This window comes from Lissotriton helveticus, chromosome 4_1 (assembly GCF_964261635.1).
Source record: "Lissotriton helveticus chromosome 4_1, aLisHel1.1, whole genome shotgun sequence".
In the NCBI taxonomy this organism is placed as follows: Eukaryota; Metazoa; Chordata; class Amphibia; order Caudata; family Salamandridae; genus Lissotriton; species Lissotriton helveticus.
Window position 1 is genome coordinate 147587890 of NC_136063.1, and position 262298 is coordinate 147850187.

The 262298-nt window shown below is 45.2% G+C and overlaps 1 protein-coding gene across 1 annotated transcript; it reads right to left on the reverse strand.

The window, feature by feature from the left end:
- Nucleotides 1–1741: 1741 nt before the first annotated feature.
- On the reverse strand, nucleotides 1742–183770 carry LOC144827074 (uncharacterized). The gene is made up of 21 exons (XM_078685521.1): nucleotides 183521–183770; nucleotides 148061–148124; nucleotides 124603–124761; nucleotides 123843–123965; nucleotides 121964–122104; nucleotides 115231–115356; nucleotides 110017–110139; nucleotides 101935–102057; nucleotides 98220–98342; nucleotides 95041–95163; nucleotides 94480–94602; nucleotides 89353–89478; nucleotides 84313–84441; nucleotides 76837–76929; nucleotides 75319–75414; nucleotides 72114–72209; nucleotides 60007–60102; nucleotides 57586–57687; nucleotides 54930–55035; nucleotides 49964–50080; nucleotides 1742–2768 (listed from the first exon to the last, which is right to left on the reverse strand). Exons 1-21 carry the CDS (start codon nucleotides 183629–183631, stop codon nucleotides 2681–2683), a joined length of 2388 nt encoding a protein of 795 aa, XP_078541647.1. The 5' UTR covers nucleotides 183632–183770; the 3' UTR covers nucleotides 1742–2680.
- Between the last annotated feature and the right edge of the window lie 78528 nt (nucleotides 183771–262298).

Below are 262298 nucleotides of genomic sequence, written 5' to 3' on the forward strand. Positions count from 1 at the left end.
ATTGCTCAATAAGAACTGTACCCTAACCACAAAGAATCAACTCACCAGAGAGATGTAAAAATGAAACCATCAGAATGACAAAGTGAAACAATAGTCACCAAAGACGCTGAAATCATACATTACTTTCACTGTATGAACTAATTTACCGCAATTCCTTAAGCTAAACAACTGAAATGTTATTTTCTTTATAAAATTGCACCTTAACACTGATCACATGTAAAAACTACGTTTCCCACAATGCATTTGCATTTCACCTGTTTTTTCACTGTGCACTAAACATAAAAGATGGCTCGTGTTAAGAGCTCAACACCCGTGATCAAGCCTTCGGCTGAAGGCGAAACGCGTTGGGTTTTTGACGAGAAAGCGAAAATAAAGCTGTTGGTCTAAAAACTACTCTGCCTGAGTGAGTGCCTCCTTACTAACCGGTGCTGAGCCGGTTAACTGCATGCATTCATTACGACTGGTTCTGTCGTCTTTCAGGAGTGCACCTCGCCATAACATGGAGCGCCAGCGTTCCCCCTCAGAACCAAACCTATAAGCATATATATATATATATATATATATATATATATATATATATATATATTACAGCCTTAAACAATTAAATGTGACGAAACACGTATTGGATGCATCTCCTCTCACCATGGATGTCTTTGATACTCTGGTTGTGTTTTGTAATGCTGCTGGTGCTGTCATTACAAGGATAAATATATATACACACAAACACATACACAATATACTTGGAGATGAGATCAAGATCTTTGTAAGTAAATGTACATGCTATCACAAACTTTGTAACTTCTGTAAATACAACAAAGGAATAAGTTCTGCGTGAAATATTGTAATATACAGGACCTCATCACAAGTCCTTTGATTGTTTGCTTTATCTTTACCATTAGTACTGTTTTAGTCTACTTTGTTGTTGTGCTCCAGACAATCTGTTAGTATTGTGAGTGAGGCATTCCCCATAGCCGGCTTGACCCTTCTGGTAGTACGGTGCCATCGGATGAAGCACCTACTTACATAGGTATCTGGTCTTTGGGATGTGCGGTTAATCATATCCACAACTGCAAATGTAAAGTTAAAGAACTGTTGAACTGGTCCGTAAGACAGACTGCGTGTTGGTAGCCTGGTGTGATCCATGTCAGTAGTGACCTCTTACTGCCATGCTATACGTCTAGCAGACTGGTGCAACCAATGCGTAACTAGAGGGGTCGCTTTCTCCATAACACAACTAGGCACAATATACTGTATGCAGTGTTGGCTCTTATCGATTTCAAAATGGTCCACAGTGAAGAATAGTGCACGCGAGGCTATTAACGATATCAAGGACAACGTGACGTAGGATATCGCGGTTATGTACGTTTATGTGGCATTAGGATAACACGCTAACCCTAAATCTTTTCCCTTACTTTTTGCTGTTATGACCATAACAGTACATAGCATATGGAAACTCAAAGCTAATTAGGTTTTTATGTTATTAGTCTGGACCACCAAACACAGATATATGCTTATTTTCTAACAGACCATGCTCCTAGAAACTGCTGCAAGTGTTCCAAGGCTGTTAAACAAACCAGGCAACATAAAACAATCAGAACTGTAAAGCAATAACATTTTGGGGAATTTAGCTATATCTTAACTTATACTTCAAATATATGTAATTTATGAAGTTACATGCGGTTACTTACTAGCTATTTTGCTAAATAATTTCCAATTTCTTTGTTCCTGTAAAGCTTTTTTTAATGTGTATACTTTAAAAAAAATATTGCTCCTATAATTTCATGCCTGTGAAAATGCTTCCAGTATCTTTCCATGTGTAATGAGTTACTTAACTAGCCTTCCTTTATGCATCATTATATTACAAAATATTCGTACTTTTGACAGAATTCTTATTTGAAAAACACCATTCATTTAAAAAAACGTAACCGACGTTTATAAGAAGCCGTAACTACGTCAGTAGAAAAAGAGCATTTTTGTCAGGAACTACTTAAAAAATGTCTAGAGCACCCTATGCCAAACCCACAAAAGACAATTCACCTCTATAGCATATAGGTTTGGGAGATGTCTGGTTTTAATTGCTTCAAACACTTGAAATGTTTTTGTGTTATGTTGAAATGTGGAGTTTTATGCAATTGAGCAATCAGGCACAAAATGATAAACAAATAAAAAAGTGGATTTGGTATAAAAGTGACTTTGGAGCTTTAATTAATGGATCTCTGGTGGTAAATAGCATTAATGTGATTCACATACCATGAAAGGTACCCGCTCAAGCGTGCAACAATATGACCCCCAAACTCCTTTTCAGTTTTAAGTACAAAGTTCTATTAAAGCTGATTGGATAAACATATATAAATAATCCCAATGAGGTGATACAACTCGAAGCGTGTGGATGTGGGTGGGCATCTTGCTATCAGTCCATATCTGAGGCTTTCAGGCTAGTCTTCCATGTGGATTCTCTTTCTTCCGAGCTGATTGTGACGTAAAAGTAACCTGATTTGATGGCAGAGAGGGGTGGAGCCACTTAGATTGGACCATTCTGTCTTTAGGGGTTTCTCCAGCTCACAGTCTTCCTGCTGGTGTGGCAACTTTTTCTCCTTCACCAGGTTTTTGTTTAAAGTCAGGACAGTTGCCTGGAGGGTGGCATTGTGAGTGGAGGAATGTACCAAAGGAGACACAGCTCTTACGGCTGCTTCTTCTCAGTCTTGGCAGGACACTGGATCTTGTAGCCCACCATGTAGGCCTGGACATACACCCGCACCTGGTTAATTCTGCAGGAATAGAAAAAGAAGTAGGCATCAGTCCAATAGGTGCCACAATCAGGTAATAGGGTAGTACACAGGCTTTTACATTAATGCACAAGCTGGCACACTGAATTATGTGGGTGAAATGCAAATATACACCCTACCCAAAGGTGCACTCCAGGCAATACACTTACATCTGAATATTGACATTTTAAGAAGACTTCATTTAGCATAATACTGTACACATCAGCCCCTTTACGTCTTTACGTCATTTATGCTGTTTGTTTTACTCATCCCCTTTAGTTTATGATTTCTGCTTACCTTTACATCTGTCTTGCGGTCTCCTCTTTCCATGATATCCCCTTGTGCAGTGTGTTATCTGAAACTGGTTTTTCTGCTTACTTTATGAGGGTGTCTGGCAGTTTATGTGCTATTCAATTGCAATCAATGTAACCAGCTAAGGCGGAGGAGCGTGCCCCACTGTTCTGTGAGTAGATGAAAAAGGAAAAATAAAATGATGATAACAATTGTTATTATCATTTTATTTTTCTGTCGTGGCTCAGCTGGTTAGGGGCGGGGCGGGCGGGGTTTGATATCAAAGGTACAGGGGGAGGAGTGATACCACTATCTTAAGTGCACCTGACAGCTTTGGCCAGCCAAACAGACATGCGCACTTAGCATGTGCTCCACCGTCTGTAATGCACAGCCTAGTTGAAGAACATGCCCAGGACCCAGTCCACGTCTGCGCACCGAACCATGGCGCTCAGAACAAAAACAACAGCGTCGTGCTTGGCTAGTGGAGTCTGGGAGTTTGTGTGCTTCCTAGTTCCTGCTTCCTTCCTGCTCCTGGAGTGACGAAGAGGACTGAGAGGCGGCCGGCATGCAAGTAAGTGGTATTTATTTACATTTACTGCCCCGCCTCCCTGTTAAAGAGCGGCCGCCACTGAATGTAACAGATTTTACTTCGAGGATAAGAGAGACCACTGCAGCCAACGTAAACACTACATTCAAGAAATGGATACGACTGATACATTATCACTTTTTCCTTGTAATGCAGAGGTACAGGCATGGACTTACATATGGTCGGGTAGACATGATTCAATGTATACTTCAGAAGAAGTTCACACAACGCAGCAACCAAATTGGCTGCGCTGAGAAAGAGGAACAAGACTGCACAGTCTTGTATCGATTAAGATTGGCCTGTCTGCGCTGTCACTCTGAAAGGCTGCCTTGCAACATGCACAGACTTGCAGAGGCCATTGTGTGCTGTGCAGAATAAGGTTTGTACTGGAAGCTTATGCTTGCAGCATAGAGTTCTATGTCTAGACATACATAGAAGAATTCCGCACACTGGATGTGTGCTGTGCACTTCAGCACACAAGCAATGCATGCATTTTTTTAAAACAAAAACAAAAAAACATTTCCCCTAAAGCCAGCCTTTAAAGGTCATTATTTTGTGACACAGAGCCCGGTTTAGCAATTTTAGTCGATAGGGCTTTGTGTCGAAGTCTGTGAGTTGCAGCAGCGATCCTCCCAAACAACACCCCATTATAGTCCCCTTAAAGCAAAGTGGCACAAAGTAGCAAACTGCAGTTTTTCTGCAGAGACAAGGGCACCAAAATATATTTTGCACTGGAAAGTAAATACCCGTGTGTTACTTCCGCCTGTTTGAGGCAATTTTTCACTTTGCGACTGAACCTTAGTGCCTTGCCTAGTGGCAGCATGTAACAAATCTGGCAGCTTTTTATGTGGTCTCTCTGTGTTCTCCAAGAATTTTTCAGATTTTCTCTCTTTCACTTTTACTCAGTCTTTTCCCTTAGGCAACTTCTAAAAGTGAGTCTCATTATGTAAACAGTTGTGCTAGAATTTGTCGTCTTTAAAAGTGGTCAGCTGTATTTGAGTGTGTTGTGCCAGGGACGGCTTTAGCGCTAGTGGCGCCCGGTGCGACAATCATTTTTGATGCCCCCACCCAGGGCCGGACTGGGATCCGAAATGGCCCCTGGCAAACTGCTCGGCCAGCCCCCGTTGGGAGTAAGGGGGGGGTGCAACTAAACTGTCTGTCAGGGCCGGTTTCGGCAGGTTTTGTTACAGGGTGCTGATATTGCCAGCCCCCGGTAACAAAAATGGCCCCACAGAGGCCCAAAACCTGACACCACCCTGGCGGTCCACCGGGGAAATTCCTGGTGCCTGCTACGGGCCATCACGGCCATGCCCCCACCCCATGACCTCCTCCACGGATTCTCTCACTACCACCGGGCAAAAGTGCCCCATATCTCTCCACTCATAAGTTATTGCTAAATACAGCGCATCCGCTGATGTCAGCGCCGCCCTCTACTGGTCAGCGCCCAGTGCAGCCGCACCGGTCGCACTGCCCTAAAGCCGGCCATGTGTTGTGCCAAGTGTCATGTATTGAATTACGACCATCAACAACGAAAATTCATTATATGCTACTATATGAAGCTCACATCAAGCAGTTTACTATGGACTGGGTAAATTACTGATGATAAAAGTCAGCGTTATAGATGCATATCTGTTTATGTGATGGGCCAATTTTTGTGACACATGCCAGTACTGCTGAGAACTCGCAATACCGCCGACACAAATGTTGTTTACACGATTGGTATGTTTGTGGTCATTTCTTGAATACCTCAGTACCTTGGGCAGAAGGATGTGTTCAGGCTAGGTGCAGACCCCTGCCTCTATATATCTTTCTTCTACTTACAGTTTAAAGGCTATTTCTGCACCCCCCACACTAACTCCACCCTTGTACAAAGCACACAACTTTGGGTGGTGAAGCTGCTGTCGGAAGGACTATGCAGTCCCGTAAGCGACACACCAGTTCCTGAGCCTCTTGTCATGTGTTTGTACCGCTGCCCCTCTATGAGTCAGTCAGGCTTTTCATTCTGCCTAACGTTCTTATTTTTCACTTTGACTATAATTGCTGTGTACTCCCCTGATATTTAATACTGTAGATATTAAATTTTACCCGTACTTAATTCCATCCTCCCTGGTTTTGTCGCAGATAATGTTTGGTGATCTATGCCACAAAAGTTGTTAAAACACCGAGGGCCATATGTATCAAAGTTCCGTTTTACATTCCCTAAATAGCAACTTTTAGGTAATTGAGATTCATAAAATGAAAAATGGTATGTAAGACAATAGCGATTCCTACAGAGTCGCAATCACAATTAAAGAACCACTATTAGGTAATACTACTCCATTCATTCCTATGTGCCTAAAGGCCTATAGGTGTGTATGGTTTTGCATTACCTAATTTGCGATTGCCTAATTAGTAATCGCAAATTAGGAAATGCAAAACCAAGGGTGCCCAGGGCCCTAAGGCCCCCTGAAGCACCCCCAAAAAAATGTGCAAATTTAAAGAGCATACATGCCCTAGGGGCATGTGTGTGCTACATTGCACTTCGAAAAATGCATTTTTGATGCATTTTCAAAATTATTGCACATGGTTACCATCGACTTGGAGTCAATGGTAATAGCATTTCCTAAATGACCAATTTGCATTTAGAAAATGCTTGGTACATGTGCTTTGGGAATTGCAAATTGTGATTTCCTAATAGGAGTTGCAATTTTAGGTAATTGCAAAAAATTGCGATTACCTAAAATGCACTGCCAAAGTTTTTCATACATCTTGAAAGGCTATTTTGCATTCGCAAACTGTCAAATTTTGCAAATGGAACTGTTTATCATGCACAATATGTTGATACATGTGGCTCTAAATAAGTGAATACGTTGTGGGAAGCTGCGCAGATGAGATTAAATCACCTCATTTTCAGAGTGATTTGGAAGAGACAGAAATCTGTGCACCCTATTTATCCAAAAGCTCATCATGGGAGATAGGCAAGTGCAGGAGAGGTTAAATTAGCCGAAACGCTTGTGTGCACGACAAACTGGAATAGATGCCTCTAACATCAGAGAGAGTAGGAAGTAGATTTTGACAATAGGGCTCTCTTATAGAGAGTAGTAATTTACCATCACAAGCTATTTGAGACCCAAGGGTGAATGTCCACTTAATATGCCGACAGCTATGCCTTTCGCCCTCCTACACTTCCAGCATTTGTGTGTCTTTTTCCCCCAGCTCCTCAACATCCTCCGTCTAGCAGCTTCATATGTTTGTTTTGCTTCACGGGGACGAGCTGGTTGGGGTATGCACTCAAAGAGGTAGATTTGCTAAAGATTTGTGCAGCTGCTTGCACGGCACAATGCAAATCCCAGCTCCTGTTTAATATCTGTTAGACAGGCCTATGAGTGCAGAACAAAAATGTGTTGTGCTGCACAAGGGCATGCAAAAGCATTAATAACCCTACAGCAAACTTTAACTCCATCCTGCTGCACAATGGTTACTGCCCTCTCACTGGGTTATGTGGATACTAATGGTTTACAGGTCTGTGTTGTAGTGTAGTTCCTATATTCCCAATAGGCTCTGGGCATTGGAATAATATATCCTATAGATTAGACGTAGGACTGAGGTCAACTAGGTCTCTATCGAAAAGATTAAACTTAATCGTGTGTGCTAGCTAGCTCAGAGGTACTAGAAACTTTCTCGAATTCACAAGAAGGAATTCGTTTCTGACAACCGCAGAAACATGACAACTTTGTTTCCCAAGAATAATAAATATATCTCTAGAGTCGCGGAAACAATAGATAAGTATTTCACTCAGTCAATCGTGCATGCTTCATTTCTACAGAGGTGCAGAGAAATAGAGAGACGGGCTTTTTCAATAAAAAGGTTTATTGAACAGTCTTCTTTCTCATGCAAAAGAAATGAACTGCTACAATCGTAATGCAGACTGCATAGTATAATGTGTACAGCGAGAACAATATTATAAATAATACTGTAGTAGCATTGTATGGTTTCTAAGCCATAAAAATACATACATAAATAACAATGACTAAAATACTCAACTGGTGCTTCTAAAATACGACTAAACCCAATGTACCTATCCTACGTCTAGTACGTCGGAGGAAGTAAGTATTATGTAGCATAGGTTTAGTTTTCTTTGCCAAAAATCTATCCAAGATTTCTCTTAGGTTCTAATAAGCTCCATACCTTAGTTAGAATGAAGGAGGTCTGTTATCTCAGTTTAGGGACTGGATTTCTCAACAACCCGCAAGGGGAGCTTAGAAACACTGGAGCTGGATTCTAAGTGAGAGAAAGGCAGCCTCTTGATCAGTGCGTCAGCTGGAGGGTTGGCTTCCTTCGGCACTTGCTGTAGCGAGCTGCGTCGGGCAAGTAGATAGTCGAACTTCTCTGAACCACCATCGTGTCTTGCTAGAGCAAGCGAAGGCATATTTATACCTTGAAGGTGTCTAGTTTGACGTAAAGTCGGGCATGATAATGTCAGGAAAAGAACCCCTAGGGAATAGTAGTTCTTTGTAAAGTACATGAGTTCTAGGACAAATCAATATTCAAGCAAGGGGAAGTTACCTTACTACTTAAGCCGATTTTCCTAGAAATCGTGTGGTGTTTTGTACGGGTGGAAGTAGCCATGCCTGTATTTTGTCTGCATGGGCTACGTCTAAATAAGGGAATGGCTTCTATGCCTATATTAGGGCAATGCGAATTGTACCTATATAAGGGCATGAATCGGGAAAATTCACTCGGAGCCTAAAACGCTACACAACACCCACTCCACTTTATTATGTATGACATTACTAAGTTCTAAACACATTAAAACATATCTAAACGTGATGTGTTATGAAACCCACCCAAAATACATACAAATGCATTAGTACTGGTTCGTACATGAAAAGAGCATATGTGCTGTACGCATTTAAAAGCAATGTGTCATTCAAAGCATATAGATGACATTTGAAAATGCTATCCGAATGAATCACGAAAATACATTTATGAAATGGCTTTTAAATACAGAAGAAAAAAGTTGAGACCATTCCATGGCAGAATATATAAATTGTTTTAGTGTGGACAAGGTCAGATATTGTCCCTTGGAAGTTTTCAAAGATTTCTTGTTCTCTAAGAACAGTTCTACTTTAAGCAGATTACTTTGTGTCAAAAAATGAATTTGTAAAAACAAAAGCTTGATCATAGAAAAAATAGAGTTCCAAAGTTAGAAACTTGTTTTGAAAAATGAAGGTCGAATTCAGAGTCTCTCAGAACATCGTGAGCCAACTTCAAAAGTCAGTGTTATTGTTTGGAGAAAACATCAAATCTTCTAAGTCTGTAAAGAATTTGTCTTCTATTGTAGGTGAAAGTTGGACTACCTCGTTAAGCAGATTAACCGCACATAGATGCGAAGCATCGCCGTCAGCGTCAGCTGCATTAGCAATGTTCGAAGTAGATGGTACCTGCATGCCTGTTGCTCCACGTATCTCACCGTCTGCATTGTCCGACTGTGAGATCTCAACGAATGCCATCATCAGGATTGGTAGCCCCTGGGGACAATACAGTGCATGAGCCGTTACTGGTCCAAACAAAGTACCTACTTCCGTTGGCAGGACTGATGGGAATGTCAGACAGATGTCTAGCACGCATTCTTCTCCACATAGAAGGCATCGTAGAACAGGTAAGATGCAATCTTGCCAGATTGGTCGAAACGATAGGAACCACGTGGTATTTAAATCTCTTAAACGAGCCAAGCCCAGTATTTGTATAATGCGCTCACAACACTTCATTGCCAGGAGGGTATTATCCAAGGTGATCTCGGTGTCGATGGTGATTTGCTTCAAAGGGTGCTAACAGTCCCGAAAAAACTGTCTTAAATACATGTACAATACCACTGGTATCAGATATTTATTTATTTATTTATTTAGCGATTTATAAAGCGCCTGGTGACCCGGAGGCATCCCCGCGCTAATGATACATGTGAAGGCCAGAGGGGAAAAGGGAGCTTATTTGGGGAAAAGCAGAGTTTTTAATTTTTTACGGAAGAGGAGGTGGGAGGGTTCCAGTCGCAGGCAGCGGGGGAGTGAGTTCCATCCTGCGGAAGCTTTTACTGCGAACCGTCTACCGCCGGTTCGCGCCTTCCTAAATCTCGGAACGATGGCCAGACGTTCGTTGTCCGAGCGTAGAAGTCTAGGGGCCTTGTGAGGGGTGACCATGTCTCTCAGGATAGAGGGGCCGAGCCCATTGAGGAGTTTGTGGGCAGTACACATCGCTTTGAATTCTACCCTCTGACGTACTGGAAGCCAGTGTAGGGCTTTGAGCGCTGGTCTGGCCGAGGTTCTTGAAGGAAGGCCCATAAGGAGCCGGGCTGCTGCGTTTTGAGTTCGCTGGAGTTTGGCCAGGGTGGATTCAGGGGCTCCCAGGTAGACAGCGTTGCTATAGTCTAGCCGAGCGAGGATCAAACCTTGAATCAAGAGTTTCCTAGATAGGGGCGGAAGTATTGGGAGGATTTTGCGGATGGAACGCATGAGTCCGAAGCAGGTGCCTGCTGTTTTGGCTGCCTGGGTCTTCATGGACAGCTCTGGCTCAAGCCAGATTCCCAAGGTCTTGATTTCTGGTTTCGGGGTGGGCACCTCACCAAAAACGTCTGGCCAGACCGATGCGGGGATGGTGGTCCATTTCTTGCCCATGAGCATAACTTCGGTTTTCGATCCGTTGAGCTTCAGAGATGACTCGCACATCCAGTGGTGGATTTCCTGGAGGCAGTTCAACAGATTGTCCGGGTGATTGTCAAGATGAGAAAGTGAGACGACCAGTTGCGTGTCGTCCGCATAGCTCACTATCTTGATATGTTTAAGATATGACCTAACATTTCTGAGAAATGTATAGGGCAGTTTGTGGATAAAAGGGCATGTATCCGTGCAGAAGTCCTTGCAACTTGCAGGTCATACCTCTCTTTGGATGAAGTCAGTGGCACAGTTTTTTTGTAAAAGAATGGCTTTCATTCTGCTTAAAGTATCAATTCGAATAGAAGAGATGTTCAGTGAAGACCATAATGGCGACTCCCCGTCTGTCTTGGTTTTAGGAAACACTTGAACACTTATTAGATGTTTGACCCGCCCGTCACCCGAGCCTAATACCCTAGCTGTTATAGATTGCTTTCTGTCCCGTTTTTTTTCTCTCCACAACCGAATTTCCCTCAGGATGGAATGGACTAGAATACCGCAATGCAACGCCCAAATTGGCCATGGACGCCTTGTAAGCTCGAGGGCTAAACGCAGGACCCTGGTCAGAATGTACTGTGCCGATTGCGTATGTGCCAATAAAGACTCGCAAATCTTTTATAACAGTTCTAGTGTCAGCCGAGCGCTGAGGCCACATCCAAATGAATCTTGAGCACGAATCCACTGCGACCAAGATATATTTATAGTTGCCATCCCTCTGTAAGGGACTGCAGTGGTCCAGGTAAACGCAAGCTAATGATTTATCTGAAATTAACAGGGGCGTCTGCGCCAGCCGTTTCACTGTAGAGACTTTCATCTTTTGGCAGATTTCACATTCCAAAACATAGTTTCTGGTTTGTTTCCTCATGCCCCGCCACCAGTATCTCTGTTTTAATAACGATACTGTGGCGGAAACACCTGCGTGTGCAGAGGCGAGCCCTTCATGTGCTGCTAAGATTAGTCCTAATCTATGTTCCATGTTTGGAATTACTCTATCCCCCATTCCAGGGATTCGAGCAAACGGAACATTATTTGCATCAGTTATGTATGAGTATTTGAGTGGAAAGCCTTTTGGTAATGTTTTACCACTGTCTTTGCTTGAAGCATTGACAGTTTGTATTATTTCGCTGTCTATTTTCGTTTTTGAACGAGTGATTGCAGCTACGGAAGCCGTTTGCACAGCTGCCTTCACGGCTTCATCAGCCAATGAGTTCCCTGCAACGTGAACTCCATCACGTTGATGACTCAGTGTATGGATCATGTGAGCCTTTTGTAGTTCTTGTCGTAACTGAACTACTTGTTCCCAAAGCAACTTATGCTTGATTGTGCCACCTTTCGCATCTTTGAAACCGTTTTGAATCCAGTTCTGCAAGTATTCAACACGCTAATAGGAATCGCACACTATGAGTGTGGGGAATTCGCGATCAGTATTTTCAAGCGCCATCTTGAATGCTTGTAGTTCAGCCATGTAGTGTAGTTCAGCTCGCTGAGCTGCACAATCTCCCAGAGATTGTGTTTTTGTGACCATAGGTCGGAATTTGCCATCTCGCCAGCGACCTTTAACGATCACGCACGCAGCACTATAAGCTTGTTTACCCCTAATTGCGGGCTGTGCTGATTCATCTGTATAAATTATATATTCATACATTCATACTGTTCTAGAGGCAGAATCTCAGTGGGCAGAGGACATTCTTGTTCGTATTGTAGAAATTCTTGTGTTTTCAAATAAGGGTCAAAAACGTATTCAACATCTGTTGCAGCAAGAGAATTAACCCATTGTATCCATCTAGGATGTAAAGCCTTTGCATTTGGTATGCTCGCTTTTGTCACTGCCTCTAAGGCAGGTACAGGAGTAACAACCATTATGCGCCTACCCTGTGCGAGGGCTCTCTCTTTTGCTACTGCAATTTGAACCGCTGTCATAATTTTTTCTGTTGAAGTGAATTTCATTTCTGCTTGTGTGTACAAGTGTGATTTATAAGATATGGGTACTTTTTCTCCTTCATTAAAGGTTAAGTATGTGAATCCGCATCGTCCTGAAATTATTCACATTACTAAATTGCGCATATTTACGCGTGTTTGTAAATGTTTTGTTGCTAACATTTCTGTTTGCACTGAACGCAAAATTTCTGTGCGTTTTTGAGTCCAATTAACTGTTTTGAAATCAGGTTTGATTAATTCGTAGAGAGGTTTAACCTTTTCTGCGTAATTTAGAATGTAAGTTCTTCTGAAATTTAGGAAACCTAGAATCGACTGTAAGTTTTTCAGAGTTTTTGGAGGTTGGAGCAGGGCACACTTTTCTAGAAAATTGGCTGCCAGGCTTTTGCCTTCACTTGATAACTCATATCCTAGAAACAGGACAGGACGTTGAGGTGGGCAATTCTTGATTTCTTAAAATTGAATTTGTACCCTTCAGAGGCAAAGCCAAGTATTATGGTGTTCACTTTGTTCAAGTGCCTATCCAAGTCATCATCTGTTAGATAGATGTCATCGACATAAGATAATGCCTCATCATCATAGGTTTGTAGTAACTCTGTTACTCTGGCGGAAAATAACCCTGGACTATTCTTGAATCCCTGGGGGAGACAACATAAATGACGCTGTGTCCCCATAATTGAGAAAGCGATCAAATACCTACTTTCTGGCGCAATGTTTTGACAGAAAAAACGTTAGAAATATCTAATGTGGTTTTATATTTTTTACGCACAATATTATTTATTAGTGCCGCACTGTGTGAATTTTGTACTGCAAACGTTTTGCAACAAGAGTTTAAATGTCTGTAGTATAAAACTAGACGATATGTATTGTCTGGTTTGGAGACAGGAAACAAATGATTGTTCATGGATGAGGTGCATGTTTCAATCAATCCCTGGTATTCACGTTGACCTAATATCTCCCTGACTTGTTTTTTAGCTTCTTGCTCAACTGGATACTGCCTTTGTGCAGTTGGTTGATTGTTTAGCTGGATTTTATGGTGAGGAGAATCCTCATCCCATTCTACATGATTTTTATATAGAATAGAAAAAGAAGTAGGCATCAGTCCAATAGGTGCCACAATCAGGTAATAGGGTAGTACACAGGCTTTTACATTAATGCACAAGCTCGCACACTGAATTATGTGGGTGAAATGCAAATATACACCCTACCCAAAGGTGCACTCCAGGCAATACACTTACATCTGAATATTGACATTTTAAGAAGACTTCATTTAGCATAATACTGTACACATCAGCCCCTTTACGTCTTTACGTCATTTATGCTGTTTGTTTTACTCATCCCCTTTAGTTTATGATTTCTGCTTACCTTTACATCTGTCTTGCGGTCTCCTCTTTCCATGATATCCCCTTGTGCAGTGTGTTATCTGAAACTGGTTTTTCTGCTTATTTTATGAGGGTGTCTGGCAGTTTATGTGCTATTCAATTGCAATCAATGTAACCAGCTAAGGCGGAGGAGCGTGCCCCACTGTTCTGTGAGTAGATGAAAAAGGAAAAATAAAATGATGATAATTGTTATTATCATTTTATTTTTCTGTCGTGGCTCAGCTGGTTAGGGGCGGGGCGGGGCGGGGCGGGGTTTGATATCAAAGGTACAGGGGGAGGAGTGATACCACTATCTTAAGTGCACCTGACAGCTTTGGCCAGCCAAACAGACATGCGCACTTAGCATGTGCTCCACCGTCTTTAATGCACAGCCTGGTTGAAGAACATGCCCAGGACCCAGTCCACGTCTGCGCACCGAACCATGGCGCTCAGAACAAAAACAACAGCGTCGTGCTTGGCTAGTGGAGTCTGGGAGTTTGTGTGCTTCCTAGTTCCTGCTTCCTTCCTGCTCCTGGAGTGACGAAGAGGACTGAGAGGCGGCCGGCATGCAAGTAAGTGGTATTTATTTACATTTACTGCCCCGCCTCCCTGTTAAAGAGCGGCCGCCACTGAATGTAACAGATTTTACTTCGAGGATAAGAGAGACCACTGCAGCCAACGTAAACACTACATTCAAGAAATGGATACGACTGATACATTATCACTTTTTCCTTGTAATGCAGAGGTACAGGCATGGACTTACATATGGTCGGGTAGACATGATTCAATGTATACTTCAGAAGAAGTTCACACAACGCAGCAACCAAATTGGCTGCGCTGAGAAAGAGGAACAAGACCGCACAGTCTTGTATCGATTAAGATTGGCCTGTCTGCGCTGTCACTCTGAAAGGCTGCCTTGCAACATGCACAGACTTGCAGAGGCCATTGTGTGCTGTGCAGAATAAGGTTTGTACTGGAAGCTTATGCTTGCAGCATAGAGTTCTATGTCTAGACATACATAGAAGAATTCCGCACACTGGATGTGTGCTGTGCACTTCAGCACACAAGCAATGCATGCATTTTTTTTAAACAAAAACACAAAAACAAAAAAACATTTCCCCTAAAGCCAGCCTTTAAAGGTCATTATTTTGTGACACAGAGCCCGGTTTAGCAATTTTAGTCGATAGGGCTTTGTGTCGAAGTCTGTGAGTTGCAGCAGCGATCCTCCCAAACAACACCCCATTATAGTCCCCTTAAAGCAAAGTGGCACAAAGTAGCAAACTGCAGTTTTTCTGCAGAGACAAGGGCACCAAAATATATTTTGCACTGGAAAGTAAATACCCGTGTGTTACTTCCGCCTGTTTGAGGCAATTTTTCACTTTGCGACTGAACCTTAGTGCCTTGCCTAGTGGCAGCATGTAACAAATCTGGCAGCTTTTTATGTGGTCTCTCTGTGTTCTCCAAGAATTTTTCAGATTTTCTCTCTTTCACTTTTACTCAGTCTTTTCCCTTCTTAGGCAACTTCTAAAAGTGAGTCTCATTATGTAAACAGTTGTGCTAGAATTTGTCGTCTTTAAAAGTGGTCAGCTGTATTTGAGTGTGTTGTGCCAGGGACGGCTTTAGCGCTAGTGGGGCCCGGTGCGACAATCATTTTTGATGCCCCCACCCAGGGCCGGACTGGGATCCGAAATGGCCCCTGGCAAACTGCTCGGCCAGCCCCCGTTGGGAGTAAGGGGGGGTGCAACTGAACTGTCTGTCAGGGCCGGTTTCGGCAGGTTTTGTTACAGGGTGCTGATATTGCCAGCCCCCGGTAACAAAAATGGCCCCACAGAGGCCCAAAACCTGACACCACCCTGGCGGTCCACTGGGGAAATTCCTGGTGCCTGCTACGGGCCATCACGGCCATGCCCCCACCCCATGACCTCCTCCACGGATTCTCTCACTACCACCGGGCAAAAGTGCCCCTCATCTCTCCACTCATAAGTTATTGCTAAATACAGCGCATCCCCTGAGGTCAGCACCGCCCTCTACTGGTCAGCGCCCAGTGCAGCCGCACCGGTCGCACTGCCCTAAAGCCGGCCATGTGTTGTGCCAAGTGTCATGTATTGAATTACGACCATCAACAACGAAAATTCATTATATGAAGCTCACATCAAGCAGTTTACTATGGACTGGGTAAATTACTGATGATAAAAGTCAGCGTTATAGATGCATATCTGTTTATGTGATGGGCCAATTTTTGTGACACATGCCAGTACTGCTGAGAACTCGCAATACCGCCGACACAAATGTTGTTTACACGATTGGTATGTTTGTGGTCATTTCTTGAATACCTCAGTACCTTGGGCAGAAGGATGTGTTCAGGCTAGGTGCAGACCCCTGCCTCTATATATCTTTCTTCTACTTACAGTTTAAAGGCTATTTCTGCACCCCCCACACTAACTCCACCCTTGTACAAAGCACACAACTTTGGGTGGTGAAGCTGCTGTCGGAAGGACTATGCAGTCCCGTAAGCGACACACCAGTTCCTGAGCCTCTTGTCATGTGTTTGTACCCCTGCCCCTCTATGAGTCAGTCAGGCTTTTCATTCTGCCTAACGTTCTTATTTTTCACTTTGACTATAATTGCTGTGTACTCCCCTGATATTTAATACTGTAGATATTAAATTTTACCCGTACTTAATTCCATCCTCCCTGGTTTTGTCGCAGATAATGTTTGGTGATCTATGCCACAAAAGTTGTTAAAACACCGAGGGCCATATGTATCAATGTTCCGTTTTACATTCCCTAAATAGCAACTTTTAGGTAATTGAGATTCATAAAATGAAAAATGGTATGTAAGACAATAGCGATTCCTACAGAGTCGCAATCACAATTAAAGAACCACTATTAGGTAATACTACTCCATTCATTCCTATGTGCCTAAAGGCCTATAGGTGTGTATGGTTTTGCATTACCTAATTTGCGATTGCCTAATTAGTAATCGCAAATTAGGAAATGCAAAACCAAGGGTGCCCAGGGCCCTAAGGCCCCCTGAAGCACCCCCAAAAAAATTTGCAAATTTAAAGAGCATACATGCCCTAGGAGCATGTGTGTGCTACATTGCACTTCGAAAAATGCATTTTTGATGCATTTTCAAAATTATTGCACATGGTTACCATCGACTTGGAGTCAATGGTAATAGCATTTCCTAAATGACCAATTTGCATTTAGAAAATGCTTGGTACATGTGCTTTGGGAATTGCAAATTGTGATTTCCTAAAAGGAGTTGCAATTTTAGGGAATTGCAAAAAATTGCGATTACCTAAAATGCACTGCCAAAGTTTTTCATACATCTTGAAAGGCTATTTTGCATTCGCAAACTGTCAAATTTTGCAAATGGAACTGTTTATCATGCACAATATGTTGATACATGTGGCTCTAAATAAGTGAATACGTTGTGGGAAGCTGCGCAGATGAGATTAAATCACCTCATTTTCAGAGTGATTTGGAAGAGACAGAAATCTGTGCACCCTATTTATCCAAAAGCTCATCATGGGAGATAGGCAAGTGCAGGAGAGGTTAAATTAGCCGAAACGCTTGTGTGCACGACAAACTGGAATAGATGCCTCTAACATCAGAGAGAGTAGGAAGTAGATTTTGACAATAGGGCTCTCTTATAGAGAGTAGTAATTTACCATCACAAGCTATTTGAGACCCAAGGGTGAATGTCCACTTAATATGCCGACAGCTATGCCTTTCGCCCTCCTACACTTCCAGCATTTGTGTGTCTTTTTCCCCCAGCTCCTCAACATCCTCCGTCTAGCAGCTTCATATGTTTGTTTTGCTTCACGGGGACGAGCTGGTTGGGGTATGCACTCAAAGAGGTAGATTTGCTAAAGATTTGTGCAGCTGCTTGCACAGCACAATGCAAATCCCAGCTCCTGTTTAATATCTGTTAGACAGGCCTATGAGTGCAGAACAAAAATGTGTTGTGCTGCACAAGGGCATGCAAAAGCATTAATAACCCTACAGCAAACTTTAACTCCATCCTGCTGCACAATGGTTACTGCCCTCTCACTGGGTTATGTGGATACTAATGGTTTACAGGTCTGTGTTGTAGTGTAGTTCCTATATTCCCAATAGGCTCTGGGCATTGGAATAATATATCCTATAGATTAGACGTAGGACTGAGGTCAACTAGGTCTCTATCGAAAAGATTAAACTTAATCGTGTGTGCTAGCTAGCTCAGAGGTACTAGAAACTTTCTCGAATTCACAAGAAGGAATTCGTTTCTGACAACCGCAGAAACATGACAACTTTGTTTCCCAAGAATAATAAATATATCTCTAGAGTCGCGGAAACAATAGATAAGTATTTCACTCAGTCAATCGTGCATGCTTCATTTCTACAGAGGTGCAGAGAAATAGAGAGACGGGCTTTTTCAATAAAAAGGTTTATTGAACAGTCTTCTTTCTCATGCAAAAGAAATGAACTGCTACAATCGTAATGCAGACTGCATAGTATAATGTGTACAGCGAGAACAATATTATAAATAATACTGTAGTAGCATTGTATGGTTTCTAAGCCATAAAAATACATACATAAATAACAATGACTAAAATACTCAACTGGTGCTTCTAAAATACGACTAAACCCAATGTACCTATCCTACGTCTAGTACGTCGGAGGAAGTAAGTATTATGTAGCATAGGTTTAGTTTTCTTTGCCAAAAATCTATCCAAGATTTCTCTTAGGTTCTAATAAGCTCCATACCTTAGTTAGAATGAAGGAGGTCTGTTATCTCAGTTTAGGGACTGGATTTCTCAACAACCCGCAAGGGGAGCTTAGAAACACTGGAGCTGGATTCTAAGTGAGAGAAAGGCAGCCTCTTGATCAGTGCGTCAGCTGGAGGGTTGGCTTCCTTCGGCACTTGCTGTAGCGAGCTGCGTCGGGGCAAGTAGATAGTCGAACTTCTCTGAACCACCATCGTGTCTTGCTAGAGCAAGCGAAGGCATATTTATACCTTGAAGGTGTCTAGTTTGACGTAAAGTCGGGCATGATAATGTCAGGAAAAGAACCCCTAGGGAATAGTAGTTCTTTGTAAAGTACATGAGTTCTAGGACAAATCAATATTCAAGCAAGGGGAAGTTACCTTACTACTTAAGCCGATTTTCCTAGAAATCGTGTGGTGTTTTGTACGGGTGGAAGTAGCCATGCCTGTATTTTGTCTGCATGGGCTACGTCTAAATAAGGGAATGGCTTCTATGCCTATATTAGGGCAATGCGAATTGTACCTATATAAGGGCATGAATCGGGAAAATTCACTCGGAGCCTAAAACGCTACACAACACCCACTCCACTTTATTATGTATGACATTACTAAGTTCTAAACACATTAAAACATATCTAAACGTGATGTGTTATGAAACCCACCCAAAATACATACAAATGCATTAGTACTGGTTCGTACATGAAAAGAGCATATGTGCTGTACGCATTTAAAAGCAATGTGTCATTCAAAGCATATAGATGACATTTGAAAATGCTATCCGAATGAATCACGAAAATACATTTATGAAATGGCTTTTAAATACAGAAGAAAAAAGTTGAGACCATTCCATGGCAGAATATATAAATTGTTTTAGTGTGGACAAGGTCAGATATTGTCCCTTGGAAGTTTTCAAAGATTTCTTGTTCTCTAAGAACAGTTCTACTTTAAGCAGATTACTTTGTGTCAAAAAATGAATTTGTAAAAACAAAAGCTTGATCATAGAAAAAATAGAGTTCCAAAGTTAGAAACTTGTTTTGAAAAATGAAGGTCGAATTCAGAGTCTCTCAGAACATCGTGAGCCAACTTCAAAAGTCAGTGTTATTGTTTGGAGAAAACATCAAATCTTCTAAGTCTGTAAAGAATTTGTCTTCTATTGTAGGTGAAAGTTGGACTACCTCGTTAAGCAGATTAACCGCACATAGATGCGAAGCATCGCCGTCAGCGTCAGCTGCATTAGCAATGTTCGAAGTAGATGGTACCTGCATGCCTGTTGCTCCACGTATCTCACCGTCTGCATTGTCCGACTGTGAGATCTCAACGAATGCCATCATCAGGATTGGTAGCCCCTGGGGACAATACAGTGCATGAGCCGTTACTGGTCCAAACAAAGTACCTACTTCCGTTGGCAGGACTGATGGGAATGTCAGACAGATGTCTAGCACGCATTCTTCTCCACATAGAAGGCATCGTAGAACAGGTAAGATGCAATCTTGCCAGATTGGTCGAAACGATAGGAACCACGTGGTATTTAAATCTCTTAAACGAGCCAAGCCCAGTATTTGTATAATGCGCTCACAACACTTCATTGCCAGGAGGGTATTATCCAAGGTGATCTCGGTGTCGATGGTGATTTGCTTCAAAGGGTGCTAACAGTCCCGAAAAAACTGTCTTAAATACATGTACAATACCACTGGTATCAGATATTTATTTATTTATTTATTTAGCGATTTATAAAGCGCCTGGTGACCCGGAGGCATCCCCGCGCTAATGATACATGTGAAGGCCAGAGGGGAAAAGGGAGCTTATTTGGGGAAAAGCAGAGTTTTTAATTTTTTACGGAAGAGGAGGTGGGAGGGTTCCAGTCGCAGGCAGCGGGGGAGTGAGTTCCATCCTGCGGAAGCTTTTACTGCGAACCGTCTACCGCCGGTTCGCGCCTTCCTAAATCTCGGAACGATGGCCAGACGTTCGTTGTCCGAGCGTAGAAGTCTAGGGGCCTTGTGAGGGGTGACCATGTCTCTCAGGATAGAGGGGCCGAGCCCATTGAGGAGTTTGTGGGCAGTACACATCGCTTTGAATTCTACCCTCTGACGTACTGGAAGCCAGTGTAGGGCTTTGAGCGCTGGTCTGGCCGAGGTTCTTGAAGGAAGGCCCATAAGGAGCCGGGCTGCTGCGTTTTGAGTTCGCTGGAGTTTGGCCAGGGTGGATTCAGGGGCTCCCAGGTAGACAGCGTTGCTATAGTCTAGCCGAGCGAGGATCAAACCTTGAATCAAGAGTTTCCTAGATAGGGGCGGAAGTATTGGGAGGATTTTGCGGATGGAACGCATGAGTCCGAAGCAGGTGCCTGCTGTTTTGGCTGCCTGGGTCTTCATGGACAGCTCTGGCTCAAGCCAGATTCCCAAGGTCTTGATTTCTGGTTTCGGGGTGGGCACCTCACCAAAAACGTCTGGCCAGACCGATGCGGGGATGGTGGTCCATTTCTTGCCCATGAGCATAACTTCGGTTTTCGATCCGTTGAGCTTCAGAGATGACTCGCACATCCAGTGGTGGATTTCCTGGAGGCAGTTCAACAGATTGTCCGGGTGATTGTCAAGATGAGAAAGTGAGACGACCAGTTGCGTGTCGTCCGCATAGCTCACTATCTTGATATGTTTAAGATATGACCTAACATTTCTGAGAAATGTATAGGGCAGTTTGTGGATAAAAGGGCATGTATCCGTGCAGAAGTCCTTGCAACTTGCAGGTCATACCTCTCTTTGGATGAAGTCAGTGGCACAGTTTTTTTGTAAAAGAATGGCTTTCATTCTGCTTAAAGTATCAATTCGAATAGAAGAGATGTTCAGTGAAGACCATAATGGCGACTCCCCGTCTGTCTTGGTTTTAGGAAACACTTGAACACTTATTAGATGTTTGACCCGCCCGTCACCCGAGCCTAATACCCTAGCTGTTATAGATTGCTTTCTGTCCCGTTTTTTTTCTCTCCACAACCGAATTTCCCTCAGGATGGAATGGACTAGAATACCGCAATGCAACGCCCAAATTGGCCATGGACGCCTTGTAAGCTCGAGGGCTAAACGCAGGACCCTGGTCAGAATGTACTGTGCCGATTGCGTATGTGCCAATAAAGACTCGCAAATCTTTTATAACAGTTCTAGTGTCAGCCGAGCGCTGAGGCCACATCCAAATGAATCTTGAGCACGAATCCACTGCGACCAAGATATATTTATAGTTGCCATCCCTCTGTAAGGGACTGCAGTGGTCCAGGTAAACGCAAGCTAATGATTTATCTGAAATTAACAGGGGCGTCTGCGCCAGCCGTTTCACTGTAGAGACTTTCATCTTTTGGCAGATTTCACATTCCAAAACATAGTTTCTGGTTTGTTTCCTCATGCCCCGCCACCAGTATCTCTGTTTTAATAACGATACTGTGGCGGAAACACCTGCGTGTGCAGAGGCGAGCCCTTCATGTGCTGCTAAGATTAGTCCTAATCTATGTTCCATGTTTGGAATTACTCTATCCCCCATTCCAGGGATTCGAGCAAACGGAACATTATTTGCATCAGTTATGTATGAGTATTTGAGTGGAAAGCCTTTTGGTAATGTTTTACCACTGTCTTTGCTTGAAGCATTGACAGTTTGTATTATTTCGCTGTCTATTTTCGTTTTTGAACGAGTGATTGCAGCTACGGAAGCCGTTTGCACAGCTGCCTTCACGGCTTCATCAGCCAATGAGTTCCCTGCAACGTGAACTCCATCACGTTGATGACTCAGTGTATGGATCATGTGAGCCTTTTGTAGTTCTTGTCGTAACTGAACTACTTGTTCCCAAAGCAACTTATGCTTGATTGTGCCACCTTTCGCATCTTTGAAACCGTTTTGAATCCAGTTCTGCAAGTATTCAACACGCTAATAGGAATCGCACACTATGAGTGTGGGGAATTCGCGATCAGTATTTTCAAGCGCCATCTTGAATGCTTGTAGTTCAGCCATGTAGTGTAGTTCAGCTCGCTGAGCTGCACAATCTCCCAGAGATTGTGTTTTTGTGACCATAGGTCGGAATTTGCCATCTCGCCAGCGACCTTTAACGATCACGCACGCAGCACTATAAGCTTGTTTACCCCTAATTGCGGGCTGTGCTGATTCATCTGTATAAATTATATATTCATACATTCATACTGTTCTAGAGGCAGAATCTCAGTGGGCAGAGGACATTCTTGTTCGTATTGTAGAAATTCTTGTGTTTTCAAATAAGGGTCAAAAACGTATTCAACATCTGTTGCAGCAAGAGAATTAACCCATTGTATCCATCTAGGATGTAAAGCCTTTGCATTTGGTATGCTCGCTTTTGTCACTGCCTCTAAGGCAGGTACAGGAGTAACAACCATTATGCGCCTACCCTGTGCGAGGGCTCTCTCTTTTGCTACTGCAATTTGAACCGCTGTCATAATTTTTTCTGTTGAAGTGAATTTCATTTCTGCTTGTGTGTACAAGTGTGATTTATAAGATATGGGTACTTTTTCTCCTTCATTAAAGGTTAAGTATGTGAATCCGCATCGTCCTGAAATTATTCACATTACTAAATTGCGCATATTTACGCGTGTTTGTAAATGTTTTGTTGCTAACATTTCTGTTTGCACTGAACGCAAAATTTCTGTGCGTTTTTGAGTCCAATTAACTGTTTTGAAATCAGGTTTGATTAATTCGTAGAGAGGTTTAACCTTTTCTGCGTAATTTAGAATGTAAGTTCTTCTGAAATTTAGGAAACCTAGAATCGACTGTAAGTTTTTCAGAGTTTTTGGAGGTTGGAGCAGGGCACACTTTTCTAGAAAATTGGCTGCCAGGCTTTTGCCTTCACTTGATAACTCATATCCTAGAAACAGGACAGGACGTTGAGGTGGGCAATTCTTGATTTCTTAAAATTGAATTTGTACCCTTCAGAGGCAAAGCCAAGTATTATGGTGTTCACTTTGTTCAAGTGCCTATCCAAGTCATCATCTGTTAGATAGATGTCATCGACATAAGATAATGCCTCATCATCATAGGTTTGTAGTAACTCTGTTACTCTGGCGGAAAATAACCCTGGACTATTCTTGAATCCCTGGGGGAGACAACATAAATGACGCTGTGTCCCCATAATTGAGAAAGCGATCAAATACCTACTTTCTGGTGCAATGTTTTGACAGAAAAAACGTTAGAAATATCTAATGTGGTTTTATATTTTTTACGCACAATATTATTTATTAGTGCCGCACTGTGTGAATTTTGTACTGCAAACGTTTTGCAACAAGAGTTTAAATGTCTGTAGTATAAAACTAGACGATATGTATTGTCTGGTTTGGAGACAGGAAACAAATGATTGTTCATGGATGAGGTGCATGTTTCAATCAATCCCTGGTATTCACGTTGACCTAATATCTCCCTGACTTGTTTTTTAGCTTCTTGCTCAACTGGATACTGCCTTTGTGCAGTTGGTTGATTGTTTAGCTGGATTTTATGGTGAGGAGAATCCTCATCCCATTCTACATGATTTTTATATAGAATAGAAAAAGAAGTAGGCATCAGTCCAATAGGTGCCACAATCAGGTAATAGGGTAGTACACAGGCTTTTACATTAATGCACAAGCTCGCACACTGAATTATGTGGGTGAAATGCAAATATACACCCTACCCAAAGGTGCACTCCAGGCAATACACTTACATCTGAATATTGACATTTTAAGAAGACTTCATTTAGCATAATACTGTACACATCAGCCCCTTTACGTCTTTACGTCATTTATGCTGTTTGTTTTACTCATCCCCTTTAGTTTATGATTTCTGCTTACCTTTACATCTGTCTTGCGGTCTCCTCTTTCCATGATATCCCCTTGTGCAGTGTGTTATCTGAAACTGGTTTTTCTGCTTATTTTATGAGGGTGTCTGGCAGTTTATGTGCTATTCAATTGCAATCAATGTAACCAGCTAAGGCGGAGGAGCGTGCCCCACTGTTCTGTGAGTAGATGAAAAAGGAAAAATAAAATGATGATAATTGTTATTATCATTTTATTTTTCTGTCGTGGCTCAGCTGGTTAGGGGCGGGGCGGGGCGGGGCGGGGTTTGATATCAAAGGTACAGGGGGAGGAGTGATACCACTATCTTAAGTGCACCTGACAGCTTTGGCCAGCCAAACAGACATGCGCACTTAGCATGTGCTCCACCGTCTTTAATGCACAGCCTGGTTGAAGAACATGCCCAGGACCCAGTCCACGTCTGCGCACCGAACCATGGCGCTCAGAACAAAAACAACAGCGTCGTGCTTGGCTAGTGGAGTCTGGGAGTTTGTGTGCTTCCTAGTTCCTGCTTCCTTCCTGCTCCTGGAGTGACGAAGAGGACTGAGAGGCGGCCGGCATGCAAGTAAGTGGTATTTATTTACATTTACTGCCCCGCCTCCCTGTTAAAGAGCGGCCGCCACTGAATGTAACAGATTTTACTTCGAGGATAAGAGAGACCACTGCAGCCAACGTAAACACTACATTCAAGAAATGGATACGACTGATACATTATCACTTTTTCCTTGTAATGCAGAGGTACAGGCATGGACTTACATATGGTCGGGTAGACATGATTCAATGTATACTTCAGAAGAAGTTCACACAACGCAGCAACCAAATTGGCTGCGCTGAGAAAGAGGAACAAGACCGCACAGTCTTGTATCGATTAAGATTGGCCTGTCTGCGCTGTCACTCTGAAAGGCTGCCTTGCAACATGCACAGACTTGCAGAGGCCATTGTGTGCTGTGCAGAATAAGGTTTGTACTGGAAGCTTATGCTTGCAGCATAGAGTTCTATGTCTAGACATACATAGAAGAATTCCGCACACTGGATGTGTGCTGTGCACTTCAGCACACAAGCAATGCATGCATTTTTTTTAAACAAAAACACAAAAACAAAAAAACATTTCCCCTAAAGCCAGCCTTTAAAGGTCATTATTTTGTGACACAGAGCCCGGTTTAGCAATTTTAGTCGATAGGGCTTTGTGTCGAAGTCTGTGAGTTGCAGCAGCGATCCTCCCAAACAACACCCCATTATAGTCCCCTTAAAGCAAAGTGGCACAAAGTAGCAAACTGCAGTTTTTCTGCAGAGACAAGGGCACCAAAATATATTTTGCACTGGAAAGTAAATACCCGTGTGTTACTTCCGCCTGTTTGAGGCAATTTTTCACTTTGCGACTGAACCTTAGTGCCTTGCCTAGTGGCAGCATGTAACAAATCTGGCAGCTTTTTATGTGGTCTCTCTGTGTTCTCCAAGAATTTTTCAGATTTTCTCTCTTTCACTTTTACTCAGTCTTTTCCCTTCTTAGGCAACTTCTAAAAGTGAGTCTCATTATGTAAACAGTTGTGCTAGAATTTGTCGTCTTTAAAAGTGGTCAGCTGTATTTGAGTGTGTTGTGCCAGGGACGGCTTTAGCGCTAGTGGGGCCCGGTGCGACAATCATTTTTGATGCCCCCACCCAGGGCCGGACTGGGATCCGAAATGGCCCCTGGCAAACTGCTCGGCCAGCCCCCGTTGGGAGTAAGGGGGGGTGCAACTGAACTGTCTGTCAGGGCCGGTTTCGGCAGGTTTTGTTACAGGGTGCTGATATTGCCAGCCCCCGGTAACAAAAATGGCCCCACAGAGGCCCAAAACCTGACACCACCCTGGCGGTCCACTGGGGAAATTCCTGGTGCCTGCTACGGGCCATCACGGCCATGCCCCCACCCCATGACCTCCTCCACGGATTCTCTCACTACCACCGGGCAAAAGTGCCCCTCATCTCTCCACTCATAAGTTATTGCTAAATACAGCGCATCCCCTGAGGTCAGCACCGCCCTCTACTGGTCAGCGCCCAGTGCAGCCGCACCGGTCGCACTGCCCTAAAGCCGGCCATGTGTTGTGCCAAGTGTCATGTATTGAATTACGACCATCAACAACGAAAATTCATTATATGAAGCTCACATCAAGCAGTTTACTATGGACTGGGTAAATTACTGATGATAAAAGTCAGCGTTATAGATGCATATCTGTTTATGTGATGGGCCAATTTTTGTGACACATGCCAGTACTGCTGAGAACTCGCAATACCGCCGACACAAATGTTGTTTACACGATTGGTATGTTTGTGGTCATTTCTTGAATACCTCAGTACCTTGGGCAGAAGGATGTGTTCAGGCTAGGTGCAGACCCCTGCCTCTATATATCTTTCTTCTACTTACAGTTTAAAGGCTATTTCTGCACCCCCCACACTAACTCCACCCTTGTACAAAGCACACAACTTTGGGTGGTGAAGCTGCTGTCGGAAGGACTATGCAGTCCCGTAAGCGACACACCAGTTCCTGAGCCTCTTGTCATGTGTTTGTACCCCTGCCCCTCTATGAGTCAGTCAGGCTTTTCATTCTGCCTAACGTTCTTATTTTTCACTTTGACTATAATTGCTGTGTACTCCCCTGATATTTAATACTGTAGATATTAAATTTTACCCGTACTTAATTCCATCCTCCCTGGTTTTGTCGCAGATAATGTTTGGTGATCTATGCCACAAAAGTTGTTAAAACACCGAGGGCCATATGTATCAATGTTCCGTTTTACATTCCCTAAATAGCAACTTTTAGGTAATTGAGATTCATAAAATGAAAAATGGTATGTAAGACAATAGCGATTCCTACAGAGTCGCAATCACAATTAAAGAACCACTATTAGGTAATACTACTCCATTCATTCCTATGTGCCTAAAGGCCTATAGGTGTGTATGGTTTTGCATTACCTAATTTGCGATTGCCTAATTAGTAATCGCAAATTAGGAAATGCAAAACCAAGGGTGCCCAGGGCCCTAAGGCCCCCTGAAGCACCCCAAAAATTTTTTGCAAATTTAAAGAGCATACATGCCCTAGGGGCATGTGTGTGCTACATTGCACTTCGAAAAATGCATTTTTGATGCATTTTCAAAATTATTGCACATGGTTACCATCGACTTGGAGTCAATGGTAATAGCATTTCCTAAATGACCAATTTGCATTTAGAAAATGCTTGGTACATGTGCTTTGTGAATTGCAAATTGTGATTTCCTAAAAGGAGTTGCAATTTTAGGGAATTGCAAAAAATTGCGATTACCTAAAATGCACTGCCAAAGTTTTTCATACATCTTGAAAGGCTATTTTGCATTCGCAAACTGTCAAATTTTGCAAATGGAACTGTTTATCATGCACAATATGTTGATACATGTGGCTCTAAATAAGTGAATACGTTGTGGGAAGCTGTGCAGATGAGATTAAATCACCTCATTTTCAGAGTGATTTGGAAGAGACAGAAATCTGTGCACCCTATTTATCCAAAAGCTCATCATGGGAGATAGGCAAGTGCAGGAGAGGTTAAATTAGCCGAAACGCTTGTGTGCACGACAAACTGGAATAGATGCCTCTAACATCAGAGAGAGTAGGAAGTAGATTTTGACAATAGGGCTCTCTTATAGAGAGTAGTAATTTACAATCCACAAGCTATTTGAGACCCAAGGGTGAATGTCCACTCAATATGCAGACAGCTATGCCTTTCGCCCTCCTACACTTCCAGCATTTGTGTGTCTTTTTCCCCCAGCTCCTCAACATCCTCCGTCTAGCAGCTTCATATGTTTGTTTTGCTTCACGGGGACGAGCTGGATGGGGTATGCACTCAAAGAGGTAGATTTGCTAAAGACTTGTGCAGCTGCTTGCACGGCACCATGCAAATCCCAGCTCCTGTTTACTATCTGTTAGACAGGCCTATGAGTGCAGCACAAAAATGTGTTGTTCTGCACAAGGGCGTGCAAAAGCACTAATAACCCTACAGCAAACTTTAACTCCATCCTTCTGCACAATGGTTACTGCCCTCTCACTGGGTTATGTGGATACTAATGGTTTATAGCTCTGTGTTGTAGTGTAGTTCCTATATTCCCAATAGGCTCTGTGCATTGGAATAATATATCCTATAGTTTAGACGTAGGACTGAGGTCAACTAGGTCTCTATCGAAAAGATTAAACTTAATCGTGTGTGCTAGCTAGCTCAGAGGTACTAGAAACTTTCTCGAATTCACAAGAAGGAATTTGTTTCTGACAACCGCAGAAACATGACAACTTTTTTTCCCAAGAATAATAAATATATCTCTAGAGTCGCGGAAACAATAGATAAGTATTTCACTCAGTCAATCGTGCATGCTTCATTTCTACAGAGGTGCAGAGAAATAGAGAGATGGGCGTTTTCAATAAAAAAGTTTATTGAACAGTCTTCTTTCTCATGCAAAAGAAATGAACTTCTACAATCGTAATGCAGACTGCATAGTATAATGTGTACAGCGAGAACAATATTATAAATAATACTGTAAGAGCATTGTATGGTTTCTAAGCCATAAAAATACATACATAAATAACAATGACTAAAATACTCAACTGGTGCTTCTAAAATACGACTAAACCCAATGTACCTATCCTAAGTCTAGTACGTGGGAGGAAGTAAGTATTATGTAGCATAGGTTTAGTTTTCTTTGCCAAAAATCTATCCAATATTTCTCTTAGGTTCTAATAAGCTCCCTACCTTAGTTAGAATGAAGGAGGTCTGTTATCTCAGTTTAGGGACTGGATTTCCCAACAACCCGCAAGGGGAGCTTAGAAACACTGGAGCTGGATTCTAAGCAAGAGAAAGGCAGCCTCTTGATCAGTGTGTCAGCTGGAGGGTTGGCTTCCTTCGGCACCTGCTGTAGCGAGCTGCGTCGGGCAAGTAGATAGTCGAACTTCTCTGAACCACCATCGTGTCTTGCTAGAGCAAGCGAAGGCATATTTATACCTTGAAGGTGTCTAGTTTGACGTAAAGTCGGGCATGATAATGTCAGGAAAAGAACCCTTAGGGAATAGTAGTTCTTTGTAAAGTACATGAGTTCTAGGACAAATCAATATTCAAGCAAGGGGAAGTTCCCTTACTGCTTAAGCCGATTTCCCTAGAAATCGTTGTGACGTTTTGTACGGGTGGAAGTAGCCATGCCTGTATTCTGTCTGCATGGGCTACGTCTAAATAAGGGAATGGCTTCTATGCCTATATTAGGGCAATGCGAATTGTACCTATATAAGGGCATGAATCGGGAAAATTCACTCGGAGCCTAAAACGCTACACAACACCCACTCCACTTTATTATGTATGACATTACTAAGTTCTAAACACATTAAAACATATCTAAACGTGATGTGTTATGAAACCCACCCAAAATACATAAAAATGCATTAGTACTGGTTCGTACACGAAAAGAGCATATGTGCTGTACGCATTTAAAAGCAATGTGTCATTCAAAGCATATAGATGACATTTGAAAATGCTATCCGAATGAATCACGAAAATACATTTATAAAATGGCTTTTAAATACAGAAGAAAAAAGTCGAGACCATTCCATGGCAGAATATATAAATTGTTTTAGTGTGGACAAAGTCAGATATTGTCCCTTGGAAGTTTTCAAAGATTTCTTGTTCTCTAAGAATAGTTCTACTTTAAGCAGATTACTTTGTGCCAAAAAATGAATTTGGAAAAACAAAAGCTTGATCATAGAAAAAATAGAGTTCCAAAGTTAGAAACTTGTTTTGAAAAATGAAGGTCGAATTCAGAGTCTCTCAGAACATCGTGAGCCAACTTCAAAAGTCAGTGTTATTGTTTGGAGAAAATATCAAATCTTCTAAGTCTGTAAAGAATTTGTCTTCTATTGTAGGTGAAAGTTGGACTACCTCGTTAAGCAAATTAACCGCACATAGATGCGAAGCATCGCCGTCAGCGTCAGCTGCATTAGCAATGTTCGAAGTAGATGGTACCTGCATGCCTGTTGCTCCACGTATCTCACCGTCTGCATTGTCCGACTGTGAGATCTCAACGAATGCCATCATCAGGATTGGTAGCCCCTGGGGACAACACAGTGCATGAGCCGTTACTGGTCCAAACAAAGTACCTACTTCCGTTGGCAGGACTGATGGGAATGTCAGACAAATGTCTAGCACGCATTCTTCTCCACATAGAAGGCATCGTAGAACAGGTAAGATGCAATCTTGCCAGATTGGTCGAAACGATAGGAACCACGTGGTATTTAAATCTCTTAAACGAGCCAAGCCCAGTATTTGTATAATGCGCTCACGACACTTCATTGCCAGGAGGGTATTCTCCAAGGTGATCTCGGTGTCGATGGTGATTTGACTTGCCATATCGTAGCAGAGGGAACAAAAATAGTATCCCTGCAACGAGTCCCAAAATGAGAGGAAGGCCGCCAAACACTAGGTGCACGAAGTTTGGAAAAATGCCTAGGACTGCTTCAAAGGGTGCTAACAGTCCCGAAAAAACTGTCTTAAATAAATGTACAATACCACTGGTATCAGATATGCTTAAGATATGACCTAACATTTCTGAGAAATGTATAGGGCAGTTTGTGGATAAAAGGGCATGTATCTCTGCAGAAGTCCTTGCAACTTGCAGGTCATACCTCTCTTTGGATGAGGTCAGTGGCACAGTTTTTTGTAAAAGAATGGCTTTCATTCTGCTTAAAGTATCAATTCGAATAGAAGAGATGTTCAGTGAAGGCCATAACGGCGACTCCCCGTCTGTCTTGGTTTTAGGAAACAATACTTGCATACAACAAGTTACCCTGGCTGACACGCTTACGAGATAATAATAATAATAAATCCACATTTATAAAGCGCGAACAATCACCCGTAAGGGTCTCTAGGCGCTGGGGGCCCTCAGGAAGATTAAGCAAGCTATTGCCCAGAGTCACATGGTGCTAACCTGCCGCCAGAGCCGGGGATCGAACCGTGATCCCTAGATTCCAGCGTCAGTCGCCCTGGCCGCCCCGCATCACCTCTCCCTAGATAGGGTATTCCTGGCAACATGCCACAGCAGCTGTGATCATTCAACATAATATGACTTCCATTAGAAAGCTGCCCAAAAATTAGATCTATCACTGCAGCTGGAGAACCTTGCAGGTGGCAGGATAAGTTGTTCGAGGAACCATCGCAGGCCCCGTGTAAATTAATACCCTAACATAAAAGTGTACCGCTCAGTGTGTTTTCGCAATTTTTACCACTAAGAAACACTTCTTTTCCCCTACTCCAACATATGTGTGTATAAGGTAAATCCCAGGATGTCTTGATGTATTCTTTACCCAACCTTTCATACACGCCTGCTGGTATATTTTTCAAACAATATTGACAATGGAAAGTTCTCACAGGCAGTGTGATTGTACCATGTATTATCCATTCTGTTGCTGGCTTTTCAGAAACAGTTAATGGTAATCTTTCCAGTTTTTCAATGCTCAGCACCGTATAGTCTGCTCCTCTTTATGCCAAAGGGATTTGTTTCTCTGTCAGGTTAAATTCAGAAAACAATGACGTGGTGTTGATTAGGTGCCATGGCACATAGCCTGAACGAAGGTTTTGTAACGTCAAGTCGATTAGCATTATAGAACGCAATTGTGACTGACCATGTTGTAACATGACCAAGTGCTGTTCCATTATGTCTATGGCAGAGGATACTATGCTGTCCAAAGAATATATTCTGGATGACAGAGTTGTTTCCATTGTCAACTACAGAGAGTGATTTCTCTAAATTAATACGATTAATTTCTCGTATTCGTTCTGCAGTCTCTGCTTGTGTTGTTTTCCATGCTTCATTATACATGGTATAGATACCGGCATATATAAAAAGTTTTTGACGCGGTTTCACAGGTCCTTGTAAGAAGTCCCTTTAATCAACGCCATCTTTAAGTAAAGATAAGTGTTGTTTTACTTTCTTTAGTGTGGATTTTTGTAGCCACTCAAGGCACAGTTTTCCTACACTGTATGATGTTACTATCCCTGGATGTTGTCTCTGGACATATCTTGGATCTGGCCTAGCGAATGTGAACCCTTGCGTCTTATTCAGGAATCTATCTTGACAGTTGTTTGTGTCTGTGGGCCAGATTAACCATTTTTTCCAATCAGGATCTGTTCTGTTGTTAAGTAAAATAGTTTTTACGTCGACCACCCCCTCTAAAGTGTTGTTACTATCAGGTGTAGGTGTAGGTATGGACGGTTTGTTTAAATCTTTTATCTTAGCTAAGCCAAGACAAGATGTCTGTTGAACAGTGTCATTTCAAAACATTATTTGCCGTGGGATGATGCAGACTCTAAATAAAGCTTCTAATCCCTGCACCTGCCAGTCTTTTGTGCCCCAGACAGTTTTTGTCTTAATGTTGTCTTTCCAAAAGTCAAAACCTGATGTAGAAAGCTGAGCATAAAAGGCAGCAGAATAAATTTGCTTTGTATTTGTCAACATACTTTTCATTTCTGTCTCATTAACATTTTTAAAGTAAAATGATTCTGGACCTGAAACATTAAAACCTGAAAAGTATGGAAATTTGCCATAAAATGTTTTTGAGCTACCCTTTGGTGGCGTTGGACAATGTTCCCATTGATTATATTTCAGTACATTTCTAGGGTTTGCAGATTTATGCAAGAAATGATGACCATAGTGATTATAACACATTTGTTCATAATCTGATGAACCTTCTAAGTATTCATGATTTGTAAATTTTGCAGACATTTCTAAGTCTGACATCATATTATTCACAGTCTCAAAGTCCCAATCATCAGAAAAGGTACCAGATGAAACAAAGTCACTCAAGGAAACCTTGAATTGGCGTAGAATCTTTAACAGCTCTGCAGGACCAAGGATGTCATAATCAGTTCTGTCCCAAGCTATACCTCCTGGATTAGGAACGTCTGTGATGTTCACTGATGACAAGCCTCTTTGTTCACGATGAGATGATTTGTGTGGCTTGAGTAATAAGTTACTTGCTGTGTCCTTTTTGGCATATCTTTCATTTATCAGCATTCCCAAGGTAAATACAAGAGTCAATCAAAGTAGAAGAAAAAATACACCCAACACAATCGAAAATCCAACCCATGGTGAAACCAGATAAGTCTTCTCCAGGTGATGAAAAAGTTTTGTTGATTGTTCTTTAAAAGTTCTATTATTTGGCGTCGTTTCAGGTTCACTGGGATCCTCGGAAAATGTATCAAAGTTAATGAAATAGCCAGAGGCAGTTCTGTCAATTGTAGGGATTGCATCAGGATTTGTTGAAATCGCTGGAACCACTTGATCACTTGTTACACTTGTATAGTCAGATGCTATTTCATTGTAGACAGGCGTTTGTTGATGAACTCTTATTTGGGTCTCAAGAGGTACAAGTCCCATGGCTTTGTTGCATAGTCCTTCATTTCGCACTGCAGATTCTTCAAAGGTGATGAGTCTCTCAGTTTGAACCTCTTGGATAGTAGCCAGATTAGGGCTTCTGCTACATCTTTGGAGTCCACTTGCCCTACTACTTATGATCGGCCACGTGATGTGGTTTTACCAGGTCGAGGGACAGGACCATGTTCTCCTTTCTTACAGCAAGGGGCGGCAGTAGTACTGTTCTTGATCCGTGGAGTGCTAGGACAGGTACTGGTTGTCTGTAAGAAGGCCCAAATTCCTTCTTGTCCGCGATCTTTTCTCTGACTAGATCCCCAAGTTTTGGGATCCAGGCAGGCCTAGCTGGGACGGGTGGTTTCTCTTCTGTGGTCATTGGCTTCTGCAAGGTGTTGCTATGACTTTTCCTTGTTTCATTTAAGTCCTGCAAAACAGCCAAACAGTCTTTGATATCAAAGGGTTTTTGTTCTACCACTGAAGTGTGACGATCAAGGTCCTGGACAATCATTCTAGTTACAAAAAGGATTTCATATGGAGTGATTCCCCCTAGAGAACTATTTGCCAGATTGTTAAGACTACGTTGAACACTTATTAGATGTTTGACCCGCCCGTCACCCGAGCCTAATACCCTAGCTGTTATAGATTGCTTTCTGTCCCGTTTTTTTTCTCTCCACAACCGAATTTCCCTCAGGATGGAATGGACTAGAATACCGCAATGCAACGCCCAAATTGGCCATGGCCGCCTTGTAAGCTCGAGGGCTAAACGCAGGACCCTGGTCAGAATGTATTGTGCCGATTGCGTATGTGCCAATAAAGACTCGCAAATCTTTTATAACAGTTCTAGTGTCAGCCGAGCGCTGAGGCCACATCCAAATGAATCTTGAGCACGAATCCACTGCGACCAAGATATATTTATAGTTGCCATCCCTCTGTAAGGGACTGCAGTGGTCCAGGTAAACGCAAGCTAATGATTTATCTGAAATTAACAGGGGCGTCTGCGCCAGACGTTTCACTGTAGAGACTTTCATCTTTTGGCAGATTTCACATTCCAAAACATAGTTTCTGGTTTGTTTCCTCATGCCCGGCCACCAGTATCTCTGTTTTAATAACGATACTATGGCGGAAACACCTGCGTGTGCAGAGGCGAGCCCTTCATGTGCTGCTAAGATTAGTCCTAATCTATGTTCCATGTTTGGAATTACTCTATCCCCCATTCCAGGGATTCGAGCAAACGGAACATTATTTGCATCAGTTATGTATGAGTATTTGAGTGGAAAGCCTTTTGGTAATGTTTTACCACTGTCTTTGCTTGAAGCATTGACAGTTTGCATTATTTCACTGTCTATTTTCTTTTTTGAACGAGTGATTGCAGCTACGGAAGCCATTTGCACAGCTGCCTTCACGGCTTCATCAGCCAATGAGTTCCCTGCAACGTGAACTCCATCACGTTGATGACTCAGTGTATGGATCATGTGAGCCTTTTGTAGTTCTTGTCGTAACTGAACTACTTGTTCCCAAAGCAACTTATGCTTGATTGTGCCATCTTTCGCATCTTTGAAACCGTTTTGAATCCAGTTCTGCAAGTATTCAACACGATAATAGGAATCGCACACTATGAGTGTGGGGAATTCGCGATCAGTATTTTCAAGCGCCATCTTGAATGCTTGTAGTTCAGCCATGTAGTGTAGTTCAGCTCGCTGAGCTGCACAATCTCCCAGAGATTGTGTTTTTGTGACCATAGGTCGGAATTTGCCATCTAGCCAGCGACCTTTAACGATCACGCACGCAGCACTATAAGCTTGTTTACCCCTAATTGCGGGCTGTGCTGATTCATCTATATAAATTATATATTCATACATTCATACTGTTCTAGAGGAAGAATCTCAGTGGGCAGAGGACATTCTTGTTCGTATTGTAGAAATTCTTGTGTTTTCAAATAAGGGTCAAAAATTATTCAACATCTGTTGCAGCAAGAGAATTAACCCATTGTATCCATCTAGGATGTAAAGCCTTTGCATTTGGTATGCTCGCTTTTGTCACTGCCTCTAAGGCAGGTACAGGAGTAACAACCATTATGCGCCTACCCTGTGCGAGGGCTCTCACTTTTGCTACTGCAATTTGAACCACTGTCATAATTTTTCCTGTTGAAGTGAATTACATTTCTGCTTGTGTGTACAAGTGTGATTTATAAGATATGGGTACTTTTTCTCCTTCATTAAAGGTTAAGTATGTGAATCCGCATCGTCCTGGAATTATTCACATTACTAAATTGCGCATATTTACGCGTGTTTGTAAATGTTTTGTTGCTAACATTTCTGTTTGCACTGAACGCAAAATTTCTGTGTGTTTTTGAGTCCAATTAACTGTTTTGAAATCAGGTTTGATTAATTCGTAGAGAGGTTTAACCTTTTTTGCGTAATTTTTTCAGAGTTTTTGGAGGTTGGAGCAGGGTACACTTTTCTAGAAAGTTGGCTGCCAGGCTTTTGCCTTCACTTGATAACTCATATCCTAGAAACAGGACAGGACGTTGAGGTGGGCAATTCTTGATTTCTTAAAATTGAATTTGTACCCTTCAGAGGCAAAGCCAAGTATTATGGTGTTCACTTTGTTCAAGTGCCTATCCAAGTCATCATCTGTTAGATAGATGTCATTGACATAAGATAATGCCTCATCATCATAGGTTTGTAGTAACTCTGTTACTCTGGCGGAAAATAACCCTGGACTATTCTTGAATCCCTGGGGGAGACAACAGAAATTACGTTGTGTCCCCATAATTGAGAAAGCGATCAAATACCTACTTTCTGGTGCAATGTTTTGACAGAAAAAAACGTTAGAAATATCTAATGTAGTTTTATATTTTTACGCACAATATTATTTATTAGTGCCGCACTGTGTGAATTTTGTACTGCAAACGTTTTGCAACAAGAGTTTAAATGTCTGTAGTATAAAACTAGACGATATGTATTGTCTGGTTTGGAGACAGGAAACAAATGATTGTTCATGGATGAGGTGCATGTTTCAATCAACCCCTGGTATTCAAGTTGACCTAATATCTCCCTGACTTGTTTTTTAGCTTCTTGCTCAACTGGATACTGCCTTTGTGCAGTTGGTTGTTTGTTTAGCTGGATTTTATGGTGAGGAGAATCCTCATCCCATCCTACATGATTTTTATATAATGCAGGAGCCAGGGCTACTGCCCATTTCCTGGCATAGGTATATTTTTTTATAAATTGGAATATGGTTGGAGAAGGCTGGCATAATGATGTTTTTGCCATGTGGGCACTCCCTGACAAATTCAGGTGGCCAGTCTTTTTCAGCTAGAAGAATGTCATAACCCTTAGAGAGCTTCTCCCAAAAGAGTGCTCTTATTTTTCTAATTATGTCCCTGTTAGATCTGGGGGTCTCTAGTTGGCAATGGTATTCACCTTTGTCCAAATAGGGACCCTTACTTCTAAGTCAGGATAAGGGGATTGCACTCCTTAATAACCCCTGTTCACACCCTTGGTTGCTTGGCACGAGCAGACAGGCTTATCTCAGAGGCAGTGTGTTAAGCATTTGTGAATATACACAGTAATACAGCGATAACACTACAGATGGACACAACACAGGTTTTATAAAAATAAGTATTCTTTATATAGACTTAAACACAAGACCACAAACTACAAAAATCCACAATACTACACTTAAGATTACTTAACAGATGATTAAAGTCTCTTAAATCAAGTTGCTGTTAAATGGGACAAAGTTCTCAACAAAGTACCTGGATGCGTAGCGCAAAGTGAACAAAAGGGCTCGCAAAAGGGAAGATGTGTCGGTTCCGTGATCCGGGGGAACGGTTGCGTCCTGCCTCAATGCTTGCGCAGAGTAGGGGACTAGTTGTGAGCCTTACCGTCAGAGGTGATGCGTTGATTCTTGGCTTGCGGGCCCGTTGCAGTGCGCAAGATGCGCCTTGATGCGATGCGATGATCCCGTTGCGATGGGAGAAGATGACACCCTTGATGCGGCGATACGATGATGATGCGATGACGCCCTGGCAGCCTTGTGAGGACTTTGGAGCCGCGACAGGCCCTGCGACACGCTTCTCCAGTAATGCGATGGCGACTTTCACGATGGCGTCACACTTCTCCGGTGATGTGACAGCAGACAGCTTCGATGAACACACGCTTCCAGGGAGATGCGACGAAGGCTCGCTTCTCCGGCGTTGCGATGATTTCAGCTGCGGCGGCGACACGATTCTTCTCGATGCGTCGCGCTTCCAGCTCCCAGTGGCAACCAAGTGACTGGAGTCAGAATTCCCAGCAAAGAAATTCAGGAGGGAGCTGGAGGTGAAGTCTTTTGTCTCTGAGACCTCAGCAGGAGGCAAGCACAGTTCAAGCCCTTGGAGAATATTCTGTAGATGAAAGTCCTCACAAAGTTCCTTCTCCTTTCCCTTGGCAATGAAGCAACCACTGGAGGCCCACCCAACAAACAGCACACTGGCAGAGCAGTCCAACTCCTGCAGCTTCCTTGGTTCTTCTCCTTGGCATAAAGGTTTCTTGTTCCACAAGTGATCTAAAGTCTGTGGGACTGGGTCCCACTATTTATACCCCAAATGCTATGTTCTCTGAAGGCAGAGAGTCCTCTGCCTAGTTCAAACCAGTTCCTGAGCACTTTGTTGACATAACTCTCTTTTTCATTTCACTGTGCAGGGCAGAGACATCAGCCGCCCCACAGGAGGTGGAGCCAGCACAGGGGAGGGAAGATACAGCTCTGGAGCACTCTGTTGACATGATTCCCCTTCTCCTTTCACAGTGCAGGGTAGAGACATCAGACAAGCCACAGGGGGTGGAGCCAGCATTGTAAAGGGAAGGCCCAGCCCTATCCAGGTCTCAGGTGCACTCCTCCCTCCAATCTGGATATAAATCTCCCCATTCACCACTGGGCTGTCCCAGCCTGTCTCCTGGAATTCCCCAGCCCTGTCACTCACAAACCCAGACAAGGAATACACCACTCAGCAGAGGCAGGCTCAAATGGTTAGGCAAGCAAATACCTACTTTCTGAAAGTGGTATTTGCAAACACAGAGTATTAAAATAAACTTTACTAAAAGATGTATTTTATTATTCTGAGTTATAAATTCGAATTTCTACCATGTTCCCTAAATCAGTTAGGATTGTAAGAATGTAACAATCTTAACTGCCCATTCTGGCCTATGAGAACAGGTAGCCTTCAATAGTGAAAAACAAAAATGGCTGTAATTCACTATTAGAACATGCTACACACATCAGAGCATGTCCTACCTTTACTTACAATGCACCCTGCCCTTGGGCCAACCATAGGGGTGTCTAATATGAAGCAAAGGGAAGGTTTAGGGACTGGCAAGTGGGTGCACTTGGCCAAGTCGACATGGCAGTGCTAGACTGCACACATGCCTTGCAATGGCAGGCCTGAGACATACTTTACAAGCTGCTTCTGTGGGGGGCACAACCAGTGCTGCAAGTCCACCAGCAGTATTTGATCTACAAGACCTGGGCACACATGGTGCACTGTACTAGGGGCTGACAGTAAATCAAATAACCCAATTGTGGAATAACCAATCAGTACATCAATTTAACATAGGGAGCACTTGCACTGTGGCACTGATTAGCAGTGACACAGTGCCCAAAGCATAAATCCAGCAAAAACATATCAAAACAGAGGAGGCAATCCATCAAAAATGGAAGGGAGACTCATGCCAATGATGTCAGGTCTAACAGTCCCCCTCCATCCGGAGTGTTACTTCATATAACTTATGGGGTACACTAACCCAGTTTCAACTTGGATGTACTCATTCAAGTCCACTGTCTCTAGATGATCCTTCAAGATCTTGCGAGCTATGGTGACTTCTGCTGTGCTGTCCAACATTGTCTGAGCCCAGTCCCCGTTCTTGAGTTGTGTCCTCAAGATCCTCGGCATGTCTGATTTTTAGACCTGCTACCTTCTTTTTGGTGAATTGAGTTTTCATATTGTTTGGAACGTGTTGATCGTCCTCTTCTTTCAGATTTCTGTGATGAAGTCTGAAAGGTACGAGAGGAACGTGTGTCAGTATCTTGATATCTATCAGGTTTTCTCAAATTGTCCCTATTCCTGAGGGCTCCTTTTGAGGAGACCCACCTCGGGATTGAGAACGCTTCTCTTTCGAAGTTTCTTTAGTGTTCTCCGTCTTCTTTTTAAGAATAGTGAGAGTGTTTTTAATAAAGACCTTTTCAGGACTTTCAGTTAGTTAGGATTTCACTCGTTTACCACCCAAACTGTCTCTACCCAGTTCTTCATAGGATTTTTCAATTATTCTGGCAAGTTCGTATGGTTGCTCAGTTACATCAAATTCTCTTAACTTTTGGCGGATCGCCACGGATGCTGCTTCACCTTTAATATTAGCTAATATTATTGTTGAGACCTGTTTTAAATCTGGGCATGAAATTACTGAAAGATTTCAAACAGGCTCTGCCTAGTATTCATTTTGAATCTGTTTCAGGACGTCAGGTATTACCGCCATAGACGGAACACCATGTGTTTTGGTGTAGATTCCAGCAAAGACTGTACCCCAAGTGTCGCAGCCCTCTAGGTGTGGTGCGATCCCCATTGGTAAACAGATTGTTAAAATTCTGAGTTTCTCATGAGGGGTAATATCAGGAAATACTGCCTCGATTAGAGTAATTTTTTGAGCTATCCAGAATGGAATTTGTTCCCGTTTTGCGGGTAATTTACCAATCACTGATTGTTTAGTCTGTGGTGTGATTTTATTTGTGTTCCCCTGGTAAGGGGTGTGTTGTGGAATCCTTATAGGAGGTTGGACTGTTAGAGTCCGCATGACATATTGAACCAATTGTCTATGGATTTTAATTAGTTGTTTTAGTTGAACTAATAGCTCCGCACCTGTCATTTATTCAATGGCTGGATGTGGTGTATAGCTGGCTTATACCGGCCATGTTGCTTCTGGTCTACCTAGTGGACCGAGCCTGGTAATGTGATTTTGATGTTGTAGGGCGCCTTTAAACCTGAGCGCATGCTCTTGGTATGTTGGTGGAATTTCAACATCCTCGAAAGGAGTGTATTCCATTGGATGTTCCTCTTCTTTGTAGAAGTGAAGCACATGTGATACTGGATTTGCTTCAGGGAAGATAATCCATTAATAGAATACCTCTGTCTGCCGATATTCATGTGCCTCTATCACAAAAACTACCCTACCACCTCTTGATGATAGGCCATTTGTTATAAGTTTTATAGTGATGGCTTTCTTTACATTTTCCCAGAGCATCCGGGTCGGTCTCTTGGAAACCTATAACGTCAAAGCCTGGTAGGGCTACATCTTTTCAGCTCCACCGGTTGCGTTGTTGTCGCCGTTAACTGACATTGTTTAATGAAAGTTGCAGAGCAAGTTTCAAGGAAACAAAGATAAGGTGCACAATATTTTGGAACACTGTATCCTTCAACGTTGAACAAACCAACAGCTAATACATAGGAGTTTTTCGTTCTACTCAGCTATGGCGGATATTTTATCCTTTCACCCACTTCAAACGTCTGTTGGAGTATTTTACAGGAAAAAGGGGTCTCTGAGAAAAGCACGACTGAGTTACTTTAGTATCTAGCGTTAAATTAGTACCTTACCAAACGTTGGGCGCCATGTAATGTAGTTCCTATATTCCCAATAGGCTCTGCGCATTGGAATAATATATCCTATAGATTAGACGTAGGACTGAGGTCAACTAGGTCTCTATCGAATAGATTAAACTTAATTGTGGGTGCCAGCTAACTCAGAGGTCACTAGAAACTTTCTCGAATTCACAAGAAGGGATTCGTTTCTGACAACCGCATAAACATGACAACTTTGTTTCCCAAGAATAAGAAATATATCTCTAGAGTCACGGAAACAATAGATAAGTATTTCACTCAGTCAATCATGCATGCTTCGTTTCTACAGAGGTGCAGAGAAATAGAGAGATGGGCTTTTTCAATAAAAAGGTTTATTGAACAGTCTTCTTTCTCATGCAAAAGAAATTAACTGCTACAATCGTAATGCAGACTGCATAGTATAATGTGTACAGCGAGAACAATATTATAAATAATACTGTAAGAGCATTGTATGGTTTCTAAGCCATAAAAAAACATACATAAATAACAATGACTAAAATACTCAACTGGTGCTTCTAAAATACGACTAAACCCAATGTACCTATCCTAAGTCTAGTACGTGGGAGGAAGTAAGTATTATGTAGCATAGGTTTAGTTTTCTTTGCCAAAAATCTATCCAAGATTTCTCTTAGGTTCTAATAAGCTCCATACCTTAGTTAGAATGAAGGAGGTCTGTTATCTCAGTTTAGGGACTGGATTTCCCAACAACCCGCAAGGGGAGCTTAGAAACACTGGAGCTGGATTCTAAGCGAGAGAAAGGCAGCCTCTTGATCAGTGCGTCAGCTGGAGGGTTGGCTTCCTTCGGCACTTGCTGTAGCGAGCTGCGTCGGGCAAGTAGATAGTCGAACTTCTCTGAACCACCATCGTGTCTTGCTAGAGCAAGCGAAGGCATATTTATACCTTGAAGGTGTCTAGTTTGACGTAAAGTCGGGCATGATAATGTCAGGAAAAGAACCCCTAGGGAATAGTAGTTATTTGTAAAGTACATGAGTTCTAGGACAAATCAATATTCAAGCTGGGGGAAGTTCCCTAACTGCATAAGCCGATTTTCCTAGAAATCGTTGTGACGTTTTGTACGGGTAGAAGTAGCCATGCCTGTATTTGGTCTGCATGGGCTATGTCTAAATAAGGGAATGATTTCTATGCCTATATTAGGGCAATGTGAATTGTACCTATATAAGGGCATGAATCGGCAAAGTTCACTCGGAGCCTAAAACGCCACACAACAATGTGGCTTTTGAGGGGGCAGCCCTTTTTACTTGCACATAGGAGAGAGGAGTCTACCCTTTCTTAGGAAAACCAACTCTGGCCCCATCACTCAGGTCCTTTTCTTGGATTGTTATTTGTGTAGGTGCAGTCTTTGAAGATCCGGATGATGTGTGGATCTGGCCTCTGAGAGTGAAGCAACTGTAGTACGAGGGGCTGGTTTCGTTGAGCATCCTCAGTGTAGTCTTGCGTTTATCTGGTTTCTCAGATAGAATTATCTAGCCAAGGATCTTGTGATTAACAGACTCTGGAGAGGCCAGTGCAAGCTCTCTTCTGCTAGTCATCTGTCTGACTACACTTGGAACATCTCGCTTTGGTCTCCCAACCCACATCCCACTGACATCGCTTGCTAATCTCTCGCTTCAGCGCAGATAGACTAGGAAAGGGCCTGTGAAAATGGTCCTTGCTTTATTTAGCTGTTGCATTTCATTTTGAATTTGGCACATTTTATGACAGGGCATTGGCTTCCCACGTATTTGTAGAATGCACTATCACACGGAGAGTATTCTGGTGCTGAGCAGGTTCATGACTAGCCATGCCAAGGGCAGGCTTTCATTAATCAAAGAGACAGGTCTTTAGATGTTTGTAGAACTTTAGAAGAGAGGAGGTAGCTCTGATGTGAAGTTCTCCGTTTTAGGAGCGATGTTGGAGAAGGTCTGATCTCCAAATCCAGTTCTTTGCATGCTTCTGATGTGTGCATGTAGCAGTCAGGCTGAGTTGAGTGTCTGTATGGATTATGAAGGATCTGCGGCTATTGAGGTAGGCTGGGTCCAAGTTGTGTTGTGCTTTGCACATGAGTGTGAGTAGTTTGAAATGAGCAAGTTTGTATATCGGGAGCGACTGGAGCTTTTTAAGGTGCAAAGTGATGTGGGTGCTTTGTGGAAGTTTGAGGGTGAGTCTGGCTGCTGAGTTCTGGATGGTCTGTAATCTTCTGGTGAGTTCTTTTTTTAGCCCAGCATAGAGGTATCATCTACATCTACCCTACTTCCCTGTAAGTAAGTAAGTAAAGTAAGTATACTTGTATAGCGCACTGTTACTCCATCTTGGAGTGTCCTGGCGCTGTATACCGCTGGGGAACCCGTCCTGGCTTTCCCTGTGAGATGGTCCCTCCTGGGCACCTCCAAGGTGAAGCCAGGCATCCCCGGCGCTGATGGGGCCGTTGTGGAGATTAAGCAAGCTATTGCCCAGAGTTGCAGAGTGGGACCCATGGTTGGCGTAGGCACCTCGGCGAGAATTATCGAGTCCGCAGACATTGACCCAAGACCCTGCCGCATCGGGAATTGAACCCTGGTCCCGGGCCGATCTCAGCTTCAGGGTCTGCCGCTTCTAACCAGTGAGCCACACTTCCCCTGTAGTGTGAGTTTGAGTCTGTGGCCTACTGGTTGAATTGCAACATGATCTCCTTTCACTACCTGACATCCTGTGGGGCTTTCTTTCCTGGGCCTCGGAGTGAAAAAGGGTTTTACCATACCCTCTAGATCAGGGGTACTCATAGTACGGGCTGCTGGCATGCCCGGCAAGCCTTCCCTGGTGGCCCGGGACCTTGCAGATATCGTACCCGAGTTGTTTTTTTTTTTTGTAAAGTGTGTCTGCAACCAGAGCGCGACTCGGAGACTATGCTGCTCTGTGGGGGCCGGGCGATTACTGCCATAGTCAGAGTGGGGCTGCAGGGGCACTGAGAGGTGAACAAGGCCTCATTAACATGCCAATGGTCTATTAAAGACCTGTGAAGTGCTCGGGTGCGGCTGTGTGTGTGTGCGCCTGGAAGCTGTGACAGCCCGGGCACACACAGGCAGGGTGAGGTGACAGAGGGAGGGAGGGAAAGGGAGGGAGGTAGAGAAAGGGAGGCAGACAGAGGGAGGGAGAGCGAGAAGGAGTGAAAGGGAGGGAGAAGGATTTACACTCTTGTAGGATTCATTGACTCTAAATAATGTGCGTTTTATGTAAAGCGCTCTGTGACCCTACATTAGAATGGGCATCGCCATAATAACAATTCATTGCGAGAGGGGGGCTATAAAGAAATGAGGGGAAGCACTGAAAGGGAATAGTGACGGCTTCCTTAGAGAAGGCGGGAAGCGGGGCAACAAAGGCTGTCGCACTGGGAGGCCACTAACGCTAAAGACGACCCTGCCCAATGCTATTTCAGCATTTTCAGTAATGTGGTGCCACTGTCCCACCTGGGGCAGAGTAAGGCCCGTGACCAATGTTTGACCTCTCTATGTGTCCCTGGGTGAATCTGCGGTGTGATGGATGGCTGTCTATGGGGACAGCTCGCCCTTTGGGTTTGGTGTAATTACAATTCCTCTTCAATTCTTGGAGAGAGCTGTTCGCAGAGATGAAGCTCTGAACCTTACTCCTGAAAAATAAGAGCAGTTGTTGAAACATCTGTTGGAGCGAGAGAGTACTGTTGTTGCCCTTGGGTATTTTTGCATTATACTCGACCACCAGTTCGTTAACTAGTGCTTGCCTAATCTGATGCTTAAGGATGTTTTAGCATTTAAGTTCAGCTTACAAGCAAAGTAACCTTTTTGCCTAGCGTTAAGCCACGTCTATAACCCACAAAATTGGGGTTTAGGTTCGCAAATAGATTTTCTCTCATACACATTGAAGTACCTCAGTTTGCCAGCTGTAACGCAACCCCACTCACCATTGGCTGGAGTTGTGCACCCTCTGTGCACTGGCTGATGTAGACCCACTGCAGTACCCTACAAAGAAGTGAGTGTATTCCTGCAAATGGTAGGTGGTTCTACTTGGTGCTCTTTTTGTGACAGGGCCCACTTTCCGATCCCATCAGGCAGTATTTTCACGAGCACATTTAATGTTGAATAATAACTCACCAGCCGCATTTCAGAACCTGCACTTTATTTATGATGAGCAGATTTTAGGGGGGGTGGATTTTAAAGAGGGAGGGAGACAGAGGGAGAGGTAGGGAGAGGGAGGGAAAGGGAGGGAGAAGGAGGGAGGGAAAGGGAGGGAGACAGAGGGAGAGGGAGGGAAAGGGAGGGAGAGGAAAGGAAAGCGAGGGAGGGAAAGGGAGGGGAAGGGAGGGAAAGGGAGGCAGACAGAGGGAGGGAGACAAAGGGAGAGAAAGGGAGGGAGAAGGAGGGAGGGAAAGGGAGGGAGAGGGAAGGAGAGCAAGGGTGGGAGGGAAACGGAGGGAGAGGGAGACAGAGGGAGAGGGAGGGAGTGGGAGGTAAAGGGAGGGAGAGGGAGGGAGGGAGAGAGAGGGAGACCTCAGAGAGAGGGAGACCTCCGAGTAAGGGGAAGGGAAGGAGAGAGAGGGAGACCTCAGAGTGAGGGAGAGGGAAGGAGAGAGAGGGAGACCTTAGAGTGAGGGAGACCTCAGAGTGACGGAGACCTTAAAGTGTGGGAGACCTCAAAGTGAGGGAGAGGGAAGGAGAGAGAGGGAGACAGAGTGAGGGAGAGGGAAATAGAGTGAGGGAGAGGGAAATAGAGTGAGGGATGGGGAAACAGAGTGAGGGAGAGGGAAACAGAGTGAGGGAAGGAGACAGAGAGAGAGGGAGTGAGACAGTCAGAGTGAGTGAGACAGTCAGAGTGAGTGAGACAGAGGGAGAGATGGAGAGAGGGAGTGAGAGGAAGTGAGAGGGAGTGAGAGAGTCAGAGTGAGTGAGACAGAGGGAGACAGAGAGACACAGGGAGAGAGGGAGAGAGAGGTAGAGAGAGGGAGGGAGAGGGAGAAAGAGAGGGAGGGAGACAGAGACAGAGAGAGAGAGATGTGTATATGCCGGATCTGGTGGCTCAGTGGACGAAGGCATCCGCTGCAGGGACCTGTGATCTACCTCATGGTTGCAGTTTTTTTTGTTGCTCTAGCCCCGCCCCCATCCCCACTGACCCTGCCCCCACCAGTGCGGCCCTCGGACACAAACCACACAGTAAATTTGACCCCCGAGAGAAAGTTTGTGAGTACCCATGCTCTAGATCCTTGAGCGTGCCGTACATTATGTGGGTCTGGGCAAGATGAAGCCTAGAATGTTTGAACCATTGTCCCAAGGCCCAATCTCTATGCGTTAATGCTGTTACATTAGTGACATTGGTGCCACCTTAACTGTTTCTCTTGTGTGCTTGTCCAGCGGGTGCCCCCAGATGACTGAGTGCACGTGAATCTGATACACAGATTCCAGATGTGTTGCAATCATCTCTGGGTGCAAACTGTTGGTCCTGTCTCACGTGACAGTACCTGCACCAGTCCCATGAACAGTTAGGACATCCTGTCCATAAATCCTCTGTCAGCCCCCTTGACCAGCTAGAGAATAACCCATATTTTAGTTTAATACCCAATTCTAGTTTCAGTGGTATGTTCGTGAGGTGTAGTGTTTAAGAACATCAAAGCATCTAAAAAATAAAAGTCCCATATCTCACCCTTCTGGTGTTTGGGACTTGTTCCCTGTGGAGCAAGAGTGGTCAGGGCCCTAACACTAGCAAGAAAGTGCGCCCCAACGCCCATTTTTGCTATTAAAATAGCCATATTTGGGGTGCAGTGGCCCTCACATCATTGCCTCAGTGCCACTATACTTGCTGCACTAATGGTAGTGAGATAAATGAGCTTACATATCCACCTTCCTCAGGGCATCTCTGTGACAAAGCTTTTTCTGTCCATTCATAAATCAAACTATCAGCCACCATATCGTGCCCCCTCCTCTGTGCCATATCTTTGATGCTATCCATGGAGCACGCTCCTTTCCACTTTCCCCTGTGTCATTATTCTGTGGCCCCAGGGGTCCTGATGATCAGGGCTCTATCTTTTAATAGGACCCTGCTGGTCTCCTCCCTGTCACCCCTCGAACCACTTGAATGGACATCTGCATGTGGATAGTGGTTGAAGTAAGCGGGGTGTATGGGAACGCTGGTTCCTGTGCTTTTTTAATGATACAAAAACAGTTCCCACACTCGTGTTAAAAAATAATCTTTGAATGGTTGGAGGAGACCTCTAAGGGCCTCTGGGTGAAAGTGAAAGGAGGAGGTGGTTTAATGTGAATGCGATGGAGGGATAGAGAGCTAAAGAAGAAACAGGTATTCTCACCAGGGCATCTGAAGCCTGAAAGAAACGTAAATGTGTGCAATTGGTTAATCTTTACATGTAAAGGCTGCTCGGAACTGAGTATAGGTTTTAATTCATAAAGTGACTTAATCTTCATGGTGACAAAGTTGTATTATTTTTGAGAGGTAATATATGGGTGTTGAGTTTTGGAAAGCATCCTTTTAATGGTCTTAGGAAATGTGCGCACTAGGTACAGTCTAATTACCTGTTACTAAAATATATTCTTTGAATGTACTTGTTTTAATTTAAACACCGAATAATGTCGTGGCAGCCCATCTCACACTTTATGTAATACAACTTTATGACATACATATTCACAGTGCTTTCAGTTACAGGCAGGGACTTCATAGCACAATTAATACACATGTCATTATTCTGCACTGCACCAACTGGGTTTCAATTTTCTAACTCTCTGGTCTCACAAACCGACATCTGCAGGGACCGCATTAACCAACTGAGGTTTCATGATGTAAAAGAGAGCATTACCAATGATTATGTAATTCACATTATTTTCTATTTAAAGCATGCATTATGTTATACGCAGTTGGCTTAAGGTGGAAAAAAAAAACAGCAACCTACTTAAAGAATATTTTGTTCTTTTTAGCCACATTTTTGACCCGCCACCACAGCACTCAGGATCCCAGTTGCCATAATTTTTTTTATATACTTCAACTCCTGGATGTTACTGAAGACATTGGAAATGCAACAAATAAACAAAGTAGGGCCTCCAAACCATCTTCATCTACAAGTACTTGCTGAGGCGCATGCGCCCCTCTGGGAACACAGCCATGGATCAGTGCGCCTCACCGTCAGAAGACCTTTCTCTGACTTACAGGGTCTTTGCATCTAAGCTCCTCATCGGCTGCACCGGCGCAAAGTATTGATGATTCTGCCCCTTAGTATCGCAATCATTTACACTGGCTACTCTCATTTTATGAGCAATGGTGGCAGATGGGACTAGAAGAGAAAAGGGTGAATCCCGAAAAAACTTGCGTATAATAGTTTCATTAATTTGGCCCTCTGTTTGGTCATAGTAATATTTCAGCATTTTGTAGGTGTTTGTTGTTGTAATGTTTGAAAAGTGTGGCTAAATGGTTAGAGCGGCAGACCCTGATGCTGAGGTCTAGCCCGGGACCAGGGTTCAATGCCCGTCTTGGCGGGTCTTGGGCTCAATTTCCTCAGACCTGATAATTCTCGCCTCAGTGCCTAGTCTAATCATGGGTCCCACGCTGCAACTCTGGCAATAGCTTGCTTAATCTCAACAACGGCCCCAAAAGCTGGGATGCCTGGCTTCACCTTGGGGGTGCCCAGGAGTGGACATTTCACAGGGAAAAGCCAGGAAGGGTTCCACAGCGGTATCAGTGCAGCGCCGGGATGCCTCGTTGCTGAGGCAGCCGTGCGCTTTACAAGTACAACACATTTACATTTACATTTTCCATCTGCTGTAGATTTCACGTGGCTGTTGTAACTGAAAAACATTTGTGGGAGAAGCTTGGTTTTCCTGGTTTCACAATCAAGAGTTCAGTCACAAGAGGACTTCTATTGTTCTTTAGCTCAGTCATGAACTGCCTGAAACTTCACCAGCGACAACAAAACAAACAGTGGACGCTAGTTGAGGCTTTCAATCCATTAGACAGGGAGGGAGAGAGCAAGGACGTCCTGGAGTGAACAGAACTGTGTGCCACATCTCCTGGTGTCCAAAGCAGCATAGGGGGGGTCCAGCCGGTCCATCAAACCTGCTTCCTTTCCTCATTTGGAACGAGGATTTCTGCTTATTCTGACTGCTCAATCCACCCTTCCTCTGGACAAAAGATGGATTTTTGTTTTGCAAGTGTTAAACTTTGCATTTCTTGAATGTTAGGATCTGTATACTTCCAATAAGTGAAAGTGATCTTGGGGCTAAAATATTACCGGTTTGGGAAGGAAGGGTTTAATTAAGAATTAAAGAAGTTGGGAAGAGGGCAGGTTTCTGAACATTGCATGTTAGTTAACTTCTTAATCAACAGGTATAGATGTTAGGTGCTTTTCTTTTCTATTTCAATAGTTTTCATCTAGACTGATGTAACAGGAATACCTTCAACCATTCTCTCAGTCACCTGAACAGCCCTTTCTGAACCACACCCACACGCATCCTTACTGGAATACACTCGTCCTGAGTAATGCACTCCGCCATGTCTGGGAAGGGTTCAACAAGGGAGGAGGCAATAGTTGCATGGTTTACAGCGAAATGCGCCCAAGAATAGGCCAAGCTATGTGTTGCTGGAAGAAATGAGCAGATGCAGCTCAGCCCCTCTTGTTAAATCTGTGCATTTTGACCCCTTCGGCTCACCCATGCTCTTCTTACTCTAGTTTGTTCTGCTAAACCCACCACTTTTGCTCACCTGTATTTGGTGCACAGTTGGATTCCAAGAGGCCCGCAGCGGTCCACGAAGCTTTCCTTCACGCCCTGGCGGATGGCACGTGCTGTGCTGACCTTGGTCGTCACAATTGGGCAGATCCTAGAGAAGATGTACACAAGCACTGTTGTTATTGTGTAACTGCAAGGGAACATTTATGCATCACATAATTTACTATGTATGTTATTGCTACAAGTTGGGAAACATGTTGGTAGTTGCCTCGTTTCATGTACCTGGCACGCCACACTCACCCGTACTATATCGTCCAGAGTCAATCTATCTAAAAATGAGTGGTTAATAACGAGACTTGCCTAAAGATTGAGCCTTTATAACTGGAACTTCTCTGTGGCTCCACAATGCCCTTCAGAGCCGGCAGAGTAGAGCTCAAACTGTTCAGAGGGACAGGTCCATTTGAGAATAAGACCAGTAACAGCATAGTGCGAGAACCAGGATAGGATATTATAACCAATTTTACAGCCAGGTCAGAAATGTCACCTCCAGTCCTGGAAAGGATATCGCAGCCCATTCCAGAAAAATCCAGGAAAGAACAGTTACTTGTAATCCTTGTTCTGCATCATAGGCATAGTAATTGCATTGATAAGCACTGCATATTTCTGCCTAGTGGTGGGATCTCTCACTGCTTATAAAGTTATGGTGACCTCATTACTCCCTCCCACTAACAATCTTTAGTTATAGGTTTCACATAATGAAGGATGAGACCCTTTTTCAACAGCATTTTCACAGACCTTTGTATGGTCCGTTCCCATGTGCAGTTGCACATGGTTAAGTCAAGACTCCAACAAGTGATGCTTTGATAAACCTTTATTCTCAACTCAAACCCCAGGCATCGGCAAAACAGAACTGCTCCTCAACCTCCTCCCGCCATCTGACCCACCACCCAACGTTCTCCCATTCCAACCCTGCTTATAGAAGACTCTGTCCATGGTAACTAACCATGGTAAACCCTTTGATGTTCCAACTGTGTCCCATGTTGCAAACACAACACACTACCCTTCTTAAGAGAGTACAGAGTCCGTGTTTAGTGTCTGTCTGGTGGCTCAGGGGTCTGTGGGAAGCCCATATATTACGAGTAGCAGAGTCACAATAAGGGTAACTTAATTCCGCTTCCACGTCCTGGCTCTCTCCCTTTATCAAACTGCAGGTAGATTCCACAGCATCTGGAATAGAAAGAGAGGAGCAGAATTCAACAGCTCACACCCGAGCGAGCAGGTACATATTGTATTACTCCGGAGGAAGCCTCAAGCAAATAATGCCTGCAGATTGCTTCTAGGTTAGAAATCCCATGTGGCCACCCAATATATTTCTGTGACAGGTATGTGCATGCAGGATCCCACAGAGGCCTAGGGGCTCCAGGTAGGAGGCTCACACACTGGATGACAGGCTTCTTCCATGTACATTATAGCATTGGAAGATGATCTAAATCATAATGGCAGCATTACCCACAACTGGGATGGCCCCAAGAGGTCACAAAGAAGTTGGCCTGAAGAATGCAGAACTGTGGTTCTAGTCAAGTAGAAGAACAAAAGGCACACCAGACTTTGAGGTTTTGCATTGTTTCTATAGCAGAGAATGCCTGCTGATGAGGGACATAGGTGGGAAATAAATTTCCTCGTTCAGGTGAGGCTCAGTGAGCACCTTGGGGATACAAGTAAAAAGATTAATTGGGACAACATTTAGGAAGGTCTCCTTAGGGAGGAGTTCAAGTCTCTGGATGGTGTGGCCTTAAAGGGATTGGGCATCTATCTGACCAAAACTAGGATAAGATCCCAGAAAAACAAGAGGCACTTGACTGGAAGTAACAGGTGAAAAACGACCATCAAAATGTTATGTAACATCAGGTAGACCTTACAGATGTCAACTTGTGAGCCAGATTATTTAAGACGTTTGAAAAGAATTTGATATTTTCCTTTGTCTCAATAATGAGACGTATCAGAATAGCAGGCGAACTAGATGTTAAGCTTCCTGAGGTCAACCCTCATCACTGGGTTCAACCCAAAACTATACAAATTGTTGTATTGTAGTAAAAACTAAAGTCCATGTCCTTGTCTCTCGACTTTAAGTAGGTGTCGACATTCTTCGGCATTGTTAGGTTTAACACAGGTTCATCAGGATAAGATCTCAGTACATGTGCCAAGGAGGAACTGGCTGCTGTTCAAATCCATTGCTCATTGTGAGGCATCTCCTGATGATCCTTCTCCTACCTCGCAGCAAAGACCGTCACTGCTTTAATTCAGGAAGGACCTCAAGACCTGGCTGTTTGACTTAACAACAGAGCCTTCGACAGACCAGCAGTCCACCCACTCCGTCTCAGGGCTTTGAGACCCTTATGGGTGAGTAGTCGGCTTTGATTGATTGATCACCATATGCTGTGTTGCTCGGCCAGCTCAGGGTCCCAAAGGGGCTTTTTTTAAAGCAACATATTGTTGTAGAGCTGAGTATGGTACATGTTAGCTAATGGTTGCTTAATCAGTTGTAAGCAGACATACATCATACACAGTTTTATACCTTCATAGGTTCATCAGGTGGGATATATTTATTTTTGTTCACCCAACTTCTTGCACCATCAGTGCTCCTGACACGCCTGAAAAAGTCCTATAATGTCTAGTATAAGGACTGGACATCCAGGAAGCACTCTCTCCTTCAAAGTATACTCTTGTGACCTTGAAACCCAGTACAGCTTCTTTACACTCGCACAGATTGCAACTTGCTGTAGTTGATCTTGAACCTGAGATTGGCAAGACACCGGAAATGAGGGGCATTAGCTCACCACCATTGACACTAAACGACATGCAAAAGCGTATCCAAGAACCAGGACAGATAATTGAAGCTCATCAATGAGCCAGAACAGAATGTTAAAGCTCATCCCAGGGCATAAAATTGCAACACATTCTAAGACCCGGACAGAATGTACACCCTATTTCAGAACCAATAAACAATATTACACCCCACACCAGAACTATAGCTCAATATTACAGCTCTTCTCAGTACCAGGACTGAATTTTATGGCCAGTCGTAAAATTAAGACAAAACAGTGCAGCCCACTCTAGAGCACGGACCAAGCTCGCCCATGAATGAGGATGTAATATTAACCCCTTCCATGATGATGACGGCCCCCAGCCGTCATGGCACACAGTGCTCGTGTGCTGATGACTTCTGGGGGCCGTCATGACCACGCCCGCGATCGGAATGTCCAGCACAGGAGCGGAATTCCGGCCGCGGGTAAGGGGTTAAAGCTCATCCGTGATCCAGGACAGAAATGGTACAATCCATCTCCTCACAAGGACTTGTCTTTGGTTTCTCATATTAAAATGTATTTATTACTTAAGTCTCATGAAGGATGAAGACAACTTCGTCTGGAACATTCACAATTTCTCAGATAGGGCTTAGCTCTAGTTTCTGAGTGTACTCACATATTCTCATCAAATGAACATCTTTCTGGTGTTTGCAAATTTAGTCTCTGCACTCACAAGTTCTCACATGTTCAGCACTTTAATAACAGGGCGTTAAGTGCTGAAATCACTTCTTCTCCCCAGAGCATATATCAGTTCTCAATTTGTGAACTTGTCCAATTCCATGGTGGATATTCCTACTCAACCCATATCGCTTCACCAGTTGTTGGAAGAACACAAATCATTATTTGAAGATAGACTATGATAGGTGAGGGGCTATGAACATAAAATCATCCTCAAACAATAGGCCATTCCTGTTACACATAAAGTCTGGCATGTTCCATTAAGTGTCAGGAATATGTTATGAAGAAAAGGTCATAGGACCAATAGACACCTCTCATGTAACCTTTCCAAAGAAGAAATCTGGAGACATACAATCTCAGGTCTTTGAACAGAAATATTTTAGTTGGCTGTTTTTCCCGTCCTAGAATTTGAGAAATGTTAGCTCAGTTAGCACAGGCGAAGGTGTTTTCTTCAGGTAGAATTGGCCGAAGAATCATTCATTGACAGCGTTCAACACTCCCTTTCGTGCATTTGGATTTCTACGTGTGGTGTTTGGGCTAGCCTTAGCGGCATCGGTTTTCCAAAAATTGATGTACAAACTTTTTGTGAATTTTAAAAATGTTCTGGCATGCACGTGTGTTGGGTAGTGAACTTGATGTTTTGGAACATAATTAATTTACTGTATGAAAGGATAAGTGTAGGTTTAGGATTGATGGATTGAATATTTGGGTCACTGAATCTCTGGTGAAGGGGTCAAACCTAAACTGACTTAGTAGCGGTTATAAGAAGTAGCATGCGCATGAAGATAAGGGCCAATTAAGGTCTTTCTTAGGTTTGTGTGAGTCACATTTTAAAGACAAATTTGCTTTGCAAACTGAACTATTGAGGAAACTCTTACAAAAAGAAGTTCAGTATGTTTGGGAACTAAAGAATGTGCAGCATTTGAAAATTTGAAAGATCTTATTGTTAACGTTCCAGCTTTAGGTACATTCAGGGATTATGGACAGTCTATTCTGCTTGTTGATGCAGGTGGAGTTGGGTTAGAAACAGTTCGGATGCAATTTGTGGATGGGAAGGAGTATACCATAGCGTTCGCTTACAAATGTCTTTCTGCAGCAGAATGTAATAGCACCATAGAAAAAGAAGCGATGGCTTGAGTTTGGGCTACAAATCATTTCCTTACTGTTCTGTGGGGGAAGACATTCATTTTGGTAACTGGTCACAAGCTGTTGGCTTACTTTATCTTCCTGTATTTGTTTTGTTCTGGGTTGTGAGGGTGTATGTGTGTTATGTTGGTGAGGGTTCCAGACTTCGGTAGTTTGCTGGAGGCTGGAGCAGTCACCGGGAGGCACGGCGTGCTGTCTTGGATCGCTTGAATAAAACCTCTTTTAACTTTACTCCACCTGCATACCTGCTTGAGCATAACAATCTTCTCTCACATACATCTATTTATTTGGGTGGTAGATTGTGGAACTCACATCTTCTCACAGCGATGGCCAGCAGTTCCTTCTGGACATTCACACTTGTTGAACTGTTTGCAGATGGCACCGTGCTGACAAGGTGGGATGCATGGCTCGATCACAGCTAGAGGGGAAAAAAGACTGTAAGTGAGAAGAGATTGTATGCTAGTACATGCTGCAGAGGAATAAAAAAGAAAAGCTTAGGTAAGCAGAGGATCCAGGGTCTGGGGCAGTGCATGCAGCTCCAGAGATAGAGATAGAAAAAGCACAGGAACAATGTGAGCAGAGGATCCAGGGTACAGAAGAAGAGCAGGAAATACATGAGCAGCAGATTCATGATCTATCTGGGGCAGTACATGCTGCTTCAGAACTAAAGGGAGAAAAAGAGAAGGAACTTTCTGTGCAGATGATTCAGGGTCTGTGGCAGTACAGGAAGCCGAGGTAGAAAAAGACCTGGAAGTAGGTGTGCAGATGGTCTACGGTCTGACACAGCACAAGCTGCTCCATAAGTGGAAGGAAGAAAAAGACCAGGAACTGTGTACGCAGATGATCTAGGGCCTGGTCCCTATTATTAAGAAAATGATTGGTAAATGGCACAAATTCTAACACACGTGCTTTGGATAAAGACAGCAGATGCAGTCAGTATGAGGCTTATCAGAAAAGATTTTTTTCTTCAGGCATAATTTTGCACACGGGCTGGATCTAGGAATAGAAGCAACTCCCAGGAGGAACAAATACAACAGAATGTGCTTCATAATGTTGCATTAGTTGTGATTTTGCCACATCATGTAGTCAACTCCACCTAATTTGATCCTCCACTACTGTGCCTCTAAGTATAATTAATAACAATCCAGTCTGTTTCTTGATATTACTGATTAATCTATACACTGTAGACTACAAGGTTATAGCGGTTTCCTAACAAATATTATAAATATAATGTTTTTATTAAAAATGAACTTTTAAAAGAGGGCCTTTACAGCCTGCTCCTGAAACCAATAATTTTTAGGCCCCCGTTATGCTTTTAGTTACAAACGGGAAAATACTTTCTTCCCTTTTGTACTCCATCATTGACCTTTGTGCAGCTGTGAAAACAGACTTTGGCACCAAATTGCAGTTTACTAAACAAGGTGTCAACTATACCATTTTTGTTAGAAAAAACTTTTTCTGGGCAGAGCACAGACTGCTGCAGCTTGATCAGCATGGCTCAGCTACTTCAAAGGTCTAATACCAGATGCCAAGAGGAAAGACAAATATTAACAAAAGGAGCAATTTAGTGGTATGCAGCAAGAAAATTTAGGGGCTTATTTATGAGCCCTAACGTCACTTATGGGCTGCCGTTGTGTCACTTTTTGTGAAGCAGCGGCGGCGTAAATAATGCACCATGTTGCACCATATTTACAAAGTGACGCATCTAGGCAAATGCGTCACTTCGTAAAACCCTGCTCTACATTATACCTGCGCCGGGTATAATGTATGCAGGGTGGGCGTTCCCCCGCAAGAAAGAGTCGTACGAGTGTCACAGTGAAATCTATAAGATTTCACTGAGCCACTTCTAGGATGCCAATGCGTCAAAACCTTGTGAGGGTGACGCAGGCCCCTTTCACATGGGGCTTGCCTCATATGAAAGGACAGATTGCGTCTGTTTTCAGACACACCCCAGCAATGCGCCACTTTTGGGCCGACAGATACGTGAGTAATACTGATGTATCTGTCATTCCTTGTGACATGATGCGTCAGACAGTAAATATGACACATCCATCATGTCACAACGAGGGCGCACTGAGAAGTGTTGCATCGCTGCTTTCCCACAGCGATGCAACACTTCTCATAAATGAGGCCCTCAGTTTCTCATAGTGGAAAACAGTGCTGTCACCAGCTTCACAGAGGACACAAGAAAATGGGTAAATGGGTAGAGCAGGGAAGGTATTTTTACTGCACCTACTTTATAGAAAGGGCAGTGTGGAGGAAGTGACACGGTAAGAAAAGACATGGGGCCTGATTCACAAAGGGCCTCCGCAATCGTGGTGTTCGCCCCGCAGACATGGGGGAGTCTCTGCACTCGTGGCGGAATATCCACAATTTTCATTGCGAAGATTCTGCACTGAGTGCGGAAACTTCCCCGCGACTCCGAGGCCGCCACCACAAGAGCGGAGGTCATTCGTGAATCAGGCCCATGGTAACTTCACCTGCCTGTGGGCAGAGGCGCAGAGTACTTGGGGAAAGTGTCACAGCAAAGGACGATGTTATCTGTTGAAGGACTTACATAATACACAAAAAGAAGTTACAGGGTGTATCGAGGAATTGTCATCTCAACTACTTCATAAGGTACAAAGACTGAAGGACACTGTGGATGAGAGTCATGCTTTACACCAGCCACACTGTACACAAAATGAGGAGCAGGGTGCATATAAATATTTTCCCCTTATAAACCTCAAACAATCTATAGAGTGCTGGGTAGGAAAAATACCTTTCAAGAGATCAGCCTCAAAGAACATATAGTGGAAGAGGCAGGTATAAGTTGTGGGGACGATAGGGCAGGCTAGAAAAAGGGCAGGCTAGAAAAAGGCCAAGCTGGAAAAAGGCCTCAAATTCACATAACACTTGGTCGGAGGCACAGCATGTCACATGCCTCAAAGGACAAACAGACAGAGTGGAGTAAAGAGCTGTCTCTTACCTGTTTCACACTGGTCTCCCACAAAGCCAGGCAAACACTTGCACTTGTTGAATCCTTTGCACCACCCTCCATTCTTACATGTGTTCTCACAGAGAATTGGTTCTAGATGAGGCATAAAAATACAAAAACACTTGAAGTGAAAAACAATGTCTGAGTAAATTGTGGGGAATGGATAAGGTTAGATCTGTGTGAGGCGGGTGGGATCAACTCTTGGGTGAAAAGGTGGGGGCTACATCTTGTTTGGGCCCAGGATTACTGGGAATATTGTCTGCAGCTGTACCTCATCTTTAACTGGCATGTATGCACAGATAATCACACCATTTTCTAAGATAGGCCAGGCCCCAAAGCTGTGGAAAAACAAAACTGCAAGGTAACATAAATCATCTGGGATCCACTTTATAGATCTGTCTACCTGTGGGTGTGCTTGCGCCGGTAAACTCAGAATATTTAATAATTTTCAGTGCTCCTGACTGCAAGTACTCAGGGCCATATTTACTATTTTATTCAAGCGACGTAGTGCAGCATCCAAAGTTTCTGCACTGAATTGCGCTTGACGCTGAGTACAGCAAAGTAGTTACTTTGCATTAGTTTAGGGCTGCCTTCCAGTGCAGCTTTTGCGGCAGAAATTAAATCCCAGATCAATACTTTGCACCACGTCCGTTGGTGACGTTACATTAGTGCAACATGTTTATAAATTTGGCCCTCAATAATTTCAACTCATTTCACTGAGGCCAGCAGGTCTTTTAAGGGTTTAGTGGGCCTTTATCCTAACACAATGAGAAACCTAAGCAATTGTTTACAAAAATATCACTTGCATACATAAATTCCTGCAGCCTTTCTATAGAGGACGAAAATAATTGCCTGATCAAACCTGGGTAGTCAGGCTCTAAGTGCCATCCTTATTGTCTTGTTACTTGTCACAGAAACCACTTAGTAGTGACTTTGAAAATCTCACCTCTTTGGCTTCTGTTTTCTTATTAAATTATGCCCTCATGGAGGTTCGTTTTAGTGCCTGCACTTCCCTGCACCTGCACCTACACTTTCCCACCTTTACTTTATTCTTACTTTACATCACCCACCTATACATTTCTTTGAAATGAACTTTACTTTGTTCCCATTACTACCTTCTACCTTGACTTCATGTCCATTCCCTAACACTGGACGTTACCATTATGCTGGTTCCCAATTTAACCTTAATCATATTTTTAATTTAATTAGATTGCTTTCAATTAATATCAGCCATTACGCTAACCCCAATTGGAAATAAATTACAGTAATATTAACTGTAAAACTATCCTAAATTTAAAAAAAGTGCAATCATAATTTATTTACAGATAGATAAGTGATTTTATTAAACTTAATGCTACACTATACTCTTAGGGGCATGATTTTCGAATGAATTTTCTAGTCCCAAACCCTACAAATTCAGTAAATTGCAAGGATTTGCTGGGTTTGCAACTAGAAAATGTGTTTTTCGAATGTACTAACCCATTTAGTGATTCAGTAGTATGTTTGCGGATCACTAAATGGGGTTAGCAAACCGTTGGACTAGGTATTTCAAAGGGCCTGTTTAGGGGGTTCCTTCCAAATAGTGATTCCTTATGGTATGTAAATCTGGTCGCAAACTATAATATTGACCGACTACTGCAAGGTAGCGGCAGTCCCGTACACAAACAGAAAGTGGTCCCTTGGGGGTGGTCAAAATCTACTTTGTGAACTGTCCTAAAACCTTTTTGGGGAGTAGGCAATGGCCCATGTAACACTTCTACTCTTAAATTTAGCTTTAAAATGTTTTCTTTTTTTTTAAATCTTCCTGTTTTCCTTAAAGAAAAACGGGCTGTAAAGATAGCTTTATTTAAAAGCATTCACAGACATGGCGGTCTGCTTACCCCATCAGTCCATCATCCCTGTGATGGCAGTGAATTGCAGTGAGTCACATTTTGCAACCTACCACGTTAATATTCATGATGTAGCTCGGAATTTGCGCCCACTGCGGTTCAGTATATTATGAAAGGACCTATTAGTACATAGGGTGGTTGGCAAAATACCATTGGATTTATAAAACGTGGGTGTGCAAATGGCGACCAGTTTTGCAAATCTTATCTTAGTACATCTGGCCCCTTATGGTTTAGGCTAAGTCATGGTATACCTCAGCAAATGCAAATAAAGTAAACGTGCTATTGAGTAATGGCAGGTGACTAAATTTCAGGCAATAGAAAGTACACCCTCTCTAACCTACTGCTTCTATCAAGACTCCCAAAGAGCAATAATTTCAGTATTTATATGTAGTACTGTGCATGATTGCTGTAGAAGCCTTCAAGAGGGTAAGGTTGCACTGCCGCTCTAGAGTTGAGAGTCGACACACCTGTATGGCACCTAATGAGTGGAAAATAGGGTGGGTCCAGGCTAATCCTGCCTTACCTTTTTGGCACCGGGCACCCTGCCAGCCTGCAGGACAAACACACTTGTTCACGTCGATGCACTTCCCTCCATTCTGGCACGGAGGTGTACAAAGTGCTGGAGAAGAGACAAAACAAATTCCAGGGACATGTCATCTTCTAAAGTTCTCACACACAGCGCAGGATTTACGTATAAGCTACACAAGCTATAGCTTGGGGCCCCCACTTTCTTGCGAGCCCCCAAAAAATATTATAAGTCCCAGTGACTTTGCTCTGGCAAAGGCAAGAAAGAAAATATTTTAGTTTAATATAATTCCTTAATCCTTATAACATGTTTCAAGGGAATAGATAATAAGCCTTTGTAAATTGTGCCTTTTAAAAGAACTTTTGTTTCTTTTCACCAGAGTTTGCATTTTTAAGTTTGTTATGAATAAAAATTATTTTAAGTTAAAGATTTATTATTTCACTATCAATATACTTCTTAATTGTATTTCAGTTTAACCCTCTAGGTATCCGAAAATCATATTTGTCACTGACATAGTCACATAGAATATCTGGACTTATAAAGGGCCCCATATTTCAAATAGCTTAGGGCCTTATCAAGTCTAAATCCGGCGCTGCTCACACACCAAAATATGAAATGATGTATTCAGATCTACTGATTCTGCAGACATTGTCTAATAACATAGCCGGGTATCACCATGCTGCAGGCATAGTCTAATAGCATACCCGGGTTTCCTCATGGTGCAGACACAGTCTAATCACATACCCACGTTTACTCATGCTGCAGACACAGTCTAATTACATGCCAGGGTCTACGTATGCTGCAGACATACTCTAATTGCATGGCAGGATCTACTCATGTTGCAGACATTGTCTAATTACATACCTGGGTATGCTCATGCTGCAGACAGGAAACAGCTATTACAACACAGCTGTTACCACACAGTTGTTACAACGCATGTATTGTTACCATGCATAACGTTTACCTTTGTGTGCTTTTACAACACATATGCCTTTATCACACATGCCTTTACAATGAATAATGTTGTAAAGGTATGAACGGTAAGGACGTGTGCATAGTTGCAATCAATCAATCAGAGCTTGTAGAGCACAGCTACTCATCCGAATGGGTCTCAAGGCACGGGGGTGCGCGCAGCTCCTTGGCATTCAAGGGTAGCATCGGAGGCCAGGGGGTCGGAGTAATTCCCTGTCCTGTCGGGTATGTGTGGGGCCGGGCGCTCATGGTAATTCATCGAGGAGCCAGGTCTTGAGGACCTTCAGGAACTTGGAGAGAGTTGGTGTCTGGCAGAGGTGGAGAGGGAGGGCGTTCCATGCTTTAGCCGTGAGGAAGGAGAAGGAACAACCTCCTGTTCTGGTCTTCTTGATGAATGGTACTGTTGCGAGGGAGAGCTGGGTTGAGCCGAGGTACCTTTGGGGTGCGTTGAACCAGAGGTAATGTTTCATGTAAGCGGTGCCGGTGTTGTGGAGGACTTTGTGGGTGAGAAGCTTGAAGGTGATTCTCTTCTCAATAGGGAGCCAGTGTAGTGCCCGCAGGTGTTGAGAGATGTAGCAGTGGCGCGGTAGGTTTACGACTATTCTGGCGGTGGCATTCTGGATGTTCCGGAGTTTGCGGGTGAGGTTCTTGTTGATCCCGGCGTAGAGTGTGTGCTGTAGTCCAGTCTGCTGCTGACGAGGGCGTGGGGGATAGTTTTCCTGTGTTCGAGGGGGATCCAGTTGAGAGTTTTACGTAGGAGGCAGAGGGTGTGGAATCAGGATGAGGTGACAGTGATGCTCTGGCAGTCCATTTTGACTTCGGAGTCCAGGATGATTCCGAGGTTGCGTGCGATGTCCTTGGGTGGAGGTGGTTGCCTGAGGGCTGGAGGCCACCAGGTGTCGCTCCAGGCATCAGGATGTGGGCCTATGAGGAGGACTTCGGTTTTGTCTGTGTTCAGTTGTAGGCAGCTGTTCTTCATCCATCTGCCGAATGCTTCCATTCCTTCTCGAAAGTTGCATTGCGAGATGTTGGGTTTGTTGGATAGTGAGAGAATGAGTTACGTGTCGTCTACATATGATATGATGTTATGCCCGTGTGATCTGACGATGGGAGCGAGAGGGGCCATGTAGACGTATGATCCTTGGGGACTGTGCAGGTGGTGGGCATGGGCTTCGAGGATGAAAGGAGGTAGTCTGACCTGCTGTGTTCTGTCGGAGAGGAATGAGCAGATCCAGTCGAGGGCTTTGTTTCGGATTCCTGAATTGTGGAGTCTGCGGGCTGTGTCAAAGGTTATGGAGAGGTCCAGAAGGACGAGGGCCACAGTCTCACCTTTGTCGAGAAGAGAACGGATGTCGTCTGTTACGGCGATGAGGGCGGTCTCTGTACTGTGGATTTTCTTGAAGCCTGATTGGGAGGAGTCGAGGATGTTGTTCTCGTTGATGAAAGAGGCGAGTTGACTGTTGACAGCTTTTTCAAGGACTTTTGCCAGATAGGGAAGTAGGGAGTCTGTAGTTCTTGAGGTCGGTGGGGTCCGCCGATGGTTTCTATTGAGAGGGATCGATTGATGATTCTTTGTAGCTCAGGCGATGATGTCTGCGGCCCTGGTGTAGATGTGGTGGGGGCAGGGGTCTGTGCGGGCCCCTGAGTGGGTGGTCCTCATGGTCTTTAGGGTGTCTTCAATGCTGAGGGCGGTCCAGCTGTCCCGCGTCAGCTGTGCAGTGCTGGAAGCGGTGGGTCTGGTAAAAGTAAAGTAAAGTCCACATTTGTAAAGCGCACAATCACCCGTAAGGGTCTCTAGGCGCTGGGGGGCCGTCGGGAAGATTAAGCGAGCTATTGCCCAGAGTCACATGGTGCTGGGCTAACCTGCCGCCGGAGCCGGGGATCGAACCGCGGTCCCCAGATTCCAGCGTCAGTCGCCCTGGCCGCGGCGCCACACCTCTCCCACTAAAAAAGTGAAGGTGAAGGTAAAGGTGCTATCAGCATATGCGTGGCAATCAGCGTTGTTTAGAAAACAGAAAACCTTTCTGCTTTAGAAAGAAAGAAAGAAAAGAAAACCTGGGCGTCAGCTTGAACAGCTGCCTCATCCCCACAGAGATAAGGAGGATTACAAAAGAGGGTGTGGGGCATGGGGGTTGCGCCGGGGTCCAGTTTTAGGGCTCAGGGCTGGGACCAGGTTTTTTTAAGGGTTGGCACCAGAAGGGGTGTGCCGGGGTCTGGTTTTAGGGCTCAGGCCTGGGGCCAGATTTATTGAGGGGGCAGGGGGTGTGGGGGTATGTGCCAGGGGCCGGTTTTATGACTCAGGGCTGGGATCTAGAGAGGTGGATTTAAATTTTGAGGGACTACCTTTACTATGCATATGCCTTTAACATTCTTGTTTTTACAACTAAATTAGTTGTAAAGGCATATGCGTTAAAACCATAATCGTTAATAAAATAAGTGTGGTAAAGGTTAGGTGCGGTAATGGCAATCGCGTCATAACAGCATGCGCTACAACCGAATGGTTTGTTCCATCATACATCTGCTGCAGCCATAGTCTAATTACAGGCCAAGGTCGGTCTACTCATGCTGCAGACATGGCCTAATTACATGCCAGGTTCTACTTATGCTGCAAACATGGTCTAATTATATGCCAGGGTCTACTCATCGTGCATACATAGTCTAATCACTTATAATATTATGAATGAAATACGCCAAGGAGCATGGCAATCAGAAGTTCCTCCACGTAGAATATTCTTCGATGGAGTGAGATATACCCAAAATGCTTTTCGTTTGAGAAACTGCAGAGACTTAGTAGTGGTTAGGGAGGAAGACTAGAGTGTGAAATAGGAAATCAAGAAGCAGTTCAAGCTTTCTCATGGGGGGTGTTTTGAAGTTATTTCATGGTTTCACATGTAATTAGATTAGCTGGTCTTTTTTTACATTTTCATTTTTAGAGTGACTAGGGAAAATTAATTATATTTTGACACCGTAAGTTTATTTCTATAGGTAAGAGTCTTCTATTAGTAATACCCTGCTATTACAGAAAAAGAGCTGTAGAGGTGGTTGCAATTTTGCTTATCCTTTCTTTGTGAAGTGTCTGTTCGGGGTAAGCATAGCATATTGGTTGTCTTCAAGTGGTTTGATGGTTGTCATTTAGCGTGTCAATGGGACACCATGCTTTGAAATCCAGACCTTTCTTTTGACAAACTAATTGTTTTGTCTTGGAAGAGGTAGGCATTTCCATTGAAAGCTAAAGACAGAGGCAGACTAGTGCAGGGCTCTCAGGTTTCCTGGGTCTATGTGTGATTAGCTCATTGAGTTCAGGTGTGTTTTTTGCATTCTGGGGTCTGTGGTCTTGGTCTTATAAAGGGGTAGACAGGATTACAGATCCCAAAATGCAATGAAAGAACCTACGCCAAATGCACTACACACACGTGGCTCTAGAGAACTTGAGATCTCTACTGGTGTATCCGTTTTTAGCTCTTGCCTGAGACAGCACATGCGCTGTCGCTTGTGAGGCATTGTGTTTTCTTACAGGGGGCTTGGAGCCTGCACGTTTTTCTATCATTGGTTGGCTTCACTGTCACTCTCATTTCCTTGCTTCTTATTGGTCAGCTGCAGTTAGGCTTCCTTCCTCTTCACGTGTTTGTCCCTCCCATGGGGCATAGATTACATGTGTCCTTCCACTGCTCCTTTTGTTAGTCACTACTTTTCTTATATGTGTTTAAGCCCTCTACCAGAGTGCAATCTTTGTTCTGTTGCCTGCCTCATTTGCTGCTCCTCCCCCCTCCTCTATGTTGGTTATCCCCACCCGTCCTTGCACGTACTTACTGCTTCTCATTGTCCATTGCTTGCCCCCCACTCACTGTCCATGTTGCTCCTGCTCCAGCCGTTCCTTTGTTGCCTATCCCAACCTGTCTGTGTTATTTTTCCTCATGTCCCACCTACTGGCTGTAATCTCATAGCCAGACATATTTCATGAATTATATGAATTTTCTGGCAGGAAGACGGCCAGAGGTGTTATCCGCTACCGCTGTAAGCACTATAAGATAGACCAGGGATAGAAACTCTTGACAGAAGCGTAAAGAGTTCCTTGTACAGTTGCGGCTTATTCTGCATGTGGGTAACATTTCAGTGTTCAGTCTTCTAGCCTCAAGTGCTTGATTCACACAACTCGCCAAGCATGCTTTGGCACCTCCCCAATCCTGAAGTAAATCAGCACTTGAATGATAGTGTGAAGGTCCTTATCACATCCCCTGTTGTTCCAGTTTTGCCTCTTTCTGTTCAAACATCTTCCAGTGACAGGGAGGCAAAGCCCGTGTGCATCCCATAGAACCAGTCCGCTATGTTTACACTCTTGTGTACTGCACAGGATGTGACCCTCACTGCAACTCCCTTCCCCAGGGAGGGCATTGGCAGACAGTGAGGCACGTCTAGGGAGAATTTACAATTACAGTTACAAAACCAATATACCAGGATCTGTTATGTTGCAGACATAGACTAGGAAAATTATCATAACTTTTTCCTTCCCTTTTTACCCACTGTCAGCAGAGAGTGATTAGCTGATGTGAAACGCTTAAACCTGTGCACACGTCCAATTCAGGTATCAACCAATGTAAGGTAATGTAAATGTCCACTATAAGGTAATGTCAATTTCCACAGTAGAAGAATTTATGATAGTATTCATGATTTATTCTTCAAGAGCAAACGGAAAAACCAGCCAACACGTGTTTCGTCGCTTATCGGAAATGCTCCTGCGACTTCCTCAGGGCTGATTATGAAGTAGATAATAAAGAAAATTACTCTACCGGTGATAATTCCAACCCGGCTGGGTGAGGCTTCAAAATGCTGAATCTAAGTTAAAAGTGTCAATAAACCAGTGCAGTCGAATCATGGAACTGGTGATCTGATCCTATAATCAAAAATCGAAATGCGAGTATTCGTGATAGCAATATAGTCCGCGTAAAAGGTGTATCATTTCTAGCGGGTGCGCTGTGATACATGCCGTCTGTAAGTCAATTGTCCTCGTGGCACCATAACATTTCCTGAAGCGTGTGCGCTCTCAGGTGCTCGCGGTCTCCACTGCGGCGCGTGGTCTCCAAGTGCGGAAACTCGCTGCCAACCGGAAATGATTAATTATGAAAGAGACGTCTGTAAGTCAATGGTCCTGGTGGCCCCATAAAATTTCCTGAAGCGTGTGCGTTCTCAGGTGCTCGCGGTCTCCTCTGCAGCGCGTGGTCTCCGAGTGCGGAAACTTGCTGCCAACCGGAAGTGCTGATTAGCTGATGTGGTTTGATGACCTTGACACAATCTCATAATGTTGCCTTCTTTGGAGACGGAAATTAGAGTTCCTTATAACCAGCATTTGTCCCTTATTGCTAGTGCAGTAAAGGAGTGTGTACGTGCTTCATGAAGTTGGGGCACTGTACATTTGTCAGTATCATAGAGACTAGGGGCTTCATTTAAGGCTGTGTGGCAGAGGCCATAGTCAACACATGCTGGCAGAGATTGACCCATCCCTTTTAGAGATACTCACCGTGTGGTCAGGCCAGGGAACATTTTGCTGAAAGTACATCTCCGGTGGAGCATATGCATATTTGGCCGATGGAATGCTGAGCAGTGCGCCATGTTGTTGCAGCACTCTCTGCATGCTTCTCCGAAATCAAGATTTGAAGCTAGTCTTTGTAGCTGAGAAAAAAATATAATGGCCATGATACTCAGACAATTTTCTCTGGTTGATTTTTCGTGCCTGGGATCACCATCCCCCGCACAGCTTAGTAGGGCGGGTCCCCCAATGTACTCTCAGCGGCGGCTTAGTGGCAGAAGGGATATCACCATTCAATGGTGTAGCAGTGCACCCGCTACACCCAGCATTGCCAATGGACAGATTAAATAGTTCTTAATGACCCTTCTTCACTATTATCCGTGACTCGCCAGTCACAAGACAGACTCAGAAGTAAATAACAAAAGCGACAAATGGTGGCAACAAAAACAAACATGATTGGAGAAAGAGAAAAGAAAAAAATTGTAAAGGAAAAAATAAATGAGAGGCAAATAGACTGAGTGCAGAAGAAAGAAGGAATTAATGTAAAGAAGGAAAAGGAGATTGAAAGAAGACAAGAATAGAAAGGAAGAATTGGGGCAGCAAATCCATCAGACCATCCTATGAACGGGTCAGGGTTGCATGTTTCACTCGGTCATGTAATACAATATGATTCAATGTAAGGGGCATTTTACTTTCCGGCTAAACTCTTGCTGTCGATAATTGTGGCGGTGGTTCTCCATTGGCACACAATTAGCGATTCCCAAACCTCTAAATGGAGTGCAATGAAATCCAGTTTTGAGTGTGCAGAACCTCTGTCATTTTGTGGGAAACCCACTCCACCAAACTTGAGGCTGTAGGTGACACTGGGTCTTAACCCACTTAGCCAGATCATTCATGGACTAACCTTAAATATTAAAGAACCCCAGAAGTTCCATAGATTCACCCTCCCTCATTGATCTCTGCTGGCTGCTTCTTCTGCTGTCCACAACCAGATGAATCTTCTATAAGGAACCCAGAAATGCCCCAAGGGGCATGGTAGTTAGGTTTTTCCTTGCAAATGGTTAACTAGAAGAACTTGAAATCTTTAGAAAGTGGTAAGAGCAGGCGACTTTTGTGTTGTGACTTCTCACTTGAATCGTTGTTTGTGCGGCTCTTTAAGGGTTTCTGTTTTAAGAAGGTCTACAAAAGTCAGAAAAACAACAAAAAGTTTAAAGAACCTACTTCAGTGGTGTAGAAGCTGTGGGCCAGATGTTTTTCCTGACTCTTAAAATGGGATTGAGAATGGATACCTTTTCAGTGTTGGAAAGGTGTGTGCTATAGGCCACTTTGAAAAGTTACAGAGACCTTAAAGGAGGTGGTAACCCATTCACAAGAGGGAAAGGCTCCACTGGCACTCCTTCCCTTGTGAATTGAAAAAAAAGTTTGTCGGGGAAAAGACAGTAGTCCACAAAAAAGATTTTCTGTTTTAAACTCAGCTCTGGTACCTTGTATGAAAAGCGGTTGCATTATAAGAAAGGTTTGCTTATTTAACACAGGTCACAGACATCCTAGACTGTTGACTCCAGCAGGCCAATTTCCCTGTGATGCCCTCCAATGGCAGTGAGTCATAATTTGTGACCTACTGCATTCATTTTCATGAGATAGGTCTGATTCTATCCTCTAAGTTTTGTAATTTTATGGACCAATCAATTAGTCAGATTCTTTTTGGTGGCAAAAACATACTGATCACAATTTGAGGCCAGTATTTTGCGGCTAGTTATTTGTACATCTGGCCCTATGTAATCTGCTTTTGCTGTGTTGAATCTATGTTAGGTTGTGCATAGCACTGCGTTTAGGGTCTTACACAAAGATTTTTAAAGTGTGTGATAGCATTTCAAAATCACTCGTTCGTGCCTTACCATGGGTTTCAGGCCAGAAGCAGAAAGTGTATTGAGGTTGTCATGAACCTGGAAAACTGAGCAAAGCAGCAGGACCTGCCTCCACTTCATATCAGATTCAGGCTAAGCGGGTAGGCAGGGACCTTATTCACCTGAGCAGGGTTTACTCCTCCACTGACACACGCCCATGAAGCTATGGTCACTTGGCCACTAGAGTTAGACTTTAAATTGGACTAGTCACCTGAGTGCTATGACTAGTGCTCCCATTGGTCCATTTGTTAGGGGTGTATGATTGATTCTAGAGATTCAAGTTTCCTATTTGGACCTAGGATGTATCACTTACAGTTGTGAGTGGAATCAGAACTTCGGCCCTTGATTGGTTCCAAGGTGTCGGTTTTATATTGGTTCTAAAGCGAAGACCATTGTTTCTATTGTTGCTAGGGTTTCTATTTTTTGTTTGGCTTAGACCTTGGGTTTCTATTGGCTACTAGGGCTTATATTTATATATGCTATAGGCCTAGAGTTTCAAGGCTCAGGGTTCTTGATCTTTATTGACTATCAGATCAGGGCTAGGGCTTCTATTAGTGGTAGAGCTAGGATTTCAATTTGTTACAGGCCTTAGGGCTTGAGATTTCTATTAACTCTAGGGTTAGGGATTCCATTTGTTGTAGTGGTAAAGGTTTCTATTGGTTATAGGCCTTAGGACTTGGGTACTTATAGATTGCTAGGGCTAGAATTTATAATGGTTTTAGGGCTGGGCATTCTAGGGGTTGGGTTTCAGTTGGTTTTAGAGCTAGAGTTTGTATTAGCTATAGGGCCTAGGGCTTACACTGATCCGGGTCACCTATTCACTAGGGCTCTTGCTCCTTTTCAAATTAGGGGCCTGATTCACAAACTGTACTTTTGGGTAAATGAATACGAATTAATTTAAAATATATATACAATGGGTATATAATTTACATAATATTAAATAATAACTATTTTATCATTAAATAATCAATATGTACTATTTGTACATATTTTATAACATTAACTAATATGCATTCATATTTCTAACTATTTTAAATAATTTAATTTAACATTATGGGGTGTTATTCTAAGTACCTAAACCAGTGATACTCAAAGTACGACCTGCGGGCCGCATGCAGCCCTCCTGGCCTTTACATGCGGCCCCCTGAGCAGCAGCAGCACTGGGCTGCTCTTAACTCGACTCAGCACTACCATTAAAAAAAATGTTAAATATACAGCAAGCACTTATTTAAAGGTTGATTGCAGTTAAACAAAAGGAAGTAACTAGGCCTTTAACTTTAGGAATCCCTTAATTTGTAAAGACCGAAAACGTGTAAAAATACAATAGTCTTTTCAAAATTGGCCCGTAGAACTATTTCACCTTAGTAAATCAAATTATAGCAGTGCATTCAGAAATATTTTTTTTAAGTGATGGTTTTCAGATATGAATTTAGAAACAATCATGCTTCCCACCCCCCACCCTGACAACAATGCCATTAGTGATTACAGCCAAACACTGGAGATGGTTTTATACAACATGCATCCTGAAGTCATGTATTTCTAGGTCCTTTTATATGTGATAATGAAGAAAAAGGAAGGAAAATGAGATAAACCATCGCCCAGGGTCACACAATATGGTCAAGTGGAGAAGCCAGGATTCATCCCATGTTTTCTCGTTTGACATTGTGCAATTCAGTTCAGCCTGTAGATATACATGCTTTGCTTCACCTATGCCTACTTTACTCCCCCCTTCCTCCCCCGCTGGCATCAATGTGGCCCTCTGACACACCAAAGACCAAACTCTGTGGCCCCCGGGAAAATGTTTGTGAGTACCCATGACCTAAACCCATTATGTTCTATGGGAGACCTGAATAAAGCATTCAACCTCACTAATTACAACGATGCAGACAACATGCAAATCATTCTGAAAATGTATTGCCTAGAAGACCTCGACAACTCCAAAGCTTTATTGCCTTCGTACCATAAACAAATGGATGATGAGTAATCACTTGCAACTTAACACCGCAATGCCAGAGATCATGACTGAGGGCAATGCCAAGATTACCGCTCTACTGTCGTATGGGCCAAAGAATATGAGGCCCCTTTAACAATATCCAAAGATGTGAGAAACCTTGAGGTAACCATTGATACAGACATGCCCGTGATACTGCATGTCAACAAGGTCACACAAAGCACCTTCTACACAATCAAAACACTGTGGCACATCTTCCCAGACCTGTGAACAACGAACAACAAAAGCTACAATCCATCTTCATGCTCGTAATCTCCAAACTTGAATATGCCGATAGCCTTTACCTTGGCGCATCCAGATTCATCATACACAAAATACAACTCATCCAACATGCTGCAGCAAAGCTTCTTCCCTTCCTTCACCCAAGAGAAAGCATGACTCCAGTCCTACAATACTCCACTGGCGACCTGTAGCTAGAAGGCAATGTTCAAGGCACTCTGCATTGTCCACAGAACTTCCCAAGGAAAAGGACTGCTATATCTACAAGTAAAAATTAAATCAATGCAGAGAAAACAGGACACTGCACGACAGGTTCACGTGACCAATCATCATGCCACCTTACCATAAGAAATCCGTAGGTGGTACTGCTTTTTCAGTATTAACCACCAAGCACTGGTATTGGCTGCCAGCCAAGATTCGAAGCATTCAAGGGAATATACACTTCAGAAGACAGTTGAAAACATCACTATTTCCAAGCTAATTACACCATCCAACAACCTTTTGATAGAATACAGAAATACATTTGCACCTTCAGGTACAATCCACGCTCTATAGCATACATATAAGCAACTGCCCAGTAAGCAAACTGATTTCTATATGCAGATACATTTTTAAGAGCTGCCCTATGGCTAGCAAGGGTATTATACAGAAATGTCAGTTCATTTGTAACCCTTCTCACCTGCACTAATACTAATACCACTCAGCGGTCAGCAGCCGATTGTAGTTCAGGCAAGCTGCATAATAAGTACCTTATATGGCTTAATCCTCTTACACTCACATAAAACATATGAACAGACATGGAATAACAGAAGAAATCTGTCACATACTGCTGGCCATTCAGAGGACTCAAATCTCACCCAACACTACAGGTCCCAGCTAGCTACATACTGTGACTGCTTCTTTACATCTCACAATGACAACCAGTTATGGGAGCATAGTAACATATTCCATCCCAGCAGATTTACCCACTGTTTCACTGTTTCTCTTTCCATTTGCCTTCGATTGGACAACCCAGTGTGGTAACTAGCTCGATAGACTATCATGACATGAAATACCATAATAGGGCCTGTACAGTAGCTGAAAGTTGCTGAAAGTTGCCAGCTCCCTGAAACTCATAAACTGCATGCCAATCTCTCACACCTCTTCATCCACCACACTGCTAAGTTCCTTGTCCCATAACGTGATAATTGCACCTTGATGGTCATCACACATGACAATGAAACACTTGCCACACAGGCACAACAAGAAAGACACACACTCTATGTGATATAGCATGCCTCCCATGTAGGCAAAAGCTTCAGGACCTTACATAGGTGCAGTAAGTGCCTTAACAAGATAAAAAATGTGGCAATTCAATACATTATAATAAGAATAGAGGTAAACAATGTTCTTTTGATTTGGTCTCAGGGTTCACCACATTTCTTAAAATGTAAATGGGAGACCCCTTCAAAAGCAGCTGTGAATAACTTACGCGTGAGGCACTGGACCCCCTTGTAGTCCGAGGGGCACTGGCAGGTTTCCGGAGCGACGCATCGACCTCCATTTGCACACGGCAACTCACACACGGCTGGGGGGATATAGAAAGTCGTGTTAATCACTGGCATTTCGTCCCCACCCTCAGACCTACATCCACCCTCACACTCCTGGATAGAAGGTGCAGGCTTCGTACAGTGGCAGGGCTATGTAAGGTAGCAGATGGCTGCATTACCAGAGTCCCTCCAGGAGATACAGGTTGGACTTTCATTTGGTGTCATGAAAATGTCCAGCTTTATATAGTTAGGGAAAGTACCTCTCTCCAAGTCACTGCGGATGGTGTCTTTAGTCCTGAACTTTGCACTTGGAAATCATTGTTTTTAGGTGTGTTTGTCTATTTAGGTCAATGTACACAACATAAGACTATGACAACAAAAATGCATTAGACCATCAAACGAAAGTCCTGAACTGGAAACAACATCGATAATGAACTTGAGAGAGGTGGGCAATATAGCGCTTAATAGCGTTTTAGTCTGTTTTACAGCAGACCTAATATGGATCAGAAAGGGGTTTTCTGTCCTCCTTGGCTGACTTAATTAAAGAACACTAAAGGAGTGGTCCATTGCAGAGCTAACAAAAACAGTTCTCTTTGGCATTCTTGCACCAGTAAGAACTCCAGAACTTTGCATTGTTTGATGATGTCAAACAAATAATTCTCAAAGCACAAGCAGACATCACCATCATGCAAATGAAATGATGTCAGCTGGAGTTTTGTGATGCATTATGACATAATTCATGGGATGGCCATTCTGACAGCGGAGGTCATCTGGTGAATGATGTCATAATAGGCCTCAAAGTCCAAGCCCATTAGTGTGGGGTGAAGCATACTTTGATGTTTCATACAAGACCCTCCTTCTGCTACTAATAGCATAATTAGTCCTTTTGATCTAGCAGTGCAGTGGGTTGGTAATCATTCTTCTAGAGCTGCGGGTGGTTTTACTGGACTAGTCCATGGAACTGTGCCACTTGCATTTGGCTGTGGTATGTTATCTGAATGAAAAGTCTGGCATGAAGTAAGGAATGAGGCAGGAACATCAGTTGGATTCCCTTCTGCTCATCTTCTTTACTCTGATTCTCCTTTTCTTGTTCCAGTATTTGAGATGTGGCCACCTCTCAGGGCAGGGCTTAAGTAGGGGAGTATTGCAAATGTTTTTGAAAATCACCAGGACATCGTAAGCAAATGTATACCCTAAACTGGGATAGGGAATAAAGAAATAAGGGCCATATGTATCAAGCCTTTTGCGAATCGCAAACGGCCTTTTTGCATGTTTTGGGATGTATGAAATATTCGCAAAATAAGGAATCGCAAAGTTGTGCGATTCCTTATTTTGCCATAGCATTTATGGAATCGCAATTTTGCGATTCCTTAAATGCTATGTATGTAGCATTTTTGGGTAGCGAATTTTGTTTAAGAATTCGCAAATTACCACCACCTTGTAGTTGATGGTAACTTGCGAATTCTTCAAAAAATGCACATTTTGGCATTTTTGAAAGTGGCATGTGATGCACACACATGCCCATAGGGTATGTATGTGCGCCATATGCACACACATGTACATTTCAGGGGTGCAGCAGGGTGTCTTTGAGATACCCCTGCACCCTTCAAATAATTCTCAAATTGCGATTAGCAAATTGCGAATTCGCAATTTGAGAATTATTTCGCAATCATTCCTATGGGCCGCCTGGCCCATAGGAATGCATTGGAAATTATTCCTTTTTTGCGAATTCGCAAATAAGGAAGATTAAGGGATCGCTAAAAAATAGCGAATTTCTTCATACATACCATTTTGCAATCCCTAAATAGCGATTCCTTAAAAATCGCTCTTTAGGAATCACAAAAGAGTTTGTTGATACATATGGCCCTAAATACGGTATTTGTAAAGCAGGAACTAATTACCCGTAGGGGTCTCAAGCTGCTGGGGGCCGTTGAGGAGATTAATTGAGCCACTGCCCAGAGTCACAATGATGCTGAGCTGAGCTGTCGCCGCCGAACGAACCGCGAGCCCCGTGCTCTCAAGTCAGCCGCTCTGCCTGCTGCGCCACACCTCTCCGAATTGGAAGAATTAAGATTACTGGGAAGTAATCCACTGATTACATTTTGGTACAAAAGCACATTCTCATGTTCCCTTAGTCCTACAGCCTCTCATTTTCCCCTATCTTCTTTTTTAAAATTGAGAACTTTACCTGTTGAAAATTGACAATCTTTATTGCAGTATGGATCATCAGATGTACCTGGTGAGTCAGCAGAGTTATGTCTGGTGAGTCTGTCCAACGTCACATGGCGCATGCAGGAAGTGCTCCAGTCACAAAGAGCGAACAACAAGGTGATGGATGCAATCCTTGAATCAATATCAGCCACAGGCCATCGCTCGGCTTCATTCCAGTCTATTCTTTTTCTCCCACTATTCAATTCTAGCCAAAGGCCCATCTTACACAATTCAGTACCGACCGTACTCGTCAGGGACCAGTCTTGGGTTGCTTGTGTTCCAGTTCATGGTGGTCTGGGCCTGAAAGTCTGAGCTGGACTGTCCCCGTTGCAGCGGTCAAGACGGATTTGTATATGGCTGGGTTAAAACTGAGGGGTACGGTGAACTGGGATGCGGCCCGAGTAAGTACCAGTGGCTGAAATTAATTCTAGCCTTCCACCATTCACTTTTTTGTATACTCCATTCACAAAGTGGGGCAAGCAGGTTACTGGCCAGCTATAGTAAAGTCCATTTCTTACTTTGAAATTTTGGTGACATACAAATAGTTGAAGGGTGCAATATAAAAGCTAATAACATGCCACAGTTTATTATCAATGCCGACCTTGAAGTCAGTTGGTACTGAATGCTATTGTAGTGCTTAATCTTTTAATAATGGTCTGGTGACATCAAAGCTTGAAGACTCCGCTAACAGACGGAAGACTGAATGAAGAATTTTCCGCATCACAAGTAAATTAGCATTTTAGCGCTCCACCTCTGTATTAGATGCTGTCCGGACCACCCATATGAGTTTCGTTTGGGAGTAAAGGTTTGTTGACCTCAAGCTGGATATGGGAAGTTTGTGAACTGATTACCAGGTATCCCGAGTGCTCCATAGATTTGCAATGCTGGAGGGTCACTGGCATGTGCACCTCCTGGGTCTCTATGGGATAGTCTTACCTGTCTGGCAGCCAGGACCGGTCCAGCCAGTAGGGCAGAGGCAGGTGTTGGACCGCATGCATGTCCCGCCATGAGCACAAGGTGGAGCGCACATCGCTAAAGAGATAAAGAGAGACACGGTAATGTCACTGTACACTACGTTGAATCCAGCATCTCCAGAGCTTTCCAGTATTGTGCACTTGTATTCTGTGGACCTCAGGAGTCCACAGAATACAACGACACTGGCACCCACTGGGTCTTGAAAAAGTCATACATCTCTCCCATGACACCGTAGCACTATTTACAACACCTGCCTAGTGGACATGTCAAAGGGACTGTGTTCCTTCTACCCAGTGTCTAGTGTGCAGCAACACAGAGAACTGTCTTACCGGTGCAAAAGTGCCATTTCATCCATTTCTCAGTTGCCACTAACTTGCCAAGCTAAAATGCAGCTCTAAGTGGTATGCAACTGAGATGTAATTTATTTCTCCCTAGGTGGAACTAGTGTAGACAAGACTGGAAATGCTTGGATTTAGATTAGTGGCAAGCTGAGATGGCCCTGATAACTTGATCGAACAGGTGCCAAAGTAGGGAATGCCTGCCACATACATTGTACACAAGCGTGGAACTTGCTCTCCTGCTAAGAACCAGCAACTGCCTACATCTTATCACAGCTAATAACTAACAATGTCAATCACGGTGAAACAAATCCTCACAGGCAATCCATGAAGCTCCCTCCTACTGGCTCATCTGTGGACTAGATCTAGCAAACAAACCATTTCTTTGTCTGACTATCATCTTAGCCCCTTTAGCTTGGGAGGACATGCAGTGGATTCTTGGGTTTCCTGTATTGAGTTGAGTGATGAAAAATCAAGAAATTCAGCTCAGCGCCAGGAACCGCATTCTCCTAGATTACAGGGAATAGGTTTAAACTGAAAACAAGAATGTCTAAATATGAGAAAATTTTCACACAAAAGTGTAAATTAGTTGCAAAAACTCGGTATTAACCTGGTGCAAACATCATTTTCCCTGGGCAGTCTCCTACATTTATGTAGACTGCAAACTAAAGTAGGGTAATAGAATGTGCAGAAGCAAATCTATAAAAAATCTATCAATAGTTGCTGAATGAGCTGGCATGTCAATCATGATGCAATTTGCTTAAAAAGGCAGCTGCTTAAGGAGGCGGCAATCAGACACTTAACTTTTCACTCAGTGCTTGCCCAGTCGTGTTGTCCCCACTGTTTTTATGACATTTTCAAGAATAAGCACTCTTTAGGGTAAAACACTTGTTATTACCATTGGGCACAGAGATGTGTCTGTAGCATGGACAATCAAGCAGAATACTGAGGGAGAAAGAGGCAGTCATCAACCCAAAACATAAAGCTTCTGAGGGCTGGAAAGACCCCATCAAAACCATTAGGTCCTCCCCAGAGCACCACAGGCCCCACTTAATAACACAGTAGATTGAAATATTTTAAAAAACAGGGTTAGCAGAACCATACCAAGTTCCGGAAACCTTCTTCTGAACATGTTTCCTACCTGAGCAGCCGGGCCCTGGATACCCAGCGGGACAATCACACGTGTCTGGCGCCACACAGACTCCGTAGTTTTGGCAGGGAGGGTTACACACAGCTGGAAGAAACAAACCACAAAAAGTGAATCCACCTGTGGTAATTTCTGGATGATGGTAGCATTAACCCCTGTAAATCCCTACCCCCAGTGAGATTCTGCCATCATAAAAGATAACATGAATCTTCACATCTCCCAAAGAAGCCCCAATTGTCCTGGAGAAGTTCTAAATGTTCTATAGAACAGCCAACATTCCCAAAGGAAGTGGCATATGTCTTGGATAGACCTAAATGACCTTGAAAGACAATTACACGTTGGAAAAGTTCAATATTTAGTAGTGACATTTGAAATGTCCAGGGAAAGCACATAAGGTAACATCTCCTGCTGTAATGAAACATCCAAAGGAACCCTCATAGTTGTGGTGCAGTGGGTCGCTCCCGCAATCGGGCCCCTGTGTCCCTGCACCTGCTCTACTGATAAGTCCAATGTCCCTGCTGGGGAGCCTGTCTCAGGTTATACATTTGACTGTAAGACAGAAATTCCAAGAAGTCACTTGTCTGGAGGACTCTATAGACAGCCTTCTTTTTCAGAAGAGACATCTTTTTTTCTGTTAAAGTGTCTGAAACCCCGCACGTGGGCGAGATAACTCTGTTTATGAAGTCCCATGAAGATAACTTGGCAAGGAAAGTGTCCCACAGCAGCACAACGAATCCCACAAGGTATGCTAACAACAGCTTGTATTTCACATAACGCACGCTTGCACAGTGGTGTTGTTTCGTAGAACTATAAAAATCCATTGACGCTAATCCCCAAATCACTTGTACCCATGTGTAGTTGCTTTTTAACGATTTAAATGAAGAGGCAACCGAGCACACAAGTTGTGGCCCATTTGCACACCCCAATGAACTTTATGCAAAGTTAATGTCCTGTTCATTGAGTGGTGGATAAAACATTTAAATCTCTTAATTGTATTCATTCCCCTTAACAGAACCACGAATGACACACTTTCGTTTGATTGGCAAAAGTTTTAAATGCATGGATAAAATTAACTTACATTGATTTATACTTGGAACCCGGAGCTATCGTACTGGCTAATAAAATGACCTTTAATATGCCTTGGGCCCTCGTGTTTTACATGTTCTTATTGCTCTCTCCACCGCTTTCCTGCTCCATTAATTAGGGTTGGATATACTTCCAAATTGATTGTGCTTCCTATGTCTTTTTTTAGCTTTATACCCTCCAGAACTGACATGATTTTTGAGAATCCAACCCATGACATTCATGGGTGTTCTCCCCATTCTTCTGCTGTTTAATCAAAACTTTCACAAGCCAGAGTTAGTCAGTCAACCAACATCTTGGTCGGTATCCTAAGTCTGCAGCAGTGAGACCAGCAACGAGGTGGGATTGAGATAAAGTACAAATGTGGGAGGGGACACTGCTGCATTTATTAGATGGAGCTTAGGGAACTGTACCCAGAAAGTACATGCCTGTGTGTGGTAAAGGAAGTGTGAAGATGCTGCTTGTGCTTTACTGGTGTTTGTAAGTGAATTAAGGGTGGCAACACAACTATCCATGTTTTTGTGATGTGTGCTGCTGCTGCTGTGAGGGAATCCTGCGGGGAAACATGCACAACTGTTTTCCTTGCGATACTGTGTGTTTGTGGTGTGTGCAGGTGCAGCTAAAACATTAGCAGGGATTGCCGAGCCAGAAACATACCCAGGGTCGGTTCCGGCTCTAAGAGTCCATGCATGAGCCGAGCCATTAAACAATTTAACATACAAATCATGCAACAAACATTGCATTAGAGTATGACAAGGTGTCTTGGAAACTAAAGAAAGTGTATTTGAAATGAAATGAAATGAAAAGAACATTTGTATAGCGTGATAGCTACCCTCAGGCGTCCTAGCATTGCGGACAAACGCGTGTGGAGGGGCGGTGGGGACCTAGTCTGAATTGTTGAACAGCAGGGTTTTTAGCTATTTCCGGAAGGGCAGAAGATTGTGCTCTGAACGCAGGTGGGGGGGTAGAGAGTTCCAGAGTTCGGCCGAGTTGTGGGAGAACGAACGGCCCCCACATCTGGCTCTCTTGATTCTGGATACTGTGACAAGGAAGGAGGAGGCCGATCTAAGCTGTCTGTTGGGTTGGTAGGGGGTGATCAGAAAATGATTGATGGTGGCGCCGATTTTCCAGAAGGCTCGGTGGGCGATGCATAGGCCTTTGAATACAATTCTTTCTTTAAAATGCTGAAGCTTTTCATCTTACTACATCAGATTAGTTGAAAAGTATTTAATGAAAGTGATGGTTTGTAAATAGAAACTAGGGGCCCGATGTAGGTGGCAAATACCGGTCGGAAACGGCCGAATTCGACCGTTTTCGACCGGTATTTTGCATCTTGAGATGTAGGGGATCAGATTTCACAGATTCGGTAAATTTACCGATTCGGTAAATTTACCGAATCTGTAAAATACCGAATCGGTATTTTTACCGATTCGGTAACGGCCAGATGTAGGTGGGACTCTTCAGAGTCCCTAAGGCCTTACAGAATCGGTATATTACCACCCAATCCAATTGGGTGGTAAAATACCGATTCCAGGTGTGCATGCACATAAGTGCATGCACACCTAGCCATGTGACAGACAGACATGCCCTTAGGGCATGTCTGTGTGCCACATGGCACACATGCCCGTCTTTGGGGTGCTAGAGGGTGTCAAAGTGACACCCCCTGCACCCTTGCTAAAATCGGTATTTACCGATTCTGTAATTACAGAATCGGTATTGCCCATTGATTCCTATGGGCTTCAAGGCCCATAGGAATCAATGGGCAATACCGATTCGGTATTTACAGATTCGGTAAATACCGAATCTTAACGATTCGGTATTTACAGAATCTGTAATACCTACATCTCCCCCCTTCATATTTACCGACTCTTAAATGCCGAATCGGTAAAATTCGGTATTTAAGAGTCGGTAAATATGAATTACCTACATCTAGCCCTAAGAAACATTCCTGCCCTGCTCTATGGCACTGAGTGAACTAAGGGGCAGGTCACTTGTCATGTGTACCCTATATGTAGCCTAGACTCTTAATACGGTTTCAGCAACATTACAGGCTATTAAATTAAAACAATAGAAGTTTTCTAAGCCTTATTTGATCTATTCAGGGAGATGGCAGGCCTCTAGGGAAACTGGGGCAGAAACTGTATCTTCCAGTTGTGCCGGATTGAAACAGAGAACCGGGCGGTGCCGGTATACGAGAGCCTCGCGTGGAGTTTCAAAACCTTTCTGTATCTCGGTGTGAACATTCATCACAGGGACATGGGCTTACTGGATGGTGATCATGGTAGGGCTCTGACCTTGATTCACCAATCTGTTCGCTTTTGGACCCGGCTCCTCCTATTGCCTTTGGGAAGGGTGTCGGTAGCAAAGATGCTGGTTTTCCCAAGGCGCTTCTATTTATTTGCAGGTCTCCCAGTGGTACCAGCTAGATTCTTTTTCAAGACTTTATGGAGCCTAGAGTCGGAACTTATATAAGGGACAGCTCGGAAGCGGGTCTCTATTCTCATGCGGCAGCGCCCCATGACTGAGGGGGGCTTGGGGTCACAGATCTGGAATTGTATTTCACAGTTGCCCAACTCTAGTGGCCTATGCGCTGGCTTGCTGAGGTCATAAATGCAGAGGATGGACTGGTTAGGGCGGAACTAGGAGCCATGAGCATACTTGAATGGCTGCTCTTGCCGGGACGACCGGCTAGAGTGCTGGGTAGGCTTACGCATGTGGCCAAACTTGTCTGGATCCGGTATGTACAGTCCCAACAAGCCCCGACCACAGAGTGAGCGCTGGTCTCCTATGGAGCATGCTGCTATGAAAGTGCTACTAGGGGTATATGATCCTACTCCTTGGCGGAAGGCCGGGATTACCCAGCTGGGCGACCTTTACAGTGACGGTGCACGATTATTCTTTCAGGGCATGCAGGCCTTGGAGCCAGTCTTTTCCTAGCACACAATGCACTACTTACAGCGATTGGGGACACTTGGGCACTGGGGCAAACCGAGCCGCCGCTGCACTTGGTTCTGCAGTGTCTCTTGACGCATGGTTCGAGTCGCCAGGAGTTATCGGCATTGTACGCAGCACTGCATCAGGTTGTAAGGATTTTTTGCTTTGGGCCAAACCCAAATGGGATGAGAGCCTGGGCACCGACATGACCACCAAACAGTGTACCATGGCCTTTGGCGGGGAAAGTGAATATCGCGTAATGCCTGCTTGAAGTTCACCCAGTTCAATTACTTACACCGAACCTACCTTACTCCACACCTCCTTCACAGCATATTCCTAATGGCGTTTCCAGTGTGTCCGAGATATGGTTGCGCTGATGCCATGTTCCTACACATAGTCTGAGAATGCCTACCACTGATGAGCACTTGGACCCAGGCAATGGAACATGTGTCCTCAATCAGGGGCTTTATAGAGTGCGGCTACTCGCTTGCGAGGGTCTCAAGGCGCTATAGGGGTGGGGTGGGCAACTCTGTGGCGTGTTGGGGTCATTCGAAGAGCCAGGTCTTGAGGTCTTTCCTGAACTGGGGCAGTGTGGGGGTTTGCCAGAGGCGGTGGTCGTTCCAGGCCAAGGCTATGAGGTAGGAGAAGGACTTGCCTCCTGTTCTGATCTTGTAGATGCGTGGGATGGTGGCCAGAGAGTGGTCAGCCGATCGGAAATGTCTCTTGGGTGCGTGAAAGGAGAGGCGGTCATTAAGGTATGCTGGTCCGCTGTTGTGGAGAACCTTTTAGGTGTGGGAGGGGAGCTTGAAGGTTACACTTCTTTCAATGGGGAGCCAGTGGAGATTGCAGAGGTGTTGGGTGATGCGGTGGTGGCGGGGGATGTCTAGGATTAATCTGGCTGCTGCATTCTGGATGGTCTGGAGCTTGCAAAGTAGTTTCTTGTTGATTCCGGCGTAGAGAGTGTTGCGTCGTCCTGTTTGCTGCTGAAGAGGGTTTGCCTGACAGTTTTTTTGGATTTGGGGGATCCATCTGAACCTTTTTTCTGGGTATACGGAGGGTGTTGAAGCAGGTCGAGGATACGGTGTTGATCTGGCAGTTCATCGTGAGCGCTGAGTCTAGTATGATGCCGAGGTTTTGTGCATGGTCCGTCGGGGTGTCCTCAGTGATAGGTGTCGGTCTGCCTCCGGGCCCCCATCTGTGGGACCGATTCACAGAACTAATCTGAGGCAAAATCCTAAACTTACTACTTTTGGTATTCACAGAAGGCATTTAGTAGTAGTAAAGTTAGTATTTTGTCTCAAGTTAGTATTTTGTCTTAAATTAGGATTTTGTCTTAAGTTAGGATTGTGTCTTAAGTTAGTATTTTGTTTTAAGTTAGGATTTTGTCTTAAATTAGTATTTTGTCTTAAGTTAGTATTTTGTCTTAAGTTAGGATTTTGTCTTAAAACCAAAACTTAAGACAAAATCCTAACTTAAGACAAAATACTAATTTAAGACAAAATACTAACTTAAGACAAAATACTAACTTAAGACAAAATACTACTACTACTAAATGCCTTATGTGAATACCAAAAGTACTAAGTTTAGGAGTTTGTCTCAGGAGGTTCTGTGAACTGGCCCCTGTGTCTTTTGGGAATCATGGGATGCACTAAACACAACAAACACTACATGAAACTAGTAGATCTGGCACTGGTTATTTTCAAGTGCTTAATTGCCTTTGCCTGGAAAGCCACCCATGCGCCTACGATCAGGGTCTGACTACAGGTGACTCACAGGTGGGCCCTGGCGGAGGTGGATGCCATGAAACATGACTGTGGGTGCGAGGGGGATGAGGGGTGGCTATGCTCTGGGACAACTATATCCTCAAATTATTTGTCTGTCTGAACCCTTACTGCCCCCCTCCCAACGACAGTGGAGCTAGAAGGATTGTGCCATGGAGAAAGCCGGACTGAGCCTTTGGGTGCTCTGGTCCCGTTCGCACACACACTTCCTGGCTATCACTGGGGACCCCACGTTCAGGGAGATGGACTACAGTCGGGCTACTCATACTCATACCATTGGTCCCGGTGTCCCCTCCCCCGCACGACCACTCGCCTATATTTGTTTCCATTTTGGCAGTGTACTCCTCCATTCGTGAGGCCACAGCCTTATTTGGCTGCACATAGCAGCGCCAGCCAGAAGGTTCCTATGGTTAATGTTTCATTTTTGTTATATCTGGTATACACATTGGCTTCTCCTCCATGGTAAAGGGTGTATTATGTAGAACTGGGAAGGTATCCTATTCTTTCCATGTGCCCCGTCATCCTACATATTATTGCAGTTCCTGCTTCCACACTGTTGATAATGTATACTTGATGTTATTATTGTGCCCTGTCCCATTTGTGATGCTTTAAGACAAAATGCCAATAAAGAAATGTAAACAAAAAAAGTTAGGTTTTTGAACAGCACACATTCTGAACGCAAGTCTTTGAAGTTGCTCTGATATGTGATAATGAACAAAAAGGAGACTCGATTAAATTAATTGTTTGCTTAGGCTCACCCAATTTGGTCAAACAGGAATTGATCCCAGATTTTCCAGTTTCACAATGTGCAATTCAGCCACTATATTGGTATCTCTTTATGGCATCAAATGTTAATGCTTTTGGCTTAATTTTTAGAGACTATAGCATGGGTAATAGGCAGAATCCACATTGTATTTTTTAGTAAGTTTACGCAGCGCAAATCTTACCCAAGGACATAACAGTCCTTCACAAGAGCCACAGACTACGCTACTTGTTTTTATTTCGGCACAGGGAGATTTGCAGGGATTCACAGGATGCTGAACCTAGGCTGGGATTGGAACCCAGCTCCTGGTGGTACATGATCATTAGCTGTAGCCACCAGGCCACATCGCCTGCCGCTGAAAGCTCAGCTAGTGTTTGGGCTTGAGGTTCCCAGAGGACCTTGAGCTGAGCCAGGGGCAGGCATCTGGCTCGCGGTTTCAGTGGCTCGCCCACCTCTAGTAAAGCTTGGGCTGCTTATGACATGCTGTACCTGTTTTGCACACCGCCACTGCACACAACGAACATGTTCTGTATGAAGTTATCATTGTTTTAATTTTCTATACCTATCTTGCTTGTGTAAGGAAGCTTGCACTGCTGCTGTCCATGTGGTGTACATATACTATGAGTAAGGAAGGGGGAGCACTGCTGCTTCTGTAATGCTGTCAAGTTTGTGTGCATAAGGAATCTGCTGGTACTGTACCATTTGTGAATTAGGGTCTGTCTCTGTGAAGCACAGACTGCTGCTATATTTGCTTTACCTGTTATTTGTTCAATAGTAAAGAGTCTGATAAAACTTTTCACTATACAAGAACCAATTTATTGTCTTTGCCATTGCTTGTTATCTCTTACTGCTATCCATCTACAGTGTTAGCAGGCACCAGAAATCACAAAGAAAGTGACACTTCCTTACGTTTGCACTTGGTTGCATCATCAGTGCGTACAACGAAGCCCGGGGAACAGCTGCAGTTGAATGCTCCGGGGTGGTTCTCACAGACCTGCTCACAGCCTCCGCGAGTGAAGTCTCCACATTCATCAACATCTGTATGGAAGAAGCAGAGTGTTCAGAGGAAGAGAGGGAATCAGAGGTGCAGGGACTCCATCCATTAGTGGCATTAGGATAGAATAAGCATAATATGCGGCCAGTTGTTGAAAGAGCCTCTTCCTAGAACCTCAGAAGATGGTGCAATGTTTGTTTATCTGCTGCAAGCCTGAGATCAGTCTTGTATTAAAAAAGGTACTTACCAGTAACAACAATTATCCAGCATTGGTGTCTTTCATACATTCACATGCTTGAATTATTCCCATCATCAGGTTGTGAATCCTCTTTTTATTTTTTAGTATTAAAGGCAAACATTTAATACAGCAAGCAATATAGACTCATTTTTAGGTTTCGCCTCAGACAGCGCATGCGGTAATGCGAAATCTCTTGTAAACAAAATAAAAAGCTTAAATGGGCTTAGAGACCACCTCTTACTTACCGTTACTTACCATTGGCTGGCTTTGAAGTCACTCTCATTTCCTTGATTCTCACTGGTCATCTCCTTCTGCTTCCACTTTCTCTTCCTGTCTTCTGTGGAGCAGGGACCAACTGCAGCTTCCTGTCTGCAGCCAGTGTGGTGAAGCACTTGCGGAGGTACTTTTTTATTTTTAATATAGCAGTCCATTAGAATCCTTGTGTTTTCAGGCCCTCTCTACCCCTCCCTATTCCTCTCATTAACTTCTTTGTCCTTGTTGCTTGCCCCAGTCCCTCTGAACTTCTCCCGTGACCTTGTTGCTTGTCCCCACCCCCTTTCTCGACCTTGATGCTTTCTCTGTCGTTCTCACTCTCTCCTGCTTAGTCGTTTGGTTGCCCCCAGCCCTCGTACCCAGGGCCACTGGAATTAGCCGGCAGGACAGCACCAAATTATGTGGCAGGGTTGACTAAATTATGCGGTCAGAAAAGCCAAATTATGTGGCGTAATGCGACACATTTTTAAATAGATTTACTTCATTATTTTGTTATTTCTACTCATGGTAATACTGTCTGGGCAAAGATTTCACCTCATTAGTACAAGTTTAATAAGCAAATACATAAATAAGCAACTGTAAGATGACCAGTTAACTTTGCAAAGCTTCTTTCAATATGCGCAAACACATATTGTAACGTTTTAGTAACATTTGATCCATTTGAGCTAGAAACACTGTTTTGCCCTAAAACTGCAGATTATGCAGCAGATGATGGATTATGGGGCAAATGCGACAAATCCTTAATTATGCGGGGAAAAAACATGACTATAAAATCTCATAGATTCATTGGCCCTTCTCATACCCCCTCCCACGTCCTACTTTCTCCCCCTTCTCATCCATCTAGAAAAAAGCAAAAATTTGAGGTCTGTATATACTGCAGTACTAGGGCATCAAATGTGCTGATTACCACTCCTTTTTGAACAAGCACTGGTAAAGCCAATATGTTTAACCTATGCGCGATCTATGGGCTTTGCCAATGTTTTTTAGACATGCTGCACAACAGGACGGGCTGCGTCATATTGCTATTATTTTCTTTACTTTCAGCGTGGTAGCTGCGGTTCAGCATAGCTAAAAAGGAGAAAAAAGCACTACGACTTGATCAACGCTGGCCATGGCATAGCACTTCTTTTCTTTACTTTAACTCAGGTTGCACAGCAGCATTTGCTGTTGTGCAACATGTCTAAAAAGCACTGGCAAAGTCAATAGATCTTGGATAGGCGAAATCTATTGGTTTTTGCCAATGCTTGTTTGATTTGGCATACAGCCAATGAAAGAGAGATACTTAAATTCCATCTGGAGTGTGTCTCTATATGCTCAGGAAGGAGGTGGGTGGACCACATATCACTCATTGAATAAGAACTACTTACAGAGTAAACTAGTACCCTGAGAAAAAAGTTGTCTTGGTGCTTTCTGTCTGCGAAAGACACCATCCCTGGAGAACCTAAGTGACAGGTGTGTAACTTTTTCTCCTCTAGCATTGCATCTTTCACAGATGCATGTGCCTTGACTTGAGACGAGCAAGCTGGAAATGTGGGAATGAGACACAATACTGAATCAGTTTCAGGAGAGCTGCCCACCTTATGCTTCATCCTATATTTAATAATGTGGGGTCTGTTCTTTAACCACATCGCTGCTGATGATATTCTTCTCCTGTGCTGGACAGCAATAAAAACGGGTGTGGTCATGATGAGCTCAGCTCGTCATGAGCACCGAAGGGGTTAAGTCCTGACACAGTGAGGGGTTGTTGGGCAGCGCTCATATTCAGATTGTTGTTTATCGGCAGCGTCCCAGTATCTCATATACTATTTCACACCAACTGGATAGCCAAGTTGTTTACCAACTGTAGAAAGGGCAAGCAGGAAAACCGACAAATCAGGATACAGTATTGGGTTCTGCAGTTCAGATTGTGTATGACGCAAGTGATTCCTTCAATAAGCAATGTCAGAGCAACAGCTTTAAACTATGTCTGTTAGTTACATATAGGACAGTTGACACTTACAATACGGAACAGAACAAACACCAGAGTGTCCTGGTGGATTCTTGTCCTGAGATGCGCCTACTAGAACAATTACAGGTATTATGAGGCAAGGTTCTATTGTACCAAATAACATTGGTCTAATGGCCATTATCCAACGATGAAAGGTCCCTTGGCTATGGCTAGTTTTCTTCAGAAGCGCTTGGTATACAAATTGTTTGCCGCAACAATTGCAACAGAGTTTAGAAGTTCTCATCAATGTGACAAGTGTGCCTGTATAACATCCGCTATGATAATTCAGCCCTTTTGCACCAGATTTTTTGGCAGGCCAGGGTGAAAAGAGACTCAACTCAGCGGGTCGAGCCAGTGGGTCTGAAAATCACTAGTCTTTGTGTCTCCAATACAAGGTCAAAACCCAAAGCGAAACCCCAGTCAAGTGCAGGAGACATATCCAAGTGAAGAGGACTGGTCCTCCAGGGCTCCAGTGGCCAGTGTCAAGGTCACTGCATACGGTACAGGAGAGACCAGTCATTAGTCAGTGTTGTTGTAGTTCTGGAGTTGGACTAACACCTCAGGGTTGTTGGCCGATGGTACCAAGGCTCAGGGGCTTCTATCTACAAAAAAAGGCCAGCTGCAGAATAGAATTTTGCGTTGGTGGCACCCATAGCACATTTGGCATTCCTCAGTCCTAGCAGGCTTCAGTCTGCTGGGCTCTGCTCCTTGTCCTTCTAGTCAAGAGCCTGCTCATTTCCACACCTCACAGGTCATCTTTCTTTTCTTACAGGGCAGGTCATAGCAGTGCTTTCTATAGAAGCTTGCAGCCAGATTCATCAAAGGAAAATTGGCTCGCAAAGGGCCAGATTCTGCGGATCTGGCCCTTTGCGAGCGCTTTTTTTGCATTTGGGATTTATCATCCCAAATGCAAAAATCGCAAATTAAGAAATCGCTAAATTGCGAGGAATTGCATTTAAGGAATCTCAATTTGAGATTCCTTAAATGCAATTCATAACCCATTTTAGAATTGCAAATTCGCAATTCATGACCCATTTTAGATTTGCAAATTCGCAATCTAGGGCCGCTATTTACCGCGAAGTCTGACTTCGTGGTAAATAGCGAAAACTTAGAAAAAAGCACTTTAGTGCATTTTTCTAAGTTGTATGTTACACACACACATTTCCTTCTGACATGTGTGTGCGCAACACCAGTGTACATTACCATTTCAGGGGTGCTAGAGGGTGTCCTTTGGACACCCTCGCAGCCTTGAAATCGCTTCCTTATTTGCGATTCGCTAATTGCAAATCGCAAATAAGGAATGACCCCCCATTCATTCCTATGGGCCTTTGGCCCATAGGAATGAATGGGGAGTCATTCCTTATTTGCGATTAGCAATTAGCGAATCGCAAATAAGGAAGCAGTAGAAATCGCAATAAATTTTGCGATTTCTACATGCATCCCGTTTTGCGAGTCCTTAATAGCGATTCCTTAATAATCGCTATTAAGGACTCGCAAAAGAGGAGCATGATGAATCTGGGGGTTGGTTCGCTCCTAGCTTTGAGGGGAAACATGTTGCAAATAGAAGTTATTTTTGAAGTTTAGCTAAAGTACGTGTTCCTGAGTTCATGCGACCATTATGTATCCTTCTTTACGGACAGCACTAGTGTGAAGCAGGGTCAGCTAATAATCACAGTACTTTTAATATTTGCTCCTTTGCAACATCTATTGATAGGGAAAGTGGCGTGCACCATGAATCCCTCGTATTGCAGGTACAGAAAACAATCTGATGGCTTAGAGCTGCATTTTTGCTGTACAGTACGTTGTGGACTTTCTTCTCAGATAGCTGGAAAACAAATGTGCTCTCATGGAGTGCTTAGCCAAAAAGAGAAAAGTAGTGCCTGAAAAGTAAGCAGAGGAAGGACACAAGCAGTAAGGCCATGCTCCAGGGGAGGGACAAACATAAGAAGAAGGAAAGCCCACAAGCTAACGAATGAGAACCAAGCAAAAAAAGTGACAATAAAGACGACCAATTGTAAAGAATGGGGAGGCGGGGCTCTAAACCCAATGCAAGCTTACAATAGGCCTTTTCACAACCAGACAGTGCTGTCTGGTCCTGGTAGGCAAGACCTAAACAAGATTGATGGGATCAGTGCCTTTTGTTATTTCAAAGATGCCTGAGGTTACTTTCAGGGCTAAAGCTAAACACTCCTCACACGTCATCCATAAACATTCACAAATTCCAGCCTTGAACTCCCTCCTTGCCTGTTTGCAGTGGCAAGAAAGATTTATTAAGGTCTAAGTGGAAAACTATGCAACTGTTGTAATACTTTGCAAGGGATATTTCAATTTCATCCACCTGTAGCTATTAGATGGTTTGACTGGTTCTACTCCATCTATTCTGTCTTTTCAAAGGAAATGGCCCGCTGATTTCTGAGCACAGAGTCTACCTCTTCTCACTGGCGCGTGCCATCTTACCATCGCAACTCTTCTTGTTGGCATTGAGGATCCATCCCTCCCGGCAGCTGCACTCATATCCTCCTTCCAGCTTGTCGGTGCACAGCTGCTCACACCGGCCATTCTGCAACTCACAGGAAGTGATATCTGAAGGCAAGGAAGACAATGCTTTTACTACCAACGATCGTTCTTAACCAGTGGTACTAGCACAAAGTGAATATTAGACTAGAGAAAGTACAGCTTTCTGTCTTGGTAGTGCGTTGGAAGAAATATTGAGGAGTGACATTGTCAGCAGTTGTGGTTAAAGGTGGTTTGTAGTAAGAAAGCTAGTAGAGAGACTGAGGCCGACAAAGAGTGGGCAGGATAATTTCTAAGAATTTAGCTCTCAAAAGAAAGATTCAAGAGAGACTGAATATTCCAATAATTTCAATAATAAATTTCTCATGGAAATCCCTCACAGAAATATCACTTAAAAACTAGAACCACAGTACAATTTTTTACTGTATGTCACCATAATTCATTTAACAATATCATCAGATTTTGGTCTTGCATTTTTTTTGTCTGCATTATCAATCTGAAACAAAATATCTGGAGATGTGTAAGAATTTGAGCTCAAGTGTGTCTACCACTAGTAAAGCACAGGAGTAAAGTGCTTGTTTGCTGCCCCAAACTGAGTCAATGCGACAATGTGTTTCCCTAGAGCACTTGGTTGATATTCTGGGGAGTTGGTGGTGCCACTACAAAATAAATGTATAAAGTATTTATAACAGAATAATGAAATGTGTGAAATAAGGGTAAGTCAGTTGAGAAATTAGACTACTGGTATGAACCAACATACCCAAACAATAAACGTTTTTTGCCCTACAGCTACTACCCGTGACTCACCCATTGCTACCCCACACAAAGCCGAGCCTTGCTTGTAATAGGGGCAGATAGTGAAAGGGAAAGAAGATTTTCCTGAACCATCTAATCTGCCATGTTTGCACTAGGGGGGTCTGACATAGAGCACTGCAGGAATCTAAACATGTCTAAGTAACGGTGCAGTCATTATACACCCTAAGCCCAGGTGTGGATGCTGACTGAGAGTGCCAGATGACTTACATACTGCAAGCCTTGATGTCCATCATAGATAACATTTTATATGTGTACACGGTCGAATATTCATATCTATGTCCTTTATTGTGAAAAATAAGCTTGCGTCTCTATTTCTGAAAATGGCTTAGTTAACCAAATGCTTATAAGGGAGATTATTTTCTTTTTAATAAAACTAATTCGATTTATTTTTAATCACAATAAAACCCATTTGTGGAAAAAGTCCACATTAATTTATCCCCAAAATGGAAAAAAGGAAAAGTTAGGTGTGGTTGCAACTGTGATGCTAAATTATGTTGATAAGATGACAGGTGCAGGATAATGTCAACTGATGCTTGTAACAAATGTAATGCTCCATGCAAACCCCTGTGTTTGTATTGGAAAAATAACAACATTATTTCACTAAAAAAAGAAGAGATTGGTGCACCTAAGCCTCACATTTTACAAATAAGAATTTTGATACTATTTCATTTAAGAATTCTGTTGCTCCACTATTCAGGAATGTCCAGAATTGTCGGTTAGGAGGTTCATTTTTAGGTCTCGCCTAGCGGCACAGCACATGCGCTGCTTGCACCGCGAGATCTAATGTTGTTTGGTTTCTTTCGGAAGTGGAGTCGAAGCTCATTGGCGCGCGCTACACTTTAAGTTTAACGCTGGCTTTTGATTTGGAGTGAGGCTTGTTTGTTCCCTCCCCGTCTCCTTTTCGGCTCGCCCACCCGGACTGGATACTTTGCTCGCGCACGGCTTCCCTTTTGCTCACGTACGGCGTCTCTTCCTCCTTACTGTACGTTCCCAGACAGTAAACCCGGGACGGTGGCAAGACATGCAATCTCATGACGTGTTCTGAATATCACTGTTTTAAGTGCTGTCCTCGCATATTGTATGCTACACCCTTGTCATGTTTTATCACTTTTTTTCTCCTGTTATGTAGTGCGTGTTGCGATTTTATGTTACGTTTTTGGCATTCCTAAAGTGTGCAGCCTGAGAGTAGGGACTCGAGGTGCATTCTGGAAGGTTTAGTACCAGAATATGGAGTTTTAGTGAATGATCATGTTACTAAAATATCGCAGCCAGATCATTTAAAATGTTGTGTCCAGAATCTGGATCACTGATATATCACAGTTTGCTAGTCGATGTTCTGCACACAATAGTGTTGCAGCGTGATGTTTTCATGCTGTGACGTACATCCCCCTGGTTGCTGTTCTCTTGCACTAGTTCTGGCTGGTGTTTTACTTTGTGCTTCTGGTGTGCCTCTTGGTTTCGCATCAGTGGCTTGTTCACGGAGTTGAAGTGTGTGATGTTGGTGTTGGGAAGGTGTACCCTGGGCTTTGCTGATTTTGTAGACCACACACCCCAAACCGGTCAGATGTCCGTTCCTGGAAGGTGGCAGTACTTTGGGTGCCCTGCCGGTGTCTGCGTGCGGTGGATGAGTTGTGTTACATGTGTGTGTGTGGTTCTGTGTTTTTGAGATGGATGTGTGTGGTGTTGTGCCTAATGAGTTGTTTGTGTATCTGAGTCACTTACCTCCACAGTGGTTGCTGGGGTGGGTGTGCCGGCTGCCTGAATGACGTGTTGAATTTATATTGAATATGATTCAGAATGTTCTGTCAAGAATTGTTTGTTTATTTTTGTCTTGTGCCACCCTGTTCTCAGGCTTTAAGTTATAGAGAGAAATTGTGTGCCACTTTGTATTTTTGTGTTGCTTAATTCGGTAAACAACTTCACAACTGTTCCTATAGAGCTGTGCTTGGTATGAGGTATGCTGGCTAGTATGCTGTGGGTAGGTGTGTGCAGAATATGTGTGATTTGCTTTTGTGTGGTCATGCAAAGTTTTGGAAGGAATGACGTGAAATTACGTGTAATTGCAGAGATCCGTCATTTCAACCTATATTTTAGTGTAAAAACCGCAAGTGGCGCGAGCATCAGCTCCTCGCGTTCTGGCCCTTCTTGTTATTCCCACGTGCTCCAGGTACCATTTTGGTGTGAACGCGTAATAATGCACCGTGGCGTGATTCAGGTAATTTTGCATAACCAGGTTAGCACAAAGCCCCCCTGTTACAAAAGGGACACTAGTGTGATTTCTCATAAGGGAAGCAGCAGTAGCTATTTTTCTTGTGGAACAGGCCTTTGGTGTACTCTGAATGGGTCTTTTGTCATTTAGATAACAAATAGTGACCCAGGACATTATTCATCGAGCTATGGACTGTCTTGTCAGTGTTAAACCAGAGGGGATAGATCCGTAGCTAACAAACAGATGTTTCGTTGATATATATGTTTTATCAGGGTAATAATTCAAGGGCTCCTTTGAAGTTTAAATTATTCTGCAACCCTTTTCCTGGGAGGACAGGTTAGCAAGAGCAAAGGTAAAGACATGGTCAGAGTAATCTGAAAGTCTGAAATAACTTTGCAACGAAAGTTGGATAAGTTCTACAATACACAAGAGCAACATATTTACAGGAAGCTGTGAGCTTTGGTGGAATGGCTTGCCAGCTATTAGAGCCTCTAGAAAAGCTATCTTCCTAGACATGTAGTGTGGGCGAAACTTGTGCATGAGTTAGAATTGGGTACCATACGCCTCGGAAAGACTATATTTATTTACCAGGGAGGGACAATCTTCTGTAGTAAATCTTTAACACTGGCATGAAGATGCTCAAGGGTGGAATGGGAATGAAGGGCATTTGACAGTTTCTATGGCAATAACAGCTGCCACGTGCACTTATAAAGAGGAACATGTAGGCTAGAATTAGCACAATAGAAGACAAAGTAGTGCTGTTTAATCTCTCTGCATTCCCCACTTAAATGCATACGATGGCTTTGGTAGGGACTCTTGGTCTCTTTTAAAGTATTCATGCTTTGAGATTGTGGATTCAAAGTTCTGTATAGATTCAGGAGTCAGGCAGTCATGTTCCGTGGCTGTGATGAAGGATCTTCTCTGCTGAACAGGAGACCCAGTCTTCACAGAAGGCTCCTACATGGCTCTTGGGTCAGGAGCCGGAGGTCTGGATACCACACTAGTGTGTTAAGTAACTGGAAATAAGGATTATCTTTATCCTCTCTTTGATCCTCAGTGTGTTCGGAGAAAGTCCGTAATTTGCACGGTTTTCAAAAGCCAAGACCAAGGATCAGCCCCTTGTATCCACCTACAGTTTAGGCAAAATGGCCATGTGTTTACATTTCCTTAACCAGTCCCTTTTGCACCTAACAAGGTGGTGTGGCCTTTTAATGAAGACAAAACGGCTGCCTGTCGACACTTGCAATCATATAACAAGATGGGGCCCGTTAGTGAGGATCACCTGGCAGACTATTGTTGACAGAAAGGTTTTGGATCTAGCGGTGTCATCGGGGTCACCATGGAAAACACTGTTTACTCCATGCTTTACTGCTGATATGAATATAAGCCTAAGTTTTAAATAAATCTGTCTTTCAATTTTCTATACCCAGTGGGAGCAGATAAGCACCTTGAGCGCAATTCACAATGAATTTGGAGTGCGTTGACGTCACTTACTTATGTAGGACTCCTGTGTTGCTACCAAATTCCATGAGTAAGCCAAAGGTACTTCTGGCTTCATGCTGAAACTTAGTAATAAGCCATGAGTACTCCAAGTGAAAGTCGCAGCAAAAGCTATCAACAACTTTTTACCAGCAGTTCATTCTGTGCTGTCTTCAATCATGGATTCTATGGAAGACTTTGAATGACCTGATTTCACGAACTCTCCTTCAGAAATAAAGCGTTTTAACCACCGTATTTTGAGAAGAGAGATTCTGCCACTCCTGATGTGTCTTCCACCCATATAGATTTAGTGAAGTGATGTCAACATCTTTAAGTTCACACAGACCTCTGAAGCAATAGAAGGAATTCCAAAGCTAGACAGCTACATCAACAGCACGTATGAACTCCTGCTCAATTTAAAACTAGCAGCATTCACAATAGTACATGTTAAAAAGGAGCAGGAGGCCACGGTTTCCCATTCCTTGTAGACTTGCTGCCCTCAATTTCTTTATGGAAACAGGGAGCCTTGCACCCTTCCCATACGCACTGTGCACCCCCATACTCACTGATGCAGGTTCTGTTGTCCTTGTCCAGGGCGAGGTGGATCGGGCACAGGCAGTCGTGTCCTCCCAGTGTGTTGTTGCAGGTGTGAGAGCAGTCTCCATTCTGGATCTTACACTCGTCGACATCTAGGCACGGAAGATACAGAACAGCTGCTATGACCAGTTCTATACTAGAGATGGTAGGATCACACCCTCCACTTTGAACCAACCCACATTGCTTTTGCCTTTTAATGTCCAGGCCCTTCCATAACTGATCATGCATGATGCTTTATAAGGGTCTTAGAGCGGTGCCCACCTTCCCACCATCAATATCAGAGAGTTTACTCTGACTGATGGCCAATGTACATAAAGATAGAGGGAGTGGGTTGCAAAATGTATGTAGAGCCAATGTGTTTTTGCACTAGTAAAATTACATTGGCAATGAGCACTGAGATGGAGGGTTAGTACCTAGCTAAAGTATACATAGGTGAGTAAACTGATCAATGCTGTAGAGATTAAAGCCACAAAGAGGTCTCCTGATCACCTGAAGAACAGCAGGGAGCCTTGGCAGAAGTGATGTCTCACCTGTGCACTGCCTCTTATCCACGTGAAGCTGGAAGCCCTTTTGGCAGAAGCACTCATAGGATCCATCCGTGTTCCGGCAAATCTGCCCACAACCACCATTCTCCACCTGGCATTCATCGACATCTACAAGAGAAGGGAAGAAGATCACTACAACACGAAGAGTTCTGCATCCACTGGAGTGGGATAGTTTCAGGTGATGCACGGTGTCTACTCCATTCTTCAAAAAGACAGCGTAGTCATGGGATGCACCGAGGCCTGTGGATCACCCACCACCATTGTGAAGAGGCATCCCGTGAGGTTAATGACCCACTACTCAGGTACAAACTTCCAGGCTCAACCCATTGAAGTTTCACCCCAGCATTTGTTTCATGGGTCATTATCTGGTATTGAGAGCACTCCTCAGAGGCGTGAATTAAACTCAAATACAGTAGCACAAAACCTGGAGAGCTCTGTGGAGGGTCTGACGCCTCTGCCTGGTGTCTCTATTTCTGGGGTGATTCCTGATTCAGCAGAGCTCACTTGAACCTTTCCTTCTGCTGTAGAAAAGGAACCCTGTAAGTCTCCTCTACCTCTACTCCTTCCTCCCCTTTTTCCTGTGGTATAAACTTCATTGCTTGCTTGGGGTTTTAGAGCTTGTCATCACAATTCTCACCCAAGAGCAATGTTACCCAACACAAACTAAACCTTCATAACGCCACATCACACACATGCAAAGGTCCAAAACCTGCCCCTTCAAATGACTGCTTTGGCCAATAGAATTAGACAGGAAAATGGGAATATTCAACGGGGGGGGGGCTGTTAGTGACATACTTCCTCCAGTGAAATTGTGTCTCTCCATTTTCCAAGTGCTTGGAGTCAAAATGTGAATCTGCCACTGTTTCTCCATAGTTTGTAAATTGTGGACATGTCCTGTTACCTAAAACACGTGCTTTGTGGAAATGGGTCTTGGGCTGAGCTTAACAGTTTGGCAAATATCCAGCTTCCCTCTCATCTCTTTCAAGGACATTGCCTCCTGGTTTGCTTCAGGGACCAAAAGAACCCACATGCTACTGGGGTTGGTCTTCTTTGTACTCCTAAGAGTGAACCCTTCACCCTCACTGGAGTAAGGTGCCACTTTCCACGTATCACCTAAATACGACTGCTCTGCCCCTCTGCATAGCTACCGCCTTGGCCCACCCTTGAGAAAGTGACTAGTCAGGGACTGGATCTTCTCGACTGCCTACTGAAAAGAAGCTCTTCTGCTCCTCTGAGATCACTCCCAGCTCATAAAACATTCTTTTTGCCATGAGTAGGGATGCTTGATGGATGATCCCAGGAATATTCCAAGCTGAGTCCCATCACACTTAGCCATGTGTCCCAAAAAAAGCAGATGTGGTTTGCTGGGCTGCATGGAACAGAGACTAATTGTAAAGATCAAAATAATTTTTTTTATTGTCTCTCTTAGTTCAACGTGTAATTGCACGCGGGAAGAATGTATCAGAGACCCAACCACTCAGGGTGAAGCTCCTGCTGGAAATAAGACAGAGCTTAATATGAAGTTTCCCTCTGAAAAAAAGGACATTTGGAGCTGACAATGTCCAAAGGGTCAATACAAGGGGGAGGGACATAGATAGGACAATATTTTACGGGGTCCAGTGTACTCGTCCTATAGACTAGTGACACAAAGGGATGTACAAAAGTTCCCCGGGAAGAGTGACGGAGAGGGGTATGTGTGCTGGTGAGTGGGGGGAATCCCCTAGTTGGAACTAGAACCCTCACACACCCAGCAAGCTAGGTGTCATGCTTCATCATATGGGCTCTGCTCCTCGTCAGACTGGCGCTGCAATGTCTGACGGGCTCCCGAAACCGGGGCTCTTTATCGGAGATCTTTTGTTCCCGCCATATGGTACGCACGCACCATATGGCGGGAACAAAAGATCTCCGATAAAGAGCCCCGGTTTCGGGAGCCCGTCAGACATTGCAGCGCCAGTCTGACGAGGAGCAGAGCCCATATGATGAAGCATGACACCTAGCTTGCTGGGTGTGTGAGGGTTCTAGTTCCAACTAGGGGATTCCCCCCACTCACCAGCACACATACCCCTCTCCGTCACTCTTCCCGGGGAACTTTTGTACATCCCTTTGTGTCAAATGTCCAAAGGGTGCCATCAATGGATTCCTAAGGATCCTGATAGCAGGTGAGATAAAGATGTTGCCGATGATACAAGGATGTAACGGGCCACTGATACCCTAGTAGGGGTGACAATTATTGAGTGTAGCTGAGATAACTTGGAAGAGTAATCTAGGAGGGGGCAGCCTGTCACGTTCAATGAAGAGAAAGTGCAAAGTCATATACATGGGAGCGGAGATGCTGAGGTGCCCTAAAGGATGGGTGGGAAGATCTGAGTGATGAACAAGAGGGTATTGTGGCAAAACTATGAGAAAGGCTAGAGCCTTTCACATTAAGGGAGAGGTTCAATCAATGAGCAAAAAAGTGGTGGGTGTGAGTTAACTGCACACATCATTAGTGGTGCCTCCTCTTTAGCCTTGTATCCAATTTTGAAAACCTCTACTGGTGTATTGTGGAAAACACCCTCCACGCTGAGACCAATATGTCAATGGCCCTCAGAATGATATGGTTTCGCAGAATGCTGTGTTTCCGCAGGGACTTACCAACCACAGCGTTATTTCCAGTCAATGCTGGAGGCTGGGACAGCAGGTTGTCTTCTTCTAGACTCTATTATCACACTGGCCAAGGAGGTCTGCAGAATCTGCAGATTACACAGTGAGCTGTTTGGTCAACACTCACAGAGGATGTTACATTAGACCAAAACATATGGACTGAATAATCACACTTGTATCCAATGATCCACTTCAGACAGGCAGTACACCAAGGATACAATTGTTTTCACTTGATGCTCTGCCTCTGAACAGAAGTGATTGTGTATTACCTTCTGGCCAATGGGCTTCTGTAGAGCTGCTGACAGCTGCCCCCCACTGTACTACACATGCCACCCTAGCTAATGACCAAGGGAGGGCAATCATGGCTACCACTTCCCTGTGGCAAAGTGTACAATGATGTGCACATCTCCCTTCTGTTCTCCTACTTCATTCTTCCTGGTTCAGTTCCTTACCCATGCCTTCCTACCCCATATGTGCCCGTCCTACAATTCAGCCATACCACATATCAGATTTTCACCGACCTGTGCAGTTTCTGCCATCCTCGTGAAGGGTGTAGCCCTGGTTGCATTGACACTGGAAGCTGCCCATCTCGTTCTGGCACTGGTGCTGGCATTCTGCATTGCCAAGTGAGCACTCATCGATATCTAAACAATTAAGTAAAACACATGATGTCCATGCAGCAAGAGGTGCCTAAACAATAACCCTAGTCCACCTGGGCAAACATAAAATGCCATAGGTTCAGATCTCTCAAACCACATCTGGCCTCCAAAAGATAAAGACATATCAAAGGGAGCGGTCAAGGTCATGACATTTACAAACAATTTCTGTTAGAGAGGAACACCAACATTTGTAAAGGGTATAATATTTTGATAATGCAATGCATTTTTAAAGCATGCCTACAAATATATAACAAACAATTGCCTCCACCTCATGTCTGTTAAATCTAGGTGTGCTGCAAATTTTTTTTGTTATAAAAATTGGGTCATGGTTCTAAATGTTTGAGAAGCACTGCCCTAGAGAACAGAGCAACACTCAGCAGGACTTGAAGACACCCTCTATAACACCAACAACTCTTTCCTTGTTGGGAATTTGCAGACATTCATTTTGTGTGAACACAGCACCTCGAAACAAGACAGACAGAATCCATTGCCATCCTCTGATTTCACTCAGTTTCCATGAGATGAAACCTGCCAAACCCTTGAATATGGACTCCAGCAGGGAAAGGAAGCACAAGTTTACGGACCGTGAGCAGGAGGTCCTGGCCAGGGATGTCATAAAACAACATGACTCTCTAATGTACCATCTCATCCCTGAACATGCCACCAAAAAACACAAGAACATGCCTGTGGAAGGAGATAATGGACAATAATGTATCAACATATCCACATGATGTTAAGAATACTTAAAACTGGTTCCAAACCTTGAAATGCTAGGTAATTAGGCAAGTTGCCAAGCACAAGCATGGCAATGGTGCTAGTTCTCCACCTCAGCTCTTCCTCAAGGCATGGAAAGAAAGAAAATTAGGAGCATCCTCAAAATATGCAGAGTAGATGACATGAAAGAAGGTCTTGAGGCCGGAGGAATCCTAGTCAAGAGACATAAGAGTTGTGAGAGTTGTAATGGAAGTATATGTGACTGTTGACTTGGGGAACAGCCTTTACAACGCGGGCATTACCACGCGCTGCCATTACTACGCTGCTTTTACAACGCAAGTCGTTTCAACGACTTGCGCTGGAGGGCGCTGTTGGCAAAGGAATAGTTTAATTTTCTATTCCAACACCTTCCCTACTGTCAACCTAGGCTGGAGTTGGAATAGAAAATTCAACTATTTCACTATCCAGCCCTTACAGCACAAGTCGTTGTAACGACTTGCGTTGTAAAAACAGCGTTGTAATGGCACGCATGGTAATAGCCCGCGTTGTAGTGACATACATCTGTTGCCTTGGCTGACATCATCATCACTGGGAAGAGTGACCAATGTAGTTTGTCTGACACATTTGCATTGATCCATGTATGTGTTGCCATAAGAGGATAACAACTCTCAATTGGCACTGCTGACATTTATTGAGATTGGGCTACACAGCCATAAATCATTGTAATCTTGATGATGAAGGGTTTATTCGTCTACCCAATATGTTGAAGGTGATGTGTCACCACAGCATGACTAATGTTACTTCACATCAGTCAATCAAAACCAATGAGGCGTTTGTTGAGCGCGACTATTTACCCATAAGGGCCTCAAGGCGCTGGGGATAATGGCACTGTAGTTTTGTCCAGAGCTTCTAAAATATACACAGATCCATGTTAAACAGTATTAGCATAGTAATAGTGTGCTTCATTTTATAGTTGCAGCACAGGTGCTTCTGTCTATGTGAGCCCACCAGGTGTACACACGTGCAGTTAATTGACCCACAGATGTCAGGAAATCCTGCTGTGGCATAGATGTTTTCTTTGCTGGCATTGACTGTGTAGGTGACCAATGGGAACAGTATATGATGCCCGCTCACTCTTTGCGTGGCATCCATCACCTAGCAGATGATTTTGCTTAAGGTTGACTTGAGAAATCCCATGCATCAGTCGTACTGTCCGCTCTGTGGTGCCTGTTGTAAAGGATTCTAGTGCTGTTAGCATTTTCAGGAAGCATGGTGTTCATATTATGCGTGTATATCCTCTGGATCTCAAGGGGACTCCTGAGTTCCAACCTTACTCCATCAATACTGCCCCTTTTCCTTTGTTCCTGCGCCATTTGAGGTCAGTTGGTGGCTTGGTTTTCATCTTCATGCGGCATAGTTTATTGTAGCAGAACTTAGAGCTGGCATAGCATGATATAGTGGCCTAGTAGTGCTGCATCCATGGTGGTGTACAATAAAGTGGGGTAGTGAGCTTCTGCAATCAACCCATGAGAACTTCACCTGTCCATGACTGTTATTTAGATCTGGACCTGTGTGCAGGTGTGTGATTTTATTTTTTCAGCTTAAACAGTGCATGTACTGTGTTTTTTTAATGACTTTGTTGGCTTTGCTTCTTTGTTTTGTTTTACAATGTTTCTTCAATTCCCAACAATGTCCAGATTTTTTACCATCCGCCTTTGACTGGAGGTATTTGAAGGTGGTATTTTCCACTGGGTTTTAATGACCGCCCATATTGGTAGTTGGGTGTTGTTTACCATATGTGTTAATATTCGCCTGTGGTAAATATCACATAAAGAGCATCTGGGAACTAAACTGCCAAGCCAGGTCCTCCCGGAACCGGAACACAAGCAATCCAGAACTGGTTTTGCTCTAGTTATCAGCTGACCAGCTGGGTGCGGCTTGGTTCAGTGACAGTGTGCAAGTTCTTCAAAAACACACTTTTTCATCTTGTGTACATGCCTTTTAATTTTAGTGGGTATATATATATATATATATATATATATATATATATATATATATATATATATATATATATATATATATATATATATATATAAAGTACAATCTCAGCATTCTCTCACCAGGAGCCCATATTCCGGATACCAACGGCGCAGAAGAAGAGAGGAAGACCCAGGGTGCAGGTGAGCAGTGATTTTATTTAGTAGCGTGGAAGGCCCACCTCAGCATAACGTTATATATATATATAAATTCAACCAAACAAAAGCTTCTAATGTAATATTCTGGGCTGCACACAGGAGAGCTACTTACAGGTAGATAGAGAGCTACCAGTAGCTCAAGAGCTACTCGTTGGAGAAGTCTGCCCCAGAGTGAGTGTATTGCAATGTGAATGTGATCAGTAATAAAATGCATTCAAGTGTCTGATGGATTTGTTTATGGAAAAGGCTCAGTATGTCAGATTAATGTGGGTACAAGCAGTGTGTCCCCACTTGAGGGGTACATATTCATCCCCCTCACATACAAGCATCAATTCCATCATGCTGCACACTACAGTGGAATCACCCCTTTACTGCCAAGTCTGGCCTCATTGCTACAGCATCCTCTGCCCTAACTACTGCTAACTACTACAAAAAAAGTCACATTTTCAGATCCCCAACCCATGCGAATCACCAAGCTAGTGTGAGTGTGAATTGAACTTTACTTTAGGTGACATGTTATCTTCATAACAGCCTAACACTGTCACAAGGATCAATGTTATCATGTACTCATCATTACTCATTCAACAGTAAGGTCCACAACCCACCACAAACTCTTTGTCTCACTCCTTCAGAAAACACATTTGAGATGTTCAAGTTACTGTACTCACCAAAACAGGTGAACCCGTCGCCATTGAAGCCTTGGTAACACTGGCAGAAGTAGGAACCAATAATGTTGCCACAGCGGGCATTGGTATCACATCCGTGCTTCCCCAGGGCGCACTCGTTCTCATCTGCGGAGACACACGCTTTTTGTAACCATACTATCTGGTGGGATACCAGCATTTTCAAGATGTACAGCTTGGGCTGAAGTCTTTGCGAGAGAAATTGAACTCAACACTAGTATAATGACGGGGTTGAAACTTACAACGTATTGGTGGCAGAAAAGGGCCACCGGGCCCATGTGGCTGCCCTACATACTTTCAGCAATTACACACTGTTTTAATAATGCTGTTAAAACCAGAAAAAAAATATTTATGGTGATACATCCCCATTAATTTACACTCGTCACACCAACACAATAATTATACAGTTTTCCATGAGCTCAACATGTCTCCAGTATCCAACCTGCTGGAACTAGAGTTAGAGTGTAAATCTGCCAGCTCAAGTCACAACAATTGGAGGTCATTGTAGGTGGATATAATGACCATTATCTAAGTAACGATCATATCTGTGTAAAGGTCATTTCAGTGTGATGACTTATGATGATTTATGGTTGGAAATAAAGGTTTTCTTTGATTACATAACACATTTATCAAAACATTTAGCACCAGGATACCCTACCGGGTGAGTTGTGTGCTCTACAAATACACCTATCATAACATAAGATTTAGAACATTAATGCAAAGAGACAACATCACCCATTAGGGCACTGATTTTTATTCAAAAGTATGAAAAGCTAAGTGAGTTCTTCTGGGGCTGAAACCAGCGACTTGCAGGTCTCGCACTGATAGCATCAGGTGCTTAACCCACTCACCCCAGGCCACCATTTGCTGCTCATCATCTCCAGATTTCCACCCATGATTCTGTATCCGTTTGCACTGTCCCTAGACTTTCATAGATGCTGTGAATCGTTTTGTGCCCTCCATCTCTGCTGCCAGGTTTCTTTGGGACCAGCCTTTGTTTCTATGAACAAACTAAATTTTTCCCAATATCAATACCCACATTTCTATATTAGTTAACACTGCTACTCAGATTATTTTTAGGAGCGCCAAAGTCTGCAGATAGAGGAACTGAGGCACATAAAGTTAATTTGTCCAGACTCAATCTGATTTGGTGAAGTGTGGAAGCTCCGATTATAAATCTAATCCCCGGATTCCTAAGTGAGAACTCTCCATCCGTACCCCTTCTTTGACCATCTTCAGCCTTAGACCCTAGAATCTCACTTCTATTTTAATATTTTGAACCAGAAATCTACCCGTGAGAAAATATAATAAATAAATAAACTTTTCAGATCAATGTTTTTATTATTGGTGCTTCTCCTCCAAGGTGTGCATATTTAGGGCCTGAAATGTCTCTATCCTCCTCTGTATCCCTTCCAGGGAAGGCTCCAATTCCTTACTAGTAATCATCCGTGTTCTTGATCCTACATTTCTTTATTACAGTCTTCACTTACAAGGTGTGTCCCACCTCCGAGGCAAGAATCTCCAATAGAAAACCTGAAGATGCATGCCGCACCCATCCTGGCAATAAACAGGGTCAGCATTCCCAGCAACCTCTGGTGCTATGGAAGACTAACCCAAAGGCCAAGGTGAGCCATAGGGCCTGTGATGAGAAATGAGTAAAAATAAGAGAAATGAAGATTACCGGTAACTAAAGTGGGGCCCCACATTGTAATTGTAAGTAATGCTTTATTGTACATGGTTATTTAAAACCTTTACATTGTTAATAAAACAAAGAAGCACCAATTTATAAAATGTATGTCTGAATTGAACGAGTTAAAAACTAAAATTCTGTACATAAAACAAGTAAACAGGAATACTGAATAAGAAAATCGACAACACAAATGGAAGGGGCTTATCATCTTATTAAAAACGATCAAGTATGAGAGTCAAGGAGTCAATGTAGGAATTGGGCTTCCGGGGTACCGTTAGGATCATCCTTTGGGCTGTTTAAGGTATTGCTCGTTTTAGTTGGTTCCTTCAAGATTTTATAGCAGGCCTCGGCTGTTTCAAGAAATTTTACCATTCGACAACTCAATTGGATGTTGTACCTTTTAAAGCAGGCCAGGACTGCTTGTCTACAAGTCCGTATCTTGTGGAAGTTAAAAAGCGGACGCAGGAAGACTCGTCGTTCTTGAGTGAGCTCGGAACAGGTGGTGATCAGGTGGACAATGTTTTCCTTTCCGTCCCCACAAAGTCGACATCTTGTAGGTGACGGTGGCCGTAACCATGGAGGCAGATGGGCCGCTGAAGGCAGTAGCCCCAGGCGAAATGTCAGGAATTTCTCTTTTATTTTTTGGGTGAAACCAATCTGCAGATAGGTTTGGGGCAAAGGCGCGGTGTATGATTGAACTGTAAGACAACCATGAGCCCGCTCGGTTAGGGCGGCTTTGTCCTGCAGTACTGATTCCTTCCGGACTGTCTTGTTGACCACCTTTTTAAAGACTGCTGCGGAGACTGGGAGTGACCAAAGTTGCTGTACTCCTAGATCCTCAATGGCTCCCTCCAAATACCTCCTTGCTGGACATGTTGGTTTTATTTGAAGTTCCTTCCACAGGAGCGCATTTAAGGTATTCGGTTCGTCCCTGCATAATTTATGCCAGGTTTTTATGTAGACTCCCTTACGTGCCAGCTCTTCTTTTTGTAGCCCGAACTCTAGTCTCATTTGAGCCGGCGATGAATACCTTGGGAGGCCAAAGATCATACAAAGTGCTTTTGCCACAGTTCTATCTAATAAGGGAGCATCCCTCCCTCTCATGTACGCCCCTCTTCCTCGTCCTAGTCCTTACTTATGAGTAATAGCAAGACACCAGATGGTCTTCAGAGGGACCAAGTCACAGGCAGCACAGCTCATGTGACCATAGGTGCAAAGCAGCCACTGATAGGAGGTGAACAGTGACACACACCCATGTAACCGGCTGGCGCACAATCACGTAGGGAGTCCCACGGCAGCCACCAAAAGGCCAGAGAACCCAGACCAAAGGGCCACGAGACCTAGCTGGACTGGGAAGAAGGGCAAGCACACTTCAGGACTAGCCGGGCACCCATGGGACAACGAACCCTGTATACCAAAATCATGGAAGGCAGCAAGAGACCATCTTTGACCGAATACAGAGGCAGAACTGCCCTGAAGGACAGTCTTTGCAAACCAAAGGATAGAAGGGCTAAAACGTCTGGCAGTGAGAATGGCACTCAGGCACCACTACGCAAAGACACCCCACGACTGAGCAGAGGGAAGAGGCAGCCCAACCTGCAGATCCAGTGGACCACCAGGATCCAAAGGCGCCCCATTCAATTGAGGACAAATCCCCCAAAAGACACACAAGCATCCCAAGAGGAAGAAAGTGGCAAGAAGACCAGAGAGGCAGAATACAAGCATCAGCCCAGAGAACCATAACACATCAGCCTGCATCATAAGCAGCTGCTGCAAGCCCACACCGGCGGCAGACTGTATGGTAAGTATATATGGAAATAAATAAGGAAAACAATCACCAAGAGCCTATCTGGAGTTAGTGAACTGAATGACAATGGAAGGACAGAGGCTGAATCAGCTCTTCTCTGAAATTAACTGGCAACCAGCCGGAGACACACAGTGATGCAGAAACCAGCCAAACTGGCCATTAGACCGTCAGCAAGGGAAGAAAGCAACAGCCAGGCAATCATAGCAGACGAATCATGCACAGGTGAATCTGGGACTAGATGGTGTCCTACCGACCCAACTACAGAGCCACACTGACCAATTACCCCACCCCGGGTGGAAGAAGAAGCACTAATGAAGATCCAAGAAGTGGTTGGGATATATCACAAACTAACAACTCAGGGATCCATCAATGCCATGAACCTTCCAATCAAGACGAGCCACTCATGGACAGGATAGGAACCAAAAAACTAAGACAAGTGGATACAAAGTGAACCAACCAGGAGTCTGCAGGATGGCAGCTGAGGTTCGGGGGAAAGGAACCCTGCAAACACCCACGAGGAACAGAATCCCACCGGACAGGACCATGGGGAGGAGCCCAGGAGCTGAAGTCCGAAAAAGTACCAGAGATCCAATAAACAACATGGAATACAGCCACAATACAGTACCGGACCAGCTCATTGCAGCATCAGAAAGACTCATACTGCCTGCACTGAAAGCAAGAGAAAGACTGTGAAGCCAGCAAGATGCATCCTACAAGCAGCGGGGACCTGCATGTGCTATCAGGAGGACTCATCGTCGGAGGGAGAAGGAGGTGCGTCCAGATAGCTTCGTACAAACAGACCAGCCAGCCCAGGAGCCTCAGCCAGGTCATGTGAGAAAGAAACTGTTGTCTATAATGCAGGATCTTGGAGATGATGCTGCCTGGAGCTGACCAAAATCCACATTCCCCACGCTCACTGATCATGTGGTTTCCATTAATTGGACACAGGGACTCTAACTTTGGGGCCAGTTTCTCTTGCCACCTGGAAAGCTTTGTTTTAGTGGATTGGAATCCCAGTTCACTTTGGGCAGTGGGGTTTTAGGAATTTAAAACAGTTTTGTAGGATTCACAGCCCCTGGAGCTGAAACTCGTTGAGCGGCCCTCTCTGCACACAGGGCAATTAAGAAGGGCAAACTTATCCTGCAACACTTCTTAGATTTGTGGCACCCTTTGTCACTGAGAAACACTGCCTCTATTAAAGAAATTTGCAAAAAACACAGTTGATGGACAGAATGTAGAACAATGTCATACATTCACCCCAGTACAAGGATCTGGGCCTAAATCCATCGTTTTTTTGCACTCCACACCACCCTGGGTTAGACACTGGCTATATGCAAATCAGCTCTGACCCTGTGCCGCATGGGAACAGTCCAGTCCGAACTACCAAGCCATGTCTTTCCCAGACCGGAATCAAGCATCCAAGGACCGGTTTTTGGCTATCAGCCTTCATCAGCCTGGATAGCTTGACTCCAGTGGTGTGGAGAGCCTGGGACTCACGTCTGAGCATACCCAGCCCACTCGGGGTGAAAATTGCAAAAAACACAGTTGATGGACAGACTGTAGAACAATGTCATACATTCAACCGAGTACAAGGATCTGGGCCTAAATCCATCGTTTTTTTGCACTCCACACCACCCTGGGTTAGACACTGGCTATATGCAAATCAGCTCTGACCCTGTGCCTCATGGGAACAGTCCAGTCCGAACTACCAAGCCATGTTTTTCCCAGACCGGAATCAAGCATACAAAGACCGGTTTCTGGCTATCAGCCTTCATCAGCCTGGATAGCTTGACTCCAGTGGTGTGGAGAGCCTGGGACTCACGTCTGAGCATACCCAGCCCACTCGGGATGAAAATTGCAAAAAACACAGTTGATGGACAGAATGTAGAACAATGTCATACATTCACCCCAGTACAAGGATCTGGGCCTAAATCCATCGTTTTTTTGCACTCCACACCACCCTGGGTTAGACACTGGCTATATGCAAATCAGCTCTGACCCTGTGCCTCATGGGAACAGTCCAGTCCGAACTACCAAGCCATGTCTTTCCCAGACCGGAATCAAGCATCCAAGGACCGGTTTCTGGCTATCAGCCTTCATCAGCCTGGATAGCTTGACTCCAGTGGTGTGGAGAGCCTGGGACTCACGTCTGAGCATCCCCAGCCCACTCGGGGTAAAAATTGCAAAAAACACAGTTGATGGACAGAATGTAGAACAATGTCATACATTCACCCCTGTACAAGGATCTGGGCCTAAATCCATCGTTTTGTTGCACTCCACACCACCCTGGGTTAGACACTGGCTATATGCAAATCAGCTCTGACCCTGTGTCTCATGGGAACAGTCCAGTCCGAACTACCAAGCCATGTCTTTCCCAGACCGGAATCAAGCATCCAAGGACCGGTTTCTGGCTATCAGCCTTCATCAGCCTGGTAGGCTTGACTCCAGTGGTGTGGAGAGCCTGGGACTCACGTCTGAGCATACCCAGCCCACTCGGGGTGAAAATTGCTAAAAACACAGTTGATGGACAGAATGTAGAACAATGTCATACATTCACCCCAGTACAAGGATCTGGGCCTAAATCCATCGTTTTTTTGCATTCCACACCACCCTGGGTTAGACACTGGCTATATGCAAATCAGCTCTGACCCTGTGCCTCATGGGAACAGTCCAGTCCGAACTACCAAGCCATGTCTTTCCCAGACCGGAATCAGGCATCCAAGGACCGGTTTCTGGCTATCAGACTTCATCAGCCTGGATAGCTTGACTCCAGTGGTGTGGAGAGCCTGGGACTCACGTCTGAGCATACTCAGCCCACTCGGGGTGAAAATTGCAAAAAACACAGTTGATGGACAGAATGTAGAACAATGTCATACATTCACCCCAGTACAAGGATCTGGGCCTAAATCCATCGTTTTTTTGCACTCCACACCAACCTGGGTTAGACACTGGCTATATGCAAATCAGCTCTGGTCCTGTGCCTCATGGGAACAGTCCAGTCCGAACTACCAAGCCATGTCTTTCCCAGACCGGAATCAAGCATCCAAGGACCGGTTTCTGGCTATCAGCCTTCATCAGCCTGGTAGGCTTGACTCCAGTGGTGTGGAGAGCCTGTGACTCACGTCTGAGCATACCCAGCCCACTCGGGGTGAAAATTTCTAAAAACACAGTTGATGGACAGAATGTAGAACAATGTCATACATTCACCCCAGTACAAGGATCTGGGCCTAAATCCATCGTTTTTTTGCATTCCACACCACCCTGGGTTAGACACTGGCTATATGCAAATCAGCTCTGACCCTGTGCCTCATGGGAACAGTCCAGTCCGAACTACCAAGCCATGTCTTTCCCAGACCGGAATCAGGCATCCAAGGACCGGTTTCTGGCTATCAGACTTCATCAGCCTGGATAGCTTGACTCCAGTGGTGAGGAGAGCCTGGGACTCACGTCTGAGCATACTCAGCCCACTCGGGGTGAAAATTGCAAAAAACACAGTTGATGGACAGAATGTAGAACAATGTCATACATTCACCCCAGTACAAGGATCTGGGCCTAAATCCATCGTTTTTTTTGCACTCCACACCAACCTGGGTTAGACACTGGCTATATGCAAATCAGCTCTGGTCCTGTGCCTCATGGGAACAGTCCAGTCCGAACTACCAAGCCATGTCTTTCCCAGACCGGAATCAAGCATCCAAGGACCGGTTTCTGGCTATCAGCCTTCATCAGCCTGGATAGCTTGACTCCAGTGGTGTGGAGAGCCTGGGACTCACGTCTGAGAAATGAGACTATTAAAGAAATGACACACGGGCCTTTTATCTGAAGCCCGTATGATCATATTATCGAACACAAACAATTAGTAAACTAAACATTTAACAAATTACATCGATATAAACCAACACATAAACACACCCATATACAACCAATCATACACACTGGCGCAATAGAAAACCAAGAGTCATACAAAAATGGCATCCGGATCAAGAAAGCGCTATGTGCCATACAAATAGTAGAAGGAGCTAAAAAATGCAGATAACACAACAGCCCCCAAAACTATTTGGGTATATAGCTTTGCTCCAAAAGGTCCCGAGGCCTTCAGTTTTTCTTGGTTCACATGTTTAACTGACCCTCAATTCCTATATAAATAAAATTGTATTCTTGTGGAACGATATAGATATTGAGTTAAACCATGTTGGAGCTTCAAACCTAATAGTACACCTTCACTGCTGGACCCACTACCTTCGAAAGTCAAGCAGGTACAGGCAGGATCTTAATTATCCAAGTGGCGTGGAAAAGTATTGTGGCACTGGAAAACCTGTGGTAAAAGATGATTCACACCCATGCCCTACCCAGTAATGCTGGCTGTCACTGGACATAGAAAACAGACTTAACAATGCTCAACAGATGTGAAATATCCTTAATGTGACAGTGTTAAACATCAAAACACACCAAGACTGAGAGAGCCCCTTCAGTGTTTGATGTTCATCACTGCCTCGTGGTTGATGGGTGTACATTTTCTGGTGTGTTGGCTCACAGCGATGACGAAGAGTGTGCTTTATGGAGTACCGACCTTCGCAGTGGGTCCCGTTGCCTCTGAACCCTGCAGGACAACCACACTTGTAGCTGCCAAGGACGTTTTCACAGACACTCGGGCCAGGGCAGATGCCGCGCTGCTCGGTGCATTCATTGACATCTGGAAGAGAGAGAGAAGATGTGAGCAGCGACCAATCACAGTTAGAAGAAGCAACCAATCACAGGTATCAGCAGCGACTAATCACAGGCAAGAGCAGCGGCCTATCACAGGTATGAGCAGCGACTAACAAAAGGTAAGAGCAGCGACCTATCACAGGTATGAGCAGCGACCAATCACAGGTATGAGCACAATCCAATCATAGACATAAGCACAGACCAGTTACAAGTAAGAGTACCAAACAATCAAAAGCGTGAGCACCAACCAATCCGAACTACGAACACCTGGAAATTATAAGTGTCAGATGAAAAGCAAAGCCCTTCACAAGAACAAGGCTTTCGCTTGACAATTATGTCTCATTGAGGCCTATATGATGACAGGTTCACACCACAACTACCACCCAGTAACGTGAACAGGACCATCAACAGAAGAAACAAGTTCACGGTCTGCATGACCGAAGTCGCTAGCTGGATAAGCGTAACCTGTATTAAGTTCAACACCGACAAGACAGAAGTAGTGGTCTTTGGCAAGAACACCTAACCATGGGACTTCAGCTGGTGGCCGGCGGACCTCGGACCCACACCCAGCACACACCCTGCTCACCGGCAAGACAGACGATGGTAGAACCCTTTACACTGGGATCACCAAGCAACTCACTAGAAGACTACAAACCATACAGAACTCGCCAGCCAGACTCACCCTCAACCTCCCCCACAGAACACACATCACACCACACCTCCGGGAGATCCATTGGCTTCCCATTCACAGATGCACTCATTTCAAACTCCTCACACACACATTTAAGGTACAGCAGAACTCAGCCCCCACCTGCCCGAAAAATCGCATCTCCTTTCACTAACCACCCAAACACCTCCGCTTAGCAGGACTCCGACTCGCACACATCCCAAGCATATACAGAACCAGGAAGGATGGGCATCCTCTTACATCACTCCTAAAGTGTGGAACGACCTCGGACTCCACATCGGAGCCTCTCCCCCCTTCTTGAATTTTGCAAGAAGCTGAAGACCTGGCATTTCAGTTAGCCAACCTACCATAGGCAGGGCTAGGGGCACACACCTGCTCAGCACCAGGATAACCTCACGGGTGATAGTGCACTTTGCAAATATACATAACATGTTACTCTGTAAAACTGAATATATAAATAAATACTACATGGATTTATATAGAGCACAGACCTCCTTCTAGGATATCTGTGCAACGGCCAAGAGACATGTCTTTCAAATTTATGAACAACATAAACCCTTAGCCAATACGCACCACACAGACCTACTACAGCCCACATGCTACACAAGAGCCCCTACTCTAGGTAATGATGCAAGGCCTACTAATCGGGATCACCGTGTTGCTTTGAGAACTATATAGGTGCCCTTACAAATTGAGCCAGAGAGACTGATAAGCCAGTCTGCAGAGCACGGGGCTCAGTGCAGGTGCTGCAGCATGCTCCAGCAAGGCCTCCCGCTTGTGAAAAGACCCCCAGAGCTGAGGCAGGTTTTAACGAAAGTCTAAGCGTTGGGCACTTAGACACTAAGGGCCAGAGGTAGGTCACCAAATACCAGTCGGTAATGGCCGATTTCGGCCGTTACCGACCGGTATTTGGTGATTGAGATGTAGGGGGCCTTAAATTTACAGATTCGGTATATTTACAGAATCAGTAAATTTACCGATTCTGTAAATTACCGAATCGGTAAATATACCGAATCTCAAATTTGTGATGTAGGTGGCACTGAAAACAGTGCCACCGGCACTTAAGAATTCGTTATTACGATGACGTACTATGTCATGGTAAATAACGAATTCCTGTGTACATGCACATCTGTGCATGTACACCTGTGCCATGTGGCACACATACATGACCTTAGGGGGCATGTATGTATGCCACATGGCACAGTTCACAAGCCAGAATCAGGGGTGCAACAGGGTGTCAAAGTGACACCCTGTCCCCCTTGCAAATTCGGTAATTTTACCGAATCGGTATTTACCGATTCGGTAATTGACATTGATGCCTATGGGCCTCAAGGCCCATAGGCATCAATGGCAATTACCGAATCGGTAAATACCGATTAATTCATTACCGAATCATACCGATTCGGTAATTAATTCGGTATAATTACCTACATCCCGATTGCCAGTTCTTAAATACCGAATCGGTATGATTCGGTATTTAAGAATCGGTAATCTGGGATTACCTACATCGGGCCCTAAGTCCTGTTGATCCTGCAGCTGAGGGTCTGACGGGTAGCGACAAGGACTGGGGTGGTCTGGACCTGGCTGGTGAAAGCCGCTGATTTGGAAAAAGCAAAGGTAAGTGGGCAACATGTCTGAGCCAATTTTAGAAAAGGAAAAGTATAGCAAACCAGTGATATTTATACCACCCTTATAATACACATAATATTGTGCGACTTTAAATAATTGTTGACTGAGACATTGATATATCAAAAGTAGAAAACCATTTTATTTGATTTTATATTTTCTTATGCATTGATAATGCTTTTTGTCTGTTTTTTTTGGGATATATAAATTAACAGTAGTAAAAAAGGGATATATTGTTCATAATGACATACATATATTTACATACTTGTGCAAAGGAAGAAAAACAATAATTAAATACAAGACAAGTGCTATACGATATATTCGGTCGATGGAAGTGTGGAAGAAGGCAATGCGGTGGAGTGGAACTACGCGCGTTTCGGCCTAAGGGACTTCATCAGGAAACCGTCATTCGTGAATTACAAACATGGTGACAGGCAACAGACACATCCGTGATATTGGATGGTATTTTCACTTTATTATTCCTCAAAAGGTAGTTAGATTTGATGACAGTAATTCATTTATACTTATGTGACTTCTTTTTAGGGTCCCAGGAGGTTTAGCGTATTAAGTTTCCCTTTCTAGGTCCAAAATATCGTAACGCTTAAGGTATAATTAGCAAATCTTCGAGTTCAATTCAACTGTCGAATTTGTCTGCTTTTAGATGCTGTGAATCAGCCTTGATTTAAATATGGGCGACCTGCTCTTTTCGGATCAGTATTTGTTTTTCCTATTTGTAGCCTGAGACACCCATTAGTATCTTTTTCACTCTGATATGTATCTTTAGGCTGATAATTCTGTGTAAGCGATCTGGTCAATGGAATTGTCTTCGTGTTACTGTTGTCAATCTTCGCTCGGGGGTTCCTTTTTGCCGTCAGCTTGTCATCGCGATTGACAACAGTAACACGAAGACAATTCCATTGACCAGATCGCTTACACAGAATTATCAGCCTAAAGATACATATCAGAGTGAAAAAGATACTAATGGGTGTCTCGGGCTACAAATAGGAAAAACAAATACTGATCCGAAAAGAGCAGGTCGCCTATATTTAAATCAAGGCTGATTCACAGCATCTAAAAGCAGACAAATTCGACAGTTGAATTGAACTCGAAGATTTGCTAATTATACCTTAAGCGTTACGATATTTTGGACCTAGAAAAGAAAACTTAATACGCTAAACCTCCTGGGACCCTAAAAAGAAGTCACATAAGTATAAATGAATTACTGTCATCAAATCTAACTACCTTTTGAGGAATAATAAAGTGAAAATACCATCCAATATCACAGATGTGTCTGTTGCCTGTCACCATGTTTGTAATTCACGAATGACGGTTTCCTGATGAAGGCCCTTAGGCCGAAACGCGCGTAGTTCCACTCCACCGCATTGCCTTCTTCCACGCTTCCATCGACCGAATATATCGTATAGCACTTGTCTTGTATTTAATTATTGGTTTTCTTCCTTTGCACAAGTATGTAAATATATGTATGTCATTATGAACAATATATCCCTTTTTTACTACTGTTAATTTATATATCCCCAAAAAAAAAACAGACAAAAAGCATTATCAATGCATAAGAAAATATAAATTCAAATAAAATGGTTTTCTACTTTTGATATATCAATGTCTCAGTCAACAATTATTTAAAGTCGCACAATATTATGTGTATTATAAGGGTGGTATAAATATCACTGGTTTGCTATACTTTTCCTTTTCTAAATGTGTTCATGTATTCCCTACGAATAGCAAACCTCATTATATGTAGGGGTCCCCATTTTCCCAACCAACATGTCTGAGCCACCAGAGAGGATTACCATCTCTTTCAGATTAGGCTAGCCACCGCATCCCATCCGCCTGTGAGCCACCATCCGCTCCAGCGACCTAAGGGCAAATGAACCACACACCGCATGCAGCAGCTGTGCATGTGGGCAGTTGGTCTGCAGCGTGTCCACCCTAGCAATCCGCAACTGAGCACCAGACAACAGGGAATGTCCCAAGCATCAAGTTAGACACAAGTTTATTGCACTGCACAGTTACCCTCCAGGAACGAAGTAGTTTAGACGCAATGACTGCTCATAGGCAGGGCCCCTGGAATATGGTAGGGAGGACCAAACTATGTGGCAGGGTTTACAGAACTATGCATCAATAAAAGGCAAATAATGTGGCATTATGCAGTACGTTTTGAAATAGCAGTATTTCATTATTTTGTCATTTTTACACATATTAACCCCTTCGCTGCTTCTGTCGGCCAACGGCTGTCGGGAGCACTACCTCCGTAGTGCTGCGCACGTCTGTTGGCCGACGCGGCCCCGCCCACTCGATCAAAGTGCCGCACTGCAGCGGAATTTTCGCTGATATTGAGTACCAAATATATCGAGAAGGCGAGTGCAAATAGGTAAGTAGAGGTTTACTATTCCTAACTCCACATCTACATACATTGAAGATATATATATATATATATATCCTCAAGATACATAGATGGCGAGTTATCTATAGTAAAACTTTGCTTACCTATAGAAACTTACCTTCACAAGATTTTTGTTCTCGATAGTCTTGACATAATATTTTGTCCAAACAATATTGTTTCCCAATATTTTGCCGAAACACCCTGACTTCCGTAACTGTATATGAACTCCGTCTGTGAAGTTATATTTTCCTTATTATACTATGTAGAAAAGCTTCAGCCCCACTGGAGAGTCTCAGAATACGGTGGCCCAGTTGTTCAGACTTCAGTAAGTCACTGTTGCTCTCAGAAATGGTGCTTACCCACGCAGGAGAGGTTCAGCGCCTTGAAGCCGGGCTGGCAGCTGCACTGGTAGCTGCCGACAGTGTTCACACAGGTGTTCCCCAGCTCCCGGCGACACCGCTCCTCGTAGGAACATTCGTCGATATCTTCAATAGGACAACCAAGAAAAGAGAACGTTAGCCCTGGAGAGACTTGTTTCTGTTTTCTAAAACAAATACTCTTGACAGGTATCACTTAAACCTATACAAAGGTGACATTTGTGAAGGGGTTGTGTAGCACTGGCTGGGCTGGAGGCAGAAGGAGTAGGGTAACCAGATGGCTCCATGTCACCGGGCACCACTTTTCCATTCCAGGACTTTGTTTTCACCTGTCACTGTTGTCAAATGTGAGGCTCAATTAAAATGAACCAAGACTACAACTCCCAGAATGCACTGTTGTGTTAAAACCCAGAATGATACAATTGTGTCCTGGTGACATGGAGTCATCTGTTCGTCCTAGGTATGAGTTTACTCTGTGGTCTGCAACAGGCTCGGAGTATGAGGGTGTTTAAATATAACTTTTTCCGAGAGAAGGTATAGTATGCAAACTACATCTAGGTTTGAGCATCCTTATGTCAAGCGTGTGTGCCCCCAACAGGAAAAGTGTAAATCGCAGCCAGGCCAGGGATGATAGAGTTTGCAGGACAGAAATGCTATTCTAAATACCTCCACTATAGAACAATAGCTACTATAACATTAAACTAATTACATGTCCCAGAATGCACACTGCTAGATAAAAAAGAATTCCGCTTGAGGCTCTGCAGCAGGAATATGTAAATCGCAGCAGAGCGGGGGCTGGGTGGACTGTGAGGAGCAGACAGGACTCTCTAAATACATCCTTAACAAAACAATACCTATCACACAAAAAACTACAAGTCCCAGAGTACACACTGCTAGCAAAAAAGGTCCCACCTGGATTAAGCTATCACAGAACACGTGGGCATACTGTAGTCTACCTTGATTTTGAAGGTAAAACAAGTAACAGTTTTGGAAATGGCGAGGCCACATTCCTGAGGCAACTAAAGATTTAAAGTAGTCAGGACGATAGCAGAGGTAGGGGTAGATTTGCAATAAGTGGCGCATCCCTGCATATCAGCAGGGATGCGCCAGTTATTATGCGCCGCGGCTCCGCCACCATGGATACACCGCATTTACAATGCGGCGCACCATGGGACAAAAACGCTGGAGTTGCATCGCAAGCATGACGCAGCTCCAGCAATGCTCTGGGGGGGCCCTATCTGTACAATGCTGCGTCAATCCTTATTTCAAGCAGGCGCAGGGTTTTGACGCAGCATGGGCTCAAAAGTGACTGTTTCACTGAGCCACTTTTGGGAGGCTTTCCTGCAGGAACGGATCCCTCAGATCCAGAGAAACTACGAGCCGCCCCTGCAGGAACACGCCGCCAAGCGGGGACCCCTTTTCTTTTCACAAATTGTAGGCTCTGATTTGAATTCTAGAAAAAAGTATTAGAATTCCGATCTCAGCAGTTCCCATCCATTTCGACCTGGGAGCCCCAGTGTAAGGAGCAGCAGGGTGTGAGATGGGGGCAGCAGAGCCTCACTGCCAGACATGCCCTTGTACACCTGGGAATAGCCCCACGTCAAGCTTGGCTAGCCCCATGGCAGCATCAGTGTAAACTAGGAACTTTGCAACTCAACAGCACACAGAAGGCCCCAGTGCCATCATAAGAGGGGGCACAGGGGCACAGGGGTAATATACCCCCAGGCCTGCAATTTATTAGGTCCTTGTGCTCATGCTACATCATTCATTTATAGATTTTGAATCAAGCCTGCAATGATTACTAATGATGTCAGCAAACATAGCCACACATCTAGATGGTACCAGGTGCTGGAACAGCCGTGGTTTCTCTCTCCCGTAAAGAATATATATATATATAGCTTCTTTGCCTGGATTGCTTCGAATGTTCAGGAGCTTGGAGTTTTGATATTATATATATATATATACATATATATAACATTGTTAATATTTCATTTCAATAAGCTTTATTTCGACTTATTGTCATAAAAGCAATTAAAATGCACATCCAATAAAAATATAGATGCTAAAATGTACAATGACGAAACATAAAATGATAATAACTTTGAGTTATTATCATTTTATACATAAAATGATAATAGAGTTTTTATCATTTTATGCTTCGCGCTGCTTTGCGGGGGCGGGAGGGTGGGCAGGGCTGTTCTGCTCTCGGAGCAGAGGAGGAGTGGTTTGCCCACACCTAAGAACGCAACAACTGTTTGGTTGGCCCTCTCAGGCCGCCCAAACCAGTCATGCGCACTTTCCCATTCTTCATGCAGGCTGCATGGAAAACATGCCCACCCCTCCAGCCCTCAGCTGAGCGCGTCAGGGCGCTCAGACCAATCACAATGCATGCAGCGTTGTGATTGGTTTACGGGAGGGAGCCTGGCTGCCTGCTTCCTGTTCCTCGAGCGGAAACAGGAGAGCAGGAGGAGAGACGTGGGACCTGGCGAAAAGGTACATTTATTCTTTTTTTTTTTTTATTCAATTGCCCGCGAAGCCCCCCCCCCTGCGACAACCCCCCACGTTCCACCCCCACGCCTGCCACCCGTGAGCCATGCCAGCCGCCCCTGGAAGTGGGACACATATCAGATTCGGAGGTCTAATTTTTTGTGTAAGATTTTAGAGGGAGAGATCCTACCCTAAATGGGAAATATAATTTCCTGTTCAAATGGACGGAAACAATGTACCAATAAGGTTCCAAAGTGCAACTAGATTTAATGTCTAGAAACTTCCCCGTCAAAGTTCTACTATCTACAGCACATACCTCGGCTAAATAGTTTGCTTGCCAATATTGTTCTTTTAAAGTTTCAGCTGTCAATAAAGGGGCACCTGATGGATTTTCCCATAGTTCCTTCATGCCTATATCTAGCAATGCCTTTTCACATTTTGGAGCCAATCGATCTTGCAGGATCGGTCAGCTTCCATAGCATCTCTTAAAGCTGTGCCAGCTCTGGTGATGACCACAGTCTTCAGCAATAAAGTATCAGGCAAAGAAGTCTTGCTCTGTTATCCTGTGTCTTCCTAACTGGATCTAACATTAAAGGTTTGAGAGGTGTACTTTGTGGGAGACGTGCCACAGTCCTCAGGAACTTGTTTGCTGCGCTAGGGAGAATGGTAATGTTCTAGTTTCGCACCATACAGAACTGAGCCTAGAACTTTAGCATTGTAAGTCTGCCGAATTGGGCTTATTAGCTTGATGAAGAAATTATTAAACTCTTTGACTAATACACCAGCGATCTGACGATGTTTAGGGCCATTTTGTCTACTTGCGGTTTCCATGACATGTTCAAGGCCAATGTTATGCCCAAATAGCTGAAAACCTCAGTTCTCTCAAGGAACTTATTACCCATCATTACACTGCTCTTAAATGATTTATATTGCTTGAACGACATGTACTTTGCCTTTTCGGTATTAATTTCGAGACATCGCCTCCTGCAGAATTCCTTTTGGAAATTAATAGCCTATCGGCCGCAAACATTAAACACTTTTGAGCTAGCCAATGACGGGGCATCAGTAGGGTGGCAAGAGAGGAACTGGATGATGCTATTTAGAAACAGTAGAAAAAGCTTCGGGGCCAAGTAACCCCCCTAGCTACACCTCAGCCAATGGGAAATCGGTCAGTGAATTTGTCCTGGATGCCCCACTGGATCTTAGTGAAGTTATTTTCATGCAGTCGCATTGCCAAAGCAAACACAAGGAGATTATGGACGAAGCGCTGAAACTTTTCAGACACTCACCCCCAGTCACGGATCTGGGATTCATTATCGTTCTTTAGCTCACTTCGCCACCCCAGTTCAGACCCAGCTATATGCAAATCAGTCTTGACCCTGTGCCTCATGGTTTGTTGACGGCCTTCTCGATGACCTTCGCCGGGAATGGGAGCAGGGAGATGGGCCCGAAGTCCTTCGGGTGAGCCTTGGGTTTTTTGAGTAAGGCGTTGATCTCGGCGTGCTTCCAGCTCTCCGGGAAGGTCGCTGTCTCGAAGGATATGTTGATGGCTTTCCAGAGATGAGGTGAGATGGTGGTGCTGGCTTTGTTGAAGATGTTGTTTGGGCATGGGTCTGACGGAGACCCGGAGTGGATGGTCTTCATGATTTTTATGGTGTCGTCGTCGTTTATGTTGGTCCAGGCGAGCAGGGGGTTGGTGCGGGTGGAGGTCGTGGGTGGGGAGGCCTCAGTGGTTGTCGTGGCGGTCGTGGCGTTTAAGCTGTTGTGGATGTCTGGGATCTTGCGATGGAAGAAGGTGGCAAGGGAGTCGCACAGGTCTTGCAAAGGTGGGATGTCTTTGGTGTTGGAGCTGGGGTTGGAGAGTTCCTTCACGATGTTGAAGAGCTCTTTGCTGTTGTGTGCGTTGTTGTCTAGGTGGTCTTTGAAGAAGGTCTTTTTGGCGGATCTGATGAGGTGATGGTGTCTGCGGGTGGCATTCTGGGGCTGCGTGGCTTGTCTGTGTATGTTCACGGTGCCATTTCTTCTCTAGCTTTCAGCAAGTTTGCTTGGAGGCCTGGAGGTCTACAGTGAACCAGCTGGCTTTCTTGCTGGTGTGACTGGTGGGGGGGTTCTTGATCGGGACGATGGTGTTGGCGCAGTCGTCGATCCACTGTCTGAGGTTGCGGGCGGCAGTGTTGGGGTCGGCGGGTGGTCTCCGGGCAAGGGTGGTTGTTAGCTGGTCTTCGGTGACTTTGCTCCAGCAGCCGCGGGGAATCTATTGGGTACGGTGATGTGTGGTGGGTTTCCGAAAGGTCAAGTGGATGCAGCGATGGTCGGTTCGGTGGTATGGTTGAAGGAGACGTGGGAGCTTGCAGAGAAGATGGGGTCAAGCATGTGGCCGGCGGCGTGGGTGGGTGTTGTGATGAGTTGTCTGAGTCCGAGGTTGGTGAGGTTGTCGATCAGGGTGGCGGAGTTGGTGTTGTTGCTGTTCTCGAAGTGGAAGTTCAGGTCCCCGAGGAGGATGTAGTCCGTGGAGGCGAGGGCATGTGTGCTGACGAAGTCTGCGATGGAGTTGCTGAACTGTAGTCGAGGTCCGGGGGTCTGTAGACAAGGGTTCCTCTGAGGATGGTGTTGGGATCGGTGTGGATCTGGAAGTGCAGGTGTTCGGAAGTGCTGAGGGTGTCGTCGGTGTTGGTCGAGACTCTGAGAGTGTTCCTGTGGACGATGGCGATTCCTCCTCCTACTCCATTGGTGCGGTCACTGCAAGAGATCTTGTAGCCGTTAGGGATGGCTATGGTGATGTCGGGTGCAGAGGAGGGATTCAGCCAGGTCTCCGTCAGGAAGGCGATGTCTGGGGAGGTTGAGTCGAGTAGGTCCCAGAGTTCAACGGCGTGTTTGCTGGCGGAGCGGGTGTTGAGGAGAATGCATTTGAGGTAGTTGGGTTCTTTCCTGGTGGGTGGGTTGGAGGGTCGGATGCTGGTGAAACTGCGGTTCCAGCAGGAGAAGGGTCCTTGGGTGCACTTTGGGGTGGCCAGGAAGCAGGTGTGTGGGCGTCTTGTGTTGAGTGCATGGAGGGTGCTGGCATCGTAGAAGAGGCGGGCGTCGTGGCGTTCGCAGGGACCAGGGGATCTGGTGCTGGGCGCGGTCCAGGTGCGGACGGACTTGCCTTAGGCGTGCCTTCGGCGCATCAGCGGCGTGGGTGGGTGGAGGGAGGAGCAGCTGGGAGGTGGGAGCTGGGCAAGCAGCGGCGGGAAATACGGGGAACAGAAGGCAAAAAAGGGGGACGGAAATGAACAGTGAGAAAAAAAACACAGAAGCACGGGCACACAGGTGGTGCTGTGGGGGGCGGCCTACCCGACAACAGGGTCAAGGGTCGCTCTCCTCACTGCGCAGCGGCCGCCTTTTAAGGGTAGGTAATTATCCTGGGACTGGTTTCGGGCAAACAGCCCTCATCAGCCAGGCTAGCTTGAATCCAGTGGCATATTGAGCAAGGGACCCACGTCTGGGCATAAACTGCCAACTTAGGGCAAACAAAGCAAAACCAAAGGGGATGATGGAGGGAGTGTTGAACATTGCAAGCACTCACCCCCAGTCAATTGATCTGAGTTTAATCCATCATCATTCTTTAGCTCACTCCGCCACCCCAGTTCAAACATGGCCATATGCAAATCAGTCTGACCCTGTGCCTCATGGGAACAGTCCAGCCCGAACTGCCAAGCCATGTCTTCCCTGGACCGGAACCAAGCATCCTAGGACCGGTTTCTGGCTAATCAGCCGTCATCAGCCAAGCTAGCTTGAATTCAGTGGCAAAGTGAGCAAGAGACCCACATCTGGGCATGCCCTGCCAACTTAGGGCAAACAAAGCAAACACAAGTAGGTGATAGACAGAGCGCTGAAACTTTTCAGACACTCACCCCCAGTCACAGATCTGGGTTGAATCCATCAGCGCTCCGACCATCATCTCCTTGTGTTTGCTTTGTTTGCCCTACGCTGGCAGGGTATGCCCAGACCTGGGTCCCTTGCTGACTTTGCCACTGGAGTCAAGCTAGCCTAGCGTATATGCTCTCTTTGTGATTAAAGTAAATTGACACCCATGGTGTGAGATCAGGAGCACTGAGGCACTTCATTGGGAGGCAGATTGAAAACTACCTCAAAAGGAAACAGGTTGTTACTTGTTGCTGGGTAAAATACTTCCTTGGGCAACATTTGGTATGAAGCAGTGGCCACCTTACGCTTTACTGCCACTCACCCACACAGGTCTTCCCATCCAGCGCCAGCACGAAGCCCGTATCGCAAGAGCAGGTGAAGGATCCAGGCGTGTTCTTGCAGGTGGCGTGCAGGAGGCAGGCCTGCAGGCCCGTGATCTGGGACAGTTCACATTCATCAACATCTGAAGATAGGACAGTGGACATAGAGTTATTTCATGCAGATGGTAACTGCACTCACTCACAAACTGCATCAACCTGCCCGGTGAACAGACATTGTCCTTCTTTTGGAAGGATGAGCAATCACTAGAGAATGGGTCTGAAGGAGGAACCGGTCTCCCTGGAGGATCTTGAGCCACAAACATTCAAGCAATGCACCTCCAGACTATATTAATACAGGTTCATATGACCTGTACCCCAAAATCCATTCTGGTTCCAGATTTGCCTTTTAATTCAGCACTAAAAAAGCATAATATATTTTAAAAAAAATCCTACATTAACCCCTTTGAGAGAAAGCCTTAAATAACCCTGAAACACACAGCATTACATGATAGCTAGCTGGCTAGCAATGCTGTCTAGAAAACAAACTGCAGAGTCCAAGCAATGGACTACTAACCACCTAACTCAATGACAAAAGACAAAGGCCTTTGGCACATCCATATATACACATAGCCCAGAACAAAGGACCTCATTGTAGCCTGCTCAGTATTTCTGGGTAATAAGATAACAACAAATATTACCGTTATGGAGGGTGTCAAGACATGAAAGTGCAACCAATAGGAGAATAGGCAGCACTATCCAACTGCGCCTCGAGGCCCTCGATTGAAGCAGCCACGCTCTTCAAATCCTGATTCATTGATTGAATAATACTTGGTATTGGTATTACTGGGGATCACAAACTGATCTCCAGTAATACACTTACAGAATGGGGATTTACAGGTGAAAATCTGTGTTCCAACACTGATTTCACCATGCAAACACAAAATCCTATGTCTTTTCCAGGCACAAATTCTACTTGCTTTTTTGTAGGAGGTCATCAGCCCAGAAAATATTGTGATATTACCACACTTCCAGGTGTGGTAATAAAGCACCACTTGCAACTGTATGATCAAACGAATTTAATTTCATATTAAACGACACAAACTATTACTAAATTATACTCTAAATTCCTGGTGGCCAAACCGAAAAAACCCAGAAGAAACGTATGAAATAAATCATTGGAAATGCCACAACTATACGAAAAGAGCGCCCAGATCAAGACAACACCTCAATGCCTAGGCACTAAACAAATGGTGCTGTTTACCACATTAATGTGGGATCTGTTGGAGTTGCCAATAATGGGGGAAAAGTAGCAATAAAAGATTACTTTCTGTATGGAAGGCATATGGAATATCAAAAACAGAATGTAACAATAAGTGTCATGAGTGTATTTTCAGATTTAAAGTAGTCCCTCATACATTTCATTGGTAGCAGTTCCTGGGAGGCGGAATCATACACCAAACAGCCAAAAGCATAAGACGCAAAGAAAATACTATCTAGGTGGTGCCAACTCCCAATCTGGGTATATAGTTTGAACTGAAAAATAGGTAACAATGGGTCTTTCAGACACAAGTCAGATCTCACCAGAGAAGTCACTATGACAAGTTGTGTGTCTGTGTGAAGCAGTGGCTTACCTTTTAGAATCCGCATTGATTCTAGGGACAAACCTGGATATTAAGTACACTTGTTTACAATGCACCGGCACAGTCACAAATAATCACAGAGCAGGATGGACCACACACGACACCCAATGCACACTAAACAGCTGTAACAAGTTGACTCCATGATCTGTCCACAGTTTAGTCCTGAGTGTAAGCAGGGTTATCATTCATGCCATAAAAAGACATGGGATCTTTTCAAGGTGATACAGACAGGAGTTCTCACCTTCACAGGTGTTCAGTCTCTGGAGGAAACCACGCTGACACTGGCACCGGTATGAGCCCGGGGTGTTGGAGCAGTTGGCGTGTGGTCCGCAGGGGTGTGGGACCAGGGCGCACTCATCCACATCTACAACAGAGAAGCAGATAATGAGACAAAAGCCACTGGAGCTGTCATACACTCAGCCAAGAGACTAGCATAACATGTTGACTTGGAGAAGTCACATCCCCATCAAGAAAAAAAGGGAAACAAGAGATTAGGTTAAGAGTGGTAGCATCACCAGCCAACAAATAAATAGAAAGAAATGACCAGCAGCAGTCACACCAGCTAAAACAGGAACAGAGGTGACACCCAGCCTAAAAGCCAACAGAAATAGGGAACAGATCCACCCAACAAAGGTAAAGATGGCACAAAGAGCAGATGCACAAGAGGTGACTAAGTGTAGATATACACAGACAAGAAACAAACAGAAAGATGTGACCAAAAGAAGTCACATGCCAAGCCATGAAATAAACGTCAAAATCAGTCACACATCAAGTCAGGAAACAAAGGAGAAGAGAAGTCAGATACTTGGATAACAATACAAAAGAGGTAACCCAGAGCAAGTCAATCTACATTAAACAAAAGAGGCAGTAGCAGTCGCAAAATCAACCTTGAAACGACAGGAACACGTTAATATTCTATACATGGCGATCTGCTCATATTCAGGGAGATAACTTAGGGATGACTGTCACAATATCTGGAAAAGGTGTGGGTGCTTCCTCACCTGTGCACTCTAGGGTGTCCTGGTGAAGCTTGAAGCCTGCCGGGCAGCTGCAGGCCTCCCCCTCCAGCAGCTGGCCTGGGGGGCAGCCACAGCTCTGGCCACTCGTCTGGCGGATCTGGTTCCCAGGGCAGGCTGTGGTCCCCACCTCTGGCACCGCCTCTGTTTGAAGACAAGAGAGAAGTAACACTGAGCCTGAGGGGCCTGAACTCACCGGAGCACCATGAAGCAGCCAGGCGCACACCCCATCTGTAGATGAATTCATCCTCTTAATTCTTCTAGTGCCCTGACACAAAGAAACTTAAGAAGGCAACCTTTATTGTGGGAGAATCGAGAAAACACACCTCACTATCAGAAGCAGCTCTGGAACACTCTACTGAGCCCACAAGGCAGCAATGCCCATGTGACCTTCTTGAAGCAAGGCCATTCAGAAGAAGGAAGGGGGAACATTGTACAAGCACAGACTTTACAGAAGATTAATAAATAGGCCCAGGTTTGGTTTGGCCTTAATGGGCTCATCAGTGAGGTTTAAATTCAGGGACAAGGAGCCTGAGATCCAAATCAAGGCATACCATATCTTCTTAGGGAGACTGAGTGTTATGTTGTTGGTCCACTTGTGACTCCTCCCGTACCCTTACAGTAAATTGTATTGTGGTAGCGTGTAACTTTTTTTTATAAATAATTTGTGCTGCCTCAAAAGGTAGATGGAGCCCACCAACCACACTAAGTGTTTGTGATTTCCTAACATCTGTGTAACAATTAAGGGTGGCTGGAACTCGCGGAATTCTGCTTGAAAACTCTGGGAGATTCCGCGGAGTTCCGCGTAAGGGCGAAAATCAGCACGTCACGCCGCTTGTGCAGATTTTTTGCACCGGGAACTTTTTCCGTGCTGCAAAATCAGCACTAACTGCACCACAAGGAGCGTCAGAGGGCAGTGCTTCTTTGTTGCTGCTCGAGCAGATTTTCTACTCGAGCGGTAGCTTCTCACCTCAAACTGTCGCGACTGCCCGCATTGAGAAAATCTCGCCAGGTGCCCTCCTACTGCCCAAAAATTGTGCTAGGGGATGCTACTTCTTACTCGCCAACTTAACATTGGCAAGATGCATGTGAGAAAACTCTTCCACTCAGCGATTGCTGGGATTTGACCAGAAATTCGCATTACATGCGTAATGCAGAGTGCCCAAAACTCCGCCAGTGAAACTGAATTTATCGCCCACCCCTAGTAACAATGTGCCCATAACTGTGGCTACGTGACACAACAACATGGTGACATGTTCCCAGCCCTGCGCTCCTGCTCATGGACCCAGGCAGTGCCCTCCTCCAAAGAATGCAGTCAATTCTTCAGGTCTTCCGGCACTTTACCCTGGCAGTTAGCTGAGGTGAGAAGAGTGCGAGACCCGGTCTCGCACTAAGCCCCCACCCCATTGGCCATCTCCAATTTCTGCATCTTGCATAGTCAACTGTAATTTCCCATGAGCCATATCAAGCGGGATATTCCCAATTCCCCCTTTAAGTTTAGGTGATCATTGTATGCAGCTCTGCAATGTATCTCCCTCATTAGTTACCCAGAATCACGCTGTTGGAGTGCAGCTCGAGTCAGAAACCTAAACAATTGACTTTGAGGGAGAAACACGTGCCATTTAATGTAAGCGGCAGAAAACAATCAATCAATCAATCAAAACATTTGTAGAGCGTGCTACTCACCCTTGAGGGTCTCAAGGCGCTGGGGGGGAGGTTTGGGGGGGAGGAAGAAGCAGCTACTGATCGAACAGCCAGGTCTTAAGAAGTCTCCTGAAGGTCAGCAGATCCTGGGTCTGTTGCAGGTGTATGGGGAGGGTGTTCCATGTCTTGGCAGCGAGGTGGGAGAATGATCTGCCGCTGTTGGTCGTTCGGCAGATGCATGGGATGGTGGCGAGGTCAGCAGATCGAAGCTGGTGGTTCGGGGTGTAGAAGGTAAGTTGTTAGTTGAGGTATGCTGGTCCGGCGTTGTGGAATGCTTTGTGGGCGTGGGTGAGGAGTTTGAAGGTTATCCTCTTGTTGACTGGGAGCCAGTGCAGGTCTCTCAGGTGGGCAGTGATGTGTCTGTGGTGAGGGATTTCGACGATGAGGCGTGCAGAAGCGTTTTGTATGCGTTGGAGTCTTTTCTGGAGTTTGGCCATGGTTCCCGCATAGAGGGCGTTGCCGTAGTCCAGCCTGCTGCTGACGAGTGCTTGCATGACCGTCCTTCTTGTTTCGGTGGGGATCCATCTGTAGAACTTGCGGAGCATGCGGAGAGTGTTGAAGCCGGAGGAGGAGACAGTGTTAACTTGTTGGGTCATGGAGAGCGTTGAGTCCAGGATGAAACCTAGGTTGTGAGCGTGGTTGGTGGGTGTCGGGGCAGCTCCCAACATTGCCGGCCACCAGGAGTCATCCCATGTGGAGGGGGTAGAGCCGAGGATGAGGACCTCTGTTTTGTCAAAGTTCAGTTTCAAATGGCTGGTATCCATCCACTCTGTGAACGCCTTCATTCCCTCGTGGAGGTTGGATTTGGGAGTGGCCTGGTCCTTGGTGAGGGAAAGTATCAGCTGGGTGTCGTCAGTATACAAGAGGATGTAGGGGGGGTGTGCTCGGACGATATTGGCGAGTGGTGCCATGTAGATGTTAAAAAGGGTCTGGCTGAGGGATGATTCTTGAGGCACGCTGCAGGTGATTGTTGTGGCTTCGGATCTGAATGGGGGGAGACGCACTCTCTGGGTTCTGCCGGTGAGGAAGGAGGTGATCCAGTTCAGGGTTTTGTCATAGATCCCTGTGTCGTGGAGGCGTGTGCGTAGGGTGTGGTGGCAGACGGTGTCGAAGGCAGCCGAGAGGTTGAGGAGGATGAGGGCAGCAGTTTCGCCGATGTCCAGCAGGGTCCTGATGTTGTCGGTGGCGGCGATGAGGGCGGTTTCGGTGCTCGGATGGGGAGGAGTCCAGGATGTTGTTCTCCTTCAGGAAGTGGGTTAGTTGTCTGTTGGCAGTTTTCTCAATCACTTTCGCCAGGAACGGGAGCAGGGAGATGGGTCGAAAGTTCTTGAGGTCCTTTGGGTCTGCCTTAGGTTTTCGAGAAGGGCGTTGATCTCGGCGTGTTTCTAGCCCCCCGGGAAGGTGGCTGTCTTGAAGGAGCTGTTGATGATCTTTCGGAGTTGGGGTGCGATGATGGAGCTTGCTTTGTTGAAGATGTGGTGGGGGCAGGGGTCGGAAGGAAAGCCGGAGTGGATGGTGTTCATGATTTTGATGGTGTCTTCGTAGTTGACGTGGTTCCAGGAGAGCAGGAGGTTGGTGTGTTTGGTTGGGGTTGAGTCTGGGGTGTCGGCATCTGTCATTGGTGTCTGTGTGTCAAAGCTGTCGGTGATGTCAGCGATCTTGAGGTGGAAAAAGGTAGACAGAGAGTCGCATTTCCTGTCGTTGGAGTTTTCAAGGTGGAAGTTCAGGTCTCCGAGGAGGATGTAGTCTGTGGAGGCGAGGGCCTGAGTGCTGATGAGGTCGGCGATGAAGTCGCAGAACTATGGTCGGGGTCCTGGCGGTCTGTAGACAAGGGTTCCTCTGAGGGTGATGTTGTGATTGACGTGGATCTGGAAGTGTAGGTGTTCGGCCGTGCTGATGGAGTCTTCAATGTTGATTGAGATTCTGACGGTGTTCCTGGTTTGTTGTTTCGGTCCCTGCGGGTGATCTTGTAGCCGTCCGGGATGGCTATGGCTACGTCGGGCGCCAAAGAGGCGTTCATCCAGGTCTCCGTCAGGGAGGCGACGTCCGAGGAGGATAAATCTAGAAGGTCCCAGAGTTCGCCGGCGTGCTTGTGGACTGTGCAGGTGTTGAGTAGTATGCATCTGAGACTATTTTGGCCTGCTTTGGTGGGATGGGCAGGACGTGCTGGTGTGTACTTGCTGGTGTAGCTGCAGTTTCGGCAGGTGAAGGGTCCGTGGGTGAGCTTCAGGGTGGCCTGGAAGCAGGTGGAGGGTCGGCTGGCGTTGAGTGCGTGGAGGGTGTTGGAGTCATAGTGGCGCCGGGTGTCGTGGTGCTCGCGGGGACCAGGGGGTCTGGCACTGGGCGCGGTCCTGGCACGGACGGGAGCAAACGGGTTTGCCTTAGGCGTGCTTCCGGTGCGCCAGCGGCGCACCCGCGCAGCGGTCTGCACTAAGTAGGGGAGTGGATGGATGTTCTGCTGGGATGCGGGAAAATGGGCATTGGGGGGATGGTGGGAGGAGCCGAAGCAGCAGTGGCGGGAATGGGGGAGAAGCGCAAGGGGGCGTCACAGAAAAAATAGCAGTGACAAAAGCGAACACAGTTACACAGTTAGCAAAATATCGCAATTTGACCACTTTAACCAATGACAAACAGCAAAAACGAAACAGAAGCTGGTGAGGAGAACGGGGAGCAGTTCGCAAAAAACACAACTTGACTAAAGGAATCGGAAAAGAGAACCTCGGAAGCAGCAGCCTCAAACCCCCAGGGCAGGGGACTCCACTGGCATCGGCGACGAGCAGGAGCTGTGGGGAGACTGCATGCCTGTGACCGGAGGATACTGCGTGGATTCTGCGGCAGTGTAGCACATTAAGGACTTATGTGCCCAGCAAAAGGCATCCCCTGCTCTGCATGTGAGAAAATTAACCATTTTACTGAGGTCTGTGGATTAATGCGCATGATGAAAGCAAAGATGGACGGAACACCAAAGAAGGTTGGATAAGACTCTGTTGACAGCCAGAAGGAGGTAGTAGAGCGCTCTGATGGAACCGTCTTATCCGACCAGGAGAAAGTCCATCTTTTCTCAGCACTAGATAACCACCCACAAAGCACCGGTAGAAAGCTGCCACAATATCACCTACGAATTCAAGGGCGTTGGATGAACCGTTTGATCAACACTAGCGCCACGGTGTGCATAACACCAGTGACTGACTACCAACACCTACCTCCATCACCAAAACTGAAACTCACAACTACAAAGATCTATGCCTATGGCAACACTGTGCCTTTGACTTTGTGGGTGTTTCCACTGCTGGGGTTTTCCACCATGACAACTGTATCCTAGCATGATTAATTGTAACCTGAGCCAAGGAGACCACGTTGATCAGCTGTGGTGCTGCAGAGTTGCTGAAGCTGGTCGGGCCGCAGGAACAAAGTTGTAAAGCTTCATATTGATCCCACTGTACAACCCGTTGCTCTTTGCACTCCCACCAACATATGTCAAGTCAGAAGTGGGTAGGGTCACATGTAACTTCGCAAAGTTGACAATACCACTGCGTGACCTCAACAAGACTGGGTCACCATTGGTATGGGGGCTTATTATGACCCCCTCGAAGCACACTGATTGGGTGTGGTGACAGTGCTACAGGACTAGGGGATGTCCTGATGCAGCCACATCACAATGACATATGGGCCCTTGTTGCTTACTGTAGTTGGGCTCTCACCAACACAGAACAGAGAAACTCCCAGATCAAACGAGAGGCCATTGCAGTGCTGTGAGGAAGCTGACATTTCCACTTATATCTGTATGGAAATTAATTTTGAGTGTTCACCAATGACAAACATCTGGTACCTGTTTTCCAAGGGTTGAAGACCAGGCTTTGGATTGAAAAGTGGATATTACAGCTCCAAGATTATTTATTTGAAGTTGTATATTGGCCTGGACGGTACTACCCAGTGAACTATCTGTCTCGCCACTATCGAAGAAAGAGGTGGCTTTACAAACTGAAGACTATATGTGCCTCTCAGTTGACTGTTCCAGGCCAACACCTCTAATAGTGGCTGAAATATGTCTAGAATCCCAAGCAGAAGAATGTCTCCAACTAATCCAAAAATCTATTATCAGCGACAGCTGGTGGCACGTCCCGAAAGAACAGCCAAATAGAACACATGAAGCTCAAAAATAGATTCAAGCACAAGCAGAGTACCACGTTTGTGGCGAGTTGTCAGTGGCAGAAGAAGGGATGATACTGAGAGGCAACTGCATTGTTGTCCCGACACAACTGAAACCCAATATTTTGCGCACTGTCCATCACACTCGACAAGGTGATGTCAAGACCAAAATGCAGCGCAGGCAGAAAGTCTGGTGCCCAGATCTACATATGCTTTTAGAGAAGATTGTAGCACGCTGTTTGCTATGTTAAGTGGTGGGGCAGTCTGACCCTTCGGTGCCGGTCACCTCTGAAGACAGCCCTGAAGCACTCTGGACCCAGCTGAGTGTGGACTTCTCCACTATGGCTAGAGGCCTCCACCTCCTAGTTGCGATAGATGTCTTTAGTAAGTACCCTGAGGTCCAGGTATTCAGTTCCACGTCATCTGATGACGTGATCCCAAAACCTGAAAAAATATTCGCACCACAAGGTTTTCCCCTAGAAGTCAAGACAGACAGCTGGCCACCGTTCCAAGGGCAAGGAATAGCCTCGGGCTTCCAGTCCCTTGATGTGAAGCACTAAAAGATCACACCCCGGGGGCCCCGGCAAATGGGGAAGTAGAAAGATTCATGAAACAGAACTGGGGAACGAGCATGTAGACTGGGCAATATATCAATTCCTACAAAACTACTGAACATCTCCCACACCATGACCAAGACATCTCCTGCCGTGATGTTAGTTGGGACAACAAACACTAGAACTCATTCCTAACTACTCATCCTGGGTCCCTCCAGTTGACAGTCTGGGCATAAAGGCGATGCTGCAATGAAGCGGCTAGTCAACGCCATTTTGCTGAGACGTAAAATCTCAAAGTGGGTGACGCTGTGGTACTGCAAACTCGCCTTCGGTGATAGAAAGGTCAGACCTTAATTCGCTTTCCTTGTCTGTCGGTCTTTAATGTGTTTTCAGTTGGCGCTTTCCTTGTCTGTCGGTCTTTAATGTGTTTTCAGTTTTCTTTTTGGATGTATATGATGATGGCTGAATGTGTGAATGCCTGAAAGTATGAATGTTTTTTGTATTTAATGTTTCATTGTCTTTTGTGCTGGGCTGATATTATATTGTTAAAAGACAATAATATACTTTCTATGTTTATGAAATAATTTATTTGAACAAATGAATGCTTTTTTACTAAGAAATATATAAAAATAAAATGAGTTGATACTGCACAGCGTTTTTGTGGGCAATTGTAATTATTTGAATGCTCTAGTCCTCGATAGTCTTGGGAACCTCCCGTTCATGTTCTTATTATTATTGAACTCCCTGGTGGGTTGTTCCCCTTTATCCTTTGCTTAGGTTCAGGGTCCCTTTCTTGTTAATTATACAGACCTTAATTCGGACCAAGCCATGTACTTTGCAGGGGGACCACCTCAAGTTTCATTATACCACTGCGGTGCTTGAGTCAACATACCAAACTATTCGATACATTAGAAATAAGTATTTTATCTTGTCTGATATTAAAGTCCGCCCTTATGCAAATCAATTCACCTGCGACAGAATGCTGCACTGCCTCTTCAACTGCTGGTCTATGACACCTGGCAGAGACTCTCAGCACACATCTGTGGCTAGTATTACTTTGCTCTAACTTAATATAAATTAGCTAGAACACAGACTTAGGAGTGAGCGGGGGCAGTCCAATGCTACATGCAACCAGAGTCCAAGTTTCATGCAATCCCTCCCCAAAACATTCATGACAAATTGCGAGACCTCTGCGATGGAGAAGAAACAGGGAATGGAATGCCGCAAATACTGGGTACGCTCACTCTAACCTGACAGTCCATGTCTCTGTAGGAAGTACTTTTCGTTTTGCTGCATATGAGACCAAAAGGTGGCCGGGTCTAGCTGTGAGAGCATCTGAAGTTCCAGAAAGTAAATAAAGAGAACTTGCTCAATGACGTACTTTGTGGTGAGAAGTGAATTACATGTGGGCTAAAGTGTGGGTATGTTACAAGGATATCTCAAGTAAACAAGGAGTTCAGAGACCATATAGAGGAACCAGCCAAAGCCTGCCCACCCTACGTCATGCAGTACCTTGGTCTCTTGCTCCTACTGGTTGCGGATATTTTAATAAATATGGAATCTGTTTTCTGAAAATAAACTCATCAATAAGCTGCCTGTAGTTTCCTGCAACTACATACTATTTAATATAAGCCTCTATTAACCACATATTTGTAAGTTTTAATGTGTGGGTAACACCACATCTGATGGTAGAAAATTATGAAGCGCACCCTATACTCCTTCAAGCTATACTGTCACACTCAGGCGGATATGGGGTGTGGGGGAGTCATCACCATAAACTGTACGCCTACTTGATCATAAAAAGGCCCACAAACATCCACAGCAAGCATTGGTACAGGCAATAGGTTTCGCCTATGTGAGACATATTGCTGCTGTCAATGTTGTATGTAATTGTGTTTATAAAGCACTTCCTACCCCTGAAGAGGAATCAAAGCACTTTTTGGCGAGTAGCACTCCGCTCTGGAACTCAAAGGTGGATTAGTGGTAGATTAGTAGGGGGACCTATACATTCTTATTGGGAGTGGTAGACATGAGAGTCAGTTAGTTGGATGAATAGGATAAAGGATGGATAGAGGAGGGAACTGTCTAGAAAGGATTATTTGGAGTTCAAAGTAGAAAAAGATATTGAGAAGGAGTCAGCGAGTATGTTAGTGGGATGAATAGGATAAACAATGGATAGTGGAGGGAGGAGTTTAGAAAGATTTGTCGGGGAGTTGGTGGTAGAAAAAGGGGTTTGTGATTGTAGTGTCCTAATTAATAATAATAAAATAATAATAAAACATTTGTAAAGCGCATGGCTGCACAACTGTGTATCCCCGCGCTGATTGCTAAAGAATCTCTACCGAGGATCAAGTCAAGGGAGCAAGAGTGGCAAGTTATTGAGGGAACAGATGGGTTTTCAAATTAGCTCTGAACAGAGTTTCCGATGGTTCCATTCTTAAATGAATAGGAAGAGCATTCCAGTGTTTCACTCCAAGATAACAAAAGGAGCGACCACCAATTTTTGCTTTGTGGATGCGAGGGAGTTTGAAAAGGGACATTCCTGCAGACCTCAGGTTTCGGGTAGGGCGGTGTATGGTCATCAGGCTCCTTAAATAGGTGGGACCCTTGTTGTGGGCTATCCTATGGGCATAGCAGAGGCTCTTGAATTTTATTCTCTCCTTTACGGGGAGCCAGTGCAGTTTGGATAATGCAGTTTTAGTAGAGGTTCTTTTGGGAAGGCCTAATACCAAACGGGCTGCTGCATTTTGTACACACTGCAGCCGGTGTAGGTGTTTTTGATTGATGCCTAAAAGAAGGGCATTCCCGTAGTCCAGGTGCGGTGTGATAAGAGCATGCACGATGGTTTTCCTGGCTTTGATAGGTATCAGGTCAATAATTTTTCTGAGAATTCTTAGAGGACACAGGAATGTGTGTCTATCATCACCTTTATTCTGCACGTCTTGTCTCTTCCAGGTCCCTACTCTAACCAACTCTTTCCTCTCACTGCCCCTCCTCTTCCCCCAACCCCTGGACTCCTCCCATCCCAACTACTAGAACGTGTACATCATCACCTCTCCCCCTTTGTTAACAAAAGAACTTTAACCATTCCTAATCCATCTCTTCAATCAGTCTCTTTGGCTTGAGCATGTCTCTTCGTGGTCGGAGACGCGTTCCAGCATCTGCAGGCGCATCTTCCTTTGGCCTATCAAGTCTTAGGGTTGGACTCGGTTGACTCAGTCCATCAACATCTCGTTGTGCTGTCTCCCTATCAAGTGTCTCTTTCATTTTCAAGGGAAATTGACTTCTACCAAGTTCGTAATTTTCCACTCAGCCCCATGAGTCGGCAGATAGTCTGCTTGGGCCACAGGAATGTGTCTCCATGCATGAGCTCAGATTCAATCCGGTCTTCAAGCATCAGTAATGTCGAATCAGTGATGGACCTGTCTTTGTTCGATCTTTCTTTTGTCTCAACACAAACATCTTTGACCACAGGAGCGCATTCTTGAAAATGTGAGACATTGTGCATGAACTGCTTGTTCTCAGATTCCACAGTTGTCATGGTTTCTTCTTGCTGTGGGACTACTGATATTTCAGCGCGGTAGTGGCAGTCTGTTCTCATTGTGACACTTGTGTTTCTAGGCATCCGCTTGTGGATTCACTTCTTTTACCCATTCGGTCAGGGGCATCAATGCTCTCGTGTTCTCGGCCCTGCGTTTTGGACGATAGGGCATTGACTGATAAGACATTGTCTGAACTGAGTGTCCTGGTTCGGTTTTGTGACTCATTTGCGGGCTCTATTTGTCCTATCTGCTCCCACTTGTGTTTGTTAATGTTGAACTCTTTGTGTATGGGGCCACGAGCAAGTACCGTTCGCGTCCCCTCTTGTCTTCGTGATGCGGATCCATCTTTGCCAACACACCTTGCCTTCTTGACGGAGTGAGGAGACGGTCTTTTCCCACGCCAGTGTATAGTGTCCCATATGATTGTCTTTCTTCTGAAAACCCTTGGAGTCACCCTCGCTAACCCCGTCAGGGGTGACGGTACCCTCCTCAGGTCCGGATATGACTGCAACGGACAGGACAAGTTGCTTGACGGGGTGATCGATTGTTCCGAGCCATCGGCGTGAGATGGGTTGCTTTGGACGGGTGGGACATTCTGTGAGTCCACTGTCCGCCCAGGTGATCGATGCCATGGGGATTGTTGTGAACTTGATTCCGTTGATCCGAGTGATCGTACTGACATGTCTTTTGAATCAGGGAGGTCTCTGGCTGATTTCCTTCGGGACCCTTCTTTCAAGTGTGTTTTGACTGATACACTTCTTGAACCGGTAGACTGTGACGAACTGCTTTTAGACTCTTTGGGACATTTCTTGGGATATGTCTCTAGACATGTCTTCCACGCTGTTTCCGTGGAGAGATTGTCTGACAACCAAGCGTTTATTTCTTTTGTTCAATCCCAAGGCCTTTTGTCGCTGCCCCTCTCGTATGATGTTGCTTGTTTCTTCTCAGTTCCCGCATTATCACAGTTGTCCTGAGTGTGCTGGCCTATTTTCTGGTGTTTGAGTGAACCACCCAGTCTTATGCGATTTCTTTCTACTTCTCGCTTGTTGGGGGCCCTGGTGTCTGTGTCCTGAGAGTGGTGTTTCCCTCGGCCATGTACCTCTTCTGACTCGTCTCTAACAATTGGTGAACTGCAGGTTGCTCGGGTGTGTTTGTGTCTCAGCTCCCAGAGTTGACGTGACTGGTCTGGTGTTCTGTAGCTTGTCTTTCCTTCATACTCGTTGAGCAGGCTGTCATCGGTTCCATCCGCATGATCTGTCCCACTTGACTCTTCTTGAGAATAGTTTGTGCCATTTGTTGAGTGACTCCTTGAGGTTGAATAACTCCCTGAGGTTATGTCGGTAGGGTTGTCATGATCTTGAATCATCCCAGTCCTTTGTCTGGAGTACTTCATATCACTTTGTCTCTCCTGTTGTCTTGTCTCTAGTCTGACTTCACCATCCCTCTCTCTGGTTTCGGTTGCCTCTTGGATTTTATGCTCTGCCATGAGGGGTGTCTCCTTTCGCTTATCTTCCTCTCTTGCATTGACATGCACTTCTCTTGACAATTCTCTCGCTTTGGCTTGCTCTCCAGCTTCAGCCCTCCTGATAATTTCCTTTAGCGAGAATTGCCTTTGAAGTATGTTACGCTGTGCGTCTGGTTTTGAACAGCTCTCAATTGCCCGGAGACGAATCGCTTCCTCATTTGTGAGTGTATTGAATTGACAGTATCGTACCAACTTTTGTAACCTCGTTATGAAGTTTGGTAATGATTCCCCTGGTTCCCGCCGTGCTGCATTGAAGACGATGCGTTCATGATCTACATCTTCCTTTGTGGTGAAATGAACACGTATCGTCTTTTTGAGTTTTCTATATGTTCCTGTATCCTTTGCTGAAAAGGTTCTGACTAGGCGTCTGCCTTCGTGACCCACCAGTTGAAGTAGTAGTAGTAGACGTTTGCTAGCTCTTCATTCTCCGGTTATATCAAGAAATGCATCCAGTGATTCTAACCACTGGTTCCATCTGGGACCCAAATGCTGGTTACCGGTCCGTGTCACTGGGGGTGGCACTCTAATACAGGGGTTAGATGTATGGGTTTCTTCTCTCACCAACATGATGGTGGAATGTGGTGGCATGACAATGTCACAGGATCGTTCCGTTGGCTTCCTGCCTTCTTTTGCCGACCCTCCTCGGTCGATAGTCTTTGTTTGGTCGTTTCCTTGGATTGTGATAAGATTCGCCGCTCCCGGGTGACTCTTGTATGTTGACCGCCCCTGGCACAGCTGTCTCAGTATGCTTCAGCGAGTTAAGCTTGGATCTCCTGAGGTCAAATGGCCACCATTCAGCTGTATCATGCGCGACGCGTGTCTCTGCGAATTCCCGCGTTCTTTGATGTTGCATGCTAACTGCAGGTAGTCAGTGTGGCTGTCGCAAAGATACGTGGCAACGTTGACATTGTCTTCTGTCGTTTTGTTCCAGACTAGTGCCGGTTGTCCAGCTACTTGGTTGATGAGGGAAAACTTCGTTGGTGTTTGTTTACCCCTGCTTCTGGATCATTTGTTTCTTCGCTTCTACTACTTTTAATTGTTTGTCTTTACGTGGTTCTGAAGTTTACTTTGGCACTTGCCTTTGCTTGTGCTTGTTTCGTTTGGGATTTGCATTCGAGGTTTGTGCGGGCTGGTGCTTGTTTCCAGTGCATCCCCTGCACTTGCCAGTGCTTGTTTGCTTGCATCCGTCACGGCTTGTTTACTGATTTAGTCTGGCACTTGCCAATGTTTGTTTGTTGGTTTTACTCTTGACTTGCTCGTGCTGGTTTATCATGTGTTGGTTGCATTAACTTGTGCTTGTTTATTATTCCTTGCTTGCTTTAACCGGTACTTGTTTATTTTCGACGGTTCGTGTGCACCAATGCTTGTTTGTCACTGGAGCGCCTGACGTCAAAATGGCCGCTCCCAAATTGCACGGGGATGTCCCTTTAGGCTGCCTGACTCCAAGATGGCCGCCCAATTACCACGTGGCTTGACTACATTCAGCTCGTCTCCACATGCAAATCTCCACATGGACTCACCCAGGCCTTCCTTCTTGTCCTGCACCTTTCTTCTGGGGTTTTCTTCTCTCCACCACCAGGTAGGCTCGAGGTTTCAGTCCGACTCGATCTCCGGACACAGATGCGATAGCTCACGCATCGGGGTGAGGTTTTCCGACAGGGCGGCACAGTTTCTTTCGGCGGGACAGCGCTTCCTTTCACGGCGCCCAGTCAGTCCCCACATTCATTCATGCAGCATAGCAGGGTCGGGGTTGGGCTCCCAATCCCTTGCTTGATTTCCTTCGGCCTCACTTCAGCCCGTACTCACTTGGGCGCTGGCAGTCTTTTGGCGCGAACAGCGCTTGATTTGAAAAATCCCTCTCTGGCACTCGGGCAGCACTTCACTCAGCTGCGCCAGGGGAACTCCACGCGATTTACCAATCGCGGAGTGCAGGTCTTGATCGCTGGTCGTTCCGACGGCGATCTTAGCGGGCTCGCGTGTCGCTACAGCGACTTGATCAGCGCGACACCCAGGGACTGGACAGTGCTTGCTTCTGGGGTCTTGGGATAGCGGACTGCTACATCCCATCCTCGTCGCCAGTTGTAGTGTCCTAATTAATAATACGAGGACACAGGAATGTTTGTCTATCATCACCTTTATTCTGCACGTCTTGTCTCTTCCAGGTCCCTACTCTAACCAACTCTCTCCTGTCACTGCCCCTCCTCTTCCACCAACCCCAGGACTCCTCCCATCCCAACTACTAGAACGTGTACATCATCACATCGATGAGTTAGAGAATGGAGGTAGGGGATATTTGGAAGAGGAATAGGATGAGTCCTACAGTAGTGATTTGATGAGGTTTAGGAGAGATTAGCAAATAGCTTTTCTTTCTCTGCAGTGGGAGAAAAATGTATAAATATGTAGATATATGACCTCTATGTATACATACATACAGATTTTAACATGAAATGCATATGAAAAAAAATCAGGAGATATAAAATTGTACTGGATAAAGTTCCACATGTACATGCAAGGATGAATATTTACAAACTCAGGCTTTTCATTTTTGCTGTAAATGAAGTTTTTTTTTACTATTTTTTTTTTAACTTTTTCTTACATAATTGTCCCCCAATATTTCAAAAGTGAACACACAGATAGATTCGCTATAATCATATTTACACATTGTGACACATATGTGTTATTATAGGAAAGTAAACCCATAAACGTACACTCATCATCTTTATGTATATAATATTTGAATGTATTTATGTTCTTTTTTAAATATATGTATGTATTTTCTTTCCTCTAGTAAGCATAAATATATTTATATATAGATACATACCTATATTTTTTGTTTGAGTATTTTCCATTAATAAATTAGAAGTTTTTGCTTCTATTATTGAATTATTTTATGTATGTATTCATTAAGTAATACATATATAGATTAGTTAACTATTATCATATTTGTATGTTGTGATATGAGTGATAATAAAAAAAGATTCATAAGCATGTAGTCAAATACTTATATGTTATTTATCCAATGACCTATACACATTTTAAGCATAAATATAAGGAGTGTATTTATTTTAACCAGAAGTAATATATACATTTGTACATTTGTCAAGCATAAATATAAAGGAGTATTTATATTTGTATTGATAAGTAATATGTACATTTGTACAAAGAGATGTACATATTTGAATACATGCATATAATCAAAGTATAAACGTTTACAAACACACATATATGCACAAAATTGGTGCCTTGTGCATTCTATTGCTGTACATTTGTATTTTGAATATGGTGGTCATGTAGGGAAGAGGCAGCTCATGAGTAATCTTCTGAATATTATGGTTATCCCCCTTATGCTTGGGTGTAAGGAATTCAATTATTTGGCTGCTTAAATAGAGAAAGATGTTCCACCCATATGTTTTTTTTCTTGTATGCTGGAATTATGAGATGGGGCGTCAATATGGCACTGAGGTTTCTTTGTTGTATATATTTTCTGATTTCACTTCTGATAAAAAGTGGTCTTGTCCCATGTACCGCTTTGTGGGTGACACAAAGCAGCTTGAAAATGGATCTTCTGGCAACCGGTAAACAATGTAGGGGCCCTCAAGGCAGGGGAGATGTGGGCTTGTGGCTTTTAATATAGGAGTAGTTTGGCAGCCGATTTCTGAATTCGTTGTTGTCTTTTCATAGTTGATAGAGGTGATCCATAATAGAGGCTATTGGCTAAATCAAGTTTAGACAGTAGAAGAGAGATAGTAGCTTGAACCTTGTGTGGAAATCCTAGGTGTCGGAAGATGCGTTGCAGACTTTTCATAGTAGTGAAGTTTGATCTTGCTAACTTATCCTCTGGGGCATTCATTGATAGCTTCCATGGTAATCCCACAGTTTCTTCCTTCCTTGGATACTTTAGGTATCTTTAGGTATACTTTACGCCCCAGATCGTCAGGCAGACAGTGGGTCATAATATTTCCATTCACCTGTGAATATTTCAGTTTTGGGCGTATTCAGTTTGAGACGGCTCCATGTCATTCACTGGTAAACGGCTTTGAGAGAACTTAAGATATTTGAGTTTTCAAAGTCTTTGGGGCTTTCCAGTTTAAGAGGTATTTGCGTGTCAAGTGCGTAATTATAGCATGTGAGCTGAAATTCATTGATCATTGCTGTTAACGACTTCATGTAGATTTTGAAAAGCATAGGTGAGATAATAGAGCCTTGAGGGACCCCTGCTTTTGTGAAGTACGGGTTGGATGAGAAAGGAGGAGTATGGATGACATTTGTTTTGTTTTGAAGGTAGGATGTGATCCAGTCAAGAGCAGTCCCCTCTATGCCGGCTGCGTGGAGTCTTTGTATTTGAGTGTCAGGGTCAACTGTGTGGAACCCCGCTGAGAGGTCTAAGAGAAGTAGTGCAGCAACCTTGTTGCAGTCAACTGTGTTTTAGGGCAGATTGTGTGCCTCTTCCTGGACAGAAACCTGTTTGGAAGTTGAAAAGTATAGAGTTATCTTCAAGAAATTGAGACATCTGGGTGAATACTGCTTTCGATTAGTTTGCCAAAGAATGGTCCATTTGCAATAGAGGTTGCAGATTTGTTTTCTTTAATAATGGAGGCCTCTTTGTCTTTTTGATGTCTTCCAGGAAAACTCCTGTTGTCAAGGAATGGTTGATGATTGTTCTGACTGGGGTGGCAGCCGAGGTTGTTAAAAGGATGTTTTTGAAGATTTCTGGTGGTCAAGGGTCAGAGGGCCAGTCGGCTGGGCTGCTTCTTTTGACATGATTCATAAATTCAGCTTCTGATAGTTGCTTGAAGGAATTCAGAGGCAAGGTTAACTTACCCTCGAGGAAGATTGTTGGAAACGGGCTCGTGCTGGAGGTTCTATTTTGTTTAAATAGGAATCCAACATGTCTGCTTTGGTTGTGTAATGATTTGCCAGTTTGTCTGTAAATTCGTAGGAAATATGAGGGTTTACTTCTGAGCATTTAGGTTTCCGAAATTCAGTGAGAATTTTATAAAATTCTTCATTTGGCATTTTGCATTCTGAATTCTGTTTTAATAGTAGCTTTTTTTTGCTGGATGGCTTGTATATTCTATTGTGTTTGTATAGGCGAAGTTTATTTTGAGTGTTGTTTGTTTTGAGTCAGGTGAGTTGCAGATCTGCAACAAGTTTTTTTAAATATTTTTCAGTTCTGCATTCATCCAAAGTGTTTTGCATGTTTTGTTGTTTTTAGTGAAATTAGGATAACAAAAGCTTCCAGGATCCACTAACAGATTATAAACATGTCGCACAGTAGAGCAGGCTTCTGTGCAAAGTGGGTCAAAGTAAACATAAACAAAGCACTATAGCGCTGCCAGTGTTGAACGTGCCATAGCGCTTTTTTAGTACTTTAAGCCATGTTGCACAGCAGCCCGTGCTGCTATGCAATATGCCTTATAACAGGGGGGAGGTGGGGCAGCAAGCAACAAGAGGGAGGAGGGTGGGAAAGAAAGAATGTGTAGCGGGAGCCAGCAGGGTGGATTAAAGAGAACGACTGCATGGAGGGGATGTTTTAATGAAGAATGGATGGCAGTGTACGACGGGTGGAAAACTTTGGATGGCGAGAGGAGGGTGGGGGGAGGACTGATACCACGGTGAGTGGGAGAAGAGCGGCGGGCAGCGGTGAAGGAGAGGGACTCAACACACAAGCAATCTCCAAGCGTGCATACCAAAAAGTCTAAAACAAGTTTATCTGCAGGAGCCTGTGGCCTCAGGAAGCTGTACTTGGCCCATGCTCCACGGCATGGACGAAGAATCACAGCCTGAAGCCGGTGGCAAGGAGGAGACGCTGACCAATAAGAATCAAGGCAACAAGTGACGTGGGAACCAAACAATGGTAATTAAAGGTAAGTAATGGGCGGGCTCTAAGCCCCTTTAGATTTACTTTTCTTTACAATAGATTTTGCAAGTGCTGCGCAGGTGAAACCTAAAAGCGGACCACACAGGGACCTGTCAGACCCGCCCTTCTGGCACTGCCTGATTGTCCTAGAGACCAGTCCCACTCTGGTAAATAGTATACTTAATCTCAACCCATCTACAGGGTTCGGCTCGATCATGTTTTTATCAACCTCTAAATGCACGTTTGGAAGTGTCTTCCTGGCCGGGGCAGAGCCCCATCCCACAGGATGGTCCGAGGGTCTGAGCTTGTGTTGTGTTCTTCTCTTTTAGTGCAAAAACAACAATTGATGGACAGAACGCAGAACAATGTCATACATTCACCCCAGGACAGAGATCTGGGCCAAAATCCATCGTTTTTTTGCACTCCTCACCACCCCAGGTCAGACAAGGCCATTATGCAAATCAGCCTTGACCCTGTGCCTCATGGGAACAGTCCAGCCCGAACTGCCAAGCCATGTCTTTCCTGGACCGGAATCAAGCATCCAAGGACCGGTTTCTGGCTATCAGCCTTCATCAGCCTGGATAGCTTGACTCCAGTGGTGTGGAGAGCCTGGGACTCACGTCTGAGCATCCCCAGCCCTCTCGGGTTGACAAATGCAAAAACAACAATTGATGGACAGAAGGCAGAAAAATGTCATACATTCAACCCAGTACAGAGATCTGGGCCTCAATCCATCGTTTTTTTGCACCTTGTAGGTGGTTGTACTGTGCGGAATTGTACTATGTCCTATGGAATACCTTACTAGGTCATGCAGAATACAGTGTGGTCATTTGGAATGTATATGTTCAAAGGAGACAGTTACTGCTTGCTGATGAAGCTGCCAGATGTTTGTTCAGCTCTTCAACTTATTAAAGGATTTTGCTGAATGAATTCATCCAGTGTCCTTCTTAACAGCTGGCCCGGGTCAAAGCCCCCTGAGCCGCTTTCATATGACGTTCATACACACCTCCTCTGCCCCCCGCGTCCAGCTCGTTGTTAAATGTCTGCCAGCATTTAAAGTTTATAGCTACGGATTCTAGCCATAAAATACCCTTTCCATGCCATCCTGTAAGGAAATCCGATCGTTATCTGTTGCTTTGTTGTGAAAATCTGGGAAATGTTTGCCTTGGAATCATCCTGGTTGCTATGGAAACCCGTATTTAGAGCGCCATCCCGTTTATAGATGTTGATTACCACTGGAAGCAATTATTTTCAAGAGGGGAGGGTGGAAATGACGTAGAGCCTTAAACTTCCTCCTGGCAGGCCCAGCTCATTGAAGACATTCATTTCACGGAGAGAGGCGCTATCCAATAGGGTTTACCTATGTAGTGAAAATGTGCTTCCCAGTAGTCATTAAGGCGCATACAAGAAGTACCACACGGGCAGCAGCCGTGCACTCGCCTAAAGAGAAGAGTATGCAATGCCAAGGTACAGATGCGGCTGCAGCAGCCAAGCTTCTTCCACACACAGAAAATATACAACATGGGCCTACAGCGAAAACTCCTCACTCCCACAGCTATGGCAGCAGCTTTTAAACATTTCTCACACACACACACACACACACACACATGCACACAGGCACAGAAAATGTGCAAGATGGGCCGCAGCAGTGAAAGCTTCCTGCACACGACCGATACAGCTCTGGCAGCAGGAGTCAAGCTTCCCCCTCACACAGCAGTGGAAGTTTACCTCTCACTAGTGCCATTGACTGCTGTAAGTACATTATTGTCAGTTTCCAGTTAGCTCCAACCATGCCAGCTCCCAGTTAGCTCTATATAATTCCCCACTAGTTGACCAGTCCTGGCACCCACTCGTCTCATCATTGCCCGTTCTCTATATGTATATGTTGCCAGTTCTAAGTAAGCTCGCCACTGCTAGCTCAAATTTATCTTCTTATTGCCCTATTCCAGGACGCCAATCATTGCCAATTGTCTCATCATATAATTGCCTGTTTAGGTCACTATTGCAGTTAACTGCTAGTTGCCAGTTAGTCCATCAATGCTAGTTCCCAGTAAGCTCATCGCTGTTGGTCATCATTGCCACTCCAAGTTAGCTCATTAGCTCTATTCCCAGTTAGGTCATTACTACCACTGTCCAGGTAACTCAACATTCTCAATTCTTAGTTGGCTCATCCCTGACAATATACTCATCACTCGGTGCGAAACTAGCTAGAAGGCAGCAGAGCACTGTACAGGTTCCAAGACAAGCATGATGTCAACAAGTGCACTAAAGTGCAGGGGACTGGCCTATTCAGACTAAAGGTTTAGCTTAAAATTACATAAGATTTAGAAAGTAAACTGTATGTTGAACACAATATTATTTTCGTCAACTTCTGAGACCCTGTGAAAATCACAAAAAGAGGAGAAACATGAATGTTTCCAATGACCAAAACACAATTTCTTTATAGTTTTGTACATGTAGTCAGTCATTACATAAATACTGGATCTAAAACAATTGTGAGGTTGCGTGACAACCACCAACATTGATTTTGCTGCCACTGATGATACCGCGTGCCCCCTGAATAACGAATCAACAATGTCTATAGGACAGAATATTGAGGACGGAATATAAAAAATAAAATATCAACCGGTTAGTAAACCTAGATTTTCTATACGTAAGTCCACATATATGTACCTCTGTGTTACATATGTCTTCAAGGTACATAGATGGGGAGCTGGGAATAGTCCCTATAAGCACTTACCTTTCGATATTTTGTCCCTTGATATTCTATCCTCAATATTATTATGATAAGAATATTGTTGGTGTTGATATTCAGTAGTACAATCTGACCATGCATAGCATGGTACTATGCATGAACCTTATTTATGTGAAAGTTGGGATAGGAAATGATCAAAATGGTGACATTGGCAGCATAATATGTCCCTTTCTGCCTCCTTCTATTATTTGTTTCTTTTGGATACTGTATCTCCCATATGTGCATCAATATGTTTCGGCCCGGACCAGGTTCTTCTCAGGTATGGAATAACTAGTGTTAAATCTGCATGTAAAACTTTTTATTGTACTTTTCACTAACAGTCTGTGATAATGTGAGTGATGTTGGGCATGTGTGTAACTGTAAATGAAGAAATAAGACTTTCATGTGTGTGTAAGGAATCGAAAGATACTGTTAAGAATGTAAATGTTGACTTAGTGGATACCTATTTATGCATTTGTATAGAAAAAGGGCAGTGTGAGAAGTGTGGCTCACCGGTTAGAGGAGGCAGTCCCTGATGCAGAGGTCAGACCCGGGACCAGGGTTCAATCCCCGACGCGGCAGGGTCTTGAGCTCATAAATGTCCACGGACTCGATAATTCTCGCCTCAGTGCCTACTCGAATCGTGGGTTCACACTCTGCAACTCTGGGCAATAGCTTGCTTAATCTCCACTATGGCCCCACCGCGATGGGATGCCCGGTCTTCACCATGGGGATGCCCAGTAGGGGTAATCTCGCAGGGAAAGGCCAGGACGGGTTCCCAAAGCAAGCGCCTTGAGACCTTACGGTGAAAAGGCACTATATAAGAACGTATGATTTACGATTTTTTTTATTTTATAACTGTTATGCTGTGTCTGATCTTTAAATTCGTTTTAAACTGTTCTTCTCCATTTCAGCTGTCCATGTTAGTAAAATGTAAATGGGCAACTAATAAGAAGGGGCGTGTGAGGACATGGTGGGGGTCGGCACTGTTAAAGCTTAGGGCCTTGCAGAATTACTTCGGTCTTCTGACCCCCATTCTGTGATTAACATAAATGAGGCTGGGCATCACACATTTATTTCACCATCAAAAGCACCATCATAAAAACATAATAAAGGGTGACTTGTAATGACAGTGAAGTTTTAAATATCATTGGTTATGACACGTTCTTAGTCTCATACTAAACCCAGCAGGGCAATTCTAATCAGATTTTAGTGTATTTTGAGAAACATTTTCTAGACTTTCTAACCTTTCCAATATATAAAATAATCTGGGCTTCTTCGAACCATAATTCTACGGTGGCCACGATTTTAGCAGGCAAATTTCTGCAATCTGTAGTGTAGCCAATGAATATGAATGGATATATAACCTTTTTAGTCTTCTGAATTGTTGAACTGATATCGCTAGTGGAGAGTTGTGTGGCTTTGTTCTAATTCATGCAAAGTTTTTAGTTCCCAGTAGAGCCAAGTTGCGTACATATGTATATTCTCTACACAGTTGGTCATAGGAAACTTCCTCACAAAGACCGCGGATGCACCCTCAGTGGGGTAAAGCAAATTCTGCAGAACAATGAGGCTGATAATGTTCCCTGGATATGCTCATTCCAATCTTAGTCTTTGACTAGATTCCAATGATTTTTACATTTTCACTAAACTGACCTACCAAGCAACAATCCATAACACTTATTACAAACTGCCCCCACTGTCTTTTCAACCTCAGAACCAACCTTATCAGCACGGAACTCACTAGCATCATCAACTCCTCCATCTTCCCAGCATCCTTCCTGGACAGATGGAAACACACAGAAGTCAAACCCCTCCTAAAGAAACATTCCGTCAACCTCAGCGAACTCTAAAAATATCTACTGATCTCCCTGCTTCCCTACCAGGCCAAAGTACCGGAGAAGGCCATCAACTAACAGCTCACCGAATACCAAAACCACCTGCTTCTCAATCAGAATTCCGTATCAACCACAGCACTGACACCGATCGTCGCCACAGATGACATCAGAACCATCCTCGACCGAGAAGGAACCGTGACGCTAATCCTTCTCGACCTCTTTGCTGCGTTTGACACCATCTCCCACCACACCCTCATCAGCAGACTACAAAATTGGCATACAGAAAAACGCCCTCAAGTGGATCACTTCCTTCCTCATAGGACGTACACAGAGCATCCGACTACCTCCCTTCACCTCCGAACCCAAGGACATCATATGCCGCATACCCCAAGGATCATCCTTCAGTCCCATCCTGTTCAACACCTACATAACCCCCCTCACAGAAATCGTCAAATCCCATGACCTCAAAAGATTTTGCTATGCAGACGACACCCAAGTAATCCTCTTACTCTCCTCCCCTCCAGCGCCAAAACCATTTTCTTCGACGCCATTATCACCATAGCCAACTGGATGAGAAACATTACCTCAAACTTAACTCCAACAAGTGTTTTGTATTGATCTTCGGGAAAAACACCTCCGTCTGGGACCGGGGTGGTTGGCCAGCAGAACTCGGACCAACACCCACACCAACCGACCATTAACACAACCTAGTCAACGTCCTCGACAGCGAACTGACCATAAAACGACATATCAATGCAGTCACCGCCTTCAGCTTCCACGCCCTTTGCATGCTTTGCAGAATATCCAGATGGATTCCAGGCAACATCAGAAAGACCATCACTCAGGCCCTTGTCACCAGCCGTCTTGACTATGGCAATGCCCTCTACACTGGCTCCTCCACCCAGCTCCTCTGAAGACTTTAGACCATACAGAATGCTGCAGCCAGACTCATCCTGGACCTCCCCAAATGGATCCACATCACCCCCACCTCAGAAATCTCCACTGGTTCCTCATCCAAAAGATATGCTGGTTCCAGATCCTCACACATGCCTACAAAGCTCTACACTATCAAGGACCATCCTACATCAACCGATGACTGAACTTACATCTACCCACCAGACACCTGCACCCCTCCTCTCTGGCCCTTGCCCACACCCCCCCACATCCGTCGCAGCCAGAGCGGGAGCCGCTCCTTCTCCTACATTTCCACCAAGACCTGGAACGACCTGCCCCTCCATCTCCAAACAGCCCCCTCCATAGCAGACTTCAGAAAAAAACTCAAGACCTGACTTTTTGACAGACAATTGCAACCACAACGCCCAGGTGCCCCAAGGGGTGACAGTGTTGCAGTATACAAATGCTGATTCATTGATTGCAAATATTGATTCATTGATTGCAAAGGTCAAAGTACATAAACCTACAGCATCAACCTGACTTTTTGTGATTTTTTGTTCTATACCTTGTGTTCTTCATCCCACTGGTACTTCTCTTGCCTAAAGAAAATGTACAAAATGTCTGTCAGGAGTTACACACTTACCTGTGAGCTTCGTGGGTGATTCTGTAATGATGTGGATGTCATTTCCCTGAAGATCATTGGATGTCTGTGGAGTAAAGAAGAATTGAGGGACGTCAGGGGCAGAAATATATTAAATCCTCTTAAAGGAAGGCCTATTTTCTGCAGTTATCATCTTACCTTGGAGATCTACCCGCCTCCCCGACAAGTTGCTCATTGTTGAGATGGTCTTCAGAGGAAAACATTTTTAGGAGAAGAAAGCAGTGTCACCAGCATCTTTTTACTTAATCCCTACACCACCCTGTGGTCATTGATGTGTGCACCATGGCCAATAGGCAGAACGAGCAATCAGGTGAGACCATGTAAACCATGCAACAGTTATAAATGATACATTTGACAAAGACAGTGATCCCAAAGGGGAGAAGTCCCACTTATCATTGCAAACAGTTGTGGAGAGAGAGTTATTATATAAATAAAATGTTTTAATATAGGAAAATGTTTTTTGAAATATCACAGTTGTGATGTAATATGCTCAATTATGAAATACAATTATAAGGGATAGGCCCTTGTTTTAAATGGGGTTCTGTAGTTGGCAATGGTTTGCACCTTTGTCCAAGTAGAGACCCTTCTTCCTAGTTGGGGTAAGGGGGACACACTTCTAAAATAACCCCTGCTCATCCCCTTCATAGCTTGGCACGAGCAGACAGGCTTATCTCAGAGGCCGTGTGTAAAGCATTTGTGCACACATACAGTAACTCAGCGAGAAAACTACAAATGGGCACCACACCAGTTTACAAAACACGTAATCTTTATCTAAACCAAACAAGACCAAAACACAAAAATCCACAATACAGTAATCAAAATATGACTTTGTAGAAGGTAAAAACAATTCTGTCCATAGCAAACTATAGATGCAACACTTTCAAACAAAGTACCTTGGATGCGTCACAATCATAACCGCTGCAGGGAAGGTGGTGCGTCGCTTCCTTATACCCAGAGAAGGTGATGCTTTGGTTCCTTACTCTAGGAGAGGTGATGCGTTGGTTCCTTACTGCCACGCAGGAGAGGTGATGCGCCGGTTCCTTACTGCAGTGGAGGTGATGTGTCGATTTCTTATTGTGCGGGGAGGTGATGTGTTGGTTTCTTACTGCGGCCCGGTCTTCTTGTAGACTTGGTGCCCCAGTGCGATGCGTGGGGATCGGCGATGCGTTGGTTCTCGGTGCTGTGGCAACGGCCCTGCGTTGGTCTCTCCAGCCGCAGTCCCACAATGCGTTGGTACTTTGCTGCATCGGTTTCTTAAGTGGCACATCGGCGATGCATCGGAAACAGGTGCGGATGCGTCGCGCTTCTCATAAGTGCATCTCTTTTCCAGCTCCCAACAGCAGGAACAACCTCCAGAGGCCCAATACAGCAACAGGCACCTCTTGGCAGGTCAGAACTCCCAGCAAGGAAGTAAAAGGGAGCTGGTGGTGAAGTCTTTGTGTGCCTAAGACTTCAGAACAGGAGGCGAGCTCTACTTCAAGTCCTTGGAGATCTTCAAGCAGGAGAATCAGCACCAAGCAAAGTCTTTATCCTCTCCTTGGCATAAACAGCCACTGGAGGCCAACCCCAGACAGCACACAGCAAAGGGGCAGTACTTCTCCTGCAGCATTCCCAGCTTTTCTCCTTGGCAGAGGTTCCTCTTGAGTTCAGAAGTATTCTATAGTTCTGGGGTCTGGGCCCCAATACAATATTTCTATTCCATTTCTCTTTCTTCTCTTGTGGCAGAGAGGCTCTGTGCTCAGTCAAAACCAGTTCTGTTCTCTCTGGTCCAGCTTCCCAGCAGGAGGTGGAGATAGCATTGTGTAAGGCATAACAGGCCCAGTCAGGTGAAAGGAGATCTCCTCCCCTATTCTAAATACAGCCCAGGTCTATTCAGCCCAGCCCTGACTAATACAGGAAAGGCAGGACACACCTCAACCTCCCCTGTGGATGTCTACTGTGAATGCACATCCCTAGCCCATGTCACTCCAAAGCCAGACAATCAATCCACAAACCAGCAGAGGCACACAGGACGGCTAAGAAGGGAACTACCCACTTTCTAAAAGTGGTATTTTCAAACACAGAATGTAAAATTCATCCTTTCTAAAAGATGCACATTTACATTCTGAGTTCAGGTATACTAAACTTCACCTTCCTGTCTTGTCCCACTGGGAAGTTATATTTATAAGATGTTATAAATAAATTCCCATTCTATCCAATGGGACAGATAGCCTTTCAATAGTGAAAAACTAAATAAACTGTATTTCACTATCAGGACATGTCACACACATCAGTACATGACCTAGCTTTCATATATACTGCACCCTGCCCACAGTGGTACCTCGGGCCTAACTCAGGGGTAAATCACATGTAATAAAAGGGAAGGTTAGGGCCTGGCAAGTGTGTGCACTTGCCAAGTCGACATGGTTGTAAATACTGCATGCAGACACTGCAGTGGTAGGTCTGAGTACCTTTTGCAAGGCTGCTTGTGTGGGTGGCTCAATCAGTGCTGCAGGCCCACGAGCAGCATTTGACTTACAGGCTCTGGGCACACACAGTGCACTGGACTAGGGACTTAGCAGTAAGTCAAACAAGCCAATCATGGAAACACCAATCCATAATCACAATTTACACAGACAGCTGATGCATGTTAGCACTGATTCGCAGTGGTAAAGTGCCCAGAGTCAAAAAAACCAACAAAAACAGAGTAAAAAAACAAGAGGCTAAAAAGCAAAAAGTCTGGGTATTAACCAGCTATAAAAGCCAGGTCTGACAGCCCACTTATATTTATTTTCACCCTCCTCCAGTAAACCCCATTTTCCCTTTGCTTTCCACAACCCTCTTCCTAAGTACTCCCTTATTATTCCTTGCACTTTTTGCACAAGCCCACCCTCATTACCCCCTCTTTTTATTTTTACCCTAGTGACTCTTACCATCATTAGAAATACATTATTGCATGTGTATGACCGGGGCCAAAATAAAGTTGAAGTATGTGTCACATCCCCCTCCTCCAGAAGAAGAGTGCTTCTAATCCTATGCTTCATACTGAAGTGCACATTGGTGTAAGAAAGAGGCTGATTTTTTTTCTGTCCATGCTTTTGGTTGAAGTCTGGGGGTGAATCTGGGGATGGGCCTAGGGGCAAGGATGCTAGTAAGTCTACACTACTTTCTAAATCACCTACACCACCACCTTTCATCTACACCCAGTATCACTTTACCTCATACTCTACATTATCTCAGCCTACATAATAAACCCTTACATATACCTCCATTTACACTCTCCAAGGTCATTTTACACCACACACCGCACCACCACCTTACGTCAGACCACTACCTACACCACTCATAGACCCTCCAATTCCAATACTACAAACTATACCTACACTCCCACCACCACTTACTCTCAACATCCAATAGCATGTCAGAATACCGTTGACAAAAATGTCACCTGGCATAATTACTATGCCATAAAGTTTGTTTACAAAATATAGTTCCATTGGGTATAGATTTTCTATTAGTAACTCCAATGGGGCCATATTTTTGTAAACAATGGTTAGGACACAATATTTGTATGAGATGACATTTTCTTCACCACATTTTGACACCAAACCTCACGTCCACATGTACTTAAACTCCAACCACCCATGCCTGACTGACTGACTGAATTATTTATTAAGCGCACTAATGCCGAGGCGTCTTGGCACTGTAGGAAGAATTAGGGTAAAACTACCACATTAGGCCCTGGTGAAAAGCCATGTTTTTAGTGCTTTCCTGAAATGGGTCTTGTTGGTGTCCAGGCGTAGCTCAATGGGCATGGAGTTCCATAGCTTTGCTGCCTGGTATGAGAATGACTTGCCACCCCAACGTGCTCTCTTTATCTTGGGTAGGCAAATCAAATCCAGACTCCCAGATCTTAGAGTGTGAGACGGCACATAGCAAGGAAAGAGATTTATCATGTCCTTCGCCCCTCCTCCATTTACAGTTTTGTGGACTAAACAGAGGGCCTTGAACTGTACCCTTCGTCTTACAGGAAGCCAATGAACTATGCGAATGCTGTTGGATGTCGGGTGACGTTTCGTAAGATCCAGCAGTACTCTAGCTGTGGCATTTTGTAATGACTGGAGTTTGGTGAGCTGTCTTTCACCAATTCCTAAGTACATTGCATTACAGTAGTCAATGCGTGATAGAACCAGGGCTCCAACTACTGTTTTCCTTAGAGTGAAAGGGATAAATGGCAGTATTTTCCTATGGACCTTGATAGTAAAGAAACAGGCCGATATGACTTGATTGACTTGTGAGGTGAGTGTGAGATCTTTGTCGTAAAAAACCCTAAGTTCTTAACTTTTTGTGCCGGAATGGGCAAGTGCCTGCTTCTGGAGGCCACCATAGATGATTCCAGATAAAGGGTTTTTGTCCAAATTCGATCATCTCTGTTTTTTCAGTGTTGAGCTTTAGAAAGTTCTTATTCATCCAGCTCTTTACACTTAGGAGACAGTTTAGAAAACGCTCCGCTGTGACTTCTACAGTCTGGGATAGAGACACCACTAACTGAGTGTCGTCTGCATAAGACACCAGTTGCAGACCATGAGCATTTGTAAGTTTAGCCAGTGGAGTCACAAATAAGTTAAACAAGGTGGGGGAGAGTGCCGATCCCTGGGGAACTCCACACGGGAGAAAAAACTCTCTGGATTGAATTCCATCCCAGTGGATTAGTTGTACTCTAGCGTCTAAGAAGGACCAGGCTAGGGTTAAGGCAGTATCTCTGATACCTACCGCTTTGAGCCTCTCTAGTAAGACCCCATGGTTGACGGTATCAAAAGCTGCAGTCAGATCCAGTAATATTAAGACAGCTCTGCCACCTGTGTCCATGGTCCTGCGAATTTCCTCGGTTGCCATTATTAGGGGCGATTCCGTAGAATCTGAAGCCATGCTTGGTCGAGTCCAAAATGTTGTTAAGATCTACACATACCATTAGCTCCTGATTCATGGCTTTTTCGAGTATTTTGGCTGGAAAAGGGAGACAGGGTCTGATGCAGGCCTTTTTCCATCTTTGAGGGAAGACTCTGGATCTTACTATCTCATTGAGAAGAGGAGTCAGGGTAGAACTAATTAATTCAGGAGCCAGGTGAAATATATAAGGGGGACATGGATCCAAGGGTGAGCCTGATTTCGTTTGAATTATCAGGTTAGTGATCAGATTCTCATCAAGAAAGGAAAATTGAGATAGATGATTCAGGGGAGAATTTGTTTGTTCCCTGTGGTCAATTCCCACTATTGCTGATAGGTCACGAAGTTCGTTATAAACAGCTTGAACATTTTGTTGGAAGAACAGGGCTAGTTTATCTACAAAATTTTGATCTGGGACAAATATTATGTCTTGAGGACACTTGGTTAGGCTAGATACTGTTTTGAATAGCTCCTTTGAAGAGTTTGTGGCCTCTTGGATTTTTTTTAGTAAAGTAGGCCGATTTGGCCTGTTTTATCTTTGTTTTATATTCTTGCAAGACTCTGTTGTATTCCTTCCTATGGTGAGCGCTGTAGTCAGATCTTCAGATCCATTCTTGGCGCCGGCATTTGATTTTAATTTGTTTGACCTCAACTGTATACCATGGTGAAGTGACTAGTCGTCTTCTAGGTTTTTTTATTTCCTCAGGGGCCAATTCGTTTACAGCCTGATTGATCCATAAGTCTTATTTGCCCCAGCGTTACTATCCTCTATCGGGGAGCATTGTAGGACGAGAATTTAGTTAGCTCGTCTCTCTGGATATGTTTCCAGGATCAAGTTTTGGCTAGCAGGGGACGATCCCTTCGACCAATAGTAGGAAAATTGTTTTTTACTTTAAAATGGATGGCCGCATTATCCGACCAAGAAACCGGCTGGACCAATACAACTTCAATATAGTCATTATTAGTAAAAATGCCACCCAGCGTATGGCCGGCTTGACGAGTGGGTTTAGATACAATCTGTTCCATCCCAAATCCCTGAAAGTTGTCAATTAAAACGGTGGCGACGGAGTCAGTAGTTTCCTCTAAGTAGAAGTTAAAATCAGCTAACACTGTAAACGTGGGAGAATCAAGACAGGATTCCAGGAAGGTTTGAAGTGCTCTGATAAAAGGGGCTCTTGTTCCAGGTGGCCTATATATCAATAGACCCAATAGGAGTTCTTGGTTATTTCCTTCAACACTGAAGGACATGGCTTCAGCCTCCAGACCAGGTTCTAAACGGAAATTCACTTTAAAAAGTGAGCGATATATTAACGCAATTCCCCCCCTAACTGCTCCTATCCTATCTACCTGTGCCACTGAATATCCTGTAGGGACAGCAGTGTTCCAGTCTGGTCCAGAAGTGGGAGAGGCCCACATTTCTGTAAGGAAAACTAGATCTGGGGTGTTCTCAGATATTAGGGTTTCCAGCTCGTATTTATGCTTGTGCAAGGACCTGATGTTTAATAAGATACAGTTAATTATCTTGCAATTTTTATGGGTGGTCCCAATTGCTGGTTTCCCAGCAGCAGGGCTAATCGCTGAGTTTGGGTTTATCGAGTTAATCCCAAAATCAATAATGTTAGTGTCCTGGTGGCGATCAGTCGGATATACCGGCAGGTTAGTAATCTCAAAGCCACAGGATGAGCAGCCATAGGGATCGGTGACATGGTGGTCGTGGAGTATGGTTGGAGTTAGACATTTACCAATATTTAAACCCAGCAGTTCATCACGAGAGAACCAGATATTTAAAAATTGAGCAGGGGTTTTGGCCCTGGGCGTGTTTCGGGCGCTGACGGGCTTACCTTTGGCGAGCCTGCTGCGCTTCCGGCTGAGCATTAGGCTAAATGGGCTCTCCCCGGAAGTAGCGACAGCTAGAGCACGGCCCCACCACTCCCAAAATGGCGACATTGCTCTCTCCGGAACCCGGAGTGTCCCTGCACTCCCTCCGCTCAAATGGGACTTCCTGCGGCAGACCAGGGAGTCGGGCTATAAGGTAAGATGCAATTTTAAAATCAGGATTACTTTGTTAAAATTTTTACGATCATGATAGTCTAGTGCAAAAAGACAAATTAGCAGCAGTCACTTCCAGACATACAGTTCATTCACTCTGTTACAGCAGCTGAGCAGGTAGTGGTACACAGCGCTTAATTCTTCCTAATGCTGTGCGTCCGGCTGAGCCCTGCCTAAATAGGCTCTCCCCGGAAGTAGCGACAGCACCATTCTACACCACCCACCACCTGTGTTTTATACCAATGCCTAAACCACCCTATAGACCCTCCAGCACCATCAACATACTGCCCTGCACAGTACTCCACCAACTGTACCCTAACACATAGGCTGCATAAAACCACCTACAGATCAGGGCGAGCTGCTCCCCCACTTCTGCCCTTTACTTATGCCTTCCATGGCAGACAGGTGTGTGTTGGAAGGTAGGGTTTGCACATTAGTAAGAGGCTCTGTATGTAACTGTCAGCCTGTTCCCATGAGGCCTAGGGTCAAGACTGATTTGCATATGGCTGTGTCTGAACTAGTATGGCGAAGTGAGCTAAAGAACGATGATGGATTCAACCCAGATTTGTAACTGGGGGTGAGTGTCTGAAAAATGTCAGTGCTCCTTCCACCTTCTCCTTGTGTTTGACTGTTCGCCGGGGCTCCATGAATGAAAGGACGGAATCCCTTAATTTGTCATTGGGGGAGAGGGCGCATATGGAAGTAGCCAACTGTATGTTATCAAGCAAGTCTAGGATTTTCCATTGGCACTTGACACTAATGACCTCAGTTTCCACATCCAGGAATCCATGAGGACTGTACCTTGAGCAATATATGTATTAGTCTGATGCCCCTTTAATGTACAGATATGTGTCAGCCTACTGACAAAGAGTTGTGTACTCTTCCAGAGTGTGCGTGTGGAGGTCAAAGAGCACTCATTTAAGGATAGACCCTTGTGGGACTGCACAGTAGATGAGGGTGGTGGTGATTTGCAAAGGTGCACCTGGACATACTGGGGCTTATCTACAAGCCCCTAGCGCCACTGGTACAACACTTTTTCCGATATTGAAAGTGATACACCGATGGTGCAATCGGCTTGTAAATAAGGCCCAGTGTTTCCTGCTGTCTTGAAGGAGAAGATAACTTGAGCACTCTTTCAGTGATGTCTGTGCGGTTAGAAAGGATGTTCGCGTAGTAATCTGTGGCTATGGAGAGATGAAGGAGTGTAAAGAGATGCGATCACATTTTCTATTGGGGCATCAGTGATAACCTGTGTAGGAGGATGGCTCAGTATATGATGCACACTCTCATGAATGATGCACCTTGCACTAATCCAAGCAACCCTTATGGTGATTTTAGTGGTCTTTAATAACCATAGAAAGCTCTCAAAGTGGTATCTGTGAAGAGCAGCCTTCGGGCTTATCTTGAAGGAGTGTAAAGCAGCTTGTTTTACCACATTTAATCAACAGTGTAGATTAGATGAAAATGATCCACACAGTGTTTTATCAAAATAAGTCTATTTATTACACAACACAAACACTAATGCATTGGTATATCTGCTTCCCGGAGATATCAACAATACACAGAAGAATGCTTCAAAATAATGAAGTATGAGCACAAATATACACTAGTCTCAATAAGGGACACCAGCCCATATATTAAGATAGTCGAATGCGAACTGCAAAGAAGAATGAGACTAGGGCCAGAAGATTCAGAGGAGCTAGGAACACAAGGAACCACCCAAGGTAAATACCCAGGAACTCCACGGAGGCTGTGTGCAGAGTGGAAACACAGCCAGGTGTCCAATAGAAGTCAATGGAGAAGACACAGTTGCACTTTTAAAGAAGAAGGACCCTTCCTGGAGGACCCCAAAGAAACCCGTTGGAAGACAGAATGGTTGGAGAGACCCCTCACGCGTGGATGCTCCAGGAACCAGGTAGCCTGCATTAGGAAAGCCGGGTGCATAGCGGTGAAGTGAAGTCGGAGCATGAGGTAGAGACAATGGAAGACTTCGAAGATGCCTCTGGTGAAGACTGTGAAGGAGTACGGTGGAATCCAAGGGTGGATTCTAGAAGTGAAGTACCTGCAAGCAGAACGGACAGAGTCTATGCCACTCGGAGGAGACCCAGAGGCACGGAAGCACAATGTCCACCAATGTAGAGAGGTTCCAGAGAGATGACAGCGACCCTGTCATTGCAGCTGTGAAGACCAGGCAATGCTGAGGAAGACTAGGAGCTGAGCACAAGCTGTCCAAAGTTGGATGTTGGTATCTAGGTGATCGGTGTCCGGAGCGAGCACCAACAAGCCTTGGTAGCTGTAACTGGCATGGAAAGCAAAAAGATGCTGATGTTGGGACCAGCAAAGTCCAAGGGACTCACCAAGAGCAGGAGAGTTAGAGCAGGCCCCGAGCAAGCAGAAGAGCCCACTGCAGCAAAGGAAGACCCTCGAGAGGACCCACAAGTCGAAGGCACAGGAGTCGCAAGAGGACCTCAAGCAGTTCACCAAAGATGGAGGCCCACGGTGCGGTGCAGAGGATGTAGCGAGGATGCTGACCTTCAAGGGATGAAGTGCTGGAGGCTGGAGCTTCTTGTAGCCCAAAGATCTCTGGAGTGTAGAGCCAACAAGCCTTGGCACCGGCAAATTGACGCATGGCAAAGGGGTTTGGTACCAGCAGCCTTGACGAGGCATACTGTCCTCAAAATTGCTGAGAAGACAGGTCAGGCCTCTAGGGAGCTGCAGGACCCCCACCTTTGTTGCTGGGCCTAAGGAATTCTGTAGGACGACAGGAGCAGCAGACCGCCAGACACTCCACTGCTTCCCTGGACCCTTTGGTGGTCCCACCTCTGTTCATCAATGCTCTCCCTGGACTCTTTCTGAACCCACTCAGGGATCCTGTGCTGCATCCTGCACCCCAAGACACTGTACCCCCAGACAGTGCACTGCTTTTCCCACCCTAGACCCTCTGGTGCTTCCCCTCAGCTCATCAGTGCTCTCCTGGACTCTTTGCTAGTTCCCGCCTCACCTTTGCTCTGGATCTCACCCTTACACCCAGTACACGGCACGGATGTGACCAGTCGCGAGCCCTAGTCCTGCGGATAGACAGTGATGCACTGATGAGTGTGAGAGCGCTAAGAGTGCACTGAACTTTGTGCTGGATGCTTTGTCTTAATCCCACAGAGTAGACTCTACGTGAGGCTGCACTGCAGGGGTACAAACAAGTCACTACGGTCCTGATTTACCCACTTGGGTTGTAGAGGTTTTGCATAAACAATTAACACATTAAAAGACTGGTTTTACTACACAATTTCACTGAATGGACAATGTATTTATTACATTCCTCATACATTATCTATAAACAGGGCCAATGGAAATGTTAGATAATACAATAGTGGCTTTTTCCGCATAATTCTGGATTTGCCGCATATGCCACTTAATCCATCATCTCCTCCATAGTCTGTGGATTTTAACCCCAAAAAATGTCCTAGGTCAAACGGATCAAAAAAAGGTTACTAAAGTCATGGCGACTGGTGGTCCTGCGCACCAGAAGGCCCTAAGCAAAGGTTGACGGGTCATCTTTCAGTTGCTTATTGCAGTGTTTGGGTACTAAACAGGTGAATTGTTTTCCTAGACAGTGTTACCAGCTGTACAAATGGCAAAATAATGAAGTAATACTATCACAAAATAACCCACATTACACCGCATAGTTTGGCTTTTTTTGCTGCATAATTTAGTTAACCCCACCGCATAATTTGGTCTTCCACTGCTGCATAATTCCAGTGGTAATTGCAAACACAACAATGATGGACAGAATGTGGATCAATGTCACACATTCACCCCAGTCCAAAGATCTGGGCCCAAATCCATCGTTTTTCCACTCCACACCACCCTGGGTTAGACAATGGCGATATGCAAATCAGCGCTGACCCTGTGCCCCATGGGAACAGTCCAGTCCGAACTACAAAAGCCATGTCCTTCCCAGAACGGAATCAAGCATCCGAGGACCGGCCCGGTTTCGAGGTAACACCTCTCATCAGCCCGGCTAGCTTGACTCCAGTGGTGTGGAGTGCCTGGGACTCACGTCTGAGCATCCCCAGTACACTTAGAGCGGTAATTGCAAACACAACAATGATGGACAGAATGTGGATCAATGTCACACATTCACCCCAGTCCAAAGATCTGGGCCCAAATCCATCGTTTTTCCACTCCACACCACCCTGGGTTAGACAATGGCGATATGCAAATCAGCGCTGACCCTGTGCCCCATGGGAACAGTCCAGTCCGAACTACAAAAGCCATGTCCTTCCCAGAACGGAATCAAGCATCCGAGGACCGGCCCGGTTTCGAGGTAACACCTCTCATCAGCCCGGCTAGCTTGACTCCAGTGGTGTGGAGTGCCTGGGACTCACGTCTGAGCATCCCCAGTACACTTAGAGCGGTAATTGCAAACACAACAATGATGGACAGAATGTGGATCAATGTCACACATTCACCCCAGTCCAAAGATCTGGGCCCAAATCCATCGTTTTTCCACTCCACACCACCCTGGGTTAGACAATGGCGATATGCAAATCAGCGCTGACCCTGTGCCCCATGGGAACAGTCCAGTCCGAACTACAAAAGCCATGTCCTTCCCAGAACGGAATCAAGCATCCGAGGACCGGCCCTGTTTCGAGGTAACACCTCTCATCAGCCCGGCTAGCTTGACTCCAGTGGTGTGGAGTGCCTGGGACTCACGTCTGAGCATCCCCAGTACACTTAGAGCGGTAATTGCAAACACAACAATGATGGACAGAATGTGGATCAATGTCACACATTCACCCCAGTCCAAAGATCTGGGCCCAAATCCATTGTTTTTCCACTCCACACCACCCTGGGTTAGACAATGGCGATATGCAAATCAGCGCTGACCCTGTGCCCCATGGGAACAGTCCAGTCCGAACTACAAAAGCCATGTCCTTCCCAGAACGGAATCAAGCATCCGAGGACCGGCCTAGTTTCGAGGTAACACCTCTCATCAGCCCGGCTAGCTTGACTCCAGGGGTGTGGAGTGCCTGGGACTCACGTCTGAGCATCCCCAGTACACTTAGAGCGGTAATTGGAAACACAACAATGATGGACAGAATGTGGATCAATGTCACACATTCACCCCAGTCCAAAGATCTGGGCCCAAATCCATCGTTTTTCCACTCCACACCACCCTGGGTTAGACAATGGCGATATGCAAATCAGCGCTGACCCTGTGCCCCATGGGAACAGTCCAGTCCGAACTACAAAAGCCATGTCCTTCCCAGAACGGAATCAAGCATCCGAGGACCGGCCCGGTTTCGAGGTAACACCTCTCATCAGCCCGGCTAGCTTGACTCCAGTGGTGTGGAGTGCCTGGGAGTCACGTCTGAGCATCCCCAGTACACTTAGAGCGGTAATTGCAAACACAACAATGATGGACAGAATGTGGATCAATGTCACACATTCACCCCAGTCCAAAGATCTGGGCCCAAATCCATCGTTTTTCCACTCCACACCACCCTGGGTTAGACAATGGCGATATGCAAATCAGCGCTGACCCTGTGCCCCATGGGAACAGTCCAGTCCGAACTACAAAAGCCATGTCCTTCCCAGAACGGAATCAAGCATCCGAGGACCGGCCCGGTTTCGAGGTAACACCTCTCATCAGCCCGGCTAGCTTGACTCCAGTGGTGTGGAGTGCCTGGGACTCACGTCTGAGCATCCCCAGTACACTTAGAGCGGTAATTGCAAACACAACAATGATGGACAGAATGTGGATCAATGTCACACATTCACCCCAGTCCAAAGATCTGGGCCCAAATCCATCGTTTTTCCACTCCACACCACCCTGGGTTAGACAATGGCGATATGCAAATCAGCGCTGACCCTGTGCCCCATGGGAACAGTCCAGTCCGAACTACAAAAGCCATGTCCTTCCCAGAACGGAATCAAGCATCCGAGGACCGGCCCGGTTTCGAGGTAACACCTCTCATCAGCCCGGCTAGCTTGACTCCAGTGGTGTGGAGTGCCTGGGACTCACGTCTGAGCATCCCCAGTACACTTAGAGCGGTAATTGCAAACACAACAATGATGGACAGAATGTGGATCAATGTCACACATTCACCCCAGTCCAAAGATCTGGGCCCAAATCCATCGTTTTTCCACTCCACACCACCCTGGGTTAGACAATGGCGATATGCAAATCAGCGCTGACCCTGTGCCCCATGGGAACAGTCCAGTCCGAACTACAAAAGCCATGTCCTTCCCAGAACGGAATCAAGCATCCGAGGACCGGCCCGGTTTCGAGGTAACACCTCTCATCAGCCCGGCTAGCTTGACTCCAGTGGTGTGGAGTGCCTGGGACTCACGTCTGAGCATCCCCAGTACACTTAGAGCGGTAATTGCAAACACAATAATGATGGACAGAATGTGGATCAATGTCACACATTCACCCCAGTCCAAAGATCTGGGCCCAAATCCATCGTTTTTCCACTCCACACCACCCTGGGTTAGACAATGGCGATATGCAAATCAGCGCTGACCCTGTGCCCCATGGGAACAGTCCAGTCCGAAGTACAAAAGCCATGTCCTTCCCAGAACGGAATCAAGCATCCGAGGACCGGCCCGGTTTCGAGGTAACACCTCTCATCAGCCCGGCTAGCTTGACTCCAGTGGTGTGGAGTGCCTGGGACTCACGTCTGAGCATCCCCAGTACACTTAGAGCGGTAATTGCAAACACAACAATGATGGACAGAATGTGGATCAATGTCACACATTCACCCCAGTCCAAAGATCTGGGCCCAAATCCATCGTTTTTCCACTCCACACCACCCTGGGTTAGACAATGGCGATATGCAAATCAGCGCTGACCCTGTGCCCCATGGGAACAGTCCAGTCCGAACTACAAAAGCCATGTCCTTCCCAGAACGGAATCAAGCATCCGAGGACCGGCCCGGTTTCGAGGTAACACCTCTCATCAGCCCGGCTAGCTTGACTCCAGTGGTGTGGAGTGCCTGGGACTCACGTCTGAGCATCCCCAGTACACTTAGAGCGGTAATTGCAAACACAACAATGATGGACAGAATGTGGATCAATGTCACACATTCACCCCAGTCCAAAGATCTGGGCCCAAATCCATCGTTTTTCCACTCCACACCACCCTGGGTTAGACAATGGTGATATGCAAATCAGCGCTGACCCTGTGCCCCATGGGAACAGTCCAGTCCGAACTACAAAAGCCATGTCCTTCCCAGAACGGAATCAAGCATCCGAGGACCGGCCCGGTTTCGAGGTAACACCTCTCATCAGCCCGGCTAGCTTGACTCCAGTGGTGTGGAGTGCCTGGGACTCACGTCTGAGCATCCCCAGTACACTTAGAGCGGTAATTGCAAACACAACAATGATGGACAGAATGTGGATCAATGTCACACATTCACCCCAGTCCAAAGATCTGGGCCCAAATCCATCGTTTTTCCACTCCACACCACCCTGGGTTAGACAATGGCGATATGCAAATCAGCGCTGACCCTGTGCCGCATGGGAACAGTCCAGTCCGAACTACAAAAGCCATGTCCTTCCCAGAACGGAATCAAGCATCCGAGGACCGGCCCGGTTTCGAGGTAACACCTCTCATCAGCCCGGCTAGCTTGACTCCAGTGGTGTGGAGTGCCTGGGACTCACGTCTGAGCATCCCCAGTACACTTAGAGCGGTAATTGCAAACACAACAATGATGGACAGAATGTGGATCAATGTCACACATTCACCCCAGTCCAAAGATCTGGGCCCAAATCCATCGTTTTTCCACTCCACACCACCCTGGGTTAGACAATGGCGATATGCAAATCAGCGCTGACCCTGTGCCCCATGGGAACAGTCCAGTCCAAACTACAAAAGCCATGTCCTTCCCAGAACGGAATCAAGCATCCGAGGACCGGCCCGGTTTCAAGGTAACACCTCTCATCAGCCCGGCTAGCTTGACTCCAGTGGTGTGGAGTGCCTGGGACTCACGTCTGAGCATCCCCAGTACACTTAGAGCGGTAATTGCAAACACAACAATGATGGACAGAATGTGGATCAATGTCACACAATTACCCCAGTCCAAAGATCTGGGCCCAAATCCATCGTTTTTCCATTCCACACCACCCTGGGTTAGACAATGGCGATATGCAAATCAGCGCTGACCCTGTGCCCCATGGGAACAGTCCAGTCCGAACTACAAAAGCCATGTCCTTCCCGGAACGGAATCAAGCATCCGAGGACCGGCCCGGTTTCGAGGTAACACCTCTCATCAGCCCGGCTAGCTTGACTCCAGTGGTGTGGAGTGCCTGGGACTCACGTCTGAGCATCCCCAGTACACTTAGAGCGGTAATTGCAAACACAACAATGATGGACAGAATGTGGATCAATGTCACACATTCACCCCAGTCCAAAGATCTGGGCCCAAATCCATCGTTTTTCCACTCCACACCACCCTGGGTTAGACAATGGCGATATGCAAATCAGCGCTGACCCTGTGCCCCATGGGAACAGTCCAGTCCGAACTACAAAAGCCATGTCCTTCCCAGAATGGAATCAAGCATCCGAGGACCGGCCCGGTTTCGAGGTAACACCTCTCATCAGCCCGGCTAGCTTGACTCCAGTGGTGTGGAGTGCCTGGGACTCACGTCTGAGCATCCCCAGTACACTTAGAGCGGTAATTGCAAACACAACAATGATGGACAGAATGTGGATCAATGTCACACATTCACCCCAGTCCAAAGATCTGGGCCCAAATCCATCGTTTTTCCACTCCACACCACCCTGGGTTAGACAATGGCGATATGCAAATCAGCGCTGACCCTGTGCCCCATGGGAACAGTCCAGTCCGAACTACAAAAGCCATGTCCTTCCCAGAACGGAATCAAGCATCCGAGGACCGGCCCGGTTTCGAGGTAACACCTCTCATCAGCCCGGCTAGCTTGACTCCAGTGGTGTGGAGTGCCTGGGACTCACGTCTGAGCATCCCCAGTACACTTAGAGCGGTAATTGCAAACACAACAATGATGGACAGAATGTGGATCAATGTCACACATTCACCCCAGTCCAAAGATCTGGGCCCAAATCCATCGTTTTTCCACTCCACACCACCCTGGGTTAGACAATGGCGATATGCAAATCAGCGCTGACCCTGTGCCCCATGGGAACAGTCCAGTCCGAACTACAAAAGCCATGTCCTTCCCAGAACGGAATCAAGCATCCGAGGACCGGCCCGGTTTCGAGGTAACACCTCTCATCAGCCCGGCTAGCTTGACTCCAGTGGTGTGGAGTGCCTGGGACTCACGTCTGAGCATCCCCAGTACACTTAGAGCGGTAATTGCAAACACAACAATGATGAACAGAATGTGGATCAATGTCACACATTCACCCCAGTCCAAAGATCTGGGCCCAAATCCATCGTTTTTCCACTCCACACCACCCATTGTCTAACCGAGGGTGGTGTGGAGTGCAAAAAAACGATGGATTTAGGCCCAGATCCTTGTACTGGGATGAATGTATGACATTGTTCTACATTCTGTCCATCAACTGTGTTTTTTTGCAATTTTCACCCCGAGTGGGCTGGGTATGCTCAGACGTGAGTCCCAGGCTCTCCACACCACTGGAGTCAATCTATCCAGGCTGATGAAGGCTGATAGCCAGAAACCGGTCCTTGGATGCTTGATTCCGGTCTGGGAAAGACATGGCTTGGTAGTTCGGACTGGACTGTTCCCATGAGGCACAGGGTCAGAGCTGATTTGCATATAGCCAGTGTCTAACCCAGGGTGGTGTGGAGTGCAAAAAAACGATGGATTAGGCCCAGATCCTTGTACTGGGGTGAATGTATGACATTGTTCTACATTCTGTCCATCAACTGTGTTTTTTTGCAATTTTCACCCCGAGTGGGCTGGGAATGCTCAGACGTGAGTCCCAGGCTCTCCACACCACTGGAGTCAAGCTATCCAGGCTGATGAAGGCTGATAGCCAGAAACCGGTCCCTGGATGCTTGATTCCGGTCTGGGAAAGACATGGCTTGGTAGTTCGGACTGGACTGTTCCCATGAGGCACAGGGTCAGAGCTGATTTGCATATAGCCAGTGTCTAACCCAGGGTGGTGTGGAGTGCAAAAAAACGATGGATTTAGGCCCAGATCCTTGTACTGGGGTGAATGTATGACATTGTTCTACATTCTGTCCATCAACTGTGTTTTTTTGCAATTTTCACCCCGAGTGGGCTGGGTATGCTCAGACGTGAGTCCCAGGCTCTCCACACCACTGGAGTCAAGCTATCCAGGCTGATGAAGGCTGATAGCCAGAAACCGGTCCTTGGATGCTTGATTCCGGTCTGGGAAAGACATGGCTTGGTAGTTCGGACTGGACTGTTCCCATGAGGCACAGGGTCAGAGCTGATTTGCATATAGCCAGTGTCTAACCCAGGGTGGTGTGGAATGCAAAAAAACGATGGATTTAGGCCCAGATCCTTGTACTGGGATGAATGTATGACATTGTTCTACATTCTGTCCATCAACTGTGTTTTTTTGCAATTTTCACCCCGAGTGGGCTGGGTATGCTCAGACGTGAGTCCCAGGCTCTCCACACCACTGGAGTCAAGCTATCCCGGCTGATGAAGGCTGATAGCCAGAAACCGGTCCTTGGATGCTTGATTCCGGTCTGGGAAAGACATGGCTTGGTAGTTCGGACTGGACTGTTCCCATGAGGCACAGGGTCAGAGCTGATTTGCATATAGCCAGTGTCTAACCCAGGGTGGTGTGGAGTGCAAAGAAACAATGGATTTAGGCCCAGATCCTTGTACTGGGGTGAATGTATGACATTGTTCTACATTCTGTCCATCAACTGTGTTTTTTTGCATAATTCCAGTGGCCATGTCTAAAACTGATGTTCATCCCCGTCTCCGCGGCCCCTAAGAGTTAGGCTTTAATGTCCTGCTTTGCTATCCCATAAAACTCAAAGCACACAAAAATAGGAGTTACTTGGCAATTCAGGGAGTTTGAGTAGTATCTGGCTAATGTTGGCCTGCTTTGTTTGTTCATTGTGTGGGGCCTACCCTCACGCCCCTCCATTTTGCCTCTTTCCCGGTATCCACTGGCCTAGTCCTGTGAATCGCTGAGCAGGGGCTACCACAAGTCTAATGCTCTGGGTATCAGACGTGGTGTCCCATAGCCACGCCTAGGGGGCTATTGATCCTGTCTTGCTGCATGTATTTATTTGCAATTTTACAGAGCGCAAAGATAACTCAAGAGAATCAGAGCACTTCATGTATGAACCGGTTCCACTTCATACGAGCAGTTTACAATAGGAGGGTTTCAGTTACATCCCAAAAAGTTACTAGTTGCACAAATAAAACATGACAGTACAGGTGACACTCATCTGAATAAAGGTGTAGATTAACTTCAGTGCACTTATGAAAGAAAAAACATTGTTTTTTAGAGAAAATAACAGTGTCCCAGTATTGTATGTTTATACGGTACTTCTGTGGGTTTGTTGTAACATCACAAGTGGCCCTTTTTATGTTTAAATCTGGCACCCTTGCTCGCTGTGCCACAGGATCCAAGCTAGACCTCAGTGTTGAGGCCTACTAAGACCATAACAGCTCTAGGGTTGGTTGTGCTCCCTTCTGCTGTTCGGGATGGACTGTTCCCATGAGGAGCGGGGTCAGTACTGATTTGCATATGGCAGCCTCTGTCTAGAGTGGCACAGTGGATGTAAAAGGATTGGTTATAGTGCTACCCAGAGCAATGTCCAGTGGTTTAGACTATTTGCAAGCATTACTCCTATCACCTTTTATGTGTTTCATTTTCTTAACATCTGTTCTCCCATGCAGAGTGAACACAGAGTGCAAATATAATTGCCAATGCATGGTAAAATTACCTAACAACTGGAGGGGGCTAGATCAGATGCTTGGTCCATTCAAGCCTCGACTATTTAAGGGGTTGTATTTATCTCATACTCCCCCCGAACGCAAAGGGGCCATAACCCTTGATTTGAAAAGGTAAACGGGGTTTCTAACAATTTTAAGGTATTTTGTCTACAGTTCTGGTTTTAATTAACTACACTTTTTTTAGTGATTCCCCTTTGAAAAAACCTCTCCATATGAGCGAGACATTTTAGAATGTGTGACTTGCGATTTCTCACAACGAGGCATGCTATAACAGGGTGTTCTGCTCGGTTCTGTTTTATATCTCTTCCTTTTCCTTCTTGGTTTCCTTGTCTTTGTACATCATCCCTTTGGAGGAAATAAGTCAGTATGTGTTTCTCTCCCTGCGGTTCTTTCTGGTGGTGTTCATTCGAGGCACTATTCACTATGGACACTGCATGTTGCTTGTCTGCACTTGATGGTGAATTCACAAGTGTATCCGTGGGATTGATAACATTCAAGATATATTAACAGCAGTCCCGTATGTTTTTTTTAAAAAATATTTTTTTCCCCACAAAGAAAAGGCACATTGGCAAAGAAGTTACAAATAGGCATCATTACAGTTTGTTGGTACGTTAGCACTACAGGTGAGGATTTCTGATTTCAATCGTACATTAATGGTTACAGAGTAAAACAATGTGCGTTGAGCACATTACAACGCTATTGACAATCTATTTACAATACTTTCCTGATCTTGGAGTATTGTTGGCAAGGTACATAGTCCTCCTCTATAGGTGTTCCACCCCTCCCATAACCTTATCCACTTTTCGGGCATCCCCTAAGTACATACACAGTCTTTTCCGCCACCATAGCGATGTCCATATCTTTACACCACTCCGTGAGAGTGGGGGCGGCGGCAGCTCCCCAATGCCTAGCAATATTTTTTTTACAAACATCATTCGTAGGGTTGCCCATGTTTGCCTTGTGGAGTTAAGCTCTGTGACGTCCCATATGTTCAATAAACAACGTTTGGGCTTTGGCGTGACTAGGCTTCCACTCAATCGTGTGATATCGTGTCCATTACTGATGTGCAGTATATTCTTATCGCAGGGCAGTCCCGGATAGTGTGGAAGAAAGTGCCGGTTGCCCCACACCCCCTCAAGCAAAGTTGACTATAAGTTTTCCCTATTTTGGCCTAGTGTAATACATTCTATGCAGGATCTTAAGCTGTATCCGACGGAGTCTGGATGGGATCGCCACCTCCCTAGGTGAAGCCAGTGCGTCCTGACAGTCAGTGTCATCTAATTCTCCCAACTCTTCGCCCCATTTGTCACGGATCTTTTGCATAGGGTCAGGCATGTTATTGATAATTTTTCGATACGTCATGGAGATTGCTTTCTTATCCATATGTTCCGTGAGCAGTCTGTCTTCTAGTGGTGAGGCCTCAGGTAGGTTAGTGTCAGGGGGGATTGCTGCCTCCAAGGCGTGTTTTATTTGATAGTAACATAATAGTTCTACTGGTGCCATCTCATATTGTGACTGGAGCTGTGCAAATGTAAGCATCTTCCCCATACCCAGAGATCCCCCGACTTTGGATATGCCGATTGCATCCCAGCGCTGAAAGCCCCTGCCCAATCTACCCAATCGGTCTGTGACCCAAAGCGGGGTTGCTTGTGTGATTGTGTTTTGCCATCCCAGCTTCCTATGCACTGCAAGCCATATCTGGAGCGTGTGGTTCGTCAGGCCCAACAGGGTCTGCGGTTTGTTGCATAGTGCACGGTAAGGGCCCCCGTCTCCCAGTTCCACCCTGTCCAGACTGTAAACTGGGTCTGTGTGAGGGACGTGCAGCCAGTGATTAATTACAGTTAGGTGGGATGCCCAATAGTATATCTGGATACTTAGGGGATCTATTCCGCCGTCATACCATGTCCGGTACAGTCCCGTATGTATTTTTAATTACTATACTTACTTTTGTCAACAGCCTTGAAAAAGTTGTCAACATGACGAAACACGTGTCGGCTGAGCGCATCATCTAGCAACCTACGTGTCAACTAAAAAATGATTGGGCTATCAATACTGCTTATATTCAGACTCTTGTTTGAACTGGTTTTGTTTTGGAACATTACAAATAAAAGTGGATTGGCAATAGTGACGGATCAAAATTAATTTACTGTCGTTGAGCTCTGAATTGTAAAAAAAAAAGTGGCTGCAATTCCTACCTGGATCTGGCAACGAAGAGTACATTGAAAGAAAAATATATTTTAGACAGCATGATCAAACTACTATTTGTTTAGATAACTCTCTAGCTACTGCTAGGTCTGCTCGACCAGGTGATCTTTCACCTGTGTGGTAAACTCAAGCTCTTCTGTGTAATAAACGTTGTAATTGAAAGAGTTGTATGATAGTACACATTTCTGTGAACCACCTAACCTCCTCATTGTCCATTCCTCATGCTTTGAGATGACTTGGCATCTTCAATGGCCTCATCAAATAAATCCTTTATTCTTCAGGTGTAAAATTAACAAAATATTTCAGCAGTGGCCACCAACTGCTTTCCTTCCCAGAAGCCTGTAAACATATCATGGACCCATAGTCCGCCTTCAATCTCCCTTGGGATCAGTGGACAGCAATCAGGCATGATCACTCCAAACGCATTATAGACCATCTTAAGGCCGTGTCCCTGCCATTTTTACGGCCATGAAGCGCACGCAAACAAATCAAATCTCCCTTTGGCTTTTTCTGCCACCAAAAAACATATTAGATTTTAGCAGGGATCCCTTGGATCATGACATATCTGATCTGGTTACATCACCTTGGACTCTTCTTGAAAAACATGCTTACACATCCCTTCTTCCTGCAAGCCTTAGTATTCTGTACTAAAGCTCAAAGAGCCTGGATCTTCATCACTGACTTCAAGGACAAATGTGGTCTTCTTCATTAATGAAACTCCCACTTCCTCTGAGGCGTGGGCCAGCATCCTTGATCCAATATTTGGCTCAGATTGCCCAAATTCTTCACGCCTGGTGATATAAGCCAGGATTAACAAGCATTGAAAATGCAATAGGTCTCGCCTTTAATTAAGTCAAAGACATTTGCTTTGCTAATGGTATTGTATAGCAAAGCAAATGGCTTTAACTTAATTAAAGGTGAGACCTATTGCATCACGTTATGCAATATAACTAGACCCTCCCACACACTTAGTGAACAATTCAGACTCACCTAGTAGCACCCATCCTGAACCGTACAACTGTGGAAAATAGACCAAACTTGGTTGTGCAATTCCCTTTCCTATCAGCAGGGAAGTAGCTTGGTTAGTAAGATAGGGGGTGTGTGAGCTTAAGATTATCCAACAATGGCGCTTGCCTACAATGTTAAAATACATTATACAACAAACGGGGCGCATGGGAGGGGCTAAAGGAGCAATGGAAAGGGAGACAAATGCGGATTGGAGGGGTACTAAAAGAGAGAATACATCATTTGGTAAAATAATTACCATTGCCTAAGACTTTCAAAACAAGAAAAAGAAAAGCATGTGAGTTTTTGTTGTGTAGGTAAAACTTACTGTTGAATTCCGACTGACACCTCACCATACCTGACTCAAAGGACATGTACCCAATATTTAGCAGAAAATACAATTATTGCCCGCGGGGCATTTCCGATAACTCCCCGATACTGCTGACATACTCCAATCATCAGAAAATACGACACCGCATTTACCTTATACATCCTAGTTTCCTACTCATACCTGCAGTGTCAAAAGACGTTACTGGGGCAGTGCAGCAATACTTTCAAGAAAACGTCTCCTCGGTTGAGTCCCCTAATATCTTATGGGAGGCCTACAAGACAGTTGTGCGTGGCCGGGCCATCGCTTCCATTACGGGGTACAAGCGGGAAAAACAGATTGAAGTGGATACTATGGAATCTGAACTTGCTGTAGCCACAGCTCGACATGCAGAACGTCCGTCACCCCAATCCGCTCAGACGGTGCATCTCAAACAACAAGAATTCTTGGCATACCAACAGGAACTAGTTAATGCCCGACTTAGGGCCACCAGTCACAGAGTATACGAACAAGGGGATAAGGCGGGCAAGCTACTAGCTTGCCTCGATAAAAAGGAACGAGCAGGCAGAACGATTGCACAGCTGCGAACTCCTACTAACGCCATAGTAAGGGCCCCGCAAGATATAGTTGGTGTGTTAGCCGACTACTCCGAACAAGTATATGCCACCCGTGCAGCTCTATCGGTGGAAGAGTCCCTAGACTATATTAAAGATATAGCCATGCCCAAATTATTACCGTTGGCGGCGCTACTGCTAGAGGCCGACCTATCGGCGGTAGGGCCAAATGGAATCCCCATTGAGCTATATAGAAAAACTGCTGATCTAACTGCCCCTTTTTTGCTAAATATGTTTAATGAGAGTCTCGAGGCAGGGGAGCTGCCCCGAGATCAGCGTATGGCTACGATAATAACAATCCATAAACCCGGCAAATCTCCTGAGGAATGCACCTCTTATCGTCCCATATCTTTGATCAATGCCGAGGCCAAGATATTGGCCAAGCTTTTAGCGAGGCATTTCACCCCGCACCTGTCGGCCCTAATTAACCCAGATCAATCTGTATTCATGCCACAGAGGAGTATAGCTCTTAATTTGCAACGCTTGCTGGCTATGATGACACGGAGGCCTCTTATTCAGGAGCCTGCAGACATTCTATCACTGGATGCGAGCATGGCATTTGATGTGGTGGAGTGGCCTTATCTTTTTGCTGTTCTTCGACACCTGGGCTTTGGCCCAAAGTTCTGTGCGTGGGTGTGCCTATTATACACTAACCCGCTTGCACATGTCGTGGCTAATGGGCACATATCTAGAGACTTCTCGCTTTCACTTGGTACACGTCAGGGATGCCCACTATCCCCATTACTGTTCGCGCTGGTTTTAGAGCCACTGGCGGCATGGATTAGATGGGAACCGCAGATACACGGATTAGGTGGACCGATACTTGGGAGGACCGCATCTCACTGTATGCGGATGATGTGCTGCTCTACCTCACATCCCCCAAAGAATCCATTGTGGTGCTCCTAAACGTCTGCGAAATATTCGGCAGAGTGTCGGGGCATACCATTAATTGGTCCAAGTCGGTTCTCTACGTTCTGCGAGGTCCGCCGCCAGCGCTGCCCCGGAATTGTCCATTAAGGGTCACTACTGAGGCATTCAAATATCTGGGCATTTACACCACGCCCGACTTTGACGAATTCTATCAGAAAAACCTGAGGCCCCCTTTAGAGCGTTTTAAGCGGGACACGGTGTCATGGCATAGCCTCCCCCTCACACTACTGGGTTGGGCCGCGCTTTTTTAAATGATGACACTTCCCTGTTTCCTATATGTTCTAGAGAATACCCCGTTTGCTGTTCCTCCAGCATATTTCAGGGCCATAGCGTCTGAGGTCTCCTGTTTACTATGGGGAAATAAGCTGGCACGGATTGCTCAAGGTAAGCTTGTGTGCAGTTGGTACGATGGAGGGATAACCCTCCCTGATATACAACTCTACTACTGGGCGGCACATCTTAAAATAATTAATCAGTGGATACATGCCCCCCATGATGAGCCGGCATTTCAGGCGGAAAGGCAGGGGTTCGGAGAGGATGGCATACTTAATAGGCCCAACAGCACATACCGTTCACCTATGGTACAGGGCACAGGCGAGATTAAAATGCTTAGGGGTTATCACGCAGATGACACCACTCTGGGACTGTACAAAAAAGTGTGGATCCCACCTCTAGGATCCTTGGACCTAGCTCAGCTTTAGGTGAATGATGGCATTGAATCAATATACCAATCAAGAAAGAGAAATTTCTTTCTAGTGTCCCCTCACTCACCGGGGTTTCCCCACGGTGACATGCTTCATGATTGGGGCCATCCCAGTTCTCTACGAAAAGGGGCGTGCTGCGACTCACGAACTACGCAGGAGCACTTGAGAGTGAATGACTATGTGTGGTGCAGAAAAAGTGGTGGAGTGGGTGTGTGTGAGTATTTAAAAATACCGTGCTTAGAGGGCCTAACTGTTTAATTGAGCTCCTATGCAGGTATATTAAAAGTGGGCTTAATGTCACTGTAGGGCAACCTATAATGTGATTGACTCAGTGATCGATATGGTCGACATGTTTCATGCTACCCCTAGCATTTCTTCGGGACCATACAGGGACCAGCCCTGTATATGCCACTCCTATATCCCAAACTCTGGGAACAGTGAATTTACAACAATAAAATAATAATTTTAGCATGCATTCATATTAGAAATACATACGTTCCTCTTAAATAGATGGTGTTATTAAAGTGAAAAATGACACTTCATGGTCTCGCTGGGGGTCGATTTCACTTATGGGACACACTGTTCCTAGCTTGTGAAATCGCACCGAAGCACCTACTTGGAACCTCCCCGGGACCGCCCCTCTTCGTAGAGAACTGGGATGGCCCCAATGATGAAGCATGTCACCGTGGGGGAAACCCCGGTGAGTGAGGGGACACTAGAAAGAAATTTCTCTTTCTTGATTGGTATATTGATTCAATGCAATCATTCACCTAAAGCTGAGCTAGGTCCAAGGATCCTAGAGGTGGGATCCACACTTTTTTGTACTGAACTCAAGGAGGCCGACCTAGTCTCATTAATCCTCCTTCTCCCCCTGTTTCTCATACCACTCTGGGACTCACAGCAGCTTGGGCAACTGAAGAGCAGCAAGGGATTCAAGACCTGGGATAATATAGGTATTTCCACTGTAGGGGATCTGTGGAAAAAGGGAGCAGTGGTCACCTTGGCTCGCCTGGAAGCACAATTTGAAATGGCACGGATGTAAAAATGTAGGTACTTACAAATTCGACACATATTGCAGGCGATTCTAACACCTGGCACTGTCTTGCCGGAGGCTACTCCTCTGGAGGACAGACTTCTGACGGAGCATATGACCAAAAGGGCGACATGCTTCATGTACCATAAACTGGTAAATAACCTACCAGACCCGACGGCAGCGATAAGACACATAAGGTCCCTCGACTTGGGAGAGTTTGAGGAGTCGGAATGGCAAGAGGCTGTGTCATCACCAAGGGGAGCAGCTATACCTTCGAGGCTTCGCCTCATACAACTAAAGGTGCTACATCGCACTTACTACACCAGAACAACGTTATATAACATAGGGAAAGCACAACACCAGTTTTGTCTACTTGGGTGTGGGGAAGAGGGTACATTTTATCACACTATTTGGGATTGCCCACACATTGCTGCTTATTGGGTTAAGGTGATGCGGACCATATTACAGACGACTGAAATATCCATATTGCCAGAACCAAGACGGTGCCTGGTAAACATGTGGGAGCCTAACAATCTCACCCATCAGGCGCAGGACTGGGCAACATTGGGAATGACGGTTGCCAAATGTAACATTGCCATGATCTGGGGGTCAGGAGACACTCCGACACTCAGGAAGTGGTGTAAGGACATGGATGAGGCCATGGTGGCTGAAAAAGCGGTCTTTCTACACCGGGGATGTCCTCAAAAATGGGAGAAGGTATGGGGGGCATGGAATAAGTTTAGAGGCTATATTTGCAATCCGCCTGACTTAGAGATAGATGAATTGACCGTGTGACAAGATACAAGAGGGGAGGTGGTGTGGGGTGGGAGTCTGAAGTGAGGTTTATGATAAAATGTCTAATGTCCCTCTATACAGAATCAACGTGCTGAATGGCTTTGATTGCAGACATATGTATGTATTTCATGAATGTACTTTGCCCTGATTTTCAATTTAATACAAAGTTAAAAACAGAAAATACAATTATTAGTGGGGTATAACATCCCAACCACCACCCCTGAAGCTACGCCCCTGCCTACGGGTTACTACCCTGCTGCTTCTGGAAGGACACAAGAACAGTGACTTGTTGCAAAAAACATTTTATACAAGCTGCTTCTATGGCACTCCTGGAAGCACCCCAAAAACCATTTATTATGATCGCTGTACAATACTGTGGGTTTCTTTACCACTCCTATATGTAGATCAGAACACATACAGTAGTTGGTTGCATATTGCCCATTTGTAACGGTTTCACTTCTTGGGTAGGACTGTGAGCATATTCAGTGACTGACTGTATAATACCCAATCCTTGCTCCTCTGCGGTCCAGGATAGAACCCCAATGCACACACTTTGAATGATTGCATAATGCCCATTCTACAGAGTTATTTCGTAGCTGCTCCTAGGTGGACTTCCATAGCGTATGTGCTATGGTAGCTCCTATAACACCCATTCCTAAGGGTTACTACGAAGCCACATGTGATGAACCCCACAGCATAGTCAGTGGCTGGGTGCATAATGTCCATTCCTATGGGACGCTCCACAACCCTTCTTAGGTGAACAACCAGAAGTTATGCTATAGTCAATAGAAGCATGCAACACCAATGGAAGATTCTTTCACTTTTGGGGTCTTCCATTGTGTCATTCTCAAATAGGCTGACACTGTATGACAGAGAGCAATTAAAACAGCAGGATGACCATGTCTAATCTCCATTTTTGCTTAAGCACCGCCTCACACCAGCAGCATTACGGTTTGAGCATTGTTTCCCCTTTGTGATTGCGCTCAAACACTCTGTACCCATCTATACATCAGCTCTCACATGAAAGTATCCTATCCCCGGCTCCTTTTCGGTTCAACTTCACGCCTGTGCATTGAAACAAAACATGTGAAGAGCAGGAGTCTAGTGCTGACACGTGATATCCAAACCCTACCCCTGAAGGGAACATAGCGATTATTGTTCTTGCTTCCATTGAACTGACAGAAGCATGCAACCAACCACAAAAGCAGCTTGTCGCTGTATCAGGAACACAAAGCGCTATATGAATGCAACTACAAAGCTTTCACGCTCTCACAGTGGTTCTTAATGTTTGTGATCGAAAGACACTATACTGACATATGTAAACAGAGGATTAAGCAATGCGTTTGACCAAATGGAGAAGCTGAGATTACAGCACCTCTCAATGTGCTACAATACATAAATTACCTACAGGGTCATGTCAGTCAACTCTGGTTGCTTCCAAACACTACCCTGCTGCAATTGTTTAAGATAATTGATTAAAGAAGCAGTTATTGTTTGAGTTAACCCTCAGCAGGCATTCGCTGCAGGTTGAAAACAAACAAATGCTTAAATTCAGGGCGCATGGGCTGCCCTGGAGAAGAGCGAATGTGCGTATTCATGTAGCTAGCAGATACCCATTTTTATACTGAAATGCTGGGGCATTTTATTATGTGGATTCTATTAGAAATTACTTTTCTAGTCAAAATACAGACCACTTGATTGCGCTGGCACAAGCCTTTTTTTGTGCACTGTAATGGGGCTCTGTAGGCCGTGCACCGGAGCTCCACAGAACAGGAAAGACCGACAGCTCCATGGTTACAGCACAGGCGATGAGCAGCTTTACAGTGCCCAGGGCTGTGCAGGGCTCTGCCGCAGCAGTTGTTGGGCACTGACAACAATGAAGGAACATGGAACCTTCGAGATATGCTTAAAAGGCAGGGGGCAGGCCAAGGTCAGCAAAGACAACAGGCAACAGCATGGGGCACTAAGGGGGAGACCAGTGGATATATGTCGGGCGGACACACCCACCCATGTGCATGGTCACTGTTTGGAAGGCCTCAGCGAGAAGCAGGCCCTTAACCGCCCCCCCCCCCAAGCCCGCTCTAAGGCCCTCCCACCATCTCTACCACTTGCGCCCCCATCTTGCACATTGGGGTGCAGCCTGCGTCAGTTTACCTGACACCTGCGGTGTCCAGAGCTTGCGCCTCCTCACCCAGCAGCAGCAACGGCACGCGCAGGCAGGGGGTTCCTCTCGGCTGTAGCCACTGTTGTGTCCGTGTGTGCGAGCACGCACACTGCCCTCACACTGTGTCCGGTCTGCACGAGACCCTAGCTTCTTTCTCTGTTTACCTGTTGCTCAAGCAACCGTGCGGCTTGAGCGCACACGGGACACACGCGGCCCTGCCCATTGGCTGAAGAGGGCTAGGTCTGCTGCGGATCTAGCACGAGGATTGGTCGAACGTTCTTTTACTTTGAGAAAAACGACCAATCCAAGGATTGTTAAGTGTGTGCTGGAATAGAAGGCGGGCTAAAGACCAGACAAGACTTCACAGCAACACAGTACCCTGCGGCCAATGGAAAGTGAGCTTCTGCAGAACTCCCTGTGCAGAGCCCTCAACAACAGCGGCCGTGCCGTCCGGCCCATTCCTCCTGCCCTCCACTCCTTGACGTGTCCTGTTTATGTTTGGAGACATTCCCGGTGCAGGGTACTGCAGGGAGTGTCCCTAACTGCTCGGTCTGTTCGGCCTCAATAGAGCAAAGTTCTAGTAAACGATGGCCCATCCATTTCACACTTCTGCGACATCAATGGTTTAGAACACACGAAGCGGCATTTTCGTTGCTATGGCAACAAAATGGAGTGGGACTGTCCACAGTCCCCACGGACACGCACATGCTGTTTGCTATGGACAAATGGCGAGAGCAACCATGTTTGTCCATGCAGACACGTGCATGAAAACCCTCGCAGAATTGATTCTAAAAGGTCCAAGCAATAGGGAGAGCAGCGCATGCGCTGCTTTCGCTAGGCGAGACCTAAACAGTATGTTGTCTGGTTACACAGCTTACTACTAGCCCACTAGACCAAAACTGGGAGGTGCAGTGTTTGTGATGGCAAGACCAAGTCACTGTGTTGCAGCCCCACCAGCACTTAGAGTACGGTCTTTATTTTCAGCATATTTAGGTGAAGTGGTAAAGCTGACATTAGATGGATAGAAACACACCCATTGGGACACATTCAGCTCTGTTGTCTGTCCACCCCAGTGACTTGCCCACCCTGGCAAGGGTTCTGCCATTTTCTTTTATACCACTCAGTACCTATTTTGCCCATATTTCTAAGCTCTCCTAAAATTTTCACATAAAGGGACTAAGACATGAGTAGAATATGATTTATTTTTTACGTATCCTGTAGCCGCAGCTGGTTATTGGGCAATGTTTGTTGTGGATATTGATATTGACTATTTATGTTTCATGGCATAAGAATGTTTCATTCACCTTGGATAGAAGAATTGTTCATTTTGTAAACTTATATTTAGTGTGTGTCTAGTAAGCAGTGAACGCTTACCCAAGAAGTGGGAAAGGGTTAGTAACTCAAATACGGTCTGAATTTTAATCACACTCAATAAACTCAATATCAGTTATATCTTTTAAGAAGGCCAGATTTAGAGAAGGACGTTCGGGAATGAAACCCTATAAATGTGCTCCATGGCTCACAGTCCTCCTGAACCTCAAAAATAATTTCTGATGTCTCAGGGTGCAAAGTGTCTCCAGGCATGCAAAGTGTCCTGAAAGGGTTAATGGTTAGTGACATTAATTACCAACCGGGTTGGATGCGAGTGACTGAATATAGCCTTATAGCCCGCCGGGCTATACCGGCTAGTAAAGGCCCGCTCCAGCATTAAAGGACCGAGCCGAAGGCAAGGGACTTTAACAAAGGAGCAGGACTTTAATAGCCGGTATAGCCCAGCTATGAAGGGCTATCAGGCTATTAGAACATTCTGCCACTAGAGGGCAGAATGTTCTAACAAATTAAACAAAGGCTTTAGGGAGTGTAAGGGGATTGAAATCCCTTCAGGCTCCCTGAAGCCTTTGTTCACAGCCACAGCTGTGAACAAAGAAGCGTTGGAATGTTGGAGCTCCGGGCTTATACCAGCCATTATAAGCCCGGAGTTACTCCATTGTTTTCAATGGAACTTCCAACGTTCCAAAGTTCTAATACAACAGAGACACTGCACCACTATGCACTTATGATGCCTCCATCACACAAGGTATCTGTGTTGGGGGAAGGAGCACCGAGCAGTCCACAACATAGTGACAGTTTTCTGGGGTAGGTCGGTCTTTGGATTGCCACTTCTGCTGTGGTTTAGTGGGTTATTTAGAAGCTGTGCAACCCGGCAGCATGTTTTATAACCCTGGGATCCCCATTTGGCCAGTTGTGCACTCTTTATCTGATAAAATGCCCCTTTTTGTATGGTCAACTCCATTTTTTGCTGACTTTCACTGGTGGTTTTCAGACTCTGCACCCTTGGGCACCGCTGTCCCCTGCCCATGGTAGGTGCTCTGACCCCTAAAACATGTAAAGGTTGGCTAATACCTTATTGGCATAGTTAGCTCTCCTGTAGGGCCACAGTATATGGTGAAGAAACTACACCGATGGCATGCAATGCTAAATATCACCTGTGAACTGCAGCACTTATTGTACCATCAACTAATATGACAAGAAAAACAGGGCTCCAGGATTACCATTGCAGCCTGAGTGCTGCAGTTTAAACCTGCAGCCTGACCTAGCCTGACTTGGCAGGAGAATCCCCTTCTTTTAAAATATTAATACATCACTGCTATGTAGGTCTTTTAGCCCACAAGGTAGTGTTTGTCAGGTTCGCACCCCGAGACCCCCCCCCCCGTACGTGGTTCTGTCACCCGGACGCAAGGCGCACCGAACAGGGGTTGCAACAGCCGCCTTCCCTAGCCTGCCCCTTTCGACCGGCGGCGCGCGGAGCAGGCAGCGTCACTGCCTCGCCGCAAAGAACTACCCTACCCAGAAGGCCGTGCGCGACGCATGCGCAGGCCGTTCACGGCATAAATGGTGGCCACCAGTCAGGAGCGGCGGCGTATATTGCCGGACGCTAGCGGTGTCTAGCTTACCCCGGGAGAAGCGCGAGGCTAGTGCTTGTCTCCCTTACACCAACTTGGAACCTTGAGAGCTTCTAGGACGATTTTCGCCCACAACGTTCGCGGAGCCATCCGCCCTGCCTTGTTTGGCCCCAGTGCCTGCCTGCCAGCTACCTCAGGGGGTTTGAACGAGCGGCACTGACTGTGAGCAGCCCTCCTGAGCAGGCAAGCCCCCATGGAACCACTAAGGGGTTCGAAGCGGTGACGATAACCGCTGGTTCAACAACCCCGCAGTCTGACTCTCACCCTACCGCAGCAAGTGGAACTCGAGCGGCATTTTCGGCCGCTGCTTTGCACAGTGTCCTCCATTGGTGAGCTACCTGGATGGGTGCTCTTGCGGAGGACAGTTGGTCCCTACGGTTCGCTCTGCATTGTCGGCCGAGGAGGGGTTCCGCAAGGAGTTGCTGACCAGTGAAGGGTATCGTTGACTTTTCTTTTTTGTTTATTTCCTGGATGTGTGCTCTTTCTCTGATGATACATTAAACAGCCTAACTGTTCTATACCTTGTTATTGTCTGGGTGTTTGTACTTGTTGCACACGTTGCTTAGGAGCTGGCAAACTAATCCCTTACCTCACTCACACGGGGAACCCAGTAGGCAACTGTGCACTTTGTGCGCTGTTGGTTTCTCTCTGTGGCTGTTCTCACTGGCGTCAGGTCGACCCTGAGGACCAAGAGGTTCACAGTGTTCATGGTATTTAAAAAGGGACATGTAAAAATATAATGTTACCAAGTCCCTCCAGGGGCATAGCCCTATTTTCACTGTGGAAGACTCTGGCTGTCCTATGAGAAAATGACAGGTTAAATATAAATTCTGCTATCTTTGGTTTGGGACAAGCTAGAAAAATGATTAAACAACTATTTTTAATATTAATTCAAATTCTAACCTTATGGTAAAGTTAGATTTGTAATAAATATTTCAGAAAAGTAACTTTTAGACAGTTACCTTTTCCCTACCGGAATCTCTGGGAGGCTAATTTGCATTAGCTTGAAAGCAGCTGCCTGTCGGTGCTTGACCTAAATGAGGTATGAAAACTGCTCACAGGTCAGAAAAATGTGCCTGGGTGTGGGTAGGTGATTTTCTTCCCCTTGCAGGATGATCAGTTAGGGTGGACCCCGGAAGTTCATTACCTTAAAAAGAACCTGCCCTTTCATGAGTAAGTGTAAGGTGAGAGAGACCTGGAGAAGGTAAACCTTTGTTTCCCCCAGGCAGGCTGGCTCCTAACCCAGTGGAGGGAAGCTACTCTGAGAACAAGTTTAAAGGGACCACATACGATGAGACTACTCATGTCCCTCGGCACACCTCTGAGCAGGCATACAGGCTCTGCATAAGGGACAAAGTGGTTCCCCGTCTTGGATTTTAGGAGTAAGGCTCACTGTGGGGTCGTTTGCAGTAGGGAAAACAGGGACTTCTGAAAAAGTGTGTAGAGTGCTCCAGGCAACTTTTACACCATTGGTTAGGGATGAGGTCAGAGTCACCCATATCCTGCTAGCTATTGTCAACCATAAATGGGGCACCCCAAAGAACCCTCCATAAAACACTCTCTGGACCTGTGAAAGAACAGAAAAATCACTGCATCGGCTGTTTGAGACCTGTGGCGAGGCTTAAAGAGCTGAACCTCCTCATACTTACAAGGACATAGAAGTGGACTCCAAGGGTCAGTTGGCTGTCTTCTGTACGGAACACAATAAGCTGCAAGAGGCCTTTTTCCTAAAATGGGGACCAACCATCCGAGTCGATCTGGCCAAGGCACAACTTTGCTGGGCTGAAGAAACAGGTTTCTTTTGCTTCTCCACAGCAGCAAATCCATTTCAGCAAGGCCTCAGCATCATGAACTCATCATAGGATAGCACCTGCAGCCCAGCACTGCTGGAGGATTTCAACTTCCATTTCAGAGACTAAGTCAGAAGGTAAAATCTTTTACCGGGATGAATCTGCTTGGTGTATTCAGCCCGCGCTCCATTGCAGTCGGCCTAAAATTATATGAAGGTCCCAGTCACATGATTGATTGATAAAAAATTTATATTGCGCAAGAACAATAACCCGAAGGTATCAAGGCGCCTAACAATAATATCGAAAGTCTGAATCAATCATCTTTACACATAGGCTTTCAGAAAAAGGCGAGTTTTTAAGGCACCGCGGAAAGTCTGCAGGGAGGGTAAGGACCTTAGATCCAGGGGAAGATCGTTCCACCATTTCGGAGCTAGAGTGGAAAAAGCCCTACCACCCCATTTTGCTCTTCGCACCCGAGGGACTGACAAAAGCAATTTCCCGGAGGAACGCAGATTCCTTCCAGGGATGTAGGGGGAGATGATAGAGCCTACTCCAGAGACACAGTTTCTAGCAATAGCCCTGTATGTCATGCACAGGACCTTGAAACGTACTCGGTACTCTACCGGGAGCCAGTGCAACGTTTTTCTGGCCAGAGTGGCCGATGAGCGACTAGGAGCATCCAGGACAAATCTGGCCGCGGCATTCTGGACTACCTGCAAGCGCTGCAGGAGGGTTTTATTTAGCCCCGAATACAGCGCATTGCAGTAGTCCAGACGAGAGCTGATGAGCGCGACAGCTATTTGTTTTCTGGACTGCGCAGAAAGATATTTCCTGATCCTTCGCAGGGTATGGATAAGGCCCCAACAAGTGGAGATGGTCCTACTCACCTGTCTGCTCATATCCAGGGCAGGATCTACCATCACCCCAAGATTCTTTGCGGATGTAGTGGGGGAGGGACACACTCCAAGTGAGTCAGGCCACCAACTAGAAGACCAGATGTTTTCATGCTGAGAGTAACTTCTATTGGAGCTTTACTTTTTCTTGGCGCTTGTCTGAATTTTAAAAAATTCGGATGTCCAGATCACCTTGTTGGTTTCTTGTTGTTTTGGTGTCATTTTGTTGATTCAATTTTGCTCTCATTTTATAAATTGGCATATACTTTTTTGTGTTGTATTTTTGATTTTCAACTGTTTTAGGTACTTTTAAATGCTTTACACATTTTCTCTAAATTAAGCCTGTCTGCTCTGTCATAGCTACCAAGAGTTGAGCTCAGATTTAAATTGCAGTATTCTTTGCCTTGACCTAACATTTGTATCACTTTGTGACTTGTGGTGGACAAGCATTCACCACAACTAATATTTCACTAATATTACACTTGGGCAATTATTTCTTGAATTATTTTTTGGCAAGGTTGAAGTGTACAAAAAAGTGATGGATGGAATGCTGGAATTAATCTCAGACACTGGTCATTACTCGAGGGTGCATCCCAGTCCATCTTTTTTTACACACCATGCCCCCTTAATTGGAACTCAGTGGTAGGCTAATTAGTCTTGACCATGCCCCAATAGAAACAGTCCAGCCTGAACTGCCAGGCCGGGTCCTCCTCCCTGAACCGAAACACAAGCACCCCACGATCGGTGGCCTTGGAAAAACACCTAATAAAAAGTGACTAATATTAAAACAAACTACATCTCACCTCACTTCCGAGAACCTTTAATAGCTCTATAAATGCCTATATCATGAGATAGCGTCTCAGTACAACGGCGAGTGAAATAAACGGAGGACGCTTTGAAATCTATGTTTATAGTTTACTTATTAGCTGCTGCACCTAGAGAGGAAGATACAATCTTGGCGCCTCCAGTTAACTACAGTCTCTCTGATCCTGGACGACTCACATTTTTGATCAGTCTGGGCCTCACGTCATTTAAATGGCAAAATACGGATGCTTGGAAGACTGCTGTTTACGCATGCCAGGCGCTATATAAGGTGTAACATTTACTTTTACGCACCATGGTCACTTAAGTATGGATGGCGTACTCACCGGAGTCGGGGGGTCTCCTCCAGTCCTTGTAGCCGGGCTGGGCTCGGGGCACTTCACCCCCCAGGCCAGGAGGAGCAGCAGGGGCAGCATGGGACTCCAGCTGGAAAGCATCCCTCCTGCGGGGGGCGGCGGTGTCCTTCGGGGTAGGTTTAATGGTCAAACACCACTGACCTCTACTGGTGAGGGCGGGATGGTGCAGGGAAGAAGACGAGATGTACAGGCGTAAAGAGGACAGGAGGACGGGGGTATTCAGGAGCTGTGGAAAGGGACCCTGAACATGTAAAAGACCTGTGGGTCCTGGGGGGGGGGGGGGGGGGGGGGGTGAGGAGACGTGGTTTGGAGAGCTCAGGAGTTATGGACGCGTTCTGGAGCTGTGGAGGATTAGACAGAGGACATGCAGAGCAATAAAAGAGCTGTAGAGAGTGAGAAGAGATCTGAAAGACGCAGAAGTTGTAGCGAGCCAAGCTGATGGAGGGGCAGAAGGAGTGAAGAGGTAATGTTGACGGGGAGAGTGCAGGGAGTATGGAGGTGTACTGGAGCTGTAGAGGGCTATACGTGCTGCAGAGAGCACAGGGTGAGTAGATGTGTTCTGGAGCTGTGAGAGGGGCTCAGGAGCTCCAGAGAGCACAGGAGGTGAAGGAATACTGGAGCCGTGAAGGGTTAGAAGACGAACTATAAAGTGATAATGGAGCTGTAGAGGAGCTGTGGAGGGCGAAGGAGATCTGAGGCGGTCCAGGAGCTATAGAGGATGATCCGGGGATGGTCCAGGAAGCGTTGGATGAGCCTAGCACTGCAGTTGTGTGCACGGTCTTCGGGGAGCTGCGGGGGCTGCAGAGGGGGTGCAGAGCTGCCTGCAGGCTCAGGGTAGCAGCGCCCGAGAGTCGACACTCACAGCTGCTCTGCAGGAAGTGAACTCTCAGCCCCCCTCTTCTTTTTTGTCTTCATTCCCAGGGCTCATTAAAGTCCAGAGACCCTCCAGGCGCAGCAGCAGTTAGTAATTAGGGGGAGCGGCCATGTGTCCAGCAGGAGCTACACACAGCCTGAGAAAGACTGACAGCCAAAGGGGACGGGGTGACTGGAAGCAGCGGCAGGGGGTGCAGGCAGGGGCCGCGTGAGGGACGGGAGCGCAGGGTACAAGGGCGGCGGTGAGAGGTTATAAATGGTGCACGTTCCATGCAAGTGATGGAGGTGCTGCCAGAATTCAGCTCGGAGTCTCACACACAGTTCCACAGCTCGGAGTCTGATACACAGTCCCACAGCTCGGAGTCTGACACACACTTCCACAGCTCGGAGTCTGACACACACACTTCCACAGCTCGGAGTCTGACGCACAGTTTCACAGCTCGGAGTCTGACGCACAGTTCCACAGCTCGGAGTCTCACACACACGTCGACAGCTCGGAGTCTTACACACAGTGCCACTGCTCGGAGTCTGACACACAGTGCCACTGCTCGGACTCTGACATGCAGTTCCACAGCTCGTAGTCTGACGCACAGTTCCACAGCTCGTAGTCTGATGCACAGTTCCACAGCTCGGAGTCTCACACACACTTCGACAGCTCGGAGTCTGACGCACAGTTCCACAGCTCGGAGTTTCACACACACTTCGACAGCTCGGAGTCTGACGCACAGTTCCACAGCTCGGATTCTCACACACACTTCGACAGCTCGGAGTCTTACACACACTGCCACTGCTCGGACTCTGACACACAGTCCCACAGCTCGGAGTCTGACACACACTTCCACAGCTCGTAGTCTGACGCACATTTCCACAGCTCTGATTCTCACACACACTTCGACAGCTCGGAGTCTTACACACACTGCCACTGCTCGGACTCTGACACACAGTCCCACAGCTCGGAGTCTGACACACACTTCCACAGCTCGTAGTCTGACGCACAGTTCCACAGCTCGGATTCTCACACACACTTCGACAGCTCGGAGTCTTACACACACTGCCACTGCTCGGAGTCTGACACACAGTGCCACTGCTCGGATTCTGACATGCAGTTCCACAGCTCGGAGTCTGACGCACAGTTCCACAGCTCGTAGTCTGACGCACAGTTCCACAGCTCGGAGTCTCACCCACACTTCGACAGCTCAGAGTCTTACACACACTGCCACTGCTCGGACTCTGACACACAGTCCCACAGCTCGGAGTCTGACACACACTTCCACAGCTCGTAGTCTGACGCACATTTCCACAGCTCTGATTCTCACACACACTTCGACAGCTCGGAGTCTTACACACACTGCCACTGCTCGGAGTCTGACACACAGTGCCACTGCTCGGACTCTGACATGCAGTTCCACAGCTCGGAGTCTGATACACAGTCCCTCAGCTCGGAGTCTGACACACACTTCCACAGCTCGTAGTCTGACGCACAGTTCCACAGCTCGGATTCTCACACACACTGCCACTGCTTGGAGTCTGACACACAGTGCCACTGCTCGGACTCTGACATGCAGTTCCACAGCTCGGAGTCTGATACACAGTCCCTCAGCTCGATGTCTGACACATAGTCCCACAGCTCGGAGTCTCACACACAGTTCCGCAGCTCAGAGTCTGACAAATAGTTCAACTGCTCCACTCTAATCTATGTCACTCCATGTCACTCCACTCCACTGTACGCTACTCTACATCACTTCACTCTTCACCTCTCTATTCTACTCCACTCAAAGGCACTGTACCCCACACCAAGCCGCTCTACTCCACTCTACTCTACGCCTCTACTCAACTCCACGCTGCTGTACAACATGGCTCAGAGACATTGCCAAAGCTAATAACTCTTCTGTAGGCAAGAGACATTGGCTTTGCTAATGTTTTTTGCACATGTTAACAATGTGTGCCCTAGTCATAAAGGTAAACTTACATGTGAGTAAATTTACAAGTGTAAGTTTACTCTTATACTTCTGAGTAACTTTACTACTTTGGGCTATTCACCATTTACTAGTGTAGTTACTCAAAAGTGGAGACTTACACGTCTTCATCCCTGAAATCGGGTGAATCCAGATTTTCAGGTGTAAAGCAGCTACAGCTTCAAAGGAGCAGTAGTAAGTGACTGTATGAACAAGTACAACGTGTGAAGCAAGTGTGTGTACCTCAAGTAAGCATGAACATTGATTTAAGACCACTGATCCAGCGCAACACATAATCAGGGATCAATACTCAATAACATTTCAAACAAATGCGAAACCCTGCTCAATCACCACACTGTACACTTCTAAGAAAGGAAAAATGCTCTGTAATGTTAATACCCTGAGGAAGAGCTGAGGTCTTAGCGCGTTTCATCAGATACAATGGACTTTGCGACCCTGGGGCGTATGGAGATGGCCAATGGTGGAGAAGTGTGGCTCAATGGTTAGAGCGGCAGACCCTGATGCAGAGGTCTAGCCCGGGACTAGGGTTCAATACCCGCCTCGGCGGGTCTTGGCCTCAAAATTCCACGGACCTGATAATTCTCGCGTTGGTGCCTAGTCCAATCATGGAGTCCCACTCTGCAACTCTGGGCAATAGCTTGCTTAATCTCCACAACGGCTCCCACAACGCTAAGGATGCCTGGCCTCCACCTTGGGGGTGCCCAGAAGTGGACACCTCACAGGGAAAGCCAGGATGGGTTCCACAGCGGTATTCGTACACGCGCCTTGAGACCCTTGCGGGTGAGTAGTGCGCTATACAAGTATCAATTTACATTTACAATTCACCCCAACACTCAGACCACTTAGTAAGAGGATGGAAGGATAGATGCCTCAGAGTGTGATTGAAGGATGTACTGTCTGCATAATATGCACTACTCCCAAATGTATCATGTGTGCACAAGAGGTGGGAGCTGGTCAAAGTGATCCCAATGTGTTTGAAATTCGTACACTTTACGTAGGATGTAGAGACGGAATTCAAGCGCTTTTCTCATTCCTAGCGGGGTAAAAGGTAGGGTACATGGTCTGGTTGGATACATCTGTCTTATGCATCTACCGATTAATCCATGGACGGCTTTCCATGATAGTGGTAAACGCACTGAAAACCGGAAACTGAGTATTGTATCTAGGAGCTCTGGAGGTCTCTGCCTGGTGTGAGCTGAAGGCGCCAAAGGGAGCCTGGAGTAGAAAGTGTACATCTGTTTGGCGCGTAGGGTCTTCTAACTGATGAAAATAACATTTTCGATAGGAGGAAAGGCTGCAAATGGATAGAGACTGTAACACTTAGACCGCCATTGGCAATCAATCAATCAATCAGTAGATTTGTAGAGCACTTCTTGTCACTCGTGAGGGTATCCTGGTGCTGGTGTAGTATACCTGGCATGCACACGGAGGCACCAAAATGTATTTATTTAACATTTTTAGGTAGTATTCCTACCTTCCAGGGATTAGGGTACTTTCCAACAGATACAAGTATTATTCACAACAGATGTCGATTGGGTGCAGACTAGGTTAAGTAGGAATAATCTGAAAGACATTCTCATTTCAAGCGCGGTCAGAACTGGTATGCATTTACTTGTTGTTTAAAGGACAAATTAAAAGTTTTGGTCTTTACACCTGCAGGGAGAAAGTAACTGAAATTGATTGAATTGAATTGAATTTAATTTAATTTAATTTAATTTAATTTAAGTGTTTCTAAGTGCAGAGAGTCCCTGCTCCTCAGACCTCTTTGTCTACTTGAGATGCAAGCAATCTCATCAAGGGTCAGATGTACGACCATTCCGTGTTGCGGGTCACTAATTGCGATTTTTTTGTGTGACTTACAAACATGTACTAATGTGTCTTAAACACATTTAGCGATTCCTTTTTTTTTTTTTACATTTTTTTTTATTAGGATTTTTATACAATTTAACCCCCTAAACCGAGGGCCAGAAGCACAACATACAGAAAAAGAAAGAAGTAAGAAAATTTTACGTTATACATACACAGATATAGAATAAATTCATAGATCCCAGAAATATGCAGATAAAAACCAAGGATTAATGGAAAGTCAAAAGAAAATAAGGTGAATATAACATAGCTACAGCTTATCTCATTAATTAATAACCACATTCATCAATACATCACTATATACAATCAATTATCCTAAGTCTCATCTTTCCATCTAGAAATTGGTTCCCATATTTTCAATCCTAATTTCCTCCCTTTCTTCCCCCTTCTAGCATAGATTGCTTTTTCCAAATTATATATATTCAAAATTTTTGCCAACCATTGTTGATATGTCGGTGGTGTTGGGTCAAGCCAAGCTGAAGCTATGCATAGCCTTAATATTGCCATAGCCACAAAAATAAAGTATTGTTCCTCCCCCTGCACACCATCTGAATATACACCCAACAGGATTAAGGTGGGGGTTAATTTAACTGTTATTCTCAATGCCCTTTGCATAAAAGTCTCTATTGCATTCAAAGTCGTACATAATGATGGGCATGTTGCAAATACGTGTATAATATCTGCTTGCAAACCTCCACATCTTGCACAATTAATACCAGTTGTAGCTCCCCATTGTGCGATTCTTGCCGGAGTATAATATACCCGATATAGTGTCTTATAATGTTGCGCCTGCAGCGCTGCAGAGCACAAAACATTCTAACCCAATTCTAATGACATCTTAAAGCAATCTGTCTCAGCATCTAGTTTAGTTGCCCAACTTTCCCCCCATTTCTCCAAATCATCTTCTTTTGATTCTATTAATTCATAATAGAACCTTTTTATACTACAATCAACTCCTTCCTGTACCAATTCCATAATATTATTTTTCTCAAATCCAGCACTTCCCCCTCTTTTATTCAACAGAACATTTAGCGATTCCCAATGGGGTCGCAAATTACCTGCCTCAACACTATTCACGAGGCAGGTCGCAATTTGCGACCCATTGAGAATGGGCAAGAACTCAGGGATGGTGGCCTGCTGGGGACAGCAGACCACCATGTCTTTTTTGGCTGCTTTGAAAAAGCAACTTTGTTTTTTCATATACAGCCATTTTCTTTAAAGGAAAATTTGATGCATTTAAAAGAAAAAATGAAACATTTTCTTTTAATTCTTTAAGGGCAGGCCGGTTCTGCATGGGGAGAGGTGACCTGGTCCCGCCACGTCAAGAGAGCCGGATACTATGAACAACACCAATGATGCTGCAAAAAAACCACACAAATGTGAGGGAGAGGACAGGGGTAAGCATATTTAAAAGGTGGGGTGGGTGAGAAGCACTAGGGCAGGTGACAGCAACATTCAGGGCACGAGGATAAGAAGAAGCAATGAGGGGTAAGCGACAGAGGGCAAACTGAGAAAGATGGAATGTGGGGCAAAAGCACATGGGCAGCGAGCATGGCAGGCCACGAGACATTCACGAGGAGACCTCAGAAAAATACACGCACTGAGCTACAGTGCTTAAACAAAACCAAATAAGAATTTTAAAAAATGGCTGTGGAGAAAGCAGCAGGCAGGGGGAGAGAGAAAGAGGGGAATTAAATAATACATGCATCCCGTCAGGAGCAGCGGGTGGGCACTGAATTGAGTTGAGGCATTCTGTGCTTGGTCCCTGCTCCACAGCAATGATTGGAAGTGACGTTGAACCAGCACTGGCCAATTAAGGAGTTCTTTCAAGAAGAGTGACGTGAAGCCAACAAATGGTAAGCAATGGGCGAGCGCCAAGGCCCTATTTTGTTGCTACCGTGTCTCACTGGCTCTACCCTAAAAAGGGATTTACAGCCTACCCACAGCCTACCACTGGTTGGATTTATTGTCACTATCACTTGCTTGCTTCTTATTTGATAGATTTTCTTGTCTCAGCTTGTCCATCTTGTGTCTGTGCCTCTCCTAGAGCATAACCACTTTACTAACTCTGAATAGCTGGCTTCTTACTTTCCACTGCTCACTTTTGGGGAACTACTTTATTGGTCTTGCCTGAGACTATGAATGAGCTGTTGTTTGTGAGGCATTTTGTTAACTACCAGTGGGGTAAAAGCATGCCCATGGCTTACCATTAGTTGGCTTCCTCATCACTCCTTTCCTTCTTTAATTTTTGTCAGTGCGTGCTAGCTTCATTTCCTCTTCATGTTTATCCCTCCCCTGGAGCATGGCCCAAGCACTTGTGTCCTTCCACAGCTCTAGATTTTGAAGCTACTTTTTTAGTGGAAGTTAAGGGTCGGAGTGCTCCAAAAAACGTATGGGAACTATGATGTAGGTTTAGATAAAAAAAAGTCCTTTTTAAATAAAAATCTGAATAATATACAGTCTGTACCGAATAGGTGACGTTACAATGCATGCTATTACATCGCATGCCGTTGCAACGCAAACTTTTACTCCGACTTTCTGGGGGGGGAGGGAACTGGAAGTTGGAATAGATACATTTTCTATTCCAACTCCAGTGTGTGCAACAGTAGGGAAGGTGTTGGGAGTTAAATCCAACACCTTCTACCCATTGCTGCACAGCTTTTGCATTGCAACGACAAGCGAAATAAAGGCATGCGTTGTAACATTTTCGTTGTCAAGGCTGTGTCCCGTCTGTACCTATTGCAAATGTTTTTTATAACTGTCCATTAAAAGCACACACTCCACAGCTCAGCTGGTCACCTGTTAATACCTCTCAAAAAGAATATATCTTTGTTGTCATCAGGAAGCTTCAAGTGACTCCCTCAATTAAAGCCATTACCCGCTCCCAAGCAGCCTTTACATTTGTAGAGTAAACAAATGGATTCATGTACATTTCTTTCAGGCAGCAGACACCCTAGCAAGAAAGCTTGATTCTTATTCAGCTGTCTGTCCCTCTATCAGCTTCTTAGCACAGGAGATTTCAGTAGCCGCCAGTCCCCTTCCAAAGTGGTAAGGCGGGCTGGGGGAGGGAGGTGGGCGCTCAGAGGGCAAAACATTAAACAAAAATAGCTTACCTGAACAATGCCGCCACTGCCTGCCACATTGCGCTCTTGCTCTGGGCACAGGCTCACAGAATGTGCTGCGGCCAATCCCGACGCTGCTTAAAAGCAGCGTCAGGATTGTCCTGAGCGCTGGCAACTTGCACTCCCAGGCAGACTGGGAGCCTGTGGGGGCTGGAGAGAGCTTCACTGCGCATGAGGGTTTGGCCGCCTCCAGACGGCCGGCCAATCCCTCAGGCGCAGTGAATAGAGTGCCCACTACTCCCCCACCAGCAGTGTCATCCCCTGGACCCGCCCCCAAGACTCATCACAGTCCTGGGGGTGGGTCCAGGGGGATTAAAAAAAACAATAACAAAACGGCTTTAAAACCCGTTTTATTATGGGTTTTTTCAGGGAGGGGGGGCAGGGCTCCTCCACCCTAATGGAGGGGCAGACTTCCACTTCAGCAGAGGCATCTCAAATGTTGAAATTAACCATCCCGGGATGGTTCCCTTTTAACTTAAAGTAGGGGAACTGTTTTTGTCAAATTAAAAAAGTAAGGGTGCGTCGTGCCCCTAAGATCCCGCCCGCTTCAACTTCTGTTTGAAGCAGTCCTTCAGGGTGCATGAGTTTGGAGGCCATCTCACACATCTGCTTGTACCTCAGTCCTGCTACTTGTTGTGCTAACCCTCTCCAACACTCCTGTCCCTTTCCACATTGCTGCTTGTCCACTCCACCTCTGTGTTGTTGCTTGCCCCTCCCACCCTCCTGTCTCTCTCCATGTTGTTGCCTTCCCTCTAACGCTCACCTATCCCTCTCCATATTATTGTTTTTCCTCTCCTTGTTGTTGCTTCCTGTCTCCCACCCTCCTGTTCCTCTTGTCCCACTCTGTGTTGTGTCTTGCCTCATTCCATCCGCACTACTCTCCGTGCTGTTGCTCACCCCCTCCAACACCGCTCCATCCAGCTGCTTGCGCCCTCCCATTCCAAACCATTGCTTTCCCCCTCCCACCCTGCCCCGTGCTGTTGCTTGCCCCCTCCAAACCCATCCGCATTGTTGCTTGACCCCTTCACCCTCTTGCCCCATCCAACGTTGTTGCTTGCCTCCTCATACCGCGTCCTTGCTTTACCCCTCCCATGATATGCTCATAGCGGTAAAAAACACAAGTTCTGGAATGCAAAGTTCTGTCAGAACAAAACCTGACCTGGAGAAGATGGAAAACACATTTTCTCTTTATGATTTTAAATTTGTGATATGTTTGTTTTCCTGCACTAAAGGGTAATTTACATTTTCGTTATCCAACATTCGGAATTAAAAAAAAGTGTGGTTTAAGAAGCAACTGTATATTTTTTTCAATTTCTCTGCTCAGCTACAACTTTTCTGTGGCCAATGTTTACATTTGAAGAAAGGAGGAACGGCCCTGCTAGAGCTTCTCGTTATGCACATTTGAGAAGCATAAAGCGCTTCTTTGCTTTTCTGAATGGACCGGGAGCGGTGTTAATTCCTTAGGGATTTTGCTGCTCAACACCTGAGCCTGTCAACAAATCAATACATACAATATTATGTGATGCACTCTAGGGTCCTCAAAATGACTAAGAATATTTTAGTATCAAACCATGAAGGTTTATTTAATGCCATTGTTTTACAGAAAGCAAATATCAGCTTAGCAGAAATGTATAATCAGAATGCATACGCTTCAATAAATAGGCAATCAAGTTAGAGCAAATCTTACAAAGCAGAGGACACCCAGCATGAGGTTTCCTCAGAGGGAAGCACAAAGGAAAAGTCTGTCCTGTCTCTCAGAGAATAGTCTAAAATCTACTATTCTCTTCTGGTCTAAAGACAGGCAGACTGTAAACTTTTACCCAACTACATGCAGATCTCAAAAAGAGTGTCCAATCATGTTAAAACAAAATGATACGCTTACGTACTCAATAGGTTCTCACGGAAAGGCATGCGGTCTTCACTCTGGGGGCCCCCTGTGGGCCCCCAGAGTGAAGGAGGGGGGGGCTGCACACGGGGGGTACCTGTGGTACCCCCTCACATTTGCATAAACAAGGCGGCAGGCACCGCGCGGTGCCTGCCGCTTTGTTTATGCAAATGCTGAAATGCATTTCTAGCATTGTGGCGGGCGGTGCTGAGAGCACCGCCCGCCACAATGCTAGAAATGCAGGATGTGCCCGCCACTGTGGCGGGCACATCCTAATGCCCCCCATGGGACCCCCACCCTTATGGCGGGCGATCCCAATCCCCGCTAGGATGACGGGCGGACAAAGTCCGCCCGTCATCCTAATGGACCCCTTAGGGTGCGATTTAGATCTCAGCAGACGGGTTACTAAGTCGCACCAGTGGCGATATCCTGTCCCCCAAAGTATAAATCCTATTATAACCAATGGGATTTAACACTTTAACAGTGCGCTGCGTTCCATTGAGTGGGCGGGGCCGCGTCGACCAACGGACGTGCGCAGCACTACAGAGGTAGTGGTCGCGACGGCCGTCGGCCGGCGGGCGCAACGAAAGGGTTACATTTCGACGGATGGGATATCTGTCACCGTACGATGGAGTAAACCATCCACCAAAATCTAAATCAGGCCCTCAGACTATCCGTAACAAGGTGAGATACATGGACCAGTCTGAAATTCAGGCCTACGTTAGCAATGATACAGCTAAACATGAATAAACATAATTTCTCCCTACATTACCAATTGCGAGACTATGCGTTAATGCCAAGTTAATGTAAAACATTTAGTATATATAAAACCTTCTCAGTCCTGTGCAAGAAACATTTGTTATGGGACTTGCAAAACAGTTGTCACCCCTTGTAAATGCCAGACAGTGCACAGCCTGATTCAAATGATTTCTCTGAAACATGATTTGTTTCTTACAGTTCGCCAATGGGCGCATCAGTTACAGGACTTCCTGATCTCTTAGCAAGATGTATGACAAAACCAGGCAAGCCATAACAATGCATGGCTTTACAACGCGCTCTTTACAACGATCCATCTTTACCACTACATTCCTTTACCACACAAGTCTTTACAATGCACCAGGGGCGGCTCTAGGCTCATGGCGGCCCTGGGCAGGGAGCGTAGGTAGGGGGCCCTGAAAGAGGGGGTCCGGGTGGGGCGGAGCACGGAGGCCAGTGAAGGGGTGGGGGGGTCAGGGTGTTTGGAAATGGAACAGAGCCCGAGGCCGCCAAATCCCTGCCAGGGGCCCCCACGCAAATATGTATCCATCTTCAGAGAATTATTATATTAAGGATATATATAGGCGTGGTGGCCCCTGGGGTTTGGTGGCCCTGTGCAGGTGCACAGCCTGTACATGCCTAAGGCCGCCCCTGAATGTACATTCACGTTGCCTTAGGGGAATGTGCTGGACTTCCGAGAGATATAAATGACTATTCCAGCTCCATTCTGCACAATAGTGAGGAAAACGTTGGACTTCGAAGTCCAACACCTCTACCCCTGTGGCAATTAGGATTTTTAGTAATCCAATTTTTGTTTCTTTATTATATTGGACATGTATCCATTTATATAAATGATCCATGTATAGTTGAGATTGAAAGATGCTGCATGACTTAACTATCAGATATGCTGTACTCTAACCCGTGCCCATGACATTAAGCTCACATGTATATGTGTATACTTCCAGAATTCTCACCTAAATCGTGGTAGACTGACACTCCTTTATGTACCGTAGATTATCAGATCATCGGTATTTGCCATCTGATTACCCACAACCATGACTAGGTAACATATCGTATTTTTCTCTATCTTTTTAATACTTACAGAATTAGTATTATGCTCATATGTTGTCCTAATCCATAGGTGTGTTACTTTTGCAAATTGGTTAGTGTATGTTTGTAACTTAGGCCCCTTACCCTTCGATGTCGGCCTGCTCTGCTCAATTCCAATGAATCCCTATTGATTGAAGATATGACATCAATTCTTGGTACAAAAGCATATGGAGATTTAATACTAGAATCACAAGCCGTGTACAAGTACTTAACCTAAAACATGTAGGAGTCGCACTTATATAGTAATATACACTCTATGTTTTACTCTATTTGTTGCTACTCATGCGTTTGAATTATGACATGCCTGTGTTACAATCAATGTATATATGAACAATACATTCTGTTTTTGCTACCTATGCTCCTGCACCAAAATCTCTGATATTTACTTTTATCTTGCACTATATATATATTCACTGAAAAAACCATAGGTTTCAGGAGTTATATAGTTAGGAATTAGCTTTTAAAAAACCTTTGAAATTCACTCAAAAACTATACGTTTTAGTGGTGTTATAGTTAGCTGGATATTTTACTCATACAAAACCATTAAAATTGCTCCTATATAGTTAGTTGTACTAACTATATTTCGCGCACCCGCAATCCACTGCTGATGATGTCACATATTAGACCATTCATGACATGGTCAGTGACATCACTGATGACATCTCAAATGACATCACTGATGACATCACTGATGACATCATCCAGTGAATGTGGTTTGCTTCGTTATTTAAATATGCTTTATATATATATAGCAATTTGCATTGAAGAATAAGTGGATATATATAAATAAATATTTGGATGGAGGATTTAGTAGCAGTGTAATTGACTGTTTACTTGACCAATTTATAATGTCTCACTAAATATAGTGGATAGTGACTAAACTGTGTGAATATCTGTATCACTTTGTCAGTTGTTGTGTAAACTGATTCTACAGTTGGTTACTAGCTATGTGAAAGTTTATATTAGTTATTGATTAGTTAACTGAGTATTTGTATGGGAGTGTGAAAGTGTGTGTGGTTCCGTGGGGGGTGTGTGACTGTCCAAAGATGTATGAATAGTTGATTCAGTAGATATATGAAGTTAAAACTACATGTTCTAACCGTTGTTTGGGTGAGTGAATATCTTTATGGGTGTGGTGATGAGCAAATATATTTCTCAATGGTACAGGTCCAACAAACTAGAAAAATAAAAGGCAGTGTATGTGTCAGTTGTTGTATATAAATAAGTATACATAAGACACAATGATTGTGTGAGTGACTGTATGGATAACTGTATAATTGTAATAATGATTTTATAATTCACTAAGTATGACTTACTCTCTAAATGAATAGAAGATGTGGTGTTTGTATAAGTGTTTTGCTAAGTAAATATGTAAGTATGATCCATTGTTTGCATAAGTGAGTAGGATGACTTCATATGTGAATAGGATGCGTTCTGTTGTTTAATGTCGATATAGATGTATAAGAATTTTTGATAGTGTTCTATTGTACATTGACAGCATGTATGAGTGAATCCATAGGTAAGTGATTAGATGTGTGTATACATCTATGAATCACTGAGTGGATTTTTAGATACTTGTATTGCTGTGACAATGGATTTAAATATGATACTCTGTATTTTACAAAGAGTGATGAAAAATTGTAATAGTGTATGAAAAGGTGTATGTGATTGTCACGTGGATGATGTCATCAGTGATGTCATTTGAGATGTCATCAGTGATGTCACTGACCATGTCATGAATGGTCTAATATGTGACATCATCAGCAGTGGATTGCGGGTGCGCGAAATATAGTTAGTACAACTAACTATATAGGAGCAATTTCAATGGTTTTGTATGAGTAAAATATCCAGCTAACTATAACACCACTAAAACTTATAGTTTTTTGAGTGAATTTCAAAGTTTTTTAAAAGCTAATTCCTAACTATATAACTCCTGAAACCTATGGTTTTTTCAGTGAATTTCAAAGGTTTTTTAAATGCTAATTCCTAACTATATAAGGCCTGAAACCTATGGTTTTTTAAGTGAATTTGCAAGGTTTTTTAAATGCTAATTCCTAACTATACAAGGCCTGAAACCTATGGTTTTTTCAGTGAATTTCAAAGGTTTTTAAAATGCTAATTCCTAACTATATAAGGCCTGAAACCTATGGTTTTTTCAGTGAATTTGCAAGGTTTTTTTAAATGCTAATTCCTAACTATATAAGGCCTGAAACCTATGGTTTTTTCAGTGAATTTCAAAGGTTTTTTAAATGCTAATTCCTAACTATATAAAGCCTGAAACCTATGGTTTTTTCAGTGAATTCGCAAGGTTTTTTAAATGCTAATTCCTAACTATATAAGGCCTGAAACCTATGGTTTTTTCATTGAATTCGCAAGGTTTTTTAAATGCTAATTCTATTAGCGGATAACGTTTTTATATATTAAAACGTTTTTTAAATCTCAAATGCCTGCTTTGCTAACAGAGTTTTTAAGCACAGGCTCTTTTGTCTCTGGTGGCCATCTTGGGAGACTGCATATCAGAATTTTTTTAATGAAATATAAGAGGATTTGAGAAGTCACTCAAAATGTGCCCTAATTTTTCTTTCTTCAGCACTAATCATAATTTCTATGGCAAAATGAACCCCCTCATTTTGTTCCTTTGCAAATTAAATGTTTTAAGTGTTAACACTTTATTCCAATCAAGTTGACTTCAGGTGTGCCATACTTTTGTCATAAGTAAGACTGTTAGCGCTCTAGTTGTTCTTTAGAACACTCTGGGACATTCTGTCATTGGGCTATAGTTGGGCTACATCTGGCTGATATTTGGGCTACATTTGTTTTTTTTTGTCTCTGGTAGCCATCTTTGGGCTACATTGGGCTACATTGGGCTACATTTGGGCTCTAACATATATATAGCCCAATGTAGCCCAATATATATTTTTTCAAAGTTAATTTTCGTAAAAACCACTGGAGCACATATCTTGAGACATAGCAAAGGCCCATGGGCTACCAGTCTCTACAATTTTGCCAAGTTTGGTGGAAAACCATTCAGCCGTTCGGGCTAAAAGTGAGTCCAACCGCCCTATGGAAATTAACATGGGGAAAACATGTTTTGGGACCCCCCTTTTATCTCGGCCCCCGCTTGACGAATCCCCCCAAACTTTCAGGGAAGGACCGGAGCGCCGCGAGGCAAAGTTAAGGAAAATTACTGGAGTCGTAATGTATTATACACAAAATGAGTTTTCTTTGTATATATGTGGTCGATTAGTAAGCTGTTTCAGGTCTGTATATATGGAGTAACATATGCCTCCCATATGTTTGTGTGTAATAATAGTTATATTTTGTCCTATTTAGTTTTCAGTGCAATAAGACGGTGACCTGATGAAGGTGATAACGCCGAAACGCGCGTAGTCTTATCTACCGCCTTGCCTCCATCAACTTGCCTAAGTTTGGGTTGTACTGCTCTCTATTTATGTTTTGTATAAAGAATGTTTAAATGAATATGAATACTAGGTAAAAAACGTATGTGAATCATGATATATACCATGTAAGCTACACAGAAATTTAAAAAATATCAAAAATATTGACAGTATAATTATCAAATAAAAGAATATAAGCTTTTTGAATATATTGATTGTATACTTCTGGTTTCATGTAATGAGTTGTGAATATTAAGTGGGGTGGCATATTTACAAATTTCTCTACAAATCTTTTGACCTGCATCTGCTTTTGTCAATAGCATGACTGACTCAGCTATATACCTTTACCTATAATGTTCTTTTCCCTATGTATAGCGAGTCTAACAGATATATAGGGGTCCCCTTCTTTCAAATTAAATTAAGCAATTAGCTGTAAAGACATGTGTAGATTTACGCTTGTTTGGTATTCACAAATGGATTTAGTACCTTTACAAGTGTGTAGTCTCCGCACATAAACAGACAGGACAGTCCTATTTTTTTGTGCTGAGAGTCGGCATTCATAATGATACTACTTGTAAATACCTTTGTGAATAGCAAGCAATTATAAACTTACACAAAAGTGTAAGTTTGCTGTAGCCAATCAGGCCGAGAATTTTGATCATATAAACAAAGCTAGCATGTACCAACGGAGTAGCGTGCTACTCTCCGAAAAAAAGCGCTATGATGCCTCGTCAATCAATCAATCAATCAATGCATTTCTAAAGCGCGCTACATACCCGTGAGGGTCTCAAGGCGTTGGGGGGGGGCTGCTACTGATCGAAGAGCCGGGTCTTGAGAAGTCTTCTGAAGGCAAGCAGGTCCTGGGTCTGTCGTAGGCTGGTGGGGAGAGTGTTCCAGGTCTTGGCGGCGAGGTAGGAGAAGGATCTGCCGCCGGCGGTGGCTTTCCGGATGCGAGGAACTGTGGCGAGGGCAAGGTTGGCTGAGTGGAGGCTTCGAGGGGGGGTGTGGAAGCTGACTCGGTTGTTGAGGTATGTAGGTCCGGTGTTCTGTAGTGCCTTGTGTGCGTGGATGAGGAGCTTGAAGGTGATCCTCTTGTTGACGGGGAGCCAGTGCAAGCCTCTCAGGTGGGGTGTGATGTGGCTGCGTCGGGGAACGTCGAGGATCAGTCATGCCGAGGCGTTCTGGATTTTTTGTAGTCGTCTCAGGAGCTTCGGTGTTGTTCCTGAGTAGAGGGCGTTCCCATAGTCGAGTCTGCTGGTGACGCGGGCGTGGGTGACAGTTTTTCTCGTGTCGGGGGGGATCCATTTGAAGATTCTGCGGAGCATTCGGAGGGTGTTGAAGCAGGACGCAGAGACGGCGTTGACTTGCCTGGTCATGGAAAGGGTGGAGTCGAGGATGACCCCCAGGTTGCGTGCTTGGTCTGTGGGTTCCGGGGCTGCGCCTAGCGATGTGGGCCACTAAGAGTTGTCCCAGGCTGATGGGGTAGGTCCGAGAATGAGGACCTCCGTCTTATCTGAGTTCAGCTTCACTCTGCTGTCCTTCATCCAGTCGGCTACGGCCTTCATTCCTCTGTGGAGGTTGGCTTTGGCGGTGTGGGGGTCTTCGGTGAGGGATATGATCAGCTGGGTGTCATCGGCGTAAGAGATGATGTTGAGGTTGTGTTGTCGTGCGACGTAGGCGAGCGGTGCCATGTAGATATTGCATAGCGTCGGGCTGAGGGAGGATCCCTGTGGGACGCCACAGATGATCTCTGTGGTTTTTGAGCGGAAGGATGGGAGGTGGACGCTCTGGGTTCTGCCGGAGAGGAAGGATGTGGTCCAGGCCAGGGCCTTCTCTCGAATTCCAGCGTCATGGAGGCGTGCTGATAGGGTTAGGTACAAAAAGGGGAGGTGATGGACGGAGCATCTGAACCAATCAAACACTCACACCCAGTCAAAAGATCTGGGTTTAATCCATCACCGTTCTTTAGCCCACTCTGCCACCCCAGTTCAGACATGGCCATATGCAAATCAGTCTGACCCTGTGCCTCATGGGAACAGTCCAGCCCGAACTGCCAAGCCATGCCTTCCCTGGACCGGAAACAAGCTTCCGAGGACCGGTTTCTGGCATTCCAGCCGTCTTCAGCCCGGCTTGCTCGAATCCAGTGGCAAAGTGAGCAAGGGACTCACGTCTGAGCATACCCTGCCAAACTTATGGCGAACAAAGAGGTACAAAAGGGGGTGGTGATGGACGGAGCATCTGAACCAATCAAACACTCACACCCAGTCAAAATATCGGGGTTTAATCCATCACCGTTCTTTAGCCCACTCTGCCACCCCAGTTCAGACATGGCCATATGCAAATCAGTCTGACCCTGTGCCTCATGGGAACAGTCCAGCCCGAACTGCCAAGCCATGGCTTCCCTGGACCGGAAACAAGCTTCCGAGGACCGGTTTCTGGCATTCCAGCCGTCTTCCGCCCGGCTTGCTTGAATCCAGTGGTAAAGTGAGCAAGGGATTCACGTCTGAGCATACCCTGCCAAACTTATGGCGAACAAAGAGGTACAAAAGGGGGTGGTGATGGACGGAGCATCTGAACCAATCAAACACTCACACTCAGTCAAAAGATCTGGGTTTAATCCATCACCGTTCTTTAGCCCACTCTGCCACCCCAGTTCAGACATGGCCATATGCAAATCAGTCTGACCCTGTGCCTCATGGGAACAGTCCAGCCCGAACTGCCAAGCCATGCCTTCCCTGGACCGGAAACAAGCTTCCGAGGACCGGTTTCTGGCATTCCAGCCGTCTTCAGCCCGGCTTGCTTGAATCCAGTGGCAAAGTGAGCAAGGGACTCACATCTGAGCATACCCTGCCAAACTTATGGCGAACAAAGAGGTACAAAAGGGGGTAGTGATGGACGGAGCATCTGAACCAATCAAACACTCACACCCAGTCAAAAGATCTGGGTTTAATCCATCACCGTTCTTTAGCCCACTCTGCCACCCCAGTTCAGACATGGCCATATGCAAATCAGTCTGACCCTGTGCCTCATGGGAACAGTCCAGCCCGAACTGCCAAGCCATGCCTTCCCTGGACCGGAAACAAGCTTCCGAGGACCGGTTTCTGGCATTCCAGCCGTCTTCAGCCCGGCTTGCTTGAATCCAGTGGCAAAGTGAGCAAGGGACTCACGTCTGAGCATACCCTGCCAAACTTATGGCGAACAAAGAGGTACAAAAGGGGGTGGTGATGGACGGAGCATCTGAACCAATCAAACACTCACACCCAGTCAAAAGATCTGGGTTTAATCCATCACCGTTCTTTAGCCCACTCTGCCACCCCAGTTCAGACATGGCCATATGCAAATCAGTCTGACCCTGTGCCTCATGGGAACAGTCCAGCCGGAACTGCCAAGCCATGCCTTCCCTGGACCGGAAACGAGCTTCCAAGGACCGGTTTCTGGCATTCCAGCCCTCTTCAGCCCGGCTTGCTTGAATCCAGTGGCAAAGTGAGCAAGGGACTCACGTCTGAGCATACCCTGCCAAACCTATGGCGAACAAAGAGGTACAAAAGGGGGTGGTGATGGACGGAGCATCTGAACCAATCAAACACTCACACCCAGTCAAAAGATCTGGGTTTAATCCATCACCATTCTTTAGCCCACTCTGCCACCCCAGTTCAGACATGGCCATATGCAAATCAGTCTGACCCTGTGCCTCATGGGAACAGTCCAGCCCGAACTGCCAAGCCATGCCTTCCCTGGACTGGAAACAAGCTTCCGAGGACCGTTTTCTGGCATTCCAGCCGTCTTCAGCCCGGCTTGCTTGAATCCAGTGGAAAAGTGAGCAAGGGACTCACGTCTGAGCATACCCCGCCATAGGGTTAGGTGGCAGACCGTGTCAAAGGCTGCTGATAGGTCTAGGAGGATGAGAGCGGCTGTTTCTCCTTTGTCCATCAGGATCCTGAAGTCATCAGTGGCGGCGATGAGGGCGGTCTCAGTTCTGTGGTTGCTGCGAAAGCCGGATTGGGAAGGGTCCAGGATGTTGTTGTCTTCGAGGTAGTGGGTCAGCTGTCACTTTTGCCGGGAACGGGAGCAGGGAGATGGGCCGGAAGTTCTTGAGGTCTTTGGGGCCCGCCTTGGGTTTCTTCAGAAGGGCGTTGATCTCGGCGTGCTTCCAGCTTTCCAGGAAGGTTGCTGTCTCGAAGGAGCTGTTGATTGTTTTCCGGAGGTGGGGTGCGATGGTTGTGCTGGCTTTGTTGAAGATGTGGTGAGGGCAGGGGTCGGATGGGGATCCGGAGTGGATGGAGTTCATGGTTTTGATGGTGTCTTCGTCGCTGATGTGGTACCAGGCGGTCAGGCGGGGGGTGATCGCAGGGGTGGTGGTGTCGGTGGTGGGTGCGGGGGTGTCAGAGTTGAAGCTGTCGTGGATGTCGGCGATTTTGCGGTGAAAGAAGGTGGCCAGGGAGTCGCACAAGTCTTGCGATAGTGAGATGTCGTTGGTGTTGGAGCTGGGGTTGGAGAGTTATGTCACGATGCTGAAGAGCTCTTTGGTGTTGTGGGCGTTGTTGTCTAAGCGGTCCTTGAAGGCGGTCCTCTTGGCGGTCCTGATGAGTTGGTGGTGTCTGCGGGTGGCGCTTTTGTGGGCTGTGTGGCTGTCTGGTGTTCGGTCGTGGAGCCATTTCTTCTCCAGCTTCCGACAGGTGCGCTTGGAGATCCGGAGGTCTTCGGTGAACCAGGCGGCTTTTCTTGTTGCTGTGGTTGTCGTCAGGGATAGTAAGCGCTATACAAATGCAATTACAATACAATACACACCAGTTTGAATTCACTCACTTTGTTGACTCTCATGCTCTAGACCTTATATTTGTCTCGGAGACCTGGGCTAATAAAGCATCAGGTCCCGATTAGGTGACAGCAGTCCCACAAATATATAGAAACCATCTGAAAGCATAATTTAAAGATACCACAATAGATAAGGAAGCCGAGGTGCTTCTGTTCAAAATAGCGGCTAGTCATGTATACTCATTCAATGGGATGCTAGTATACCAGCCACCAGGTTCCAGAACGAACTTTTTACACACAATGGGTCAATTTTTGGAACATAAAGTAACAGCTCAGAATTTTACCATTCTGGGTGATTTTAATTTTCATTCTGACAACCCCCTCGATAATGACTCTAAGGTCCTCCTTGACTTAATGACAAGCACAGGGCTTGAGCAAATTGTGACCGGTCCAACCCACATAGCGGGTCATCTTTTAGACGCTATATTCACAAACTGCCCATTGCTGAAATATAACACTACCTTACAACTCCACTGGACTGATCATGCTGCCGTAATGTTTAGTCTAACTCCTCCTTCCCCTACGGTCTCCAAGCATGTCCCAGTAAGCAACAAATCAAGCTATCAATGGCACAGGCTAGATAGTAATGATTTTTCCACCCAGTTGAATCAGAACAAGCCATGTTTTGCAAAACAGCCAGAGATGGCCTCATTACAATACCATGATTGGATATCAGTAGCAGCTAGCACTACTGTTCCTCAAAGAACATGGAAAACCAGCAGGACAGCGCCCACTGAAGCATGGTTCTCTGTAGAACAAAAGATCTCAAGAAGACTTTGTCGCAGTCACGAAAGAAGTACGCTCAAACACTATGATTCTAAAGAAAAGGAATCATACAAGTCAAGACTGGCACACCACATAGAGTTGATTAAAAAAACTAAAATCACCTACTTTTCTGAAAAAATTGAAGGAGCAAAAAACAACTCAAAAGAGCTTTTTGCAACAGTGCTGAAAATCTGTCAAGTACAAGAGACCAATAATTGCACAATAGACCAAGCGTTCTGTGACACACTAGCCTCCTCGTTTCACAATAAAATCTCCCCTATCCATGACATTTTTGTCTTAAGACCAATCAACCTCCAAGATGTCCAATCTGATACCACAGGTTCTGCCAGCCTATTTCGGCTACTAATATTACCCAATTTTATTTTTTCTAATTACACACCACTTTCTCAAGAACAAACAAGAAAGCTTCTGTTAGCACCAAAATCCGGTTCCCCCCTCGATCCCTGTCCCCCGCGAGTAACCCACCTACTAGTGGAGTCGGTTGCTTTGTCACTTATGGAGGTCCTCAATTTGGCCTTGAAACAGGGACCTTCCCCACAATGTGGACGACAACATCAATACTACATCTGTTAAAAAAATCAAACCTGGATAAAACAGAAGCAGGAAACTATTGCCCTATTTCCCAGTTACCTTTACAGGTGAAGGTACTGGAGAAACATATGAATCACGAACGGACGGTTTTCATTGAGAATAACCACATTTTGGACTATACTCAATATGGCTTTAGAGCCCGATACAGCACTGAACTAGCCTTGTTCACTGCAACGGAGGAAGTCAGATGGGCGGTTGATAACGGAGGATCAGCAGCTCTGATACTATTAGATTTTTCAGCCGCCTTCGATACGGTGGATCACTGTATTCTAATACACCGGCTCCAGGAGGCTGGAGTAGAAAGCCTAGCACTAGAATTGCTCAGATCCTTTCTGCTCAACCGAGAAAAATTGGTTGAGATAGGAGACCACAAATCCAAATGTTTCAGGCTTCCTTGAGTGGTACAACAGGGCTAATCATTGAGCACCCCCCCCCTTAATATATACGTTGCTCCCCTGGCACGTATGATCCAATCTCATGGGCTTGAACTAGTATCATACGCAGATGATACCCAGATTATTGTACCAATATCAAGCAACAATCCTAACACAGCACAGAACTTCAAGGAGTGTATGAGATATGTCAGCATCTGGATGGCCGAGAATTGCCTCAAATTAAACTCAAATAAAACGGAGGTACTTCTTTTTGGGAAAGTTACCTCCTTCTGGTCCAGAGAATGGTGGCCAGCGGAGCTGGGGACCCTCCCAACACCAGTTTTAGGGCAAAAAATCTGGGAGTTGTTATAGACACCACCCTTTCCTTTTGTCACCATGTCAACAAACGTCCTGCTTCCATATATTACATTCTAAAAATCTTGAAGAAAATCTAGCCCTTTATACCAACAGCACTGCAAAAAGCAGTGCTGTCTAAACTTGATTATTGTAATGGAATACTAGTTGGAGCAAACAAATCAGTAATAACAAAACTACAAGTTCTTCAGAATTCCAGTGCTAGACTGCTCTTCGGTCTGTCCAAATGCTCGTCTGCTAAACAGGCCTTCAACACACTGCACTGGCTACAGATTGAGAAGTGAATTAGGTTCAATGCATTAGGTATTGCATTCAAGGCCTTACAGAATTCAGTTCCCACCTATCTAATTAAACGCTTCCAATGGCACACACCGGTCAGCGCACTCCGTTCGGCCTCCCTGAAGCTGTTGAGGGTACCATCCCCCCGCCTTCAAAGATGGGGTGGCAAAAGCTTCTTTAATATCACCTCTAGATGGTGGAACAAGCTACCTTTTCATTTAAGAAACTCCCCTGATCTTCTGTCCTTTAGAAAAGGACTGAAAGCATGGCTTTATACTCTGTAAACTGGGTTTGCATTAGCTCCTACACATGCAGATGCTCTGTAGGCTTCCTTCATAAGCGCCTAGACGCCCCCGGGTAGTAGAGCGCTATAATTTATAAATAAATAAATACATACAATACAATAGGTATCATTCCTGCACCACAGTGGTCTTCAGGAACAGTCTAACTCCTAGATTGTGCAATCTTCCCTCACAGACAGATATAAAACCCTGATGCTGCACTTATAAGACTGTGCCATGACCTCTGGCGGTGCAGGCGCTGTGTGCATGCCAGGGCAGGGCCGGGAGAGGCTCCAGCCAGAGGTTGGTAGTAAATCTCTGTTTAAGGTATGACACATCACTGATAATAACAGAGTCGGTAACCTGGGGACAGCCCACATCCTGCCGCTGACGTCAGACACAGACTCCCTCCTCCTCCTTGTGCGTGTCACAAGCCTCGGCTGGGAGGGATCACTTGCTTATTAACAGTTTTCCCATAAGAGGAATTCACTTTCTGCTGTTCTAGAGTGAGAAATAGGCAGGCCAAAAGGCGGTGGGTTAATTTTTTTAAGTTCATAAGTGTATCAGAATTTTCTTAAGAAAAACACATTTTAAGTAGCAAAGAAGATACTGCCACGTATACATCATCAGGAAGTAGTTACATAAATTGTAATCTTTTGTGCAAATGGTTTGGACAGGATGGAAGGAAGAAGGCAGGGAGAAAAAGAGAGAAAAGATGAAAGGTGGCAGGGTGATACTGAAACATGGAGAGCTCAGCTCTGTGCAGTCATCAGGGTTGGTGGAAGGGGTACACTGGGACTTCCACCGGCTCTCATTGGTCGTGCTGACGGCAAGGCGAGTACAGCAGCCAGGGTGACCGACGCTGGAATTTGGGGTTTACGGTTCGATCCTCTGCGGCAGATTAGCCCAGCACCATGTGACTGTGGGCAATAGCTTGCTTAATCTTCCCGACGGCCCCCAGCGCCTGGGGACCCTTATGGGTGATTGTTCGCGCTTTACAAATGTGGATTATATTATAACTGTACATGACCCAGCACCAGTCTCTTCCTTTATCGGTCGCAGCCTACAAGGCAGTGCAGCTGGGTGGTCCAAATCTCTGTACTGGGGTGAATGTATGACATTGTTCTGTATTCTGTCCATCAATTGTTTTTTTTGCATTTATCACCCGAAGTGTGACGGGTATGCCCAGACATGGGTCCTGTTCTCTCCATGGCAGTGGAGTCAAGCTATCCTGGGTGAGGAGATGTAAAACCCGAAACCGGTCCTAGGATGCTTATTTCCAGTCCAGGGAGGATCTGGCCTGGCAGTTCGGGCTGGACTGTTCCCATGGGACACAGGGTCAAGACTGATTTGCATATGGCTGGGTTCTAACTGGAATGACATGGTGAGCAAAAAAACGATGGATTTAGGTCCAGATCTCTGTATATGACATTGTTCTGCATTCTCTCCATCAAATGTTCTTTTTGCATGTGTGGCTTGCTAAAGACATCTTAGGGGCATTCTGAAAGTTAACCTAGGAGTGCATTACGCCCAATGCTTACTATTGGCTTTATGGTTTGTAACTCACATTTTCTGGTTTTCTATTTGCTGGCTTTATTTGCTTTAGGCTGTCCAGCTCAAGTTTGTCTCTCCCGTTGCACACACCTTGTTTACTGTATTTTTCCACAAACTTGCTTTCTATAAACAGGCCTGTAAATCCTATTCTTATCTTGTCACATTTGCTGTGCATTCAAAGCCAAGGGGTCAAATGTCAGGCTCTGTCTTCCATGGGTGATTGGTGTTTAAATTTCTTTCTCTGATTTAAAGGGAGAGGATTTATGTGACAATCATGCTGACTGGTGGGGACTGCTCGTAAAAGGATATACAGATGTTTTTTTTCTAGCACAACAGTTAAATGACTGTAAATCAACAGTGCTGGCAATCGAATCAATACATGGACGTTATTGTTTGTGCACTACATACTTTTATCAGTAAAACTGCGTGTCTATGCAATGTAATGGTCATTTCAATTGAAGATGTGTTGTCTGCATACTTCACATTAACCCACTCCACTCTACTCTGCACCACCACACTCTTCTCTGCACCACTCCACACCTCTCTACTCAACCCCACTCTACTCTACACTATGCCAATGCACTCTACCCCATATTACTCTACTATTCACCACTGCACTCTACACCACTCTGCACCATTCCGCTCTATGCCACCCTACTCTGCAGCACTGCACTCTATGCCACTACATTCTACGCCAATAAACCCTACACCACTTTACTCAAAACTATTCACTCTACGTCAATCTACTCTGCACCTAATCACTCTACGCCACTCTATTCTACTCTGTGTCACTGAACTCAATTCTACTCTGCACCATTGTACTCTACGCCACTGCACTCTATGCCACTCTGTTCTACTCTGCACCACTATACTTTATGCCAATGAACTCCACGTCACTCTACTAGGCATCACTGCACTCTACGACTGTATACTCTGCAATGCTGCACTCTCTCCCACTCTACTTTATGCTACTTTACACCACTGCACCCTACACCAATCCACTCAATGTCACTTTAATCTACTCTGCACCACTGCACTCTACAACACTCTATACCACTGCACTCTACGCCAATCAACTCTAAGTCACTTTAATCTACTCTGCACAACTGCACTCTACGTCACTTCACTCTACTCTGAAACAATCTACTCTGCCACAGCAATCTATGCCACTCTATTGCTCTCTGCACCACTCCACATCACGCTACTTCACACCATTCCACTTTTCACCACACCACTCCACACCAAGCCACTGCACTCTATGACAATCTGCTCTGCACCACTGCACGATTCGCGACTGCACTCTGCACCACTCTACTCTACACCATTGTACAAAACACCAATTAACTCTGCACCCCAGCATGCCACTGCACTCTACACAAATGCACTCTATGCCACTCTACTGTACACCACTGCATTCTACAACACTATACTCTGGAGCACAGCACTCCCTGCCACTAAACGCTATCCCACTCTACTCTGCGGATTTTTATTCCATGCCTCTGCATTCTACTCTGCACAACTCTACGCCACTCTTCTACAATGTACACCAATGCGCTCTATGCCACTGTAATGTACTGTGCATCGACTGTGCACCACTGCACTCTGACATCGCATTCTATGCCTCTCTACTCTACTCTGCATCACTCTACTTTATGCCAGTGGACTCTACAGCCACTACACTCCTTACTACTGCACTCTACACCACATAACTCCACTCTACAACACTGCACTGTGTGCCACTACTATATACCATTCCACTTTACTCTGAACCACTCCACTCTATGCCACTCTACTCTGAAACAATCTACTCTATGCCAATGCACTTTGCTCCACTCTGTGCCACTCCACACCACTGCAATCAACGCTGCGCCACTCTACTCTATGCCATTGCCCTCTACGTCACTACTCTATGTCACAGCAATCTAGCCTGCACCACTATACTCTACCCTGCACCACTCCACAAAAGTTTACGCTGCGCTACTTCCTCTATGACACTGCACTCTATCCCACTCCGCGCCACTCCACTGCAATCTACGCTATGCCACTCAACTCTAAACCACTGTACTCTATGCCAATTTACTCTACACCACTATACTCAAAACAGTTCACCATACTCCACTGTACCTATACCAACTACTTTGCACCACTCGCCTATACATCACTATACTCTACAACATTCTATTCTATGCCACTGCACTCTACGCCATTGCATGTTACCTCACTCTACATCTTTGCGCTCGACGTCACTGCACTCTACACCACTCTATTTTACTCTGCTTCACTGCTCTCTGCGTCACTGCTCTCTGCACCAGACAACACAACTGCACTCTACGACACTCTACTTTGCATGACTGCACTATAGACAACTGCAAACTATGTCACTGCACTCTACTTCACTTTATGCCACTGCAAGCTACGCCACTCTACTGCACTCTATACCACTGCACTCTACACAACTGCACTTCTCTACTCTATACAAATGCATTGAATGTGAATGTGAATGTGTTTGTATTTATATAGCGCACTTCTACCCAGACGTCTCGAAGCGCTGTATTCATACCACTGTGGAACCCATCCTGGCTTTCCTGTGAAATGTCCACTCCTGGGCACCCCCAAGGTGAAGCCAGGCATCCAAGCGCTGCTGGGGCCGTTGTGGAGATTAAGCAAGCTATTGCCCAGAGTCACAGAGTGGGACCCATGCCCATGATTAGACTAGGCACAGAGGCGGGAATTATCAGGTCTGGGGAAATTGAGTCCAAGAACCGCCGAGGTGGGAATTGAACCCTGGTCCCGGGCCAGACCTCTGCATCAGGGTCTGCCGCTCTAACCATTGAGCCACGCTTCTCCACTGTACACCACTGTACTCTGTATCAGTCCACTCTTATGCCACTGTATACTCCCCTGCACCACTCCACTCTACTCTGCACACTCTGCTCTATGACACTTCCCTCAGCGCCATTCTACTCTGCAACACTGCTCTCTACGCCACTCTGCTATGCATTGCTCCACTCTACACCACTTTACTCTACGTCAATTCACTCTAAGCCACTCTAATCTACTCTGCACCACTGCACATCTATTCTATATCACTGCACTCTATGGCACTTGACTCTACTTTGAAACAATCTTCTCTATGCCACTCTATTCCATTCTGCGTCAATCTATTCTATGCCACTCCACACTACGCCACTCAGTTTTATGTCACTGCATCCTATGCCACTGCACTCTACACCAATGCTCTCATCATCACTTTACTCAAAACCAACACACTCTACGTCATTGCACTCTATACCATTCTTCTTTGCACCACTGCACTGCACGCCACTATGCTCTACTCTACGACACCGCACTCTACGCCTCTCTACATCATTGCACTGTCTCTTTACTCTGAACCACACAACACCACTACACTCTACACCAATGCACTGTATGCCACTCTAATCTACACCACTGGACTCAAATGACAGGCTACTGTGCAGCACCGCACTCTCTGCCACTGAACTCTATGCCACTCTACTTTATGGCACTCTATTCTGTGCCACTTTAATCTATGCCACTGCACTCTACTCTGCACCACTCTACTGCACACTACGCCGATGTACACCATGCCAATCTAATCTACTGTGCACCACTACACTCTACACTACTTCAGTCTAGGCCACTCCACTCTGTACCACTCCACACCACTCCACTCTGCAACACTTCCCTCTACGCCGCTACTCTATACCACTCTACTATACCCTGCACCACTCCACGCCACTGCAATCAAAGTTGTGCCACTATAGTCTACACCACTCTACTTTATTGTATTGTATTGTAATTGCATGTATATAGTGCTTACTACCCCTGACGAGGCGTCGAAGCGCTTTTTCGGCGAGTAGCACGCTACTCCGGGCCATAGAGGATTAGCGTTGAATTAGTATAGTGAAATATGAAATTAATTTGAGTTGTGGATAGGTTAGTCAGTTATTTGGATTTGAAATGATAGCAGAAGGATAGAGGAGGACAAAGGTTTGTATTTATATAGCGCTTGTTGACGCACGCTATTCAGGAAGCCTACAAAGGATTAGTGGTGAATTAATATGGTGAAATATGAAGTAATTTTAGTGGTGGATATTAGTCAGTTACTTGAAGTGAGAAGAATAGCGGAGGGATACAAGGGGAAGAAAGATTTGCATTCCTATAGCACTTGTTAACCCTGATGGGTGTGGAATCGCTTTTCTGGCGAGTAGCACGCCACTCCGGAGCGCATAAAGAATTACTGTTGAAAATGAGTATAGTATGCCATTGCTCTCTACACTGCACCCCTCCACTCTATTCCGAAATAATCTACTCTGCGCCACTGAACTCTATGACTTTACCCCTGCGCAACTCTACTCCACTCTGTGCCACTGCAGTCTACCATATGCCACTGTACTCCAAGCCAATGCACTCTAAGCCAATGCACTCTACACCACTTTACTCAGAACCAATGCACCCTAAACCACTGCCCCTACACCAACTACTTTGCACCACTGCAATTTAAGCCACTATACTTTACAACATTCTACTCTATGCTTCTGCACTCTACGCCACAGCATGCTACGTCACTCTACACCACTGAACTTACGCCACTGCATTCACCGCCACTCTCTTCTACTTTGCACCACTGTACTCAATGTCACTGACACTGCACCACTCTAGCCTACACCACTCTACTTTGCGCCGCACTATTCTGCCACACTCTACGACCCGATTCAGAAAAGGGGGTGGTGATGAACAGAGTGTCTGAATTAAGCAGACCACTCTTACCCAGTCCAAAGATCAGGGCTTGATCCATCACCGTTTTTTAGCTCACTGCACCATCCCAGCTCAGAACCTGGCTATATGCAAATTAGTCTGTTCCTGTCCCAGTGCATGATGGGAACAGGGCAAACCAAACTATCAAGCCAATTCTTATACTGGGAAGGAAACAAGCTTCCGGGGACCGGTTTCTGGCATTACAGCCGTCGTCGGCCCGGCTTGCTTGAATCCTGATGGTGCAATGAGCAAGGGACTCACATCTGAGTATACCCTTCCGCGCTTATGGTGGACAAAATGATTCAGAAAGGGGGTGGTGATGAACAGAGTGTCTGAATTAAGCAGACCATTCTTACCCAGTCCAAAGATTAGGGCTTGATCCATCACCGTTTTTTAGCTCACTGCACCATCCCAGCTCAGAACCTGGCTATATGCAAATTAGTCTGTTCCTGTCCCAGTGCATGATGGGAACAGGGCAAACCAAACTACCAAGCCAATTCTTATACTGGGAAGGAAACAAGCTTCCGGGGACCGGTTTCTGGCATTACAGCCGTCGTCGGCCCGGCTTGCTTGAATCCTGATGGTGCAATGAACAAGGGACTCACATCTGAGTATACCCTTCCACGCTTATGGTGGACACAAATGATTCAGAAAAGGGGGTGGTGATGAACAGAGTGTCTGAATTAAGCAGACCACTCTTACCCAGTCCAAAGATCAGGGCTTGATCCATCACCGTTTTTTAGCTCACTGCACCATCCCAGCTCAGAACCTGGCTATATGCAAATTAGTCTGTTCCTGTCCCAGTGCATGATGGGAACAGGGCAAACCAAACTACCAAGCCAATTCTTATACTGGGAAGGAAACAAGCTTCCGGGGACCGGTTTCTGGCATTACAGCCGTCGTCGGCGCGGCTTGCTTGAATCCTGATGGTGCAATGAGCAAGGGACTCACATCTGAGTATACCCTTCCACGCTTATGGTGGACAAAATGATTCAGAAAAGGGGGTGGAGATGAACAGAGTGTCTGAATTAAGCAGACCACTCTTACCCAGTCAAAAGATCAGGGCTCGATCCATCACCGTTTTTTAGCTCACTGCGCCATCCCAGCTCAGAACCTGGCTATATGCAAATTAGTCTGTTCCTGTCCCAGTGCATGATGGGAACAGGGCAAACCAAACTACCAAGCCAATTCTTATACTGGGAAGGAAACAAGCTTCCGGGGACCGGTTTCTGGCATTACAGCCATCGTCGGCCCGGCTTGCTTGAATCCTGATGGTGCAATGAGCAAGGGACTCACATCTGAGTATACCCTTCCACGCTTATGGTGGACAAAATGATTCAGAAAAGGGGGTGGTGATGAACAGAGTGTCTGAATTAAGCAGACCACTCTTACCCAGTCCAAAGATCAGGGCTTGATCCATCACCGTTTTTTAGCTCACTGCACCATCCCAGCTCAGAACCTGGCTATATGCAAATTAGTCTGTTCCTGTCCCAGTGCATGATGGGAACAGGGCAAACCAAACTACCAAGCCAATTCTTATACTGGGAAGGAAACAAGCTTCCGGGGACTGGTTTCTGGCATTACAGCCGTCGTCGGCCCGGCTTGCTTGAATCCTGATGGTGCAATGAGCAAGGGACTCACATCTGAGTATACCCTTCCACGCTTATGGTGGACAAAATGATTCAGAAAAGGGAGTGGTGATGAACAGAGTGTCTGAATTAAGCAGACCACTCTTACCCAGTCCAAAGATCAGGGCTTGATCCATCACCGTTTTTTAGCTCACTGCACCATCCCAGCTCAGAACCTGGCTATATGCAAATTAGTCTGTTCCTGTCCCAGTGCATGATGGGAACAGGGCAAATCAAACTACCAAGCCAATTCTTATACTGGGAAGGAAACAAGCTTCCGGGGACCGGTTTCTGGCTTTACAGCCGTTGTCGGCCCGGCTTGCTTGAATCCTGATGGTGCAATGAGCAAGGGACTCACATCTGAGTATACCCTTCCACGCTTATGGTGGACAAAATGATTCAGAAAAGGGGGTGGTGATGAACAGAGTGTCTGAATTAAGCAGACCACTCTTACCCAGTCCAAAGATCAGGGCTTGATCCATCACCGTTTTTTAGCTCACTGCACCATCCCAGCTCAGAACCTGGCTATATGCAAATTAGTCTGTTCCTGTCCCAGTGCATGATGGGAACAGGGCAAACCAAACTACCAAGCCAATTCTTATACTGGGAAGGAAACAAGCTTCCGAGGACCGGTTTCTGGCATTACAGCCGTCGTCGGCCTGGCTTGCTTGAATCCTGATGGTGCAATGAGCAAGGGACTCACATCTGAGTATACCCTTCCACGCTTATGGTGGACAAAATGATTCAGAAAAGGGGGTGGTGATGAACAGAGTGTCTGAATTAAGCATACCACTCTTACCCAGTCCAAAGATCAGGGCTTGATCCATCACCGTTTTTTAGCTCACTGCACCATCCCAGCTCAGAGCCTGGCTATATGCAAATTAGTCTGTTCCTGTCCCAGTGCATGATGGGAACAGGGCAAACCAAACTACCAAGCCAATTCTTATACTGGGAAGGAAACAAGCTTCCGGGGACCGGTTTCTGGCATTACAGCCGTCGTCGGCCCGGCTTGCTTGAATCCTGATGGTGCAATGAGCAAGGGACTCACATCTGAGTATACCCTTCCACGCTTATGGTGGACAAAATGATTCAGAAAAGGGGGTGGTGATGAACAGAGTGTCTGAATTAAGCAGACCACTCTTACCCAGTCCAAAGATCAGGGCTTGATCCATCACCGTTTTTTAGCTCTCTGCACCATCCCAGCTCAGAACCTGGCTATATGCAAATTTGTCTGTTCCTGTCCCAGTGCATGATGGGAACAGGGCAAACCAAACTACGAAGCCAATTCTTATACTGGGAAGGAAACAAGCTTCCGGGGACCGGTTTCTGGCATTACAGCCGTCGTCGGCCCGGCTTGCTTGAATCCTGATGGTGCAATGAGCAAGGGACTCACATCTGAGTATACCCTTCCACGCTTATGGTGGACAAAATGATTCAGAAAAGGGGGTGGTGATGAACAGAGTGTCTGAATTAAGCAGACCACTCTTACCCAGTCCAAAGATCAGGGCTTGATCCATCACCGTTTTTTAGCTCACTGCACCATCCCAGCTCAGAACCTGGCTATATGCAAATTAGTCTGTTCCTGTCCCAGTGCATGATGGGAACAGGGCAAACCAAACTACCAAGCCAATTCTTATACTGGGAAGGAAACAAGCTTCCGGGGACCGGTTTCTGGCATTACAGCCGTCGTCGGCCCGGCTTGCTTGAATCCTGATGGTGCAATGAGCAAGGGACTCACATCTGAGTATACCCTTCCACGCTTATGGTGGACAAAATGATTCAGAAAAGGGGGTGGTGATGAACAGAGTGTCTGAATTAAGCAGACCACTCTTACCCAGTCCAAAGATCAGGGCTTGATCCATCACCGTTTTTTAGCTCACTGCACCATCCCAGCTCAGAACCTGGCGACCCTGCACTCTATGACCCTGCACTCTGAAACGCTTCTCTGCATGACTGCACTCTATGCCACTGCACTGTACTCTGCACTAACCAGCTCTACGCCACTCTACTTCACTCTACCTCACTGTACTCTACAGCACTATACTCTATGCCACTGTACTCTATACTACTCTACACCTCTGCATTCTACCCTGCACAGCTCCACGCTACTTCACTATTCTCCACTCTGCACCACTCCACTCTATGCCAGAGCACTCTACGCTACTCTACGTCACTCCACTCCATGCTGATGCACTCTACACCACTTTACTCAAAACCAATGCACTCTGCGCACTGCACTGTATGCCACTTTGCTCTAGGCCACTCTACTCCACTCCACTGCATGACACAACACTCCACTCCGCTCCATGATACTCCACTCTATGCCACTGAACTCTACAGCACTCTTCTCAACTCTAAGCTACTCTACGACACTGCTCCACTCCCTCCTACTCCTTCTATGCCACTCCATGCCACTTTACTCCACTCTATTGTATGACACACTACCCCACTCTGTGACACTCTACTCCCCTGTACTCCACTATAATCTACAACACTCTACTAAACTCTGACACTGTGTTCTACTCTAAACCACTCAACTCTATGCCCTTCCACTCTACGACACTCTACACTCTACTCCCATCCACAACACTCCACAACACTGTACGTTACTCCATGACATTCCACTTCACTCCTCTCTATGCAACTCAACTCTACTGTAAGCTACTCCAAGCCACTCTACACCACTCCATAAGACTACACTTTATGACATTCCACTCCACTCTTCTTTACACTACTAATTTTTAGCCATGCTGTACAGCAGCGACTCTGGTGTACCACATTGCTAAAACATATTGGCAAAGCCATTAGCTCCTGCATAGGGGAAACCTATTGGCTTGCTTGTTTAGGTTTAGTCTGCACAGTGCTTGAGAAATTGCTAGTAAACAAACAAACAAGCTTTAACATCGGCAATAGGTCTATTTTGAAAAGAACGTTTTATGGTAATGTGTAACATTACAAATAAATAGCATTGGAGTGGATATGTATTTATGTGGAAGCAAAGAACTATAAAATAATATTGACATAGATTGAAAGGCCAGGTGGCAGTTGCACTATCAAGCCTGACCTAAATATCCATGTAGGGTAATGACTGTTCTCCTCTCATTTGTACTGCTGCCAGAGTAAAACACCATGTATTATCTAAGTAACTAAGACACTTTAGTACCCCTGAAAATTTAAGTTCAGGCATCTGGATAAATAAAAAAATGAACACTGCTCTGTGGAGTGCAAGGACTTTTTTGTGGCAACGCACAATCTCTGTCCAATCAGAACATGTACTCCTGGTTCCCAAAATATGGGCAGAGTCAAAGGCACTCTCAAGTGATGCTCACATTATTGTCTGGGGGCAGCTGTGTGGTCAAGCCTCACCATAAAAATCTTAGAACTGGCTTTGAACCCGCCCATTATTATCATTTGACTGGCTTCCACGTCACTCTTGTGTCTTTGCTTCTCATTTGTCAGAACCTCCTCCTCACCTCAGCGTCCTCCTGGGGCTTTTTCTCTGTGTGTCCCTGCTGTGGTGCATGGACCATGTACAGCTTCTGGTGGCCAGAGTCCTTCCACTGGCTGCAGGCTCCTGCAGGTACTCTTTTTCTACTTTCCAACATGCACTCTTAAAGAGTGCATGTGTCTGCAGTCCCTCTCTTTCACCATAGCCCTCCCGCACTCGGTTGCTTTTCACCTACCCCACGCCCTACTCCTACTCTCTGTTGTTTCCTTCTTGTAACCTCTTGGCATATTTGTAGCATTTTTGTTTTTGCAATCATTTTTAGTTAAATAATTCATGAGATGAGTAAATATGGATTTAAAGGAAGTGAAAGTACAGGGTACTGAATTTTATGCAGAACACCACATACAATGTTCAAACTGTGCTCCAGTATTGAAAGAGCCCCTGTTTGTATTTACAAGAATGCATCCACGGTAAAGCGAGCAATCTGATGTTTAGGCAGTGTACCCAACCCTACTACAGACCATTGTAAAACCGTACGCAATACAAACATTTGTTTGTGCAGATCCAGAACATTTTGACATAGATCGACCTGACCTCCGAAAGTTGTTAAAGGAACTCTCCATAGAGTCATTTCTCAATTCACAACCAACAAATGTGAGAATAGTCATTATTTTTTTTTTTTAATATATTTTTATTGCAGATATTCATTTACAGATATACATCGGTCATCAGCTGTACAATCATCATATGTAACGACGAGTCTATATTATTCTAGTTACACAGCCATTGAGCCCACAACCCTGAGGTCGGGCGGCAAGTATCAATCCCGTTTCGTGCATGTGTACTGTGCATTGCTAGCCATGACCGGTTATTAAAACGGCTTGTATCTGCTTTTCCTTTATAACCTGTAGTGAGAATAGTCATTATTGATTGCAAAATGTGTGATTGTATTGGTATTTTAATTATTATCACAATAACTAAATTCAAAGTTCCAAGACCTTATGCAAAACTTGACATTTACTAAAGTATAGAGTTTAATCAAAGGAAAGATTGTGTGTTATGGTTTGCAATATGATCGAATATGCATTTTCATTTTGTTCAAAGGTTCCACGAAACACTGACGTCTTCATCGGTTGTTTGAAAACGAGTCAATCCCTTATTAGAACATTGGAATGTTGGGAGCTCCATTGAAAAGAATGCAGTGCTCTGGGTTTCTAATGGGCGCTAGGAGCCCAGAGCGCCAACATTCCAATGTTTGTTCACAGCTGCTGTTGTGAACAAAAGGCCTCACGGAGCCGAAGGGAATTTCAACGCCCGCTGGCTCCATGAGGCCTCTGTATTACAAATTAAACCATTCTGCCCTCTAGAGGTGGAATGTTCTAATAGCCTTAGAACCCCCCCTTGGCAGTCTCTACCAGCAACTAAAGGCCCACTCCCGCGTTAAAGGCCTGCCTTGTTAAAAACCCTCACGTTTGGCTCAGGCCTTTAACACTGGAGCGGACTTTTAATGGCTGGTAGAGCCCGCTACAGCGGTCTCTAAGGCTATAATGCATCTGTGTACCATGTTAGGATGAGTGTAGGTCTGCAAACATTCCCGCTGTGAGCAAGTTCTGAATGTGAATCCATAGGTCTTCAGTGCTGTGCCAGGATTACAGAGCAACGCCAGTTTCTTCTGGACACGAGGGGGCATATCAGCAAGGGCTTTATCTCTTTTTTCGCTTTAAAAGCGACATTTCTCCTATTATCAAGGATATCGCTAACCCTGTTAGCGATTAAAAAAGCAGCGCTAACCGTGGTTAACGCTGCTTTTTAACGTCTGGTATTTTTCTGATTTAGCCATGATATCCTATGTAAGGTGGATATCATGGCTAAGTATGTCTATCCCTATCATCAAGCTATCGCCAAACCTTGTGGGATTATCGCTGTATTTCCAGCGATAATCTCACAATTGGCAGCTTGCGCTCCAAATTTTATCGCTTTGGAGATAAGCATTGCTGATAGCACGCTATCTCCGAGATAAAATTCAGAGTTGGCCGGCGATAATTATCCTAGCGCTAAGTGCGTTTAGTGATAATTATCGCCTGGCCTTGTTAATATGCCCAAGCTTGTTAAATAGTGCGTCAGGCGGGATTTTGATGTGTGTGCGCATTACGTTTGAGAGATATATTTAGAAATGATTGGTGAACCTCTAGTCTACTGTGGACGAAGTTGTACAAATAAAACACATGATAGTTATCGCTAGAGTGAGGAAACACAGACACACATCTTTTGCTGGAGAGATGGGGATTTCTTTTGAGTAGGAATATAAATAAGGCTGGTCCAGTATACAGCAGAACAATACTAGATGAAAGACAGAGCAAAGCTGGAGACCCGTGGACTCTTTTAAACCGTTTAATCTCTTTATGTCGACTGGAAATGTTAAGTTAGAGGCGAACATTGGTACGTAAGCACGTTTGGTGTGTCATGTAGGAGAAAGGGCATAGGCTCCGTTTAATTGGTTACCCATTTATTTAAGGTGCATCTCTGCATCTCTGCGTTGTCCTTTCCTGTGAAATACGCCCATGCAAAAGTGTCATCACCAGTGGCCGCTGGTGACTTTTAAAAATGGTGAGTGTAAATCTTGGCACGAATTCCAATAAGCAAACCTGGCTTTTTCTTGAAAGGTTCTCTCACACTTGGCTGCACTAAGTTTACTATCTCACTTTGATTCACTAATTCACACAGTCTCACTCTTTCTTACTCTAACCCTCTCGGTCTTACTCAGTCCCACCTATTCTCACTCATTCTGAATTACTCAGTCTTACTGTGAGTCACTGAATCTCACACGCAGTAACACAAAGAGGCCGATTTTGATCCTGGATTTTTATTTTCCATACAAATAGGATTGTATTTTTTTCCATACAAATTGTAAAAGTCCCTTCCAACCCGTGTAGTACGATTCGTACGGGAAAAATACATACAGATCGGCCCGATCCTTACAAATCGGATCGGGAAAAGCTGTACGACACGGACTTGTAAAAAAGACCATACAATTTGTAAAAAGGCTGTCCAACCCGTCAAGTACGATTCGTACCGGGTTGTCAGCATACAATTTGTATGGAAAATGGCCTGTATATGGGGAATGACTCGTACCAAGCAACAAAGCGAACCCCTATACGCCTCGTACCCTGGTATGACTCGTTCTGGGGGTATGACTCATACCGGGGTACGGGTTGTATAGGGGTATGAGGCGTACAGGGGTCCCCCCACATGCGAAGCGTGTGTATGGTGCGTACCCCAACATCACGCATGTACGCATCGTACGTACGCGATTTTGGGGTACGGTGCGTACATACGTGATTTTGGGGTACATACGCGATTTTGGGGTACGGTGCATACGTATGCGATTTTGGGGTACATACGCGATTTTGGGGTACGGTGCGTACATACACGATTTTGGGGTACATACGCAATTTTGGGGTACGGTGCGTACATACGCGATTTTGGGGTACGGTGCTTGTACGGTGCGTACACGACCAGTACCCCTTCATCGCGTATGTACGCACCGTACCCCACTTTCCGTGTCATCCGTACGCACCGTACCCCTGTATTCATGGGGTGTATGACGAGTACATGAGGGGGTCTGTCTCGTACTGTTTTCGGGGCGTACAAGGTTTTTCCGGCACTTTTTGGCTCTTGTAAAAAAAGAGCCGTACCGAGTGCCATTTGTACGAATCGTACTTGCCGGGTTGTAAACTGCTGCCGAGAATACATGGGAACGTCGCGTACAGAGCAATCCGAATCGGAATCGCTTGTATATACGAGTTGTATGGTCTTTTTTTACAATTTGTATGGAGTGCGTCTATTTGTACGGATCGTACTTCCTAGGTTGTAGGGGCCTCCTTACAAGTACGAGTTGTATGGGGAAAACGCTCCATACCACGATTTGTACAGCGTTTTTCCAGGATCGGAATCGGCCCCAAAGTTACACTCACTGCCATTCTACCTCACTCACATTCATTCACACACATACTCTCGCTCTCACTATCAGTCCTTCTCACTCACTCTGATCCATCCCTTCACTGCTTCTCTCTCACTTCAACTCACACACAGTCACACAGACATGCTCACAGTGCTGGTATCACCAGCCCTGAACAATCTCTCCAATGACTGGTGCAGACACCTTTTTGACCCCGTGCCAGCAATCAGACAATGTCACTAGCTGCCTCATTTTGTTGCTGAACCCGAAGTGGGTCTGCATTTTAATTTTTATTATACCAAGAGTGATTAATTATTCAATCTTGCTATATAGTTTAGCTGTGAAGCTCATAAAGGAAAGCCACCACCGGTCCTGGGACACCTATGCATCAGATTCGAGTGCCCAGCGTCTGATGCAATGAATATCGCACCTGATAAAATGAGACCCTGTGTTCGAAAATTATTGGGAGTGGTAATTATTGTCTACTCTGAGTTATTCCATCAACAAATTGGACGAAACTTACAGACTTTGGTACTTTCGACCTAAACCAGGGCAGTCGGATGATGAGCTTCACCAACATCACTAACACTAGAAGAGAGAGTGAGAGTGTGTGTGTGAGTGAGAGTGTGTGGTATATGTTTGTGTTCAGGGCCGGACTGACTACCGGGCAGTTTGGAATGCTGCTGAGTCAGTCGGTGTATTCACACCCCCTATCCACCTGTACAGAGTATGATGAAATAGTCCTCACTTGCACAGCATAAACTGTCTGGAAACAGAATCAAAAATATGTTTTCATCAAACCTGAGGACCAAAAATACATCTTGAAAAATGTATTTTCACAAGGTCATTTACTGCTATTTGGTATTTAAAAATTATTTGACACCAACTGTACTGAGATCTCTAGCTGCACAGGATCACACTGTCTGACACAACACGAGCCGGTGATAAGGCCCCTCCCAGAGTCTTTCATTAGCTTAAGGCCTGTGCAGCCCAAAGGGCCAGCTCTCAGATCCTCTGCTGCGAGTGGTGCAGCTTGTTAGCCAGTAACAAAGAGAGGGGGGATGGGTACCGAGCACTGTCTGCCACCCGCTACCATCCCTCGGAGACGGTCTACCTAAGTGACTCTCTGGAAGCAGGAGATAAGTGGCTCCGTAGGAGGTTCTAGCAAGGAGATCAGACAGCACAGGGCAGCCTTTGTTTACACCCCACAGGTACTTAAGAAATCAAATTGCTCTACAGGGAAAACAGAGGATTTCCGGGACAGAAGAGAGAGAGCGTGCAGCTTCTCCATCATTCTGCAGCCAACCGGGCAACAACAAATGACCCTTACATGAGCAGCTAGGGAGCCCAGGTCTAGCGACATCTCGGTGAATATCACGATATACTAGCACTGAACCATTTTCAGGGATGGATCCTGGGGCTCCCTGGATCTACCATCACCTGCGGAGCCTTGCCTGCAGGTTAGTGAGCCCGAGGAGCAGCAGTGAATGGACGGTGGTGCGGTTTCAAATGATAAAAAATACTTAAATTCAGATTTGTGATTCACATATGCGAGGCTCTTTACCAAACCGAACTTCCCTCCATTCTTTTGCATGTTTCTCACTTAATATTGTTTTGTTGTTGTTATTATTTTAGGAGCAATTTCATTTTGTTAGAATTATGGGTCTTTAGTTGGCACAGGTAGGTACTTGTGACAAATAGGGACCCTCTCCTCTAGTCAGAGTAAGGGTGGTACACTCTTAGAATAACCCCTGCTCACCCCCTTGGTAGCTTGGCACGAGCAGACAGGCTTATCTCAGAGGCAGTGTGTAAAGCATTTGTGAACACATACAGTAATCAAGTGACAACACTACAAATGGACACCACACAGGTTGTATAGTTATAAAAATAAGTATATTTTATATTGAGTTACCACAAGACCATAAACAACAATAATCCACAATACTATTAGAATTCAAGAGTTCTGGTTCAAATGGCTTAAATCAAGGTTCTGTGCGAGTTGGTAGCCCTGTCCAGCTACAGCGTTGTTGAAATAACACAGAGCCTAACAAATCCAGCGGACCGCGTCGATACGGACCCACTCAAAGGTCGACAGACTCGGTCACAGTACCTTTTACTTGATGCGGCCAGCACGGACGTGTGAGCCGGTTCCAGTGTTCGTCGCAGTGCAGAAAGGAAGCGTTGAAGGTCGCTTTGTCACTCGATGGGGTGTAGGCAACGGCCCATTGATGGAGTCGGTGGGTCCGAGGCGTGCGTTGCAGGGCGAGACGTTGTTCGCTGCGGTGCTTGCAGCTTGCGGTGCGGCGACAGAGCCGGAGTTCGGGAGCTGGCGTCGATCAGTCTGGACAGCGGTGCGAGTCGGGCGGTGCGTCGTGAAGCGTGCGAGGCTGTGCCCAACTCCGATGCATTCACAGGACTCAAAGTCAGCAGCAGTGACCGCGTCGGTCAGACCAGTACGAGTCGGTGTAACGAGGTATTGCACGTCGCGGTGTCCACCAGTCGCGGTGTAGGCAACGGCTCGGTGACGGCATCAGGACGGAGTCGGTGAGCTCAGAACTTGTGCTGTTCGAGGCGGACGTTGTTCGATGCGGTGCCTACAGGACACCGGGCCGGTCATGAGAGTCAGTTACTGCTCCCTGCCTCTGTATCCACTGAAACAGCATTTCCAGCAGCAATCCACAAAGGCTGGTGAAGTCTACTGGTCGTGAGACTTCAGTCAGGGAGCAAGCTCTCTTCCAAGCCCTTGGAGATCCTTCACAAGTTGAAAGTAAAATACACAAAGTTCTTTCTCCTTCCTTTGGCAGTCAGGCGACCACTGCATGCCAATCCCCCAACAAGCACTCCAGCTTGGGAATAGTCTCTCGTCAGTTTCTTCAGGTTCCTCTCCTCAGCAAAGGTTTCTTCTTGTAGTCCAAAAGTAATCTAATTTCTTGGGATCAGGGTTCCAATATTTATATCCCAAAATCCTTTGTTCTCTGAGGGGAGAGGGAACGGTGCCCAGTCCAAACCAGTTCTGAAGCACTCTGTTTACCAGACTTCTCCTTTCCTTTCACAGTGCAGGGCAGGAACATCAGATGCCCCAGAGGAGGTGGAGCCAGCATTGTGGAAGGCAAGTACAGCCCTGGAGCACTTTGTTGACAGTATTCCTTCTCTTCTTTCAGTGTGCAGGGCAGAGACATCAGCCGCACCCTCGGCGGTGGAGCCAGCATTGTGGAAGGCAGGCACAGCCTTATTCAAGGTTCAGGTACAACTCCTCCCTCCCATCTAGATGCAGATCTCTCTATTCACCACTGGGCTGACCCATCCTATCTCTTGGAAGCCCCAGCCATGTAATTCACAAATCCCAGACAAACGAATACACAACCTCACAGAGGCAGGCTTGAAAGGTTAGGCAAGCAAATACCTACTTTCTAAAAGTGGTATTTGCAAACACAGAATGTTAAAACCCACTTTACTAAAAGTTGTATTTTATCATTCTGAGTTCAGGCATACTAAACTCGAATTTCTACCATGTTCTCTGAGTCTGTGTAGATTATAAAATGTAATAATTCTAACAGCCCATTCTGGCCTATGGAGAACAGGTAGCCTTGCAATAGTGAAACACGAAAATGGCTGTAATTCACTATTAGGACATTCCACACACATCAGGGCTTGTCCTACCTTATACTTACAATGCACCCTGTCCGTGGGCCTACCATAGGGGTGTCTGATATGAAGAAAAGGGAAGGTTCAGGGTACACTTGCCCAGTCAGCAGTACTAGACTGCACGCAGGCTCTGCAATGGCAGACCTTAGACACATTTCACAGGGCCGCTTCTGTGGGTGGCACAACCAGTGCTGCAAGCCCACTAGCTGCTAAAGCTTAAGGAGTTAGGTCCCGGGACGTGGGGGGGGGCTGGACCCTCTGAAAACACTAATATACAACTTGCTCCCCTCACACTTCTTTGTTGCTTGATATTACAAGTACATGAATCAGGACTACTTCTGATTATGTAGGTTTATTTAGTTTCACCCTTTACTTTTCAATTTCAAATACAAAAAGGTTTATCATTGCATGTATGAGAAACACGAAACATATAAAACGTTTAAACAAATATGAAAAACCATAAATGACAACAAAAATTATCGAATTCAAAAAATAAAACAACACATTGCACATTATTTTAGTATTACAACATTTGTTCAAAATACTCAAATTGCAAACAAAATGCTGGTATCAAAAATACTCTTTTTCATAAGATCATTGAAGGACAAAGAGTCTGAAAGAGGGCTAATAGGATACAAATCAATGAGTCCAAATCGCAGTTAATCCTGTTTGTTTTATAGCCTTCTTTGTGCCGACGCGTTTCGAACCCGTTAATTGAATGAACGGGGTCTCATCAGGGCCTTGTCACTTCTAATATCTGTATGTTGTGTGCAAAAAGAGAAAAGAGAGAACAACATCTTAGTTCTGTTGTTCTGTCCCATTTCGCTTCACTTTCACTCTGCCTTTAAACAAATTCGTACCTGTAGCTTTACTTGTGGCCGGATTCAACAGGTTCAACAGCCTTCTAGCTCTCTGACTGTCTCTGGGAAATCTGTAAGAATAGTTGTAACAGACATCTGACTGCCAGCGTCATAAGGAACTGTCTGTTGCCAATGAACGCCGGCTGGAACGCGGAAGCACAGACCGATCGAGCACCGAAGACTGCCAGATGCTTTAACTCCGAGCCCCACGTTTTATGACTAAAGGTAGGAGCCACGGGCCGAAATGAATTAAAATATGCCACACAAACGTAAGTGTAACACAGATTGATTCAAATCCCCGTTTTTTCGATAGATTAAAGAAAACGGAATCGCAACGCCAAGAGAGCAGACTCACACCTGCCGAGGGACGTTTCCCTTGAAGGTAGAGTGTTTTTGAGCCTCCACAAACGTTAAAAACAAGCACGCCCAAATATGAATTTTTAAATAACCTCGACTTTTTGTAAATAGGGAGCACAAGCCATATCGCAGTTCCAGAAGCATATAAAAAAACAGATGACAGAAAACAAAGGGGGAGACGAAGACACACTTTATGAGCAGCGGTGCTAAAAACAGGTATGAATTGGAAGCACCTCTCACGAGCTAGGGAAGATCACCACCCAGTCTCCAATTTTCTAAATAGGTACAACTATTCTTACAGATTTCCCAGAGACAGTCAGAGAGCTAGAAGGCTGTTGAACCTTTTGAATCCGGCCACAAGTAAAGCTACAGGTACAAATTTGTTTAAAGGCAGAGTGAAAGTGAAGCGAAATGGGACAGAACAACAGAACTAAGATGTTGTTCTCTCTTTTCTCTTTTTGCACACAACATACAGATATTAGAAGTGACAAGGCCCTGATGAGACCCCGTTCATTCAATTAACGGGTTCGAAACGCGTCGGCACAAAGAAGGCTATAAAACAAACAGGATTAACTGCGATTTGGACTCATTGATTTGTATCCTATTAGCCCTCTTTCAGACTCTTTGTCCTTCAATGATCTTATGAAAAAGAGTATTTTTGATACCAGCATTTTGTTTGCAATTTGAGTATTTTGAACAAATGTTGTAACACTAAAATAATGTGCAATGTGTTGTTTTATTTTTTTAATTCGATAATTTTTGTCATTTATGGTTTTTCATATTTGTCTAAACGTTTTATATGTTTCGTGTTTCTCATACATGCAATGATAAACCTTTTTGTATTTGAAATTGAAAAGTAAAGGGTGAAACTAAATAAACCTACATAATCAGAAGTAGTCCTGATTCATGTACTTGTAATATCAAGCAACAAAGAAGTGTGAGGGGAGCAAGTTGTATATTAGTGCAAGCCCACTAGCAGCATTTGGATTTACACACCCTGGGCACACTCTGTGCACTGTACTAGGGTCTGACAAGTAAACCAAATAGTTAATCATGGAATCCCCAATTAATACATTCATTTACAGTAGGGAGCATTTGCACTGTGGCACTGGACAGCAAATGCACAGTGCCCAAAGCATCTAACACCAGCAAAAATACATGAGGCAACAGCAAAAATGGAAGGGAGACCCACGCCAATGGTGCCAGGTCTAACACATTTATATCTTGGATACTAACACTGGTTACTATTACCAACATCCTTGTTCTTTTTTCTCTGGAGAATGTGGCCAGTGATTGGTTTTCTTCCTTTTCGAATGGTGCATACATGATATTCTTGAGTGATTTATGTCAGAACAATAGAACATCTATAAAAGGTGGTGCAGCACAAAATTGTGTTTCATTTCGTCAACTTTCTAGACCGCTAATGTGAAAGCACTGAAGAGTGTGCAATATGATAGAAAAAGAAGAAGCAAAAGGAAAGTGCATCAGGATAATTATGAACGTGAATCAGAAGCAAGTAGGTGCTTGTTAGCGCTAGTAGCAACAATGCCATTGGCCCTCCTGCAGCGACGAAATGGACTCCTTGACGGCTGTGGAATTAGTCAAATACAGGGATTGTCAGGGTTCAATGAAGCCTTCAGATCCCTGGTGTCACTGCACCTGCTGCACCAATGGTAGCTATGCCCAAGCCTACTAGAAGGAGTCAAATGAGTGTAAAGAAGAAGCAAAGCAGACAGAAAGGAGGGGATGCATATGGACAAGGCCTGGGACAGGGGCGTAACACAGGCCACCGCAGCCCTCGCAGTGCAGGGGAGCCCCCAAGCTCCAGGGGTCACCCTTAGCACAGCTCTCTGGATGGAGAGCTCCTGATTGAGCCCGGAGGGGACCCCTCCACGTATCTTGCAGGGAGGCCCCCCCAAGTTTTGTTACACCAGTTGCCTGGGAAGGACAGAATGCTATATTGAGTAAAGGGAGAATGAGTGGGGAGTGGCCAAATGATAAAGTGGGATTATTCCTGGGCCTCCAAAAAATATTGTAAAGTAATACATAGAAAGCAAAAAGAAACAAATGAAGCCTGCATAGAGAAGAACAGAATGTAGAAAAATTGGAGCACTTGTTAGGAAAAGACTAATGAATAATTAAAAGTAGGCTGCAGAGGTGCTTGGAGTCCAAGAAAGAGGAAAGACCGTTAGCGGAGGCAAAATAGCACAAGGGTGGAGATAAGACTCTTGGCAGAGAGAAAGTCAATACACACCCATTGCAGTGCCTGAGGGTGGGCATCAGCTTTAACTGGATTTATGGCTTCTTGACAGATCTCTGAATAAATCTACTCCGCTCCAGTTCTAGAGGGAAAGGCCAGCCAGTCAGCCACTTGTTAGATATTTTCCAGGCCGCTCTGTCCCAGCAGGGAGAGTCTTTGTTATGCTTGTGAAGAGAGGGCTTCCAAATCATCCTGCACGGTGCAGCCCCGTCGTGCACGGGTCAGGCATTTTGACAACATTTAGAAGAGGCATTAATTGTCTCACTGCGTTTCCTCTCCAAGAACGGCTCTTTTATCGGCCAAACGCAGAAGCTTAACTGCATACCTACCTCTTAGTCCACTAGTGCTGCTGTTGTCCACAGCTGCTTCCTTCCTTCTCTTGGACCCCTGCTGCAGTAAATGAGTCGGATACAGGGCATTCTGAGGAGACAGAACTGTGCTCAGCTCCATAATATTTTTTTCAAAGTGAAACCAAATGTAGTACGTACCACGTGTTACTGCAAGGGGAGCAGCCCACTGCATCTCTCCTACAGCCCGCCCCCCTCTGTGATGACCAACAAATGGTTGCCATCCACTACCTCCTTGTCCTCATTGGCCTGCCCCATCCCAAGCCATTGAAGGGAATGGAGTTTTTTCGTAACTCCTTCCACGGCTAGTGCATTTGTGTCACACAATCCACCGGATGAATGGCTACTTGTACTTTGTTCGCTTTTGTAACTTGCACACATGTCACCTTTTCCTCCTGTAATGTACCGTTTGTTACCTCTTGTATTTTGTTTGCTCACATATGTCACTTTTACCTCATGTAACTTAACGTTTGCTTTTGTACTTTGTTCTCTTGTAATTTTCTCCTCATGTATCATTACTGTTCCTATTGTGAAGGGGTGTGACACCTTCGGGTAAAGTCCGCGATATATAAAAACGCATAAAATAAATAAATAAAATAAATTCAAATTCAACACGCCCCCTCATGATGTCACTGCTGTAGCTTGTGCCTGCAGGTCAAAGAACACCTCAGCCCGGCTGGTACTTGCGCAGCAGGACATCTGCAAAGTTGATTACAGTTTACCGGAGAAATTTGGCACACTGTCATTTATTAGGTCTCGGCCTAGTGTACACTGCGCAGCAGTGTCACGCAGCCGAGGTTTTATGTTTTACAGTATGGGGGCTTGTACCCGCCCCTCTTCTCCATTGGCTGGCCTCGTAAATGCTGGCCAGCCATTGGAGGAGAGGGGCGTCGCTCCGTTCAAGCCCTGTCTTTTTGGGATAGAAGGGTGTGTTTTTGCTCTTCTTTCTCTCCCTGACGTCATCGGGAGAGAGCACGCCTCTCATCATGCGGCCTGCACGCTCAAGTCAGCTCTCTGATTGGTGTTCCTTATTAACCAATCAGAGGGCCTACTGGCGCGTGCAGGCAGCGTGAGACATGAAATCGGTGCTGGCGCTTGATTGGCTGCAAAGCGATTACGCAGCTTTGTCCCTTGTTCTTCCTGGATGTTTGTTTCGATTACTAAGAAACAAGCCGGGTGGGTCTAGTCGGCGGAAGTCTCGCCAGAGCTTTGCACGGGAAGGAGGGGGCACAGGAAGCGACGCGCTTGTGACGCAATGTACGGGCCGGTTGGCGTGACGGAAATCTACTCGCCAACGGTGGTCCCGTTCGCAGTGTGTGAGTGTGCAGGGTAAACAGTGTGAGTGTGCAGGGTGAACAGTGTGTAGTGAGTGCAGAGTGAGTGCGAGAGTTACTGTGAGTGCAGAGTGAGTGCGAGAGTGACAGTGAGTGCAGAGTGAGTGCGAGAGTGGATTTTGGATAACCCCTGGTGAGTATGTATTTTTATAATTTGCCATAGCAAATAGTCCAAATGCCTTTAGGCTTCAGTCTGTAATAAAACTCCCTAACAGTATTCCTGACTGGAGCTTTCTTGTATGGCTAAATGCATCATACTGTTTAAAGCTATTGTCGTTGGTGGGTTTTGGTTTATGGTTCTACCATCCTCTATTACTGGGTCAAAAGAGCCATTCGGCCTCAGAGAGCGTTTGATGCCCGCAAAAGGTGAAAAACGCGATAGCACAAGCTAGAGGTCATTTAAGACATGCGCACTGCGGGATTTCAGGCACACGTCTTAGCTTGTAAAAGGGGCGATGACAACATCAGTGGTGCAGTCAGTCACCTAAAGGACATGAAAAGTTCTGATTGCAGTGTACTCAATGCAGATACAGTTTTTGACAAGTAGGTGCATGCCCAGAGTGTTGCGGTTATGATGCAGCGGGTCACATACCTCACTTCAAAGGTTGCAACAGTGCAACCAGGATACACTAAAGCTTGCCACCATATCTAACAAGTATTTGCAATGCAACAGGACTCGCATTTACGTGAGACCTATTGCATTGCAAACGGTGTGTTGGCGGGGCGAGGAGGCGCAGACTGTGGGGGAGGGAGGGAGAGAGAAGGCACAATAAAGAAAATAGTTCTCACAATCTAAATAAAACATACCATGCAACTCTCGAAGTAAGGGGGCAGTAACCCAGGAAGGATACAAATGACGATATGGCCATCATAAGGAGGGACTAACAAGCCTTTAAACCAATCGGAAGGCAGCATTTTGGAAGGACAAAGACACAAGCCAATGGAAAATGTTGGCGGGGAATGGGCGGGGTTTCCCTCACGTAATACACTACCACAGATCAACCTAAGAGCAGCGCTTGCGCGCTAGTTCAGGGCTCGACCTAAAAACTGACCAGAGAAATCAGTCAGACAAAACAGCACATCCAACCAAACTTCCTCCCCTGAACACATTGAGACGCAAGAATTGAGAATCTTGTTCATGAGAAGCAGTGTTTGAATGAACATGATGATAAAATCGATCTGACGCATTAAAGTGAGGCCAATGGGACAAAGTGGCCTTTTCTAGAGGACACGGGGGCAACCATAAATGTCATGACAGGTGAGGAATTTACTTTCATGTCAGGTGGTACACAACTATAGCCAGCAAAGACTACGGCTCCAATAAACCCTAGTTTTGCTTTGCCTTTAAAAGGCACCATGGTACGTTTGGCGTCTAGTCTACGTCACCGATGCTGCTGCCGACACAGGTTGTTAGTTGAGCTTCAGATCTGGCACTCAAATACATAGGCATCAATTCACCAATATGCATGGGGTAGCAGAAGTGACATCACATAACTTCTCTCTGACCCAATGACATCACACAAGGTGACATCATATGATCTGACACTGAATACTCCCAGGAAGTGACATCACATGACCTTAATCCTGATGACATCACAATATCTGATACTGCTGAAAATAAGAGACTTCTAAGTGCACTGTTGTATAATAATTCAATTTACAATGATAGATACATATCCATTTTATTTACCACTTACATTTTAAATAGGGTACTGACACAATACGGAAATTACACATCTCTATTTTTTTTACTGCACAAAAATTATTTGTTGGGAGGAGCAGTAGAGAGAGATGAAGGAAGTGTTCAAGGAGGGACTGGGAGTATCTGCATCAGGATTTATGCAGGGGCGGTGCGTTTATTGGGGCGTTAGGGTATTGCCTCACTAACCACATGGCCACAGACTGGAGGAAGATTAACTTCACCGCCAGGCGCGTCCTCCTGACTCGAAATCTGAGTCAGTCAGGAGGACGTGTCGCTGAAGGGGGTGGGGCAGCACTGGAGGGTTGGGTTTGTCGTGACATTGACTTCACTGAGTGACAGGCAGCAGCAGGGCAGGCCAAGTGCGCATGCTCAGGTTTGGGCTGATTATTTTTCTGACCAGCCCGAACATGCGCACTAGTATAGCCTGCAGTGCCCTGCATTAGGAGAGCGAGAGCGAGCGAGGGCGAGGGCTGCTACTTGCCAGTGGCTGCAGCCCCTGGTCTCCTATGGACAGAGACAGTCTGTGCTCTAGCCAATCCTGGCGCTGCTGGAGCAGTGTCTGGATTGGTTGAGAGGGGTTGCACGGTGCACCAACCACTCACGAAGGCTCCAATGCGGTGGCGGACCCTGGCACAGGAACACACAGCAGATGCGGCCCGGACCGACCCGGCGGCGGTCAGGTAAGTTCTCACTTTTTATTTTTTAACTTTTTTTGTGGCGAGGCCCCGCAGTCGCGGTGGAGTCTACGCACTCGGGCGGAATGTCTGCTAAGAGAATTCTCATTGCGGAGATTCCACCCCGAATGCGGAGACTCCACCACAACTGTGGGGCCTCGCCACAAGCGCGGAGGCCCTTTGTGAATCAGGCCCATAATTTTGTATATACATGTCCACAATAATAAAAATATGCAACATCTTGCTTAAAAAATTTATCTTTTTATTTATACTGCGGTATACTGATTTGTTTTAAATGCAATGTCTTCGTTCACAGATGGAGCTGCAGAAAGTAAACAGTGTACGTCACAGCACCATTTACCATCTGTTCTGTTCTTGACATTGCCTTTGCCAACTCTGGGGCCAGGTGGTCGCTTAGGGAGTCCCAGGGGTTACAAGGGGCAGGCCAGAGATTGCAGCTGTGATCCCTAAATGACGCGCATGCTCAAATGTGTCTAGTTCTGGGGCTCTGTCCTCTCAGGGCACTGCTCTCGTTCGTCTTCAGAGGACTCTCACGCTGTAGAGCTGTTCCTGGAATTACTAAGAGCCCTGAGGAAACTGAGAAGCAGACTGCTGAGCCTGCCACAGATGACTCAGGGGAGCTAATTGTCCCTCATAATTGCCCCATCAACATCCACAAGCGGACTGAAACAGGATTGTACGTTACATCATCCCACGCCACTACTTCCACTCAACTACATCCTCTCAAAGTACATCATCTCAGCAGAGAACCTCCTGTCTGCTCTTTAAACTTTTACTCCATTTTTGTTTAACTAGACCCTGCCCGAAACCTATTGTATAGAACTTATCTTAGATAATTAAAACATTCTCAATCCACACTTGAAATGGTTAACTTTTCTTCCTATCAATACTGTTAGAATCTGGGAATACAAATCAAGATGTTCCCTAATAGTTTGGCACCATAAACGCTCTACGATTTTAATTTGGAAGTCAACAGAATCATGTTAGATCCTTCAAGTTGCACTGAGCACCTAATGACAATCCTACATGTGATATGCCTCAAGTGGACTTTGTAAATTACGACAAGTCAGAAGGATGGACATTATATAGCGAATTGCAATACGTGTATGGATGCATATGAGATTCGTTGTAATTGTATTCACAAACGCTGGAATAAAAAGAATGCTACATAAATATTATCTGCGTGCATATGAATGTTTTTTTCTTTGCTGGTCAGGCAGGATCCATGGATCTGGGAGGACCCATTTGTTGAAAAGTAATTCCTGAAGCTAAGTGGGCCCTACGGCATAGGGAAATGGGAACAAACTCCAGAAGGATGGAAAATTCTCACCATCCACAGAAAAACTGTTTAAAATGGTAATCTTCAGAAACCATTTCCTGTATTTGCAGATGTCTAGCTGGGAGCAGTAGAGTCACGCTGCCGCCATTCATGTCCTAGTGCTGCAGGCATGGTATGTGCAGTCAATTTTTGTTATGTTATTGCTTAATAATCATCATTACTCCCTGGACCCTATACACGATCCTAAAAAAAATCTTTAAAATCTAGCATTACAAAACACAAAAATCTACTGGAAAATCTTACACGAAGAATTATAGTGAAGTTCAAATAAACTCTAAAAGAAAACACTGACATTAGCCATTTATTTCAATTGGCACCACTGGAATACATCAATACGAATACAAAGTTGCCAGGTAGCTAGATCATGTTGATTGTAGGATTTATTGTGCAAGTAATATCTTAGTTACACACTTCATTGGCAAGGAGCTTAAAGTATGGGTGTGATAGGATTAAAGTTTTGCTAATAACCAAATCTGGCCAACTTAAGTAGTTATGTTTTCTTTTGCTCAAAAGATATTAAGAAATGTTTACCAATACAGTGTTGCAATGAAAATCCCATTTCAAGGGGCCAACCAGTGTAGAGAAAAAGCACGGTTCTTGTTACCCAGCCATACGTTGCTAACAATCACCATACCTGCCAACTCTCATGGTGACACCGTCTGTCAGGATGTAAGCGACAGTCTCGATGACCCTTTGTTTTGGGTTTTTTTTAGGCGAGGGTGGGGGGCACCAAACCCCGCCCCCTCCGCACATGGTGAAGTTATTTTTTTAAGTTGGCAGGTATGAATCACCAACACGCGTTCTAGAATTTGGCTTTGTTTGATGATGTCAGATTTGGTTTTGAGATCTACTGTGACATTTTGTGGGAGGTCCTTCAAAGAAAAGTTAAGAAACCAAACCAAAACTCCATGGCAATACTCATGACCTGTAGACATGCCTTGTCCCCAGTCCCCCTGCGGTAGTGGTCATCTACGGAAACACTCTGTACACCGGAATCACCAAGCAACTCACCGAAAGATTACCAACCATCCAGAACTTGGCAGCCAGACTCATTCTCAACCTCCCACACAACTCCCATCACATCACACCTCTGGGAACTCCATTGGTTCCAAATACACAAATGTGCTCATTTCAAACTACTCACAGACACATTCAAATCACTACAGAACTACCTGAACAATTGCAGTACCTTCTCCAAACCACCCAGATACCTCCGCTCTGCAGGACTCCGACTCACATACATCCTACACATATATAGAACCAGATAATGAGGACAAGCGTTCTCTGACATCACTTCTATCACATGGGCGGCATCCCACTCCGTGTCTCTTCTTGAATTCTACAAGAAGCAGTAGACCTGGTTTTTCAATTAATCAGCCTACAATACGCAGGGCTGGGCGCACACACCTGCTCAGCGCCAGGATACCATTGTGGTTGGTAGTGCGTGTTACAGATACACATAACATAGCGTCTAAGCTGCATCCTCAGCAGATGGCAAATGCAGGCTACAAAGTGAGCACTTGAGCACTAAATACACTTGGGGGCTTGAACAGTTTAAGGACCTGCGTGCGCCAACTCCCCAACAAATTAATGACACACAAAAAGGGGCCAGGTTTTCCTGCCCCCAGACGTGCACTGATATACCGGACTGCTCCACTAATGGTGGTTTTGGTGCATGTACAACATGGCTAATATGCCGGGTCAGACGTAGTGAGTTCCGCAACCTGTAGGGGTTGTATGCCGTACATACTGAACAGTCAATCACACTGGTTCAGTTATATACTCTTGACTTATTCATGTGTTTTTTATATGTTTTTTCAAGTTTAGTTGCACATAACTATTGCAGTAGCCGAATAGCTGACCCTGAAGAAGGCCGCAACACTAGTATAAGTCTTTTTGGCTGAAACATGTTGGTCTAGTGATAACACAAGTGACAACATTAGAGACAAATGTGTATATCAGCCACTCACTGTTTTTAATCCTGACGCTGGGTAGCTGAATAAAGTCACTATATAGCTAACCCTGTAGCCAGTTTTAACCTTCACATCACAGCACTGCACTCTCTCCTTTTTGCACGCCCGCCAGTCTCACATAGGGGCTTAGCACAGCCCTCCTGACTCAATAAAACATCCCTGAGCTCCTACCTCGTAGAGAGGGGGTTGTAGCCCACGTGAAGACTAGGTCTTACAGGTGAGGAGGCACCCCTATGATGAAGCATGACACCTCTGGTGTGTGAGGGGAACCGTCTTGAAAAGGGAACCCCCCCACTGTGCTTGGCTAAGCACATTCAGACAGTTTGAAGACCTCCTATTAATACTGACCCGTGGCCACTTTTTGTGTGACAGCACTTGAGAACTGACATCAAGGGGGATCCTTTAAAGGGGCCATCTAATAAGCGATGTCATAATATGTCTCAAGCAGACGTCATCATAGAAAATAATATTGTCAAATGCTTATTGATGGCCGTTGCTAATGATGCAGGACTGGGTAAATATAATTAAGGTTCCCTGTTTTCCGTTTTTACTGATTTTTACAGATAAACACAAACAGAAAAGCATTTATTTAACTGTCTGTATTTATTTTTAAATGTGAATAAAAACGCTAATTGGATTGTTTTTGAGTGATTCTGAATGATGTCACTCATGACTGACAGTCCAATAACTGTGCAGATTGAAACTAAAGGCAAGGGGATTAAACAAAATTGGGATTTTAGTAAACAGCCTTAAACAGCAGTAGATTTGCACAACCTTGATGCTAAAATTTACATATTTTCATATAAGTGCATATTTTACCATTGGATTGTGTATATATCATTGAAACCTGTCAGGGGTTCAGGCATGAGTGCACATTAATTGAATAAATAAATGCAGAAATATACACATTTCAGCTTAATTTTTACACAAAACCTAAAATAAATATGGATAAATACAGGTAAAATTAGCAAAAAATAAATATGGATAAATACAGACGGAAATGACAAAAATATAAATTCCATAAAACCGGGAGCCCTAAATATAATGTATTTTTACTCTTCACTATATGGCCCTGCAATTTACATAATAATCCTGAACTTCTAAGGAGCTTTGCCTTAGATAAGTCAGGACATCATCACACGTGCATGTGACCTCCCCAGGGTGCGTCAGATGAGGTCAGGATGCGAGTGTAAATGCCATGCTTATTCATACATGCCAACCCTCCGTATTCAGGCGGTAGACTACAGATTTCAAGGTTAGTTTCCCGCCTCCCAATTCCTGCATGCAGAAACCCAATTTGAAGTTATGTAAAACTGCAAAAATAAAATGTTTATGCCTGTCACAAACGCTCCCATCTCCCTCTTCAAGAATTACCTCTGACATCAAAGGTTAACACTTTGTCCATAATTCCTGGAGGGAGAGATTAGAGCATTTGACAGGCCTCGACATTTTATTTTTGGCAGTTTCACATAGCGCAAACAAAAACAGAGTTCAGAACTCTCTTTTTGTTTGCGCTATTAATTATTAAACTGACAAAAATAAAACAGTGGTTGTTATCAAACATTCCAATAGACCCGATTCGGGCATCTGGCCTCTGCTCCAATATTAATCAGTGAGGAAAATACATTCTCCCAACTATTAAAAAAAAAAAATGCACAATTAATAAAGAAAAGGTGTCCAAGCGGTCGCACAGGTGGTTGGTCCTGGAATCTTATGCTGCCTTATGAGAGTCAGCCCTCCTGGAAGCCATTTACCACCAGAAGGAAAACAGAGCTTACTGGCACTAAGATTCAGTGATATTCCAATATTAGATTTCCTTCCAAAGTGGAGGGAAGATAAGATTTCCAAAGAGGAGACGAAAATTGCTACCTATGTCACCACACAGAGGAAACCTTGCAGCATGCCATAGGCACACAGTGAAGAGGTTGGCTGAGAAAAGAATGTAATAATCTAGAGATCAGCTCCTGTAGATCTGCACATATGGAGTCACTGGATCCAAGGAATACACGCTGAGCATTAGACTGGAACAGTTCCTGAACATCTTCAGATCCCTTGCCACGGCAGACGTACGGACACAGTGGGGTAGGATGAATGGCGAAGAAATGTAATGTGTAAACTTGTAAAGTGCACTGTTGCCAGCCGGCGTCCTGGCGCTGTATACCGCTGGGGAACCCATCCTGGCTTTCCCTGTGGGATGGTCCCTGCTGGGAATCCCCAAGGTGGAGCCAGGCATCTGGCTGGGCAAGCTAATGCCCAGAGTTGCCGAGTGTGATCCCTGGTTAGAGTAGGCACCGAGGCAAGAATTGTCGAGTCTGCTGACCCTGGTCCACGACCCTGCCGCGTCGGGAATCGAACTCTGGTCCCGGCCGACTTCTGCTTCCAGGTCTGCTGCCTCTAACCAGTGAGCCACACCACTCCACTACGAAAGCCCCCCCCCCCCACAAGAACCCTTGTTTGTATTCTGCTGTGGCTGACTGCTGGGGACCATGAACTCTTGTTGCTTCCTATACCTTCAGTTTGACATTACTCTATGTGTCCCTTGTTTTTTGCACCTTTGGTGCAAATCTGCACATTGCACATATGTATTTATGCTATGGCGGGCTGCTAGGGACCATGAACTCTTGTCGGTTCCTATCCCGTAAGGTTAAATACTAGTTTAACAGTATTCCCATCCGTTCCCTTGGTTAAATATCAGCACTTTCTGTGTATATTTGCACATTGCATAAGCTTTTGCCAGTTTTTAGATATCAATGTCCGCACTTTTGCACTTTATGTGAAATTCGTCTACTGTATGCCCAGCAAATTTTGTATTAATGGCTGCTGTCCAAACGAGAAAGAATATTCATACATGCTTGATACCCTCATTCCAGATTTTACCTATTTATGTGACCTGTTTTGTATCTTTTTTATTGTTATTTATGTTTTTTATTGACTAATAAACACTTTACTACATGTCTACCTACCTAGTGTAGCATGCAGAAACTACACAGAGTAGGCACATACGGTACCTCAAAGAGTATGCACAAAGACATTGTACACGTATGCAGTACAAAAAGGATGCCCCTTCTGTATTGGGGTACAGTATGTTCTTATGGTAAGTGCCCTAGGGAACTGCAAATGTAGGTGCACACACCCTGTGGATTTAGCATTTGTATACCAGCTGTGTACACATTATGTGCATTCATTATGTTAATTTGCACACAGTATCTGAAAGCACAGAGCAGGTACATACAATATGAGCACAGTATGTATGCTCGCAGTTGATGCATATACTATTGTAAGCTTACATGCACACAGGAGGGTGTGTTAAAAAGCGTACAGAGTATACACTACTTACTACACAGTTTATGTAGAGAGTATACTCACACTGTATGTACACAGTATGCTCATACTGTGTATACAGACTGTGAATAATGTATGGGTAAGCGATAGGGGCACACAATACACAAATATAATGTTTGCACAGACTGTGTATATTTGACAAGGGTGCACTGCATATGCTATGAATATATGCACATGACATGTACGTAAATTAGGTACATATTGTGCGAATGCAGTATACGTGCACACAGCAGGTGTCACTTCGTACCTAGTATTGCATTGTGCCAAAATGAGTCAATATGATTTCCAATGCATTGGGATGCATAAATAGAAATTAAAGTGAAAGAAAACTGTGGGTTTACATTAAACCCGTTTTCACCGACTTTCAATTACGTTTGAGAACAAATTCCAGTAAAACAATATGTTTCCAATGCTATGGTACAGTAGAGGTATTTATATAGCGCTTACTACCCCGACGAGGCGCAGAAGTGTTTTGTGGACTGGTAGCACATTAATTACACAAACAACAAGAAACCTGTAAGTCGAAAAGTACAGAGAAAGATACGCTGGCATTGGAAGAATTGCACAGAGAGAGTGAATTAAACTAACTATCAACAGAAGCTGTTAAAGTCCTATCAGACCACCCAAATGGCGGAGCCTCATCACGTAGGACTCCTAGACCTTGGTTTGTGTGCAAGTGCCCAGACGTATTTTGGCATTGCATCACTCAGCCATGGTCTAGTCACCAAAGTTGTTCATGTGGATGGTGTGTCTGACATGTGCAGTGCAAAAAATCAAGTGGTGTGTATAAAATGGCTGAACAAGCAAACAAGTAAACTTTATTGGCGTTTGCCTGAACGTCAGGTTAAAAATTAGTGAGGTGACAGTGTAACAAAATCACTGTCTAACTTGCTTGGTAAAGATCAAAAATTAGGGCCAACATGTTTCTGCCCTGTAAAAGAAAATTTTTCTACCAAAATCAAATCAAATTGGTCATACAAGACCGTCCTACCGCATCTTCTTATGTACTCCACAAGATGCAGTTGGTCTTCCCTGAAAACAATATATAAAAGGAGAAACCATGTAAATACTATACACAGGTACTGTCTGCACAAAACATAAATATTGCTGTCACTCTAATCAGCACTTAGGAAATAAGTGCTGCTACTGTGCAGAAACCAATGCCAGCTCACTAAACACTGAAACACGTCCAGCTAAGATGTTACTTCTACATCCTGTTAAAACCCAGTCAGTAAGGTAGGACGGTCTTGTATGACCAATTTGATTTGATTTTGGTAGAAAAATTTTCTTTTACACAATTACTTAGAACACAATTAGTAGTGTACTTGCAGTAGCATTCCAGCTTGGCCCTGAAGAATGCCAGTGGACTTTCACGTTATGGCAGAAACATGTTGGCCCTAATTTTTGATCTTTACCAAGCAAGTTAGACAGTGATTTTGTTACACTGTCACCTCACTAATTTTTAACCTGACGTTCAGGCAAACGCCAATAAAGTTTACTTGTTTGCTTGTTCAGCCATTTTATACACACCACTTGATTTTTTGCACTGCACATGTCAGACACACCATCCACATGAACAACTTTGGTGACTAGACCATGGCTGAGTGATGCAATGCCAAAATACGTCTGGGCACTTGCACACAAACCAAGGTCTAGGAGTCCTACGTGATGAGGCTCCGCCATTTGGGTGGTCTGATAGGACTTTAACAGCTTCTGTTGATAGTTAGTTTAATTCACTCTCTCTGTGCAATTCTTCCAATGCCAGCGTATCTTTCTCTGTACTTTTCGACTTACAGGTTTCTTGTTGTTTGTGCATTCATACTGGGGGTATTTACCTGTTTTGTCGTTAAATAATTTCCCTCTGACCCTCCCCTACGAGTAGTTGTTATAAAGCACATTAATTACTACATGGGAGTGACTTCATCATGCATATGGGTTACAGCTTGTCATGCTGGTCTCATGCCATGTCACCCATTACGTAATATATATAGCAAGTGCATTTATTGTGCGGTTTCTTATATTTGGAGTTTATGGTTATTGCGTGCTCTGAGTTATATAAAATGCTTCGCATAATCAGAAAATGTGACATTGTATTGTATTGTAATTCATATAGTGCTTTGTACGTCTAACAAGGTGAGACAAGTCGTACAAACTGGGGAACAATTTGTCATGTTATCACACGGTTTGAAAGAATTTTGCCTTGTAATACGTCATGCAGTCTGTCATATAAAGCCTTCGGAAACTGTTCTGCAATCTGTCCTAAATAATGTCCTTTAAAGGTTGTGCAATCGATCATGGAGGCAGTCAGTCGGGTGAGTGCACGTGTAGTCGTGTAGTGATTATGCAAATTCTTGATTGAAACCTGTAAAATAGTATAAGTAACCATTCCAGAAGGGACAGAACCCTAGGACCTGGTGGGGGTGCCAAAGCCACCGAGAGGTACAATATGAATCAACCCAGGAGGGACAGAATACTGACCCCTGGTGGCAGCGTCCAGCCCCCACCTGGAGTGAGTGACACTGGAGCTTAAGAGTCCCAGGCCCAGGGTTAACATGTGGAGTCAAGTGAAACAGACACACCATGGTATATGGGTACATAGGTGCTTAACCGCAGAAGTACTGAATAGTTACAGAGCAGCAGTAATCGGCTACAGTGACATCTAGTGGTGTCTGTGGGAGGAAGATGTTTGATGGAATGAAGAGACAGTGAAGAAGTAAAGACAGGAGCCAGGACTAAGGGCAGCTAAGGCTACAGCCTAATGCCCAGTGTGTGAATGATTGTGCTATCAAGAGTGGACAGTGCCAGCCAGATCCCAGCCTTTGCTTGCTGGGGTTCACTCAAGACTAACCGAGGAGCTGCCAGTGGCATGCACTGGTAAAGGCAGTCAGGATAAACGCCAAATACACTCTCCAGGTCTGACAGAGAAGCAGTACAAGGCATGCACAGAGTACAGAGGGACAGATAAACTCCCAATGGGTCCACCCAGAAACAACAGAGGAACTACTGGCCTGGTCTGTAAACCGATGGACCCCTGGTGTGTTTGGGGTTGGAAACACTGTTGTATTTTACTAGACCCTTTCTCGGGAGGAGGGGGGCAGATGATGATTGTTTGTTGTCTACCTGCAAGATGGTGACCCTTCATGGTTCTTGTTGGGAGTGCAGTCTGACTTGCAATTGCAAGAGCAGGAGATGTGGCCCGCAACCATTCCAGGCCCTCCCACAGGAGTCACATTAGGGAGTCTCCCTTTACCTCAGACACTCTGGGGAATGTGAAGAAAAAGGCTGCAGCATTGTCACATCTCAGGGAGGCCAGGTTAGCCAATCACCAACCATCCTGGTGGCCATTTCAGGAAACTGCAACGCATGGGCCAGACACATCACTCCACTGGGACATTTAGTTAACAACAGCGGCCATCTTTGAAGAAGCAAGTTCAAAACATAGCACATGTGAGGAATTACTTTTTGTTAAACAGCAAAACACGTTTAGTAGAGCAAGGAGCAGGGGAATCTCAGATGTTTGAAAATAAATGAGGCCAGGCTTGCACAAGCCACAATTTTTCAAATTTGAAACAAAGGAGCAGATCACAAGCCAGCCCAATGGCCAATTCAGGCCAGACACATTTCATCACAATTAGATAGCAACAGTGGCAATCAAAGTAAAAGTGTGACAGCCTTTTTCTTACTTTAACCAGCACAAACATACATGTTTACAAAGTCAATGGAGGCCCGGAGGGATTAGAGAAATGCAAATTCAACAGTATGCACATTAGTCACTTTTATTTTCAATTTGTTCTGATATGCAATGCAAGGTTCATTAATTAGTGCCATCAAACGTTAGGACTGACACCAAGTGAATGTTTGCACTAAGGCAGTGAACAGGAGGGCTTTGGGAGACCCTGGTATGGATGACAAGTTTTATCTTCACCTGCCAGACTTACTGTAGGTATGAAATTGCAGTTACTTCCTTCTCTTGACCTATAGATGGCGCAGTAGTATCAAATTCAAGTTTTTGTGTATATATATATATATATATATATGCGAGCATAAAGATGCAGATGGGCGAGTTGTGTCTTTAGATTGTGTGTATTTGGGAAACTTGGGTAAAATATTAGTCCTCAAAAGAAGTGAACATCTTAAAACCCTCCATGTCTGTTTAAATCTAAAATTTGGTCGGCCATAGGAAGCAATCTCATGCCATGGAACCTATGTTCCGGGGGCGTAACATAAGCCCATTAAGCCCCTGTGTTGTAGAGGCCCGCAACCTTCAGGGGGTCCCACATTTAGTGTAAGGTCTTTGTTTGTTTGTGCAGAAGTCCAGGTCGGCCTCGTCATATTTTGCGATGCGCCCCTGCTAGGTTCAAGAGAATGGATTGGTAACAGCGATATGATATATAGGCAGTGCTTTAAATGGGAAAAAAATAGTGCAGGTACTCATTTAAATGAGGCGAGTGGGCGGGGATAAGAACAAGACATGCTGATACCTATTGACTTTAATACTAGTTGCAGCACATACCAAAACACATTTCAAATGCGTTTCTATAAATAAAACAGGTTAATTCATTACACAAAACGACAGCCAAACGCGGTGATGTTTTAACATTTCCTTGTTATATAATATTTTCAGCTTCCATACTGTTATTTGCTGTTGCTTGGCACAACACAATGGGCCTTATTTATGAAAAGTGACCCATCGCTGCGTGAAAACAGCGATGCGTCACTTTTCACTGCGCACTCCTTGCGACACCAATGATGCGTCATATTTAATGTATGACGCATCATGTTGCAAGGAGTTACAGATACGTCAGAATTTCTGACGTATCTGTAAGCGCAAAAGTGACGCATTGCTGGAGTGTGTCACAAAAGTGACGCAACTCCAGCAATGCGTCCTTTCACATGGGGAAAGCCCCATGTGAAAGGGCTTGCGTCAGTCTTACGCCTGCTGTGAGGCAGGCGCAAGATTTTGACGCAACAGCGTCCTAAAAGTGACGCAGTGAAATCTCATAGATTTCACTGCATCACTATTACGAGGCTTTTTGCGGGGGAACGCCCCCCCTGCATACATTATACCTGACGCAGGTATAATGTGGCGCAGGGGTTTAAAAAGTGACGCATCTACCTAGATGCGTCACTTTTTTAATATGGCGCAACAAGGCGCATGTTTTACGCCGCCGATGCGTCACAAAAAGTGACGCATCAGCAGCGCAAAACTGACGCAAGGCCTCATAAATGAGGCCCAATATATTCTCGAGAGCGCGCACACATGCAGAAACAATCAAGCAGACGTGCACACACAAAGCATTCCACACATTTCCTTTAATATACCTCCCAACAGTGTATCGAATCTCTCCCATTCTCTCCTCACACAAAAAAGCACTGGCAAACAGACAAACATAAGCCACTCACGTAAAATAATTTATTTTAATTTATTTTAATTTTATTTAATGCATTTTTATGAAGCGGGGACTCTACCCGAAGGTGTCAGAGCACTGTACAATAGAACCAGTTACGTTACATGAGAGAACTGTTGAAGGAATGGAACAAACAAAAATAGCATGCCATAGAATCGAAGCGACGGATTAAAGCCATTGTAACCTCGTCACCTTCCTTTGCTTTCCTAATTGCGCTGTCACATGACTGCCTCGATCCTGTGTGTGCAACACAGCAGGGATGGTGAACACCGGACGTTATGCTAATGAGCCCCCGCTGAATAGTTCAGCGGGGGCCCAGCTCTCCAGTCATGCCTACAGAAGTGCCTTGGCTGTCAGTCCGGTCACCAGCACAAGCAGCCGATGCGCCTACCTTTTAGGAGTACCGGTACTCGCCTCTGCAGTCAAGAAGTGCCGGTACTCAGAGTGCTAAAAATAAGAAGTGCCGGTACTCAGAGTGCTAAAAATAAGAAGTGCCGGTACTCAGAGTGCTAAAAATAAGAAGTGCCGGTACTCAGAGTGCTAAAAATAAGAAGTGCAGGTACTCAGTACCGGTGGCCCATTCAAAGGGATGTATGACGGTACAACGCGTACCATTTCCACGCGTGCCTTTACTACGCGTCTTTAACAACGCAAGTCGTTACAACGACTTGCGCTGTTGGGCACGGATAGTGAATAGTATAATTTACTATTCTAACACCAGTACCCGTGGATAGTAGGGAAGGTGTTGGAATAGTAAATATACTATTCTTTATCCTTTAGCGCCCTCCAGCGCAAGTCGTGATTACGACTTGCGTTGTAAAGGACGTGTCGTAAAAGCACTGCGGGGTAACATCCGCGTTGAAAAGGATGTTCCCCCATTTAAAGCAATCAATCAATCAATCAAAGCATTTATATAGCGCGCTACTCACCCAGAGGGTCTCAAGGCACTTGGGTGGTCCTCTACTGCTCGAATAGCCAGGTCTTGAGTTGCTTCCTGAAGGAGAGGTGGTCTTGGGTCAGTCGGAGGTGGATGGGGAGGGAGTTCCACGTCTTGGCAGCCAGGTAGGAGAAGGATCTTCCTCCCGTTGTGGCTCTTCGGATGCGAGGAACGGCGGCGAGGGCGTGGGTGGTCGATCGGAGTTGGCGGGTGGGAGTGTAGAAGGTCAGGCGGTCGTTGAGGTATCTGGGGCCTTGGTTGTGGAGAGCTTTGTGTGCGTGGGTGAGGAATCGGAACGTGATTCTCTTGCTGACGGGGAGCCAGTGCAGGTCTCTCAGGTGTCCAGAGATGTGGCTGTGTCGGGGGATGTCCATGATGAGTCGTGCTGAGGCGTTCTGAATGCGCTGGAGTCTTTTCTGGAGTTTGGCTGTGGTTCCGGCGTAAAGGGTGTTCCCGTAGTCCAGTGACGAGGGCCTGGGTGACCGTCATCCTGGTTTCCGTGGGGATCCACCGGAAGATCTTCCAGAGCATGCGTAGGATGTTGAAGCATGACGAGGAGACGGCGTTGACTTGTACGGTCATCGAGAGGGAGGAGTCCAGGATGAAGCCCAGGTTTCGTGCGTGGTCCGTTGGTTTGGGTGCGCTGCCGAGGGCAGGGGGCCACCAGGAGTCGTCCCAGGCGGAGGGTGATGATCCCAGGATGAGGACTTCCGTCTTATCTGAGTTCAGTTTCAGGCGGCTGTTTGTCATCCACTCGGCTACGTCTTTCATCCCTTCGTGTAGGTTGATTCTGGCGGTGTCAGGGTCGTTGGTGAGGGAGAGGATCAGCTGGGTGTCGTCGGCGTAGGAGATGATGTTGAGGTTGTGTTGGCGTGCGATGGCCGCGAGGGGGCTCATGTAGATGTTGAACAGCGTGGGGCTGAGTGAAGATCCTTGTGGTACGCCGCAGAAGACTTCGGTGGCCTCTGATCTGAACGGGGGGAGGCGGACTCTCGGGGTTCTTCCGGCGAGGAAGGAGATGATCCACTCCAGTGCCTTCTCCTGGATTCCGATGTTGTGCAGGCGCTGTACTAGGGTGCGGTGGCAGACCGTGTTGAACGCCGCGGAGAGGTCCAGGAGGATGAGGGCCGCCGTTTCCCCGTTGTCGAGCAGGGCTCGGATGTTGTCGGTGGCTGCGATGAGAGCGGTCTCGGTGCTGTGGTTGGCTGGGAAGCCGGACTGTGAGTGGTCGAGGGATCCATTCGTCTCGAGGAAGGCGGCCAGCTGTCTGTTGACTGTCTTCTCGATGACTTTGGCAGGAAAAGGAAGGAGCGAGATGGGGCGGTAGTTCTTGAGGTCGGTGGGGTCCGCTGATGGTTTCTTCAGTAGGGCGCTGAGTTTGGCGTGCTTCCAACTCTCTGGGAAGGTGGCGGTGTTGAAGGAGGCGTTGATGATGTCCCGGAGATGGGGTGCGATGATGGAGTGGGCCTTGTTGAAGACGTGGTGAGGGCAGGGATCGGTTGGTGATCCGGAGTGGATGGAGTTCATCGTGCGGATGATATCTTCGGTGTTGACCAGTGTCCAGGCGCGCAGGGTGGTGGTGGGGGGCGTTGGTGCGTTCGTGGGGTGCGTCGGCTGTGTGCTGAAACTGTTGTGTATGTCTGCGATCTTGCTGTGGAAGAACGAGGCGAGCGAGTTGCAGAGTTCTTGCGATGGGATGATGTCGTTGTTTCCGGCGCTAGGGTTTGAGAGCTCTTTGATGATGTTGAAGAGTTCTTTGCTGTTGTGGGCGTTGTTTTCAAGTCGTTCCTTGAATGCGGTTTTCTTGGTGGTGTGGATCAGCTGGTGGTGTTTTAGAGTGGCGAGCTTGAGGGTGGTCATGTTGTCTGGTGTCGGGTCTCTGCGCCAGGCTTTCTCGAGGGCTCGGCAGTTCTTCTTAGAGCTCTTGAGTTCGTCGGTGAACCAGGATGCTTTCTTGTTGCTGGGTCTGACGGGGGGGGTCTTCAGTGGAGCGAGGTCGTCTGCGCAGTTGTTGATCCACCTTGTGAGGTTGTTGGCAGCTTGGTTGGGGTTCGCTGAGCTGGCGGGAGGGTTCTGGCTCAGGGATGTGGCGAGCTGGTCGGCTGTGATCTTGTTCCAGCTTCTGCGGGGGATCTGTTGTGGGTGGTGGTGGAGCGTGGTCCTTCTGAAGCTGAAGTGGACGCAGCTGTGGTCTGTCCAGTGGAGTCCGGTGGCGTGGATGAAGGAGATGTCCTTGCTGGAGGAGAAGACGGGGTCAAGCGTGTGGCCGGCGTAGTGGGTGGGGGTGGTCACCAGTTGCTTGAGTCCGAGGTTGGTGAGGTTGTCCAGCAGGGCGGTGGTGTTGCGGTCGTTGTTGTACTCCAGGTGGAAGTTCAGGTCCCCTAGGAGGATGTAGTTAGCGGAGGGGAGGGCGTGCGGGCTGATGAAGTCGGCGATGTCTTCGCTGAATTGTGTGCGTGGTCCCGGGGGTCTGTAGATGAGGGTGCCTCTGAGGGTGGTCTTGGGGTCGGTGTGTATCTGGAAGTGCAGGTGTTCGGCGGTTGTGAGGGTGTCGTCGGTGTTGGTCGTGATGCGGATGGTGTTCTTGTGGACGATGGCGATGCCTCCTCCTGTCTGGTTGACGCGGTCCCTCCGGGTGATCTTGTATCCGTCCGGGATGGCGATGGCGATGTCAGGCGCTGAGGAGGCGTTCATCCATGTTTCTGTGAGGAAGGCAACGTCTGGGGATGTGGAGTCGAGGAGGTTCCAGAGTTCCACGGCGTGTCTGTGGACGGAGCGGGTGTTGAGCAGGATGCACTTCAGGTGGTTGTTGCTGGTGCTTGGCTTGGCGGGTGCGGTGCAGGTCCGGATGCAGGAGAACTTGCAGGATTGGCAGGTGAAGGGTCCGTTGGTGCGTCCTGGGGAGGCTCGGTGGCAGCCGGGGGTCCAGCCGGTGTTGAGTGCGTTGAGGGTGGCTGCGTCGTAGGTCCGGCGGGTTGGCTGGCGGGTTGGCTGGCAGCTGCGTGGGCCAGGGGTTCTGGCGCTGGGCGCGGTCCAATGATCAAAATGGATGAATTGTTTTTAGCTGAAGTCAACCTTCCTTCAGCCTTTTGCACCTTAAAACATCGAGCATTTCTTACAAAGGTTTCTTGTAATGTCTGTTCTGCTTTAGTTGTTTAATTCTTAGGTGCTTTGCTGCAACAAGGCCTGTAGGTGTGTTCTTAATTCTACAACAAATTCTATCCTAACTAAATTCAGCTTCAATCCAAATCTGGCCACTCTTTCCGATATGATGGCTTGGGAAGAAATATCCCCCAGATTCATCAATGTCCCGATTTGCGAGTCCTTAATAGCAATTATTAAGGAATCGCTATTAAGGACTTGCAAATCGGGATTCATGTAGAAATCGCAAAATAAATTGCGATTCCTACAGCCTCCTTATTTGCGATTAGCAAATTGCTAATTGCAAATAAGGAATAACTCCCCATTCATTCCTATGGGCCTAAAGGCCCATAGGAATGAATGGGGAGTCAATCCTTATTTGCGATTAGCAATTTGCTAATCGCAAATAAGGATGCGATTTCAAGGGTGCCAGGGGTGTCCAAAGGTAGCACCCCTGAAATGTCAACGTAGACTGATGTTGCGCACACACATGACCAAAGGACATGTGTGTGTGTAACATACCACTTAGAAAAATGCACTAATGTGCATTTTTCAAAGTTTTCGCTTTTTACCACAAAGTCAGACTTCGCGGTAAATAGCAGTAAAAAATAGCGAATTCGTAATTTTTCAAAGGTTAATGAATAGCATTTAAGGAATCTCTAATTGAGATTCCTTAAATGCGATCGCAATTTGAGAAATCGCAATTATTTGCGATTTTTCAAATTGCGAGTTCATGACCCATTGATGAATTCCAAATGCCATTTTTGCGGGCGCAAACGGCCGAATTTTGAGATTCGCCCCGTTTGCGCTCGCAAAAATGCTTGATGAATCTACCTGCAAGTTACTTGCCTGTAGCAATAATTTTGCAGCTTGGAGAGCTTTTATGTTCTCACGATGTGCTTTATTCTTATATCTAGTGGTTGAATCGAGAGAGGTTCTTAGCCTATAATTTTCCCTCCCTCTTTGCATGTTGAGCAGAAGGCAGTCACATCGACCCCCTGTGACGTTGAGCCTAATCCCACAATGCCCCAGTAAGTGGTCACCATCTTAAGCTTACTTTTTTTGCAATTTGTTTTTGAGCGTTCCCATCATTCTCTGGGGAGGTGGGCGGGATGCATGTGAATGTAGGGGAGCTCCAAGGTGCAAAACAATTTTTACAGATAAATACCTTGCTTCTTTTGCAGCATAGATCACTCGCAGACTCGCATGCTATGAATCCATTAAATAGTGGTTTCAGTTATTTGAGTAGAGTTAGGGGTCAAGGATGGAAGGCCACTTGGACCATTAAGCTTCCTTCTTCGTGTAAAGGTCCACACAGTAGTTTTGAAAATATGTACTCTGACAGCCACGTTACTGCGCTACATATGTCACTGTCAGAGGCATTCAACATACAGACTAAAGTTCCCCCTTTCTTCCTTGTGGAGGGCCATTGGTCTTGGCTATAGGATCTTGACAGTGTTATTGCTGCATGTGCAGAGATGTCCTCCACTATTCACATTGCAAATCTACATTCAATACTGACACTCAGTATTTTAAAGGTGTGAGAATGGTTTTTCACAGCGAGTGAGGGTCCACCTAGATCAGTTTCATCTTGTCTGCAAATGTTGATCTTTAATTGATCTAGCATAATTGGTAGCAAGATATAGGCTGTCTCTGACCAATTCATATAATACCAGTGCATTTCCCTGCGCTATGCAATGTGAGAACCTGGGTGAGAAGACTTAGCATTTTACCCTTGTGTAAGTTGCAAAGAAGTCTACTGACAGTATTTTCGAGGGGTGAATAGATGCACTTATAACACCCTGGTTTAGTTCCCATTCGTAAGATATTCCTTATTGTCAGTCAAGTTTGTCTGGTTCAGTGTTTTGCCCTAAAGGCAAATGTCCAGTCCTTAGAACGTTCCTTCACATGGCCCACATCCAGGTGTCTTGTGTTAGTTTTCATCGCATGTATGGCTTTGTGCCCCCTAAATCATTGAACATTGAGGTGTTGTCGGTCTGTATTTGCACTCGTTGCATGATACTTGCTTGTGAAAGTCCTTTCAGGCTAAGAACACCATTTTAAGTGTTTCACTGGATCCTCCTGTGTCCAATGTCTTCTCATTTTTAGATTGTCAAAGTGTGCACCCCACTCCATGTGTGATGCATCCGTTGTAATCATCGCTGGGTGGACCGGATGTTTGAAATATCTTTCATAATTTTGCCTACCGTCCCCCTCTTCAATTCTTTTAGGACTTTGTTTGTGAGAACAACTAGATTGCCCAAGTCCCCTGTGTTGTGAAGTTAGCAGGCTAGTGGTTGTGGGTGGAGCTTAGGGGGTGGACAGGAAGAGGAGGAGACCGACGAGGGAGAGGCAGTTAGAGTAGGGACAGGAGACAGGCTGGACGTACAAGAATAAAGCTCCAGTACTGATAACTAATAGTGTCTGTGGTTATTGTAGCAGGATGCTACAACTGGCGACGAAGGTGGGATATCACTAATTGTGGCCCACAAGATCACATAGAGACACCCTGTCCCTTGCAGCGTCGAGGGAAGAGCTCCGCTGCTGAAAGAAGCTGAGGCCGGACGAGGAAGGTCAAGAGCAAGTGACCGCGGCCCTGAAGATGTCGGGGAACCCCGAAGAAATTCCGACCTGGGAGTGCTGAAACGCTCGGTCGAAGAAACCCCTGAGCGCGAGTCCTGCCGGGGGTGTGTCGCCCAGCAGCCGTGCAGAAACAGGAGTCGGGAGCTCACTCCGACCCTGTCCAGTGCCCCACAGTGAGTGAAGAGGCGCCCTGGTGGAAGGGGGCGCTGCCCTGAGAAGCTGCCGTCAAGCGCGGCCAAGCTCGCCAGAACCGGAGCCTGTGCCGGTGGAAGTGCCTACCTCACGCCTGATGCGTGGGTTTTGGCACGCGATCGGCCGAGAAAAGCGGGAAACCGAAAGCAAGGTGGGAGCCCACCCCGGCCCTACCTGGTCGCAGCAACAGATGAGGAGAGGAAGATCCTGATGTGTGCTGTTGCTGAAAACTGCCAACCGATGAGTCCAGAGTGGACGAGTGATCGAGTGAGAAAGGGGAGAAAACCTCGTGTGTCTGCAGTGACGGCGGCCATCTTGAAGTCAGGCACGTTTCAAGACAAACCCCTTGACTGTTACACGGCGGCCATTTTGAAGTCAGGCACTGAGGAAAGAAATAAGCATTGGCAAAGAAACAAGCATTGGTACCCGAAAATAAACAAGCATTGGCAAAGAAACAAGCATTGGTACCCGAAAATAAACAAGCATTGGCAAAGAAACAAGCATTGGTACCCGAAAATAAACAAGCATTGGCAAAGAAACAAGCATTGGTACCCGTAAATAAACAAGCATTGGCAAAGAAACAAGCACTGGTACCCGAAAATAAACAAGCATTGGCAAAGAAACAAGCATTGGTGAGACCAAGTGAGTGTGACAAAGACACAATCAAGCACTGCAAAGATGTCCGATGTTGATGACAATCTGCCGACACTGGCTGATGTTAAGCCTCAGGTTGCAGGGGGGTCGCACCTGCGAGCACCCGAACCTCTCAAAGTGACCACTGGAGGAACCATGGGTCCAAAATGGCAAGAATGGTTAGAAGAATTTGAAGATTACATCGAAGGATCAGAAGTGATCGAGGACCAAAAGAAGTTGATTGCCCTGCGAAACTTGGCGGGGCGGGAGATAGTCAAAATAATCAAGGACCTTCCTGCCGCAGAGGCGGACACCTATGACAAAGTGCGTGACGCATTAAACAAAAGATTTCTTCACAAAAAGAACGTCGACTATGAACGCCATACATTCCACTCGGCTCGTCAAGGGAAGGAGGAACCAATGAGCGCTTTCATGATGCGCCTGAGGAGACTAGCCAAGCATTGTGCATTTGATAATTTCTCAACAGATGCTGCAATAAAGTCTCAAATAATTGATGGGTGTCACTCCGACCAATTGAGGAGACGATTATTGAGAAAGGAACATAGCCTCGACGACATAGAGGAGATGACACGAATATTTGATCAAGCAGAAGAGTATGCAGCAGACATCGAAACGGGACACAAAGGAAGTCGCGAACAAGTGCGACACGTGCACGCCAAGAATGAGAATTGAAGGAGTTCGAGAGACAGACACTGGAGGTCACGCCCGTCATCGCGTCGAGAGCAATCAAGACATCAGCGGCGAGAGCCGTGGAAGAAGGAAAGGAGATCAGAGAACGTGAGGAAATGTTACCGTTGTGGGTATGATTACCCACATGTAGACAGCTGCCCTGCCATGGGCCAAAGATGTCGGAAGTGTGGTCGAACGAATCATTTTGAAGTGATGTGTGGGGAATACAATAAGGAGAGACGAAGTGGTGCCACAAAGACAGCTCAGCCTGACTCACGAAGAGGTACCCCGAGAATGTCCCGATCCGGCACCCGAAGACACCATGCACGAGCTGTCCAAGAACAAACTGAACAGTCTTCTGGGTCGTCACACTCCAGCCGAGAGTCACGTCGGTCCAGGTGGGAACGGAGGTCACCATCCAAGGAATCTAGGCCGTCATCCAGAGACTCAACATATACCATTGAATATCTGAACTTAGCCGCAGATCCAGATCAGCTTAAGACATATCCCCGGCTGGACATCAAAGTTGGCAATCATGATACAAAGTTTGTACTAGACTCAGGTGCATCCCTGAACTATATTCCAGTCACCGAATATGAAAGAATGAGTCCGCGTCCTCCTCTGACCTTTGCACCAGTCAGAGTCTTCACATGGATGGCTAAAAAGCCACTTCCTTGCCTCGGGAAGTTCTCGACGACCCTCAAACATGAGGACATAACCATCCCTGCGGTCATCCATGTCATTAAAGGCCCAGAAGCGGACTGTCTACTGAGCCTCCCGACAGCTGAACGTCTTCACCTAGTGGAAATCCTTTTCAAGGTCAGCGGAAACCAAGATGTGACCCGCCAGTTTCCCAGACTATTTCTAGAACTAGGCAAGTTAAAAGACTGCCAAGTACGATTGCATATTAATGAACAAATCAGACCCGTCGCTCAACACCCTCGACGGGTACCGTTCCATCTCCAAACCGCTGTGGAGGAAGAACTCCAGGATTTGCTAGCTGCTGATATCATCGAGCGCACTGAGGGTCCAACACCGTGGGTGTCCCCAGTAGTTATCGTTCCCAAAAAGGGCACGGCCAACAAAGTCAGACTCTGTGTGGACATGCGCCTGCCCAACACTGCAATCGAAAGAGAACGACATCCGGGACCACACTTGAGTGACATGATCTCGGCTCTAAACGGGGCAAAGATATTTTCCAAGTTGGACTTAAATAAGGGGTACCACCAGTTGGAATTAGAGGCAAAGTCAAGATACATCACCACGTTCGCAACCCATCTGGGGTTGTTCAGATATAAGAGACTCAGTTTTGGGGTTTCCTCAGCAGCCGAAATATTCCAAGAAGCCATTCGGCAGGTCATTCAGAACATTCCCAACACATTCAACTATAGTGATGACATCCTTGTCTATGGTTCTGATCTACGAGAGCATGATATCGCACTCAATCGTGTCTGCCACGCACTACTAGAAGCAAACCTGACTCTTAACAGAGAGAAGTGCGAATTCCACCAGGACACACTGAAATTCTTTGGTCATATCTTCTCAGGCGCTGGCATGAAACCTGACCCCGACAAGATTGGGACTCTGAACAACACCAAGAGTCCCCAGGACGTCAGTGAGCTCAGGTCATTTCTTGGAATGGCCAGTTATTGCGCCCGCTATATCAGGGACTACGCAACAATCAGCCATCCCCTTCGTCTATTGACCAAACAAGGCCAGCCGTTTGAGTGGACTCCCCAATGCAAGAAATCATTCAAGGAGATCAAGAAGGCGGTGGCATCTGCGGATCACCTGTCATATTTTAACCCACAAAGAAAGACTGAAATAACTGTGGATGCCAGCCCTGTCGGGCTTGGTGCCATCTTGGCACAATATGATAACGACTCAGATCCACGTCGAATCATTGCATATGCGAGTCGTAGCTTGACTGACCCGGAGCGGGCATACTCGCAGCCCGAAAAAGAAAGTCTTGCCGTAGTGTGGGCATGTGAACATTTTCATGTCTTCATATATGGTAAACACTTCACTTTAATCACAGATCACCAACCTCTTGTCACCATTTACGGAAACCCACGATCCAAGATGCCCCCAAGAATTGAAAGGTGGGGCCTACGGCTACAGGAGTACACGTTCACCATCATCCACAAGCCGGGGAAGTCAGAAAACCCGGCTGACTATATGTCCAGACACCCAGCTACATCGTCAGTGTCTAAATCGTCCATTGCGGAAGAGTACATACATTTTGTGACTGATCAAGCTCTTCCTCCCGCTATCTCAATGGACACCATCCGAGAGAGCACAGCACAAGATGTCATCCTGAAGAAGGTCCTGCGCAGGATTCGACACAAAAGGTGGAGGCATGATTCTCAGGATGAAGAGACTGATCCTATCCTTAAACAAGAAATGCAGGCTTTCCGGCACGTGTGCAGTGAGCTGTCAGCCACCACTGATGGCATAATACTGCGAGACCAGCGCATCGTGATTCCCACTCAACTGAGACAAGGAGTGGTTGCCCTTGCCCATGAAGGACATCGGGGTATTGTGTCAACCAAACGCGCATTAAGAGAGCGAGTGTGGTTTCCATATCTCGACCAAATGGTAGAAGCCACCTTGAAGGACTGTCACCTCTGTCAGCTCACGAGCAAAAGTGACCCTCCAGCACCACTGAACATGACCCCTCTACCACCTGGGGTGTGGCAAGAAATTGCTATTGATTTCTATGGACCCCTGGCATCGGGCAAATACGTGCTGGCCATCATTGATGAACATTCTCGTTACCCCATTGCATACTTTGTACCGTCTACAAATGCCGCAAGTACTCTCAAGGTACTGGACGAAGTCTTTGCGGCCTGGGGAGTTCCCTCAAAGGTAAAGACGGACAACGGACCCCCATTTAATGGAAAAGACTTTGCAGCATTTGCGAAACACCTAGATTTCCATCATCGTAAGATTACACCCCTCTGGCCACAGGCTAATGGAACAATTGAAAGATTCATGGCCACGCTCAAAAAGACTTTTCAACATGCGACAGCGGAAGGAAAGGATTTACAAGTCGCCCTCAACGAGGTCCTCCGAGCTTACCGGACAACTCCTCACGCAACCACGGGGAAATGCCCGGCAACACTCATGCTGGGACGTCCCATGAGGAATCGTATTCCAACGTGGGAAGGGGCCTTACGACCATCATTGTCACCCACTCAAGATCATCAAGAAATGATGAAAACAGACCAGCGCAGAAAAGACAAAATGAAGTCATATACAGATCACCGGAGAAGAGCGAGGTCACTCTCGTTACATGAAGGAGACCGGGTGCTTGTCAAGCAAGAACAGCAGAAAAAGACCGACTGCCTGTTCAAGGATGAACCGTTGCTGATCACGAAAAGGAAAGGAACTATGTTGACTGCAGAATCCGAGCAGAGACAAATCACGAGAAATATCTCGCACTTCAAGAAGTTGCCACGCGAGACCACCGGGACCCTACCGAGTGAAATGGACACTCCCTGTTCGGAAGAACCATCTTCAGTCAGTTGTGAGAACACTGGTCCAATCAATGAGACACGGAGTGACACTAATCCGAGAATCAGGTCACCACGACCTCATCGTGACATACGTCCACCCAAAAGGCTTATTGAAGAAATGGACTAAGAAGTCAGTGTGTTTATTTGTTTTGTTACAAAGGGGGGAGATGTTGTGAAGTTAGCAGGCTAGTGGTTGTGGGTGGAGTTTAGGGGGTGGACAGGAAGAGGAGGAGACCGACGAGGGAGAGGCAGTTACAGTAGGGACAGGAGACAGGCTGGACGTACAAGAATAAAGCTCCAGTATTGATAACTAATAGTGTCTGTGGTTATTGTAGCAGGATGCTACACCCTGACCCTGTCACCACTGGTTTGTGCGTCATTCCTATATGGGTCTCATGTCTACTATCAGGCATGGGCATAAATGGAATGCGAGATAACATCATTCATAATATCTTCATCACCGCTCTCGCTGGCGGAGATATGACCGCTGGCCAAGGTGGTTGTAAGCAAAAAAAACTTAGGAATCAAAAGATAACGAAACTGGACCTAAACGATCAGCATGATAAATCAATAACAATAAATAAATGGCAATATGATATTCAGAAAACAGCCAATCATACTAGACATATTCTTTTTTAATTACTATCAAAAGAGTTGTTTTTAAATACAATAGATATTTTCAAATTGTAGTGGTTGTAACAATTCATATATTGTCTTCTAGATACATTTAATACAAAGAAACATATTTGTTATATCAGAAAAGCATTTGTGTCATGGCTACAAATTTTTCTTGTAGTTCCTAAAATTTGTAGCCATGACACAAATGCTGTTCTGATATAACAAATATGTTTCTTTGTATTAAATGTATCTAGAAGACAATATATGAATTGTTACAACCACTACAATTTGAAAATATCTATTGTATTTAAAAACAACTCTTTTGATAGTAATTAAATAAAAATATGTCTAGTATGATTGGCTGTTTTCTGAATATCATATTGCCTATTATTTATTGTTATTGATTTATCATGCTGATCGTTTAGGTCCAGTTTCATTATCTTTTGATTCCTAAATGTGTTGCTTACAACTGCTATATTTGCCCCGATTTAGAATTTATAGTTGGGGGTACCTCCTTTTCTTCACCAACCCTGGCCAAGGTGAACCTGCTCCCACAGTGCTGGTACACTCTTCTGTATGGGATGCCATTGCCCCTCATTGAACCTAACTGCACCCCATGGAAAATCTTTTGTAGGGCTGGGCAGACTGAGGATTTCTCTCAGCTGACTGAGAACAACAGGTTAACCAGAAATGCCATGGTTCACCACTGTTGCCAGATGTGTACTCTTTTGGCCCGTGTCATCAAATTCTCCTTCACCAGCCAGTTGTCTTGGTAGGGTACACATTTATGTCCTATCACCTTAAGTGTGACGCTACTACTGATAGTCATTTTGTACACCTTGTTGGAGCAGACTATTTTAAAAGGATGCACTTGGAACTGATAGTGACTTTCCTCCATCAAACCACTGATAATTCCCTGTGCTGCTGCTGATGAGGATAGGAATGCAGGCGTTCTTTATATTAGTGGCTGTCATGTAACCATCCTCTTCTAACACCAAAATCACTTACTGGAGTGCCACCATTTTAAATGTTTGTGTCTTTAAGAATTTGTTTCGAAATCTCACACCTATAATTGGACTAAAAGTAACATCTCTTTTTGGGAATTGAAAATATACTGAGCTTATCCCATGATTGTACTTGTGTTTTTAGGACTTCTGGAATTGCTCTTTTCTCTATTGTTTTTTACTTCTCGTGGAGGTTTGAGGTGTTTTTGTTTGCACGTCTTTTTTGTGGAATATGGGGCTGGAGGGATGTCTTCTCTATCTCTATGCAGTAACCATAATGCAGTTTGTTCAGTACCCATTTGTTGAAGGTTATTCTTCCCCATTCAGGAATAAATCCCCAGAGTCTGCTCCAATAGATATTGGGGGGAGGGGACTGTTTGGGAGTCATTTGGGTGTGTGGCCTGCACCCCATAAGCTCTGGCCTCTTCTCTCTTGCTGTGGCTCAAAAGTACGGTTTCGGATGTGCCGATGGTTGCCATTAAAAAGATCTGAAATGTGAACAGTTGACTGCTGTGGAATTGTTGTTGTTGGAAGAGATGATGTATTATCCCCCACATGTTGCTTGGTGTTCCTCTTTGCAATGACCCTCTTGCTTGTAAGGCTGCATGGTCCTTGCAGTGTCATTTCTTTCATTTGCTGTAAAGACTCCTCCACAGCAGAACCAAGTACGTTTTCTCCTACAAAAAGGATGTGACATTAGCCTACACCTCAGGTTGAATCCTGAAATTCTGAGCTAGGAGTATCTTCTGACCTGCATCTCCTCTGTCAGCAGAACCACACTTAAACCAGTGACCTGCTTCCCTCACTCTCTAATGTTGTGCGGATCTTGACCTTGCCTTAAGGTACCACCCAAAGAGGCATATCCTAATATGTTTACACTTCAGCTGAGATCTGAGCTCTCTGGCTCCCACCTTCCAGCTCCCTCATGCTTTCAGACAGATGCACACTTCAAACATGCTTCACATCCATCAAACGCACCAGAAAACACTCAATATGCAGACTCCAGTCTGTAACTCAGGCGGCTTTCCCAAGTTAGTCATCCTCCCACAACTGTGACTGTGGATAATTGCCCCATAATGTGCTCTCATTCATGCATGATACACATCTTTGGCCTGCCACAGCATGCAGAATGTATCTAACCACCTTGCAGCATCTGTGCATATCAGGGTAAGGCTTTTCACCAGGAAGCTGAGCTTACGCAAGAGTAAGGCAAACTGAAACATACACAGTTCATAGTCAAGACTCGTGCAAGTTTTTACAAATGTAACTTACCACAGAGTGAAAGGAAATGGCCTCCTAGTGATCTGAGAACTGACTCCCACATTTTGAAAATTAGAAAGTCTGCTGACAAAAAGAGCTATATTGTGGTGCTTGCTAAGGTTGATTATTTGAAACAAACAGCACAACACCCTCATGAAAAACATACCAATGACCTGCTATCTAATGAGCCTACTAATGCACTTGAACAAGCATTTTAAGATAAGTGAGCTAAAGGGTGGACAGAAGCGTGTTCACTCTTGAACAGTACTGACTTCTGCTAACATTGAAACAATGAGTGGGAATTCCGTGCAGTTTACAGAGGATTTACAGACCCAATCAACCACCAACTAGGCAGACTGATTCTCTGAGGCATATGCAACCTTTCATGACTCCTTTGATGTTACATTGATAGCTTTATGTGACTTCATGTTTGTAATTTGGCATCCTACGTACAAGAACCACCATGTCCTGTGAAAACGTAGGGATACTTTCGGAAACTAAATTTGTGGATGGTAAAACTTATTGTAATTACATCTGTGGGTGGCATGTTTACTCCATCGCCAACTTCATTCTCCATAAAATGGTATAGAATGGGGAAACACTTTATTATACAAGGATCTAAACATCAGATATGTGTTTCTTTATCGGATAGCTTGTGTACTCAAACATAACTATTTTCTTCATCGTGAGGAAATCTTAATACAAATCTGTGGTACTGCAATGGGGAGTAACTTTGTCCCTTAATCTGCACACCTCACATAGAGTTGGTAGAAACAAACAGTTGCTTGAAGTACAGAAACTTGAGCTTAGTAAACAAATTTTTTTGGGGCGGAGGAATAAAGACAATATATTTGTGTTGTGCAGAGGATGTGCTAATAAAGATAACAAATTTACAACTTTGCTTCAATTACTTACAGAAAACTTCCCATTTTAGACATATTGTGTCCCACATTCATTTTAAAGACAATATGGCTTTGTTTAATTGTGATCGGTGTCAGTGTAAAGTGCGAGGATCTGTAAACAGCTGAATATTTCAATGGACAATTAAAGAAGTTTAAAAATTAACTTAAAGAATAACGCTCTCTTGAAGTAGCTTTCCACACACACTATTTATGTAATCACTTTTCCCTATAAAATTTTATGTGGACAGTACAATACATTCCTGTAAGCGCATAATTTTTAGCATAAAACAGCCAAAGAAAATTGTGACCTTAAATATGAATTAGCGGCATATGTTGCTGAAAAGCCTACTAAGTGCATGGATAATCTTGTAATTTTGCAAGTGATTGAACTAAAAAAAAAGACATTGGAAGAGGTGCCAGTGAAATCGTCTTAAGATGAGTAGAATTAAAATAGTTTAAAAAATGTACACATTAGAGCCGTAGATTCGTAACTTGATATGTTTCTATGAGTAAATCCTTAAACTGCAAGGATGGTTGGAGAAAAAACTTCAATTTTGAAGTCCTTTGCCCACTAGGAAGAGCATGTAATTTAGGACTGTGTTTAAGGTCTACTTGATATAAACATTTGTGACTAATTCTGTGTTTTATCTAAAAGTAAATGTGGCCTCTCATTCTGCAATCAAAATGTAGGATGTGGCTGTGGAATTTGGTCATAAATGCAAATGTATTTTGAATTTGTTTTTATAGAATTTTCCTAATAAATTCTGATTAAAATTGAACAGAGCATAATAGTGTGCTAATCTGAGTGCATTTACTTAAAAGTGGTGCACTGCATCGTGGAATGTTTTTAACATGTCACAGAGAACTGTTAAAAAAGGCATGCCGGTAATGTGCATGCATCCCTTAATGCTGCTTTGAGAACAATGCAAATTATTGCATAAACAGTCATTTAACTGAATGTCCTTTAGGGAGGTACATTGTGTGGCTGTCACGTAAAGCTTCAAAAATACATGTTTTTAATTAGGTATGGTAGACACACACATGCCAGTCATCATGAATGCACAGCACTTTGGCTTTTGTTGAAAATCTTTATAGTCTGTGCTACCTATGAACCAGCATTGGTTGGGGCTTCGGCACTGTCTTATTAACCAAACAAAATAAAGAAAAATCTTTTCTGGGATCATGGGTAAATGTTTATGTCCAAAAAGCAGAAAGTGGGTGTTGACGCCATCATTTCAGAAAACTGACTGCTTAAGTATGACTTAAGACTGCCTCCAGTAACAGAGGCAAATTAGTAAGCCAGGGAGGTAAAATGTTGCACTTAATTTTTCTTGTGATACTAGGAGACAGGGGGCTTTGTGCCCTTCCCTCCTTTCCTGCTACTATTGTACAGCACTATGGACACACTGGACAGAAGTAAGTCACCTTAAGCGATAGAGACTTCACTTCTCAGACAATGAGGCAGGAACAGTGGGAACTTACATTACGACTAAGAAATAAGAAGTAAAAAAACAAACATGAAAAACAGCCTCCCATGAACATATTGACCATATTGGTTGGAGGTAATGAACAGAAGACACAGGTATGTGCTACAGCATTAATGAAAAGCCTGGACAGAATTATCATGAGATAACTGCCTACCACCCAAGTTATAAATCACACGGTGAAACATTATAAGATGGGTGAAGGGGAAATTATTTCAAACATAATCTATACTACTATTATAAAGCGAGAACTTGCACCTTTTGGCCAGGTAAACTCGGGAACCACAGCGCCAATCTACACACCCGATACATCTATGAAAATGTCAGGGTGTGTAGATGGACATAGGCTATATACATTTTTTTAAAAAAGTAAATAAAAAAAATTACGTTTGTAAACCAAGTAGTCCCCTGAAAGTAGCGCCGGCCGGGACCTAGCACTGGCCGCGACGCGACGTGCGTGATGACGACGAAGGAGGAGGGCGGTGCAGTGAGGAGCGGCTGTGCAGTGAGGAGCGGCGGCACAGGTAAGGAAAGGGAAAGTGAGACTGTGTGATGCAGGGGGAGGCAAGAAGGAGGCAGCAGTAAATGAAAATGTCGGAGCGCGAGTGAGTCGGGGCGGGAGGGTGGCGCGAGTGAGTCGGGGCGGGAGGGAGTCGGTGCGGGAGGGGGT

Coding starts and splice junctions, on each gene's coding strand:
- LOC144827074 (XM_078685521.1), bottom strand. CDS start 183,631: ATGCTTTCCAGCTGGAGTCCCATGCTGCCCCTGCTGCTCCTCCTGGCC. Junction 110,140..115,230: donor GCTGAACCTCTCCTGCGTGG/GTAAGCACCATT, acceptor TCTCTCTTCCAG/ATGTCAATGAATGCACCGAG. Junction 75,415..76,836: donor TCCAGGGCCCGGCTGCTCAG/GTAGGAAACATG, acceptor TTATCTCTTTAG/CGATGTGCGCTCCACCTTGT.